At 37.9% G+C, this 288,358-nt stretch overlaps 4 protein-coding genes across 5 annotated transcripts; 3 read left to right on the forward strand and 1 right to left on the reverse strand.

Moving 5' to 3' along the window:
* Nucleotides 1-40,495: 40,495 nt before the first annotated feature.
* On the forward strand, nucleotides 40,496-121,872 carry LOC117218625 (Kv channel-interacting protein 4). Its single transcript, XM_033467163.2, is given in 6 exon segments — nucleotides 40,496-40,808; nucleotides 48,145-48,474; nucleotides 65,652-65,840; nucleotides 79,989-80,062; nucleotides 98,237-98,449; nucleotides 107,374-121,872. Coding segments are annotated over 6 exon segments (1,230 nt in total). The 3' UTR covers nucleotides 107,485-121,872.
* Nucleotides 121,873-121,967: 95 nt separating this feature from the next.
* On the reverse strand, nucleotides 121,968-123,878 carry Fnta (farnesyl transferase alpha). Its single transcript, XM_033467028.2, has 5 exons — nucleotides 123,614-123,878; nucleotides 122,971-123,325; nucleotides 122,658-122,858; nucleotides 122,313-122,496; nucleotides 121,968-122,238 (listed from the first exon to the last, which is right to left on the reverse strand). Exons 1-5 carry the CDS (start codon nucleotides 123,768-123,770, stop codon nucleotides 122,140-122,142), a joined length of 996 nt encoding a protein of 331 aa, XP_033322919.1. The 5' UTR covers nucleotides 123,771-123,878; the 3' UTR covers nucleotides 121,968-122,139.
* An 8,103-nt stretch (nucleotides 123,879-131,981) lies between these two features.
* Rgk3 (Rad, Gem/Kir family member 3) lies at nucleotides 131,982-234,820 on the forward strand. Of its 2 annotated transcripts, none has more exons than XM_076523905.1 (7): nucleotides 131,982-132,280; nucleotides 141,165-141,448; nucleotides 150,075-150,323; nucleotides 204,502-204,717; nucleotides 222,532-222,614; nucleotides 222,796-222,982; nucleotides 227,496-234,820. In XM_076523905.1, exons 2-7 carry the CDS (start codon nucleotides 141,190-141,192, stop codon nucleotides 227,780-227,782), a joined length of 1,281 nt encoding a protein of 426 aa, XP_076380020.1. In that variant the 5' UTR covers nucleotides 131,982-132,280; nucleotides 141,165-141,189; the 3' UTR covers nucleotides 227,783-234,820. The 2 variants fall into 2 exon arrangements, with proteins under 2 accessions (XP_076380020.1, XP_033322963.2); XM_033467072.2 differs by having other exon boundaries at nucleotides 131,988-132,280; nucleotides 140,383-141,448.
* A 2,627-nt stretch (nucleotides 234,821-237,447) lies between these two features.
* On the forward strand, nucleotides 237,448-243,831 carry LOC117218572 (dynein axonemal light chain 1). The gene is made up of 3 exons (XM_033467073.2): nucleotides 237,448-238,232; nucleotides 240,237-240,514; nucleotides 242,034-243,831. Exons 1-3 carry the CDS (start codon nucleotides 238,034-238,036, stop codon nucleotides 242,154-242,156), a joined length of 600 nt encoding a protein of 199 aa, XP_033322964.2. The 5' UTR covers nucleotides 237,448-238,033; the 3' UTR covers nucleotides 242,157-243,831.
* Nucleotides 243,832-288,358: the final 44,527 nt, after the last annotated feature.

Consider the following 288,358-nt stretch of genomic DNA (forward strand, 5'->3'; position numbering starts at 1 on the left):
CGCCTCCTTTTCAGAGCGCGCACCCTATATGTGTCGCGAGAATCAAGCGACGACGAGTATACTCGTCGAACACAGAGTAAGCGTTGCTGTTAAAATATTGGATCGACTTTTTACCAGTTTCCAAAATTTATATTTGTTACGATATATTGGACCGAATTAAACAGTACAGTAAATTCTCCCTAATTCGCGCTCAGCTAGTGCACAAAAATGGACCATTTGAGACAAAAAATGGACGGTAGAATGAATAACTATAAAAAGGAGCCGCGAGGCTGGAATAATCGTATCCACTCTTCCCAAATTGTCCGTTTTTGTGCGCAATCTGACCGCGAATTAGAATTTACTGTGTTGACCTCAAAATATTCTAAACATTTTGAAATTTGAGAACATATTTTTGTTTTCACTAAAATTACAATTTAAATAGCCAATGGTCGCTATGTTTGACGCACGACGAGTATACTCGTCGCGACGCAAAATATAGTAATGTCTCCCTAACTGACGCTCAGATTAAGCACAAAAATGGACTATTTGGAAAGGGAAGATACGATTATTCCAGCCTTGCAACTCGTTTTTATAGTTGTTAACAATTTGTAACTATAAAAACGATTCGCGAGGCTCGAATAATCGTATCTCCTCTTCCCAAATTGTCCGTTTTTGTGCGCAATTTGACCGCGAATTAGGGTGAATTTACTGTACCATGTGCATGCGATCTACCGCGATCCAAACTGATTTGCTCGGGTGAAAATTGAACTAACGAATCGACCGTCATTACGACGCTCGAGATACAGCAGCAGTGCGTACCGTTTCGCGTTGTAATCGGATATAGTGTGCGATACAGCACTGTGTAGGTTGACTTACGGAACAACCATGGCCATAAACAACTGGCGTCAGGAGACACCGTCGGCGATCTAGTACGGACAATTTCCATGAGACCGTGTCATAAATATCGTTTAATAAATGGATATTTGCGGGAACGTGGCTCGGTAATTACAAGAATTGGCAACGAAAATGTTTTCGAAAACGCGTAACACGATTTGTGACTTTTTCAACCTGCGATACAGACATATGGGAATTCGTGAAACAATTCATATTTTGGAAAACTCGATAACTCGAAATTGATCGAAGTAATTAATCGCTTTTAACCGCAACGATGTTAATGTTCGGTGAGGAATAATAAAGATCCAAATCTTGATGTGTTAATAAACGAAACTGTTGCGGAAAAATTTGACACATTAGATATTATTCAGGAAATTTGTTATTTAGGAAAACAGTGTTAAAACTGTTCTCTATAAAGTTTTCCTGACCGAAATCAAAAATATAGAAGCTCTAAAAAATAATTTAGAAAGTTGCGTTCCCATTTTGGAACAAAATTGGAGAATATTAATCTTCTGACATAAACTAACAATTCGTTTACCATTTGTACGTACCAGAATGAACATAATAGCATAATAACGATTTTGACTATCAATTTCTTTTGAAAATTTGCTACTTGCATCGATTCGTTAAGAATATTTGAACGTAGAAAATCTTTCTCTTTCATTTATCCGTATGAAACGCAGTGCGAATTGAAAGCACCGCGCACGCTTAATTAATTTCTAGAGTATCGAACAAATAATTTGATCATTCAAACGTCACGCCGCTTTTCTGACAACAACAATCCGCGATGTTCGAGAAAAATCCTTTCGCAAAAAAGATTAACCTTAAAAAGTGTACCTCGCGCGGCGTTCAAAGAGCTAAAAAGCTTACCGAACAATGAGAGAAATCACAGAAACGAGTGGACAGTATATACGGTGGAAATTGCTTTTCCATCGACCCGGTACAATCGATCGAGTTAATATCGGGTCGTATCATAATTATTGTCCCGTTTCCGTGTAGAGCTTGCGCCGAGGCATCGTGTTCTGGACACAGCGCGCTGAGAAATTAGATTCCTCGCCTCTTCGCTGCAGTTTTGGCGCCTGAGGGCACTAAAACGACGGCATTCTTCAAATACAGGGACGATATTTGACGACCTACATTTGTAGAGCCTAAAAAACGAAAACGCAGTCTTCCGAGATTCGCGTAATATGAGAAAGAGACCAAAAATGTCGGCCGTGAAGGAAATCGAATCTCTTTCCTCGGAGATAATAACGCGTTATCATTTGCCGTGACGAAATTGAAGAACGTTTCCTTTTTAAAGAACATTTTCAGATTAATCTGAACTGCGTTTGAAACCTAAAATTGCTTCTCGGTGTTATAACAAGATATATTAGGTCTACCAGAAAGTTCTGTCCGTTTTTGAATTGAAATATAACACGATTTTCATACATTTAATAATATTTATTGTAGAGTATACTTTCCATCGTTATTATGACTTCTTGCCAGCGCGATGGCAACTTGTAAATGCCATTTTTAAAAAATGATTTATTTTTAGAGGCGAAGAACTCAACTAGTGCTTGCTTGACATCGGCTTCAGTTTTGAATTTTTTTCCTGTAAAAAGTTTTGCAAAGAGAGAAACAAGTGATAATCGGAGGGTGCTAGGTCTGGGGAGTACGGTGGATGCGACAGAATTTCCCAGCCTAGCTCTGCGATTTTCTGACGAGTCGCCGAAGCAGCATGTGGTCTGGCATTATCATCGGTAGCCATGTTTTCACGATCGCGTCTCGCTTAATAATGACATGAGGCATCTTTGTTTCAGTTTATTTAGGAGAGTACATGTGTGTAAATGCAATGATAAAGAGAGATAGTCATATATGTCTCAAATCAACATGTGCATATGGATTGAAACTCGAAGCGACACTATCGGACAGAACTTTCCGGTAGACCTAATATAAACTGTGCAATAATACGATTACAATTTCCATTTGTCCCGAATGATTAACAGTCTAAAAAGTAAAAAGTGAAATCGGAAGCACGCCGAGCACACCATCGAGTACTTACAGCAAATTCTCCCTAATTGACCCTCAATTGACGCTCATATTGTACCCAGAAAAAAATGGTCAATTTAGGAAAAGGAGATACGATTATTCGAGACCTTGAAGCTCGTTTTCATAGTTGTTGACAATCGGTAATCATAAAAATGAACCGGAAGGCTCTAATAATCGTACCTCCTCTTCCCAAATTGTCCCCTTTTGTGCGCAATCTGAGCGCAAATCAAGGGGAATTTACTGTAATTTCCAGCAATCTTAACTAGATCCAATTGAAAAATGGCTCAGCCATCGATTCGTCTAGAAACCTCAACGAGAATGGAAAGAAAGGAAAGTGAAGAGAAAAACGGAAGAAAATCACGCCGTTTCGTTGTTTCCAGCGGCGTTTTCCAGGTGAGAAAATTCGCGTAAACGTAGGTTCGTTCGACGCGAGAGAAAAAGAAGCTGCCACGTGCGAGCATGAAATTTTATCGGGCCGGTTTAATTGCGAGCATTTCGGTGCTTCCGCGAACTCGGCATCGCGTCGGCGGTTCACCAAATGCTATTATCGTTTCGACAACAATTCTGTATCATTGGCATCGCTTTCATAGCGGACCAGAAATTTAATGAGGGGTATAATTTGGGAACGTCCTGCGAATAGCGATTTTAGCATGCCGAGGCCACAGGTTACTATCCCGCGCGTAATGTATTACTCTACCTGTTGCCGAATAGCCTGCAAGCCTATAGCGGCGCGTGGAAAGGGATTGATCTTGTGCGAAAAGTTACCGTAATCTTCCAACGGGGGACACGCTGCTCCATTATTTAATCTCTGCCCTTTCAATGTATTAGTCCGTTCCACCCTTTGTAGAGAGATCGCCCCGGCAAGTTTGACCTCGATTATTATGCATCAACTTCATCCTACGCTGTACACACCCGGACAACGTAACTTGATTGCCCCGAGTAATGCCGAAATTATGCGACGCGGAAAAACTTCACATACCGGGTGGCGATTTCGTTAGGACAACGGAACGCTTGGTTTTAACCAGTTAGATGTGTTCGACGAGTGTACTCGTCGTGGAGAAGTGGCAGTACAGTAATGTCTTTCTAATTGACGCTCAGATTGTCCACAAAAATGGACGATTTCGGAGGATTTTATTAATTTATTCGAGACGCATTTCATTCGAGCCTCGCGGTTCGTTTTTATAGTTATTCATTCTACCGCCCATTTTTTGTCCCGAATGGTCCATTTTTGTGCACAAGCTGAGCACGAATTAGGGAGAATTTACTGTACTGTTTAATTCGGTCCAATATATCGTAACAAATATAAATTTTGGAAACTGGTAAAACATCGATCCAATATTTTAACAGCGACGCTTACTCTGTGTTCGACGAGCATACTCGTCGTCGCTCGATTCTCGCGACACATATAGGGTGCGCGTTCTGAAAAGGAGGCGCCACGGTGAACCGGTTAATCGGCGTTAAACAGTTTTCTTATGCACTTTGTTCCGAAGGGTCGCGCTCGTACCAGCCTCCGGAAGAGCGGAAATCGTTGATTCAATGGCTGCCAATGTCGCGTAATGTTCTCTTTTTATTGTAAAATAATGCTTGATCGCAGTTTTGGAAATCTGTTACAGTTCCATGCGGTAATGGAACAACTTAACCAAACTGTAGACGATTGTTCTATGAAGCGGCTCGATTCGACAAAACTTGTACAATTGTCGATGATTCGGTAAATATAGAAATTAGTATGTTAGTAAATGTTAATAAGCACTCTGCTTTGGGAGAGTTTTCTGATATTACTTGTCCACTAGACTGCAGGTTCCACGAATTTCTGAGAGAAATCAGTACAGTAAATTCTCCCCAATTTTCCTTCAGTTTGTAAACAAAAATGGACAATTTGGGAAAAGGAGATATTTTACAGTTGTCGATTGTCAACAATTGTAAAAACGAGGTGCAAGGCTCGAGTAATTGTATCTCCTCTTCCCAAATTATCCATCTTTCTGTACAAGCTGAAAGAAAGTTAGGGAGAATTTACTGTAGCTGTAATTTTGAACAGCGGACAGACTAAAAGAACCAAAGAATATTGATGCTTCATTTTCGGGTTTCACTTTTAGCCGAGTAAAATGATTGGAGAATGAAACAAGCTCGTCCACAGTGTCGTCAAATTATCGCAGACAAGTTTTATTTCGCGAACTGTGTGGATCCTTCTGCAAGTTCTCAGTTTCGCACGTCGTTCCACAGAAATGGCACTTCTCAACCGAACGACCACTTTTTTGCGCGAAAATGTTGGACATCGAAAATTCTTTCGAAGCGTCGACGGAGCTATTATCGAAGCAATTCGATCCCTTATCAAATCGCGAAAGTGGCGATTTTTCAAGGAAAATGGACGACTCCGCTTCGGCGAGTGTTTCTATCGGAAGATCTTCAATGTTTTCTCTAAGAAAACTGTTTGTTTACACTCCAGGAAATCAATGATTGCTTCGACGCACAGATATAATTCTCTCGAAAGGATCTCGACGTTCGTACTATTTTGAAAGATGAAACTGTTTTCTTGCATCCTTCGAGATCGATAATTGCTTCGCAACGAGGATAAACTCCTTTACGAAGCAGTTGGAATCGAGATAAGCTGATGAAGCTTACAAGAATTTCAATATTTTGAAAGATAACTGTTTTCTTGCCTCGTTGGCTGTGTCGATAATGGTTCCAGCACTGGCAACTTTATTTTACCGATATACGAACCGATAAAAACAGCGATTTTTCGTGGAGGATCGTCTTCGGAAGCTGTTGAAGCCGTTAAATTGTCATGGTTTCGTAAACTAACCGCTTAATTGCACCCTCGGAGATCGATAACGGTTTCAAAGTGAAAACGAAACCTCCTCTAAAGAACTTCAATCTGATGGAAACTCATAAAGCTGACCATTTTTCAAGAAAAACAGAGGACCCCCGATTCAGCAGTTATTAACTTCTCGACATTTTCGATATTTTCCGAAACGGTAGATCATTTAAAAGCACTTCGATTTGATATAAACACCGCGAAACGGCGATCTTGATAAATCGAAAGCAGAAGTTCTCGCGTTAAAAGATATTTCCCGACGTTTCAAACTTCCGAACGTCAGCGATTGTTTCAAAGTGCGTTCAACGCTGTTTTCGATGGATCTCGATCCGTTATAAATTTATGAATTCGTACAAAAACACCGATTGCCCATGAAAAATAGAATTCTTCGTGCCAACGTCTGCGATTCTCGAAGGACTGACTCTCGGTATTTTGTAAAATAACAATTGAATTGCATCGGTCGCGTATTCCAAATCGCGCGCAAAACATTTTCTAAGCCGCTTTGATCCGATCTAAACGGAGGAAAGTTGAAAGCGACGGGAAGGAACGTTGTTTAATAACACGCGGATTTTTAATAACGACTGGTAGCGTTTCGTGCTAATTAAAAGGTCTGCAGAGTTCTGAGAAAACCTTGCCAGGGATTGCCTAGAGCTTATGAACTGTTCTCATTCCGCGCAATCGGGTTTTACTGCTCCCTAGCGCGCTGCACTAATCCTAAACTTGTTCTAAATAACGCGAAATTATTCGAACAATTCCTAAAAATTTGTTCACCGAATGATATACAAAACAGTCCAAAGCAGACTCGAGAAAAATTTGATTCGGATGACTGACAACAGATAAAAAAGTGATAGCAGGAGCTTGGATGCAAGGCAGTTCATGCACACGTATTCTACTGTATATACAGGGTGTCTCAAAACTATGGTGTTTCCAGGAAGGAATCGAGTTTCTGAGGTGCTTCAAAGTATCTTTTTCCTTAGCGAAAATGTAATCCGCTGCTTCGTTTAAGAGTTATTAACGAAATGCTATCGAATAAATATTCAATCGAAAACTTTATCCAAATAAAAATTTATTCGAACAGGAATTCGTTCTCTCTCTCTCTCTCTCTCTCTCTCTCTCTAATAACATTTTATTCCGATAAGAAATCATTCGAATGAGATTTCATTCGAATAAGAATTTATTCGTTCGGGAATCCATAAGGAACGCAATCGATTTGAATAAAAATGAGAGAATATAAAGTATTTTTTTCCATGGTTCATCGATTTTTTTATTTCTTCCACATTTCTTTTTGCAAATGTTGCATCGAAAAAGTGATGATCCTTATTGTATTTCCTATAAATTTATTCTTATAGAATTACGTAAAAATAAATACCGTCGAGAATTACTCGCATCATTGTTCCAATAATTTTACGATCTTTATCTGAATAGCTTAGAATCACGCGAATGATTTATTCGAATAGAATGCTATTTGAATTAATTTCTATTCGAATGAATTCCTATTCGAATAGAATGTTATTCGAATGAGTTCCTATTCGAATAAAATGTTATTCGAATTAATTCATATTCGAATAGAATTTTATTCGGAAGAATTCGTATTCGAATAAAATGTTATTCGAATGAATTCCTATTCGAATAAAGTGTTATTCGAATGGATTCCTATTCGAACAAAATGTTATTCGAATTAATTTCTATTCGAATAAAGTGTTATTCGAATGAATTTCTATTCGAATAAAGTATTACTCGAATGAATTCCTATTCGAACAAAATGTTATTCAAATAAATTCCTATTCGAATAAAGTGTTATTCGAATGAATTCCTATTCGAATAGAATGTTATTCGGAAGAATTCGTATTCGAATAAAATGTTATTCGAATGAATTCCTATTCGAATAAAGTGTTATTCGAATGGATTCCTATTCGAACAAAATGTTATTCGAATTAATTTCTATTCGAATAAAGTGTTATTCGAATGAATTTCTATTCGAATAAAGTGTTACTCGAATGAATTCCTATTCGAACAAAATGTTATTCAAATAAATTCCTATTCGAATAAAGTGTTATTCGAATGAATTCCTATTCGAATAAAATGTTACTCAACTAAATTCCTATTCGATTAAAATGTTATTCGAATGAATTCCTATTCGAACAAAATGTTATTCGAATAAATTCCTATTCGAACGAATTCCTATCCGAACAAAATGTTATCCAGATCAAGTTTTCGATCGAATATCTATTCGACAGCATTTCGTCAATAACTCCTGAACGAAGCATCGAATAGAAGTATTACGTCAAAATCTGATGCCCGGTGAATTGTACAGCGGACAGATTTAGTCTCGGCACGGCAAACGTCAAGGCCTGAAAGGTGCGCGAGGATGTGCTCGGCGCGAAACGGCACGCAATTAATTAAACCGTACTAGGTATATTGTTTCCCGGGAATTCAGCTAGCACTTGAGCTGTTTGAGAGACCCGGTCGACCAGACAAAGGGCGGGGGAGGGGGGGGCGGTCCTTCGATAACACGTATCAAAGGTGGATTTGGGTCAGCAGAGGGGACGTATAAAATTTGCAATATCGGAATATTAACCAAGACGCGGGACTCTTTCGGCGACAGATTTATTCCAAAACTTCTTTTCTCGACGTTAAAACCCACCGTCGCCCGACAACCTGTTCCAGCCTTTTTCGGTTTGCAATCGTTAAAGTTACGAAGCCGTTCCCACGGCGAGTAAACTTCTTTATTTCAGCGCGTTTCGTTAGTTTTATACGGCCATTCAATTTCGTCGCTTTTATAAGTCGACGTAGATCGGTTTTAGTGCTCGGCAAGTGTAGTGTTAACGCCCGACTTTAGAGCACCGTTTAATAATACTGTATATCCAGCTATTTGACACTGCTTTAAACATTAAATTTTGGATAATCGAGAAATTGTTCGCGAAGGTTCCAAGAACCGTTGCAATTTTATTCGCGGACGAATGGGATTGCAGTAATGTTACTTTTACCGAAACTTCTTTATTTACTTTTATTTAAGAAGAAATAATTCGGCATCGGGTTGCAGCGTTAATGAATTTACGAGCTGCTGCGAGATCCCTTTAAAACGGAGCGTATTTTATTTCAGCATAAAGACGCGCGGAGATTGTTAATTGTCGTAGCGCTTAGAATAAAATATTTCACGACGTTTGCACTTTCGCGTATGGTAATTATTAAATTAGTATATGGTAGTTATTAAACAATGAAACCAATTGGTAATTACGGCAAACATTTTCCAATTCTCTTTTAATACAAATTTGCCTAGCGTCGACTAAAATTTGATTAAGCAACAACGTCGCAAGATTTCATTCCTAAAAATTGAAAATTCCTAAAGCCAAAAACAGTGAAACGATTGAAAATCACATACAAAAGCGACTGCGTGCGCAATTTACTTACTAAAAAATGATAGAAAAATTAGTAAAAATCTTCAGATCATTACAAATATTAGACGCGGTTATTATAAATTTAACCTGCTTCGAAAACGTCCGGAATTAAGTATCATTAGCGATTTCTTTGAAATCGCAGAGTTCCCGGAAGATTCGCGTAATCGCGTATGTTTCTTCTAATTATTTCGTTTATTCGATGCGACGCTGCAAATTTATCTGGAAGAAGGATCTAGAAGAAACACGGAATTGTAAAGAAACCTCTCGCTTTCGAAATTAGAAGAACGCCCGTACAGGTTAATCGAACGTACTTTGCGTGGCAAGTATGTTCTCCGACAGAGATCTCGGGGGATAAAATAAATGTTACACGAGCTTGTACATTGTTAGTTAAATCTGTAACGTGTTGACGACTGATCTTGGAATGATAAATCTCGCCTCCGGTCGGTATTGACTCGCCGTTCGCAAAAATAGCCGCCCGAACGTTAGCATTCAAAGGATTGTTATCGTTTGAAGTCGAGATGAAAGTCTTTTATTAGTACCTAGCTTTTTATACTTGTTCCACTTATAAACTCCGGTTTTTCTTTTCTTTTTCATGACGATGGTAACATCGTGTAACGAAATTTGGCTCTTTCTTTTTCCTACCTCCTTTTTTTTAATTGTTTACATTTTCAAATGTTTCTAGATGTAAGAATATTTCCCGTGTACATTTCGGTATAAAATTATGAAAATTAGAGTGCGTCGAAAGAACGCTTGAAATGTGCGAGGCGTCTTTGACGCGTCGTTTTGTCGAACGCTTTTCGAAATATAGTATATATTATATTATATTATTACTATGCTATACTATACTATACTATACTATACTATAGTATGCTATACTATACTATACTATACTATACTATACTATACTATACTATACTATACTATACTATACTATACTATACTATACTATACTATACTATACTATACTATACTATATTATAATATATAATATTATATTATATTATATTATATTATATTATATTATATTATATTATATTATATTATATTATATTATATTATATTATATTATATTATATTATATTATATTATATTATATTATATTATATTATATTATATTATATTATATTATATTATATTATATTATATTATATTATATTATATTATATTATATTATATTATATTATATTATATTATACTATATTATACTATGCTATACTATACTATATTATACTATAGTATACTATACTATATTACATTATATTATATTATATATTATGAATACATTAAAATTTATATATTATTAGACTATACGATAAAGCGGAGTTGCATTCTTCGGAAAGCATGGACTTTAGGCCACGGATTATGTTTTGCATCGATCAAATCCAACAACTTTGAACGTCGTAAGTTATCGCCAGTGATTCTCAAGACTGGAAACCTGTTCGAGTTTACGGCTCGACACCGCAACAACCGATTAGTGAAAGAGAGATATATTATACACATTAAACACGAGTTTAACACGTTAGTATTTTCTGAACATTTATCTTAACAAACAGATTCTGACAGCGAACACTGCAATAAAGGACAACGATAACAACGTAAGCTGACCGGTTGGGTTCATTAAATCTCACCAATTGATCGACTCTTGTGAAACAATTGCATTCCGTCAATCGGACACGAAATCTGCGTTTTCACGTTTTCTGACTGTTTTCGCGAGAAAAAGGGAGAAAATAACCTTGTCGTAGTCAAATGTATAATACAGTAATATATAGGGTAGTCAAACTTTACCTCAGATCTTTAGTTATAAATATATCCTTATTATAAATACTATTATAAATATTATTATAAATATTGTTATAAATATATCCTTATTATAAATATTATTATAAATATTGTTATAAATATATCCTTATTGTAAATATTATTATAAATATTGTTATAAACATATCCTTATTATAAATATTGTTATAAATATATCCTTATTATAACTATTATCATAAATATTATTATAAATATTGTTATAAATATATCCTTATTACAAATATTATTATAAATATATTCTTATTACAAATATTATTTCAAATACACCCAAGAATTAAGTTCCATTTATCAAAATCTCTGAGAAACGCCTATTTTCCATCGAACCGTAAAATTGATGCCGAATACGGTAATTCAATAGGAAACCTTATAAAGGCAGCAAGTTCGTTTCCATTTCATTAACGCATCGGTACACAGGTGCTTCTATTGTTATCGTCGGCGGCATGCAGGTCTCTGTATTGATCAACTCTATCGTTGAACTTATCGTATTTATTATTAACGTGCGCTGGAACGCATTCTTGTGCACAATTCAATGAAATCACGTAATAAAAATGCCGTATACGAGAGTCTTCATTTTCGAGGAATATGATCCACCGTGCACACGGTATTACCATGCATGTATATTCATTATCCGCAGTTTCTGTTTTATAATAATGAACGTCGAAGCCGCTGTTGCTCTTCGAACGAACATTCCCATAAGAAAGCTTGTTAGTAGACTGCGGATGTTTATACACTATTAATGTGCATAATGCATTCGACGTTCATGCACGAAGAATATGCGAAATGTGGACGTGAATGTGACAATCATGCAATGAAATATGGAAATATGGAAGATATTGAGTGCTAAGTCGAATATTGAGTATCAAGAAAAATTTTGCAGGTATTCTGATGTATTATAGTTCGAATGACAGTACTTATATTGCAAGCATTTTTCTAAATTCAATGACGTTGATATATTAATAGGTGTGTCAGAAAAATGTCAGAGTGCAAAGGATTATATATAATATAGTATCAATAATATTTTGCGTATTATATATTGCATAATAACATTAAATATATTATAATATATTATATAATAATATTGAGTATATCATAATATATTATACAATAATATTGAATATATCATAATATATTATATAATAATATTGAATATATCATAATATGTTATATAATAATATTAAATATACTATAATATATCATAATATAATATAACATAATATTAAATATATTATGATATATCATAATATAACATAAAATAATATAAAATATATTATAATATATCATAATATAATATAAAATAATATAAAATATATTATAATATATTATACATCGCGCAAAACAAAAAATATGTTTCAGGAATCAGCCGACCGTGTCATAAATTTCTGTCCAGGACCAATTGGTACGCCCATCTTCTAAAAAAACACGCGGTCGCACAAACATCCGCAGTTTATTTATAACATTCGGTATATTTTCGAACCATTAGCCGGGAAAGTATGTTGAAATTTTCACCGAAGGTAAAATTCCGTTGATATCAGCGCTGAAAAATCGGGCACAGTATGTCCGCGGTCATAATTACGATTAACTTGAACCGCGTCGGACGTTAATTACGGCATAATCATGCTTCAGCATGATTTTGCGGTCTACGTGATACCATCTCGCGAAACTAACGATTAATCAGATTCAAGATACCACAGCCATTAGTTGACCGTACATTTTTATGCATCTAATTAAAAAGGTAAATAGGCCGTGTTTTCGATGTGATTTTGTTACAATGTTATAACAAATGTATAATATCATTTCACAAATATAATAGACGAATTTGAACCGTGATCGTTTCGCATCAACAGCTAACGTTCCTTTCTTTCCTTCGTACTCTATATCGATTATCGCAAGATATAACAAACAATAAAATTATTAAATATATCGTACAGTCGAACGCAGAAATTTTTGTTAAAATGTACAAAACATTCTATACGATATTACATTGTTTTATAATTCGTTCGCATTCGCTTTATTTATATTTTCTTGCAGATAAATGGACGAACATCGTCGCTCGTTCATTTCTTAAATTTTAAGTAGCAAATGAACATAAAATGTTATTCGAATTAATTTCTATTCGAATAAAATGTTATTTCCATTGGAATAAAATGTTATTTGAATGAATTCCTATTCGAATAAAATGTTAGTCGAATAAAATGTTATTCGAATGAATTCCTATTCGAATAAAATGATACTCAAATGAATTCCTGTTCGAACAAAATATTCGAATAAATTCCTATTCGAATAAAATGTTACTCGAATGAATTCCTATTCGAATAAATTCCTATTCGAATAAAATGTTACTCGAATGAATTCCTATTCGAATAAATTCCTATTCGAATAAAATGTTACTCGAATGAATTCCTATTCGAATAAAGTGTTATTCGAATAAATTCCAATTCGAATAAAATGTTACTCGAATGAATTCCTATTCGAATAAAGTGTTATTCGAATGAATTTCTATTCGAATAAAATATTATTCGAATAAATTCCTATTCGAATAAAGTGTTATTCGAATAAAAAGCTTGCGCTTCGATTTTGCTGTTTTATTTGAAACGTTAAAGATTCGGCAATCAATTTCCGCGTTCGATTGTACGCCACAATTTCATATCAAATAGATAGCGGCGTGTTAGAAGTAGCCGAGCAACTCTCGCGGCAACGGATGCGAAGGGAAATGCGGAAATTTCCGCGGTTAGGCGCGCGTCCGCGGGGTATTTGTCAATTCTTGTGGACAGTGGTGGTTTCAGAAATTTCTTGCTGCATAAACTCATGCTCCGCGCGGCCATTCATCATCCGCAACGCTCGTTCGCGCATCATCGCTCGCAGCGACTATAACTTCCAGTTCGACGGACGACCGGACACATTTTTTTCGCGATCATCCCCTCGGTTAGGAAATCCGACATTATTGCTATCCGACGGACGATGTTGTACCGTAAAATGACACGTTTGCTGTTGAAAATTGATTCCTTCCTTATTGCTCCGATAAATACAATTTGAATATACAGGGTGACCCAACATTACGGTACTGAGGGAAATGAGGGATTCCTGGGATCATTTGAAGAAACTTTTTTCTTTGCAAAAATTCTCTCCGAGGCATCGTTAACGAGTTATTAGCGAAAAACGGTGACCAATGAGAGGCGAGAGGCGAGGCCTAGCGCGAAGCGGTCGGGCCAATGAGGAGAACTGGGCTCCGTCAGCTTGTTGGCTTGACCGCCTAGCACTAGGCGAGCTCGCTTCTCATTGGCCACCGTTTTTCGTTAATAACTCGTTAACGGTGCCTCGGAGAACATTTTTGTAAAGGAAAAAGTTTCTTCAAATGATCTCAGAAACCCATAATTTCCCGGAAATAACATAATTTTGGGAAACCCTGCACGAGCTGTCTTATTTTTGCACTACAATAGGAAAAATCGTAAGTTTTTCTTAACTTCAAGAAATTATTATGAATATCCTTAGTATGAAGAAAATGATCACCGAGAAGTTAAGGGAATTTAAAAGCAGAAGAGTATACTTTGTTGCAAGCATTACTGCAATTGGTAATGCAACCGCAATGCAGAAGCAATAATATTCAAATGATACGATGATACATGCATAAGTTTATAGGTAGCAGCTTTAGGTGCTGTCAAATATATCGACCCGAAATTATTGCACTGACCATATTACGTTCTATTACCTCCCATTACGTTCACCTAATTGCAAGATTTATATCGTTCTCGGACCAGGGTTCTCTAAGTAAAGCTATCATTGAATTCAATCGTTTCAACAACTACGTTGCAACATAAATGGGCCGTTTATTTTGAAAATGGTGCAAGTCCATATTTCTTTTTCTTAAATGAGATCACAAAATCGGAATTCGTTGAAAACTTCGTGCTTTCATTTTTCGTGCACGGAAAAAGAACGAAAATTTCAACGTTTAATATTAAGAGAACGTTCTTTCGAGTCGATCGCAATAAGATGAAACAAGCGAACGTTATAATTCGCGAGAGCACACCGTAACTCGTTAGGGCCGGCTCGTTTTTCCGCCGGGTGAAATATCACATTTTCCCTAATGAAATACGATATACGGTGGAGAGAGGCTGCGTCTAAAAAAGTGGAGCTGCCTCATCACCGGTGCTTCGGCTGTCAGTCAGGTGTCGGTGATCGTCTGAGAAGCTTCAACTATGGCGGGCAGGTAATCGGGTGACCGTGTTTCCTGCTCTCGAGAGAAGATCGATACAGGAGATGGAAGTAAGAATCGAAATTGCAACGGCCCAGGGAGTAATCGAGGGCGAAGGCCCTAATAGTCTGAACCACGTAATGGCGGTGAACCGGCCAATATCTAGTTATACTGTGCAGGGAATTGGATATCAAATAATACACCCAATGATGTCGCGCCTTGAGCTACTATTAATGAACGTTCGGCGGTGTACCTGAGCGTGTAATAGCATGCGATAGAATTTATCCTTACCTTCCTCGGGACCAGCGAATCGGACAGTGTCCGCGTCGGGAAATATTAGGTCTACCGGAAAATTCTGTCTGTTTTTGAATTTAAATATAACACAATTTTCATACATTTAATAATATTTATTGTAGAATATACTTTCCATCGTTACTTATGACTTCTTGCCAGAACGATGGCAACTTGTAAATGCCGTTTTTAAAAAATGATTCATTTCTGGAGGCGAAGAACTCAACTAGAGCTTGGTTGACATCAGCTTCAGTTTTGAACTTTTTTCCTGTAAAATGTTTTGCAAAGAGAGAAACAAGTGATAATCGGAGGGTGCTAGGTCTGGGGAGTATGGTGGATGCGACAGAATTTTCCAGCCTAGCTCTGCGATTTTCTGACGAGTCGCCGAAGCAGCATGTGGTCTGGCATTATCATCGGTAGCCATGTTTTCACGATCGCGTCTCACTTAATAATGACATGAGACATCTTTGTTTCAGTTTATTTAGGAGAGTACATGTGTGTAAATGCAATGATAAAGAGAGATAGTCATATATGTCTCAAATCAACATGTGCATATGGATTGAAACTTGAAGTCACACTATCGGACAGAACTTTCCGGTAGACCTAATATAAACTGTGCAATAATACGATTACAATTTCCATTTGTCCCGAATGATTGACAGTCTAAAAAGTGAAAAGTGAAATCGGAAGCACGCCGAGCACACCATCGAGTACCTACAGCAAATTCTCCCTAATTGACCCTCAATTGACGCTCATATTGTACCCAGAAATGGACAATTTAGGAAAAGGAGATACGATTATTCGAGACCTTGAAGCTCGTTCTCATAGTTGTTGACAATCGGTAATTATAAAAATGAACTGCAAGGCTCTAATAATCGTACCTCCTCTTCCCAAATTGTCCACTTTTGCGCGCAATCTGAGCGCAAATCAAGGGGAATTTATTGTAATTTCCAGCAATCTTAACTAGATCCAATTGAAAAATGGCTCAGCCATCGATGCGTCTAGAAACCTCAACAGGAATAGAAAGAAAGGAAAGTGAAGAGAAAAAGACGGAAGAAAATCACGCCGTTAATAATGACATAAGACATCTTTGTTTACAATAATAATGACATGAGACACCTAATAATTAACACTAAACCCACCGCGGTTAAAGCGACCGCTTTCTTATTTTGCAATTCTGCAAAGTTCCGAGGCTCTTTCATGGAAAACTCTTGAATAAGTTATATTATTGGAGCAAGTTTTATAATGAAAACTTTACAAATTCTATATAAATTCGGTCTTCTCACTTTCGTGAAGCAGTACATGACAGTTAGTATTACTGCTTGGTAGGTTTAGTGTTAAGTACGTGCTCTCTCGCATTTTATATTCGCTCGTCGATAATTCATCGTTCTCGCGTTCGCTCTGTCCAAACTTAATGGACAAACTTTGCTTACGTATTTCAGAGATTATTTTCAGCGATAAATATTGTGTATTTTCGATTCGCGAGATACATTCGCGAGATATCGCGAGAAATATTAGTTTGATGGGGAAACGTTCTGCTTATTGTGACCAGTCGCCTGGTCGAAATAAACGTGTTTTATTCGTTCGTTTTTTTTTCGACATTAACATAAACAAGTGAGATATTCGACGTGAGTTATTTTGCTCATCCTGTAACACAGTTAATAATTGCGAGGCGAATGCGTAAACAAGTCGGAAGATTGTTTATAATTTTATGGAAAGGTGAGATGGAATACGCAATTGCGTTCGGGCAATAAATACGTAAAATGCATGCGAAAGTAATTTACAATTTTATCGGAATTTTTGTGATATTCATTCGCGCGTAATATCGGTACTGTAATGTTAATGGTGTAGAGTAGAATGTTAAGCGAGTAGATAAAAAAGAATACAACTTAACGTATTGTTCACTAATGTCCCATTTTTTGGGCACTTTTTCAATTTTTTCTTCTTTTAAAAACTGCAACTTCTAAATAAAAAATATTTAATACACGCATTAAAATAGTGTGAACGTATCACGTGCTCCATAAAAGTATTAAGAATTCCCGCTATTTTTGTTTTAAATCATTGTAAACTTCAGGTTGAAACTAATAATCTCAATTTAATTCTTTTTTTTGTATTTTTGAATTCCGGCGGGTAACGGGTTAATAACCCTATATAATAATTGCTTACTATACATTAACCTAACATTGTAATATATAACGTAATATAATATGTGATATAATATATATATATAAATTAGTATGATATATAATGTATAATATAATATCTAATATCATATATAATAAAATATAAAATATATAATATAATACAAAATAATATAATATCTAATATAATATATAATACAATATAAAGTATATAATATAATATAAAATATGTAATATAATACAAAATAATATAATATCTAATATAATATATAATACAATATAAAATATATAATATAACATATATATAACGTAATATTTACTATGAATTAATATCGCTCTCGCACCACGTTTTATTATCGATTCTGATTAGATTCGACGGTCTCCGAGACGGCGCTACATTTTTTTGTTCCTTCATCAGCGGTCGTCACTCTGAATAAGTGACCGGACCACCGTGTGTTTACCGAACAATTACAGAAAACATCGAAACGCAAACATGGAAGGTGCAAAGCCAGGGAAATTGATTGTGCCGAACACGATCGCACGGCGAAAGGGAAAAATGGCGGTGGTCAAACATAGTTGTCTTACGTCGAAAAACAAAGGAGTTACTCCGGCTGACCTGTTTCCAGAATCACTCCCTGTGTATCCAGCGAATTGCAATACCCTTTCGAAATCCTTCAAACCTCCGCGGGGAATTGAATCGTAAACAAAAAGGAACGAAGGACAAAAAAAATGATTTTCTTGTCTTTGGTAAACAGAGATAACTTGGAAGATAAACGAACAAGGGGCGGGGCGGCGAGGGGATATCGGTTAACCCGCGAGCCTTGTTCAAACAGGAATAAAGTGCTGCGTCAATGTTAATAAGGTCACCGGATAACATGCAAATAGGAGCACGTTTGCCGTGGCTTAGTGCAGCAGAAGATTTAACAGCTCGCTGTGACGCGACGATGCGCTATTGCGCTCGTGAATTTTCCGCGGCTCCTTTCGACCGGCGTGCAGTGCGGTCTATTGCGGGGAATAATCGAGATATACGATTTTCGAGTAATCGTTCGGTGATTATATTATTATATATAATAGTATTAATAATATATAATATTATATTATTATATATTAATATAATATTATTAATAATATATAATATTCTATATTATTATATATTAATATAATATTATTAATAATATATAATATTCTATATTATTATATATTATTATATATTAATATAATATTATTAATAATATATAATATTCTATATTATTATATATTATTATATATTAATATAATATTATTATATATAATATATAGATTATTATCGAGTTATCGATCGATAATTAATCTATATAAACGTAAAAATTGGTTCCCGAAAAAATCGACGCAGCATTAGTGCGTTTTTTACTTATTTAATGCATTACCATTAACCCTTTGCACTCGAGTGACAACCCCAAGGTGCCATTAAAAATTGCTACATCGCATTCCGAAAATATTTTATCCAGCAAATTCGTTTATATTTAAAGAACTGTTAAAGCCGTAACCATTGCACCAATCACAAAATTCAATTTAACACGTACAAAATGCACCAGGTTGCATAAAGTAAAAATACCGTGGATCGGAAGAGCTATTTTAAATTTTGCGTTAATTTGGCTTCGAGCGCAAAGGGTTAATTATGAATCGCAACAAAACTACTGGAACGTCAGCTGATTTGCTCAATATGCAATGTCGTTTGTTAAATGTTAAATAGTGTTCGTTATAACTCAAGTATATATTTTGAATAACAGTACGTATATTTTCAGTTTACTATAAAGAAATTTCGTTGCCTCTGAAAAAATTGACTTAAAAAAGCAGGACTGGAGAAAAAATAGAGTTTTGAAATAGTAAACAGACCAGAAATATTCCTATCTTCTCACGTAATACAGAATTTGTGAAATAAGCTTGTTATTTAAGTAATAGTTTCGTATGGATGTTACATAGTTAAATATATTTGAAATGCTATTTTTCATATGTAAGTACTATTTAAAAAACAAACTTATTTCACAAATTCTGTATTACATGAGAAGATAAAAATATTTATAGTATATTAATACTGTTTCACACACACACACACACACACACACGCACACACACATATCTACTTTTCCCTGCTAAAAGACGACGACTAAAAATATCCTAAGATTAGTCGTCGTTTTTTAGCAGGGAAAAGTAGATATATGAAATAGTATTATATATAGTATTATATAGTATTATATAGTATTATATAGTATTATATATAGTATTATATTATATTATATATATTATAATATTATATTACATCATTTCTCACAACAAACTGCTACATTGAATGTTACTCATCTTTTTTTTTCAGAAAAATACACGCATCGAAAAACGATTCAAAGAAAAGCCGACAAAGATTGTCCTCGAATTAAACAAATGAAAAAGGAAATGCCATTCGATCAAGAACGTTTGATCGTTCGAAAATCTTCGAATCGAAGTCGATTCGAAGACAGCGAAACAAGAAATACCAAGTTAGAGAATCGTTCGCTCATGAAAATTTTGTAAATTCGTCCGCAACTTCGCGCCGAAACTTCGTCCTCGAAAAACTTCAAATTTTCACAGAAGTTCCTTCATACCTCCGCTACATCGACATTTCAGCCGTTTATTTTGAAAGTGGCATAAGTTACTTTTTCAAAAAAATCGAGTTAATGGTAACACTGATTACAATTGAACGGTATCTTTTCATTTAAAAAAAAAAAGAAAAAAAAGTGACTTATGCCACTTTCAAAATAAACGGCTCATTTACGAACCTCTATTATTCGGTTCTTTCGACCGCGGGCTTATTCGCAAAGATAAAAACAAATTACTCCGGCCGCTTTACGACCCTGTTGTATCTCTCCGCAACGAAATCCCAGCCATCAGAGCACAACGCAGTTTAGTTTAGCTCTCTGTTCCCGGTGACATACGATGTGCAAGCACGTCCAGAAGTTCGGTCTCGGCGCGAAGTCTACCGGAAGATCCGTCTTCATATTTTCCGTCCCGATTTCGAGGACTCAACGCTTAGCAAGAATCCTGATCCGCGAAAGTGGCAACCCGGATTTATGGCACAGGCTATCGCTTTCGAGCGAGAAGAAGTTAGAAGTCGAACGCTGTCCATAAACTTACATTCCTTCTTCGCGGAAGCGTTACGTCCGCTCGAGTTCACGTGTTTTGACTGGCCGGGAGACGCTTTTCTCGCGGCGACTGAAAAATCCTGCCACGCTCCGTTCGGGTCCGCACGCTTTTCGATGGAATATCAGTCGCCGAATGATTTGGTCACGAGATACTCGATAGTCGATGCTTTAGAAACCAATGCGCTGCATTTTTTCGACGTATCATTGCGACTCATATTGTTATGCAGTGAGAGTTGTAATATAATATAAATGTAATATATATTAATATAATAATATAATATAATATAATATATATATATATATATTATAATATATTATATATTATTATTATTATTATATATTATATTATTATTATTATTATAATTATATATTATATATTATTATATATAATATATAATATAATATAATATAAACGATAATATATATGTATAATATAAATCAAATTTTACACCAAAATTATTGTATTTCCAGGAACTGGAGGGTTCATGAGGTCATTTGAAGCAACTTTTTCCTTAGCGAAAATGCAATCCGCGGCTTCGTTTGTGAATAATTAGCGGAAAACGGTGACCAATGAGAGGCGAGATCAGCTGGCACGTGGCGGGCGAGCCAATGAACGGAACTGGACTTCGTGCGTTCGTTGGCTCGGCCGCCTCGTGCTAGCCAAGCTCGCATCTCATTGGTCAGTATTTATCGTTAATAACTCGTTAATGATACCTCGGAGAACATTTTTGTAAAGGAAAAAATTACATCAAATGATCTCAGGAACCCCACATTTCCCGGAAATTTAAACGATATACAGCGAAAAAATACCTGGTATTTATTTAGGCATGTGTTTGATAACATAAATCAAATTTTACAGGGATTTGGTCGCGGGAGCGCGATATTCGATGCTCTAGAAACAAATGCGCTGCATTTTTTCGACGTATCATTGCGACCCATATTATTGTGCAGTAAGAATTGAGGTGATTTTTTACGAATTTATTACGAGCGAATTATTTACGTTACGAATTTATTTAGGCATGTGTTTGATAACATAAATCAAATTTTACAGTACACTGTATTCGTTGTTTCTTGTTGTAAACGTCAAGTACAGATTTCTATGTCAACTTTGGAGCGCGAGACTTGGGGAACGTTTAGTGCATTTAATGGCGTCTGTAATTCCCGGGTAAAACCAGTCACTGTAGAAAACGATTTCTGGTATCCACTTTGAAACATTCGGCGTGCTGAACACGCGGATGTGTCGGCGGGCGCAAGTTTCCCGTAAAGCGGCAGACGTTTGGATGAACGGAACATCCGGGGACAATGGAACAACATGGAAGCTTAGCTAAGCTTTATACAGCTTCGCGTAGCTTCGTATATTCACGATTTTCGGAAGACGGGTTGCATAGTTCCTTCTAAGCCGAGCGACGCCGAAGATTATTCAATAGCCGAACTCGTCGAACTGATTCGACAAACTGCTCGCATAATTTGAGGGCATGTCGTTCGAGTTCACCGAGAGATCTCTACAGAATTGTTTTTGTTGCTAATCAGTGTTTCTGTTATTCATTGAAACGTGCGAGCTTGTTGGAAACTGAAAGTGTTGTAAGAGTACGACAATCGTATAATGTTTCTTATTTTTTTATATAATTATATATATATTATAATATTATATATTATATATTATATTAATTATATATATATTATATATTATATTAATTATTTATATATATATATATATATATATATATTATTTAATAATTATTTATATTGTAAACGAAGCCCGACTAATGTATATTGTTTTTAAGAATGACTAAGTTGCATTTATGCGAGCATCGTACGAGTTTCATTTTTAAATAAATACAGCTATCGCGTGAACTACGATATTTATGTTAATACATGGAAAGGAGTGATTCTTGAGGTCATTTGGAGCAACTTTTTCCTTTGCGAAAATGCAATCCGCGGCTCGGTTTGCGAGTTATTAGCGAAAAACGCTGGCCAATGAGAGGCGAAGCCAAGCCAACGCGCGCAGGAAGCCCAGTTCCGCTGATTGGCTCGGCCGCCTAGCGCTAGGCCTCGCCTCTCGCCTCTCATTGGTCAGTGTTTTTCGTTAATAACTCGTAAACGAAGCCGAGAATCGCATTTTCGCTAAGGAAAATGTTTCTTCAAATTACCTGAGGAATTCAAATTACTTTTTCGAGTGTTAACATAATTATGGGACACCCTGTGTAAAACAATTTGACGATGCTGTTTCTTCAGCGATCTTTTATACGATTAAATCTCGAAGTGCCAGGAAGGCTGAGAAATTTTTATAGCACCTCGACTCACCAAAATATCGGCAACCTTCGCAATTATTTTTAATCGCCGTAAAAAAAAAATACCGGAATATATTCTCCATCGTTTGAATATGACAAAATATCTTGTCGCCAGAAACTTAGAAATTCGGCAGTAAAAAAATAAAAAAATATGCGTTAGCGGTGCTCCAAACAAGGACAGTCATTTCCAAAAATTACAAGTATCAAAAAATTAAAAATTACGTTGAAGTAACGAAGTTGAAGTACGAAGGATCGTCATTTTAAAAAAAAATATAGCCACGTCCTTCGACCAGTGCTCGAACAAAGAAAAATAATCCTTCACGAGTAGTTGTAAAGTTGAATAGATAAATGAACAGAGAGAGAGAGAGAGAGAGAGAGAGAGAGAGAGAGAGAGTTCAACGTACCAGGACGTCAGATAGGTTAAACCGGCGCAGCTGGTTGGCCTAAGATAAATATTGCATACGGTATGGTCGGAGTATAAACGATAATGGATACCGACGTCCGAAAGCTCTCGAAGCTACCATTCCCCGAGGATTCTTCCCGGCTAGAGCCAATTGTCCTTCCGGCGAGAGTGGCGGGGAGAGTGAGGGGGTCTCGGGTGCGCGAACAGGTCAGCCGCAATGTACACAGAGACTCGATCCGATTCCGTTCGGTCGTTAGTGTTCCGGCTAATTTATGTACGATAAATCGGTCAGCCACGGAATGCTCCACAATTATTTAACTTACGTGCACGTAAAGTATCTGTTATGTAAATCGGCCGAAACGAAATGTCTAAGGTGGCTCACGCGCGCGCGCGCGCGTGCTCGCGCGAGCGAGCGGCGCCGCTGTCTTCTTCGGCGCACCGCTGGAAATTATAGGCTGCCTAGCCCGAAGGGGTCTAATCCATTGGCGTCGCATACGCCGGCACGGAACCCGAAGATTTGTTGGAGGCCCGGCGTCCTCCTCGGCCGGCCGGCCTGCGCTGCTCTACTCGCGGACAAGTTCGGTCCCCGGTTTTCGTCCAGGGTCGAAAGCTCGTCCGCGAAAGCACCGTTCATAAATCTTCGAACTTTAAAGCCAGAAATCGTCGCTCCGCGCCGCGCCGTGAGAACATGAGCGACGACGTTACGAGGCAGCCGATACGATTTCCAGGTGAATAAGTAGCGCGCCGCGGTTTTCGCGGCAGACAGGCCACTGTTCCGAACATTCGATAAAAGCATACGTGGCTGCCATGACGATGCAACGAAATGTCCCCCCTCGCCGATAGTCGGGCATGTGCAACACGTCCGGCTAAGTGTCTCGGCGGAATGAAATTTTTCGACCTCCGCGAAAATACAAATTTCAGCCGCGCCGATGCGTTAGCGCTCGTATATTTAAGACGATCGATCTTAAGTCTACGTTCGTATGCATATCGCATATATTGGCTTGGAAACTAAGTATTTGCCGATTTCAGTTATAGATGTCTCTCACTCCCATTTTTATGATATCCGTAAATGTTATATTATAAAATTATTATTATTATTATTATGTTATTTTTTATTATCCGTGAATGTTAGCAACTGGACAAATTGAATGCAGCGGTTAAGGAAAAGCGAGCAGAATTGGTCGATCGTAAAGGTGTCATTTTCCAGCAGGACAATGCTAGGACGCACACGTCTTTGTCCACTCGGCAAAAATTGATGGATATTGGTTGGGAATCGATGTTACACCCACCATATAGCCCTGATCTCGCGCCATCGGATTATCACTTATTTCGATCCCTGGACAACTCCCTTCGTGGTAAAACTTTTAACGACGATGACGCTGTAAAATCTCACTTAACTCAGTTTTTGGCCGAAAAGGATCAGACTTTCTACGACCGTGGAATTTTCAAGTTGTCAGAGAGATGGCAAAAGGTCGTCGAACAAAATGGAAAATACATTACAGATTAAACTTCGTTCCAAGTAAAAAAAATGTTTTATTTCATTGAACAAATCGGCCTTTACTTAGTTGCCAACCCAATAGTTGTATTTCGGGTACACGGTAAATTCACCCTAATTTTTCTGTCGGCTTTCTTCGGCACGTTTTTACAGTTGCCGATTGTCAACGGCATATAAGAACGAAGTGCGAGGCCTCGAATAATATCTTCTCTTCCCAAGTTGTCCATTTAAGTTTACAAGCTGAAGAGAATTATTCTATTCGCGATAAGGGACACGAAATTTAAGCAAGAGAACATGAGAGTCAACTCGTGTTTCCGATCTCTCGACTTCTACGAACGGCGGACATTAGTTCGCGACGATCGATCTAGCGAGAAACGTTTCAGGAATCCGTTTGTTACGTCAGAATGTGCAGATATGCGACACAAAATGTTGCCATTTCTTCAAGACGAGTACATTTCTCGGAAACAGCTACGTAACTGGTTAAATCGACGGTGTAAAAGATTGTTCCAGGGAGGTGACAAAATTTGCAGTCACTCTGGAACTTGCTCGCGCGGAACCACGTTTCATATTTTGTCGTAAACAGAAATGCTGAATGCAGAATTATTTCAGCCATGATAATGTAACACCAGTTTGCAAGATTAGTTTCGTTTCCTATAGAAATTAGTACTGCAACCTACGACTCCATTACTTTTGATGGAAAAAAATATATATATAAGAATATATGAGTATTATTATTATTATATTATTATATATATTATAGTTGTTATATATATATATATAACAATTATAGTTGTGTATAACAATTATATATATATATATATATATATATACATATATACAGGGTGACCCAAAATTATGGTATTTCGGGGAAATGAGAGGTTCCCGAGGGGTGATTTGAAGCAACTTTCTCCTTAACGGAAATGCAATCCGCAGCTTCGTTTACTTATTATTAACAAAAAGCAACAACCTGCCGACACTCTGTTATATTTAACAATAAGAATATACAATATAACTATAACGAAGAAAGTATAACGTGCGACGGTTCTACCTTATCGTGGGGAATAAAATTCGAGTATCTTTCGAAATGAAAAATGCTAGACACACCGCGTTGCCGTCACCATTTCCACCAATTTCCTCACAGTCGAAACGGGCGAAGCGAACGAAATAATTCAATAGAGATATCTTGGGCGAGCGAATTTATGTTTTCGTCGGGATGAGAACTTCTTTTCTCGCTAAAATGAAAAATATAGATGTAAAGGGGTAGAGCGTGCACAGGCAACCGCCGCTGATTGTTCCCCCGCTCATCCCACGTGTTTTACGGTCGCATGCACTGCCCGTAAAGCGGTTATTTCTCTTTTCCGATACGAGGTTTCCGAATTCATTGTTTCCCCGTTCCCTTTATCGTTCACCGCAATTCTCCTTTCGCTTTCTTCCGCTGTCCTGCCGCGCGATCGTTCTCTCAATCGACGGGCAACACCAGAAGGAAAAGACCTACACCGGGAGAACTATCCGAGAATCCGGGAAGAAGATTGGGAGGAAAGAAAAGTGGCCCATCACACGATGTTCGTGCGGCGGAATTCAGAGTGGAAGCTGGTAATATAAAGAGATAGTCGTTCGGGAGGATGAGAATAGCTTTTCGGGAAACGAATAAACCTTACACGACTGTCGCGCGGTCGATCGGATATATTTCATTCCCGCGGCCGCGCGGCAGCCGTCGCCGGAATTTCTCGCGCGTCAAAATAGACAGCTTGCAAAATAAGATTCTCACCGCCGAAGTTAACGATTATCCTCCGAGTATTTTATTCCGCCGAGCGAGTACGCTTTAATTCTTGCGTTATTGGCTTTTCCGGGAAAACCCGTTCGATTCCAATGAAAATATCAAATAGTTATTATATTAATTATAATTTTCGGATGAAGCGGTGGAGTATTTCAAATGCAAATCAACGTGCGAACAAATACGAATAAATAAGAGTACACGCGCGAGAGAAGGTTATTTACTTTGTAAATAAAATGTAAAATTGGCGAGAAACAATTGGTATCAACTTAATTTTATGTAACTTATAAGTTGATTCCAATTGTTTCGAGATATTGTATTATCTGAAAATTGTATGCAATGCTTCGATCGATGTGATCGATCGTTCTCGATTTTTCGCTGCTAATTGCTTCGCTCGGGTCTCGATGAAGTGCAAGTTAAGTCGTCGAGAAAATGCGGCGCTTGCCAAAAAGCGGCGAGCATCTGCTCTTTAATAATGACATTGTATAATTACGTGGCCCGAATCTCCGTTTTTAACGGACAGAGATGCGGCCGCGGGTCAAGAGAATGGAATTTGGTCACGTACATTGGGAAATATCCATGACAAATTGTCGATTTCTCAATTAACCTCCGTCAGATGCCTGCTGCATTTCTATATTGCATCAGTAATGGAAATTGAAGGAATAACTATTCGATAACGTCATGGTCCCAGTTTACTGTGTTGCATAAAGTTGCGGTTTCTGTATTCCAATTGACAGGATTTGCCACGGATATGTAGAACGTGTTTCCCGAAATTTCTTCAACATACTCGAGCTATTATATTTTGTTGGAATTATTGCACGGACTTAAGTAACATTTTTTACGTTCATTGGTCTAGTGTCGCAAATCTTAGTCTTCTTAATTATATTTACTTTATTAATATTTTCTATATTTTATATATTTTCTACATTTTATATATTTTCCATATTTTCTATATTTTCTATACTTTCTATATGTTCCATATTTTTTATATTTTCTATATTCTCTATATTCTCTATATTCTCTATATTTTCTATACTTTCTATATTTCCTATATTTCCTATATTTTCTATATTTTCTACAATTTCTATATTTTCTACATTTTCTATATTTTCTACATTTTCTATATTTTCTATATTTTCTATAAGTTCTACATTTTTTATATTTTTTATATTTTTTATATTTTCTATATTTTCTACATTTTCTACATTTTCTACATTTTCTACATTTTCTATATTTTCTATATTTTCTATATTTTCTATATTTTCTATATTTTCTATATTCTCTATATTCTCTATATTCTCTATATTTTCTATATTTTCTATATTTTCTATATTTTCTATATGTTCTATATTTTCTATATTTTCTTCTGTATGAATGTCCTCGTTTCGATAATAAAATTACTTCGATTTTATATGATTTCTACAGTCGCTAAGCCCGCCCATTGAATACAAATCAGAAACTCATTTTCCAATTTGCAAGTCGTGCCTGCATGGCTAGCTTCGCAATTGCCACTGTTTGTAAAAGGGATCGCATAATTCTGCGAAGAGGCATTGCCGATAATGTATGCGAAAAATAAACAAGTTGAAATTAATTATTATTTGAAACAGTGCACCGCGGAGCCACGCACCCCGCACGTAAATTTATACACGTCCGCGTATTTCAAATTCACAATACAACATTTCGGAATATGATCGAGGAATTTTGCATTCCGGCTATTTATGTCGCATAAATTTCCATAACATGCGTAACACGCAGCCCAAAATACCAAACGCGGCTTAGGCATGCGAGCCATTTCGAACTCGAAAATTGCGTTACTCTGTTGCAGCGCGGGCATTCGTAAAAAAAAGAGTCACTTTTAATGCGGCGATTCGCGCAAAAGACGTCGACGCCCATAAATTCCAAAATCCGAAGTTTGAAAATCGATAACAGCCACGCAGAATTTTAGTTTGACGACAGCTTATTATTTTTAGAGTTTGATGTATGTACATGGACCTGATAAAAAGAAATGCAAGATCATTTCTTTGCAATTTTTTATATAGATTAACGTGGTGTAATTAACGAATACAAATTTTTAAAATTCTTTCCAATTTATTCAAAGTCATTTCAATGCGGTGCACCGATACCTTAAAATTATTGTAGGAAAATTTGTAGTCTCGCAATTTATCAAATTATTTATTATTATTTTGTTATTATCAAATTATTATCAATTATTAAATTTATCAATTTAATACTAGATTTACGCAACTGGTCAAAATGATGGGTTACTAATTTCTTAATTTACGATTATTTATATTATAAAGATACATTTACGAGTTATTTATTCAATTGATATGTTACTTACGGCAAATGTTACAATAACACTTATTAAAAATCAGAATAAATGTCTTATTCTTATATTTATAGACCAATATAAAACAGCTGTTTTCTTGTGTTCCGTAAATCTAGCGTTAACAAATACTCTCTGCAACGAAACGAAGAGTGGCTCTTCTGTTATTTATTCAATTGATATGTTATTTATGACAAATGTTACAATAACACTTACTAAAAATCAGAATAAATGTCTTATTCTTATATTTATAGACCAATATAAAACAGCTGTTTTTTGTGCTCCGTATATCTAGTACTAACAAATACTCTCTGCAACGAAACTATGAACTCGTAGCTCAATTATTCGAACACGCCACGAACGCGCAAAGATCCGCAGCCTACTAATGGGATTAATTAAACAAGTATCGACTGCCGCGTGAAGAGAGAGTGGTCGATAAGATAGGAATTTGGCGTCCGCTAGGAATATCGGGCTGAAAATTCGTCGGAGAGACTGTCCGCAAAGGGTCCAGGGGCTCAAGGGACCGCCGTGCTTAGCGCGGACCCGTTAACTGCTGCTCTAAACCTTGCGGTTTATGGCACGTTAATCGCGATCACGAGCGCAGAAGGCGATCACGAGCGCAGAAGTAAAGGCGCCTTGAGCACGCGAGTTCGCCAAAATATGCGGACACGAGGAGGAGGCGTTCCACTTCGAACGCTAATTTATGAAGAACGCCGATTGCATCCGCGACGGCGCCGAAACGACGAGAGTTCGGATCGTCGTGATTCCGCGCGACGATCTTCGGCGCGTGTGAAAACTGGCCGGCAGAGCCGGTAACTGAAACTCGCTATTTTAGCGGATCCAGCGACGGGTAGTTCCGGGACGCATAAATATGAAAGCATCCTAAGTGGCAGTGAATCACCGAAATCTCGTCGCCATACTCCTTTCGATAGAATATTCATGAGTCGTTTGTATCCCGTTCCGCGAGCAGTTCTTCTTCCCCTTCTTCTTCTTCCTCTTCTTCTTCTGCCATCTTTCCCGCTTCTCCCGAATTCTCCCGGTAACTCGCGAAAATACTTCGACTTGAAAACTCCCCGGTTCCATTCGTCCCGCAGTTTTTTTTTCACTCCCTCGAAGTTATGACGGACTGCCGGTACAAATAGACGGCGATACCGTCACAATAAGTTCGGAGAGTTGTCGCAGTTGTAACGAGTCCTGAAAACAGTTCCGCGAATCCGTCGATGGGTCCTTTGATATTCCGTTGCGAAGATTTCGAACGAGATGGAAGGAGAGTAGGCGTCTGCGAACGAATATGAAATCGGATGATAGGAGAGACAGTCGATTTTACATTCTTTGACCAATTTAACAGCAACTTACCATTGCAAGCTATAATCCATAGTTTGAACAAAAGGATTTGATAAAAGGAGCAAAACAACTCTCAAATGGAGGAACTTATCCTCTCGCGACTACAGTGATTTCTCTCAGAAATGTTCGGAGGTCGGAATCGAAACCGGCAGATCCGAGAACATTAATACAAAGTAGAGAGAGCATTGAAACGATGACTTAATATTTTTATTTTCGATTTCTTGACGCGATTCGGAGGCAATTCCGAGGCTACGTGACACGATTCGAAGGAAATTCGGAGGCCACGTGACACGATTCGAAAGAAATTCGGAGGCCACGTGACGCGATTCGAAGGCAATCGGAGATCACATGACACAATTCGGAGGCAATTCGAAGGTAATTCAAAGGCAATTCGCCGGCAATTTGGAGGTCACATGACACGATTCGGAGGCAATTCGGAGGTCACATGACACGATTCGGAGAAATTCGAAGGCAATTCGAAGGCTACATGACACGATTCGAAGGTTATTCAAAGGCAATTCGGAGATCACATGACACGATTCGGAGGAATTCGAAGGTAATTAGAAGGCCACATGACACGATTCGAAGGCAATTCGGAGGCCACGTGCCATTATTTGAAGACAATTCGGAGGCCACATGACACGATTCGAAGACAATTCCGAGGCCACGTGACACGATTCGAAGGCAATTCGTAGGCTACATGCCACTATTCTACGTTGATTGGTCACGTATCTCGTAGTTCCACTACATAGCAATAAATTACACAGGCGTAGGAAAGCAGGGAGCACGTGGAAATTCGCAGCAACCTGAAATTTGGCATTACCGAGAGAAATTACATAGTCACAGTAAAAGGGAACTTTTTTTGAAAAAAAAAACATATCCCGTATCCTTCCAAGACATAATCAGATTATAGTCTATGTAAAAACCCCTTCAAGAGACATCCTGAAGGACAAAGAAACAATCTGGAACCTGCTGCATTGTATGAAACAGACTCAATCGTTCAACCAATCGTAAAGCTAATTTTGGATCGATCGCAGCCATTTCGATCGATTGAACCCACTCAGTGGTTGATGCGTCTATAAACTTTGAATACGAACAGAGTAAGACGAGATGGAACAGAGAAAGGGAGAAGAAAAGATCTGCTAGGTCCGGGTTATCTGCGAATAACTGTTATTAAACCCAGACCGCTGTTAAACGCAGAGTTTACATGAACCCGAAAACAGGCCTGCTAGTTCTTTGCCGTTGTCAGTGGGCTCGTTCACGAGTAAATAGTCGGTCGTCGCATGCAAATTGAACAATCCCCAAAAGAGTTTCGTCCCGGCCACAGTCGGCAGCGCTGAACTTTGGTCTAGCATGCGCCGGGAACGTTGTAACATTAACATTGGCATTAATCAGAACCTCTACACAATTCTAGTAGAAACCGCCTTGTACCTCTGCTGTAATAAGTTCGCTCAAAATTGATGCCCGACAACTGCCGCGTTTGTACAATTAATCTCCTTGCAGCGATTCGGCATCGGATAAAGTTGACACCAATCTCGAATACAGTAAATTCTACCCAATTTTCTCTTCGGTCTGTAAACGAAAATAAACGATTTGGGATCACTGAAACATTCTCACTTTGATGAAACTTTTGCTGCAACCGTGGCGGATCTTTATAATAAAAATAAAAATAAAAAATCTGTTGTAATTGTAAGAGACGGCAGTCGCATAGATGTTTCTATCTTTTGTGATGTTAATAAGTGGAAAATAAAATGTCGATGCTCTTAATCAAATGTTCCCACCGTTTCAACATTTCATAAGTTTGTGCAACTTTGACGAATCTGCTGTTTCGTGATTGCGTTTTAACGTAACTTCGCTTTTAGGTCATCGTTGAAAATCAACCCGAAGAATTCCAGCAGTAACAACCTCATTCAAAACTAGGGAAGAATTGGAAATTAAGAATTAAGAATTAATTAAAAAATTAAGAATTGAAAGTTAAGAACTGAAACTAGGAAGTTAAAATTTATCGCTGGAAATATTACTATAACTTTTTATTATTTTATTGCGATAAAAATGATCCAGAACTTGTAAAAGATTTGTGTCGACACGCAACTATAGCAAATTTTCCCTAATTTTCCTTCAAGAGGAGACACGATTATTCGAGCATTGCGACTCGCTTTTAGAATATACAGGGTGTCCCAAAATCGTGGTACTTCCGAGAAATGAGGGATTCCTGAGATCATTTGAAGTAACTTTTTCCTCAGCGAAATTGCAATCCGCCGCTTCGTTTACGAGTTATTAACGAAAAACAGTGACCAATGAGAGGCGAGCTCGGCTGGCGCGAGGCGGGCCGAGCCAACGAGCGGAACGGAGCTTCGCGCGCTGGTTGGCTCGGCCGTCTAGCGCTAGGCCTCGCCTCTCGCCTCTATTGGTCAGAGTTTTTCGTTAATAACTCGTGAACGATGCGTCGGAGAAAATTTTTGTAAAGGACAAACTTACTTCGAATGACCTCAAGAACATTTCCCGAAAATACCATAATTTTGGGACATCTCTATTATATTCACAACTATAAAAACAAGTCGCAAGACTCGAATAATCGTGTCTCCTCTTCCCAAATTGTCCATTTTTGTGCACAATTTGATTACCAATTAGGAAGAAATTACTGTATTGCTGAAAGAATTGATAAAATTCACAGAATCTGTAACAACATTCTTCGAAAAATAGACGAACGATATTATCGTATCGTTAATCGCGCTGCGTGTAGCTAGCATTTCCGGTTGTGCCATTGCTCTCCGATAATCGAACGTATTCAGCATCTAAATCGGACACGAAGGAGGGATTAAGAGGGATGAAACGTCCTGCGCCCATCATAATCCTTGCATAATACTCCCCAACCGCACGAGACCCGTATTATTAGCCATCAAATTTCCCTGCAACAACGGCCGTTCGTGATTCTGCCGAATAGATTTTACTATTTCTGCGATTTCGTCTCGCGTCGGATAAACAGGCTTTCCCGCGCTGGACGCGGCGCGAGTTATGTTTAAATCACGCTGTCTGTTGGATCAAAGGATTAAGCGAGATAAATAAATCTGCGTCCATATAACGGATTCTATGTTCTGCTAGTTGAATGCGGCCCTACCGATCGTTTGTCTTCCGATTTTTTAACATCGTGCCTACCGTGACGCTCGGAACAACCGGTTGCACATTTTTCATTTGAGAATTGTTAGAGTCCTAGCGCCGCTCTCGTAGAAAATAATTGAATAAATGTTTTAAGTCGAGTGTGTACATTAATGGGACAAATGTACCTATCACTGCGGGTGTACGTTTTATCGCGGTACTTATACCCAATGAGATTAAAATGCGTAAAAATCAATATTTCGTCCTCGATAAATCGTTGTCGTTCTCATATTTTTAAGAATTTGAAAAAACGTTCTTCGTGAAAGGATAAATGAGGAGCATTTTTCTTCTGTCTCGGTCATCGAAAAACTGCTGTTCAAATCATTTTTATATTCCTTACGCTGCTTGAACTTCAATAGGAAAGTTCTTTTTATTATTTCGATACCTACTTAGTTATAATAAAAATATGTAGAAGAACTTTTCTTGTCTTTTTAATAAAGATATTATTTGTTACTGTCTTCAGGATTTATTTATAGTAATATAATATAATATATTATATAATATTTATAGTAATATAGTATAATATTATATTGTATAATATTTATAGTAATATAATATAATACAATATTATTAAATATTTACAGTAATATAATATAATATAATATTGTATAATATTTATAGTAATATAATATTATATTATATAATATTTATAGTGATATAATATAATATAATATTATATTGTATAATATTTATAGTAATATAATATTATATAATATTTATAGTAGTATAATATAATATTTATAGTAATATAATATAATATAATATTATATTGTATAATATTTATAATGTAACATAATATTTGAAATTTTAATCCGCACTAATCGATTTCATTTTTTAATATTTTTTTCACGTGACGCAATTAAGTTTCGAGGACTTCCTATTTTAATTGTTATTCCAGATCTTCAGTAAAATGCTCAAGCATAATATTTCGTGGCACTCGGTGGTTCTAGTTCGAGTTACGCGACCACGCGTTAAAACGAAAATATTTTCGTGTAAAGAATAGAAAAGCATGAAACGGGATGAACGGTCGAAGTAGTTCCCAGATTTATTTAGTACTCCGTTCGAGATCCGAGTAAGCTATCCTCGACACTTTCCTCGCGGGAGAATATACCTAGAAAATGCACAGCGAAGGAGATCTTCCATCCCAAGTGATCTTGAAGATGTTCGTCTCAGTGGTACTTTTACGACCGTCCCGACCCGGACTTTATCGTTTTAACATAAGCCTCGTTCTGCCACCGGGAACAGGGTACACATATCCGCAGACCCCGCGGGTCAAAATCTTGTTGAATCGTGCCCTCAGGTCAAACCAGTCGTCGGACATTGTTTAAGTTCTCATCGATTCTACCAATCTTTCGCGAACGAAAATTCGTCATTTCGCTGAGAAACGAAAAGTCAGCTGACCGTCCTCGATAAAATCTTTGGATAACCGTATTCGGGTCTGTTTCGGTCCAGAGTAACGGAATCGTTGTTTAATTACCCAGTTTTACATTGGTAGCTATGTACATAGTGCTTAGCATTAATATTCTCACACCTAAAACAGAACAACTTTTTTCGAATCGAACGAAATGGCTTGAAGTTTTGGAGATGTGAGAAAGTACTATAATTTAATAATTATAATAATTATATTATAATCATATAATTATAATAATTATATTATAATCATATAATTATAATAATCATATTATGATTATACAATTATAATAATTATATTACGATTATATAATTATAATAATCATATTACGATTATATAATTATAATAATCATATTATAATAATATAATTATATAATAATAATCATATTATAGTAATATAATTATAATAATCATATTATAGTAATATAATAATAATCATATTATAGTAATATAATTATAATAATCATATTATAGTAATATAATTATAATAATTATATTATAATAATATAATTATATTAAATATATTATATATAATATATAATTTATATTATATATTATATTATAACTATAATCATTAATAATAATAATAATTTACTTTATATTGACTAAAATACCTTCTTTTTAATTTCGCCATTGCTTGGAATAATAAAAACAAAAAAAATAGAAGAATTAGAAAGAAATTATGTTAACATTGTCCAGTAAACTAGTCCCTGTAACACCTGAAGAAAAGATAGATAGACGTCGCTTCGTCCACTTTCAAACAAGTTATCCCGTTTTAAAAAGATGCCCGAATTTTAACGCACGAGTTACCGTATTTCGTTAAAAGCATTATAAACTGAAATCTGCTCGGAGAACGTGCTTTCAACGGTACGTCCAAGAAAATTCGCCCAAACAACTCCAAGAAGCGAATCCGACCTCGTAACGAAATCGGAACTTGGCTCTAGAGCGTTCTGCCTAGAGTTTCATTGATATACGGCGCGGATTCGGTCGACCGATAAACAAACGATCTGTTTGCCAAAGAATGTAAGAGTTTCAACAACAGCAGAAGCATTGTTCACCGATGTACGTGAACGCATTTTTATCGCGTATCAATCATTAACGCTTCGATTCGAGGTTTAACGTGATTTTATATGATTTTTATGGCAATGGTTCGTAAACTTCTTTCTGCTTCCAGGGATCATAAAACGAGAAGTTCGAATTTAGTTTACGCGTACCATGTTACGACGAAAAATTTTCTCGGACTTAATTACGGTAATTTCTCCCTGAAATGGCAAATTTCGGGTTGCTGTGAATTTCCCTGTGCTAGTTCTACGCATATGTAATTTATAGCTATGTCGAAGAACCGCGGAGCTGCAAGGTGCGTGACCAATCTACGTCGATTCGTGTCACGTGGCCTCCGAATTGCCTTCGAATCGTGTCACGTGGCCTCTGAATTGCCATCGATTCGTGGCAAAAAATTAGAAATAAAAAAGTTAAGTTATCGTTTTCATTCTAGCTTTCGAATTGCCTCCGAATCTTCTCATGTGGCCTCCAAATTGCCTCCAAATTGTCTTCAAATCACCTTCGAATTACGTTTAAACTATCTTCGATTTGCCTCCGAATCGTGTCATATAACCTCCAAATTGCTGTCGAATTGCCATCGAATTGTCTTTGAATTGCTGTCGAATTGCCACCGAATTGTCTTTGAATTGTCTTCGAATTGCTATCGAATTACTTCCGAATTGCCTTCGAATCGTGTCACGTGGCCTCTGAATTGCCTTCGATTCGTGTCACGTGGCCTCTGGATTGTCTTCGAATCGTATCATGTGGCTTCCAAATTGCCTCCAAACTGTCTTCAAATTGCCTTTGAATTGCCTTCAAATTGCTTTCGAATTGCTTTCAAATTGCCTTCGAATCGTGTCACGTGGCCTCCGAATTGCCCTCGAATCGCGTCACGTGGCCTCCGAATTGCCCTCGAGTGGTGACAAAAAATTAGAAATAAAAAAGTTAAGTCATCCTTTTCATTCTAATTAACATCAGCACGCTGGCCGCTGCCTTTTTCGTCGACTGCTCCGAATTTCTACAAAAAACAAGCCTCGAGGTCCGAAGGATCGCGACTCAGTATTCTCGGATCTGCCGGTTTCAATTCCGACCACCGAACATTTCTTGGAGAAATGACTGCAGTTTGTTGCAAGATAATTCCGATCGAACGAAAAATATAAATTCCGGCAACGAACGGATAATGATACTTTCGAAAGCTCGCTGAAAGCCTGCACGAGGGAATTGTAATAGAAGGGGTCATTATGTGGTAGAAAGATAGCTTTCACGTCATATCGTAGCTTGTTAGTATGCCGGGCTCTGCCGGCGTTGAATTTGGATGGGAGAGATACGATGCTTCCGGCAATTGCCGATGAGCTCACGAGAGAGGAAACATAATAAAGCATATCTTTCATAGGAACGTCGAGACGCTGTTCTCTGCTCCCTTTGTGAGAGTTAGCTGCTCCTTACGGTATCAATGAATATTGTATCATGTACTAGCGCCGAACCCCTGCATACACTATAGACTGATAAAAGCACGCTCTTACGTTTTTCCATTTTCCACTGTGTAATATTCAGATACACGCGCGTCTCCCGTGTCTGTGTATCGAAGAACTATAAAGTAAGAGAGAGAGACAGAAAGAGAGAGAGAGAGAGAGAGAGAGAGAGAGAGAGAGAGAGAGAGAGAGAGAGAGAGTAGTATGTAGATAATATATATAATATATATTTTATAATATTATTTAACTTATAATAATAATTATAATTAAATATAATATTATATTATATTATAATTATAATATATATAATAATTATAATTATATAATATTATTTATATTATATAATATATATTATTATATATATTAGATATAATAAATGTAGTAATATAGTTGTACTTTACTCGCATTGGCTGCAAAGATCGTCAAATATGATGTGTGTATTATTCTGTTAAGTTATTCTTATCATATTAAAACTAGTTAGAAAAAATCTTGCTACTATTGAAGAAGCTGGTCAAGATATAATTATATAAGAAACAATTTATTACTAATAGTCCTATGATAAACCTAAAAAAATATTGCTTCAATTAAAGAAGCTGGTCAAGATATAACTATATAAGATACAATTTATTACTAATAGTCCTATGATAAACCTAAAAAAATATTGCCTCTATTAAAGAAGCTGGTCAAGATACGCCAAAAAATTAAAAGTTATATACACTTACTTAACTAAAACATAGTAATAATAATTTGCTAGAAGAAGCACGTCAGGTTAAACAATTTATTAACACAAAAAACACTACAATACTACTTTCGTATGCAGTAGTATTTTCCTTTGTGCAACATTTTTACACGTTTCCAGTAAATAATTGTAACGTAATTTTATGCGAAATAAAAGCTCCATAGATCGGTTGCAAAAAAACTGCGATCACATAGGAATTCCTTTTTCGCTTGATGATTTTAATAAGCTGAATCGAACGCACTGATATTCTCGAACGCTTTTAATCTGTTTACTTTTTTTAATTACATCTACTAATTTTTAATCGCATCTACTAATTAAATAAATGCATAAAATTCGCAGTCTACTTTTAAGATTAGCAGAAATTAAAATAATCACGTGAACATTGCGATTAAAATTTGTGTTAATGCTTTTGTTGCTTACTTCATTTTTCTTTTTTTGTCAACGCTATCAACGTTTCAGCGATAATTAACGTGCACGTTTCTGCTTGGCTTGTTTCAGATACTAATAAAATGCAAGACCAGCCGATGCCGCACTAACCAACCTAACACACGGATGCAAGCATTATGATAATTCTACCAATGACCCCACCGCATCGCCTTAAATTGTAAAAAAACGTCGTGTCGAGAAGTCGCGTGCGGTGTTGAAGTCCCCGATTTTCCTTCCAAGCTGTTACACGTACAAACAAGCCACTAATATTTTCGTGGATCTTTGACCATTGTTCACGGTGCTCCGTGGAATCGTTTGATTTAGCCGTTCGCGGAGATAGAAAGCACCTCCGTGATTCAGGGTGAGCATGGAATCAATTTCAAATGTGTTACTTTTATTACCTCGTACGAGCAGTAGCTATGAGTCATGCGCGTTTCTTAAGCCTCGCGGCTGATATTTTATAGAACTAGTGCAATATGCTCCGGAGAAATTTGTAAAAAATATTTCAAATTGTTTAGGAAAGTAATTAAATTCAGCGTTTTTTAAAATTGTATTCGCTATTTTGAAAATGATTTTCGCTTTTTTCCAAATCAAATTCTCCGCGTTTTCAAGTCAAATTCACTTTCCTCCAAATCAAATTCACCTCTTTGTAAGACAAATTCACCTTATTGTGTATAAAAATTCACACTTTCTTTTCTTATCTATTGTAAATAAACTTGAAACTTTCGCAGATCAAAACTGGTCGTCCACCGCTCAATTATTCTTGTTTATTATTCAGTACAAATAATTATTGTCTATGAATATATATGTTCAACATATATATATATGTATATATATATATATATATTCAATATATATATTCAACAATTGTTAAAGAATTGTTGAATATTTATAGACAATAATTATTTGAACTGAATAATAAACAAGAATAAACAATAAATATTCAACAATTCTTCAACAATTGTTGAATATATATATTCAGTATATATATATTAAACAATAGTTGAAGAATTGTTGAATATTTATAGACAATAATTATTTGTACTTATATATTATAAATAATTAATATTATTATTACATAATATTATAAAATAATATATTATATATAATATAACAATATAATATATAATTAAAAACAAGTGAATTTAATTTGCAAAAAGATGAACGAGACCTGAGAAATAATTATTCATAAAGCGTCATTCAATTTTTAAAATTAAAATGAATATCATTGCAAATAATTACAGACGAGTGAATTTAATTTGCAAAAAAGTGAACGAGTCCTGAGAGAAATAAATATTCATAAAACATCATTCAATTCTTAAAATTAAAATGAATATCATTACAAATAATTACGAACAAGTAAATTTAATTTGCAAAAAGGTGAAGGAGACCAGAAAAATAAATATTCATAAAGCGTCATTCAATTCTTAAAATTAAAATGAATATCATTGCAAATAATTAGAAATAAGTGAATTTAATTTGTAAAAAGGTGAACGAGTCCTGAGAGAAATAAATATTCATAAAGCGTCATTCAATTCTTAAAATGAAAATGAATATCATTGCAAATAATTAGAAATAAGTGAATTTAATTTGTAAAAAGGTGAACGAGACCTGAGAAATAAATATTCATAAAACGTCATTCAATTCTTAAAATTAAAATGAATATCATTACAAATAATTACGAACAAGTGAATTTAATTTGCAAAAAGCTGAACGAGACTTGAGAAAGCATCAATTTGATTTACAACGACACGAAAAAAATCGGTATTTGTATTAGCCTGCCCCTAGTTTGCACCCAGAAAATGAATTCGCTTCGCGAAAGGGCGTATCTCAGTCGAGAAAAGTAGAACGTGTCACGCGGGAAGAAGGGTGATTTCGTTGTGGAAAAATCGGTGTAAAAAAGAGTGAAAAAATGAAAAAATTGCAGGAGACTCGGAAGAGCGGACTGCGCCTGCGGAATTAGGAGTTCGCGGGGCCCTCCTCGAGGAGAAGGAGCTCCGCGCGGAACGGGGCGCGTGAACGTACCCCTGGGGCCGCCGTGGTGTTGTCCGCCGGGGGTGGCGGTGGCGGTGGGGGTGGAGGTGGGTGCAGACGCCGTGACTTGGAACGTCGTGGGGGTGGTGGTCGGGAGGCCCCCTGCCTCGCCACCATCAGTTCCTCTGTTGCCGGGAGTGCGGGGGGTTGTAGGCCTGTGGTGGGGCTCCCCTCCTATAAAAAGCGTCAAGGTATCTTCTTCAAGCGAAAAAAAAAAGTGACGTAGAGCAGGCATTTTTTATTCGAACAATAATCCACGCGGCGCTCATCGTCGTGCAGCAACTGCCATCCAATTGCTGGCCGACCAACTATCTAACTAACTAACTAACTAACTAACTCAATTATTTACTTCGTTGTTATTCAAATCATGCGTTGGCCGGCTGCGATCATTTGAATATGCAAACGCAATTAATTTCGGCGAATATAATCGAGGATACCGAACATCCTGTTCATGGAAATTTCGAACGTTAAATCTGTTTCTAGTTCTATTGAAAATCACCATTGCTCCCGGTCGCCGAGCGTAGAACGCGGCGCAGTTTCATTCGTTCGTTTCTGCGTCAACGTTGATCAACTCCGATGAAAAAGAAAAAAGAAGGAAAAAATACGGTGGATTATTATTCGAATGGAAAGGTCCTCGCACGTTTTCAGACACGAAATTTAGAAAGCTCTGTCATCGATCATTGTTATCATAAAATTTCGCTCGAGCTTGTTTCGAATTCCGCGCATGGTGCGTCGAAGTCTCGACGATCATGCTTCTCTCGAATCGTGAATTTGGTGAATAACGTAAGAAAATACCTTTCATGTATTTTTTTCTAAACATAGTTTCGATCACGTTTTTTTTTTACGTATTCGAATGGTTTAATGATAAAGAGAGAAAGAGCTGGAGTAATTAGCTAATAACTGACCGAAATGCACACGAAGGAAACGAGCCACGTTACCGTTGCACTTATCTGTATATGGTATTATTATACTATATATGTATTATATATATATATATATATATATATATATATATATATATTATTATTATTATTATATTATATATATTATTATATATATATATTATATTATTATTAAAATTAATTAATTAATTAATTATTATTAAAATACCATATATATATATATATATATATGGTATTATTTATATATGGTATTTTTCGATCGGAATAGATTCGACAGAATAGATTTTCTGGCCGCCACAATGTTGGCTGTATAGCATCGCGTCCGGCGATGCAAGCTGCACTTAGATAGGTTAATCCTATATATCTTATTCCATGTCATGGGATATCTGGGTCATCCTGGTCAATCTCTATATTACATCCATATCAGACATTTGTACCGAACACCGTTGATCGTAATTAACCCCGCCGAAGGGTGCAGAGACCCTAATAATTCCTTATTAGCCAATTTTGAATTATGGCATCGCACGAGGACGCGAATACCGTCGACGTTCTCGTGCAAATTAGAATATCCAATTTTAAGGTTAATTCTTCAGATATATCCCGATGAAAAATCTCGAGAAGGTAGTCGATTAATGTTGCTTGTTGATATTAGAACTAATGAACCAGTCAGAATGATTATCCTTTTATTTCTTCTTCCACAGTTGATGAAATTATAGAAACGTCTCAATGAGAAATTGTTACAGTTTTTTACTGTAGCATATGTTATATTAGAAATCGTACAAAGTCTGAATAAATCAAATTTAAGCAATGTTATAACAGAATATGCATTAGTCGTTAATGATTCACACGATGACATTAAACTCTATCGGCATGAATTCGTACAATGGAAACTGTTCGTCGAAAGGTGTGAATTTTTTTCGATTTTATACAGTTCGACTTCATGCATTAATCATTTTTTAAGTGTGAGATAAATTTTGTAATATTCAAATTCGAAATACTGTTTTGAAAATATGTTTGACCTTAGACTGGAGCTCTTAAAATTAATGTCGCACTTAATCATTAATTTAATCATTTAATCATTAATTTAACTATTAATTTAACCATTTAATCATTAATTTATTCATTAATTTCACCAATTAATCACTAATTTAATCATTGATATAACCATTTCATCATTAATTTACTCATTAATGTTTCCATTTAAGCATTAATTTAATCATTCATTCAACCATTTAAGCATTAACTTAATCATTCATTCAACCATTTAAGCATTAATTTAATCATTCATTCAACCATATAAGCATTAATATAATCATTCATTCAACCATATAAGCATTAATCTCATCGTTCCGTCGTTCATTTAATTACTCAATCATTCATTTAACCATTCGATCATTAAAGATCAGTGTACAATATTTCTGGCAACCAGCCCACGTTCTCCGAGGCAGACAAGAATAACAATAAGTTCCAAAGCATAAAAGATCCGCGAAGGATCATTAGTGGAGTGTCTGAAGGGAACACTCGGGAAAAATTGGAGTGGAGGAATCTCAAGGAAACTGCTGTTTCCAAGAATAATCACGAAACATCGATGTTTCGTTGCAGGCTCGCGATGGTCTTAAAAAGTGACTTGCCTTAATGAAATGAACGTAACCGTGATACTAGAACGGCATTAATATTATCAGAGCCGAACCACTAAAAATAGACGCGACAAGCTAAAAATATTGTACACGATTCTTATAAATTACAACGAACGACAACATTTAACCATAACATTCCGAATTTGCATTTTAGTTCGGAATATCGCCGTTTTTCATCGCCGCCGATCGTTCGGGTACATATAATTTCCTGCGCCCCGGCAAATTAGAAAATTGATTAACGCGACGTAACGGAACGTTCGGCCAATACTGTTCTGTCATCGTTACTCCTCAAAAACAGATATCAGCAACGCGAACGCTTAAATTCCTCGCGCAATTGCCGCTCATTTAATGTACAAACGAGGCTGCCCCATTACGATCAATCGGCTGCATAATTTATGCCCGGTAACTACCGCCGCGAATTATTCAGAGTTTATTACAAACCGGTCGCGTATTCATAGAGCTTTGTGTTCTGCCCGTTACGTATCTGGCATGAATTATGCGAACGTCCGAGCAGCCACGAATTTATCGGCAGTATCGGACACGCATCGTAAAACTACCGACGAAGGCAACGTTAAGCCCGCGCCGCGAACATTGAAAAACACGGTGCAACCTCGTTTTTCACGGCTAGTCGGGTGCATTTCGGTCAACAAATACCTACAATGATAATAGTATGCAGGGTGTTCCATAATTATGTTAACAGCCGGAAATGGGAGGTACCTGAGGTCATTTGAAGCAACTTTCTCCTCAGCGAAAATGCAATTCGCGGTTTCGTTTACGAGTTATTGATGAAAAACGCTGACCAATGAGACGCGAGAGGCGAGGCTTAGCGCTAGGCGGCCGAGCCAATCAGCGGAACTGTGCTTCGACCGCTCGTTGGCTCGGCCGTCATGCGCCAACCGAGAGCTCGCCTCTCATTGGTTACTGTTTTTCGTTAATAATTCGTTAACGATGCCTCGGAGACAATTTTTGTAAAGGAAAAAGTTGCTTCGAATGACCTCAGGAATCACTAAGTTCCGGGTGTTCACGTAATTATGGAACACCCTGTAGATAAAAGTGATGCTATATTTAACGTGGAACAACTATATATCTAGGTCACAATCCACCGACCCCTCGTTAAGAATCAAATTAGTTTGCGAAGAATAAAGTAGTTCTCGAAACTGTCCTATGTACACGCAGCAGAAAAAGTTTTGCATCGCTCAAGAATCGCCGCGCAGCGGTCTGGGTAGTCGCGTTCGAAAATTAAATTTTTCGAGTTTGATACAGCGAAATCAACTTTTTCTTTTTTTGCTATACGATCAGATGACTTTAAAAAGAGTTCTCCGAATACAAAACGTTTTATGCACCGATCGCAAAATATCAGAAAATTCGCATACTAGAAAATTTCCCTAGAAATTTCCCAGTTCGAAATCGTATCCCGGGAAATTAGACTTTTGATCGTACGAGAGATAAAAACAGGAGCTCATCAAGCGGCAGAGACGACGCGCGCACAAATTATTCGAACCATATTTCCAGCGCGGCGCATATTTCAGCGATGCAAAATCCGCATTGCAAATACATAAATGTATGGATAAGCATAGAAAAAGAAATATATATATATATACATATATATTAGGTCTACCGGAAAGTTCTGTCCGTTTTTGAATTGAAATGTAACACAATTTTCATACATTTAATAATATTTATTGTAGAATATACTTTCCATCGTTACTTATGACTTCTTGCCAGCGCGATGGCAACTTGTAAATGCCATTTTTAAAAAATGATTTATTTTTAGAGGCGGAGAAGTCAACTAGTGCTATACATCAGCTACAGTTTTGAATTTTTTTTCCTATGAAAAGTTTTGCAAAGAGAGAAACAAGTGATAATCGGAGGGTGCTAGGTCTGGGGAGTATGGTGGGTGCGACAGAATTTCCCAGCCTAGCTCTGCGATTTTCCGACGAGTCGCCGAAGCAGCATGTGGTCTGGCATTATCATCGGTAGCCATGTTTTCACGATCGCGTCTCGCTTAATAATGACACGAGACATCTTTGTTTCAGTTTATTTAGGAGAGTGCATGCGTGTAAATGCAATGATAAAGAGAGATAGTCATATATGTCTCAAATCAACATGTGCATATGGATTGAAACTTGAAGTGACACTATCGGACAGAACTTTCCGGTAGACCTAATATATAAAAGTGTATATTTTCGGGCGTGTGACAAGACAGTCGACGTTCTGTCGCGTCGGATTTGCGAAATCGCGATGCGATATACGAACACTGAACCGACAGCGTTCTAATAGGATTCCCGTGTTCTGCACGAGATATTCAGCGGTTTCCATGCGGCCGGACCCGTTTTTCATTCTGCGATTTACCCAAAACACGAACGCCACTGTAGGCTCGCCGTTCAAATTCACTCTAATCAGGTCATCGCCGCGTTCGCGCGGCAATTCGATTCGCCGCCAGCGTCTCCCGTTCGAGATTCCCTCCCGCATAAGTGATCTTTACGACCGTTGTCGCGTGGGAGATGCGAACTGCGGCCGTCGTTCTTCGAGGCCGAGCTAATCGTGATAAATCGAGTACAAGCATTCTCGCTTCTGGGTCGTGTACGCGCCGCAGACGGTGAAAGTTACTTCGCTGCACGAAACTGAGACCGTCTCTTTGACAAATTAGGGGAATTTGTAAATGCAACACCCGGCGGAAAGTATTCGTTCGCCTTTTAAAATGCAATATGTTTTTTTCAAACTGGTGTAATCGACTTGAATCTTTCTTTAAGTGTTAAAGGGACTAGTTTATGGTACTATGACTAGCATAGATTTTTTTTAATTCTGCTATTACGTGCAATTACAACAGAAAAGTGTTAAAGGGACTAGTTCATGGTACTATGACTAGCATAGATTTTTTTACATTCTGCTATTACGTGCAATTACAACAGAAAATAAAAAATTCTCGTTCTTTTTAACTTTTCTATTTGAACCTGGATCGAAGATTTAAAAAATGCATTTCGTAGTCCTAGGTAAATTATATGCACACTGAAAATTTTAGCGAAATTGGTTATTTGGCAAATGGTTAATTGGTTAATTTGTTATTGGTAAAAATGTATAAATCGACCTACGTTCATTCGTCTTTGGATTACATAAGATTTGAAAAATACAATCTTTTTTAATCTGTGTCATTTTTAAGTGGATATAATTCTTTTATATAGTTCCACTTTAATAGATATAATTTGTTTACCGCTGACAGTGAACGAATAACAAGTTGATTATGTTTGGAAGTGCATCGAAGCTTTTGGGTAAATCGCAGTTCTCCAGATAGAGGGTAAACGACATAGTTCGATCACTTTAAATGTTTCATTTTTTCGTAACAAAAAGGGATGTTAAAGGAAAATATCCTTCGATTCTCAGAAGAGAATATTACGGTGAACAAATTATTGTTAACACTGGAACTACCGAGCACTGAAAGTGATTGTAGTTTATCTTGCCTTCTAAGAGCACTGAGATTGCATTTGTGAGTTCATTGCTCGATTTTTGTAACCAAATATACTTGAATAAATAGATGTATCCAGTAATTACTGGCGGAAACGTTTCGGCAATCTCAATCACTGCAAAATAAAAAGTTTGAAATCCGTTACTCTGACGGGTTACTCTGATAGTTGCAGTGCGAAGGTAACTCTTTCGAGATTCACATCTTTAAATAGCACTATGGGGTGTCCCATAATTATGTTAACATCCGGAAAGGGGATAATTATGGGACACTCTCTCTCTCTCTCTCTCTCTCTCTCTCTCTCTCTCTCTCTGTAGATTGGTCTTGACCTAAGCTACTATGCCACTTCGATGAATATATGCACTTTCATTTGAAAAAACATCGGCAACCTTGGAATCTCCAAAAATACGACTTTCAGAAAAGTGGTTCGTTTATCATAATCCTTGGCTTCGACCCAACATCTTCCCACCACCGCAAACAAGTGAAACATTTGAAGTGGTCGACTGAGATTACTTCTGAAAATTAAACCTCCGTAGCTCCGATTGTTTGAAGCCTGATCAAGAAGTGCATAACACGTGAGAATACTAAACAGTTCGTAAAATGATTAGAGTTCGAGAAATTGGCTTAACGAAAAGCTTAAAAAATAAATAGAAACACATCGAAAAGTAGAAAATGGAAAGTTTGGAAAATCGAAAAATTCCAACGCATAAATCATTCGGCTACGAGAAAATTGCGTTCGATGAGTAGACTGTGGATTTTTATGCAAAATAAACGTCACCCTCGTTATTTACAAGATGCAAAAGCCACTTAGACTTTCGTTTCATTCCTAAATAAGTGGAACGATTTGACAGTGATGCTTTGCATTTGCTTTTGTTCATTTTTCTTATAAATGCATAAAATCCGCGGTCTGATAACGAGCGTCAACAAATGTTGATTGCGCATGCGCGACTAGAAAGTTACACGCCATTGAACAGGATGTCCCAAAAATGTCTCGTAATCCGGAAATGTGGGACTCCTGAGGTCAATCGAAGCAACTTTCTCCTTTACAAAAATTGTCTCCGAGGCATCGTTAACGAGTTATCAACGAAAAACACTGGCCAATGAGAGACGACCTGGCCCGCGAAGGCGGACCAGCCAGCGAGCGCGCGAAGCTCGGTTCCGCTGACTGGCTCGGCCGCCTCTCGCCTCTCATTGGTCACTGTTTTTCCTTAATAACTCGTAAACGAAGCCTCGGATCGCATTTTCGCTAAGGAAAAAGTTACTTCATATGACCTCAGGATTCTCCCTTTTCTGTATTACGAGGCTATATTATAGCCTATTTTATATTATATTCTATATTATAGACTATTTTATATTATATTCTATATTATATTCTTTTCTATATTATATCCTATATTACTAATTTCTGTATTGCGAGACATCCCCTGATTGCTGTATCGCGAGACATTTTCGGGACACCCTGTAGAGGGTTGAGGTAATTAGGAGTATGCGCGCTGGTTTGAGCGTAATCCGGCACGAAATTGTGAAGGTAGCGGGACCGCCTGGGCTCGCGGTAGCCGGGGCCATGGCAGAGGTCGCGGGGGCGGCGTGAACCTACTTGGTTCAGGCGTCGCCCCCGCGAATTACGCTCCAGGACTGCAGGGCGTAGCGCCTGAACTACGAGAGGTCGTGAATATCCTCGGCGAGAGGAACCAAGTCGGTACGCTGACGGGGGTGGGGCCGCCGCCGGGTGCGCTGGACAACGACATAGAGGGGGACGAAGAGGAGGGCACCACGACGAAGAGGCCGCCGAGGCCGCTCTACAGGAGGCTAATCAACTACGTGCGGCAGGCTTGGACCGGTGTGAAATTCGCTTTAGGTATTGTACCTGTTGGTCGTCGTAAGTGCGGGGTGCACTCGGAGTCGTAAAACGGATCAGGGAGAGCCACCACCTCGCAAAAACTCACCAGGGGCATCGGCCAACTCGATTTTTACTCCCTTGCTGTACTCCATTGTCTTCGTAGTTTGCAACGATTAGACTTTTTTTCCCCGATTGCAATCGTTATGCTGCAGATTCTCGATGCGTTTGTCACGAAAACGAATAACAAAAACGTGGTATACAATTTGAAAATATTATTGTGACAATTAGAATCATGTAGACGCGTTAGAATGATTGAAAAAAGGATACAAACGTGGAATGTTTATCAAAAGTGTGTAGTTTTTCGCATCTTGCTATTAATGAAGACAATTCTTATTTACTTAATCTTTTCTTTAAAAAAGAAAAATGATTGGAAACTAAATATTATTTCGATATCGAATTTACTATTTGCAACGATTAACGAAAAAAAGTATACGAGCTTCATTAGCGTCGCATTAAAAATTTAATTTCAATTTTGATTCAATTTAATGTCTTCTCTTATCTGAACGAATTATCGAGACGTTTCGTATAATAGGCTTCCCGTGTCGCGGAAAGTTTCATTGGAACGCAATTACGATCTGCATAAACGCCCCTTGTCAGTGAAATCGGAACAGCGGTTGACATGATCCTTGAAAGGGACCGCAAAATATGGAAGCAACCAAGACCGATTTAAACTTTGCATTGTGGGAGCCACGCGCGTCTCGTGTCGATTCGGTGCGCTAACTTTATTATCGAGTTGCTGGGTCGAAGGGCCGGGTCGGAGTACCTGTTTTATGCAAACTAATCTGATTCCGAGTGCACCCTGACGTTGTTGTTGTAGGGAACTACATAACGAAGACATTTGATCAATTTAGAAGTAGATCAATTAGAAGAATTAGTGTGCGCTTCGAATAGAGTTGATATTTGTACGAATCGAATGCCAGATACGCGTATACATATTATAATCCGTGAATATTCCATTATCTGCAATCACGACTGATATCACGAGGATTCCGAAGCTCAACGTAGAACCCTTTTACCTAATTACCCGTATTTAGCGTAGAAACCATCGTTATGTGAAACTCTACTTTGGCATGATTCATCGTTATAGATCGCTCCGAATTAACAAGTTTACGGATTACAGTGATGTCTCTCCAATTGACGCCCAGATTGACCACGAAAATGGACAATTTGGGAAGAGGAGACGCGATTATTCGAGTCTTGCGGTTTATTCTTATAATTATAAATTGTCCATAATTATAAAAATGAGTCGCGAGGCTCGAATAATCGTATCTCGTATTCGAGCCTTGCGATTTATTTTTATAGTTATAAATTGTCCACAATTACAAAAATGAGCCGCGAGGCTCGAATAATCGTATCTCCTATTCCCAAATTGTCTATCTAGTGGACAATCTGAGCGTCAGTAAGGGAGACATTACTGTACAATTGATCTCGTTGCATGGAAATTAAGTTGTGCATGCGTGTATATCCGAAAGGAATGTTTCTTTGGTGAATGTGGTTAAATGTCAAAATTTGCTGATAATAATACCAGTCAGCAATTTCAAAAAATGCGAAGAATGCTCCCGAATCGAATGATGTTAAACATGTTATAAATAGACTGAGAATAAAGAAAACAAAACCTAAGGACATCGGAAGAATTTGAACATACTGCTACATTGTTACTGCAACCTATTAAACGTTTTTTTATAAAACAAGTCAATTTTCATGTTGCTTCGGGTTACTGCAATTGAAGCAAACAATTTTTATTTGACTAACATTATATATATAATATTATATATATATAATATAATATAATACAGATATATATATAATATAATATAATATAGATATATATATATATACATATAATATAATATAATATAGATATATATATAATATAATATAATATAGATATATATATATATAATATAATATAATATAATATAATATAGATATATATATAATATAATATAATATAGATATATATATATATATATATATATATACATCGTAAAATAAAAAATCGGTTATTTTGACCGTGGCAGGTTTAGTGTTAATAAACGTTGACAATAGATCGAGGCTGAAGAATTACGACAGATCTTCTTGCATAATTTTATTTGAACCATAACGAACGGTACTACGGACGCGTTAATTTGGCAAATGTACAGCGATTCGTGTGCATTTTAATTCGGAGGGCCGATCGCCGGTAATACATTTGCCGTTTTATGCGCCATCGGATCGCTCTCGTCTAAAAGGTTAATACGTACTAATCTACTCCGGTGTGCAGCATTAGAGCACAGGGAGGTCGGATCTCGCTGTGGCTAAATGCGAACGTATAAATGCTATTGGATAAATTCGGGTTCGCAAATCAAGTGGTATAAACGCCGGATCGGATGCACGCTTTCCGAAGTTCATGCCAATTCATTGCATGCTCTATCGCATCCTCGAACTACATCGCACCGGAGGCCACATTTTCTTGGAACGCGCGAGTCTCATGAGCTTCGTTCTGCTTCCGGGTTAGTGGATCCTTGCGCTTTTTTACTGTGCATGCTCCCGATTGAGTTGAAAGTTCGTTCCGCGTTTCAAAGAGATATCGAAAATTGGCATAAAGCGAACTTTCTGCGTGTAATATTTCGCCGAATCGTACGTGATTTCTTAGAATTTGCCCGCGCTACCGTGTTGTTATAAACAATAGCACCTTCTTTTTCCATATGCTAATCGAAAAAGACACTGTTTAGTATAGTCGTACAGTCATTCGCTAAAATATTCGAGCACCTTCTAACAATTTTTTCGACAATTGAGTCAAATGACTCGAATTTTCGCTGTAGACTCAATCAAAAAGTGGAAAAAAACACTGTCTATTTTTCTTGTCATTTCGATCAACTTTTGAGCAATTTGTTTAGATATTGTCGAATAAAAAACCAGTGCCTGCAACATCTGAAAAAGATCAAGTTATTTGGTTTAAATTTTTAAACGTTTATTGAGTTTCAAAACTTGTCCGAATATCTGAGTGACTGTACATGAATATCCTATACGAATGATTCAGAATGATTCATGACATAATTTTCATTCACTTTGTTCAGAGAAATAAGATTTTCTTTTTCATTTGCACGTGTCAGTGCGTCAATTTTTGGTCCGTTTTGACTGCTTAACGTATAACGTGATCCATAAAAAGATATTCAATTATTATATTATTATACAATATACACTGTAATAATAATATTATATATATATATATAATATTATTATTACAGTGTATATTGGATAATAATATAATAATTGAATATCTTTAATAATATAATATAATATAATATAATAATATAATATAAATATTAATAATATAATATATTATATGATAATATTTATATTATATTATTATATTATATTATATTATATTATATTATTATTATTATTTATATATTATTATTATATATTTATATTATTTTCGCACAGTTCCAGAAAATTATTAGACGAAGCTGAACGCTTCAGGTGCGCATCCACAAACGATTTTCGTTGCGAGGTAACTTCTGCACTTTCTGCAACACCGAAGAATATACAAACACGTTGGTGTTCAAGCCGCGATTCCACGTTGCAGAAGTAAAATAACTACCGAGAAAAAAAAAATATTGCCCGATACTTTCATGCAAGTTTTCGACGAGCTTACAAACTCCCGGAAGATGTCGAAGTTTTCTGGTTATACGAGAAACTTCTCCGGCACGAGCTGTCTCGTTTCCGCCGATATAGTTCTCGGTGTTTAATGCCGTGTAAGTGGAAACAATTTACGTAAATGAGCACTCTTCTCTCGGCCAGTTTAACCCTTTGCCCTGGAACCACGTCTCTCGGACGTGGGCCGGATAAAGATTATGAGTATAAGGCAAAGGGTTAACACTTAGCCAACCGAATGGGGAGATCTCCCCGCTTTAAATTCAGTCGATTGATGACCAAATGGGAAATTATAATTGCTAAATTATACTATTATAATTTTATTAAGATTATCATTTTATATTATCATATTATATATTTTATATTATATATTTTATATTATATATTTTATATTATATATTTTATATTATCATATTTATATTATCATTTTATTAAGATTTGCAAGAGGTACGAATGTTGAAAAAGCAATCGATGCCATATAAGTTTTTTTTGCTTCGCAGTTTTTATTTAATTGAATGAAATACTTTAATTTTATGATATCTTTGATGCTTTTGGCGCGATCGTGAGAGAGTTAAGCAAAGGTAAACAGGCTAGAAATTATTATAAGTATAAAACAAAGGGTTGAAAACCTGGACTGACCGACGAATACACGATCGCCTCGTAAGAAATTCAAGACGCGCGTCGATTAAAAAATTATCCTGGAAAAAGTGCTCGCAGGAAATCAGGCGAAATACGAATTACACGGCTGCTCAAGGATTCGCGTACCATCGCCTTCGTAATCGTTGGAACCGTTGCATCGCGCGGCATGCATTTGTTGAACACACCACTTATTTATGCAATCCTCTGGTGGTTAACCAGTAATGGAATGACTTATCCGCCGGCACTAGAGACTTGGATTCCCGGGCGCGCGTCATGAAAATTCATATAAACGATATACATCATCCGCCGACTGCGTTTCCTCGGAGCACATTTACGAGAAAAATATGCAAAAACTGTCGGAAACGGCCGGCTACAACAAACGTACCGATTCGTAGATGTCATTGAAACGTCAGTGGCTTCGCGTTGACACCGGTCGTCGATAATGGTAACGATTTTTAATCTGTCTATTGTCCCAAGCAGCGTCTCATTTTTCTCGCCCATTTTTGCGATAGAACGCACGAAATCTAATCACAAGTCTAATAATTATTATACACGTTCGCGCGAGTAAATAATTTCGAATGATTTCCTACGAGAGTCTTTTCAACGATGATTTCAAGACTTCGCGTGCCGGAAACGTGTTAATAAACTTGTCGATCGTTAAGTCGTTCGTAAATATTTATAATCAGATATCTGTAATTTTCTTTTAAATAAAAACTGCGAAAGAAGCTGAATTATATGACGAAAATTGTCGACGAAATTGCTGTCACTTTCGACAAAATTTTCAAGCAATTTCGAAGTGTTCTAAATTCAGACTCTAAGAGAACGAATGGAAAACTGTCGGCGCTTAAAATTTGTTAAATTGAACAGAACAAGAAACATTTCTACCGCGTTAATTGCGGTTAGCATAAAAGAAATACACCTGAACGCATAAAATCTAACCACAAATCTAATTATAATACACGTTCGCGCGCGCGAGTAAAAAATTTCGAATTATTTCCTACGAGAGTCTTCTCAACGACGATTTCAATAAATCACGCGCGGGAAACGTGTTAATAAACTTGTCGATCATTAAGTCGTTCGTAAATATCTATAATTTTCTTTTAAATAAAAACATCGAAAAAAGCTGAATTATATGCCGAAAATTGTCAACGAAATTGCTGTCACCTTCGACAAAATTTTCAAGCAATTTGAAAGTGTTCGAAATTCAGACTCTAAGAGAACGAACGGAAAACTATCGGCGCTTAAAATTTGTTAAATTAAACACAACAAGAAACTCGTTCTTTCCACCGCGTTAATTGCAGTTAGCATAAAAAAAAATACACGCATAACGATCTTCGGTCCGGTAACGATCGCGTGAGACGAGCGAGATGATTAGACCGCGAGCATGTTCGCGCGAAACGCGAAAGGTTCGCGAAAAATGTAGGAGAATAAGGCGAGGCAGCGTTACAAAAGGCAAATGAGTATTTTCTATTGAGAGTACGGGCAACGATAAATTTCTTTGGTGTTGCACGGGAACCGCTGGCTCCCGCGCGCACGGAAAGGCATCTGAATACTGGAAGCGTTTTCCGGGCTGCAATTCAACGCCTCGTTTAGCCGAAGCGAATAAAAGCCTGCGTCGATACCCATCGAAACAACCTGACAATAGCCTCCGCAGCGCTCGCAGATTCATTTGAACGTGCAAGTGCGCGTAATAATGACCGAGCGGCGTGTTTCTTTTTATATCCTCGGCCCGTGCGAATCGCGCGACTCGAGTACGTTCGAGTACACGATTCGTTAAATTAATTAACGATAGCCTGATTGATATTGTTACGGCGACTTGTCCAAATCAAGTCGCTTCGTAACGTGAAACTGCCCTGTTGCGAGCAACTTCTTAAAAAATAATGGAAGATAGGTGCAGAGTGTATAGCGAGTACACCCGATACTAAAACTCCGCGATTAGAAAATCTTTCGGGTTGTAAGGCCGATTACGCTAAGCGACGGAATTGATTAGTATCGCTGTTCGACTAATTAAACATGAACAGTTGTTTGATTTTGAAGAATGAATCGAAGCACTATAAAGCACTCAATTCGATGGTCGAAGGTTGAAAGATTGTCTGAGTAGTAGACTAGCGTGAGCTGGAGTTTACTGTGGTTGACTGAAGCTGAGTCGACTGATTAACTGAGTAGTAGACTAGTGTGAGCTGGAGTAATCTATTGAAGTCGAAAAGTTGAGTGAGTAGTAGATTAGCGTGAGCTGAAGCCTACTGTGGTTGACTGAAGCTGAGTCGACTGATTAACTGAATAGTAGACTAGCGTGAGCTGGAGTCTACTGAAGTTGAAGAGTCGAATGAGTGGTAGACTAGCGTGAGCTGAAGTCTACTGTGGTTGACTGAAGCTGAGTCGACTGATTAACTGAATAGTAGACTAGCGTGAGCTGGAGTCTACTGAAGTTGAAGAGTTGAGTGAGTAGTAGAATAACGTGAGCTGGAGTCTGCTGTAGTTGAAGAGTTGAGTGAGTAGTAGAATAACGTGACCTGGAGTCTGCTGAAGTTGAAGAGTTGAGTGAGTAGTAGACTAGCATGAGCTGGAGTCTACTGTAGTTGACTGAAGCTAAATCGACTGATTAACTGGATAATAGACTAGCGTGAGCTGGAGTCTACTGTAATTAACTGAAGCAGAATGACTGCGATTCAGAACTTAGAGAAGTCTAATTAACTATAATACAACTCGATTCAATTATATTTCAAATCCCTGAATTTGGAATGTTGATCGTTCGACGGTCCGATCTCGACTTCTCTAAGTTCTGAATCGCAGTCATTCTGCTTCAGTTAATTACAGTAGACTCCAGCTCACGCTAGTCTATTATCCAGTTAATCAGTCGATTTAGCTTCAGTCAACTACAGTAGACTCCAGCTCACGCTAGTCTACTACTCACTCAACTCTTCAGCTTCAGTAGACTCCAGGTCACGTTATTCTACTACTCACTCAACTCTTCATATATATATATATATATATATATATATATATATATATATATATATAAAATGCCGCGACGCGAGAGAAACGGAGTGATTCGCAACAATATATTGGCCGAGCGGCATTAACAGTTCCCGAAATAATTAGAGACGAAAGTCGGAGCTGCGACACCGCGAGATGAAAACCGATGCATCGGGAGAAACGGCATCTGTCTGTCGTGTGCATGTCGACGGCTCCGTTCCGCCGTAAAATAAGAAGCCGAATGACCGCGCGGGTCTCGTTTAAATACGAATGCAACAACGGTATCGCGTTGTTTTATCGGCCAAAGAATTACTTTCGACGCAGCAGTATGCCACACCAGTTCACGTGGCTACGTTATTACAGGAGAATTCGAATTATCGGTACCATTAACCGGACGCAAATGTTCGAACAATGGGGGATTTCATGTTTCACGCGTATTGTATGAATAATATTACGGCACTTTATCAGCCAGAAATTACTTTAAACTGCAGTGCGCAGGGTGGCCCACATTCGGTGGTGCAGGGAAGCGTGGTCTCGCGTCGAAAAGTCAGTCGGAAAGAAAGTTCTCGTGAAAATTGGTTTTCTGCTTCGCTATCTTATGCCGCGGTGTGATAACTATGATAACGCGGTATTTTATCGACGGGAAACGTTAGGAAGTGTATAGAACTTACTTTGGAATTTGATTTATTTGTGACATTGTAGTGGAAGCTGTATCAATCTTGACAAATGCACTCTGCTGAACTTCGTCTGCTAAAACATAAAGAATGATAAGAATTCTAGTGTTTTAGCTAATAATAGAATATTTCAGTGACAATATATTTTGTTAAATAAAGTAAATTCTTCCTGATTTCCCTTTGGCTTGTAAACAAAAATGAAACAATTTGGGAAGACGAGATACGATTATTCGATCCTTGCGCCTCGTTTTTTGATAATTGTTGACAATCGGCAATTATAAAGATGAGCCGCGAGGCTCGAATAATTCCCGTATTGTCAATTTTGGTTTACAAGCTGAAGGAAAATTAGAGAGAGAGTTTACTGTAAAACGTTTAGATAATGGAAGTTTCACTGGTAGTTTATCGACCAAAATTTTGAGATCGCTTTTTAACTTTATTAACTTTTTAATCACTAATATTACGCGACATTACATTTTTTAAATGTAAAAAAACGTATCAGATTGGTTGAACAATTGGCCAGGTGGTCCGACAGCATTTTTATTTATATATAATATATATTATTATATATATTATAATAATATTATATTATTATTATATTATTATTGTTATATTATTATTATATTATTATTGTTATATTATTATTATTATATATATTATATAATATTATTATATATAATAAATATAATAATATAATATAATATATAATATATATAATTTTATATTTTTTACAATTTTCGTTATATAATGACATATGAAAGTCAGAATTTCCATAATATTCCTACGAATCTGCGGCGACAGATTAAAATAATACAGCTCTTAACGACGAAGCATTTACTCTGTACCTCGTCCGTTAAAAAAATGCCCGTTGAAATCGGACACCGTGTAATCTCGACACGTTGCGAATCGCTCGGATTAACAAACTTATTCAATTTTTTCAGTCGATGTAAAGCTGCATGTACACTGCGACACGTGTACATATGTGCGCGCGTGCGGACAGAGGGGACGGGCGATATTGGATATACCGGCACGAACAAAGACTGAATATTGGAGGATGTGGTGGAACGAATCTTTTGAGGGAATCCGTTGAAGCGGCGGCTCCTCAAAGTTCATTGACGTGACTGGAAATATGAGCGACTCACTCGAAACCGTTCAAATCGCGTAAGAGAAGCGTACCCTGATTCTTTTGTTTTCCCCCGTTTATCGGTCGCGGTACGAACGCAACATCCAAACAGTCGACAGCCCTTGCGCGAGATCCTTTTATACGGAACGCACGAAAAATGGGCTTTTTTCGTCTGTTGCGCCGTGCACTGCCGTTGCCGGGATTAAAAGTTTCCACTTATCGTGTTACCGTTGCAATGGGATTACATTTTGATGCGCGCCGGATTAATTTATTGCTGCGACGGGTGAGCAGGTTGAACGAGATATTGTTAAACAGAGTCTCAAAATTATATTTCCAGGAAATAAAGGGTTCCTGAGGTCATTCGAAGTAACTTTTTCCTTTGCAAAAATTTTCTCCGACGCGTCGTTCACGAGTTATTAACGAAAAACACTGACCAATGAGAGGCCAGCTTGCCTGGCGCTAGGCCGCCGAGCCAACGAGCGGTCGCTTAGCGCTAGACGAGCTCCCCTCTCATTGGTCAGTGTTTTTCGTTAATAACTCGTAAACGAAGCCTCGTAGAACATTTTCGCTAAGGAAAAAGTTACTTCAAATGATCTCAGGAACCCCTCATTTCCCGGAAGTGCCATAATTGCGCGACACCCTGTATAATTGCGAACGTGTCTAATTAGGATTTTTTGGAACGAATGAAATTACGCGCGAGCTACTGCACGCGAAATAATTACTAGACCGCAGGTTTTTTGCAAATGTGAAACAGCGAAATCGTTTGAAGAATTTCAAACTTACGTTTTATTATTTTGTTGTATCATTTGCAACGTATTAACAATCGTTAAGAAAAGAAATGTGTGTACATGTGGCTTCACTGTCCTGCAATCAATGCAGACAATTTTTATTTTGTAGGCATTGGATTTTGATCAAAATTGCGTAGACTTGTAAAACAAGTTTCTATTGTTCCTGTTTCATTTATTATTTGAAACTCGTTGAGTCTCTATTCAATTCTTCGTTTATTATTATTTTTTGCTGCAATCTTTGCAGAAAGAGAGAAAGAAAAATCACGGATTTCTTTCGTTCATTCTTTTATCATCGCTTCGCTCCTTTATTTCAAAAGAATCGTCGACTTTGTTGGAATTATAATATAAATTATAAATTTCATACATTATATATATATATATATATATATATATATATATATATATATAAAATTTATAGTTTATAATATTTTAAAATATTATAATATTATATATTTTAAAATATATAAAATTTATAATTTATATTATAATTCCAACCTAGTCGATGATTCTTTTGTTTCTTTCTTTCTTTTTTCTATAAAGATTGCAGCAAAGATGATAACAACGAATAATGACGATATATATAATTACGATATAATTGTATCTCGCTTCGAACAGCAAATTGACCCGAGCTTATTACGCGTAGAACGTTTCTACAATTCCACTCGACGACTACAATGTAAAATAAATACGCGCGGACCGTCCCTAAAATCTCGGAACAACAACATTAACCCAGTTAGCGGAAATACGAAATTGGCCGATCCGTAAACTGGGTTATTTCTTCCTCCGTGAATTTTCTGGGCGGCGCGGAACGCAGGCTTGATAGACCGCGTGCGTCACAACGTAGATTGCAATGAATCTCCCGAATCAAAATCTTGCCGGTCGGTCGGGTGGGTATATTCTCCGCGTGCCCGATACAAATTTCAATTACGATCGCACATTTTTTCGCGATATGTACTTCCCCCCCCCCCCTGACTGGAACCGATGCATTCTGTAACCAGAACGAAATCCGTCGAGCGGGATAACCGGAACGTTTTTCGATTTTTCTCTCCTCGATGGTCCAGCGAGCGAACAATCTACGCGCCCAGATCCGCGCCGAAGATATTTCACCGTCATGCATTGGCGCAACTTTATAATATTGTGCCGGCCGCGACGTCTCGATTCCATTACAACTTTTAACGAACGTTTCGACTAGCTTGCACCGGGATCGCTTACTATTGGGTTGGCAACTAAGTAATTGCCGATTTGTTCAATGAAATAAAAATTTATGTTTACTTGGAACGAAGTTTAATCTGTAATGTATTTTCCACTTTGTTCGATGACCTTTTGCCGTCTCTCTGACAACTTGAAAATTCCACGCTCGTAGAAAGTCTGATCCTTTTCGGCCGAAAACTGAGTTAAGTGAGATTTTACAGCGTCATCGTCGTTAAAAGTTTTACCACGAAGGGAGTTGTCCAGGGATCGAAATAAGTGGTAATCCGATGGCGCGAGATCAGGGCTGTATGGTGGGTGTAACATCAATTCCCAACCAATATCCATCAATTTTTGCCGAGTGGACAAAGACGTGTGCGACCTAGCATTGTCCTGCTGGAAAATGACACCTTTACGATTGACCAATTCTGCTCGCTTTTCCTTGACCGCTGCGTTCAATTTGTCCAGTTGCTAACATTCGCGGATAATAAAAAATAACATAATAATAATAATAATAATTTTATAATATAACATTTACGGATACCATAAAAATGGGAGTGAGAGACATCTATAATTGAAATCGGCAATTACTTAGTTGCCTACCCAATATATTATGTTATATTATATTTTTATTATATTATTCTATATTATCTTGTATTTATATTATATTATACTATATTATCTTATATTATATTTATATTATATTATACTATATTACCAATACTTAACCAAACGTATTACAAAGCTAATTGTCCTTTCGAGCTCTGCAAACGAACTACTCTACAAATCGTTGACGCGGGCGCGCTGTATTCAAACATCGGTGATTGCTCGATTTGTTCGACGGAAATTAGGTGAAACGCTGTGTTTATTTTTATCCGGACGCAATTCACAAAGAGGATCGAAGAGGATCAAACATTTCTTTCGGAATTTTCTAAACGAGATTATCCCGAGATAGAAATAAATTTCTGTTCGATTGCTCGATCCGTCCGGAGGAAATTTTATTAAAACATCGTGCGCGCGTTGCATCAATTTTTTATTTAACCCTTTCGGTACGAGCGCGCTGTCAGCCGTGATACTCCCACTGTACGGGGTGCCGCGCCGAAAATGCGAAGATTTTCTTAAGTCATAACTGTGCTTGATCCGTTTCTAAATCTTTTGTCTCCTGTAAACGTTCTGTAAAGGTCCTACAATATGTTAAAATCTATGAACAAGTTTCGAACAAAAATGTAACCTCAAATTTTGTAAATCAATTCAGATCAAACGACGATTATACGTGTAGCTGTTTTTTCGGAATCCTTGTAAGAAAAGACTTTGTTGGAATAAAATCAGATGTATTCGGCACTTGTCTATACCGGTCGTCGGATGGATGCCGGTATACAGGCTGTCCCAAAATTATGGTATTTCCGGGAAACAAGGGGTTCCCGGGGTCATTTGTAGCAACTTTTTCCTTAGCGAAAATGTTCTACGATGCTTCGTTCACGAGTTATTAACGAAAAACGCTGACCAATCGAAGACGAGCTCGGTTGGCGCAAGGCAGCCGAGCCAATCAGCGGATCTGGGCTTCGCGCGCTCGTTGGCTCGGCCGCCTCGCGCTAATCGAGCTCGCCTCTCATTGGTCACTGTTTTTCGTCGATAACTCGTGAACGAAGCCTCGTAGAATATTTTCGCTGAGGAAAAAGTTGCTTCAAATGATCTCGGCCACACAGGTGACCAGATGGATGCCGGATATATCCGGCGCTCGTACCGAAAGAGTTAAACGTATACACTGTACACTGTATTCGAATAGAATTTTCAGAATCCGAACGAACGCATTGATTTCCTTGCACACGAAACGATCCGAAGCCAACAACTATTTCGCGTTCTACAAACGATAAATGAGCCGTTTATTTTGAAAGTGGCATAAGTCACTTTGTTTGTAAGTCGATATATTTAAGGGTCTGCGTTTTAACACGTTTAAAAATATGGATGCTAACTTTCGAGAAGATTTACTTGTATTTGTTATCTCAGGATACTGATATTTTTCTCGGTATAAATAATTTCGTATAAACATGAAAAAATCACCACTTTTCATTACGGTAAAGTGACTTATGCCACTTTCAAAATAAACGGCTCAAATCCTTGACGCGCCGTGACGCGCGAAGGAACGAATCAGCTGTTCGAATGATCGACAGTTCGGATTCGACGGAACGTAATTTCGAAAATATTTCGTGCCGCATTAATTCGCGCTCAATCGTTTCATATCGAGAGTGCGATCCATTGTAACGGTATCATTATACCGTGTACTACTATCCGTGCCAGTGGTAATGTATCGTGTAGGATCAGACACGGCGGTGTATATAACATAGATAACATTTTGGACAGCTTAGATGGGTCTATGTTTCGTAAATATTGCTAGTGTAAATCAGTATCGCGGTAGTCCGCCGTGAACAACGTTCCAACAAGAAATTTACACCGTATTTCCTAGAACTTCCTGAGAAACAACGCAAACGTGAAATTGTGAACGCCGCTTCCTTCCGATCGAATCGATACTTTTATCCGAAACGGAAGTCATTGTTAACACTTCGAGCGACATTTCTACCTTTCATATTGAATATCGGTCGAAACGTATGCGTATCAGTGCAATTTTTACATTCATTCTCGATGGAATAGCAAATGGAATACCGAACACAGGTTTACTCGAAAATGTGACAAATTGAAAGGTAGATAAGCAAAAATAGTTATCGGAGACTCGTAGGTCATCGCCTCGATCAATAGATAATAGAGTAGCGCAGAAGATTCTGGATGGTTTCTATGTCCTTCAGGATGTCTCTTGAAGCAGGTTTTACGTTATCTTCTTGTGCTTCCCTCGGGTGGTTTCTGCAACGTAAGGTGACATTTCGTGCGACTCAGTGTAATCCTTGAGACCATCTTTGGGGAATGCGGGATATGTTTCTTCCGAAAAGATTCTCTTTTACCGTGACTGTGTACAGTAATTTCGCCCGGAAATGCGAAATTTCGGGTTGCCGTGAATTTCCCTGTGCTGGTCCTACGCCTATGTAATTTATTGCTACGTCGAAGAACAGCGGAGCTACAAGGCACGTGACCAATCTTCGTGGAATCGTGACCTCCGAATTGCCTTCGAATCGTTTCACGTGGACTCCGAATTGAACGTGACTTGTCATGTGACCTTCAAATTGCCTTTGAATCGTTTCACGTGGTCTCCGAATTGCCTTCGAATTGTGTCACGTGGCTTCCGAATTGCCTTCGAATTTCCTCTGAATTGTGTCATGTGATCTCCGAATTGCGTTCGAATTGTGTCACGTGGCCTCTGAATTGCTTTCGAATTTCCTCCGAATTATGTCCTGTGACCTCCGAATTGCCTTCGAATTGCATCCGAATAGTGTCATGTGATCTCCGAATTGCCGTCGAATTGCATTCGAATTGCCTTCAAATTGCATTCAAATTGCCTTCAAATTGCATTCAAATTGCCTTCGAATTGCATTCGAATTGCCTTCAAATTGCATTCGAATTGCCTTCGAATTGCCTTCGAATTGCATTCGAATTACCTTCGAATTACCTCCGATTCGTGTCACGTGATCTCTGAATTGTCTTAGAATCGTGTCACGTGGCCTGCGAATTGCCTTCGAATCGTGTCACTTAGCCTCTGAATTGCCTTCGAATCATGTCAAGTGGCCTCCAAATTACCTTCGAATCGTGTCAAGTGACCTCCAAATTGCCTTCGAATCGTGTCACATGGCCTCTGAATTGCCTTCAAATCGTGATAACAAATTAGCTGCCGCTACCATTTTTTTGTCGACTATTCCGAGTTAGTATTCTCAGATCTGCCGATTTCAATTCCGAACATTTCTGTGATAAATTACTGTATCTGCGAAACGAAAATGGCGCTCGACGTGTACAAAATCGAAGCTGCATGTCAACCGAATTTCTCGGCACACATCCTCGCGAACGAAACAGCAAAGCAACGCGTTAAGAGTCTCACAATATCCTTCGGTATTCCGAAGGCTTAAAACCGTTTCTGATCGCGAAACGACTTCTGGGTATTGAAACGGAACAACGATCAAACGTTTCGCGATCCTTGTGCCCCGTTGCACGACACCGGCTAGCGGACGATAGCGAGAGACAGAGATGATTGAGTCGCTCGCATTCGACGCAGCAGGCAGTAAGTCAGGTCATGCTTAGCATCCTGATTTCCTTGACAATGAAAGCGGAGCCGGAGAAGCCCAATTTAGCCGCGAGTCAAGCTCAGACAGCTCAAGTTTATGATGTGCGGCGCATCGTGCACCGCGGGACCGCGTATTCCACTCGTGCGAGCAATACAGGAATTCCGTAACTGAAAACCAAGATATATCTTTGCATTGGTTATCGCACGCGGCCCGCGCAAAACCCGTTCCCGGCGACATAATTTCGTCCTCGCTCCGAGAAACTTGCCGAATCTGTGGATTCGAGCGTACTCTTCCAAGATGCGCGGTACAGTTCCCGGATAAAAAGTCGTACTACGCTAAAAAGTCGGTCTATTTTTAGATCGTCTGCTTCTCGCGTTGGAACCGCGGAATTGTTTTATTTTGTATTATTTAAAAATTATTTGGTGATATAACATTCGTATATTTTTTTTTCTTTTTTTTTCTACCAGAAACCTTTTATATAGATTTTGTAATATAAGAGAGATTTATATAATTATATAATTTATAATATAGAGTCTATACGATCCATTGGTTTCATGAATAACTATGCGGTTTTGGTACATTTTGAACCAGAAACGTGTTAAACTTCGTTTAAGCTTGTCTACTTGCTAGAGCTGCAACACGAAAATTGCTTTCAGGCAATAATATAACATAAATAACAGAATATAAAATTAGGAGAAATTATAAAAAGCAAGCTTGCAGTAGAAATTCATTTTTGAGGCGACACAAGTCACTCAATTCTGCACTCGTTCTAAGTAGCTTGCTATATCTATCGATTCAAGCGAACGCTTCGAACAGCATAAACAATTTCTCGATACAAATTCGTATCCTTTCTCTGTCTATTTTTGAACGTCGCGTTAATTACTCGTCTTGGAACGCGCAGCATCTTAGCAATAATTTCATATGATTCGTGAACAAGAAAAACGCGTCAATTTTAACCTGAATCCTTTTTTATACTATACAACCCATTGGCTGAATTGGTTGTATAAACAAATTTTTATGTTGTTCCTATTCTTGGAGATATTTTCGTAAACAAGAAATTCGAATCAATTTTCATTTAAATCCTTCTATACTATAAAATTCATTAGCTGAATTGGTTCTGTAAACAAATTTTTCTATTGTGCCTATTCTTAGAGATATTCGTAAACAAGAAATTCGAGTCAATTTTAACCTGAATCCTTTTTTATACTATACAATCCATTGGCTGAATTGGTTGTATAAACAAATTTTTATGTTGTTCCTATTCTTGGAGATATTCGAAAACGAGAAATTCGAGTCAATTTTAACCTAAATCCTTCTATACTATAAAATCCATTTGCTGAATTAATTCTATAAACAAATGTCTATATTATCCCTATTCTTGGAGATATATTCGTAAACGAGAAATTCAAATCAATTTCTTAATCTAAATCCTTTTATACTCTAAAATCCATTGGCTGAATTGATTCTAGAAACAAATTCTTATATTGTCCCTATTCTTGAAGATATCTATAAACAAGAAATTCGAATCAATTTTAACCTAAATCCTTCTATACTATAAAATCCATTTGCTGAATTAATTCTATAAACAAATGTCTATATTATCCCTATTCTTGGAGATGTACAGAAGTGTCCATCGAATAATGTAAACCTCCATTTCATTCGTCCAACCAAAAATCGCAAAACGCAAAGAGACAGCGCTTCAGCAATGCTACAAAATAATTAATAAAACAATGTAATCAAAAGAAATGGTAAACAAATCAGTTTACGATAGAAACTGAATTTTAGGTCGTGACAACTCTCTGCATGCGTCCCGATTAATTCTGCCTGTGAATGTTTCTCGTCGCATGTAATAAATGTTCTTCTTCTCTGCACCGTGCTCGAAGGTTATTTTAAAAAAAAGGTCGAGTCGCTGGGATTAAAAGGAAAATCGTCGATTTGAAATTGGCAGATTCGGAGTACGAGGAGGAGCAAACGCCACGGTACCGACCGGATTCCTTGGCAAGCCTTTGTAGAGCTACGAGATTCACCGAGGCCGAGCTGAAAAGAATATATCGCGGCTTCAAGGCAGAATGTCCCACGGGAGTGGTGAGAGAGGAAACTTTCAAGTGTATCTACTCGCAGTTCTTTCCGCAAGGTGGTAAGTACGATATCTAATATAATATTTGAAGCTTGTTGCCGCAGTTTTAATTAATGTCGCGCCCATGGGAGTCCGCGAAACAGCCGGACGGCGCTCGCGCGCGCGCGGCGGACTTGATGGATCGCGTTAATTGAAATATCTTGTGCCAAGTTTTCCAATCAACTGTAATTTGGACCCCCGCATTGTGCTCGCCTAATTGCCGCGGCTTTTATCAGCGATACTGTACCGGAAATAGTAAGATAAATAAAACGAGGTTAATGCGTAATCGATAGACCGCGCGGATCTTTTCAGGAAAATTCAGATGTTTCCATAGCGAAAGATGAGTTGCTCAGAATTTTTATTACCGCTTTAAACATTTTTTCCGGCTAAGATGTCGACGCTGTTGAATGTTTATTTATCTGTTGCTTTAATGCTGGGAGTACCGAGCATTAGATTAATGTATCGTTATAATGACTCTGTTATAATGACTAGATTAAATTTACTTAAACTTCGTACGATTTTTATTATAATGTATGCTTGGAATGAAAAAAAATTGTCTAAAACTTCGTCGTGAAAACATTTTTGACCTGAATGAACTAATTGAACTCTTTTTTGAACTAAATGAAGTAATTGAACTTTTTTGAACTAAATGAAGTAATTGAACTTTTTTTACCTAAATGAACTAATAGAACTTTTCTGAACTAAGTGAAGTAATTGAACTTTTTTGAACTAAATGAACTAATTTTTAACTAAATGAAACGTACACAGTTTTATAATAATTAGTGTAATAATGAATTATTATACCAGATGTTTCGTGCAAGGCTTGGACATTATTCAGATAATGCATTTCGAAAATTAAAACGTTATTTTTCACGATAACTTTTTCACACATGGAAATGATTATTCTCTAGATCGTTTCGTTATTCGATTATCCGTTGAAATGATATTATGCTCTCTATTTAAATAAATGTTGATCTACGTCATTTCGCTTTTAATAAAAGCGCCACATATATGTATATGACATTACATCGCCACCGTCTGCTTCTACGGAATATGTTTCGTTTGCTGGAATAGGTAGATTTACCAGGGTCTTCCGTGGGAATGGTTGTAGCAAGAATAATTTTGAAGATAGATGTAGGCCAGTTAGGCGAGAAGAAGTCACAGACCATAAGTAGAATCATTTCTCCTGGTCCAGTACAAATAAATTCATTCGACTAAAATATCAGGCAATTTGCCACGATAAAAAAGCTACCTTTCCTTCTTCGTTTCAAAACGATTTAGAGAAATTTCGTACAATATAAAACGGTTTTCTCTGTATTACGTTCAAAATAATAAATTAATTTAAATAAAATGTACGCAATTTTCTGGAATTTTAATAAAGCTTTCCGACAAAGAACTGAGAAAAATATTAACTGAATATTAAATTTGCGAATATTATTCATTATGATAATATATTATTATTCATATGTTGTTATTATTATTATTATTACTATTATTACTATTATTATTATTATTATCACTATCATTATTATTGTTATTATTATTACTATTATTGTTACTATTATTATTATTATTACTGTTATTATTACTATTACTATTATTACTATTACTATTACTATTACTATTACTATTACTATTACTATTACTATTACTATTACTATTACTATTACTATTACTATTACTATTACTATTACTATTACTATTACTATTACTATTACTATTACTATTACTATTACTATTACTATTACTATTACTATTACTATTACTATTACTATTACTATTACTATTACTATTACTATTACTATTACTATTACTATTACTATTACTATTACTATTACTATTACTATTACTATTACTATTACTATTACTATTACTATTACTATTACTATTACTATTACTATTACTATTATTATTATTACTGCTATTATTATTATTATTATTATTATTATTATTATTATTATTATTATTATCATTGAACGAATATTTTGCACAAAGACGATCTACAAATGTTCGAAGGTCCGCGGTCTATTTACCATTGAAAATCTTATGTTGCTGGGATAACAAAACGGCTGAATTTTGTACGTTGCATGATTCTATTGACGCGCGCACAGCGCGGCGGCTAATTAGCGGATCAGCGATTCATTAACCTTTTCGCGTGGACGAGATACTATTCGGCGAGCAAATGAACGACATCGATTCGCGAGATACATATCTCGTCCGAAGAATGGGACAGGTGAAGAACATTCGTTTGCGGGATACGGCCGACGCGAAAGTCAACGTGTTAATTGGATCGCGTAATTCGCGATTCGCTCCCGAGCGAATCGCCGGGCTTCGCCTCCAGGAGAATCTCAATTTCAGAAGGATGGTTCCCCGAAGACGAATCCCCCGCAAAAGTCCTGCGACATGGAACTGACTGCGTGCGTGCAACTTTCTTTTCTCCATTGCACGGCGCGCACTTGAATTTCAAATATCGCACTTTCGCGCATAACGGGCCACTAAAAAACAGTAAACAACAGAATTTATCCGTGGATAAACTGCGCTCGGCTGTGCATTCCTGGTTACGCGTCTGCGATTGCTTCGCAGGGACTACGTTAACGCGGATTACAGTAATGTCTCTCTAATTGACGCTCAGATTGTCCACGAAACTGGACAATTTAGGAAGAGGAGATTTTTTTAGGAGATAGCATTTTTTTGTGTAAAGAGTTCAGTTGTAAATCTGAGCGTCAGTAAGGGAGACATTACTGTACAGTAATGTCTCTCTAATTGACGCTCAGATTGTCCACGAAACTGGACAATTTAGGGAGAGGAGATTTTTTAGGAGATAGCATATCTTTGTGTAAGGAGTTCAGTTGTAAATTTGAGCGTCAGTAAGGGAGACATTACTGTACAGTAATGTCTCTCTAATTGACGTTCAGATTGTCCACGAAACTGGACAATTTAGGGGGAGGAGATTTTTTAGGAGATAGCATTTTTTTGTGTAAAGAGTTCAGTTGTAAATCTGAGCGTCAGTAAGGGAGACATTACTGTACAGTAATGTCTCTCTAATTGACGTTCAGATTGTCCACGAAACTGGACAATTTAGGGAGAGGAGATTTTTTAGGAGATAGCATTTTTGTGTGTAAAAAGTTCGGTTGTAAATCAATAGCCATCGCATGGTTACATTTGAAAGTCGGCGTTACTATCGTCTCCGGACTGCAATAAATTCTCCGTAATTAACGCTCGGATTGTGCAGAAAAATGGAGAATTTGAGAATTATTCGAGCTTTTTTATAGTTACGAATTGTCAACGATTATAAAAACGTGCAGCAAGGCTCGAATAATCGTATCTCCTCTTCCAAAATTATCCATTTTTGTGGCCAATCTGAGCGTCAGTAAGGGAAACATTACTGTAATTATTATCTTGGAAACTCGATTTCCTCGAAACCCCGACGTTCTCGCCTTACGTTCGCTGAATTTTTTAAACTACGTACCGGTCGACGCGAATTCGAAAATGTCGCTGGCTCTCCGATTCGTCAATTTTTTTAGCGGAAAATACATTTTTTTTCCTCCCTATTCAAGTAAAAGGTTGGAAAATATTCCGGTATTTTTTCAGAACGATCCTTTCACTTGTTGCGTTGAAAAAAAAAATTCTTAAAATTGCATTCTCGCCACTCGAAGCCGTTCAATTTTTCCACGTATAGTAACTTCATAGAAAATAGAGGGACAACGATTGGAATTTCAAATCACTTTTTCCCACGATATCTACATTCGGTATAAACAAAGGGGAAAGCGCAGGGATAACATTGTCACATTCGGAAATCACATGTTCTTTTATGTATCTTTTCTCTTATTTTTTAGGTTAGACTTATTGCTAATACGGCCGCTTTGGAATAAACTAATGAGTCAGATGAAAATTACCTAGGGTCTATAATTTGTTATACAAAAAGACTAGAAAAATTCGCATGACAAGTTCCGAGGATTCATTGCAAAGAGGAAGTTCTAATCTTCAAATTTATGGTAGATTCGTTCCTGAAAAAAATTCCTCGATGTGTTTGGAGATGTTTCAATTTGTAGCTTTTTCGAATGACACTGTGTCTTCAGTTTTCTCTCGATTGTATCGTGTAAGAGAAAATCAAGAAAGAATGAACGATTAATTTTAAAAGTAAAGGCTTCAAGTTTTAAAATGAGTTCGACACTACTTTTTACGCACGACGAGTATATGCGTCGTGATATAAAATATTGTCACTTCTCTATGACGAGCATACTCGTCGTGACATAAAATACTGTCACTTCTCCGTGACGAGTATACTCGTCGTGACACAAAATATTGTCACTTCTCTGTGACGAGTATAATCGTCATGACACAAAATACTGCTACTTTTCCATGACGACTATACTCATCCTGACACAAAATATTGTCAATTCTCTACAACGAGCATACTCGTCATGACACAAAATTCTTCGTGACAAAAAGTACTGCCACTTCTCCATGACGAGTATATTCGTCATTACAGAAAGTACCCTCACTTCTCCACGACGACTGTACTCGTCATGACACAAAATACAGTCACTTCTCCACGACGAGAATACTCGTCAAACAGCTACTATACTGACGAGTATACTCGTCTAACAGCAGCTAACTATCTAATTCGGTCCAATATATTTCAAAAAATCTCAATTTTGGAAGCTAGTAAAAAGTTATTGTCGCTGGTATTTGACCGTGTTGGTATTCAACGCGTGAAAGGAAATCGTGAAGAATATATTTCAACAAGAGAACGATCGAAACCGATCGCCCTAGTTCCGTGTTTGTTCGTGGTGCGTATTCGCATTTAAATTCTATCTCCTTCGTCGGCCGCGTCCCACCGAAAAGCATATAAGCAATACAAAAGATATACGCGTGGAAAACGTGTATTGGTGTTGGGAAAGAAAAATACAAGAGGGAGCGGCAACACACGCGATCGTATAATGCAAACAGTTTCGCGGTTCGTCGTTCGAGCGGTATATTTATAGTTACCATGGTAGCAAACAGCCACGTCAAAATGGCCTTGCATTTTTACGCGTCCCCCTCTCATCCAATCGCGTAAGCGATAACGACGCTTCCATTCGAGAGTATTTGTTTTTTGTCAGCCGCGCGGACATTTCTCTACACTTTCAAATCCTAGCAAACCGTTACCTTCGGATCCACCGACGCGGCGAACAATCGACTTCGCGTTGCAACCGGGATGCAACCGAAAAAAACGCGATATCGAAACGTGGAACGGTTTTTCGATCGTTCCATCATCGTCTATCAGCGTCGGCGGGTCATTATACGCTCGAAACTTTCCCATTCGAAATGACAACCTCGCCTGCATCAGCGAATACAGTAATGTCTCCCTAATTGACGCTCGGATTGCGCACAGAAATGGACAATTCGGGAAGAGGAGACACGATCATTCGAACCTTGCACCTTGTTTTTACAATTGTTGGCAATCGGCAACTATAAAATATCTCCTTTTCCCAAATTGTCTAGTTTCGTTTACAAACTGAAATTGAGGAGAATTTGCTGTACTAATTTTTCTCAGAACTTCGTGAAACCTGCAGTCCAGTGGACAAGTAATATCAGAAAACTCTCCCAAAGCAGAGTGCATATTAACATTTACCAACATACTAATTTCTATATTTACCGAATCATCGACAATTGTACAAGTTCTGTCGAATCGAGCCGCTTCATAGAACTATCGTCTACAGTTTGTTTAAGTTGTTCCATTACTGCATGGAACTGCAACAGATTTCCAAAACTGCGACCAAGCATTATTTTACAATAAAAAAAGAACATTACGCGACATTGGCAGCCATTGAACCAACGATTTCCGCTCTTCCGGAGGCTGGTACGAGCGCGACCCATCGGAACAAAGTGCATAAGAAAAATGTTTAACGCCGATTAACCGGTTCACCGTGGCGCCTCCTTTTCAGAGCGCGCACCCTATATGTGTCGCGAGAATCGAGCGACGACGAGTATACTCGTCGAACACAGAGTAAGCGTCGCTGTTAAAATATTGGATCGACTTTTTACCAGTTTCCAATATTTATATTTGTTACAATATATTGGACCGAATTAAACAGTACAGTAAATCCTCCCTAATTCGCGCTCAACTTGTGCTCCAAAATGGACCATTTGGGTCAAGAAATGGACGGTAGAATGAATAACTAGAAAAACGAGCCGCGAGGCTGGAATAATCGTATCTCCTCTTTCCAAATTGTCCATTTTTGTGTGCAATCTGAACGCGAATTAGAGAGAATTTACTGTGTTGACATCAAAATATTCTAAACATATTGAAATTTGAGAACATATTTTTGTTTTCACTGAAATTACAATTTCAATAGCCAATGGTTGCTGCGTTTTACGCACGACGAGTATACTCGTCGTGACACAAAATACAGTACTGTCTCCCTAACCGACGCTTAGATTGTGCAGAAAAATGGACAATTTGGGAACAAGAGAAACGATTATTCCGGCTTTGTACTATGTTTTTATAATCGTTGACAATCGGTAACTATAAAAACGGGTCGCAAGGCTCAAATTCGCAAGGCTAAAATTCGCAAAGCTTCTCTTCCCAAATTGTCCATTTTAGTGGACAATCTGAGCGTCAGTAAGGGAGACATTACTGTACTTCGCTACGGATTGAAACAGTGTCTAAAAATGCAGGCACCGGAGCCTCCTCTGGCACAATACACTTTTCACGCGGCTAACTTTCATGCGGTTTTTTCAAAAGCTTAGTCTAGTCTCCAGTTCGCTTTGCGCTGGTGTTCAAACACGTTTCACTCGATTCTAAACGATTCACAACCCTTTCCTCGCCGCGTATAAAGACACTTTTGTCTTCGCAAAGAACACCGAGCACACGTGGCTTTAATCATTCTTTATTTTCCGCGCGTAGTCTTTGTCAGGAGTTGATCCAAAAAACGTTTTATTTACTTCTCCGTGGCTTCACGAAGCAAGTTCCATTGAATTTCACGTAATTTTTACCACGTATTCCGCTGCTTCTTCGCTGTCCGTTTTTCAACGATTTTCAAAGATAGCTTCAACCGTCGATCTTCGACATTTAATAGAAAATTGCCGATAGACGAAGTGTTAAGAACACCTGAGGCACTTTTTACAACGCGTTTTTCATCGTGCAAAAAGAGACTCAGGTGTGCCAAACGCTTCGTTTATCGACAGTTTTCTAATAAAAGTCGACGATCAACAGTTAAAAATCTACGTGTCTGTCGAAACTAACAGCGTCTCCCGAAATTGTTATTTAATAGAAAAAAAAAGATGTTAACGAGCAACGCAACACGGAACACGATCATTAATCCTTCTTCGTTTCTCCCGGAGAGTTTTAAATAAAAATCGATTCGAAGAGAGCGCAGGTTGCAAACGCGTCGGAGAATTGCAATTCGAAGAAAAATAATTAAATAATAAATCCCGAGAAGAATTTTCACCTTAATTTTACTGTATTTTTAACACACAGAGTGTACCGTGCCTGTCATTTTTACCGGTTTCACATTTTTTTACTTTAGAATCGTTGGCATTAAAAAGACTATTTTATTTAGACGTATTATAATTTAAACATATTATTTAACAATTAAAACACATCATAGCGTAAAACTGGCGAATTCTCTAAATAAATGCAGCCTTGCCGTTCTCGCGGATTACCAATTCGAAGGAAACGCAGGCGGAATTCGCGAGCGGATCGCTATCCGAATAAAACGCTCAGTTTCCGGGGACTGTTCTTATTTTAATTTGTTGCTCGATGCACTTCCGTTATTAATCGCGTGTCGGTCCGGAAATTTCAATTGTTTCACCGGGGAGCTTACACGTGTGCAGTTAAAACGACGGTGCAAGCGCGGGAGCGTGCAAGACAATCACAGCCCTCCGACAGGCACAATTCTTCTTCGCGGACGATTTTATGGTCGCGGGGCTACATGTTGCATCGATATCGTGATTTGTTCGCTGTCCGACCTAAGAGGAAGATCGAACAAGAATTTACGAGCGCGAACCGACGGAACTCGGGGTGGGAAAAAAGAGTTCGGCGACAAATAGCTGCGTGTTTCGCCCGTTTATCTCTTGTCAGCGGTGTCCAGTGATTCGCGATATATCATTCCCGCCGGCCGAAATTTGTACAAAAATTCTAATTAAAAGCAAATCATTCTCTGCGAGCGCAGCATGAATAACAAAAAGAATCCCATCTAGATGCAAATCGCAGTTTTTTAAATGTCGATAGAGAGAATTTGAATACGCTGTGTCCACCGGCGGGTCGACATCGAAAACGCGCACGGTAACGAATATTTATTTATTAATCAATTTTTTCGATGCGGGAAAGACAATTTTTGACACTCGTATTTTGCGCTTATGCGCGCCGTTTATTGCAGAGCGATGTGTTCATATAATTTACAAAAAGTGTTATAAATTAACCGCATCGAAATTTTAGATTGTTTACAAAATTCTAGAATAATTAACCCTTTGCACTCGAAGCCACTTCAACTGTGAATCTAAAACAGTTTTTCTGCCTTACAGTATTTCCATTTTATATAACATAGTGCGTTTTATGTATATGAAACTGAGCCTCTATAAAACAGTTACACTTTCAATGATTTTCAAGAAATCTTGAACTTTGATGATATAAAAATGATCTTGGAACGTGATACAACAATCTCGGTGGTGCCTCAGAGTCGCTACTCGAGTGTAAAGGGTTAATCTTGATTCGATGCAAAAAACGAAATATTGAGATATTAATTTTCAACAGGAATAATATTAGTATACAACGATGTTCGCTGGTTCATTAGAAACAAACGGACTGTTTGTTCGGAAAAATAGCAAATCGAAACAATGTCGAGTCCCGCGACTTTTCGAAAGAGCAGTAACGAATATTTATTTATTAATCAATTTTTTCGATGCGGAAAGGAACATTTTTGACACTCGTACTTTGCGCTTAAACACATCGCTGTGCAATAAACAACGCGCATAAGCGCAAAATACGAGTGTCAAATATTTTCTTTTCTGCATCGAAAATATTTATTTATTAATCAATCTTTTCGATGCGGAAAAGAAAATCTTTGACACTCGTATTTTGCGCTTATGCGCGCTGTTTATTGCACAGAGACGTGTTCATATAACTTACAAAAAGTGTTATAAATTATTCGCTTCGAGATTTTGGATTCGTACAAAATTCTAAAATAATTAATCTTGATTCGATGCAAAAGATCGAAATATCGTGATATTAATTTTCAACTGGAATAATGTTAGCATACAACGATGTTCGCTGGTTCATTAAAAACGATCAAAAGATCGAAATATTGAGATATTAATTTTCAAACTGGAATAATGTTAGCATACTGTTAGCGGACTGTTTGTCCGGAAAAGCAGCAAATCGAAACAATGTCGAGTCTCGCGACTTTTCGAAAGAGCAGTAACGAATATTTATTTATTAATCAATTTTTTCGATGCGGAAAGGAACATTTTTGACACTCGTATTTTGCGCTTATGCGCGCCGTTTATTGCACAGAGACGTGTTCATATAATTTACAAAAAATGTTATAAATTAATCGCTTCGAGATTTTAGACTTTTTACAAAATTCTAGAATAATTAATCTTGATTCGATGCAAAAGATCGAAATATTGAGATATTAATTTTCAAACTGGAATAATGTTAGCATACTGTTAGCGGACTGTTTGTTCGGAAAAACAGCAAATCGAAACAATGTCGAGTCCCGGAACTTTTCGAAAAAGCAGTAACGAAGGGACGTTGTCGAAAAATTCCGTGCACGTAACTCGGTTCTAAAACTATCCCGCACCGAGTTGCAGAAATGCTATATAGCGTTGGAAATTGCGGAAAGCAATCGCTATCTGTATCCTCTTGAAACGAGATTTCAACGATAACCGTTCTCGCCGAAGAAACAGGACACGATAAATCACTGTAAATAAACTCCTTGACTGCGGAGGAGTGGCGCGAACGATAACGGCGTTTGTACTCCATTGTGACAAGACAAGCGAAATAATACTTACGAGATATGGATACACAGATGTGTAACTTAAAAGACGTTCGGTGCCGCGGAGAAATAAAATGATTTATACGCGACTTGTTCGTATTTTCGTGTGAGCCGCGGGAGCCATCCATTTTAATTAATCTCAGAACAAAGCCGTTCCATGGCGAATCGATCATTTTTACTGCCGACGTGTTCGGATTTTGTTTAGACTGAAATATATTGCAGTCGATATTGTTGTAAAATCAAGGAAACTTTGAGAGATAGGGAGAGAGAGGGGGAAGCGTGAGAGACGGAGAAAGAGAGAGGAGAGAGAGAAAGAGAGAGACGGAGGGAGAGAGAAAGAGAGAGACGGAGAGAGAGAGAAAGGCAAAAAGAGAGAGCGAGAGAGAGAGAAAGACAAAAAGAGAGAGCGAGAGAGAGTAAGAGAGAGCAAGAGAGAGCGCAGGAGAGAGTGAGAGATAGCGAGAGATAGCGCGAGAGAGTGCGAGAGAGAGTGAGGGACAGCGAGAGAGAGCACGAGAGAGAGTGAGATATAGCGCGAGAGAGCGCGAGAGAGAGTGAGATATAGCGCGAGAGAGAGCGCGAGAGAGAGTGAGATATAGCGCGAGAGAGAGCGCGAGAGAGCGCGAGAGAGCGAGAGAGCGAGAGAGCGCGAGAGAGCGCGAGAGAGAGCGCGAGAAAGCGAGAGAGAGCGAGAGAGAGCGACAGACAGTAAGAGAGAGCAAGAAAGAGCGAGAGTAAGAGAGAGCGAGAGAGAGAGAGAAAGAGAGGAAGGGAATGAGGAAAAGTAAGGGAGAGAGCGAGGGAGAGGGGGGAGGGAGAGAGAACAGAAAATAATAAACGTCGGTCGTAAATTCAGTCCGATTCCCGATTTCGTAAATGGATGAATAAAAATGTAAATTGGATAATCAGAATGTGCGCTGAATTAATTTGCACACTGGGTAATTTTATTATTATGATGCCCGTGGGGGCACGGATGAATATGGATATAAACTATGTGACGTACCTACATACCCACCGAGGAAATTAAGATCACGAATTCCACGCTGAATATCTGCTAAAATTCAAATTATCTTGCTTAATGATAAATAAAAAGCTCATCACAATAGAAATTATATGGTCGTTTCATGCAGAAATAATTCTTATCCGTCGCGAAGAACGTTCGAAATTTATTTTATGATTTGTATTTGCAACAGGAAAACGATTGTATCTCTCAATTAAATTCTTCACTGAAAATTGATTGAAAATGATATATAAAAAATAATATATATATAGAAATGATATATAAATACAAAATGATATATAAATATCAAGACTATACATATATTTAGGTAATATACAATTAATTGTTATTTGGCGAAGAACGTTTCAAATGACTGTATCCGTATTGAAAACATTTCGCATAAATACAGAGTAAATCAACATGAAGATTGTATCTTCAGTTAATATAAAAATAATTGTTATCTGGCGAAGAACGTTTCGAATTCATTTTGTCCGAACGTACATACGTACAGTCGCGTCGGAAAGTACGTTAACGCCTTTTCAAACGGAATAAAATTTTTTGAATTGGTTCAAAAAACTTGAATATTTTTAAGATGTTAGATCGACTAGTTCTTTTTTCTATGAAACGAGTATACAAGAAGTTTTTTAGATTGCAACTGATTGGAATGATAAACAAATTTTAAAATGAGGTTTTTTCAACATTCTTATCTGCGACCATGATGATATAAATTACCGTGGTCTACAAAATGCATTTTTTTTCATTTTCTTCATGGACTCAGATAAAAAAGTCGAAAAAACATCGTTTTTAATTTTTCATCATTCCAATCACTTGCAATCTAAAAAACTTTTCGTACACTCGTTTCATAGAAAAAAAAACTAGTCACTCCGGCATCTCAAAAATATCCAAGTCTTTTTTTAACAAATTTTAAAAAAGTTATTCCGTTCGAAAAGTCGTTATCGTACTTTCCGTGGCGACTGTACACGTGTTTGCACGAAATGAATTCGAAACGTTCTTCCCCAGACAACAATTATTTTTGTATTAACATGTGTTAACGTACTTTCCGAGTCGACTGTATGCATAAAATACTCGCACACAGCTCCGTGTGCACCGTATTTCGGTTAATACGTTTGATTAGAGCCCCGAGCCTTGCCTTTCGTTTTTATTCGAGACGCAACTCGGTCAAATTGAGGCACGCAATATGTTCCAGAACGCGACTTCAATATCTGCTGCCAGTTTAATATCGTTTGTTTGAACAGCGGAGGTAAACTATGATGTAGAAATTTGCACAGCGTCGCCAACTCTAAGTCTACAAGCAATTTTGCCGGTTGCGAATTTAAACGGCTAAATACCGATGCAAGATCTTCGTTATACGTACGCGTACGTACATACGTACATACATGTATACATACATATAGGGTGTCTATTTATCGTGACCGATGAATATACAGTAAGTTTTTATAGTTATTCATTCTACTGTCCATATTTTGTCCGGAATGGTCCATTTTTGTGCACAAGTACAGTGCGAATTAGGGAGAATTTACTGTACCGTTTAATTCGACCCGTTTTTGATAATTAATTATTTTTTTATTATATTTATTTATTATTATTATATTTATATATTATTGTAATTAATTCGACCCGATTGTCAACGATTATAAAAACATAGTACAAAGTCGGAATAATCGTATCTCTTGTTCCCAAATTGTCCATTTTTCTGCACAATCTAAGCGTCAGTTAGGGAGACAGTACTGTATTTTGTGTCACGACGAGTATACTCGTCGTGCGTAAAACACAGCAACCATTGGCTATTGAAATTGTAATTTCAGTGAAAACAAAAATATGTTCTCAAATTTCAATATGTTTAGAATATTTTGAAGTCAACACAGTAAATTCTCCCTAATCCGCGCTCAGATTGCGCACGAAAATGGACAATTTGGAAAGAGGAGATACGATTATTCCAGCCTCGCGGCTCGTTTTTATAGTTATTCATTCTACCGTCCATTTCTTGTCCCGAATGGTCCATTTTTGTGCACAAGCTGAGCGCGAATTAGGGAGAATTTACTGTACTGTTTAATTCGGTCCAATATATTGTAACAAATATAAATGTTGGAAACTGGTAAAAAGTCGATCCAATATTTTAACAGCGACGCTTACTCTGTGTTCGACGAGTATACTCGTCGTCTCTCGATTCTCGCGACACATATAGGGTGCGCGCTCTGAGAAGGAGGCGCCACGGTGAACCGGTTAATCGGCGTTAAACATTTTTCTTATGCACTTTGTTCCGATGGGTCGCGCTCGTACCAGCCTCCGGAAGAGCGGAAATCGTTGGTTCATTGGCTGCCAATGTCGCGTAATGTTCTTTTTTTATTGTAAAATAATGCTTGGTCGCAGTTTTGGAAATCTGTTGCAGTTCCGTGCGGTAATGGAACAACTTAAACAAACTGTAGACGATAGTTCTATGAAGCGGCTCGATTCGACAGAACTTGTACAATTGTCGATGATTCGGTAAATATAGAAATTAGTATGTTGGTAAATGTTAATATGCACTCTGCTTTGGGAGAGTTTTCTGATATTACTTGTCCACTGGACTGCAGGTTTCACGAAGTTCTGAGAAAAATTAGTACAGCAAATTCTCCTCAATTTCAGTTTGTAAACGAAAATAGACAATTTGGGAAAAGGAGATATTTTATAGTTGCCGATTGCCAACAATTGTAAAAACAAGGTGCAAGGTTCGAATGATCGTGTCTCCTCTTCCCGAATTGTCCATTTCTGTGCGCAATCCGAGCGTCAGTTAGGGAGACATTACTATAATCGGCCGTATTCCGCGATGTCGAACGGTCGCAAAATACTTCGGTCGGGTAGGATTTCACGAAATTCCGTAGCAAAAGGGGGAAACTAATTTTCGAGTATTGTCGTAACGCGATGTGACAGTAAAATCGTTTTCAGTTAGGAGCGCGCTCCTGCAAGCTCTACAACGTTGACGAGTTAATCTACTTTATCATCTCTCTCCGCTCCTGCGAAAGTTTCGCCGGGGACAGTTCCGAAGGAGCACGCGTACAGCAATTTTTAGCCGTGTGCATAATTTAAGCCAAGTTCCCCTTCCGGAGTGATCGTAGAAAATTATTTCTCTATAATCCTCGAACAAATCCGATTTCGCTAATTGCATCTTCTCTTTTGTTTTCGCAGCCAACACTAGCCAATACGCGCATTACGTTTTTAATACCTTGGACCAGGATCACAGCGGTATTCTCAGCTTCGAGGTAAGTGGATTCGTTGATTAGTACTATGTATTTAGGATAATAGAGCGATTTGACTTTTTTTCGAAATATTTCGCACGCTCCTCGAGGGAGAATTACCCTTTTTTTTTCCTTTTCAATTGGATTTCTTTAGATCAGCTGGCGACGGTAATTTCAATCAATTGTGTTTCCGTTCGAAAATGATACGACACGAATTGAATACGACAGTCATATTTTCTGAAAATGTAACACGATGTTAACCCTTTGCACTCGGAACAGATTTTGCGAGCATTGCGATTTCGTTGCACAGAGGCGAATTGAAAGAAAAATCATTACGCTGCTCGAAAATTTTATAGGAGCCGATAAATAAAACGATTTTGGGTTTTCGATTATGCATTTTACGTGATTATTTTACAGTATGAAGGGAAATAATAATTAAAAAGAGATGCCACTTTGATATGAGTACATTGTGTGTCGCCGTATCGGCGACATCCGTGTGTAAAGAGTTAATCCTTTTTTCTTTCTATTTTTATATCATTTTTCACCTAATTCTTAGGACGCGTCTGCGTAATGAATCGAACTCGTACGCGGTTAAAGAGTTAATAAAATGATCGCTTTCAATCCGAAAGAAGGGGATGCCTTGCAACGATGGATGCCGATTGCGCGGTCTTGTGCAACCGTTCGCTCCTTGTACAATTAGTCCTCGGGACAATTGAATAGGCAAGTATGCGCGAAACAAATATCCGGCGAAGATTAATGCTAATTACCTGGCGGGGCTTCGATAATGAGCGGCCTAGTCCTAACTAAGTTTTCCAATCAATAATCAGGGCCGAATTAATCGATGATTCGCGGTTAATTTGCAGATCGATGTTCCATTGGTCCCCTCCTCTCCCTCTCTCTTCGAGTCACTCTCTCTCACTCTCTCTCTTCGAGTCACTCTCTCTCACTCTCTCTCTTCGAGTCTCTCGCTCGCTCTCTCTCTCTCTCTTTCTTCGAGTTACTCTCTCACACACTCTCTCTCTCTTCGAGTCTCTCTCTCACACTCTCTCTCTCTAAGTCTCTCTCCCCCTCTCTCGCTCTCTCTCCCACTCTCTGAATTTCTCTCTCTCTTTCTCGCTCTCTCTCCCTCTTTCTCGCTCTCTCTCCCTCTCTCTCGCTCTCTCTCACTCTCTCCCCCCCTCTGTGAGTCTCTCTCTCACCCTTTCCCTCTCTCTGAATCTCTCTCTCCCTCTCTCTCGCACTCTCTCACTTTCTCTCCCCCTCTGTGAGTCTCTCTCTCACTCTTTCCCTCTCTCTGAATCTCTCTCTCCCTCTCTTCCTCGCTCTCTGTCGTTCTCTCTCGCGCTTTCTCTCTCTATCTATCTCTCTATCTACCTATCTCTCTCTCTCTCTCCCTCTCTCCTGTTTACGATTTTCCACTAGAGAAATAAAAAGACCAGACGAAGTCGTCGGAGGATAATTACGAACGAACACAATTATCTCTGGTGGCTTCAGACTGAAAATGTACTTTGTGTAATTAGCCCTCGAGTTGCTCCAAACTCGCACATTACCGTGGCTCTCCGCGCAGCCAACATTTTCCTCGTTCATTCTTCTCCTCTACTTTCGCGCACGATAAAGTTTTTACACTCACCTTTGACGTCCAACTCCATTTAATTAAGTCTTTCTATCAGATTCTTTTACCCCGAATTATTTCGAAAATAATACACGGCGATTGGTTGACGCGCGACGGATCGTAGAAACAAAAACGCGGGGCGGGGAGGAGGGGGGCGAGGAACAAATGTAACGGAATATTAAAAAAATATTTGCCTAAATGACACCTATAACACGGCGGGCGCGCGACAATAAAAAGCAGTGGCACGTTTTAAGCTATGACGCGTTCGTCGTCACGGTTCGCGCGTTAACTCTTTCGCCGGGCTACAAATCTGTGAAAACACGTCTGCAAAAGCCATAAAAAGAATACTGCAAGAAACATGGTCGCATCAACTACAATTGAAGGATCCGCAGCGGAGAGTTGGATCAGCTCCGTATTCTACGCACGGTTTTTACCGTGCGTCCTATTTCATGCGAAATAGGTGATTTTTCACTTAATCTGGAAAGGGGACAGTTTCGAGCACGTAATAAATGTTGTGGTCGCCCGGTAGTTTTGTGTGTTCGCTACGTTTGGTGCAACGAACGGGTGGGTACTTTCATGAGCTTCGTCGATGCGCGATTTAGTATTCCCGAAACAATGTTTTCGGTATTGCGAAAAATCCTCGACCACGGAGAGAATTAAATTCTATTTATTAGAACAATCAGAAGCACGCGTGTACCACTTATACCGTGAAAGTTTATCAACTCGAATATTAGTCTATGTTATAAAAAAGCACGTTCGATTTTTTCGTATTTTAATCGGTACTCGATTTTTTATCGTATTCTGTTCGTTCACCCAAATAACTCGCGTAATATATTTTTTTGGTAACTATTTGTCCTTTGAAACAGTTATTGCCGAATAACATAGTGTTAACTTGCTTAAAAAATTGAGTATATTCTTTTGGTGACTATTTGTCTTTTGTTACAGTTATATTGCCGAATAACATAGTGTTAACTTGCTTAAAAAATTGAATATATTTTTTTGGTAACTATTAGTCCTTTGAAACAGTTATTGCCGAATCTTGTCAAATCGAGATTGATATGATTCCGATGGAATATAATTAACTGTGTTAATTACATATTAGTTTCATCACATTTTAGTATAATACGATTAAATTTGAAATAAACGAAAGGATCATCGAGGCAAATTTAACCGCGGTTTCCGGTTCGTAGTCGTATATAACGATGAAACGAGGTGATTACAGATTATGTGCACGATCATGATTATAGCACCCTGCGCAGCCGGTTTGGTTTCAAAGGAGTTCGCATTCAAAGTCAACGCGACTGTGAGATACGTGGCACATCTATCTCAGCAAATCGGGTAACTTAATACGATGGAGACGGCACGGGTCCCATTAATAACTAAGCAAGAGTTAAACACGTTCGGGGATCAAAAGACTTTTCTATTCTGTCGCGTACAGTTGCGATAAATTTATTAAAATTCGACTGAGTGACTCGAATAATTTTTGTTGATAAAAGTCGAACGAATTACGGCCCTATTTTCTAAATGCAAATTTTGGCACTGAGAAACCGTGCGATGCGGTAAAAAAGATAATGCTAACTTTCACGATCCAATTTCCGCGTTTTGTACGTTCTCTTATTTCGCGCGGCATCCATTTGTGTAATTCGACACTTTTTAGAAATTTAGCTACCTTGTACCTGCATACAATTATTCACAAAATTGAGCGTGCACCTTTTAAAACGCGATAACTTTTTTAAAATTGGACCAAGTGGCTTAAATTTTTTTTAGGTGATAGAGGAACTAGTCTACGATGGCTAAAATGTATTTTCTTTTTAATTTTGCTATTAGTTAGGATAATAAAGAAAAATAAAAAAACTCTCCTTTTTTATCTTTTTTATCCGAGCCTGCAACGGAAATTTAAAAAATGCTTCTCGCAGATCTCGGTAATTGATATGCGTGCTGAAAATTTGGTCAAAATCGGTTATCCCAGAATCGAACTGCGGGCGTTGAAAGATTTAAAAAACTGCAGAAAACTGCAGATTTCTATTAATTTTTGGTCAAAATCGCGATAAAACTGCGATTTTTGCCATCTTTAATTTGTAATATCGACTCGTAACAACGTCGACCGATCTCGATAAAATGTTTAGCACGCGCATAAGTTACCAAAATGAACAAAGAGCCATTTCTTAAATTTTCGTTATAGGCTCGGATAAAAAAGTTACAAAAAAACAAGAAGTTTTTACTTTTCCCTCTCATTCCAAGTAATAGCAAAATTTACAAAAAAGCATTTCAGTCATCCTCTAATAGACTAGTCTCGTTATCATCTAAAAAAGAAAAGAAGAAAATTCAAATCGCTCGGTCCAGTTTTAAAAAAGTTATAACGTTTTAAAAGGTTAAATTTTGCGAGGAACTGTGTGCAGGTTATACATACTTCTCGTGTAACGAGGTTGCTAAATTTCTCAAAATTGTCGAATTACACAAATTGGTGCCGCGCGAAATAAAAGAACGTACAAAACGTGGAAATTGGATCGTGAAAGTTAACATTATCCTTTTTTACTGCATTACACGGTTTCTCAGTGCCGAAATTTGCATTTAGAAAATAGGGCTCCAATTATTCGACCTTATTCCATCCCTCGCGTGCATTTCGGGCTAAAATTTTAAGCTTTATATTCGAATTAATTTCGCGGCGCTCGGAGAACATGTCCACCTTTGCTTCATCAATCTCTTCATCTACCATTAATTCTTGAATATCTTGAAGTTTCATATCGTCGGAGCCTTTTCCAAGAGACTTAGCAAGCTCTGATATCGGTTATTTATATTTTCGTTTATATTTATTTACATTTTCATACTATATCTTTTTCTGCTAAAACGACAGATCCTTTTTTTTATACGTACGGTCCTTTTACCGTTTTCGTTCCTGGAATTCATTGTACGCTGAAGCCGTTTGTTACCCGAGTCGTTTACGAGGCACACTTAAAGCAATCATGCCGCCGGTCGAACACAAACTGGTAGATTCTAGTATTATGGCATAAGATTGCATTGCTGCATTAACCTTTTGTTAGGAGGGCAGCCGAAGTATCATTTCCTTGCTGAAGACTGGAGTAACCACGGAAACAATTCTGATCGAAAATGATTTAACGCAAAGGGTTAAAGCAACGTTATTTCGTAGCTTTGCTAAGAGTGAGCTGCTTGCGATCCGTATTTTGCACGCGATGCTGGTTGCAATTTGCAATAATTTGAGCTCAGATTGCGCACAAAAATGGACAATTTGAGTTGTGAAGATACGATTATTCGAGCCTATATAGTTGTTGACAATCGATGACTATAAAAACGAGTCGCAAGGCTCGAATAATCGGATCTTCTTTTCGCAAATTGCCCACTTTCGTGCACAATCTGAGCGCGAATTAGGGGGATTTTACTGTAATTTCCAAGAATCCTAACTAGATCGATAACGACGCGACTAAAAATCGATGCGACTAGAAATCTCAAGAAGAACAGAAGAAGAAAAAGAAAGGAAAGAGAAGAGAAAGACGGATAAAATCACGTCGTTTCGTTGTTTCTAGCGGCGTATCGTATCTTCTTTTCGCAAATCGTTCATTTTTGTTTACAAGCTGAAGCGTGTAGCTGTTAAAATATTGGGATCGACTTTTTACTAGTTTCCAAAATTTATATTCGTTAAAAAATATTTCACCGAATCAAACAGTACAGTAAATTTTCCCTAATTAATGTTTAGTTTGTACACAAAAGTGGACATTTTGCAAAGAAGAGATACGATTATTCGAGCCTCGCGCCTCGTTTTTATAGTTATTGACAATCGATTACTATAAAAACGAGTCGCAAGGTTCGAATAATCGTATCTTCTTTTCGCAAATGGTTCATTTTTGTTTACAAGCTGAAGCGTGTAGCTGTTAAAATATTGGGATCGACATTTTACTAGTTTCCAAAATTTATATTCGTTAAAAAATATTTCACCGAATCAAACAGTACAGTAAATTTTCCCTAATTAATGTTTAGTTTGTACACAAAAGTGGACATTTTGCAAAGAGGAGATACGATTATTCGAGCCTCGCGCCTCGTTTTTATAGTTATTGACAATCGATTACTATAAAAACGAGTCGCAAGGTTCGAATAATCGTATCTTCTTTTCGCAAATTGTTCATTTTTGTTTACAAGCTGAAGCCTGTCGCTGTTAAAATATTGGGATCGACATTTTACTAGTTTCCAAAATTTATATTCGTTAAAAAATATTTCACCGAATCAAACAGTACAGTAAATTCTCCCTAATTAATGTTCAGTTTGTACACAATAGTGGACATTTTGCAAAGAGGAGATACGATTATTCGAGCCTGGCGCCTCGTTTTTATAGTTGTTGACAATCGATGACTATAAAAACGAATCGCAAGGTTCGAATAATCGTATCTTTTTTTCGCAAATTGTTCATTTTTGTTTACAAGCTGAAGCCTGTCGCTGTTAAAATATTGGGATCGACATTTTACTAGTTTCCAAAATTTATATTCGTTAAAAAATATTTCACCGAATCAAACAGTACAGTAAATTTTCCCTAATTAATGTTCAGTTTGTACACAATAGTGGACATTTTGCAAAGAAGAGATACGATTATTCGAGCCTCGCGCCTCGTTTTTATAGTTATTGACAATCGATTACTATAAAAACGAGTCGCAAGGTTCGAATAATCGTATCTTCTTTTCGCAAATTGTTCATTTTTGTTTACAAGCTGAAGCCTGTCGCTGTTAAAATATTGGGATCGACTTTTTACCAGTTTCCAAAATTTATATTTGTTACAAAATATTTCACCGAATCAAACAGTACAGTAAATTCTCCCTAATTGTCGCTCAGCTTGTACACAAAAGTGGACATTTTGCAAAGAGGAGATACGATTATTCGAGCCTTACCCCTCGTTTTTCTAATTGTTAACAATCGGCAACTATAAAAACGAGACACAAAGCTCGAACAATCGTATCCCCTCTCCCCAAATTGTTCACTCCTGTTTACAAGCCAAGGGAAACTTCGGGGAGAATTTACTGTATTTTGTTGTACGGGGGACGCCTATAATTTCTCCACGGTCCATATACCGCGCGATGAATGGCAGCTTTCTGATCAGATGATCCAAAGTAAGAAGATTAAGGGCAATCTTCGTTTATAGCCCGTAACGTGGACCAACAGATTTCGCTACCGCGATCCATCCGAAAGTTAGTCGGCCATTGGTCCAGCAACAGTTTCGAGCGATATAAGCTGCTATCAAGTTCAATCGCATTACGAACCTCGGGATCCGGGGATCTTTGCGAATGCGAGAAGATTACCACCTCCGGCTTCTTTATAGCACGATACTTTTTGTCGGCCGATATTCATCCGACGATGACACGACTCCTCCATCTTCGAGTCCTCCTTTGAACCCTCTCACGCCATCCTCGCGCGAATTCATTGCCTCCTTCGGACACGGTCGAAGTGTCCGGCTACTTTCACCTTAATCGCATTACCCTCGCAAGCCTCCGCGTTGCTGTTCTAATCTCTGACAGTTTTCGAAATTCTCGGGCCACCGGTATAGCCGCTGTGCCACGGTCCAATTAACAAGCAGAAGATCCCTTAACGGCGGATATTCGAAGCCCATTAGTAACACAGTAAATTCTCTCCAATTGTCCCTCGGCTTGTAAACAAAAATATTTGCCTCTTGCTTGATGTTTATAAATATTTATGAGCAAATTTGTTCGATGCGATTACGAGAATAGGTTTTGTAGGATAAAGTACAGTAAAGTCTCTCCAATTGTCCCTCAGTTTGTAGATAAAAATATTTGCTTCTTTCTTGATATTTACAAATATTTACGTCCAAATTTGACAGTGCGATTACGAGAATGTCTGTAATAGGTTGAATCGATTGCGTTAGTTAAATTGGAGCTTTGTAGAACAAAAGTACAGTAAATTCTCTCCAATTGTCCCTCAACTTGCAGACAAAATATTTGCTTGTTGCTTGATATTAAAAATATTTATGACCTTCGTACGATGCGATTATAAGAATATATGTAATAGATTGTAGAACGAAGTACAATAAATTCTCTCCAATTGTCCCTTAGCTTGTAGACAAAAATATTTGCTTCTTTCTTGATATTTACAAATATTTACGTCCAAATTTGACAGTGCGAATACGAGAATGTCTGTAATAGGTTGAATCGATTGCGTTTGTTAAATTGGAGCTTTGTAGAACAAAAGTACAGTAAACTCTCTCCAATTGTCCCTCAACTTGCAGACAAAATATTTGCTTGTTGTTTGAAATTTAAAAATATTTATGACCTTCGTACGATGCGATTATAAGAATATATGTAATAGATTGTAGAACGAAGTACAATAAATTCTCTCCAATTATCCCTCAGCTTGTAAACAAAAATATTTGCCTCTTGCTTGATATTTACAAATATTTACAATATTATATATAGATATTTACAAATTTACACAATACGATTACAAGAATATCTGTAATAGATTGAATTAATCTCATTAATTAAACTAGAGTTTCGTAGAACAAACTACAGCAAAATTCTCTCCAATTGTCTCTCAGCTTCTAAGCAAAGATAAACAATTTAGCAAGAGGAACAATTGACGGAACAATGAATTTTTATGGAACACAGATACTGTTCAAAGCAACCGGCGCTAACAATATTCAAAATAACTTATAGTCTTAATAAACTAAAGGCAATGCAAGGATACCAATTAATGCAAGTTTTTAGCACGTCACATTTCATGCACATATTCTAGTCGTAAATGCATAGAATTTCCGGTTTAATCGTCATAATGGAAACGAAACGTGGAAACCGGCAGCATTTAGTGCTACATCTAGCTACAAACTGCTACATTACACCGATGTACATTACATTGCTACATCACGCTGCTACTTTGCACCATGGTACAATCCGCGGAATGACTGCAATTTTGCGGTAGCAACGGCGAAGAAAAAAGAAAACTGTCGTCGGTAAATTGCCGCCGGTATCGGATCCGGGGTTCAATGTCCGGTAAACGGTTGTTTTTAGACATTGTCGCCGGCATTTAATTAGAGTTCCATCGGACGGCGTTATTTGGTCCGGTCCCGCGTACGTCACGGTCCGGTCTATCCGATGGGTCGGTCGCTCGTTCAAAGACACGTTCGATTCCCCGCGCGTCAACTTCCGGTTTTAACGCGGCCGCGTACGGAAGCTTGCGCGCGCGTGTATATTTACGTACGCGGGACACACCGGGGCCGCGACTGTAAGCATTACAACGGCAACCTAGGAATTCCTCATTCACAAATACAAGACCGCGTTTACATTAGATCTAATTGCAAACAGCGATGCTCTCGCCGGGAATAAATAGCGATTGTTGATTTAGGCTGCCGTGAACGGGTCAACACAGAGAGGACAGAACATGGAACAAGATTTCAATTCGGCGTAAACCGATTCGAACACAAAAAGCCCGACCAACGTCGGTCCGTCACGGAAATTGCAACGATCTTGTACAAACTTCGAAATTGTCCCGGAGAAAGAGTGACGACGGAAAGATATCGCCGGAAGCATCGAGAACGCGAATAAATTTTTATGTAACTTTTGTTTGTTGCACGCGAGGGCAGGTAAATTTAATCTTTGTTAAGAATCCGATATACAAGGTGTCCCAAAAATGTCTCGCAATCTGGAAATGGCGGAAATGGGAATTTCTTCGGATCATTTGAAGCAACTTTTTCCTTTGCGAAAATTTTCTCCGAGGCACCGTTAACGAGTTATTAACGAAAAACAGTGACCAATGAGAATCGAGTACGGCTGACGCGAGGCGGCCTAGCCAACCAGCGCACGAAGCCCAGTTCCGCTCATTGGCTCGGTCGCCTCCCGCCAGTCGAGCTCGCCTCTCATTGGTCACTGTTTTTCGTTAATAACTCGTTAACGGTGCCTCGGAGAAAATTTTTTTAAAGAAAAAAGTTGCTTCGAATGACCTGAGGAATCCGCCACTTTCGGATTGCGAGACATTTTTGGGACACCCTGTATAGCAACGTTGCAATCTATCGATTATTGCCACCGTGAAGATTATGGTAGGAGAAGCGGTGACCGTTGCTCGCGCGTTTTGTCTAAAACAAATGATACTCTCCGCCCTTATTACTTAACTTCCGCCTCTTTATCACTTAACACACCTTTTCTGTCACTGAATATTTAACAATCTTCCATAAAGATTCAGAGAAACCGAGTTAAACGATGCTTTGTAAACGGTTAAGCAGTGGCGCCAGTTAACTCGATGACGAGTATACTCGTCGAACACAGAGTCGCATATTAGAATATTATAAAATTAACAATTTTAATACCAATGTAAATAATTTATTACCAATACGTTTCTCTTTTCACTGAAATTACTATTTAAACAGCCATTGATAGCTACTTTTTACGCGCGACGAATATTCTCGTCGAACACCGAGTCGCTATTAGAATATTATAAAATTAACAATATTAATACTAATGTTAATAATTTATTATCAATCTTTTTACGCGCGACGAGTATACTCGTCGTGACACGGCCAACTGTTTGAGCTGGTATACTACGCTAAAACGGTATGCTAAGCGAGAAAATATATGGACGATAAGAGACTATAAGGATGCGAAGGAACGAAGATAAAGAGACCGAAGGAAGTACGATGGAAATAATGGAGGGCGGCGGAGGGGGGGAAGGGAAGGTATCGAGGAAGCGAAGGAATTTGAATATCTGGGATACGTGAGGCAATGGGCGGGTGGTTAGGGGCTGCAGGTGTGAGATGTAGAGTAAGTAGATGAAGCATAGTTATGAGAAAGGTGAGGCGAGACGAACAGGAAAAAGAATGGCCCACGGTTCAGCGGCTGAGAGGCACGAGGTTGTTTAATCTACTCGCGGTGAACGTGGCGAACGTTTCGAGCGGGACCACGAGGGTGGAGAGCTGCGGAGAATATTTTCGACGTTTCGGATTAGGATAAGGAACAGCCGAAGTACGTCGTGGAGGAAGGACTGGTTCGAAGGAGAAATTGGTGGAGGGGAGCAAAAGTAAATTGCCGGGAGAGAGAATGTTGCCGGGCGAGGCAACGCGGAACCGGGATAAGAAAGAATCAGTGTGGAAGGAAAGGAAAAAGAAGTTTTATGAAGAGAATACTGCGAGGGTGTGTGGTAACGCAGATATCGAGGGAGAGAAAAATAAGAACGGTTCTCTCTAGCTTCGCTTGCTTAGGGGAAACGGACAGTGGCATATTAGTGCAGAAAAGTTGTACGGAAATGGATCACGATAAATTCGCGTACAGCGAACTCGGCGAATACGGAAAGTTTTCGTCTCCTTTTCGATTTCTCTTTATCTCTGTGCGTGACGCGTACACCGCAAATTAACTTCCAAAATACTTTCCCTTATTTTCAATATTTTTCTACGGCGAAGTGGGGAATTGCAGTCTTTGAAAGTCCTTCTGCGTCAACGTTTAGGAAAAAGACTGAAACTACTGCGTAAACCTAATATGATAATGTCTCCCTAATTGACGCTCAGATTGCCCACAAAAATGGACAAATTGGGAAGAGAAGATACGATTATTGGATACTTGCGATTCATTTTTATAGTCACGAATTGTCAACAACTATAAAAACGAACTGCAAGGCTCGAATTATCGTAAGGAAAATAAGGATAATTAGGGAGAATTTGCTGCATTCCTTACACGATACAGTAATGTCTCCCTATTTTTGTGCAGAATCTGAGCGTCAATTAGGGAGACATTACTGTATCGTGTAAAGAATGCAGCAAATTCTCCCTAATTTTCCTTCAATTTGTAAACAAAATGGACAATTTGGGAAGAGAAGATACGATTATTCGATCCTTGCGGTTCATTTTTATAGTCACGAATTGTCAACAACTATAAAAACGAGCTGCAAGGCTCGAATAATCGTATCTCCTGTTCCAAATTGTCCATTTCTGTGCGCAATCTGAGCGCGAATTAGGGAGAATTTACTGTGTTGACCTCAAAATATTCTAAACATATTGAAATTTGAGAACATATTTTTGTTTCCACTAAAATTTCAATTTAAGTAGCCAATGGTTGCTGTGTTTTACGCACGACGAGTATACTCGTCGTGACACAAAATACAGTACTGTCTCCCTAACTGACGCTTAGATTGTGCAGAGAAATGGACAATTTGGGAACGGGAGATACGATTATTCCGGCTTTGTACTATGTTTTTATAATCGTTGACAATCGGTAACTATAAAAACGGGTCGCAAGGCTCAAATTCGCAAGGCTTCTCTTTCCAAATTGTCCATTTTTGTGCACAATCTGAGCGTCAATTAGGGAGACATTACTGTATCGTGTAAGGAATGCAGCAAATTCTCCCTAATTTTCCTTCAGTTTGTAAACAAAAATGGAGAATTTGTGAAGAAAATATACGATTATTCGTGCCTTGCACAACGTTTTTATAATTATTGACAATCTCCTCTTCCCAAATCATCGATGTTTGCTTACAAGCTGAAGCAAAATTGGAGAGAATTTACTGCAAATAGAACAAGAGCTTTGTTACGTCGCTACATTTTTATTTTATTACGTTCGTTAGTTACGGTCGCTAGTTGAATTCGTATTGAAATATAATTTCGACGTTGTTATTATATCGGATTCCATTTTATTTATATCTGATACGTTGTATCGATATATACATACAACGTCGCGCATACGTGTACACGTATATCACGCGCATCCGTACGTCATATACGTGTTCCCGTTAAAAATATGCTTTCCCGATGAAGTTTGATTTATCTGAAATACAAATAATAATCATACTTTCCGATCGTAGCAGAGACATCGCAAAAAGAAGAAAAAAGAAAATATTGCCCGCGCTCCACGATGCTCGACGAACGGCAAGAGGTTTTTCGAGTTTGACATACTTCTCTTTAAGGGCCGCTTTTGCCCCCCTCCCTGCAGGAACAGTCATATAGTTGAAATTGATTTACAGATTCGAAGAGTAGAAAACACCACCGCCGACACGATTTCCGGTTTCATGAATTTCGCGCGAGGCTTAACAAAGTCACGGCGAATTAAACAAAATTCGGCGAATCGGGGTCAAGGATCGAAGAAATCCAGGGAAACGGGAGTAGCTGAAATAAGCAAGGTAGAATATTGCAAAGACGAGCGACGTTCGTAACGAGGAATAAAAAAAAGAAAAGAGAGTAAAAACGGCAAGAGCGGCCAGCACGGATCATAGACGAGAAAGAAAAAGCAAGCGTCGAGTGTGTGCGCGAACCCCTGAAAATAATGAATAAAAATATCCCGAAACCGTTCCGAAACTGTTTTTCAGTCGAATCCGATCAATGTAAATGAGTTTCCGCGTAAAAGGTGCCCGCTTTTAGCGTGCCCCTCGCGGAATTATGTTTGTATAGGTTATTGATTTTTCTTTGAAAGCTTCAAGCATTGTGCTGCCGGGTTTGTAAATAAAGCACGGAACGTCCGCCCCTTTCTTGTGCCTGTGTCCATAAGCCCTTCCGTGTCTAAAGTATATCCCGGAAGCAAATTCGTCCTGAAACCTGCAAAAAAAAGAGACCATCGCGCGTTTTATCCCCCGGTTAGATTCGCCGTGGAACCGCCGGCCATCCGTTACCAACGAACACCAACAATACTGTGCATTCTCCGGCGACTAGGCGCATACTTCCGCGTAGAAAATACCGTCATAACTCGATTCGCCGTAATTGAAGCGTTTACTAATCCAATTTGTCCCGCGAACGTGAACCCCAAAGTGCTTTCGATCGTGTCGTATACACGCTGTGAATCATGTCACCGGCCGCCATTGCTAATTCCTTTTGCTGTTTTCAATTACGCGACGTCCGACCGAAGAAGTCGATCCCTTCAACGACCGCAGTAAATTCTCCCTAATTGACGCTAGGATCGTAGACAAAAAGTGGACAGTTTGGAAAGAGGAGACACGATTGTAGTAATTTCGCCCTAATACGCGCTCAAAAATGGACATTTTGGGAAAAGGAATTTATTTATATTTATATATATTTTATTTATTATATATTATATAATATAATTATTATATATTTATTTATTTATATTTATTATATTACATAATATATAATATTATATTATAATTTTATATTATATTATATATTTATTTATTTATATTTATTATATTATATAATATTATATTATATTTATATACATTTTTATATTTTATATCGGTTCCAAAATATTCCCAGCATCGAATTTTGCAATGACCTTTCAATAATTATGTTCGCAAAAGCATTGAAACCACTGAAACCTGAGATCAACTGTATAATCTACAGGATATCCCAAAATTATGGTATTTCCGTTAAATGAGGGATTCCTGAGGTGATTTGAAGCAACTTTTTCCTTTACAAAATTTTTCTCCGACGCTTCCTTAATGAATTATTAACGAAAAACCCTGACCAATGAGGGGCGAGGTCAGCTAGCGCGAGACGGCAGAGTCAATGGGCGGAACCGCGCTTCGTGCGCTGGTTGGCTCGGCCGCCGAGCGCCAGCCCTAGCTCGCCGCTCATTGGTCAGTGTTTTTCGTTAATAACTCGTTAACGGTACCTCGGAGAAAAATTTTGTAAAGGAGAAAGTTGCTTCAAATGATCTCAGGAACCTCTCACTTCCCGGAGCTACCATAATTTTGAGATGCTCTGTAGCAAAACACAAAACCATTGCAATCTTGTTTAACATAATTGTATATTATTTATGTGCGAACTAGTTCATCTTTGTACTCCCTTTAAAAAATTATTAACATACTCAAACGTCGAAAATTAATTACTTCCGAAGCTACCATTTTTCTTCCGAACGCCCGTAAGATCGCGTCACCGCGCGGCGCGGTATTTTCCAGAGCGAAGGGCGTAACTGGAAACTGTAAAATCGAACAGGAGGTTGTAACAAGCGAAACGAAAAATCCATGAAATTTTACGTCCGACACCTAAGTACGATTAAGTAGCGTTCTTGTTTCCTTTGAAGCTTCGTTGGCCGGAAGTTTTACGATTCGGCCTTTACGATTCGAATATTAGCAGAACCGGGATGACGCGTTGCGAGAGATTACAAACGGCATGGATTTCAGACGATTGTGTTCGGAAGTGATTCAAGCCGGAACAATGTGTTCCGACCAACGTGTGTTACATTCTTTTATTTAATATTTTCCCGCGGTACGGCTCGGCGGTCGCGCGGAACTAAATTGGAAAGTTGCGAACGCAGTTCCAGCGCGAATTTCTCATTTCTTGCGAAATTTCCGACGCGCCTGTAGGTCTCCCTTTACAGCAACTCGTCTCTTTATTTTTCAAAGACCGCACGCGTAGCCCGTTCTCTTTGGTTCCACCGTTTTATCTCGCGCAAGCTCTCTCGCTGTCCCCTCGCCCCTTTGCGTCGTCGCGAAATGCAATTTGCCGCGCTAACAGCCCCGACGCTCTGACGGACACAGCTTTTTGATATCAGGGTAATCATTAACCACCCAAGAACAACACGGTACAAGCCGCTGCGGTCCACGAGGATACCCCATTCTAGCCCCTCTAATTATTAAAGGCGGTCGGCCTTGTTCTCCCTTTCGTATCAGCTTACTTCTTTCGCGGACGATTCATTAGGGGACTTGACTCTCCTCGAATGAAACGAACATGCGGTAGAACTCGGCGAAACACCCGATTCTTCGGGTCTATTTCGACCCGAAATATTATATTTTATACTTTTATCCGAAATTATCGCATAGATTACAGTAAACTCTACCTAATTAATTAGACGCTAAGATTGTACAAAAAGATGGACGGATGATGAGGAGATGCGGTTACCGATTGTCAACCACTATGAACAACTATATAACAATTATAAAAATATATCGTATCTCCACTTTCTAAATTGTCCATTTTTGTGCACAGTCTGAGCGTCAATTAGGGTTAAATATTAATTAATATTAATATATACATATTATATTATATAATAATATCAGTATTAAGGTAATACATTATTAAGGTTATATAATATATTAATAATATAATAATATAATATATTATTAATATAATAACATAATTAATAATATAATATATTATTAATATTAAGGTTAAATATCATTTAATTAAATTTAATAAATTTAATAAAATTCAATTTACTGTACTGCTTTCGCGAATGTTTTATTAAAAGGACAGATTCTTTAAATTGGTTGCATTAAGAGGTACAAATATTCGTTTTTTATTTCTTTATTCATGAGGGTATACTTTATACAATTATTTTAACTTCAATCAAACCTATCAATTAATTAAATGAATAAACCTGTAAAGAGCGCCGATTTGAAATTGTGGAACGAATTACATAAAAATGTCAAGATCGAATGTCGAAACTAAAAAAACAATAGCGAAGACAATCTAATAAAAACGGAGAAAATTCGGACAAATATAATATTAAGAACACTTGTCTATAAAAAGAAAACTGATGTACTAGTTTCTTTTAAAAAGTTCTTACAATATCGCTTTATCGCTGTAGTCCTTTATTATTATTCTAAATTATTAAATTTATAATATTTATTATATTATGAATACATAATTTTACAGTTATTATTATATTATATATATACATATATATATTATTATGTTATATATATATTATTATATTATATAGGCAGCAATTTTACAGGTATTATTATTACAGCATTTATTATCAGCGCTTTATTACACGTTAAATACCGTAAATTGTGCGATCGTGTGAATACGATCGTATATATATATATATATATATATATTATTATATTATATATTATTATATATATTATACATATATTATTATATGTATTATTATATATATTATTATATTACATAGGCAGCAATTTTACAGGTATTATTATTACAGCATTTATTATCAGCGCTCTATTACACATTAAATACCATAAATTGTTTGATCGTATGAAGATCGCGTCGACGGATGTTTCTTACGGACTCGAAGTCGAGCTCGTCCGAGCGACAAGCAATCCATCAACGAAACAATTAACGACGAGATCGAAACCTTAAACGTAAGATTAACGGCGCGGGCGTGGCATGCGAAAGTGACCCTCGCCGATAACCTTCGTTTAGGGGGATGCGGCCGCGCATACTAATTCAGCGGCAGCCGACACTTTATGCTCCGCGGGCTGATCAAAGTTACCCTTTCGGCTAAACGTCGGCACAAACGCGTCACGAACGGAATCGAATTAAAAGAGGACGTGCCGCAGCTTCAAGCCGGTATTGTAACCGTAACCCAAATCAGATTCGGTCCTCAGCAACCCACTGGTAACCCGTATAGCCTTGGTAACTGGCTACCAGATGACGCAGAGAGAAACCCTGTTTACCCGCCGAGAGCGACCGCTCGCGCAAGCCGCGTTCGTTCCGTTTTAAGATCAACGGATCCAGCCCCCCTCCCCCCAACCCGCCTTCTTTATTATTGTTCTCCTTCTCTCCCTGTTATCCTCGTGTTTGTTATTGTTAATAACACGTCTGTTATTGTTAATAACCGGAGTTACCCCAGCCAACCGTGCGCCGCCATTTGCTGCGCGAACAGCGAGGGCGTAACCGAGGTAATTGCTTAACCACAAGCCCCCGGGGCTGTTTAATTAAGACCGATTCATACTTTCAATAGTTTTCATGTTTTTTTAGCGGGAGTAAGTGGGTCAGCGTTTTATTCGCTGGAAACGCGTTACATGTCGCATTGGGCTGTTCGACGGTCTTTCGAAAATTGTTCTTTTAATTGTTTTTCTTCCTTTTTTTTAATGGCGATATCGGTCGTAGTCGTTAATTGAAAATTCTTTGCGGTAATGTAATTCGATCGAGTCTTTTGATAATGTCGAAGAAATGATCTACCGATGTCTTTTGGTTTTTACCTTGAGATACATGAAACTAGAGTGACCGATTAAAACGGGGGAACAATGAAACGTATTTTCCTCCGTGAATAATTTTAATGAACCGAAAATATCGCAACGATATCCTCAAATTCGTCCAACGTTTTCGCAGAATTGTTTATTATCCATTTTATTTTATCGTATATAAATATAATAGTATAAAATCCGTAGCCGAACCATAATTATATAATTGATAATAATTCACTATATATTAATTATAATAATAATTATATAAATATATATTATATAATAATTATATCAATATTAATTATTATAATAATTATATAAATATAAACTATATAATGATTATGTCTATATTAATTATAATAATAATTATATAAATATATGCTATATAATAATTATATCTATATTAATTATAATTATAATTATATAAATATATACTATATACTAATTATAAATATATTAATTATAATTATAGATATAATATTATAGAATATATAATAATAATCCATAATAATTTAGGTAGCTAATAATAAGTAGCCGCTTCACGTGCGACAAAGTTAGGTTATAGTCGGAAAAGTGAATGTTTACACAAGGTTCACTTAATTCAGCGGCCATGAACTATAAACGTGATAAAAATATGTCAAGGATATCATGCTGTTATACATATCGTATATCGTGCAATATCGTGCAATGTCGAACGTTGTCCAAAACATTAAAAAAATGACACGTTCAGCCAGGATTGAAGGTAGCAGTACGATTTTCTATTGTTCCAGGACTTTGTCACCGGTCTCAGTATACTGTCTCGAGGTTCCATCGATGAAAAACTGCGTTGGACGTTCTCCCTTTACGACATCAACGGCGACGGTTGTATCACGAGAGAAGAAATGACGGACATCGTGACAGCTGTATACGAGCTGATGGGGAAGTTCGCCGATCCAAATTTGGACCATCAAGGCGTCCGTGAGAAAGTCGATCGGATGTTTCAGGTACGAGGTTCCCCGTATTTTTATGTTTCTCGAAAACTCTATGCTTTTATTCGCGGCAGTTTCATTTTACTGCCGGTATATGTGTCGATCGAAAAGGAACGTGACAGCATTTCCAAAACAATTTTAAATAGTTTTTAATCGACACGCAAATGTCGAATCAGCTTTGAAAAATTGAAAATGTGACTGGCTTGAAAAAGACAAAATTGCATTATAGTTTTGTGGAGGCAAACATTGCATTCAGTCGAAAAAGGTAAAAATACTGCACCAGTGTTTCTTGAAGATTTTTAGATATTTTTGAAACGACTAGCAAACATAAAAGAATTTTTGAAAATTTAAAATCGTGGACAGACGAGAATGTATTATATAATAGTAATAATGCTTCTATAATAATTTTGAATACTCTTAAAATAATTCTCAGACATAAAAGCACCCTTAAATAATTCAAAACCTGACCGAAGGAAACCAAAAACATTGCATTCAGTCAAAAAAAGTAAAAATACTGCATCAGTATTTCTTGAACATTTTTAGATATTTTTAAAACGATTAGGAAATATAAAAGAATTTTTGAAAATTTAAAATCGTGGACAGACGAGAATGTATTATATAATAGTAATAATGCTTCTATAATAATTTTGAATACTCTTAAAATAATTCTCAAACGTAAAATCACCCTTAAATAATTCAAAACCCGACCGAAGGAAACCAAAAACATTGCATTCAGTCAAAAAAAGTAAAAATACTGCACCAGTGTTTCTTGAACATTTTTAGATATTTTTAAAACGATTAGGAAATATAAAAGAATTTTTGAAAATTTAAGATCGTGGACAGACGGGAATGTATTATACATATAATACTAATAATGCTTCCATAATAATTTCGGATACTCTTAAAATAATTCTCAAACGTAAAAGCACCCTTAAATAATTCAAAACCCGACCGAAGGAAACCAAAAACATTGCATTCAGTCAAAAAAAGTAAAAATACTGCACCAGTGTTTCTTGAACATTTTTAGATATTTTTAAAACGATTAGGAAATATAAAAGAATTTTTGAAAATTTAAGATCGTGGACAGACGGGAATGTATTATACATATAATAGTAATAATGCTTCCATAATAATTTCGGATACTCTTAAAATAATTCTCAAACGTAAAAGCACCCTTAAATAATTCAAAACCCGACCAAAGGAAACCAAAAACATTGCATTCAGTCAAAAAAAGTAAAAATACTGCACCAATGTTTCTTGAACATTTTTAGATATTTTTAAAACGACTAGCAAACATAAAAGAATTTTTGAAAATTTAAAATCGTGGACAGACGAGAATGTATTATATAATAGTAATAATACTACCATAATAATTTCGGATACTCTTAAAATAATTCTCAAACGTAAAAGCACCCTTAAATAATTCAAAACCCGACCGAAGGAAACCGCGACGTTAAAAAGATGAAAGAACGCAGCACCGTTTCTAATAATAACGTCAGATATTCCAGAATATCCTGGACCATAAAATCGCTTTTCTCAAAAATTCTACACATGACCAAGTAAAAAATTATTAAACGCGACAGCGTCGGAAAGAAAAAACTGCAAAAAAGGTTCGCAAAATTTCGACAGGATCGAAACTATTTCCGGAAGCAATCTCGAATATCGTATTCGTCCGCGTCGGAGATAAAAAAATGAAACGGCAAGAAATTGTTTTAATATTTCAAGAGTTTTTTTCCCACGCGACCTGTACGAGAAAAACAGTCGGGAAGCTTTCCTCCGCGCTCGCGCGCTTCGACCGACAGCTGTGCTCGTTCACTTCGACAGGAACGATGAAAAGAGAACGAGCGCTTGCTTATAAAGTGTCTCGGCTTCGATGATAACAGAAAAAAGTCTTACCTTCTTATCGGCTATCACATTGTTAGCTGCGAATGACAATGTCTGCAACAGCGTACTCGTGCCCATTGTTATCTTCCCTCGCATCGAATAAAGGACGATTCGATTCGATCCGATTCGTTCGCGGTGGAAGGGGGGGGGGGAGGGGGGCGGAGACAATTTGCGGAAATATCCCGCGTCTTCGCGCCAGAAACAAGTCCCTGTTATCCCGCGTGCCTGCAGTCGCGTCTGGACGTGCGTCTAGATTTATGGTCGACGGGCATAACGTTATTTTTGACGTATCGATAAATCAAAGAAATAACGATAGCGACGAGAATCGCTTATTTTCTAAGGGCGCACATAATTCGACGATAAGTCAAGGAAAACGCGAAATCGGTCGACTATACAGCGTGGTCCACCTAAATGAGGCCACAAATATATACCACAAATTAAATAACAAATTAATTATATTAATAATTAAATAATTATATATATTTTTATATTATTTATTATTATTATTTATATTATTTATATTTATATAAAGAATTTATTTTGCATCCCTATATATATACAAAATAAATTCTTTATATAAATATAAATAATATAATTTATAATAGTATAGTATAATATACTATACTATACTATAATACTATACTATAATATATACTAATATATACTATATAATATAATATATAATATACTATATACAGGGTGTCCCACAATTATTTTAACAGCCGAAAATGAGGGGTAGCTGAGGTCATTTGAAGTAACTTTTTCCTTTGCGAATTTGCAATCTGAGGCTTTGTTTACGAGTTATTAACGAAAAACACTGGCCAATGAGAGGTGACGGTGCGAGAGAGAGGGTCCGCGAGAGAGTCCGCAGCACGAGGCTTTGACAGAAGGTCGGGACGGACTCGAGCCGCGTTCGAAGTATTGAACAAGTCACGAAGCGAGAACTTTCCGGATTTTTTTAACTACATAACAGTGATATTTTTAAGAAAAACGCTGTTCACCTTTACTTTAGAACGTCTGAAGAATATTCACTAATTTTTCGGACTCGAAATAATATGTAGTTTAACCGTGACAGTCGTTTTAATTTTCGGGTGCGCATGACACCTTATGTGTACCATATGAAATTTTTATGCAAGGTGTACAGTGAAGATTAACAAAGTTCGTAAATGATATTTTAATTTAAATAATTCCGTGTACGAACGAATGATTCAACGAATGATTCGCAAAGCTGATTTAATAATAAATAATCGCGTTAAGGTACGTAAAGGATTTGTTTTTTAGAGAAATATGAAAAATATTATCGATAAGAAACTCACCACCCATTTAATTGAGGATGCATTTGCTGACTCGTACGTACTGACCTCGTACAACGAACAGCTGATCCCAGGTCGATGACCGCAACATTCGAGGGATACTGTCGGTGGAACCTCTGGTATGGTTATTTGCGAAGTTCACTTACACTGCACTGTCACCAAACACTGATCAGTTATTTAATCACTGATAATCCGAATCACTTGTGGATATTTAAGAAAGATCACTGAGACTCGTTCGCGGATAATCGTTTATTCGACGCGTTCGTTCGGAAGTCGACGTTTCACTGCCGAAAAATTCAGGCCTTGACTGTGGGTCCTTGTTGTTCTTCGTTCGGCCGTCCGAGGAAATGACACTCGATACCATTTTCTTCGCACGGCCATTAATTACGTTCTAAGAGCGCAGGGTGACAGCGGGTCGGACACAGTTTACGTCTCGGCATATCTTGTTTATTTCATTTGGCGGTACCCTGCGCTTCGAAGAAAATAGTATCGGATGTTATTTCCTCGGACGGCCGAAAGACGAACGACAAGGCCTCGATTTTTTGGCAGTGAAACGTCGACTTCCGAACGAACGCGTCGAATAAACGATTATCCGCGAACGAGTCTCAGTGATCTTTCTTAAATATCCACAAGTGATTCGGATTATCAGTGATTAATTAAGTGATCAGTGTTTAGTGACAGTGCAGTGAAAGATCAGCTGTACGTTGTACAAGGTCAGTGCCCTTCGACATCATGAATTTCAGCCAGCAAATGCATCCTCAACTAAATGGGTGAGTTTCTTACTGATAATATTTTTCATATCTCTCTAATAAACAAATCCTTTACGTCCCTTATTTATTATTAAATCAGCTTTGCAAATCATTCGTTAATCTTCACTGTACACCTTGCATAAAAATTTCATATGGTACACACGAGGTGTCATGCACACCAGAAAATTAAAACAGCTGTCACGGTTAAACTTCATATTATTTCGGGTCCGAAAAATTAGTAAATATTCTTCAGACGTTCTAAAGTAAAGGTGAACAGCGTTTTTCTTAAAAATATCACTGTTATGTAGTTAAAAAAATCCGGAAAGTTCTCGCTTCGTGACTTGTTCAATACTTCGAACGCGGATCGAGTCCGTCCCGACCTTCTGTCAAAGCCTCGTGTTGCGGACTCTCTCGCGGACCCTCTCCCTCGCACCGTCACCTCTCATTGGCCAGTGTTTTTCGTTAATAACTCGTAAACAAAGCCTCAGATTGCAAATTCGCAAAGGAAAAAGTTACTTCAAATGACCTCAGCTACCCCTCATTTTCGGCTGTTAAAATAATTGTGGGACACCCTGTATACTGCCGCTTCTCCTCGACGCCACGAGTATACTCGTCGAACACATCTAACTGCTTAAAATATATTCTTCTAAAATGAGTCAGACCTCTTATCAGACCTAACGAAAGAGTATTTCCTTAAAGACATAACTATAGTCCTTAAAAAGATCGATCAAATCGGACCCAAGCTTTAGGATATCATGGAACCAACAGTTAGGTTAGGGATAAGTACAGTCGAATACTTTTCGCGAAAGCAATAGCCGATTCCGCAGTGTTGTACACGGTCGGCGACGCTAATTTATGGGCCAATATCCTTGAACAAGGGACTTTGTGCAACGTCCTCTGCGTAGCCTGCGTGAGGCAGCTAAATCATGGGGTCAGCAGGCGTTGCACAATCCGGAGACACCGCCTTAAATTTCTCCTCCTCCTTCTCCCCCTGTAAATCCTCCTCCAACCGGAACAAGCAATTAGGGATTTCGAGATTTGTTTAAATTCTGCGTAAGCGAACCGTGTCTTTTCGGGTCTAAAAAGGTCTAATTTATCGGAACGAAAAAAACAAGATCGAAGAATCCGCCGGATTCGGTTCCGATGCTCTCGTTCGGTGCACGAGCACTCGAGCGCCGCTTCCTTGATAAAAAGCTCCGTTCGTCCCGGGTGTATAACGGGTAACGGCGCGCCGTTTTTGGAAAGGTCGCTTACCGCCTTCATGCAATATGCACGATTGTTATTAATGGAACATCGTGAAGTAGCATTATAAACTGTCTCCCACGGTATTGCTCGTAAAATGATTACACGGTCTCGATAACTTCGTTATTACTAAAACTGATGCTAATTACTTTGCCAAAAGAGAGGGAGAGAGAGAGAGAGAGAGAGAGAGAGAGGAGAGAAACTGTGTTTTATCTGTGAAATGGTAATGACGCCGGCGGAAGTCAGTTACTAATAGACCGCGGAACTTTGTTCCTCTCAAAAGTCCAGTGCAAAAGTCCTCGAAAAACTGCAATATAAAAGATTTTACGCAACTGAATATTCCGAAGTTAGTTGCGAGGAAAATAAGATTTTATTCAATCTCGGTTGCCGCGGAGCTAATTGGACGTTTCGATAAAATTCTGCTGGCAAAAGTTTTTCGTAATTTTAACGATATCATTACACTCTGTATTTATCTTCGAATTTTGATAATTATTAAACTGCTGTTCTGATTAGAAATACATATTTTTGTGCAGTTAATTTACGAAATCTCGAAGAGGAAAGTTTCCTTAACCTAAAAAATATCCATTTTAAAGAGAAAAGAAAAATGCTATTAACACTTCGACTCTCTCTATTAATTAATTAATCTATATTATTACACTCTGTATTTATCTTCGAATTTTGATAATTACTAAACTGCTGTTCTGATTAGAAATTCATATTTTTGTACAGTTAATTTACGAAATTTCGAAGAGGAAAATTTCCTTAACCTAAAAATATCCATTTTAAAGAGAAAAGAAAAATGCTATTAACACTTCGACTCTCTCTATTAATTAATTAATCTATATTATTACACTCTGTATTTATCCTTCGAATTTTGATAATTACTAAACTGCTGCTCTGATTAGAAATTCATATTTTTGTACAGTTAATTAACGAAATTTCGAAGAGGAAAATTTCCTTAATTAAAAGAATAACCATTGTAAAGAGAAAAGAAAGCTGCAATTAACACTTCGACTCTCTCTCTCTCTCTCTCTCTCTCTCTCTCTCTCTCTCTCTCTCTCTCTCTCTCTCTCCAACCACTTAAAAAATATCGTAAAATTAAACTACGTATTTCGTTTAATCGAATTTAACATTGAAATCTGAGTTTTATGACATCGATTACGCCGTCGATATTCTTACGTTTCGCTGATCCTAATGAAATTAGAAAAATATAACAGAACAGCGTGCAAAGTAATGTTCAAATCTGACCTAATAATTCCGTCACCCACGCATGGGTGCCACGCCAATCGAAGCGTTGACATTAATTTAAACGTGATCTTGCATTTTAAAACTCAGCGCACGCAACGAATGCACAACGATCCGAGAATTCGGTTATCGCAAACACGAATTTCATCGCATTCCGAAATTGTTCGGGAGCGTCGGACGTCGGTGCACATCGATGACGGAGTTCTTACACCCACGCGGAGAGCCACGCGACGGTAGAAACTTCGCTTTCGTATTTCATACAACTATAAAATAGTAGAAATTCGTCCGGCCGCCGACAAAGAAGAACAGAAGGGCGTAAGTTGCAACATGGAATTGCCAATTTAAAGTTCGTCCCTTGGCGACGCTAAAGCAGAATACGAAGTTTAAAGTGGTCGCGATTTCATTCCTCGCCATTACTTTTTCTTCGACGGGATATTGTACCGAAATACGTTAGCAATCGACGACGCGACAGTGCCGGAAGAAGCTCGCGTCGGTTTTTTACAGCAGCTCGGTGCCGGCGCGGCGCGGCCCGACGCGGCGCGTAATAAAATGATTACACGAAACGGCGCATCGATCAGCTTTAATTAACCAAAAAAAAAACAATGGAGAGAAATATATTTTCGTGCAGCATCAAAACGCGACGCGTCATCTTTTATAGACTTTTAATTAAAAAGCGCCTCGCGTCAGAACGGACGGAGTAGAAAGCTCCGATAAAATCAGTTCCATTGTTTCTGAAAACCATCTGCGAAACTTTGGAGAGCCCTTCATAACAATACGGTCAATACGTGGACCGTATGGCACTTAGAAACAGGGTCGAGCACTTTCAGCCATACGTAATTGTAACGTAATTTACTCTGGTAAATATCGAGGGTTTTTATAATCGATCGATATCGGGTGGTGAATTAATTACGGCTACACGCGAAATTGTGCGATCGCCTTTTTAAAACGCGATAACTTTTTTCAGACTGGACCAAAAGACGTGATTATTTGTTCAGGTGATAGAGGAGCTAGTTTATCAGACGATGACTAAAATGCTTTTTCTTAAATTTTGCTATTACTTGGAACGAAGAGAAAAAGATAAAAAGCGAGAGTTTTTTTCTATCTTTTTCTATCGTTTCGAGTAATAGCAAAATTTATGAAAAAAGCATTGTAGTCATCGTATTTTCAGCACAAAAGCTTTATTAATTCAGTATATCGGCATATAAGTTATCGAGATCTACGAGAGGCATTTTTTTAATTTCTGTCATAGGCTCGAATAAAAAAGTTAAAAAGCGAGAATAAAAAAAACTCTCGTTTTTTACTTTTTTTTATCGTTCCAAGTAATAGCAAAATTTAAGAAAAAGCATTTTAGTCGTCGTATTTTCAGCACATAAGCTTTATTCGTTCAGCATACCGGCACATAAGTTATCGAGATCTGCGAGAGGCATTTTTTAAATTTCTGACATAGGCTCGAATAAAAAAGTTAAAAAGTGAGAATAAAAAGAACTCTCACTTTTTATCTTTTTCTATCGTTACAAGTAATAGCTCAATTTAAGAAAAAAGTATTTTAGTCATCGTATTTTCAGCGAAAAACTTTTTTATCGAATAAGAAAGTTAAAAAGCGAGAATTTTTTTAATTTTGTTATTCAAGCCTATAACAGAAATATAAATAATGCCTCTCGTAGATCTCGATAACTTATATACTGATACGCTGAATAAATAAAGCTTATGTGCTAACAATTTTATTTTATTACATCAATCAACATTGTTACGAGTAACAACAAATCAAAGATGGCAAAAATCGCAGTTTCGAGTCGCGTGCCGCTGCTTGACCAACTCCGTCGATCCTTAGCATCGACGTAGCAATAAATAACATAGACGTAGCACTAGGGAAATTCACGGCGACCCGAAATTTGGCATTTCCGAGAGAAATCGCTGTATCCTCTATTCGAGCCGTTTATTTTGAAAGTGGCATAAGTCACTCTTTTTTTCTTTTTTAACACGTTCCGTGCCGAGCTTTTTTTACTCGAATCTTCACACTTTGATATTTTACTAAAACTTGATGTATTACGTGCAATTATTAATTCTCGTACACATAACAACGTAACAAAAACTTATCAACGCCCATTCTTGCGGTGGAAATTGATTCTTCGGTTCTAAATTTCTTGTAAACAATTTGTTCAGTTCACTAAGTAAACATGCAAGCGTGTACCATCGATGGTACACGTGGCACGGAACGTGTTAAATGAAAAGATACCGTTCAATTGTAATTAGTGTTACCATTAACTCGATTTTTTTTAAAAACTGCCTTATGCCACTGTCAAAATAAACCACTCATTTCACGATCGAAACATTTCAATCCCGGTTTATGTATCTTGCCGAATAATCGCGCGAAATCGAGCCTGCGCCGCGTTGCGGCAGAAACAAGCTCGACCGACGAAGAATTCCGTCGAGCCGCGTAACCGACGCATTGCAGCAGAATCGTCGACAGAATGATCTAACGTTCGGTTTTCTGGTTGTCTTGCAGAAAATGGACGGGAACAAGGACGGCGTGGTGACGCTGTCCGAGTTTTTGGAAGCGTGTCGCGCGGACCCGGACATCTCGACGAGTATGGCAGCCCTGGACACGGCCTTCTGACACTCGGCACGTACGCGATACACTCCGTGGACCTGAAGAGATCGCTCGGTTTGGGAATAAATCGCTCAAACGTTGTTGCCACCGCGGAAACAGGAGGCGACAGCAGCATTTCCTCGAGAATGTTTCGCGAAGGTCCCCCAGCGACGGGAGAGAAGATTCGGCGTATATTCCGGTCGGGAGGGTCTCCGAAGAAAACGACTCAGATACTTTTTCCTGCGCCTCGTCGGAGGCGGCGGCCGCGCGCGTTCGAACGGTCGCGACGGAATCGAAATCGAGAAAAGAAAACGAAAACGGCGCTCGAGATTCCGTGCACAGGCGGCGAACGATCTCGTCTCGCGCGCGAAGGCCCGCGCGGGAAGCGATCGCGAGAGGCGAGTTGCTACCCCTTTTCTCCGGAACCTTCTAGTTGTAGCGTCGATACGCGTGTCGCTAGAGGCGGGAGGATTAAAAAAAACGGAGAGAAAAAAGCGAGAAGAGAAAAAAAGAAAACAGAAAAATACGCAAAGAATAAACGATATTTCGTGATTGTTAGTAGTTTACGAGTGGAACCTGTTATGGGCCCAGTGTCCAGTAAGTAGATCATTTTTAAGGAACGCGCGCTACAAACGATGAGCGAACGGTGCGATCTTAGAAACGGGGATGACACACGACACGTTCAAGAGAGACGCGCCAATATTGACGACGATTAGATCGACGCGGAGTGGCGACACGGTTGGCGTTCGATCTGAGACAGCGGAAAATGGAGAAAGAATGATTCTGGCGTGGCGAGGCGCGTCCCGGAGCGCGGGGAGCAGAAAAAGAGAAAGAGAAACGAGCATTTTTGTGAGACAGCTGGCGGTTGTATTTTGTCGAACAATGCTGAAGCGTGTTCCGTTGCTGCGACATTCGGGGGGGAAAAGAAACGGGGAAACGACGGGGATGCGAACAACGTTCGTACGAACCCAACGATTGAGCTTAGCTTTCTACGATCTTTCGTTCCGTTTGTTCCGTCTGCTTAGAGAGAAAGAGAGAGAGAGAGAGAGAGAAGCGACGTGTCTCGGCAAAAAAGCAACTACGTAATCGCGTCGACCCTTCCTTTTATACTGGGGAAACACGATGTATCGATACCTAGATTCTCGAAAACGCTTCCGTAACAATAATAACCGTAGCTCACTTTTTTACGACGATCGTGTTTTTTACAAACGCTTGCCGAGTGCTGAACGCGCGCGAGCCAGCCGTGCCGGGGACGCACGCATTGTTATTTACTTTGACAGGTGACGGAGCAACAATTTACCCTCTCAGTTTCATTTTCTGATATCGCCGTCATCGCGCGATCGGATACAGGAGAAAGCAAAAAATAGAAAATAAAAAAAACGGAAAAAGGAAACGAACGAGAGAAGAACGAGAAGACGCAACGTTGCACGTCGCTACACGCTTGCTCCGTTTTTTTGTTCGCGTCGCCAAGCAGCAGACGCTGGCGAACCGAATTTAATTCACTGGTCCGCGAGACTGTGCTGTAGCCATGATCGCGATAATAAACAGAGAAACGCAGTTCCAGGCATGATCCCAGTGATTTCGTAGCTGTGTCGTAAAAAAAAGCGGCGCGTTATATGCACTTTCAGTTGCACAACGAGACAGTTAGCGAGCGGAGATAGGTCACGTATTCGACGCGACTGGCTCTTTTAAGCCATCGTTGCTGGTTAAAACGGGTAGCATTAATTTATGTAGGAATTCTAATGGTAAATGAGAATGGAGAGCATGAGACACTTTACCGACCGGTTGGACGTACATTATGGATCGTAGCCTAATTATTCGTTGCTATATTTCGACCGAAGTTAATTCTCCCTAATTGACGCCTCGGCTTTGAAACAAAAATGAATAATTTGGGAACAGGAGGTACGATTGTTCCAGCCTTGCGGCTCGTTTTTATGGTTATTGAGAATCGATTACTTCAGCTTGTACACAAAAGTGGACATTTTGTAAAGAGGAGATACGATTGTTCGATTGTTTGCGGCTCGTTTTTATAGTTATTGATAATCGATTGCTATAAAAACGAGTCGCAAGGCTCGAATAATCGTATCGTCTTTTCGCAAATTGCTCATTTATGTTTACAAGCTGAAGCGTGTCGCTGTTAAAATATTGAGATCGACATTTTACCAGTTTCCAAAATTTATATTTGTTACAAAATATTTCACCGAATTAAGCAGTACAGTAAATTGTCCCTAATTAATGTTCAGCTTGTACACTAAAGTCGACATTTTTCAAAGAGGAGATACGATTATTCGAGTCATGCGCCTCGTTTTTATGGTTATTGAGAATCGATTACTATAAAAACGAGTCGCAAGGCTCGAATAATCGTATCGTCTTTTCGCAAATTGTTCATTTATGTTTACAAGCTGAAGCATGTCGCTGTTAAAATATTGGGATCGACTTTTTACCAGTTTCCAAAATTTATATTTGTTACAAAATATTTCACCGATTTAAACGGTACAGTAAATTCTCCCTAATTAATGTTCAGCTTGTACACAAAAGTGAACATTTTGCAAAGAGGAGATACGATTGTTCGATTGTTTGCGGCTCGTTTTTATAGTTATTAACAATCGATTGCTATAAAAACGAGTCGCAAGGCTCGAACAATTGCATCTCCTCTTCCCAAATTGTCCATTTTTGTGTAAAAGCTGAGCGTCGGTTACAGAAACTTTACTGTATTTCGACCGAAGTAAATTCTCCCTAATTGACGCTCGGATTCTGCAGAAAAATGGACAGTTTGAGAAGAGGAGATACGATTATTCGAGCCATTCGGCTCGTTTCTACAGTCACCAATTGTCAACGACTGTAAAAACGATCCGCGAGGCTCGGATAATCGTATCTTTTCTTTCGAAATTGTTCATTCTTGTGCAAAATCCGAGCGTCAATTAGGGAGAATTTACTGTTACCTTTTACAGCTGTTCACGTCAAACCTTCGTCTGATATTTTCACTTCAATGTTTCATTAACCCGAGCTGTAAACAATTAAAGATCGCAAAAATCGCAGCACGCCTCAAGCTGGTTCCTGTGCAATTTCCTTCAGCTACTAATAAAACAATTAAATGGCAAAGAACAAAAAAGACCCAAAACACGTGTCGCCTATTCAAACACGAGCCTAACTAGTTATGTTTATATATTTGGCCCGACTGACGCACCATGGCTCTCATTTCTGGCCTGATCTTTTTTGTCCACGTCTCTGAGACGTGATAATCATTTCTGGCCCGATCTTTTTCGACCACGTCTCTCAGACGTGGTTGTAGGGCAAAGAGTTAATACAATTTTTCTCTAAGGGATCGAAAGCCATATTCAAAATTAATACTTCGAGAACCACTTTGCACGAACTTTCTATGTATAACGATTATTTCGGTGAATTAATGAATCAATAAATTAATAAATAATTAATGAATTAAATTAATTCGGTGGAAATACATGTGCACGAATGATCGGCGAAAATAACGTCAACGCAAAATTGAAACTAAATCGGCGGTCTTAAAATCGTCGTATTGGACAATTTTACGGGAATATCAACGACAAAAAGAATCCGATTAAAAAATTTGCCATGGTTTATCCTTGAAACTGCCCCACAGAGAAATCAGAAACAGAAGCTCGGAATGTTAAAAGATGTTGAACCAAAGCGATCGAGTTTCCGTTCCTCGCTCGAAACGCGTGGCGTGCAGCAATTTCGGTGTCTGTTGATTTCTCGCGATTTCGTTGATATACACGGTGGGTAAAGTGTTCATCGAGACGAGTACGACAAATATTAGCGGGCAGGTGAGCACGGGGGACGAATGAAGTTAGCGCGAGCCGTAGAAAGTATATCGTAAATCCCGCTAGAGAGCAGCCGGCCACGTTCGGCCGGACTTATTGTTTCTAGGACGTAAGCGAGTAGATTAAGCGACATAATAGAAGTATTTATTTTTGTGACAGGTAAGCGAAGTATAATAATCGTGGTAAGAAGACAACACTAGCTTGTAAAGACTGCGTGCTGCTATAAAGAGAGAAAGAGAGAGAGAGAGAGAGAGAAAGATAAAGCGAGAGAGAGAGAGAGATAAAAAGAGAGAGAGATAAAGAGAGAGAGAGATAAAAAGAGAGAGAGATAAAAAGAGAGAAAGAAATAAAGAGAGAGAGAGAGAAATAAAAAGAGAGAGAGAGAGAAAGAGAGAAATAAAAAGAGAAAGAGAGAAAGAGAGAAATAAAAAGAGAGAGAGAGAAAGAGAGAAATAAAAAAAGAGAGAGAGAGAAAGAGAGAAATAAAAAGAGAGAGAGAGAAAGAGAGAAATAAAAAAAGAGAGAGAGAGAAAGAGAGAAATAAAAAGAGAGAGAGAGAAAGAGAGAAATAAAAAGAGAGAGAGAGAAAGAGAGAAATAAAAAGAGAGAGAGAGAGAAAGAGAGAAATAAAGAGAGAGAGAGAGAGAAAGAGAGAAATAAAAAGAGAGAGAGAGAAAGGGAGAAATAAAGAGAGAGAAAGAGAGAGCGGAAAAGCGGGAAACGGGGCGACATAGAATCGGATCGCGGGACGGTTTCCTTGATTTTCTCCCATTCGTCCGATCATTGACCGGGACACACTACTCACGGTACCGAATTTAATTGTGATCACTAATTACGAAAACGTTGTGCGATGACTGGACCAAAGCATCCGCGCGACGGGCGACGACGATTCTCCAAATGTATTTAATCATTTCCATCACTGCCTACTTCCGATCGTAACTGTAAATAGGGTGCCATTGCCTAACAAAGATGACTTACGGTGCATCGAAACGTTCAAGTCTGCCACGGAAGAGCTGATAAAAAAAAGAAGATATATACTCCACCGAGTGCTTATCGTCGACGGATCGTGATCTTCGAGATACGTAAAAAACCAGAGACACTGATGCATCCGTAATTAGTCGAAGGGAGCTCAACGGAAAGATAGAGAACAAGGGGAAAAGGGAGCGAAAAAGAGAGAAAGAGAGATAGAGAGAAAGAGAGATAGAGAGAAAAGGAGAAAGAGAGAGAGAGAGAAATAGAAATAGAGAGAAAAGGAGAGAGAGAGAGAGAGAAATAGACACCAGTAAAACCGAGATACCGGTATTTCTCCAATTTTTAGCAGCGCCTACCCTTACAATTAGAACATAAGTTTAACGTGTAAACTGAGGCAAACGACGATGCTTGCCTCGCATCAACTCGATCACTACCGCATGTCTTTGAAGTTACTGGAATAAGTATAGAGAAGACAAAAGGAACGGGGTAATTGCGTTATCTAGTTATTTTCAATATCAACCAAATGTTAGATCTAGATATCGGAGATGACAACAGGCACTTACTTGCACACACAAACACACACACGCACACACACACGTACACGTGAACGTGCGCAAGCGAACACACATGCACACGCACCCTGATCAGAAATACCATAGATCTAGCACACAGCTTTCCAACGCGAGCCATGAAATTCCAATGTCCGGTTATTTTCAGTCTAATTGCTTCAAATTCAACGCGTTCAGGATATTTTTAATAGACACTAAAAGTACAAATTAAGTCCTGGTCCTTCGTTTCTTTATCTTGAAATTAATCTTCGATATTAATACGTTTGCTTCATTTTAGAGGAAGCCGGTGAATTTTTTTTCAAAAAATAACAGTTTCGATGCGACGAGATGCACTTTTCTTATAGTATTTTGTTTATTATAGTATATTGTTCGAGTATTTTAATGCAACAAGCTGATCGACGAACTTTTTCTAAACTTCGCTCTTAACAAGCATTTTCCTGCTACGATTTATCCGATAACAGTTTTTGATTTAAAAAAAAAAGTGTAGCATTTGATGCGTTGCTTATCGGACTGCATCGCGTTCAGCGATGTAGTTTAAGCGCAGTTCTCAAAGCTCTGAACATAAATTAAAGTCGCAGTCGATCAACTACGAGGATCACGACCTAATTTATACATCCAATAATTTCACAAAGATCAATATTACGTGTAGACTGCAAATTTGAGGCATTCGCGACGAAAATGAGCAGTTTAAATCAGTTGCTTAAACCAAGTTGCTTAAATCAATAACAGATTGAAAGTGTATACAAGTGTCGATGCATTACTTTCCGCTTGTAAAAATCAGCTTGAAAGAATCAGCTCTAAAAAAATCAACTTAAAAAAAATGTATGTTTAATTTCTGTTTCTTGCAATTCATATAGACAATTTTAATTTCGCGTAAAGATCCGCGCTCTAATTACGAGCCGCGAAGGTTTGGAAATTATGATTTGCATTTTAAAAGTGCAGTCTGCTAGATCAACGGAGAGAAAAATATCCGCACATACAGTAATGTCTCCCTAATTGTCGTCCAAATTGTGCACGAAAGTAGACAATTTGAAAAGAGGAGATACGATTATTCGAGCCTCGCGGCTCGTTTCTTATAATTACCGATTATCATTAACCATGAGAACGAGCCGCAAGGCTCGAACAATCGTATCTCCTCCTCCAAAATTGTCCATTTATATGCACAATCTGAACGTCAATTAGGGAGACTTCACATATGGCTCTATCGTGCGTTCGATCATGGCGGCGTTCACACCACCACAACAAACATACAGCGAATTATCTTATCTTACTCATAGTGTGTCTAGAACTTTACGTCGGTAAGATTCTGTATGTTAGAGAGAGCAATTGCAATCGACGATCACTTAAGAACGGTCGCCGAATGTTAAACAGAAATTCTTATATACGTATTCGACGTGTGTCACTTTAGGGCGCTTCGGAGAGAACAGATGACAGACAGAAAAAATAGGATCGATCCGGAGAGAAATACATATACGTAGATCGCCGTTGATCCGGAAATACGATTTACAGTAATGTCTCTCTAATTGACGCTCAGATTGCGCACAAAAATGGACAATTTGGGAAGAGGAGATACGATTGTTCGAGTCTTGCGGTTTATTTTTATAGTTATAAATTGTCCACAATTATAAAAACGAGCCACAAGGCTCGAATAATCGTATCTCGTATTCGAGCCTTGCGGTTTATTTTTATAGTTATAAATTGTCCACAATTATAAAAACGAGCCGCAAAGCACAACAATTTGGGAAGAGGAGATACGATTATTCGAGCCTTGCGGCTCGTTTTTATATTTATAAATTGTCAACAATTATATATTATATTATATGTTATAATTATGTTATATTATATGTTATAATTATGTTATATTATATGTTATAATTATGTTATATTATGTTATAATTATGTTATATTATATGTTATAATTATGTTATATTATATGTTATAATTATGTTATATTATGTTATAATTATGTTATATTATATGTTATAATTATGTTATATTATATGTTATAATTATGTTATAATTATGTTATATTATATGTTATAATTATGTTATATTATATATTATAATTATACATTATAACAGCCGCAAGGACAATCGTATCTCCTCTGCCCAAATTGTCCATTTTAGTGGACGATCCGAGCGTCAGTAAGGGAGACATCGCCGTAGGCGGCCGCGCTCGCGCGACATTGTGTCGGAATTGTGATGGGGACACTCGCAACGTAGGAATACAATACATATATCACGAAACAAACTAATCAGATGATAGAAAATTTTACCTCTTCCCGAGCAGTCTACCGGACAGAGTATTTTTCTGGAATTATTCCAAAGGACCAGAATTCGTATTTTCTAAGGTGCAATCAAGGGAAAATATCGAAAGCGTTTCTCTTAAGTTCATCAATGTAGACAATAAGAGGAAATTCGAGATGACATTTGTATTTTGTCGGGTGCGTGGATCAGCCGGGCCCGTGTAATCGGCCCCGCGCGTCGCGTCGAACGACGCGCCGAATGCGATTCTCGTTGCAAGAATCCACCACGTTTACGTCTCTCGTCGACGAGATTCACGTTTCGACGATGCCGTTCAGAATTTTGTTTGGCGCGCGTTCGGATGGAAAAGTTGCGCGGACAATTTGACGCGGTCGAGCGTGTCGAGATTTTCGTTCTGCAAATGCCGAGAAAAAAGAACTAGAGAGCTGCGTATAGTCTTCGCCGATGTAATTGATTAGTTACAAATAGCACTGAGAGAGAGAGAGAGAGAGAGAGAGAGAAACAAATTTGCACGTTTAAAAGACACGCGAGAAAAGTAAATCTTTTTTCGATCGATCAGAAGTATTTCGCTCGACCGATTGATTTCGTCGAACAGGAAAAGCGTTTTAGTAACCGAAAACATTACGTATCGCCGCTGAAAAATGTTTGACCTATTAGCCAGAAATTATCGCGCGAACTCTTTGGAGCACGGAGCGTGTATCTCTCATTTGGCTTCTACAATTTCGAATTGAAACGTTTCAATACACCGATATACGTAATATCGTCGCGTCTGAGGTCAAAGCGAAGATCTTTCGTTATCTCGACAGAAATTATACAGGGTGAACAAATATAACGGGACGGTCCAGGAGGGACAGATCTTAACAAAAATTTTGGATTTATAATGAAAAATCACGTTTCGAATATATACATGTAAACTAACAGTCTCTTAGTAATATACCTGACAAATGATTTTTCTGAATTTTTACGGATAATGATATGGATTAATGTTGCAACGGTTGATTTATTGAGGCGATAAATAATTGATATGATTGGAATTCACGAATTTGTTTACTTTAAGTCGAGCTGACAGATTCTTTTCATAATTTTTCATAATTACAGTAATTTCTCTGTAATTTGCGCTGAGATTGCGCAGAAGAATGGACAATTTGGGAAGCGGAGATGCGATTATTGGAGCATTGCGTCTCGTTTTTATAGTTGTTGACAAATAACTATAGAAACGAGTCGCAAGGACTCGAATAATCGTATCTCTTCTTCTCAAATTGTTCATTTTTCTGCGCAATTTGAGCGCGAATTAGGGTGAAATTATTGTAGTGGCTTTTTTTACTTCGTGTCTCCCTAAATACTCCCTAATTCGCGCTCAGATTGTACACAAAAATAGACAATTTGGGAAGAGAAGAATCGATAACTATAATAAACGAGTCGCAAGGCCAGAATAATCGCATTTCCTCTTCCCAAATTGTCCACTTTTGTGCATCAATTGTGCGACAATTAAGGAGAATTTACTGTAATCCGGCGACACTAAATATCGCGCAATACCATCGCTGCCCATTTAATTAATCGCCGTTTCTGCCTGTCATTCAAATGTTGCACAAATTGTTTATCTTGTTTCCCATAGAAATCGTCTCGGTATTCTTACGCACGGTTTGCTTAAGAATATATCAACTCGTCGCGATAGAACAGAGATTAGATATCGCGATTTAATTTCAAACTTTCAAAATTCTGTCTTTCATTCGATGCGTTATAATGCGTTTCTCTCGCAGCATTCTGGAAAGAGTGAAATGAAAACATGAACAGAAGATAAATAAAAAAGTATTTGTCGCTTGAAAACGACACGTGTAAGTGAAGCATCCGAGTATGTACTTTCGTTCAGTTAAATTGGAATGAAACGCTTCGCACGTGACAAAGCACAGATAATCACCGCTCTTTAAATAACATTTTCTTCTTCTTATATTAAAATTAATATGCATATATAATATATAATTATAAATTAATATATTAAAATTAAATTGCCATAAGTGCTTCCTTTGCACAATACAGTGCACTTTCGTTTCTTCGATCCGGCCTCTTTTAAAGTAACGACAACTTTATTTCATTTTAGTTCTAAGCTTGGAAACGATTGTAATGTCCGCAATCGGGGTTAAATTGTAACATTTCTTCTGCTCAGGTTTTTCTTTTTTATACAGCTTTGAAATTGAGAGAAGACGAAGAGCGAGCGGAATCTGTGCCATAAGTATCGATATTTTTGAGCGAGGAGAGATCGGGTCAAAGTACAAAGACGAGTAAAAGGGAAACATAGGACGAAAATGGAAAAGAAATGATTTCTTGTAACAGCTGTGAGAGAGCAATTAATCTAGATTATAAAGAAGATAGTAAAGAATATTCCGTCTCGTTTTCACGGAATTGGGAGCACGGAATGATTGCATCATTGGAATGATGCAGCAGCCAAAATGTTCACACGTGTCTCCCAAAATTATGACACGATATAATTATTTTCTAAAATTTATTATTATCTCGAAGTCGTTATTAGAGTATCTTATACAATAGAAAAATTAAATATCTGAATTTTCTAAAGTAAAATTTGCGTTACTATCGATCCGACGAAGCGTTGTTGTAACTCGCTCGGTATCGGAAACGATTGTCACGTTTCCTCCGCTTCTCTTGTTTTTTTAATAACCCAGATATCGCTTGACGTATAGAGAAATTGTGGTGACCTAATAACGTCGGACACACGGAGTAGCATTTTTTTTGTGTGTAAAGAGTTCGGTTGTAAATCAATAGCCATCGCATGTTTTACATTCGAAAGTCGGCGTTACTACCGTCTCCGGACTGCGATGAATTCTCCGTAATTAACGCTCGGACTGTGCAGCAAAATAGAGAATTTGAGAATTACTCGAGCCGAAATATTCGATTATAATTTAACCATGACACGATCTTCTTACTGTAGCTTGTAAATAAATGTGGACAATTTCAGAATGATTATTCGAGCCCTGCTGCTCGTTTTTATGATTGCCGATCGTCGACAATTATGAAAACTCGAATAATCGAGTTTCGAGGTTTTGATTAATCGAGACTTGAATCATTATAATAATAATTTTATAATAATAATTATAATAATAATAATCATTCTCAAATCGTTCAGATTTATTTACAAGCTATAGCGAGATTATGGAGAATTTACATATAAATGTCTCGATCGAAAAGAATATTAATATTAATATTATTATTATATATTATTATTATATATATAATATATATATAATATTATAATAATATATAATAATATATAATATTATAATAATAATATATATGTAATATATATATTATATATATTATAGTATAATATATTATATATTATTATATTATTATTATATTAATATTAAATTAATATTAATATTATATCGATCGAGAATATTAATATTAATTCGTCGCCGATTGTAGAAGCCGATTAACTGTGCTCCAACGAGGAACCGGGCGAACGGCGAAAGAATTTCGTAGAGGGTTACAAAATGCACATGATATCTCGCCTACTTCGGGGTAGACAGAACACTGTACTTGAATAGGATTCAACGATCTACCTTATCTATACGAAATCTATCTCCTTCTCGATAGTTAGCCGCATCTTTATCGAAGATATTTTCGGTGGTGTCTACTAGGTGTAGCGTCGTAACTGCAGGACAGAGAGATCAAAAGAAAAAAAAAGAAAAAAATTAAAAGAAAAGGGAATTGAGCGGCGCGGTAAGGGCTTGATGTCCCGGTAAACAGGTGAAACTTAATAGGGCGATCGAATAGTATTTCGCGTGGTCATCGAGCCGTAAACGGTCAGTATCAATACTTAAGATGAATTATTAGATAGAACTACTACGGAAGATTATGGTCAGGCTGTGCATGTATGGCTGACAGATGGTCCAATCGTATAGATTACGTATTAATAAGAGGTATACTGAGAATATATAAATATATATCTCGACTGCGTGTATGGGCACGGCGTATGAAAAATCGCAGGACGAACACACGCGATATTGTCGCCGAGCATTTCACGCCGAGATATCGACGCGGATAATTCGACGGCGGTGCAAGAAATTGTCGACGGTTTCGATGCGAGAATCATGGATCTGAGGCGTGCGGAGAAACGATGCTTGTTATCTTACGTTGTAGACACGTGTTATAGTAAACTCTCCCCGATTTTTGCGGCAGTTTGTAAACGAAGATGGAACAATTTGGGAAGAGAGGGTACGATCATTCGAGCCTTGCGACTCGCTTTTACAATATCCAGGGTGTCCCAAAATCGTGGTACTTCGAGGAAATAAGAGGTTCCTGAGATCATTCGAAGTAACTTTTTCCTCAGCGAGATTGCGATCCGCGGCTTCGTTTGCGAGTTATTAAGGAAAAACAGTGACCAATGAGAGGCGAGCGCGGCTGGCGCGAGGCGGGCCGAGCCAATGAGCGGAACTGAGCTTCGTCCGCTGGTTGGCTCGGCCGTCTAGCGCTAGGCCTCGCCTCTCGCCTCTCATTGGTCAGCGTTTTTCGTCGATAACTCGTGAACGGTGCCTCGGAGAAAATTTTTGTAAAGGACAAAGTTACTTCGAATGAGCTCAGGAATCCCTCGTTTCCCGGAAGTACCATAATTTTGGGATACTCTGTATTATAGTTACAGTTATAAAAACGAACCGCAAGGCTCGAATAATCGTATCTCCTCTTCCCAAATTGTCCATTTTTCATGCGCAATCTGAGCACGAATTAGGGGACTTTGCTGTATTTACTGTAATTAGAACAGAAGGTATCCCGATGAAGCAGACATTTTTCATAGAAAGTGAAGAGAAAGAGAGATACGTACCTGGAAGCTGAAGGTGCCACGAAACGTTAATACATTTCGTTGACGCTATCAAAAACGTCTCTGAATCGATTAAAGAGGTACAAAGCGATCGAAACGAGAGAACAAAATCCTGGTTTATTGATTCGCGTGATTTCGTTCATCCGCTATTTCCTCGCGATAACAATGGCAAAGTTGTTTCGTTGCGACGTTAGTGATATAGAACGATTGACCTAAGAGTGCAAAGTGCCAAAACTATGCGGAGATCTGAACGATCTTAGCGAACCCGAATAACTCTCACAGCTCTATGAATCGCAAATTGATCTGTTATATATATTTTATGGAATCGTTTCCAAAGAAAAAAAGAGAAAATAATGAGAGAAAGGTACAATGAACGTTCTTCTATGCAACACAGTTTTTACTCGGAGGATTATACGTATATAAATACATATAAATATATGTATATGTGTGTACATTGTAGCGGATTTTTTGAAGCGAATCGCAGGCGACGAGCGATTTCTCAGACACCGTATCGCAGTCGATCGATCAGAGAGAAAAAATAAAAAGATACTTGCTACGCGACATGTTAAATATGAAGAAATTTAAGCAAAGAGAAACTAAAAACAGAGAGAAAGTGGTAAAAAATATTCATATGACACGTTATATTTTCGGTGTAAATCAAGTGTATATGTATAAATTCGTGGTAAAACTACGTATATCTGGTAGCTTTAACGTACCGGTGGAAGCAATCCTCTTTACAAGCAATTCACGCGATTCCAAATCGAACGATGTAAATCAAGAAAAAGAGAGAAAGAAAGAGAGAGAGGGAGAGAGCCGTGGGACTCTCCGAAAAACTGTATTCCACAAATTCGTCGAGTGAAACTGTTCGTACGTATTACACACATGTATTAGTGTTCCCGTATTTGTTTTTTCTGCCACGGAAGAGGACTTGTTTTCGATCGGTCTGTGCATGTAACCGGGCTAATTGTTTGAATGTTAATTGTTAAATGTTAGGATAGAGAAACCTAAGAAACACGTCGTACCGGCGAGTATTTTACATAGAAGAGAAAAAAAAAAGGCGCGTTTAGATCCGCAATTGTTCTGTTCGTCGAGATGATATATCGATTGTTATCTAGTCCCATCCTTTCGGAATTAATGTCGCTATGTTGTTTACACACATATCGTTGTCGGATTTATGTGACGTTCAGCGTTCATTGTTCTCTGATTAAAAACTTCCAACATTAAACGGATCGTCTGAAATATGCAATCGGATCCACGTTTCACGAACACACGGAAATTAACCGATTTCGGTGTCCTGTTTTAACAATCGTTGTTACCGAATAATAATTGATACAGCAACGTATTAATCAATGTTCTCGCAATTGTTTAACTTATCGAGTATACATTTTATTTTTAGACATGTTACTGTAATCAATTTTCGTTCATTCGTTGGAGGAGAACACACGTTTATATTATTTCTTACTGTGTTAAAATTCTTGTAAGTATATATATATAATAATAATATATATAATATTATTATTATATATATATATACACATATATAGTTTAATAACAAAGGTCGCAGACTTTCGAGCGTTTCGAATAATCTCCTGAACACTTATTACAATGGGTAAACGAAGAATGAATTGTTTGGTTTCGAGCGTTCAAGCAATGCAGTCACTGCCGCTATTTATTCGCAACGAAATTTACTTCTTCGCTTTAGATATTTTTAAGGTGCCTCGGAAATGGAAACTAATTACGTCTAGAACACCTTGCGCATCGGAAATGTTTTTCAGTTGACCTTGATTCGAGTAACTTCAGATTTTCAAGGCGCACGGATGTATTTTTCGTATTGAAATCATCGTTTGAAACGCAGCGTTCGCGATTATCTAAGTCACATGGAAGCCTAAACATTGATATTATTATTATTGTAATTAGTTATTGTATCATACTTGAAAGTATGTAACTATTTTATAAATAAATAGATAATCAATGTTCACCGGTTCGCAATTATTTCCTCTGAGACAAGTACGTGCTTGCATTTCTTATCGAAATGAAACAGTAATTGTTAAGGATTTGTGAGAAACGCAATCATTCAATTTTCTGAACAATTTTATTCTATAATTAATACATTCACCGTCGTTTCAACATGGAAACTAATAATACATAGCATTTCTCCAAGTAAAAAGATCGTAGTATATTCAGAATTAAGTCAAGTATTCCTTATAAAAATGTGAAGTAATCTACACAGTTGTACAGAAGTTAGTTAAGATTGCTGCTTTAATTTCTCCATTACCTGTTGTCCGACAAAATCCCAGTATCGCCTTCGTATCGTATCATACTTCTCCGACAAATCTTTACACATCTGGAGCAAATGTATGAACATAAATATCTACACCGAACCGATCGAGATAACGAGCATGCAAGAAGCTGAAATACCTTAAGAGCATTATTTATGTGGAACAATGAATCTCGCGATTCCTCCGATATAGATCTCTCCTGACAAATGTCTACGATGCAGGCCAACAAATGATTAGTGCGACACCCGTCCATATACAACTCCTCGCACTTCTGTCTCACTTTCTCATTATAACCCAAACCACTGCTATCTTTCATCAAAATTCTAAAAAAGTACGCGACGATCCGTATGTTAATCCAATAGAATATCAGATTCGCTGCACAGGCTTGGACATTATCCAAAAAATAAATTTTTATTATTTAAAAAATAAATAAATATACCCAAGCCTGGATACTGCACAAATAAGGAACCATTATGAAAAGTACCCTCTAAGATAATTCCAAGCACTTTCGTTTCCGTTGACTAAATCTATTTTATCCAAGGCATAATCAATTTCTCTATCAACTATACTCTGCTCGAATTTCGTTGTATTTCTTATCACGAAATACCGTTGATTCCAAGCAGAATTATTGCGTATATCCTCGTTCAAGAGACGTTCCACGTATTCCAATTCGTTATCGAATAAACTGGATAGAAGTTAGCTACATTAGTTTAATCGTACCATGCATAATACTTTATCCGTTGTCTTCTTTTATCCAAATTATTATATGCGAAGCGAAGGAAATAAAATATACTAACTTAAATGTCTTTATACACCATTGGCGATACTGCCAGGCGTGATAATTCTTTGCATCCATTTTCAAAATGCTTTCTGTAAATGCCAGCTCTCCGGAAGCGTCTTGGAGCCATTCGACGATAATTTTTCTATGATGCCACATTTGATAGGTCTTAGGATAATACCTGGTCAACCCACTAATATACTTTAACTCATTTCGTAAGTCCTTCCCAAGAGCCTTAAGTATCTCCCTTCTATATTGCCATACTGTGTAATTCGCTGAATTAAGCCAGACACAATCTGTTGTCAGCGCGAGCGCGCGTTCTGACTTTTCTCCAGACTTCAAAACTGCTCGGAAATAGTCGTAGGCATCCTGAACTTGAAATAGCAATAAATATATGTAATTATTGAGAATAATTTCTAAGATTCTGCACTACGAAGCATAAAATTTACTTTATGAAATTACTAAAATTAATTTAATAGAAAATAAATCATTAATTTTATAGGATACATGCTATTTTAAAACAAAGTACTACTAACCGAGTTGTAGAATCGATCTGAGGTTATGTTTCCATAACATCAAAAACTAATCAAATACAAGAGATAACTGATAAACATATTATAGACTAAACGAGGCAAACATAATAATTACAATGAATAGCTTACATTTTTCGGAATAAGCAATTGCAACAATAGGATGAGGACCGTCATCCTGCGGTATTGGAGTTAGGTCACTCCATTCTTCCCGATCCTTGTACAATACCCAGTTTTCGTCGTCAGGTACATTTCCACAGTTGAATTCCTCTTCAGAACTATCTCCCATTTCTTTTCTTGTCAAATATTATTATTTACTACTGACAAAAATAAGCTCCTCCGACTTCGCCTCACCTTTCTCTTATCTTCAAAAACTCATTAATCCTACCTATAACCATCTGGCGGCGGAATGCTCGAACTAAACCACTCCTACAAGAATACTGCATCCACAGAAAATAGGATGATGTTCGATATTTCAAAGAGTAAACGAATGCATCGAGGGTACAGAAATGTTCGCTAGAAATTTCTACATTTATTCCATCTAATAAGAATACGTTTATTATCAAACGAATCAAGAAAAATTAATACTTGTGGCAGGCACAAAAGATTCGTGCCGTACTTGCGATAAGAAACTATAGAAATAGCGGCAAGAATCATCTGCGCTGTTCGTACAGCGCCATCCTATACAGTGGCAAAACTCTCGAACTAGCGAAGAACTTTCACCTAGAGTACCGGAATGAAGTATAGAAAATATACTCGATTCTTACTAACACCACGAACTTGGGATCCAGTGTCTGTGGTATTATCGCAGACAAGGTATAATATAATTATATAACTATATAATTAATTATATAGTTATATAATTATATAATTATTATTACATTAAATTATTATTACATTATATAATTATTATTATATAATATAATTATTTTGTCACCGAAAAATGGAGTTATGGTTTGCAAAACGTTATTATGCATTAAGATTTCTCGAAAATACTTGAAGAGACATTTCACAGAAATAGTTGAAGAAATATTTTCCAAAAACAGTCGAAGACGTATTTCAAAAATATACTTTACAGTCATTAGTACGATCTGATTTTTTATTTTGAATCTGTTATAGAATGATTTATTATTTTAACAACGATCAATAGATTCTTTTTTGTATAATATCGATTCAGAAGATTCTGTTGTTATTTCTGTAAACAACCATAAATATTTGTAACAAAATATAAGGTGCAGAAATTTTTCGTTCTTCATACATGCAACATTGTTAAAAGGGGGGGTGTTTCTATCGTTTCACCGCCAGATGGTTATAGCATTTCAGTATCCGCTCAAGACATGTTTAAATAAAACCCATAATTAATCAGAATTATAGGAATCCGTGACATGAGCCAGTAGCGTAGGAGCACCAGAAATATTTTCAAATGAAATATAATAATTTCGATCAAAATAATATTATAAATAAAAATATAATATAATAATATAATATAATAATATATAATATAATAATAATATAAAATAATATAAAAATATAATATTATATAATAAATAATATTATAAAATAATATTAGTTTCCTGTCTTCATGTATATATATTTTGGTCTCGTCATTTGTTTTCTAGCACTTCGGTTGCCATTTCATTATATAATTCTTTATTAGTCTATTTCAGCCAGATTTTTGTGAATAATACGAATTCACCGGAATCTAATAAACAATTCCTTACATTTAAAACAGCTTTTTATTTGCAGCTTGTTGCACGCAATTGTAATTAATTTTCTAAAGCTTAAATATTCGAAGAATTTCTAGAAATACTATTTCGATTTCTCCTCGCGGAGGCTTCTTTTTCATTTTCGAGAGAGCAATCGAAGCTGGAAGAGCGCATTTTACGGCAGATTAACCGCAGGTCGAAAGTAAGAACGTAAATACACTGAAAATATAAAAATAGCAATCATCTGCTCGAAGAAGCAAACGTTCAGTCTAAAGGATTTCCTATAAACGATTCTTCGGCATCATCCTACGGAGATATATTTTATTTCCGAGACAGCAAATTGTAGCCAGAAGAGCATAATTTACGGTAGATCGAATACTTAACAATAGTTACGGAATGATTGTACAAATCTAAAAAAAAGTACCGACCGTTCGTTCGAGAAAGCAACGAATCGAGAAGGGACTTTCGTTGGAACGACTTCTCGAAACCTTCCCGTGAAGATTTTTTCATCTCCGAGGGCGCGAATTAAAGCTGAAAGAGCGCGTTTTAATGGCGGATCGATCGCAATTCGATAGCAATTTCACAAACGCGAGAAAACTGTTCGAGAAAACAAGATGTATTTCGTCGGAATAATTTCTCTGGAAATCATTAGCGCAACGGGCACGATTCTAATTTAAAATTTTTCGACTTATGGGTTCGACGAACCTCCCCAGGAGTTCTAGGGTGAACACCGATGTGGCACGTGTATTTTTGACTTGTGGCGGTTTAACGCTATTTCAGTAACCAAGCGTCAACTCCTACGACCCGCGCCTCGGTCCCTCTCGCCGCCACCCTCTATCGCTCTTTGTTTCCCTCCGCGATAAATATTTTTCTTCCGATGCACAGGAACGCTCGCCGTGAAATATACTAGCCGGATCATCCTGTACGACCGCGCGTGTTTTAACTATCGTCCGCCAATTAGTCACGCGGCCGAATCGAATCGACGAGAACGTTCGATCGAATTTCGCTTTCGTTCGTTTTCCGTTCGACGCGCGCAAGCAACATTTCGTAATAATTTCACGCCTAAGCTCGAACCGTAAAAAATCCACTGGACGGGGCGAATCGATTCGGGACGGTTTCGCTCGTGTTTCGAAGTTTATCGTTATCGGATGATCGAGGATAAAGAAGATCCTTCTCGACGACCGAACAGATAGATAGATAGATATATCGTCGGGCACGGTCGCGCGCCGATTGTTAACCCAGTTGGCAATTCGCGTGCAAAGGGTTATCTTACGCTCGCGCCGCCTTTCATTTAATTCCGTGCATGACGATCGTGTTTTCTGGAAAACGTCGTTCTGGGCCTCGTACAAAGCCGCGGGCTCGTTCTTGCTTTCTCTTTGTCGGCGGGCGAGCGCGCGCGACGGTAATTGAGAAAAAAAAACCTCTGCGTCCGGCGCGTACAGGGTTCTCCAACTGATGCTATCATTTTTAAGACGCGTGCCTCACCCTCGTTTCGGCTCGTTTTCATTCTGGAACTGGTTTTAGCGAATTGTATCGTCGATTATCTTCGCCTCTGCTACGAGTTCGCAGAACATTCTTGCGGAACTTCTTTGTTCCTAATTGCCTCTAGAGGGAAAAAAAAGACATCTTCGTATTTACAAAGTATGTACATATTTACTTACTTATATATATTTTTGTGTTTGTGCCATTGAAAGGCATTTTTTAAATGTCTGTTACAGGATAAAAAAAGTTAGAAAAACGAGTTTCTTATCATTTTTTTTTGTCATCCCAAGTACAATAGCAAAATTTAAAAAAGGCATTTCAGCCATCGTCTAGTAGATTCACTATTTTCTATCATCTAAAAAAAATTAAAGTCATTTAGGTTGAATTTTAAAGAAGTTATTACGTTTTAGAAGGTGTGCGAACACTTTTGTGGGCCATAATAAAGTTTAAAAAAAGAACGAGAGTTTCTTATCATTTTTTGTCATCCCAAGTATAATAGCAAAATTTAAAAAAGACATTTCAGCCATTGTCTAGTAGATCCACTATTTTCTATCATCTATAAAAAAATTCAAGTCATTTAGGTTGAATTTTAAAGAAGTTATTACGTTTTAGAAGGTGTGCGAACACTTTTGTGGGCCATAATAAAGTTTAAAAAAGAAACGAGAGTTTCTTATCATTTTTTTTCATCCCAAGTACAATAGCAAAATTTAAAAAAGGCATTTCAGCTATCGTCTAGTAGATCATCTATCTTCTATCATCTAGAAAGGAAATTCAAGTGCATTTAGGTTGACTTTTAAGGAAGTTATTACGTTTTAGAAGTGTACGAACACTTTTGTGGGCCAGAATAAAATCTAAAAAAAAGAAACGAGAGTTTCTTATCATTTTTTGTCATCCCAAATACAATAGCAAAATTTGAAAAAGGCATTTCAGCCATCGCCTAGTAGATCTAGTAGATCTAGTAGATCATTTAGGTTGCATTTTAAAGAAGTTATTACATTTTAGAACGTACTTATAACTGTACGAACACTTTTGTGGACCACTGCACAAGAAATGGATAACGTTCGGTGAGCTCGAACGAACGTTTCTATCGCGCACAAATGAATTTAACATCCACAACATATGAAATAATAATCGTTTCGCCCGCAATTCTATTTTGCGCGATCCCATCGAATTGCGTTATTTTTCGTTCTAAGCTCTAATACGGAGCCTGTTAATCTATTTTGGCATCGCTCTGCCTACGTTCGAGGCGGTGCTGCAACTAAAAGCCGCGTTTCTAGATAGAGCCTGGCATAATTGCATTGCCATCCCCATCGTATCATGGGGTTTGATCGCAATAGGTAAGCCTTACTTTAGTCTTGCCGATGAGGAGAGTCACAGGGATGACGGTAACTGAATGAAAGGGATCAGTATCGAGGTTTTCGGGGAGCAGGGCGATCGATGAAGACTGTTACCGCGGATCTCATGCTTCTGCAATAAATATCGATGCTTGACATTACAAGGAGTGAAAATTTCACAAGAATTTTCGTACATTGTTCTTGAAAGTTTCCGGATTGTCGAAGCATTTCAGACCGGGAAATCAATTTCTATTTAAATCCGGACTTTCAATTGTTTCGTGCTCTTATCGTAGCGATTTTATAAATCGTTTACACAATTTTTACAGTTCTGTCCGCTGGGTCTTAACATTTTTTACGGCTACAATAATTAGAAGCTTTTTGTCTTCAACAATTTTCTACGGTAAATAGAAAACTTAGATTTATTGTGCAAAAATTGAGGATTTTATTTGTACACGTTGTTCTGATTGTTTTGTGGTATTTTTGGAAAATTTGATCCATCATGATTTTTATACGATTTATAATATGAACGTGAAATAAGTATAAGTAATATAATCTGTAATATAATAATAATGAAATACAATAAGGAGTCATAAGAGTAATATAAAAAGTGGATATTTCTTCTACGATAGAAAGAAAACTTATATTTATTGTACAAAAATTGAGGATTTCATTTGTTTACGTTGTTATGATTATACCTGTGGTATTTTTGAAAAATTTGATCTACCATGATTTTTATACGATTCATAATATCAATATGAAATAAGTACAAGTAATATAATCTGAAATATAATAATAATATAATACAATACAGTGATAAAATATAATGTAGAGTCATAAGAACAATAAAAAAAGCGGATATTTCTTCTACGATAGAAAGAAAACTTATATTTATTGTACAAAAATTGAGGATTTCATTTGTTTACGTTGTTATGATTATGCTTGTGGTATAATTGCATCGCTTGTGGTATTTTTGAAAAATTTGATCTACCATGATTTTTATACGATTTATAATACGAACATGAAATAACCACAAGTAATATAATCTATAATATAATAATAATATAATACAATACACTGATAAAATACAACATAGAGTCACAAGAATAATATAAAAAGTGGCTATTTCTTCTACAATACGTTTATTACTCCATTCAGCACGAAATAGTTAATAATAATCACGTTCAGTAAACCGCGAAACATTCGTCGAAATCAGTTACGTTTTAATTGGGCGACACGTGTCGTCCGAGTGCTTAACCGTGACAGTAAAATTAGCGCGTCTAAAGCAGCGCTAAGACGAAAGGATCCATTAACCAGGCAAACAAAGGAGAAGTTTCAGCGCAGCCAACCGAACAAAGAGGCTCGGGCGCACGCCGGGGAAGAGTTCCCGACCTCCTCCTTGAGACGGTCGGCGCGCGCGACTCCGGAATCTTGAAAGTTTTCGAAGGCGGCGTAAAAGCGAACTATTGAATCTCGAATTAAAAAGAGACGATCCATCTCTCTCGGAAGCGATTTTTCGCTGGAAACTTGCTGGCTCGCTTTCGACTTTCCCGGAAAGCGAGCCATCATTCTCAGCCGCGAGCCATTTCTCACTGTTCCAGCCTCGGGAAAAAGATATCTAGGCGAAGTTCAAACGTTACTCGGAACCATTAGGTCATCCTATTGGTCACGCAGTGCCACGAATCGTCGTTCCAGCTAGAAAATTTCTGTTTAGCGAAACTGATCTCTTAAATCGTCGTTGTTACAGGGCAAGATAAAAATAGGTCGAAGACACGTCATTTTTTTAATTCGATTTCTGCAATCTGAAAAAATTTTTGTGCTTTCACTTCTTAGCAAACTGGCTAATATAACGTCGAAAAAGGATTCGAGTCTTTTAAAGTTTCATTGTTACAGTCTCAGACAAAAATAGGTCGAAGATACGTCATTTTTTAATTCGATTTCTGCAATCTGAAAGTTGCAACTTGAAGGAATTTTTGTGCATTTAGCTCTTAGCAAACTGGCTAATATAACATCGAAAAAAGATTCGAGTCTCTTAAATCTTCATTGTTACAGTCTCAGACAAAATTAGGTCGAAAACTCGTCATTTTTTAATTTGATTTCTCGTTTCAACCAGTTGCAATCTGAAAGAATTTCTGTCTATTCACTTCTCAGCAAACTGCCTAGTATAACATCAAAAAACGATTCAAGTCTCTCAAATTTTCATTGTTACAGTCTCAGATAAAAATAGGTCGAAGACTCGGGCTTTTTGAATTCGATTTCTGCAATCTGAAAGTTGCAACTTGAAGGAATTTTTGTGCATTTAGCTCTTAGCAAACTGGCTAATATAACGTCGAAAAAGGATTCGAGTCTCTTAAATCTTCATTGTTACAGTCTCAGACAAAATTAGGTCGAAAACTCGTCATTTTTTAATTTGATTTCTCGTTTCAACCAGTTGCAATCTGAAAGAATTTCTGTCTATTCACTTCTCAGCAAACTGCCTAGTATAACATCAAAAAACGATTCAAGTCTCTCAAATTTTCATTGTTACAGTCTCAGACAAAAATAGGTTGAAGGCACGACGTTTTTAATTTGATTTCTGCAACCTGAAAGAATTTTTGTACATTCACTTGTTAGCAAACTGGCTAATATAACGTCGAAAAAGGATCCGAGTCTCTTAAATCTTCATTGTTACAGTCTCAGACAAAAATAGGTCGAAAACTCGTCATTTTTTAATTTGATTTCTCGTTTCAACCAGTTGCAATCTGAAAGAATTTCTGTCTATTCACTCCTCAGCAAACTGCCTAATATAACATCAAAAAACGATTCAAGTCTCTTAAATTTTCATTATGGCAGTCTCAGACAAAAATAGGTCGAAGGCACGTCATTTCTTAATTGTATTTCCCGTTCCAACCAGTTGCACTCTGAAAGAATTTCTGTGCATTCACTCGTCAGCAAGCTGACTAATATAACATCAAAAAACAGTTCAAGTCTCTCAAATTTTCATTGTGACAGTCTCAGACAAAAATAGCTCAAAGACACATCATTTTTTAATTTGATTTCTCGTTCCAACCAGTTGCAATCTAAAAGAATTTCTGTGCCGTCGTTCCTCAGCAAACTAGCTAATATAACATCAAAAAACGATTCAAGTCTCTCAAATTTTCATTGTGACAGTCTCAGACAAAAATAGCTCAAAGACACATCATTTTTTAATTTGATTTCTCGTTCCAACCAGTTGCAATCTAAAAGAATTTCTGTGCCGTCGTTCCTCAGCAAACTAGCTAATATAACATCAAAAAACGATTCAAGTCTCTCAAATTTTCATTGTGACAATCTCAGACAAAAATAGCTCGAAGACACATCATTTTTTAATTGTGTTTCTCCTTCCAACCATTTGCAACCTAAAAGAATTTCTGTGCGTTCCTCAGCAAACTAGCAAATATAAAATCGAAAAAGCATTCGTTTCGACCGATTCCTAGATTACTTCTAATTTTTGTTTATTATTTCAAAAAGATTATTCCCTCGAACGAGACGCGATCGCGCAAAAGTTGTCAAAAACTCACCGAACACCGCGCTATCCGCGCTCGCGCGGCGCAAAGTCGAATTATCAGTTCGAAGCCCGATCATCCCCGAAATAGTATCGCGTCGAATCGCGAAGAGGAGCGCGGATCCGCGGAGCGTGTTGCGAAGCACGGAAAGCGCACCGAAGAGTGTACCAAAGAGCGTCGTAAAGCCCGAAGGAAAGCCGGATACAAAGAGTAAAGGTGGGAGAGAAAAGAAATTTGACGAGGGCGGCGGAGAAGCGTCTATAAAAATATCTCCGGGGGAGCGAGGCGCAGGTGTTTACGGGTAACGGGTGTGCGATAAGAAACGGCGCGACCTGTGGGAATGAGCTAATCGCCGGTAATAAACGAGGCCCGGTCGCCGCGGGCCTGTGTGCACGATGCGCGGCGCGTTTCGCCGATTCGATTGCGGTTCGGAACGACGACGACGACGCTGCTACGCGGCGGCGGCGGCGGCACGACGCCGACGAAAACCTACACGATTGGACTCCGGCCAGCACGAGGTTCGCCGAGCGTCCCGACGAGGCGTGCCGAGGCTCCGCGACGCCTGACGTCGCGACGCCGCTGCCCCGCGGCCTCAGTGTGCCGCGCTACGTCGGACGTGCGTCGCCGTGTTGTGTTCCTTTTTGTTGTTCTGTGTGGACCTTTCGTTTCTGGCCGCGTGTGGTATCGCGAGACATGTGACGGAACGGCTCGGAAGATGACGAACGGATTCGGCAAGCTACCCGGCCACCGGAAGTAGTAAGCGCGACCTCCGTTTCCACCGGAAAGAAAAAAAAGAACCACCGTTTTTCGTTACAACGGTTTCCCCTCGGAACGGTCGGACGGATGCTGGACTCCGCACACACGCACGCAAACACACAGGCATATATATATACACACACACACACACACACACACACATACAGGCATACACATACACACGGCTGCCAGGCGGCCGATTGTTATCCTCTTTCGATCCGAGAAAGCGACGCGATCGGTATTCGATCATCCGACGGGAGCCTCGAATTTTTTCAATGTTTCAATAACCCCTTAACTTGCACGCTCGAGTTAATTCGAGCGCGCTGAACGGGCCAAGCTGTGCACACTCGAGATAATTCGAGCGGTGGTGTATTTTATGCTGCTATAATTTTTCACACTCGAATATAATCGAGAATTGAAATAACAATGTGAAAGCAAAAAAAAGACAATCGTTTTATTGACATTTATCATTTACATGGGATTGTAACCTATATAACACTTACTTGTTCAAGTATAAAATATATCCTTTTTCTACTTATCACTTACGACTTATCTCTTCCTTGTGAGCCGCTTTCCGACAGCGTATTCATATTCAGATTCTGATTCAAAATTGCAATAAAAATGTTGATTATTTTTGCATTTTTGTAATTTTCTTGCCAAGACAACGTTCTAAATTGTGTTTTTTTACATTAAAAGAAATTGATTTTTTTTGGCCGGCCTTTTTCAAAAAGACTGTGCATTAAGGGGTTAATAACCCCTTTACTTGCACGCCCGAGTTAATTCGAGCGCGCTGAACGGGCCAAGCTGTGCACACTCGAGATAATTCGAGCGGTGATGTATTTTATGCTGCTGTAATTTTTTCACACTCGAATATAATCGAGAATTGACAACTAACAATGTGAAAGAAGAAAATATCGTTTTATTGATATTTATCGTTTACATGGGACTCTAAGCTCTATAATTACTTATTTATTCAGGAATAAAATATAGACAATCTTCTAAATTGTATTTTTTTACATTGTAAAAAATCGATTCTTTTTGACCGGTTTCTTTTCTCAAAAAAACTGTGCGTTAAGGGGTTAATGGAGATTGATAGGGCGCCTTTTAGGCTGATTTTATCTCGCTGGCATTATCTCGGATTTTCAGTGTTCGGCGACTTTAATCCGTGATCTTGTAATTTCGAACGTTTGCTAAGCAATGTAACGTCGGATAGATCGACCCGGCGAATATTTGATCGTGATCGATGCGAGATATTTGGTGTATTAATGTGAACGGCGGGACGCCGTGGAACGGGGGGAATCGTGCGTTCAATTTCAAAGGATATGAAAAGTTACCGGGCGCGACGGTGAAGGATACGAACGACGAGTTAAGTCGCCTTCGCCCGTCAACAGGTTAATGAAATTTACGGACGACGCGGCTGGCTTTTGATAAATGTTCGACGCGGACTTCTCTCGAAATATTTCGTATCTAGGAGATCTGCTCGGGTGCGAATATTTTGGAGCGTTTTCCTTAGCGACGAGATTCGTCATTGTCGAAAATACGATCTGAACGAGTGATCATCGTATTCTCTTTCCTAGATGATTTAATTGTGACACGTAATTATGAAGAGATATCTTAATATCGTGTTCTTTGTGCGCGATTTTGAGAGCTGTTTTCAACCGATAGGGATGGTTGCGGATAATTCAATATAATTGTTGAATATTTGTCGAGAACGCGTGATCATCGTATTCTCTTTCCTAGACGGTTTAATTGTGACACGTCATTATGAAGAGATATCTTAATATCGTGTTCTTTGTGCGCGATTTTGAGAGTTGTTTTCAACCGATAGAAATCGTTGCGGATAATTCAATATAATTGTTGAATACCTTTCGAGAACGCGTGATCATCGTATTCTCTTTCCTAGATGGTTTAATTGTGACACGTAATTATGAAGAGATATCTTAATATCGTGTTCTTTGTGCGCGATTTTGAGAGCTGTTTTCAACCGATAGAGATCGTCGCGGATAATTCAATATAATTGTTGAATATCTTTCGAGAACGCGTGATCATCGTATTCTCTTTCCTAGACGGTTTAATTGTGACACGTAATTATGAAGAGATATCTTAATATCGTGTTCTTTGTGCGCGATTTTGAGAGTTGTTTTCAACCGATAGAGATCATTGCGGATAATTCAATATAATTGTTGAATATTTGTCGAGAACGCGTGTCATAAATCGGTGTTACACATTCGGTCGCGAACAAGAATCGAGCCGTTTATTTTGAAAGTGGCATAAGTCACTTTTTCAGAAAAATCGAGTTAATGGTAACACTAATTACAATTGAACGGTATCTTTTCATTTTAAAAAAGAAAAAAGAAAAAAATAGTGACTCTTATGTCACTTTCAAAATAAACGGCTCAATTAACACTAAACCTACCAAGCAGTAATACTAACTGGCATGTAACTGCTTCACAAAAGTGAGAAGACCGAATTTGTTTGGAATTCGTGAAGTTTTTATTATAAAACTTGCTGCAATAATATGACTTATTCGAGCGTTTTGCACGAAAGAGTCTCGGAACTTTGCAGAATTGCGAAATAAGAAAGCGGTCGCTTTGACCGCGGTAGGTTTAGTGTTAAATAATTTTGATGTGCGCATAACTGTTTATGAAAATGTACGAGGAGGAAGGATACGAATGCTGTTGGAATAATTTTCTGAAAAGCATTTATCGCGAAACAAAAACTAAATCTAAATCATATAATTTACCATTATTATATTATAATTTAGATATTATAATTTTATTATAATATTATTTATTATCTATTATTTATTATAATATTATTTATTATCTATTATTATCTATTATCTATTATTTTTATTATCTATTATTATCTATTATCTATTATTTATTATCTATTATTATCTATTATCTATTATATTATAATTTACCATTATTGTTAATTTACCATCGTGGGTGACAAAATTAGTTTATCAGCGTGCTACAAATTGTGCACAATTTCACTAAATTTCAAAATATCTTGAGCCTTAGATGAAAAAACTTGGAATAATTACAAGAATATAAAATAAAATCGAAACTGCAAAATGAACAACAAAATTCAGTAATATAAATTCAGTGATATAATTTCGAAGAAATTGTTGGCGCGAAGAAAAATCATTTTCATTCGACGTGTAAAATATATTTCGCGAACCCGTTAACCACGTTTCAATCATGCATCTGTTCGGAGACTCGTGTCGGTGCAGCGTGTGATAAAGGTGAGAGATATTTGATATGTCGGGGAATGAGTTACGTGAGTTTACCTCGTGATGGAAGATCCGGTTGGATGGGATTACAGTTTATTTAGCTCTAGTTTTTATATAATATTTTTCGATGGAAATCTATTTGCCTTTCTCTTGCTTTACGACGGCGAGAGGATTATACGGATTATATTCATTATTATTATTATTATTATTATTATTATTATTATTATATATATATATTATGGATTCATTATTGATTATTTTTTGTCTTTTTACTTATTACTAATATTTACTTATTCATTTAACATACATAATAAACACATGCGTACATGATAAATGAAAAACGCAGGAAAAATCGAATACTTATAAAAGTTAAAAATTCAAATTGCTGCTGCAGAGTGGAATTCTTTCGTGATTCTTTTCTAATTTTATTTTTATAATAATGTAAACGCCATCGCGTAGGATTCGACCTAAAATATACTAAACATCTTGAAATTTGGGAATACGTTTTTGTTTTCACTAAAATTACAATTTATATTGCGAATTAACGTTACTTTTTACGCGCGACGAGTAAACTCGTCGTATGGCACAAAATTCTCCGTGACGAGTATACTCGTCGTGATAAAATATACTGTCACTTCTCCATGACGAGTATATTCGTCACGACACAGAAACTCTCCGCGACGAGTATACTCGTCGTGATAAAATATACTGCAATTTCTCCACGACTAGTATATTCGTCATGACATAAAATTCTCCGTGATAATTTTATCACGACGCAGTATATTTATACTGCAATTCCTCCACGATGAGTATGCTTGTCATGACACAAAATTCTCCGCGACGAGTATACTCGCCATGACACAAAATTCTCTATGACGAGTATACTCGTCATGACACAAAATTCTCTATTACGAGTATACTCGTCATGACACAAAATTCTCTATGACGAGTATACTCGTCGTGTCACAAAATACCGTCACTCCTCCACGACGAGTATACTCGTCATAGAGAATTTTGTGTCATGACGAGTATACTCGTAATAGAGAATTTTGTGTCATGACGAGTATACTCGTCATAGAGAATTTTGTGTCATGGCGAGTATACTCGTCGCGGAGAATTTTGAGTCATGACAAGCATACTCATCGTGGAGAAATTGCAGTATAAATATACTGCGTCGTGATAAAAGATTACAACAAAGCTCTCGCATCCGATTAGTCTATCCAATCATAACGATCATTATGCAAATAACAAAATGCCCACAGTTCTTAACTAAAACGCGTCGCGGTCGAAAACTCGTATCGCCTCGAGTTTCAAATAATGTTCACGTCGCTAAAGTTTGCATTTAATAAATTGGTAAAAATTTAGATGCGGTACGAGCAGAGACACGCTCTATTTCAGTTTATTTTTCTGCCGTTTACAATACCTTTCTGAAACGGATGTGTTCTCTGAACTCGAAATAACGCCGCGAGGGCAGACGGTTGATACACCGGATCACAGTGATTACACGAGCGTGAGATTTTAATTTGAAAATTTTCTGTCAGCGGCTCGGAACCCGTAAACAGCGAGCGCGGCCGCGCACAGGTTGATCTCTTCCACTTAACGTTGCACCTCAAGCGTAATAAAATGCGTCATTCACTTTCAAAGAAAACAGATCAATAGACTGTTTTGTCCGTATAAAGGCTTTTGCGGGACGCCCATGGGGTTCCATTAGCGCCCATCCAGCTTGACGCGGGAGGAATGACGGTTCCTGCAGCGTTTTACGATTCGGTAACGCGAGGCTCGTATATAACGTACCACACTTTCAGCTAAGAAATTACACTTCGTTCTAATTATACCGATATCGTTTTCCGCGTTCGCGATAATTTAGTTTCTGCAATTAATCTTTCGATTCTGTTGCGAATTTTCGGAAATTAGGGAATTAGACACGGGCTAAAAACGAAAAAGCTAAAAATAAAAAAAGCTAAAAATGGTTGACAAAATATTTCCTACTTTCGGTGAAAATCATTTAATAAATTAATTTATTCGTTCACGTTATTGTATGCGTGTATGTGTGTGTGAATTCTCATGTGAATACTAGTTCTCATATAGTTATATATATATATAGCTATATATTATAATATTATGTTATAATATATAATAATATGTTATAATAGCTATATTTTAGTTATATATATATAACTAAAATAATAATAATACTAATACTATTTATACTTATATTTATACTATATATATAACTAAAATATAGCTATTATAACATAATATTATAATATATAGCTATATATAACTAACTAAAATATATATATAATACTAATACTAATAATACTAATTTATATATATTTATATATATATTAGTATATATAAGTATACTATTAGTATTAGTATTATATATTTATTATATATATTATATATAATACTAGTTCTCGTGTGAATTCTCGTTACAGAAAATTTGCTATTTGTGATAGAACTTTTACAAAAACTGAAATATATTCGGAAACTTTGAATGTTCCAGCATATTTCGAAATGAGAAAAAAATAAATAATAAAACAAATAAATAAATTAATGATGCTTTTTCGCAAGAAACTGTGCACAGAGCGATCGACAAGATATTCATCGATGCTCACGAGGCAAAGGGTTAGGGTCGACGAAAAATATGACATATTATACGTTCGGTAATTTCGATGCTAATTATCGTCGGCAGCGCTACTAGGTCGTTCTCGTTCGAACAAATTAATTAACGCAGTACCTGTGTACAAGAGAAAGAAACACAACAGAGAGCCGCAACATTTAATGCCTTGGGGGAAAAAAGCAATCGCGAACGGTCCTTGCCGACTGGAAAAAAACGAATTGTTCGCAACTTTCCACGGACGTTTTTCATTCCGGAAAAAAATATCTCCAATTTTTCCGTTGCAAAATACATTTTTCAATCAACCCGCGCTTCGTTCGGCATACAGAATTATTTGCAACGAATCTGAAATATGCAAAATAATTTTCCGACGGTCTCTCTAGCTCGACCTTTTTTTGTTTTTATCAATTTATTCAGAGTTCAACTTTTCTTCAAACATATTTTTCAAAGGTTTGAACGATTTAATCCGGAATGTTTGGCAAAACTTTGGAATGGAAAATAGTATTAGTCGAGTATAAATTGTGGTTACGAGTCATAAAATGGTGCACGACTGTTGCATCCGAATAGGCGCCCTTTTTTTGTCTCCCACGAAGCATTATACAATATGGATGCACTGTCCTTCGAGGTCCAGGCACCTGAAATTTTAACAGTGGTTTTCTTAAAATAGCTTTCTCTGACCCAGTGAACGTGACATGTAAAAATTTGATCAGTCAAGTAACTCGAAGCTTGACAGATAAGGGTAGCGGGGAGAGCCGGTCATTGTGGGGTGGCCAGTTGCCACGCCTTTAGATTGTTTTCGGGGATAATTAACTTCGAATTTATCGAATATTAAACTCTTTTATTCTTTTATCTCGTTCATGCTTCAATGACAAGCGAACCAAAACCACAGCAATTGGTTACTTTACGGTAATTTCGAAAATTTCCTTTTTTCATCTAGATTATCAGTAAATTAATATTGCTCACGGTAATGTAAACACGTATAGAATTACATACAGAGTTACAGGAAGCATCATTTTTCGAATTATTATCCAGGCCAGTGTTGGCGAACCTTTGACCCGCGGGTCAGACACTGACCCAAGCAGGCTTTTTAAATGACCCACGCGTTGATTTTTATAAACTTAGTTTTTATATTGTAAAAGAGGGAACAAACAATCGAAAATATTAACGATATAAAATATATATAATATAAAATATAATATATATAATGGTATAATAATAAAATAATAATAATAATAATAGTAATAATAATATTAGTATAATAATAATAGTAATAATAATATTAATATAATAATAATAGTATAATAATAATAGTATATATAATACTATTATAATAATATTAGTATAATAATAATAGTATATATAATACTAGTATAATAATATTACTATAATAATAATAGTATATATAATACTAGTATAATAATATTAGTATAATAATAATAGTATATATAATACTATTATAATAATTTTAGTATAATAATAATAGTATATATAATACTAGTATAATAATTTTAGTATAATAATAATAGTATATATAATACTAGTATAATAATTTTAGTATAATAATAATAGTATATATAATACTAGTATAATAATAATATATAATAACTGTCGACCCATGAATCAATACTAAAAAAAAAAAATGAACAAAATTTGTCCTACTTCTCAAAAAGGTTCGCCATCACTTATCTAGACTATCAACTCTCAACCTAGCGTTTTCTTTCGATCAACAACGATCTCTCGACGCTAAACAACGTCGCAGTTCAAATCGACGAGAAATCAAAAATTTAGAAACGAGCGAAAATTGTTCAAGCCTAACAATTTTCATTCCTATACGAATAAATCGACTACACTGAACAAAACCACGTCAGTTCCATCGACACTGATTCACAGCAAAAACTCACAAAAACACAGTCACGACCACAATCACCCCCTGTCACACAGACCACCAGAACCTCGAAGAAGATCGTTCCGATCGCTTGAAAAAAATTCGAATACGACTTAACGAGCCCGTCAGCCATCGAATTACACAGTCCGAGGCGGTCCGCTCTCGAAGGCAAAAACTTCCGCCCGAGACCAGCTTGTAATCGTCGCGTCGAAACTAAAGTCGAAAACCCCCTTGATCGCCAGCGAAGCCGACTTCGCCCCCGGCGAAGTTTTGTCGCCGTGGTTTCAAACGGTTCGCGGGCTCCGCGTCCCCCGTTCCGTTACAATTAACGTCTGCGATACCACGTGTTGCTTCAGAATTCAAGTTTCGTCGGCGGGAGAGTGAACTCTCGAGCGAGCGCCGGAGCGCGAGGACAGAAGGCCGCAGTCATTGTTTTCCCACGCTCGATCGATAAGTGTCCGCGCTCTCTCTCTCTCTCTCTTTCCCTCTATTTCTCTCTCCGTGTGCGAGTTCCGCGCGAAAAAAACTTTCAACGGAAGACCGGCTTCGCGGCGGTCTCTAAAGGTTCCGCCGCGCGCGTATATATATATATATATCCGTGTGTATGTGCGCGGGGTGCGTGAGAGTGGGTGCGCGAACCTTCCGTTTCGTGGATAACAATCAAAGCGGCCGGAAGCTCGGCGGTTCTCCAGCTGGAAGATTACTCTTCCGGGAGCTCATAAATCCGCCGGGGGCGATTCCCGAGCACGCCTCGTGAATCTTGATCCGCTCGAAAGGGCGAAAGTGCGGGGAGGAGGAGGCGTGCGCGCGCGCGTCACGGCCCGCCCTTCGTTCGCCCCTCGCGTCCTCTAAGTACAACGAAAACGTTCGCGAGCCGGCTGAAACCGCTTCGGCGCCAATAAAAAATTCACCGCGCGATAAGAGACAGTTCCACAGGGGTTGGAAATTGGTTTTGAAATATCAATAGGCGAGCGGCGAACGCTGCGCGGCCCAATATCGAAAGAGCGAGCGAGAAAGGGAGAGAAAGAGAGAGAGAGAGAGAGAGAAGGGCCGAGTGTCGCTGATACGAAGAGCGGACGAGAGAAAGAAAGGGGTGTCGTCGAGGCGCGCCTCTGAAATTGCTGGTGTGTTACGGAAGATCCGTCGAGGAACACGAGGGCAAGATGGCCGAGAATTCGCTGCGGAGGAAGACCAGGTCGGCGTCGATCTGCGCGCCCGGGTTCTCCAGCATGGAGCAAATGCTGGAGGCGATGCCACCCTCGGGCGCCAGGGAACGGGACCGGATCGACAGGGAGAAGGACAGCGGGAGCGGCACCCCCGACAGCAGCACCCCGACCAGAAGACGCAGGCCCGCCACCAGGTCGCAGAGCGCTCGCGTTTCCGGCGCCAATAAGAGCATTCGACGCCGAGCAGCTGCCCAAGGTAAATGATACGCGATAATGTTAAGTAGCTTTTAATCTTCGGCCGGGAAAGCACGATCGTCTTGCTGGAGCCGGGGTTCCCAGAGGATCCAGAAGGCCCGGGAGAAGTCTCTCGCGCCTTCTCGATGATGATAACTCGCGGTATTAAAGTTCGCCGAGTCCCGGGCGAGTAATATCATGAACTCTGGATTTTACGCTTCTCGAGCGACAGCTCGACCGGAACTCGGCGCTGTAAAGAACTTTCAGATTTTAGGGTTCCTCGGGTTGCAATGGAGAAACCGACTGTGGAGGAAATGATGGTTTCGATTCGATGTTACTTTGGTATTCGTGGAGGAAATGTATCGCGAACGTTTAATAACTGTAGTGCTTGGAATGTTTGATTTAGTTTATTTTCATTTTTTGGGGGAGATTTTTATTTAGTGGTTACGTATATAATTTGCATTTTGCGATGGTTTCATAGGCTAATCGAATTTCAAACGTTGATGATAATTAAGAAGAAAGATTTTTGCAGAATTTTTCGTATTGGTTAACACGTTCTGCGATGAGCTGTTTTTATTTTATGCTCTTCATTTTTACTCTACTGGCTACAGTAATGTCTCTTTAATTGACGCTCAGATTGTCCATAAAAATAGAGAATTTAGGAAGTGGAGATACGATTATTCGATCCTTGCGATTCATTTTTATAGTCACGAATTGTCGACAACTTTAAAAACGAGCTGGAAGGTTCGAATAATCGTATCTCCTCTTCCCAAATTGTACATTTTTGTGCGCAATCTGAGCGTCAATTAGGGAGACATTACTGTATACAGAAATACGTGCGAATGTATGACGGAACGTCTGCTGATTTCTTTTTAAAATTGCTAGTAGTCATTTTGATTTATTGAAAAGAGCAAAGCTGCCAATTAATTGCGAAAACTAATTCCATTCGAACGGTTGGCAGACTCGCGCGGCTTATTTTTATAATTGCCGATTGTCAACAATTATAAAAACGAGTTGCAAGGCTCGAATAATCGTATCTCCTCTTCCCAAATTGTCCATTTTTGTGCGCAATCTGAGCGTCAGTTAAGGAGACATTACTGTATTTGATGTTTTACTAAAACTGGATATATTATAAGCGATTATTGATTGTCGTATATGTAGCAATAAAACAAACTTATTATGAGCTATTTCTTTTTAGTGGAAATGAATTCTTCGGTTCTTAATTTGTCATAAACTATTCTTTTAGCGCGTGAAATAAACATTTAAGCGTGTATCATCGGTGGTACACGTGGCATGGAACGTGTTAACATCAATAATAATAATAATAACAACAACAACAATAATAATAATAATAATAATAATAATAATAATAATAATAATAATAATAATAACAATAATAATAATAATAATAATAATAACAACAATAATAATAATAATAATAATAATAAAATGACAAATGTGCGCGAATGTTCGTACATTGGTTATGGCATTGGTTATGGCAGAGTTTAACGAAATTAATATTCATTTAATAAAACGACGGTTCCATTAATAATATATAGAGAGAAAGATTCGGTAATTTTAAGCGCAATTTGGAGAAAGGAGGTAAGATTACTTGAGCCTTGCTGGCTGGCAGTCTCGCGCGGCTTATTTTTATAATTATTACCCAATCGTCGAAAATTATAAAAACGAGGAGATTATGGCTCGAGAAGGAGGCGGCTCGAATGATCGCATCTCCTCTTCCCAAATTCCCCGTTTTCGTCGCCGAAGAAAAATTGGGGAGAATTAACTGCATATTCGAACCGATCGAGTTATTTGATTCCGCGAATTTCATTCAAACATTTGCACAGCGTAATCATCGCTGCACCGGTTCATTTGGTAAGCGTCAACATTTTGCTTGTAGCCCGTGAATTAATTATATCGATCCCCGTGATGTCGTTCGAACGTATCGCACTCATCGGTACGTTCTCTGTGTTCCCTCTTTTCTTCAAACGAAACAGAGAGTTTCGCTCGAGCTTTTTTTGCACCGAACGTTTCACGTTCACGCTAATAGCACGATCTCCATCGTATCGATTGGTTTGGCCAAGGCAAACCTTACGGCTCACCCTTTGCAAAAGTTCGTGTTCAGCGACGTAATTTTGTTAGCCAACAAAGAGCCGCCTTTGAATTTTCGTTGTTTTTCTTTCAGACGATCGTATCGGCGATCTAAGCTTCACTTTGTCCGTTGCTCTGATTGGCGCGAACCCTTTTCTATCCTCTGGGTTAATTGTATCGAATACTATGATATATATTGTTACAACATGTTGCACCGTTGAATTCGATACAGTAAATTCTCCCTAATTGGCGCCCGGATTGTGCACGAAAACGGATAATTTGGGAAGAGGAGATTATTGGATTTCATAATTATTCAAGCCCCGCGGCTCATTTTTTTTTCGTTGTTGACTGTCAACGATTATAAAAACCAGATGCAAGGCTCGAGTAATCTTATCTTCTTTTTCCAAATTGCGCTTAAAATGACCGAATCTTTCTCTCTATATATTATTAATGGAAACGTCGTTTTATTAAATGAATATTAATTTCGTTAAATTCTGCCATAACCAATGCCATAACCAATGTACGAACATTCGCGCACAATTGTCATTTTATTATTATTATTATTATTATTATTATTATTATTATTATTATTATTATTATTATTATTATTAATATTATTATTATTATACTATTATTATTATTATTATTGATGTTAACAGCTCAGATTATGCATAAAAGTGGACAATTTTGGAAGAGGAGATACGATTATTCGAGACTTGCAACTCGTTTTTATAGATGTTGACAATCGATAACTATAAAAAACGAGCCACAAGGCTCGAACAATCGTATCTCCTTTTCCAAAATTGTCCACTTTTATGCATAATCTGAGCTGTTAACATCAATAATAATAATAATAATAGTATAATAATAATATTATTATTAATAATAACAATAATAATAATAATAATAATAATAATAATAATAATAAAATGACAATTGTGCGGAACAGACGGAAATGGAGCTAAAAACAAGAGAGGCACTGCGCTCCGTTATTATTCATTTCATTTCCTTTCATAAATCGCGAGTATTATAATCGATCCCAAATGATAATCGGTAACTATAAAAAAATGAAACGCGGTGGTCGAATAATCGTATCTTCTCTTCCCAAGTTATCCATTTTTGTTTAGAAATTGAAGGGAAATTAGGGAGAATTTACTGAATTATCTGTTCTCGACAATATAAAATACTGTCAAAACACTCAAAACACTCTCGTTTAAAGGGCATATGTTACGATAAACAGAAAACTCTTTTCACGATCATACTTCACACGATCTCAAATTCGTCGATATTTTTTTTTTTAAAGGGAGAGTATATTTTTATCGTTATGACGTAATAACTAGGGTCAAGACCGAACCAAATGACCTGTAATACAGCGACCTTCGCGTTACCACGAGTGCAAAAATCTTAAACCTCGAGATAATCTCTTTATCACACACGTTCGAATCAAAGGATATTCGACTTCGACATTTTTTCAGATTACGAAGGCTAAGTAAAATATTGCAAATGATCGTGCGATTTCGTTCACTTTATATATAGTAACAGATGCATATCGTATTCAACGCTAGATTTACGGAGCCCGTCAAAATGGCGGGTTACTAATTTTTTAATTTACGATCATTCATATCGTAAAGATACATTTACGAGTTATTTGTTCAATTTGTACGTTACTTACGGCAAATTTTACGATAACGCTTGTTAAAAATCAGAACAAATGTCTTACTGTTACTTTTATAAACTAATATAAAACATATAATAATTATATACAATATATAATATAAATATTAATACAATAATATAAAACTGTTTTTGTTTGTGCTCCGTAAATCTAGTGTTAACAAACTACGCGCTATGATTTTGTTACCACCGTTTATTATTTTTTGTTATTAAACGCTTTTTCCCTGTAGACGCGATTTTCGACGAAGTCCAACTCGGATAGTGTCGAACAATTGTTTTTTCACGCCGAATTTGATCAAACTCGCCCCATCGAAACGATAAAGGATGAAAGCAAATATGATATTGGGTTGACAACTAAGTAATTGCCGATTTGTTCAATGAAATAACAAATTTGTTTTTACTTGGAACGAAGTTTAATCTGTAATGTATTTTCCATTTTGTTCGATGACCTTTCGCCGTCTCTCTGACAACTTGAAAATTCCACGCTCGTAGAAAGTCTGATCCTTTTCGGCCAAAAACTGAGTTAAGTGAGATTTTACAGCGTCATCGTCGTTAAAAGTTTTACCACGAAGGAAGTTGTCCAGGGATCGAAATAAGTGGTAATCCGATGGCGCGAGATCAGGGCTGTATGGTGGGTGTAACATCGATTCCCAACCAATATCCATCAATTTTTGCCGAGCGGACAAAGACGTGTGCGGCCTGGCATTGTCCTGCTGGAAAGTGACACCTTTACGATCGACCAATTCTGGTCGCTTTTCCTTGACCGCTGCATTCAATTTGTCCAGTTGCTAACATTCACGGATAATAAAAAATAACATAATAATAATAATGATAATTTTATAATATAACATTTACGGATATCATAAAAATGGGAGTGAGAGACATCTATAACTGAAATCGGCAATTACTTAGTTGCCAACCCAATAGTTTTCCGATTGACAGGTCGGCTTGTTACGAAGAGTAGCATGTAAATTGAACGGTCAACATCAACGCTCGAGCTGAAAAATCGTCGCCGCGAGCGTTTAAATACCGTCGATCGTCGGGACACCTTTATTTATTTGAGCTGATCCTATTTACTCGGCGCGAAACACCGGGGATCGGCACCGTTCGTACGTGTTTAAATCGTAATTAGCGGTTCGTCGAGTGTCGCTTCTCGACGATATATCGTTAATCAGCTTTGCGCTTCGAAAGCTGCCAATCCGATGCGAATTTTGATGCGTCACGGGATTCGTATATTTCCCGATCGATCGATACGATAGGACAGACAGAAACGTTCGAATATAATGAAACGTGTAATTAAACGAGGCCATTCGAGGACGCTTTTTCCTCGGCGAAAATGCCCTCCGCGGCTTCCTCGACTAGTTACCAACGAGAAGACCAATTAAAGGGCGAGTACGATTTTCGAATCATAAGTTAGTCGGCAAGTCGTCGGTCGAATTCGCTCTCCGATTGGGCCGCGTTTATTTTGTTAATAAACATTAGGTTGGTGCGCATGAAACGTCGGATTTTTCAGTGAACGTATAAAATTGCATATCTCTTTTCGAAAGCTGTTCATTCAGTCAAAATATGCTCCGTTCGCTTCGATACACTTTTGCCAACGAGATTTTAATGCATATTAATGCATATTAATGCAACTTAGTGCATATTAATGCATCTTAATGCATTTTAATGCATTTTAATGTATTTTAATGCATTTTAATGCTCTATCTAAAGAAATTCTGATCTTTAGTAACCCTGAGATGGGGTATTATTCAGACTTTCTTCATTTTCATACCGTTTAGCCCGTAAAAACTGTTCTAAATGTTTAAAAAAATATGAAGATCGGTTGGCGAAAGATCCGCCGAATAAGTCGGATGCTGCAAAATTTCATATTTTAATTCATTTCATTTCGCAATTGTTTCGTACGACGTATGGCTGCCGAGCGTTGTATAATTTTCAATTTTTCATGCGTTTCGTTGATGCACTGGCAGAGTACTTTTCGACAGTAATTATCTTCGCAGTTCGAAGGAACGAGTAATGAATTACTCCGGTCACATTCGTTTCCACGAATGCTTTCGGAGCATCGTTTTTCACAGACGTTTCAGATTTTCCAAGCGCGGTTCATTTTCTAGGAAATTTCTAAAAAATCACCGGACCGAAAATTTTCAACCGAACACTGCACTTTTCGATCGTTAACAGCAGTATTCTCCCCAAACGCCCGGTTTATATTGCGTGCAGCTTTCGCAGCATTATTAGCGAGTTTATACGCGTTTAAAAAAATTACACGAATGTCGAATTACGCGAATTCGTATCCTTACGAAATTCAAAACGAACAGCAAAATGGTACATTTTTGATAAGAGTGTACACTTTTGAGAAAATCTTTTTCGTCGAAACGTGACCCCGGCAATGGACGACTATACGACTATAAACGAGGTTATGCCAAAAACAAAAGCATAACGAAAACAGGGAGACAAACGTTCGCGTTCGACAAAGAAAATCCGACGTTTTATTAGCACCAATAACTAATAACTCGTCGACGAAGCCACGGGGGACATTTTCGCCGAAGAAAACGCGTCTTCGAATCACCTCGGGGACTACAGGGTGTCCCAAAAATGTTTCGCAAACCAGAAATGAGAAGTTCGCGGGGTCATTTGTAGTAACTTCTTCCTTTACAAAAATGTTCTCCGAGGCTTCGTTCACGAGTTATTAACGAAAAACACTGACCAATGAGAGGCGAGCTCGCCTAGCGCTTGGCTGCCGAGCCAACCAGCGCACGAAGCCCAGTTCCGCTGATTGGCTCGGCCGCCTTGCCCCGGCATATCTCACCTCTCATTGGTCCACCCTTTTTCGTTAATAACTCGTAAACAAAGCCGTGGATCGCATTTTCGCCAAGGACAAACTTACTTCAAATTACCTCGGGAACCTCCTATTCTCGGATTGCGAGACATTTTTGGGACATCCTCTGTATAATACCTATTCGATCCGAGCATACCTATCGAGCATAATACCTTAATAATAATAATAATAATAATTCTTAATAATAATAATAATCGGAGCATAATACCTATCCTTAATAATAATAATAATAATTCTTAATAATAATAATAATCGGAGCATAATACCTATCCTTAATAATAATAATAATAATTCTTAATAACAATAATAATCGGAGCATAATACCTATCCTTAATAATAATAATAATAATTCTTAATAACAATAATAATCGGAGCATAATACCTACCCTTAATAATAATAATAATCGGAGCATAATACCTATCCTTAATAATAATAATAATAATTCTTAATAACAATAATAATCGGAGCATAATACCTATCCTTAATAATAATAATCGGAACATAATACCTATCCTTAATAATAATAATAATCGGAGCATAATACCTATCCTTAATAATAATAATAATAATTCTTAATAAAAATAATAATCAGAGCATAATACCTATTCTTTCTGGAGCACGCTGTACATTTCCGTCGGATAATGAACGGATTTACCGATCCCCCGAGAATTTTCTTTACGAGGTCTTCGAACGCATTAGCATATTCGCGTGATCAATTCTCATCGTGCGCGAGAAGGAGGAGGGGGGAGGGGGTGTTGCCCGCGTATCGACGCCACACGTGAATACGTGAAAGAGCACGCACGCACCCACGCACCCACGCACGTACGCGGGCAACGTTGCTCTCTCTCTCTCTCTCTCTCTCTCTCTCTCTCTCTCTCTCTCTCTCTCTCTCTCTCTCTCTCTCTCTCTGGCCGTTCAGTGCTTTTGACCCTCTGTCTAACCATCCGTTTTTTAAATTCGCTGGTCGAAGGGCGCGGAACGTGCGCCGTCGAACGCGGCCGACGGGTCTGGGTCATTCTGACCCACCGTAAAACTTTATTGCACGCGCGGTTCTCGAGAGATTTGAAAGCTTCCAAGCACCGTGTACGTGTTGCACGGTAATAGACCGGGATAAACATATGCGCTCTTTCTTGTGCTATAGCCCGTCTGCTCGCTGCAAATTTTGCAATAACTCTGCCATCTTGGATCACTTGTAAACCGTTCGCCGGATAAACATTCTCCCGTGTCGGTTGCGAGAGACACAGAAACTCCACTCGGTTTATTACGCCTTTTAACTTCTCCTGGCGCTGCGCGATTTATTCCGCAGCTACGACCGTCGTAACAGGTTCACCGTTGTTGATAGACTTCCTCGCCGGCAAGAGCAAAAGCTGATAGTTATTATGTTGATTCTAGCGTCGCGTGTCTTATTTTCTTGTCTTTGCCACGAGTCCATAGAATTGTTCGAAGTCGCAACCGTGACCGCGGATTCGTTTCCCTTGCTTTCTTGCTTTGCGTGGAAAGAGATTCGCGTTTTCGCCTTTCGCGGTTCTGCGATTCGTTGCATTGTTGAATATTCGGTGAGAAATCGCACGAAATAATAGTATATTGTATATAAATTATATAAATAATAGTATATATAAAAATATATATGTAAAATATATATAATAAAAAAGAATATAAATAATAATATACGCAAACACCGGTGATACATAAATATTGCTGTAATGATTTTATATTTATCTGTGTGCTTATATATATTATTATTATATATATTATAATAATATATATGTTATATATATTTTATATACATTTTTATATAAGCACACAGATATATATATATTATATATAAATAATAATATATATAATACCAAAAATATATAAATAATAATATATATAATAACAAAAAATATATAAATAATAATATATATAACAACAAAAGTATATATAAATAATAATATATATAATAAAGATATATATACATATAAATAAAAAATATATATTTTATTTTATAATACTCTGGATGTATTCTCTGAACGATTTTTCACTCAGCTCGGCTTTCGATTTCAGCTGCACAACACCACCAAGGCACGGTGAAGTCTGCCCACTGCAGCAGCGAGCCGAGATTGACGGACAATGACATCAGCCCCGGCCTCAGAAGAAGAGGAAGTCGAAGGGGGCAGAGCATGCACCACACTCATCACAGGAAGAGCAATGCATTTTTAGACGTTCCTGACACCTCGTCCCAGATGTCGTCGAGGGAAGACGGCGAGGACGAGGACAGTTACAGGCTCAGAAGCTTCAGTCTCACCAGCAAAGGTAAGACATTCGACAGAATCGAATGGACAGCGGATCTTTACGCAAAATGATATGCACGTTATTCTCGATTTACAAAAATTATTAGGAATCAGACAGGATTCTCGGGTGACTCCTGTTTCATATAGGATATATATATAGTGCAAAATATATATGCAAAAAATAATGCAAAATAAATGTAATATATATAGTGCAAAATATATATAATAAATATATGTATTGCAAAATATACATGCAAAATATATATAATAAATATATGTAGTGTAAAATATGCATGCAAAATATATATAATAAATATATGTAGTGCAAAATATGAATGCAAAATATATATAATAAATACACATCGTGCAAAATATACATGCAAAAAATACATATATATTTTACATATATATACCTGAGAATCCACTTGAGAATCCTATCTGATTTATAATAATTTTTATATATATAGAATATAATGCATAGATAAGTGCTTGGAACGCTTCGGCACGCAACATTGGAATCCACCTCCTGACTACCGCCGCAGCCTCTCGCTCCCCGCGTTGCCTCCATCGGCTTACCACCGCAGCGTCTCGCTCCCCGCGTTGCTTCCATCCGCTGTGAGCCAGTGGAAGCAACGCGGGGAGCGAGACGCTGCAGCGACAGTCAGGAGGCGGAGCCCAATGTTGCGTACCGAAGCGTTCCGAGCACTGGTATAGACACTCCTGAATTCTCTAAATAGTTCTTCCGGTTTAAACTGTGTATACAAATTACTATCGTTCAGAATGAATGTTTTTAGCTCCTTACGATTTCATTCGCGGCTTTACGATTACAGTAATAATAATTGTACCTAATTGACGCTCAGATTGTGCACCAAAATGGACAATTTGGGAAGAGGAGATACGATTATTCGAGCCTTGCAGCTCGTTTTCATAGTCGTTGGCAATCGACAACCATAACAAAAGAGCTACAAGGCTCGAACAATCGTATCTCCTCTTTCAAAATTATCCATTCTTATGGATAATCTGAGCGTCAATCGGAGAGACATTACTGCAGCTCTTCTTTGTCGCCGAGAATAAAACAATTAACCTCGAACGTAAACGTGCTCTGATCACCGAGCACCGACAACAGGAACTTCAATTTTGTTTCGACATGCGGATAAATTAACTGAACCGTAATTTAATCTTCGTAACAAGGGGAACGGGATGTTATAGGGCAAAGAGTAAACTCTCGTCCGAAGCGAACACGAAATCATAGGAATTTATTTAATGGAACAACGTCTGAAAAGTTAAAGTTCATCGCGACGATTCCTCCATATCCCTCTGACCCGATGCACTTTCACATTTTCTTTCTTGGTACTGCAGTACGCGCGATTTTCTTTATACTATGTTGCAATTTGATGCGTCAACTTGACGATCGCAGGGAACCCGTTGCTACGTCGATATACGTTTTTCTCTCTCCGAGAGAACGATATCAGCGATAAAAAAGCCCTTTGTTCGGCACAGGCAACGGAATGAAAATAGTTGCGAAAGCCGGATAACCGGACTGCGATTTTTATGCAAATTCCTACGTACATTTTATAAAAATAAGAACCAGGGAAACATTGATTTCGCTCAGTACGTGGACTGTTCGTTTTTTTCGCATTACATTCGAAACTTGATATCTTTTTCCCGGCCGCTGATTCGTTTGTAAAATAGGTCAAATATGTCGTATTTTTTTGCAGTAAGGTCTCCGGAGGTTTCTCGTTTTCATGGTGGAAAATATCGAAAATTAATTCCGGCGAATTTTAATTAGAATTCGTTCGGTGTTGGCAATATCCGCAGAACGCAATAAAGGATTTTGAGAAATGTGTATTATGAGTTTAAAAAATCGCAAAATTATAATATAAAGATATTCTTTGCTTATATAGAGATGGGGAACACGATAATATACAGGGTGCCCCAAAAATGTCTTGCAATCCGGAAATTGAGAGTTCCTCGGATTATTTGAAGCAGCTTCTTCCTTTACAAAAATGTTCTCCGAGGCACCGTTAACGAGTTATTAACGAAAAACAGTGGCCAATAAGAATCGACGCGAGGCGGCCCAGCCAACCAGCGCGCGAAGCCCAGTTCCGCTCGTTGGCTCGGTCGCCTCGCGCCAGCCGAGCTCGCCTCTCATTGGTCACTGTTTTTCGTTGATTACTCGTTAACGGTGCCTCGGAGAAAATTTTTGTAAAGGAAAAAGTTGCTTCGAACGACCCGAGGAACCCGCCATTTTCGGATTGCGAGACATTTTTGGAACACTCTGTATTATGATATATACTACTGACAAAACGAAACGAAAATTACTTTCGAAATGACTTATTAATTTCGTTCTTTAACGAAAAAGTTAACGAAGAAGTCAAAAGTGACGAAGGAAGGTGCGAATGCAGCTACGAAACGGCTGTTTGAGAACAGAATGTGCCAAAAACAGGTCGTCGTAGCTTTCCGTCTGCTAAGACGTACTTTAGGAGATCGATGTAAAACAATTCGGGCAGGTAAGACCGTAGATTTGACACGGCGAATTGATAGATTTGAGAAGCTTTCGCCAAGAAATTGGAATGCCGATAGCTTTCCTATGCGAAAGGTCAAGATGCCAAGATACCATCGAGTAAGGTTGCATTTTTGAAATTGGCATACGATTTGGCGGAACAGTCAAAATTATTTCGCGCTACAAGTCGCTCGGTACATCATTTTCGAGGAATAATTTAACAGAGATCGGGCGCAGTGAATCGGGTATAAAAAATTCGCTGCTGTGCAATGTGTGCACTGCTCTGTTAAAATATTTTCTATTGACATATTTGTTTACTATATATATATTTATTTATATATTATTATTATTTATATATTATTATTTTACATACTGTTTATTATATTATTATTATATTATTATGTTTATTATATATTATATATATTTTTATATTATATTACACATTTGTTTATACTTAAATAATTACTAACTAAATAATTGTATTTAAAAAAGCATTGCGAAGTGTAACTGTTGCTCGAGTCGCAGAATTCGACATCGTACGCAAAAAATGCGGTAAGTTATGTTAAATGAAAATTCTATGAGACAGAGAAACTATTATGGATTTCGAATTAAGGTTGCTTCGAGTGCAAAGGGTTAATACTGCGAAATTGTAGTTGAAAATTCGATGATGCTTAAAAGAAAAACATTGCGAAGTGCAACTGTTCCTCGAGTTATTGCGAGAATTTTGTGACTCGAGCAACAGTTGCGCTTCGCAATGTTTTTCTTTTAAGCATCATCGAATTTGTTAAAAACTTAAAAAAGCATCGAGAAGTCTAACTGTCTCTCGAGCCACAAAATTCGAATATAGACAAATTCGACGACGTTAAAATCAATTTGAAACGTGACAAAGCAATTTTCGATGGCGCCTCAGAGTCGCCGCTCGAGTGCAAAGGGTCGAATTAGTTAATTTATTAATTTTACCTTCATACTCGCACGAAAAATTTGCACTACACCGGATCAACCTTGACATAACGATTCAACTCGCTGTTCCTGTTCACTGTCGCCGCTCGGAAACTGCAAATGTTCCCGCAGAATCAACCGTTCAACTCGTTCGAGCACGATCGCGAAAAGAAAATCGACGTCGTTCAACCGCCTCGTTGTCGAAGAGCTCTCTCTCTCTCTCTCTCTCTCTCTCTCATCCATAGAAAGCGAAACAGTTTCGAATGTAATAAAGTTAACACGCTCGAAAGCTCTCCTTTGTTCGTTTAGTGTGCCCGTAACGCACGCAGCCGGCAGCATGAACGGGTTAATCCAACGAATAATTCTTTCGCGTTATTGTGTCATAGAATCCGCGCTGGATGCGAACGCTATTGCGTTCTCCATTGTTCCCCGTTGCAACAATATTATCCCCCGATCGTCGAGCAAAGCGTTCGCGATTCGAACCGATCGTTTATCGACCCTTTTTGTTTCAAAAGCGAAGCGAAAGATCGGCGAGCTGTAATTTCTTAAAGGCGCAACAGTCTTGAACCGTTGCACAGTGGGCTGGCTCGAGAAATTCAGTGACACTCTGTTATAACTTTTGAACCATCGAAGATATTGCAATGAAATTTTCACCAAAAATATAACTATTTTAAAAAATAGTTGTTTTCAGCTATAGATAATTAAATTTTCTTTGCACTTGTTAAACAATAATTTTTAATTAATTTTCATTGACACTTTTTGTGAAAAAAGATTGTTTAAATATAATGTTTTACAAAGTTTACTTATATTCTTCATGTTGTATGGAATAATTGAAAATGTTAAATATCTGTCGATTTACAGACGAAGAAGCGTTTTGTTATACCGACTGGAACACGGAGAGATTATCGTAATAATTTACAATCCGGTTCGTCTTGGTATGTAACTTTTACAGAATTACGTAGAGAAAAGTATCCTGAAAATATACCGTTTGTCCGAAACCGTGATTTCTTGGGTGTCAAAAGATGTTCCTTGTCGAATGTAAAGAATTTTTACACTTTTTCTATTTTATTAAACATTATATTTTTCATATATAGGATACGATAATCGTAATTTAAGCTACTGTTTCCTAACGAGAAATATCGCCTCCTAATGTTAGAATAGAAAGCAAAGGAAAAAATCAATTAGGTTCGTCGGGACATTGCGAGGAAAAGTAGCATATGTTTTGGCGTCGAATGTAGCGTTCGAAATGTTCAACTTTAAATTGTCGCAGCTGTTACAATTTATGATCATTTTCATTAATATTTCCACTTTCGAGGGTAATGGACATTTATCGAGCGATAAAAATTCACTGGACATCGATATGAGAAAATTAGGTTTTTGTCAAAAAGTCACTAAAATCTTCGATCCGGCCCACTGTGCGTCGGGATCGCCGTGCGAAAAGGGACGAAGACAGAACGAGCAGCGTCTCTATCATATTGGGTTGGCAACTAAGTAATCGCCGATTTGTTCAATGAAATAAAAAATTTGTTTTGCTTGCAATGAAGTTTAATCTGTAATGTATTTTCCATTTTGTTCGACGACCTTTCGCCGTCTCTCTGACAACTTGAAAATTCCACGCTCGTAGAAAGTCTGATCCTTTTCGGCCAAAAACTGAGTCAAGTGAGATTTTACAGCGTCATCGTCGTTAAAAGTTTTACCACGAAGGGAGTTGTCCAGGGATCGAAATAAGTGGTAATCCGATGGCGCGAGATCAGGGCTATATGGTGGGTGTAACATCAATTCCCAACCAATATCCATGAATTTTTGCCGAGTGGACAAAGACGTGTGCGGCCTAGCATTGTCCTGCTGGAAAATGACACCTTTACGATCGACCAATTCTGGTCGCTTTTCCTTGACCGCTGCATTCAATTCGTCCAGTTGCTAACATTCACGGATAATAAAAAATAACATAATAATAATGATAATAATAATTTTATAATATAACATTTACGGATATCATAAAAATGGGAGTAAGAGACATCTATAACTGAAATCGGCAATTACTTAGTTGCCAACCCAATAAAAGCGACGGAAAGTTGGATGCGAAAGGCACGCGAAGTTGGATGCGGAGTGGATCCCCGTAAACGTCCTCGAACGCCGGCGAATGGCATCGCGGCGGCGCCCGTTCCGCGTGCAATTTCTCGCGTGGCTGACGATTGTTTCTCCGGTGTCCGATGGATCGTTTTCCTCTCGAATTCCCTGGGGATCATCGACAAGCGATTTCTATCAGCTTTATCGAGATTCGTGGTCGGAGCGGATTCCGGTTCGAATTCGTCTTCGGAGCTCTGCCCTGCGCCCGTCGAGAATCCGAGCCAGAAATACACATTTCTCGCGACGCGGTGCGGCTCGGCTCGGCTCGGCGCGATTTGGGGTGGGAACGAGAGGGAAGAAAGCCGGCGGGATAGACGCAGAGAGAACGAGAGAGAGAGAGAGAGAGAGAGAGAGAGAGAGAGAGAGAGAGAGTTTAGAGTGGAGCCAGTAGAGGTGAGATAAGCGAAAATAGAGTATCTATAGTTGTGACGTCGTACGACTTCCCCGAAGCGGCTCCGAGAGCACATGCGAGCACTCGAGAGCCAACGAACGCGCGTGAACGTCGTTTACTCGTTAATTCACGCTTGCCCTCCCCCCTCCCCCCGGTTTCAGCGAGATTTCGGGGGGCCTTCCGTATTCGCGGTCGCGATCCGGGAACAATTGTTTCCCCGTGCGAATATCAGAAAATTATTAACACTGTCGTCTTTGTAGGAGACTGAAAGTGAAAGCGTGTAACCCTTCTGTAACAAAGAAGATAGGTTCCTAGAAAAAAAACAATTAAAATTCTAACCGAAATAAGACGATTTTCGTTGATTAAAATAGCTCTTAACTCGTTACGAAAGCTAAAGATTTACGAGAAATATGAATTACTGTGTTGCACAAAATGCGACGCAAAGTTGACGACGCTTTTGCATTGCTGTCAGCAAAAGTAATGTTATAATCGACGAATATTAATAATAATTGTACTTCATGGAGCTCGATTGAAACTGCAAAATTTCAGTTTAACATAACAAATTAAACGACGCCCAAAAAATAAAGGATTTCAAACGATCTTTTCATATTAATCGTTATTCCAACGCAACATTACAGTGCAACGTTATAATGCAACATTAAAGTGCGCCATCTTGTTCGTCCGAGTTCACGCTATAATCTTGCATACGAGAAAACTGTCTAACTGTTATCGTTGAAGTACCATAACACTATCGTCTTAACCCTTAAATGCACGATTGTTTGTTTTGGATTTTAAAAAATCGTTTTTTATAGGAATGTAGTCATAGGTTACGTAAAAAATAAATAAAAAAATCTAGGTAATAATATTGAGTATTTATTCTAAAAAAAAGTTGTATGTAGACTGTTGGCAACAATATGCGTTTATTACTAAAATTATTGTAGACGTAAACAAATGGTCATGTATTTATATTATCTATTAGTTTAAGAATTTTCACATTATTTATAAATGAAATGCAGCAAAGCAATTGCGATTTTTGTTGTGACACAAAGCAACCTTGCATATAATTACAAGTACAAAGTACTGTACAAAGAAACATCATTTCGTACACATCTAGCTAGTTCCATTATTTATCGACTTTCTCGTTCCCGACTGAAAGCGATGCGCGAAGCATCTCGTTTCAGCGCAAAAGGTTAAACACCCTTAAAATCGCTATCTTCCTGAAACATCGGAAATAAATGTTTCGCAGTAAAACTTTACAGAGTTACACCACCAAATCGCTATCATTTCAACCATTCTATCTCTGAAATAATTCACAGAAGGATAAGAAAAATAAGAGAGCATTCCTTTTCGTCTAATCGAGACGATTGTACGATCGATAGCTCGAATAATTTTTAAGGAAATATCTTAGAAAAACGTCTAGTATTCCATTCCAATCATTCTATCTCTAAAATAATTCACAGAAGGATAAGAAAAATAAGAGAGCATTCCTTTTCGTCTAATCGAGACGATTGTACGATCGATAGCTCGAATAATTTTTAAGAAAATATCATAGAAAAACGTCTAGTATTCCATTCCAATCATTCTATCTCTAAAATAATTCACAGAAGGATAAGAAAAATAAGAGAGCATTCCTTTTCGTCTAATCGAGACGATTGTACGATCGATAGCTCGAATAATTTTTAACGAAATATCATAGAAAAATGTCTAGTATTCCATTTCAATCATTCTATCTCTAAAATAATTCACAGAAGGATAAGAAAAATAAGAGAGCATTCCTTTTCGTCTAATCGAGACGATTGTACGATCGATAGCTCGAATAATTTTTAAGAAAATATCATAGAAAAACGTCTAGTATTCCTTTAGCGTTCGCAGGAACTCGTCCGTGCTCCAGATAATGCGAAACGCGAGCGGAAAGTTCGTTATTTATGCGCGAAGATCTGTGATAACGCGCTCCGCTCCGCTCCGCGCCGCTCGAAACTTCAAGTACGCGGCGGCGGCGGCAGTTTCGAGGCTGATCGAAAAAAGACGAGGCGCGCGACGTTCAATTATGGAAAAAGTAGCACTTCGGCCAACGTGTTCGCGGCAGTTTCTTGCGTCTTTATCATGATTTATTTCGCTGTAGCGTGAAAGAGGTTTGTATTATTAACGGGAGTTTCGCTTCTGATGAACGTACAGGCCCGTAATTCGCGGGCGTGTCCGAGAGAGGGTCGCTTTCGCGTGTAAAAGCGGCTGGAAAATGTAGAGCGACGTTTTATCGGCGCAGAACTTCTACCTACGGAAACTCGCAACGCCGACGATTTATCTTCGCGCGTATGTTTCCGCGCGAGGACTAACGCGTCCGCGCTTTGCTCGCTGTTTCTACTTACGCTGTGCTGGCCGAAAAGCGCTTTTAATCTTTCTCGTAACAAATGCACGATTTTGTATTTGGAACGAATAAATCGTCGCGTAATAATCGCGAGCAGAGTTGCGGAAAATTTGATTCGGGTGACGGATAAAAGATGAGGTAGTCGACGAATAGAATTTTACTCGGCGATGTCGAATGAATATTTATCCAGCTAAAAATTTATTCGAATAGAATTTTATTCGGCGCTGTCGAATGAAAATTTTGTACAGCTAAAAATTTATTCGAATAGGATTTTATTCGGCGTTATGGAATAAAAATTTTGTCCAGCTAAAAACTTATTCGAATAGAATTTTATTCGGCGTTATGGAATAAAAAAATTTTATCCAGTAAAAAACTTATTCGAATAGAATTTTATTCGGCGCTGTCGAATAAAAATTTATTCAGCTAAAAATTTATTCGAATAGAATTTTATTCGGCGCTGTCGAATAAAAATTTTATCCGGCTAAAAATTTATTTGAATACAATTTTATTCGTCGCTGTTGGATAAAAATTTATCCAGCTAAAAACTTATTCGAATAAAATATTAACCAGCACTGTTGAATATATATTCAATCGAATAATTTATTCATCTAGATAAAAATGATTTTGAATACAATTTTATTCGACTAACACTTCCTTTTTATCATAGTTCCATCATATGATTTATCGATTTGACATTCCATTTATTTAGGCGCACTGTCGAATAAATATTCAATCGAATAATTTATTCATCTAGATAAAAATGATTTCGAATGAAATTTTATTCGAATAACACTTCCTTTTTATCATAGTTTCATCATACGAGTTTCATCATATGATTTATCGATTTGACATTCTATTTATTACCTCCATATCACTTTCTCGAATTATTTGAACAAAGGATCTTTTCTTATCGTTTTCATCATTCCATTTAAATCGGAATGGACCAATCTACAGGGTGTCCCAAAAATGTCTCGCAATCCGGAAATAGCGGGTTCCTCAGACCATTTGAAACAGCTTCTTCCTTTACAAAAATGTTCTCCGAGGCACCGTTAACGAGTTATTAACGAAAAACGGTGACCAATAAGAATCGAGTACGGCTGACGCGAGGCGGCCCAGCCAACCAGCGCACGAAGCCCAGTTCCGCTCGTTGGCTCGGTCGCCTCGCGCCAGCCGAGCTCGCCTCTCATTGATCACTGTTTTTCGTTAATAACTCGTTAACTGTGCCTCGGAGAAAACTTTTGTAAAGGAAGAAATTGCTTCAAATGTTCCGAGGAACCCGCCACTTCCGTATTGCGAGACATTTTTGGGACACCCTGTATAAGCCAAAGAAAAAATTAAAAACCATCCAATTGCATCAAAATTTTATTACGATACAATTATTATTAAATAAATAATTACAATATATTATATATATTATATATTATTATATATATATATATTACAATATATAAATTATATAATAAAATAAATACAATTATTATATAAACACGTGCAAGTAAAAATGTCTTTATTCTTCGTATCGCGTAACACAAACACACAAACACACAAACACAAACATAAACACAAACACATGTATCGCCGAAGAATTAAAGATAGTCCACGCGTGCTATCGTTTTGGCCGCGACCGAATAACAGACGTCGATAATCAGACTGCGGAAGCCGACGCTAATTGTCACGACGTGTCGCGCGTTCGGCGCGGTGATGCAACAGACGAAAAAGAAAAAAGAGAAACGAACGCTTATATAAATGCATTATGCATGATCGCGTGCTTCAATGGTTGTTACACACGCCCAAGGCGTTCAATCTCTTCGCGCAATCTAAACTTTCGATCTTTCGAATAACCGGCCCGCTCGAAGGCAACCGTACATTCGCGCCGGTGAAAGGTCAAGCAGCGAGATCGCGGCGCGGCAAACTTCCGAGGAAAATTCGATATTCGCTTCTTGATTCCTCGTTAAACAATTTTCCCGGGAATGACCGTTTAAGGAGCACGTTTGCCTTCCGGTTACGCGCAGCCGTTTAGATCGCGGAATACCATCGGCGAGAGTAAGTTCATCGGGGTGGGGAGGGGAGGGTGCGCAGCCTCGCGCAATTAATATTTCTCGCCGGCGTTCTGCTCGGCTACGCGGAATCGGTCTCTGTCGATATTTCTTGCGCGAAAACGTTCATTATGCAACCGTTCCACCCACCGCCGACGTTCATTAAACCGTCGACGGCACCGTCCGATGTACCATATGAAATTGTAATCTGCGCGAAACCGAATACAATTTCGCGTATCGTGTATCACAAACCCGGCGAAACACGATCCCCGTTCTCAGCCTTGGATGCGCGTCTTAATGTAATTAATTGAACCGCTCGGTGCATCGCGGACTAGTTGTTGCATTGGAGGGGCGACGAATTTTCTTGGTGAATCGATCGTTTTTGCTTGTGTTTGTCAGCATTTTTGCGAGCGCGCCGCAACAACGTGTCACAAATGGCGCAATAGTAAATCAAATAGTAAATTAAGTAGTAAAGTAATAGTAAATTAAAAAAAGAAGCTTAACAATATTTGTGTTTCTGAGCTTTTGTGCGAGCGCACCGCAAATGGCATAGTAGTAAATTAAAATCAATAGTAAATTAAATAGTAAATTAAAATCAATAGCAAATTAAATAGTAAATTAAATAGTAAATTAAATAGTAAATTAAATAGTAAATTAATAGTAAATTAAAAACAAAAGCTTAACAATATTTGTGTTTCTGAGCATTTGTGCGAGCGCACCGTAAATAGCGTAATAGTAAATTAAAATCAATAGTAAATTAAATAGTAAATTAAATAGTAAATTAATAGTAAATTAAAGAAAAAAGCTTAACAATATTTGTGTTTCTGAGCATTTGTGCGAGCGCACCGCAAATGGCGTAATAGTAAATTAAAATCAATAGTAAATTAAATAGTAAATTAAATAGTAAATTAAGTAGTAAATTAATAGTAAATTAAAAAAAGAAAGCTCAACCATTTTTATAAGAGACGTCGTGGAACGTGTATTAACCCTTAGCACTCGAATAGCGACTCCGAGGCACCACTATTTTTAGTTTATTATCTGTGTCATTGTTTAAATTAATTTTTTACATTGTTAAATTGGTTTGTATTTAAGGAGTCGTTAAAAATGTCGATAACATTAATTCTGGTAAATTAATTGAAATAAATTTCCTACGTATATAAAGAGTATTTTTCAATTTCTCAGCGCTTAAAAAATCTAAGGTTACGTCGAACTGTTTCGAAAAGTATTAATCGTCTCGCGTTGATCAATTATGTCGGTTAAAAAACAAAATAATTGTACATTTTATTTAAAGCGTTCTATTTATAGAGCGATTATGCTTCCACATATTTGTACACATTTTTTCGAACATCCAACACGGTTTATTCGCGTTACCAACTCTTTTAACACTAAACCTATCGAGCAATAAAAGCAATTTTCCTATAAATCTCAAATAAAAATCTCAAATATAAATATTTCTGTCATAATGTACGTTTTAATCGGCAAATTGATTCGATCAATTTCTACGAAAGAGTTCGTCCAATTTATAACCCTTTGCACTCGAGTGGCGACTCTGAGGCGCCGCTAATATTTGTTATATCACCTTTCAAGATAATTTCGACATTAACAAAGTTCACATTTGAAACACTGTTAAGAATGCAACTGTTGCGCGAGTCGCAAGAGTCGATTTTCATACACGCATAAAATGCATGTTCTCATATAAAATAGAAATACTGTAAGTTAGAAAAATAATTTCATATTTTCAGTTGAGATAGCTTCGAGTGCAAAGGGTTAACAATTTTGCGCTCGGTCGAAACGTCCAATCTTTTGTCTTCGAAAAAGCGAGACGATCGTCGCGAGACGAATTAAATTAACAATTAATTCAATACACTTGAAAAGAGAGATATCGAGTTCTGATGAAGAAAACTATATTCTAAAACGTTCAAATTGTATTCTGAAATTTTTGCATCACGATAGTATTGCCAGTTTTTGAGCGACAGTTGTTCGAAAACCGTGCGAGCCGTGTTCGAGCGACCCGGCACGACTTACGTTGCGTTTCGCATAGAAAATGTGACAGCGGAGAGTTCGAAGAAACAATGTGAAATCGTCGCTCGGTGCTAAGTGGTAAAGACCATCGTAAGCCCTACTAAATTGTTATTATTAAATTCGATAAATTGAATCAGTATAGCCGAGCGTTCACAACAAACACCTGCCTGTGAAAAATGTGACAGCGAAGGGTTCGAAGAAACAATGTGAAATCGTCGCCGGTCATTTCGAGCGGCGCGGTAGATGCTCGGTGCTAAGTGGTTAAAGACCAACGTAAGACCTACTAAATTGTTATTATTAAATTCGATAAATTGAATCAGTATAGCCGAGCGGTTCACAACAAACACCTGCCTGTGCCAAAATCTCGAACGCAGCCCGTCACTGCTCAAGAAAGACTGGCACATTCGCAGAACCGATGCACGCGCGACTCCGACGGATGCAACGTTCGCGGAACAACTGAACGGACTTTGGATCGCATTATTGTTTCGGTGGCGGCCCCGTCTTCCAGGTAGAGCCATGGACACAGACCCCACTCTGTGCTCAATAATCCGCCGATTTTCTGGCACGTTTTTCACAGTCTTGCTCCGTATTTCCTCAGCTGAATTCGTGTAGGGGTTACCGGCGCTCAATTTGTCGCATGACTCGAAAACTGGCGACACTGTTGAGACTCAAAAATTTCAGAATAATATTTGAACATTTTATAACATTGTTTTCGTCAGTAGTACTCGATGCAGTAATGTTTCTTTAATTGACGCTCAGATTGTGCACGAAAATGGACAATTTGGGAAGAGGAGATATTCTAGATATATTCTATATTTATATATATTATTATATTATATTATTTATCATATTATATTTATTTATTATATTTATATTTATTTATATTACATTATATTATATTATTTATCATATTATATGTATTTATTATATTTATATTGTATTTATATTTATTCATATTTTATTATATTATATTATATATTCTATATTCTATATTTACATAGAAATATATATGTATAGTATTTATATCGGATTAAAACAAAGTTGTATCTTGCAAAACATAATATTTGAACATTTAATAACATTATTTTCGTCAGTAGTATTCGATACAGTAATGTCTCTCTAATTGACGTTCATATTGCGCATGAAAATAGACAATTTGAGAAGAGGAGAGACGATTATTCGAGCCTTGCAGCTCGTTTTTGTAGTTGTCGATAATTCGTGACTATTCTAAGCTTCAATAAGGGAGACATTACTGTATCTCTCTTCTCAAGTGTATTGAATTAATTGTTGATTTAATTCTTCTCGCGACGATGTCGCTTTTTAGAAGACAAAAAATTGGTAGAAGTAAATTATGTAGAAGTTGTATTTTTCACATTATATTCTATATTTATATATACTATTATGTTATATTATTTATCATATTATATTTATTTATTATATTTATATTTATTTACATTTTATTATATTATATTATTTATCATACTATATTTATATTGTATTTATATTTATTCATATTTTATTACATTATATTATATATTCTATATTCTATATTTACATAGAAATATATACGTACAGTATTTATATCGGATTAAAACAAAGTTGTGTCTTGCAAAACATGACCTTTTTGTTATAAACGACAGTACAAATTATAAATAACAATACTTAAATAAGCGTTAGGTGACGCGACAATGTCGATGCGTTGAAATAGATTTATTCAGAATCGCGAGCATGTTATATTTGCTTGTTACGACGACGATCGTTTCTTGCAGCACGATTGTTTCCCAATTGTACTACTCGTTGTTTCAGCATAGTAAGCGAAACGAATTTTACGTTAACCGCGAGGCCTACGATCGAGCATCCAGTTTTATGTATTTACTATCGAGCGATTAAACGACGTTTCGCAAACAGTTTCATTGACATTGATTGTAGAAGCATTTTGGCCGAAGTTAGTGGCCGGTACGCAGCAAGTATTACATGAGATGCATCTGGCAACGGCGCCAACTTGATTAACTATTGCCGTACAATGTGAATGTTCTTGTTTACACCGGTGAAAAATAAACGTCTACTGGGAAACGTATTTTCCTGCAAGAAGCATCGCGTGCTCGACGGTGTGCTTGTCATTCAAAATAGAACGTGCAATTATTTCATGTTTCAACTGACAAAATTGATCGACGCGCAACGATTAACACTTTTCAAAATGGTTTTACGTTTCTTAGATTTTTTAAGCGTCGAAAAAGGTTCCCAAAAAGGTTTAAACGACAGGCTTCTCAATTTTTATTTTTCTCTAAAAGAGGAAATATGTTTCTGTTTCATTTCTGTTCTTTTTACGATTGATTTCGACAATTTATATTGGGAGTCGCAAAATTATTGTACTTTCGGGAAATGAGGGGATTCCTGAGATCATTTGAAGCAACTTTTTCCTATACAAAAATTTTCCCCGAGGCTTCGTTCACGAGTTATTAACGAACAAACAGTGACCAATGAGAGGCAAGCTCGATTGGCGCGAGGCGGCCGAGCCAACGAGCGGTCGACGCCCAGATCCGTCCATTGGCTCGGCCGCCACGCGTCAGCTGCTCTCGTCTCTCATTGGTCACCGTTTTCCGCCAATAACTCGTAAACGAAGCGGCAGATTGCATTTTCGCAAAGGAAAAAGTTGCTTGAAATGATCTCAGGAACCCCTCATTTCCCGGAAGTGCCATAATTTTGGAATATACATAACCGATATAACCTCTCTCTCTCTCTCTCTCTCTCTCTCTCTCTCTCTCTCTCTCCCTCTTTCGGACTATCGTTATATCGGACTAAAACAAAGTTGTATCTTGCAAAACATGACATTTTGTTATAAAATAAGACGAGGCGCGTGCACAACAGTATCGAGTAACTTTCGAGGAGTTTCGAGGCTCGCTCTGACACGGCACGCGCGTCGCTATAAAAAGGACAATCGAAGTTCCTCCTTGTTGCGGCGCTAATCCGACGAGGTTAAATGAAATTCGACCACCTGTTGAAATAAGGTAATTCGTAGACTTGATTTGTGAGCCAGTTCCTTGTATTCGTCGCCCCCTCCCCCGCGACATCTATCGATTGGTTTCGATCTGTTTGTCATTGAGATTATTTATAAACTGTTTGTGCAATTAAAATGATTCGCTGTTTATGCGGACGCACAAGTACAAATAGATCGGAGCTGAAACATCGTCGTTCGACGACGGGATTCTCTCTCGCGTATCGTTCCATTGACATCGATATCATTCGGCTCGCATGAATTCTGTTCGAGATAAATCTCTATAGGCGAAAATCGATGGCCCGGCCCGTATTCATTATTCACGGGCTGGTATTAATTTTCCCGGGCTTTCTTGATGCGAATTAATTTATTACTTGTCACCGACGCGACGCAACTTCGTTCCGTACATTTATCGCTTTCAATGGTGCCCCGCTACGCAGCTGTGCATCGTAATTCCGCTGCCGCGTCGCAAAATAATTATTTCGAACGTTTCTCCTTTGCGCATCGCCAATTTCTTGATTTTCGAACCGTTCATTTGCACACGCGTTCCGTTCAATTCTCGCCGAATAAGTTTCTCGTCACCGCGACAATATTTTCCGGCATTTATTCTTTCGATGTAATAATTGTAATATTAATTAATTGTAATAATTATAATAATTGTAATAATATTAATATAGTTAATATAATATTAATATAATAATTCGCGCGGTTGAAAATATTTCGGCGAATTTACGACAAATTCGCGGTAAATTTTCTACTTTGAAAAATACAATAGTTTACTAAAGTAATGTCTCCCTTACTGACGCTCAGGTTGTACAGTAATGTCTCCATTACTGACGCTCAGGTTATACAGTAATGTCTCTCTAATTGACGCTCAGATTGTCCACGAAAATGGACCATTTAGAAAGAGGAGATACGATTATTCGAACCTTGCGACTCGTCTTTATGGTCGTTGACATATATATAATATAATATAATATAATATAATATAATATAATATAATATAATATAATATAATATAATATAATATAATATAATATAATATAATATAATATAATATAATATAATATAATATAATATAATATAATATAATATAATATAATATAATATAATATAATATAATATAATATAATATAATATAATATAATATAATATAATATAATATAATTTAATATAATATAATATAATATAATATAATATAACCATAAAAAACGAGCAGCAAGGCTCGAACAATCGTATCTTCTCTGTCAAAATTCTCCATTCTTGTGGACAATCTGAGCGTAAATTAAAGAGATATTACGGTACATCGCGCTTGAAAATATTTCGGCGAATTTACGCCAAATTCGCGGTAAATTTTCTACTTTGAAAAATACAATAGTTTACTAAAGTAATGTCTCCCTTACTGATGCTCAGGTTGTACAGTAATGTCTCCCTTACTGACGCTCAGGTTGTACAGTAATGTCTCCCTTACTGACGCTCAGGTTATACAGTGATGTCTCTCTAATCGACGCTCAGATTGTCCACAAAACTGGACAATTTAGAAAAAGGGGATACGATTATTCGAACCTTGCGACTCGTTTTTATGGTCGTTGACAATTGATAACCATAAAAAGCGAGCAACAAGTCTCGGACATATTTCGAGAGTTTGAAGATACTTGGCGCATTTGCGCCAAATTTGCGGTAAATTTTCTACTTTGAAAAATATTAATTTACCATGGTCGATCTCTCGTACTCGACAGGTAGCAGCATCCCCTAATCCAAGGTCGCTAATTACCAGCCCCCAAATCGATGGCGCCGCCAGAACGGTTTCCTAGAAATATTTCGCTGGGTCTCGTCACGTTCCAGCGGGACCGTTGCATTATTAAAACCGTTGCTTCGATCGCGAGATGAACATGCGAGAAAAAGTACGTAACTTCTCCCGCAGCGTCGAAGTCGAGTATCGAGCGTTCGCCTCGTAGCGCTAACTACAGCCTAACTAGTCTCTGCCCGGATATTCGCCGGGGTCAACGGACAGGAAAGGGAGTTCAGACTCGGCACGGGTAAACATAACCACCCCGCTAACTGTTTCGTTACCATAAAGTGGGTAAATAATATTGATTCGCGTTCTTCTGTCACCGACACTCGCCACTCCCCTCTGGCTCCCCCCCCCCCTCCGGTCGACCATTCTTTCTCGGCCAATCAGAAAATCCTTTCAGCTCGTAATTACTCGCCGTTAACGGCCGATACCGATAGCTGAAAATTCCTCCGACATTCGACAAGTCCGAGCTTCATCGTTATTAGCAAACCGCGCCTAAATGCAACAACTGTACGACATTTATTTTAGTATATTATATATATAGTGTTATATAAAATAGTGTTAAAATAGTGTTATATAGCGTTATATATTATAAAAATAGTATATATGTAAATATACGATATTTATTTATTTATATATATACTATTTTTATATGTAACGCTATATAACACTATTTTTAGTACTTTTGTATTTATTTTTGTATGCATTTTATTTTTATGTTAGTATTATACAATAGTATTATCATTATTATTATTATTAATAATTTTTCTAAATAATAATAATATTGTAATTATTAGTATTATACAATTTACCGAATTAATTTTTTGACGACTGTCGAAAAAAATCGAGAAGCGATTACGTAGAAAACATAGAACATAGGAAATAAGTTTTATTAAAAATTATGTAATAATAGAAATTATTAAAAAGTGACTTTCGATACTTTTGGTAGGATAGTGTTAAATAGAAATGATTAAAAAGTGTCTTTCGACACCTTTGGTAGAAATAGTGTTGTGAAATGATAATAGTGAAATGATTAAAAAGTGTCTTTCGACACCTTTGATAGAAATAGTGTTAACGAACACATTTTTTGCTTTATTCTGGATCATACGATCTTCAAATTAAACGATGAAAATGATTATTTAAGGAAACATTCGCAATCTTTCATACAATTAGAGAAAACTCATCGAAATTCGCGATATTAGCGAATCATAATACCGATAGCCTAAATTTCAATACAGCCTGATATTCTACAGATCCGAACGTAATTTCTACTTTATCTTGGATACATCAGCCTTGGAATTTAACTATAATAATGAGTACTCGAGTAAGCGTCCGTAATTTCTCGCGCGACGAAAGAAAATTAGATGAAAGAGAAAAACCACGATAAAATGAAATAAGTTACTTGCTATAACGAATAAACATGGTCTGAAGCATGTCGTGTTTGGTCTCATTTTAATTGGAAGAATCTGACCAATATGTTAAACAAATTTTCATGTATAAAAACATTAGAGATAGAAAATTTTATTCACATCAATATTCCAAACCGCTGCCTTTTTTGCCGATTGCCTCGGCAACCATAAAAGCCAGCCGCGATGCTCGAAGAATCGTATCCGAGTGTCCATCGATTACCGATTTCAATTCCGATCTCCGGGCCATCTGAAGAGAATTCGCTGTATTCGCATAAACGACCCGCCCAATATTTTGCTCGAGAGAAGAAAATCCACCGAAAGGAACAAACTCGCGACGTTTGCGAACGTAAAATTAAAAATTATCCAAAGTTCGGATTGCCTTATATTTTTATTAAAAATTCAATGCAGTTTCCACTCCATTTGCTACACATTAACCATCGAACGTGTCCACGGAAACGAGCGTTCGAGTAAATATTCATAGTCCTTTATGCGACACGAAAGGAAAACTCATCGAAAGAATTAAACTTCCGATGTGGTCGTTAGTATTTCATTCCGCCCCGGGCTTATTATAGCGCGCGCGTTCGCCCATCTCTAAATTCTCCCTAATTGGCGCTCCAATTATTTACAAAAATAGACAATTTGGAAAGAGGCGACACGATTATTTGAGCCTTGCATCTCGTTTATGTAATTGTTAACAATCGGTAATTATAAAAATGAGCCGGGAGGCTGGAATAATCGTGCGTCCTCTTCCCAAATTGTTCATTTTTGTATGCAATCTGAGCGTCAATTAGGGAGACATTACTGTATTTCGTACCTGCCGTGTTCGACGAGTATACTCGTCGTCGCTCGAAGAGGCACCGCAGCTACCTAATTAATATTCGAACACCTTTTGAGACGGTGTAACTTTTCTTTGAAACTAGACTAAACGACTTAGACTTTCTCGCGACGTTCGAGGCGCTTGTTTATTGTACAATGACTGAAATACCTTTTTTCTTTTCTTGTAAATTTTGCTGTTACTTGGAATTACAGTAAAAAGAAAAATCTCACGTTTTATATCGACTTTTTTATCTAACGAAAATTGTAGAAATGCGCGCCGAAAATTTTGTTGAAATCGATCGACGTTTTCACGAGTTACGAACAATCGAATATAGCGAAGATCGCAATTTTCCAACGATCAAAAAATCTGCGAGTAATCTAGAGATTATGATTGTATTTCATTCCGCCCCGGGCGTATTATAGCGCGCGCGTTCGCCCATCTCGCCTCTTCGCCGGCTCCGTCGCGCGCTCCTCGTAAAACGGCCGACCATAAGTCGGCGGAACATCGAGCGATCGATGCCAGCCGTATCGGTGTCCACGATGTCTTGGACCGTCGTTCGCGTTCCCATCGTTCGTTTCGTTCATTTGATTTCATTTCGTTCGCCCCGAATTTCGTCGGCCGTTCTCCGCGCGAGAATACACACATCGATTACTTCGGCGAGCCCCACGAAACCGGCCTCCCTTCCTCTAGGCCCCGAGACTATAATAGCAGGAAGGGAATTTTTTCATTAAATGTCACCCTCGCACGGCGCGCAATCTCCCAAGTGTATCGATTGTTGTCTCGATTTTCGCGGACAACGTCCGAGAAGATACGTTTTCAACGATCGTCGTCATACGTTGTTCAACGATCTTCGGCTTTTTCTTGGATTCCGTATATCGCTGGCGGGAAATATTCGATCGAAATCGTGAGTAAAAGATTGAACGGATTCGAAGTTCTTGTCTTTTTTAATAATTGTGAAATAATGCATCGTGCAATAATTACAGCGGCGTTGAAAGGGCAATTGTAGTAAATTTTTCCTAATTTTTGCTTCAGCTTGCGAACAATAATGGACAATTTGGGAAGAGGAGATGCGATTATCCGAGCCTCGCGACTCGTTTTTATAATTATTGACGATCGGCAATTGTAGAAATAAGTCGCGAGACGGTCAGTCGTTCGAATGCAATTAGTTTTCGCAATTAATCGGTAGATTTGCTCTTTTCAATAAAGCGAAAGGCTTCTAGAAATTTGAAAAAGAAATCAGCAAACGATTCGCCCTACGTTCGCACGTGTTTCATTCATTTTAACATTCATTTCATTCATTTTCACACGTTATCATTCATTTTATTTCCTTTCATCGCGAGTATTATCGCTTATAATACTCGATTATAATACTCGATTATTATACTAGCGATTATTATCGCTTGTAATACTCGATTATAATACTCGCGAGTATTATCGCTTATAATACTCGATTATAATACTCGATTATAATACTCGCGAGTATTATCGCTTATAATACTCGATTATAATACTCGATTATTATACTAGCGATTATTATCGCTTGTAATACTCGATTATAATACTCGCGAGTATTATCGCTTATAATACTCGATTATTATACTCGCGATTATTATCGCTTGTAATATTCGATTATAATACTTGCGAGTATTATCGCTTATAATACTCACGAGTATTATCGCTTATAATACTCGATTATAATACTCGATTATTATACTAGCGATTATTATCGCTTGTAATACTCGATTATAATACTCGCGAGTATTATCGCTTATAATACTCGATTATTATACTCGCGATTATTATCGCTTGTAATATTCGATTATAATACTTGCGAGTATTATCGCTTATAATACTCACGAGTATTATCGCTTATAATACTCGATTATAATACTCGATTATTATACTAGCGATTATTATCGCTTGTAATACTCGATTATAATACTCGCGAGTATTATCGCTTATAATACTCGATTATAATACTCGATTATAATACTCGCGAGTATTATCGCTTATAATACTCGATTATAATACTCGCGAGTATTATCGCTTATAATACTCGATTATAATACTCGATTATTATACTAGCGATTATTATCGCTTGTAATACTCGATTATAATACTTGCGACTAAAAATCTGATCCCAAACTTTAGAGCGTTTATTGAGCGTTTTTATAATTGCTGATAATCGGTAACTATAAAATTGAGTCGCGAGGCTCGAATAATCGTATCTCCTCTTCCCAAATTGTCCGAATTGTCTTCCCAAATTTTTGTTTACAAGCTGAAGAAAAATTAGAGAGAATTTACTATGTACACGCATGAACAGTTCGTTCGTAAGAACAAATATTATATTTTCAGTAACCATGCTTGATCGACTTTGTCGGACAAAGGCTAATCACGAACCGTAACGAAATAATGTAAATCCAATAAAAAAAATGTATTCACGAGACAGAAAAATTGTATCAACAATTACGTGAACGTCCTAAACGAATCCTACTCTATACAGTTATTTACTTCGTTCGACAAACTGATTATAACCCGGAGTGTCTATTAACGTTGGTTATTTGCTCTGTCATCAACGCAACCCATAAAATGGACCTGTAATCGCATTTTCTGATTTCATAATTTTGCACGACAGATTGATGTCGCTGCTTTTAGTTGGCGGATTCGATTACGTTATAACGAGATCCCGGTTGGGACACAATTACAATTAAACTCCGTGAAAGGTTGATCTCCGCGTGGTTACCTCCGCGCGTCACAATTCGGACTGCGTCGAAAAATACAGCTCGAGCCTCTTGCGAGTGCGTTTGTTTGATTTTTTTCTCGTCATAAACAACGCGCCGGAATCGTCGATCGTACTCTTTACTTGCAAGTGTAGACCGCGGATTTTTATGCGCAGAATAAAAATTCTGCGCGTCCTTGTGAAAGAGACACGAACCGCATAAAACATTTATTTCCCTTTTGAACGATTTTAAACGAGTGATTAATTTTAACGAGTTAATTGCTTTTATAATTGCGTCACTGTGTTTTGCGTTTTATCCGCTCATTTTTTGTTATCACGGATGCGTAAAATCCACGGTCTTTTCGTAAGCATCCAAGCATTTATGAATAGTATAGTCAGTTTTCGCTTGATACAGTAATGTCTCTCTAATTGACCCTCAGATTGTGCACAAAAATGGACAATTTTGGAGGTAGAGATACGATTATTCGAGCCTCGTTTTTTATGGCTATCGATTGACAACAACTATAAAAACGAGCTGCAAGGCTCGAACAATCGTATCTCCACTTCCCAAATTGGCCATTTTTGGGCACAATTTCGGCGTCAATTAGGGAGACATTACTGTAATTTCATTTCATTAACAGTATTTTTGCGTTGAAATTGTTTCGCTGCGCTGGCACAGCCAATCGAATTCAGCGTCGGTTTTCAAAACTCCCAAAATTAAAATTAAAATTAAAAAATTGAAATTAAAATTAAAATTAAAATTAAAATTAAAATTAAAATTAAAATTAAAATTAAAATTAGGAATTAGGAATTAGGAATTAGGAATTAGGAATTAGGAATTAGGAATTAGGAATTAGGAATTAGGAATTAGGAATTAGGAATTAGGAATTAGGAATTAGGAATTAGGAATTAGGAATTAGGAATTAGGAATTAGGAATTAGGAATTAGGAATTAGGAATTAGGAATTAGGAATTAGGAATTAGGAATTAGGAATTAGGAATTAGGAATTAGGAATTAGGAATTAGGAATTAGGAATTAGGAATTAGGAATTAGGAATTAGGAATTAGGAATTAGGAATTAGGAATTAGGAATTAGGAATTAGGAATTAGGAATTAGGAATTAGGAATTAGGAATTAGGAATTAGGAATTAGGAATTAGGAATTAGGAATTAGGAATTAGGAATTAGGAATTAGGAATTAGGAATTAGGAATTAAAATCAAAATTAAAATTAAAATTAGAAATTAAAAGCTCCTTAAATTTATATCAGAGCATGAACAAGACGCTATATGTCAACGTTATGTCAATTATGGTGCACGCAAAGTTTGATCATCGCATAGCAACACTCTCGGATTTTTTAACAGTAATTTTTAACAGTAAATTCTCCCTAATCGACGCTCGGATCGTGAACAAAAATGGAGAATTTGCGAAGAGTAGATACGAGAGGAAATTCCGACTTCTGTCTCCACTTTCCAAATCGTCCATTTCTTTCGCATTTTCATCGCACAATCCGAGCGACAATCACGGAGAATTTATCGTACACTGTCTCGTTTTCCAGACACTTTTGCGAATTCGTAATATTGCAGTCTATTTTTCAATTTATCTCGCCGAACGATAAATTTAGATACGCCGCGAAATCTGTCCTTGAAGAAGAGATGAAAAAAGCATCGTCGAGTCGCACGGTAATGAAATTTAAATAAAAGGGAGTCGCGCGCGTCGTTTAAAATAGATCTCTCTTTAAAAATAAATGACGGACCGTGGGGCGTTCGTTAAAGGAATATCCGTGTTTACTAACAACGACTGGCCACCGCCTTGCTATACGGAAAATGATTAATTACAAGCTTGGGTAACCGAGTGAAATAAAATGAAAATTTCTTTCAGGGTTCAGCGAGCATTTTCTCGAACGTCACCGCTCGCCCGCGTCGTTCGTACGTGCCGCCTCCATACGTGTGTGTGTGCCTGTGTGCATGTGTGTATGTGTGTGTGTGTGTGTGTATTGTGTATGTGGGAGTTCATTTAACCGACGGAAAAGCGGCAACGTGTATTCTCCCGGTTATCTCATTTTAAAGCGATCTGCTCTTTCATTTTCCCCGAAAGTGATTCTACAGTCGATTGTTCTTAACTGAACAATAATTCGCAGTCTGCTGCCCGTCGATTTTACAATGCAAAACGGGCAATCGCATTTTTACGGGGGCCGGTATTCGTGTATCGATTCAATTAATTCGCATCGCTTGTGCTTCGTTATAAAGACAACCCTCGATATAGCTGGCCCGCAGCTACGGCCCGTCGAAATCCACGGCAACGAGGTCCACAAATTTTATAGCACCTTCAGAAGCTAGCTGATGCATTACCGTACTCGAGAAACGCGCGGAGCGTTAAGGCTTAATAATGTAACCGTTGTTTCAGTCACAGGACTCGATTTCATACGCATAAAATGCACTTTGTCGTATAAAATGAAAATATTACGAGCCTAAAAAGTTACATTATTTTTTCAGTTAAAATAGCTTCGAGTGCAAAGGGTTCAATTATTTTAGAAAGCAGCGGTCATGATGATCGATATCGAATAAAAAACCCTTGAATCATTCGACTTGCTGACCTGAAAAAACTGCTGCTCCCACTAAGCTGTCGCTCTGTAGCGCACAATGTAGCATGAAATTGCGATTCGTGCGACCGCGATCGGATGAGCTCGGTATAGCGGGAATCATCTCATCGAAATATTCCCCGGGGTGCGAAGAAATGTGCGTGTTACACTGTTCCCGACCCCCCTCACCCCCCTCGCATCGACAATAGCGATGCGTCGCCGCGTGGATTCCTCGAGCAATCATTCGGGATAAGGTGTTAGCCGGCCGATCTCGAGCACAAAGGCAGCCAACAGCTGGCAGTGATACGGATTTCAATGGACGCGGACCGCTTTTGATAGATATTGCGTTCGAAGAACAATGAACGTACCTCTTCCAGGTCCGTTCCGCACAAAGGACGATAATCAATCGGGATTCGACGGGAAAGATGCATCTGTCATCTTGCTGGCTCAATACCTAAGACGCGCTGTCATATTCGCGGACGACGGTGCGGATGATCCAGAAACGATTCATCTTCGACGAAGCATTTGAGACTCGAGTGGCGAACCTTCTGTGAGAAAGTGCTGGTAGACGATATAAACTGATATGAAATTGTTAGGAAAAAAGCACTACTTTTTGATATTTGGTATTCTCTTCTTTTGGAAAGAAATTTTACCTAGAAATGTTAAAATGACAGGCTTCTCGGTTTTTATTTTCCTTTAAAAGAGGAAATATGTTCCTATTTAATTTTTGTTTTTTTTTTAAGATTGATTTAGGCGATTTATAGTGGATGTCCCAAAATGATGGTATTTCCGGGAAATGAGGGGTTCCTGAGGTTATTTCAAGCAACTTTTTCCTTAGCGAAAATGCAATCCAAGGCTTCGTTTACGAGTTATTAACGAAAAACGTTGACCAATGAGAGAAGAGTCCGGCTGGCGATCAGCTGACGCTTGGCAGCCTCGCGTCAGGCGAGCTCGCCTCTCATTGGCCACTGTTTTTCGCTAATAACTCGTAAACGAAGCCGCGGATTGCATTTTCGATAAGGAAAAAGTTGCTTCAAATGACCTCAGGAATCTCTCATTTCCCAAAAGTACCATAATTTTGGGAGAGAGAGACAAACCCTGTACTTCGCATAAAGATCCGTAGTTTATGTTATGACTGACAATAGTAATTTTTCTTCGAGCTTAATTCATCTTATTTTAATTTCTTGTCTTCACAAAAGAAATTGATAAAATTGATAATTACATGATATTGATTATATGTACTATCACTGTGTTTAACAAATTATATTAGTACAATTATGGTTGAATCGGTTGAATTTTTATGGCAAGTCGAAGTGAGACTACTCACTGTTTCCGTTGTTAATAATTAATTCAGTGCCGCGCGAGCCACGTAAAGGTAATACTAATTTTTAACTTGGTTTTTGAAATTCATTTTTATTGTAATATATTGAACAAACAGAATGTTACTAGAATTTGTAAAATACAAAGTAGCTAAACCAATATTTCCTATGGAAAATTTTCACTTTCTAGTTTCGGTTTCGTTAATTAAAATGACTTTGATACTCTGTGAATTTTTCGAGCCGACATTCTGCACTTAACGTGTTAATTAGGCTCGCTTCGCGCATCTGATCCTTGCAATGTTTGAACCTTTCACCTCTATCTCGGCCCGGAAATTTGCCGAACCGTTTCCAGAGCGATTACGCAAATTCTTTGTGTAACATGTAGTCGGCAAGGGTTGGAAACTGCCTTCCCCATTGCGAGGAACGAGTATGCAAGTACTTGGCGAAACGTTATGCGGCGAAACTTTTTTCAAGGCACATTTGAATTTCAATGCGCGCCGCGTTCCATTTAACTTGTCGGCTAAAATATTATGGTGTCCCGCAAGACATTTTCCATTCTCCATCTCGCACGAACAAAGCCCCTTCGTTGACAAATTCCGTAAGCCCAAAATTATGAAAAACGAGTTAATTGTGGAAACAGCTAGTGTCGAGAACAGTTGTTTTATTTATCGATTAAAATTGCGTATATTTTCTTTTATGATTAGTTATACATTATATATTTATTTTATTACATTAATTTTATTACATTATTTTTATTTGTTACGTTATATTTATTTTATTCCATTAATTTTATTACATTATTTTTATTTGTTACGTTATATTTATTTTTATTACATTAATTTTATTATATTATTTTTATTATTATTATATTACATTATTTTATTACATTAATTTTATTACATTATTTTTATTTATTACGTTATATTTATTTTATTACATTATTTTTATTTATTACATTACATTTATTTTATTACATTATTTTTATTATTATGATATTACATTATTTTATTATTAAAACTTCTAGATTTTTCAGCATCGAGTCTAAATTTCGTCGCGTTATATTGCTAGAGATAGTATGCTAGATTATTTTTCCTATTGCCGATCGAATAATTTGCACCGTCCGACGAACGCGCCGCATTCAAAAATTTCGCTACGTATCAGTACATGAGCACAGGGTATCACTTTATATTTGTTTTCACAGCAGACGCGTCCACGAGCTCCTGTGAATGCGAGTGCGATCACAATGCGGCTGTCCACCCATGCGTAAACGCGTATCACTGACAATGCATTCCCGACTTTAGCGATCGAAAAACTCGGGGCGAATATCTGGCTCGTTGTTTCGACCAGTTCTGATGACTTCCAAAGCGCATTTCTCCGGCGAAAAGCTTGAACAAGTCGCCCTTTGTCACGGTTTCGCAAAAAGTACTGTTCACGTTTCGTAATATACAGGGTGTCTTAAAAATGTCTCGCAATCCGAAAATGGCGGATTCTTCGAGTCATTCGAAGCAACTTTTTCCTTTACAAAAATTTTCTCCGAGGCACCGTTAACGAGTTATTAACGAAAAACAGTGACCAATGAGAGGCGAGCTCGGCTCGCGCGAGGCGACCGAGCCAATGAGCGGAACTGGGCTTCGCGCGCTGGTTGGCTGGGCCGCCTCGCGTCAGCCGTACTCGATTCTTATTGGTCACTGTTTTTTCGTTAATAACTCGTTAACGGTGCCTCCGAGAAAATTGTTGTAAAGGAAGAAGTTGCTTCAAATGACCCGAGGAACCCGCCATTTCAGGATTGCGGGACATTTTTGGGACACCCTGTAGAGTTGTGCCTTTCTCAAGAAAGTGCCATTCAATTGCAATGCAACACTAAAATAAATATTGGCAGTTTTGTATAAAATGTTTTTTGTATTTAATTTTTGTAAATTATATTTTTTGTAAATAAATATTGGCTGGTTAACCGAATTCATTATTTAATTATTTAAAAATACGAGAAAGTGACGGTTTGTCGAGAACGAAGCATTCGTTTATGCTTCGAAATTCGCGAAGGTTCGATGAATGAACAATATCGTAGGCTATATCGTAGATAATTCGATAATAAACGAACGAATAAATAAACACAAAAATTGCAGTGTAAACGAAACGAAGATTTTCGGAGATCTATCGATTGCATGCTGGGCGAACACAGTTTCGAGAGAAACGCGATTAAAGCTTCAAGCGAGTATTTATCTTACTCGACGTGCAGTCATTTTCACTTTTATAACTATGTTACTAATTCAAAGTTTTTAAAACTTCCTTTGCCGCAGTGATCGGCGCACGCGGAACTAAATAAAAAGAGTGTAAAATAGTTAACAATTTTTCTGCATCCAACGAAGTTACATATTCATGATTTTATGAGTTGCAAGGATAAATTATATGCGCATTTTAAAATAAATGACAAATTGTAATCTTCAGTTGCATAAAAATTGAATTTTAAATTATTTAAAATTTTGATTTCAAATTATTCGAAAATGTGATTTCAAATTATTTGAAAATTTGATTTCAAATTATTGGAAAATTTCACTTTAAATTATTTAAAAATTTGATTTCAAATTATTTGAAAATTTAAGTTTAATTTGTTCGAAGATTTAATTTGGAATTACTTGAGAACTAAACGTTTAACTTTAGTGTTTAAATTATGAATTATAGATCCCCTAATGTTTTTAAATTGGAGTTTTGAAGTTCAAGAATAGTTATATGTCAACATTTGTTCATAATAAGAAGACTATTAAGCAGCTAATGCGTTTGTCTGTCGGTTAATATTTCCGTTTGTTCCTTTTTCGAAGAATCTAGCCGACAAGGCACGTTCTATTGGTATCAAAGCCTTGTTTAAATATGGAAATAGGTTGGAAATTGATTTCCCGTTCGAGCTTTGTAAAAACAGATTGAACACTACGTGTTAAGCGCCATTCGGACCTTGACTGGTAAGGTTATACAGTTTCCCGAGTCCCGTTTTAAGCAAACAGAACGGAATTATCGGCTTCGCCGTTAAAGATATTGTCGCGTGTTTCTCATAGTCGAATGAAACGCCGCGATTTACGGTCCATACATCGCGGCACGATTATGGTTTCGTGAAATATGCCAATTAAAAACTTTATATCGTCGTTGGATAGTTGACAGTCGCAGCAAAAAAAATTATTTTAAAAGATTCTGACAATAATTCTTCACAATCGTTACGTACTTTGTGCATCGCGAGCAAGTTTGGTACACTCGATTTACGAGCGCAATAATAATTGTTCAAATCTAGACAAATATTTCGAGCATCCAAATATCGGTGACAGGTCAGTCGACAGTTGACAGGTAAATATTGGGTTGGCAACTAAGTAATTGTCGATTTGTTCGATGAAATAAAAAATTTTTTTACTTGGAACGAAGTTTAATCTGTAATGTATTTTCCATTTTGTTCGATGACCTTTTGCCATCTCTCTGACAACTTGAAAATTCCACGCTCGTAGAAAGTCTGATCCTTTTCGGCCAAAAACTGAGTTAAGCGAGATTTTACAGCGTCATCGTCGTTAAAAGTTTTACCACGAAGGGAGTTGTCCAGGGATCGAAATAAGTGGTAATCCGATGGCGCGAGATCAGGGCTATATGGTGGGTGCAACATCAATTCCCAACCAATATCCATCAATTTTTGCCGAGTGGACAAAGACGTGTGCGGCCTGGCATTGTCCTGCTGGAAAGTGACACCTTTACGATTGACCAATTCTGCTCGCTTTTCCTTGACCGCTGCATTCAATTTGTCCAGTTGCTAACATTCACGGATAATAAAAAATAACATAATAATAATAATAATAATAATAATTTTATAATATAACATTTACGGATATCATAAAAATGGGAGTGAGAGACATCTATAACTGAAATTTCTGAGTTGCCAACCCAATAGTTCACGGTGCTGCGAGTCGAGCGATCGTGTTTCGTCTTAGAAACGATTTTACGCGGGACTCGCTTATTTCCTTTTATTTTTAGCACCGGAGACAGTAATTTACAAGTCCAATATAAGCGGGACACCCTATAGTAAATGTTCATAAACGTCTAGGATGGTTTTATAGGGCGGTTTTATACACCATCGTGGCGGTATAAGGGAAGTTTATACAGGACCTTGTTTGCGAAACGTGTGCGGAATCGAACCGTAACAAAGACGCGTGCTGCAATTTTCCCCTAAAATTAACTTCGTGTTTTAGTAAAATGTTCCTGGAGGTACATAAAATAGCGATTGTCTCCGAGATTGTTCCACGGGCCAGGCTTTCACGGCAATTTACCTTCGGAAAAGCACGTAACACGCTGCTCCTCTAAATGTCCCTTTCAAAATGATATTTGAAACCGTTTTTCACAAATACTCTCTATCCTTTCATCTCGGTTATGTATTTACATCGTTATTTTATCATAGTTCTATTTTTTTGCGAACGCTCGATTAAAATCTCGCGTCACAGATTCGAAGTTAATATATTACTAATGTCTCCCTTACTGACGCTCAAATTGTGCACAAAAGTTGGCAATTTCGGAAGAGGAGATACGAGATTATTCGAGCCTTGCAGCTCGTTTTTATAGTTGTTGACAATTCGTAACTTTAAAAACGAATCGCGAGGCTCGAATAATAGTATTTCCTCTTCCCAAACTGTCCATTTTTTATGGACAATCTGAGCGTCAATTAGAGAGACATTACTGTAACTACTTATACTCGTTTTCAAGAAACCGAGAACCGTTTTCAAATCGATACAGTAAATTCTCCCTAATTGGCGCTCCAATTATTTACAAAAATAGACAATTTGGAAAGAGGCGACACGATTATTTGAGCCTTGCATCTCGTTTATGTAATTGTTAACAATCGGTAACTATAAAAATGTGCCGGGAGGCTCGAATAATCGTGCGTCCTCTTCCCAAATTGTTCATTTTTGTATGCAATCTGAGCGTCAATTAGGGAGACATTACTGTATTTCGTACCTGCCGTGTTCGACGAGTATACTCGTCGTCGCTCGAAGAGGCGCCACAGTTAACTAATTAATATTCGAACACCCTTTGAGACGCTGTAACTTTTCTTTGAAACTAGACTAAACGACTTAGACTTTCTCGCGACGTTCGAGGCGCTTGTTTATTGTATAATGACTGAAATACCTTTTTTCTTTTTTTGTAAATTTTGCTGTTACTTGGAATTACAGTAAAAAGAAAAATCTCACGTTTTATATCGACTTTTTCATTTAAAGAAAATTGTAGAAATGCGCGCCGAAAATTTTGTTGAAATCGATCGACGTTTTCACGAGTTACGAACAATCGAATATAGCGAAGATCGCAATTTTCCTACGATCAAAAAATCTACAAGAAATCTAGAGATTTTGACGACGATTTTGAGAACATATCGCCGAGAAACAATGAGCGAAATTGTGTCTCTAGCATTTCTCCGAGCCTTTAGATTTCAATTCGAGGTAAATTGAGACGGATTGAGCGAGCATCGTGTGAAATCGGCCGATCGATACGAGACAGTGACCTCTAAATCGGGGAAATTGCTTCCGGTTGAAAGCGTCCGTCAGAAGTCGTATGCACTACGGTCGTTCCCGCGAACGATCGTAGGCGAACAACGGTGCATCGAGCGATTATTTGAATGACAGCGGGGACCATTAGCGACTCCCACTTCTCCATCTTTTATTACCCGGCCGTCCATTGCGTCATAATTGAGACACGCGCGTTCGAGCATTCGAGTTTTAATGAGAAAACTTGGAAAGAAAATGACCAAGCGTTTTGGCCGCGTCGATTGGACAAGGACCGCTTGAAAAGCCGTTTTCCATCGAAATCTCGATGATTCTGTGTAGAAACGATCGCGAGGTGCCCTCTTCGCAGGTGCGCGATTCTCGGCACCGCCTTTCCGAGAATATCTCGACTTCCGACAGCAAACGTTTAGCAAAGTTCTCGCGTTATTTTTAACTCGGCGAAGCAATTTCGGGGCGGATTTAACCGCATCGTCCACGTGTGTGGGTGGACATCCATTGTGATGATCGGTGTACCTCAAGGCTCTTCCTTCGAAAAACAAGGTATAACACCTCGACGAAGAGCTACGCGACTCTAAGAATACAGATAACGCGAGTACAAACATTATTATATACCGAGAGATAAATAAATATAATATTAGGCGCGCGTGTATAAATTAGTGTCTGCGGTCTAGCGTGAACGGCTGTAACAACAGCGTTCAATGGGGTTCGGATTTTATTTTGTTACGAAGATCAACATCCGTGTCTAATTCGAAGCGTCAATAATAACTTAAAAAGTATACGTCGAGATTAGTTGAGAATGAGTTTCTCATCTTTTCTATTTCATCTCGTTACATCTTCATATTTTACAAAATATGGTGTAATTACATTTGTCACGAGATAATTAATTTCCAAACCGAATAACACAATGACTAAATTGCTGCGCTGAAAGCATCTCGCCCGCGTCGCGCGTTGTTCTGAATTTACGAAATTTATCATTTCGACGCGTTACGAATTTTTTAATGTACAATTATTCAAACTGTGAATATATATATTTGTGGGAAATTTAGTGAATATATACGTTTCACTGGTCATATGTTACAACAAAAATCGCCAAAGCTCTGAATATATTTATTATTATATATTTATTCGGAACTTTAGCGATTTTTACTACATATATAATATATATTATATATTACTCAAACGTTGTCAAACAATGCACCATTTTATTTGCGAGAGTATGCCGCATAGTTTCTCACCGAGAAATAAATTTAAACAAAATCAGTATCAGAAAATCTGCAGGATGCGTTTATAGTCCTCGCGCGAGAAGAAGGCGCCTTTGCGCTTACATTCCCCCTCTTACCGGCTGCCCCACCGCCGCAGCTAGTAAGAGGGGGAATCTAAACGCAATCTCGCGCGAGAAGAATGATCGAACTATAATTATCGAAACAAACGGTTGAGATATTCAAAGACGTTGTTTACGATAAAAAAAAACATTTTAGTCGAACAAATAATTCTTCCCGCGTGGCTATTTCCGTCTCGCTCACGGTCTCCGGCGAGAACGTTCGTCGATGCAGATAATCCTTCCATTTTGCTAATTAATGCGAGCTATAAGCGCGCAAAGTCCGCAGCAAACTTGCAGCTATCGGCTTCGCCTGTTCCGATATTCCCGGATAAAGTCCGTCGTCGCTGGACGGAAGTTCTTTCGCGGTTGTTTACGATACCGCACAGGCTCCCCGTTTCGGAATTTTTCAGAGAACAAATCGATCGAACTAATTTGCTAATTCTATACGCGACGTCCGGCCGGCGGCGGCACGTGCGCGATGTTTTCGAAAGCAACGCGTCGTCCGCTTTGTCGACTCGCTCGACGTGAACGGCGCATTGTTAATATGGCCGCCTTGCTGAATCGAAATTGCTGTCACGACGACGATGACGACGACGACGACGTCGACGACGGAAAGTGTCGCGGCTGACCTTTCACGCGACTCGTTCGAAACTTTCGCGTACACCGATCGAAGGGTGAATTCATGCTACGCTTAAATGACCGCGCGCTTGCAAGCTTCGCGCGGCGTATAATGATTTCAGCGAGTTGCCGTTTCGGCCCTGCGACGCGTCCACCGTCCACGGTTCTTTGAACATTCAGAAACCCATTAACATTTTATCCGTAGCGAATGCACGATAATTTCGATTGAAACTTTCGCCGATCGGTGTGTACACGGTTCTGCATTCGTTCGGAATCCCATTAAATTTTGATTTCCGGCGGTCGCTTCAAGAAACTCCCAATTCTGCTTTGCGGTGTTCTTCGCATAAAACATTTCTATCGACAATAAAATACAAACTTTGAATACAAATTTTTGTGGGCTGCGAAATTCTGCGAAATTCTGCGTTTGAAATACTTCTGTCGAAAATATGGTGTTTAAATTTTATCGTTCGAATATTGTACTAAAACTTCACTGGTAGAAGAATATCTGAATTTTTATGAATTTGTTTTTCAAAGATCATTGAAGCTTGATTTTTTATACATATTATTGATCTAGAATGCTCCGAACTACGAAATGTTTCATTTAAAATACTTTTGTCGAAAATAATTTGCTTAATTTGTATCGTTCGAATATTATACTAAAAATTCACTTGTAGAAGAATATTCAATTTTTATGAATTTGTTTTCCAAGCATCATTAAAACTTGATTTGCGATGGGTATGATTGATCTAGGATGTTCCAAACTACGAAATTTTTCAATCAGAATACTTTAATCGAAAATAATATGCTTAACTTTTATCGTTCGAATATCATACAGAAAATTCATTTCTAGAAGAACATTTCAATTGTTATGAATTTGCTCATCGCGTTGAGTGCCGCTTCCGTCACAATTTTTTAGAATACAAAAGAGATCAACTGATATTCTCTCTGGCAAATTTAAAAACTTCCTCGTCTCTCTGTTTTCATGAATTGAATGATCTTGATTCTGCAAGAATTTTTGAAGATGATATTCCGCATTTATCGCGTTAAATGCAGCAAGCTAGAGGATAAAACATAATGAAAAAAAATATATAGCAACGTTCCTGCACTTTCGCAGAGGTAGGACAGAATATTTTCATAAATTGAGGAATTGGGTGACACGAATTTGTGCTGTATGAATGGTTAGAGGTTAAAACTGTCGTATCGAGCCGACATGTGCTTTTCACTTAGCATCGTGCGCCGTGCACCGTTGCACTTGACTCAGTTCGTTCGAATCTTTCTGCAATACATGTGCTTTGCATACATAATGGATGGCGCCTTACGGCTCGGTCGTTGTGACAGGTAAATGACCAGAGAACTTTATACAGTCGTTCGTCTCGTCACACGTTTCAAAGCAGAGGTTATTGTTGGACATGCTATTTATACGTATAATTGTCAAGCATAGATCATGTGCATCGCGTTTATTGTTCGAGTCGGACGTGCACGTCTCTGTCCAGGTTATGTAAAAAATCAGAAAGAAACGCGTGTCCCTATGTGTTGCGATCGATTCTGCTTATCTCGACACTTTCCTTAGCTTGCTTCGAGAACGTGTACAGGGTGTTTCAGGATTGTACCGACAAATTTTAGATATGTATTTAGGAACGTGAAATAACCTTTTCTCTGGAAGTATATTTTTTAGTGATAGTAATGTATGCTGTCAAAATAAAACCATGTAGCATATGGCCTCCGAATTACCATCGAATCGTGGTATGTGGCCTCCGAATTGCCTTCGAATAATGATGGCACGTGGCCTCCGAATTGTCTTCGAATCGTGGCACGTGGCCTCCGAATTGCCTTCGAATAATGGTACGTGGCCATCGAATTGCCATCGAATCGTGGCATGTGCCCTCCGAATTGCCTTCGAATCGTGTCACGTAGCCTCCGAATTGCTTTCGAATTGCCTTCGAATTATCTTCGATTTGCCTCCGAATTGTGTCACGTGGCCTTCGAATTGCCTTCAAATAATGATGGCACGTGGCCTCCGAATTGCTTTCGAATAGTGATGGCACGTGGCCCCTGAATTGCCTTCGAATAGTAGCACGTGGCCTCCGAATTGCCTTCGAATAATGGCACGTGGCCTCCGAATTGTCTTCGAATAATGGTACGTGGCCTCCGAATTGCCTTCGAATCGTGTCACGTGGCCTCCGAATTGTCTTCGAATCGTGGCGCGTGGCCTCCAAATTGCCTTCGAATCATGGCAAGAAATTAGAAATAAAAAATAAAAAAACTAGATAATCAAATACAAAGCAACCTCGATTATCCGACTTAAATAAATTCACGCGAACGTGTTCGGTCAATAGAACAGTTATTTAGTTGCAATTCTAGATTTCATCTTCGCTGATTTTTACAGTAAATCATATTCAGACCACAGATTTTATGCATTTATTGTGAAAATTAGTAAATCAATTTCGAAGGAATTCCGAATTAACAGGTAACATTTAAAAACTCTTAAAACTCTGTTACGTTATTTTCAACTGATTGAATTTTTTAAGGAAAAGAAAACATATTTATATTTAACTGCAGTTCTTTCTTACCAGTGCAAACAATTTTTATTATTTTTTTTTAATAATCCGCGGTCCAAACATTATACATATATTGTGGAGGTACATACGACATGTATGTATATTATGTAACAACATTTACATTTGGAATCCAAATAGGCTGCAGCGCCGTCATCCGAGCGTCATGGGATTGCTCTTTCAATTCTTAGGAAACTCCCGCGGTAGTTAGGAAACTCGAAGATTCCGAAAATTACGAAACTTTCTCTGCGCGCGACGGAAGCCCGGTTTCTGGTCGCGCGGCGGATTACGGTTTTAGAAGGCTGAAGTTTCCCTTTCGCGGGCCGAGAGAAATTTCCCTTCTTATTAATATTTAGAATTTCTAACCGAGCTCTCACAAACTATCCGGGCCAATGGAGAATTTCAAATGAAAAGTGGTTGATTATTATTTAAACATTCATTAGCCGGTAGCGTACCGTGACGACTCGCCTTCGTCACGACTATAATTATCCCGTGTATAATAATCATTCCGGGCTTCGTTTGAATTGCAAATAGTTGAATTTATGATTTTATAAAACTCAATATCTGTCAAAAGTTGGCCGCACCGATGGTTGGTTTTACGTAACGTGAACCACTTTAAATATCGTAAAATATGCAGACCGTTGATTTTACGGTTGAGCAAAGTTAATCTGCAACAATAGCAAGAAACCGAAGCGAAATACAAATGCATTGTGTTCTGTCTGTAATATGTAATAATAATTGTATAATATTATAATATAATATAATAATAGTATAATAATAATAGTAATAGTGTAATCATAATAGTAAACAGTGTAATAATAACAGTAACAGTACAATAATAATAGTAACAGTATAATAATAATAGTAATAGTGTAATAATAATAATAATAATAATAATAATAATAATATCAATAGTATAATAATAATAATCTCAGTAGTATAATATTAATAGTATAATAATAATAATAACATCAATAGTATAATATTAATAGTATAATAATAATAATATTAAGAGTAATATTATAATATTATAATAATTGTAAGGAATTCTAAAATCTATTAGTAATACAATTATACGTCCTGCATTATTGTTGACAAATTATGTACTTTAACACTCGGCAACTGGTATTGCATTAATATTTCTAAAGTAGCTAAATATATTTTCAATAATTATTTGCCGAATCTCTTCATTCTCTCTTCATTCTCCCCCAATTCGTTCTTTGGTCCAACATTAAAATGAAATTGTTCAATGAAAAGCAATGCGAAAATAACCAAAACTGTGAACAAAAGTACAGATTCGCCTATATTTTTGTTTCCGTCGATACATCCGTCTTTACGGAAATACAAAATGCATTTGGCAGCTACCGTTGCTGCATCCTCTTATAGCGCTGTGTGTGTATTCGATGATTCATCAGCATCAAAATGAATCATCGGTTAGCCGCCGCGATGTTGCGTAGGTCATGATATTTCAATATTAATCAAGCCGCGTTGTAGAACCGAAGCGTATCGAAGTGCAAGATAAATCGTACGGAAAGGTGCAAGACGCGGGTGAACTATTAAAGTTGAGATGTTCCATATGCGAAACTGTTTATAAATCTCTATGTAAAATCGCGTCGGATATACATATAGGTATAGGTTCGTTCGCGTGTGCGTGTAAAGTAGGATTCGAGCCTTCGCAGTTACGATCGCTATAAACAGTGCTCTAAGTACAATTAAGAGGTTCTTAAAAATATGGGCGTTCGTTGAAAATGCTCGTGGAGCATTTTATCGCGTTATTAGAAACCATAAACTTCACCGTATATGATAAATGAATTGCGAATCATGCGTCACGTTAGTTGAGAAGAGCGCATACAAAATTAAAAAAGTAAACCGAACAACGATTAACGATTATAACTCGTTAGTTATTATAAATTGTTACACATTAGTTACAATAATGGACGAGTTACGATCGTTAATTATTGATCAGATTATTTTGTGCCCAATTGTTTATAGATTAGTTACAGTAACTAACGAGTTATAATCGTTAATCGTTGTTCGGTTTACTTTTTTACATAATTTTACAATTATTATAGATTAGTTATAATAATTAACCAGATATAATCGTTAATTATTGATCAGATTGTTTTGTGCCCAATTGTTATAGATTAGTTGTGATAATTAACTAGTTACAATCGTTAATTTTTGATCACATTATTTTGTGTCCGATTATTATAGATTAGCTATAATAATTAACCAATTACAGTCGTTAATCATTGATCAGATTATTTTGTGCCCAATTGTTATAGATTAGTTATAACAATTAACCAGTTACAATTGTTAATCATTAGCCGGTTTACTTATTGCCCAATTTGTATAGATTAGTTATAATAATTAACGAATTATAATCGTTAATCATTAATCAAATTAATTCTTGCCCAATTATTATAGATCACTTACAGTAACTAACGAGTTATAATCGTTAATCATTATTCGATTTACTTTTTGCCCAATTATTATAGATCAGTTATAATAATTAACGAATTATAATCGTTAATCATTAATCAAATTAATTTTTCCCTAATTATTATAGATTATTTACCGTAACTACCGAGTTATAATCGTTAATCATTATTCGATTTACTTCTAGTCCAATTACTATAGATTCGTTATAATAATTAACGAGTTAATCATCAACCCGATTAATTCTTTCCCAACGCTGCCAGAAATCCTCGCATTTCCCGAAGTCGTTCGATCGCCTCGCGAATGCTTTTCGCCGCGAAAATAACGCGAAACTTAAGCGACCGTGAAGCGCATTAAACATCGTGCTCTCGCGATACAAATCACCGCGGATCCGACGAATCGGATCTCCGCTTCGCCAACTTCGATCCCCGTGAAAGCCGCGCGATACGAAGTCGTCCCTAATGAGCACGACTTTATTATCTGGAATCGTTGCGCGGGATTATACTGACCGTTATTTCCCCCGGAACTCGATTCGCGGACTAAAAGGGGAGCAAAACGATAAGTGGCGGGGGGTTCTTTTTAATCGATTATCGGAACCGGGTCGCGGCTAAAGTTTCCTTCTTTTCTTTTTTCGTCAGGAAAAATAAATTCTCTCCGGAATCCAATTGAATCAGCGCAGATTCGATCCCCGCGGCGCGGCGCGGCGCGGCGCGCAGAGACTGCGGTTCCATAAACAAAGCACAGGTGCACGTTTTTTGACCATTAAATAGGTGAGCCGGCGTCTATTAATACAAGTTTAAACGTTCGAACGATCCGCGGTGCATGCCAAATTGTTCTCGCCGAGCACGGCAACGCCGGATACACGAGCTCTCGTCGGTATCGCGTGTGCGCTTGACGTGCACGCAAAAGAGTCGACATTTTTTTGTTTCGCTTTTTCTTTTTTCGTTTCGCTTTTTTTTCGTCGAGCGACAAAGCTTGATTTCTCCTGGGAGAATATTTCGATGCCACCTAAATCGTTTACCGAGCTTCCGACGAGTCACGTCGGAATCGATCGCTTCTCATCTGTGCGCGACTTTGTTCCCATCGAAGCGTTTACGTGCGCGGAAGAGCTTTTTTTCGACGGTGAAAGAGCTTTTTTTCCCGTGGACGGGAACCGTCGACGTACGTTATACGGTAATGTCTCTCGAATTGACGCACAGGTTGTCCACGGAAATGGACAATTTTGGGAAGAGGAGATATACGATTGTTCGAGCCTTGTGGCTCGTTCTTATAGTTGTCGAGTAAATGGACAGAATTCTTAGTTATTCAGACCAAATTTCAGATTTAACGGAAGAGAGTTCGATAAGTTTTGGATATTAAAATTCGTATTATGCGTTTCGCGCTGTTGCAGGATACAGTAAATTCTCCCTAATTGACGCTCAGATTGCATACAGATATGAACAATTTGAGAAGAGGACGCACGATTATTCGAGCCTCCCGGCACATTTTTATGGTTACCGATTGTTAACAATTACATGAACGAGATGCAAGGCTCAAATAATCGTGTCTCCTCTTCCCAAAAAAAATTGATACCGACCACTGTGCAACGTTTCGCCAAGCATCGCAATTCCACGGGTGCTTCACTTAACACTTTATCGTCCGGTCGTGGTTGAGGCTGCCACTCAGTAAGGACTGGCTTAGTCGCGCGCGCATTTGCTCCCAGTACCGGCTAAATTTTCGCTATTCATTGTGTTGTGCTTATTCCTTTAAAAATAATAATAAATAATAATAATTATTATAATTATAATTCATAAGGATATGGGGAGGTCAGCATACAGGAGGTCAGCTACTAACAAAACAGTAAAGAAACGAAAACCGTCGATAGCTAAAAGTCGATTATTAGGCTATCGGTCGATAAGCATTGGCAATCGAAAAGCCGATTAATAGGCTAGCGATCGATAAACATTGGCAATCGAAAAGCCGATAAATAGGCTAGCGGTCGATAAAGTGTTAACACAGTGGAGTCTGTTCACGTTCAGGTTCATTGCTCGCCGATCGAGAGGACTTCTTAATTGGTCAGCTGGCGCCGACCAGCAAGAGACAACAGGGCACGATGTCTTCTTTAACGAAGTCGAAGAGTCATATCTGAGACAAAGGCATACTTCCGAAGGAAATACACAGGGAAACGTTGAAGATAATGGAACACCCTGACACACACACAACATCGACAGATCTACAGGCTGCCATCTGAACCAAACTCGGAGCTTCCACCGCCGGTTCTTTAATTGTTCGGCAATTAAAGTGTCCTTTACTGTTCTGTACACCAATATCGGCATGTCTTTGACTCTCAAACGAAGATGACTGCAATGCTTGCGAATCATTGGGACGGTTCTTCGAAAAGAACACGGCTCTTACGAAGGCGAAGGCTAAAGTTCAACTCTTCAGCAAGAACTTATGGCAAAGTCGTTCTAATAATCGGACGTTGTAATCGAAAAGCGAGCGAACAAACCGAGAAAAGACGAATTCTCTCGACGAGAAATCCACGGGATATTTGAACTAAATGCCACTTCGTTGCAGCGAGTGTTCAGTCAAAGTCTCAACAGCAAGAACTTATGGCAAAGTCGATCTATAATAATAGTCGGATGTTCTTCGGTCTCTCGATGGACTTCGACGATTCGAAATCGTGGATTCCACGTTAACGGCGGGCCCCGTGCTCCGTGTGATCGAAAAGCGAGCGAACAAACGGAGAAAAGACGAATTCTCTCGACGAGAAATCCACGGGATATTTGAATTAAATGCCACTTCGTTGCAGCGAGTGTTCAGCGTTTCTAGCGAGCCTCGAATCCGGTTTATTTCTCGCGCGTTTTCGACCAATTTTCCATTGAAAAGGTTTCGCAGCATTCGAAATAAATGAAAAGCAACTGGACCGAGCCGAAAGCGTATGCTGCAGCGAAACAATTTCAGTTGCCCACGCTGCCTACGCTCTATCCACCTAGTTGTTAATTGCATTCGACTAGCAGATGCACGGTTTTCGTAGGGCACAAAGCCTCCTGAGCCGATATCCCATCAAACGAACGACGTCATCGCGTTGATCGAAGGCTGGGAACGTAGGCAGCCGCTCAATTATGTAAGGATTGAACCGCGGATTTTACGCGTTTACAACGAAATTGATTATACGACGGACGACGGACCATTTTCACGACTGCACAGTCGACGATGTTTACGATTCGTTCGCAGTTTTCTTCGTCAATTTGAGAACACAGTTTTTTTAGGATACTTCTGGCACATCTGTTAGTCTTTTTATCGGCTTGGCGTGACTGCAATTTCTTCGATTTCGTCGCCGAAAAATGTGTAATTAGGTGACGATTTGAATGCATTTGGTCGAAATGATTGTCGGAGTCCGAAGGATAAAAGAAAAATCGAGGAGATCTTCTTATAAAAATTATTATGTCATTGAGTGTTTTAAATGTAGCGATTTGACAGTAAAATCGTACAGGTTGCCCAAAATTATGGCGTTTCCGGGAAGTAGAGGGTTCTTGAGGTAATTTCAAGAAACTTTTTCCTTAGCGAAAATGTTCTACGAGGCTTCGTTCACGCGTTATTAACGAAAAACCGTGACCAATGAGAGGCGAGCACGGCTGGCGATCAGCTGTCGCGCGGCGCCGAGCCAACGAGCGGTCGAAGCCCAGTTGCGCCTCGCGCTAGGCCTCGCCTCTCGCCTCTCATTGGTCACTGTTTTTCGTTAATAACTCGTAAACGAAGCCTCGGATTGCATTTTCGCTGAGGAAAAAGTTGCTTCAAATGACCTCAGGAATCACAATTTCCCTCAGGAACTCCTTATTTCTCGCTCGTACAATAATTCTGGGACACCCTGTAGAGCGAAGTATGCATTTCACGCGCATCCAAATGCTATCCCGTTACTTCCAACTGATCCGAATTGCTAACAAAACGAGTATATCTCTGTTTCATTGTGTCTTCTAGAACTTGAGCGACGACTGTTTTATCTCGCACAAAGATCCGCGGTCCAGTAATGATAAAAGCAGCGGCCGCGGCGTTGCTGCGGCGAGGGACGTGATATTTCGCGCGACACTTTCGCCAAGAAGACGCGGCATTTTCCTTGAAGGCGGCGCGGATAAGATTCCCTGTTGAATTTCAAAGTAAATATATCCTCTATATAAAGTCGATACGGCCGGCGAAGACAAAGGGCAAAGGGTTCTTTGAACAACGTTTAATACTCGTTATCGACCCACGTTTTTTTTTTCTTCTTCACACATGCAAATATCGCTTGCGCACGGACCAGTTACGTAAAAAAGAAAATTCGGGCACGATTTCCATGCTCGGTGAAATTGAAAGCATCTCTCTCTCTCTCTCTCTCTCTCTCTCTCTCTCTCTCCGTGATGATCACGAATGTCCGATACGCGCGCACAGTGTATCCAAAATTTAATTCGTGGACTGCGAATTTTTATGCGTTTATGGCTTGCGCGGATTTTTTAAACGATGGTGCAAATTGACAAGATCTGACGACATTTTTATTTTATTTTATATATTATTTACATATTGGTTTAACAATTAAAACATCAATTAAAATGCGATACTTTTGTCGTATTTTTACGATGGAACAATTACAGAACGGTTACACAGTCGACATTAGCGCAGCTATAATATAATAATATATCTATAGAAATGAATAAATTTGTAGAAACAGTTTTCTACAATTTGTTGAGAGAGAGAGAGAGTAGTATTAATTTTATGATTTGAACAATTAACATTCGTTCTGTACAGATTACTTGCTGCGAATGTTTTAGCGTCTTTATTAGAAATGTATCTATACGTTTTGTTTTTTACTAGATTCGACAAGATTTTTGTATTCGGCACAGCATTTTTCAATATGAATTGGTAATCTCAATATTATAAAAAATAATATTATAATATTATATTATATATTATATATTATTATATAATATTATAATATTATATTATATATTATATATTACTATATAATATTATTATATAATATTATAATATTATATTATATATTATATATTACTATATAATATTATAATATTATTAAAAAAATCTAGATCGTGTTTTTACGTCAGCTTCTCTGTTGCTTGCACCGCCACAAAATAGCCGAGTTCGACAATATTTCTCCTACCCATCGCGGTCTGATGAAACGTAAAGTTCCAGACACAGGGAATAATGCATACACTATTAATTAACAAATCAGAACCACATTGGAGGGGCGTTTTCAATGTAGACTCTCAGTTGAATAGAATTACACGAATAGAATTGCAAAGGAAACGCTTGACTTGAAACTTTAAAACGCTTTCCGTCTATCGGAGTCGCCATTGTTTTAATTGTTAATCCATTTCCAGCGAACACATTTTGTTCCTCCGAACTTTTTGCGTCGGGCTTGAAAGCTTTCCCGATCCTCGAAAGCTCTCTCTCTCTCTCTCTCTCTCTCTCTCTCTCACTCTATGTGAACAAGCGCTTCACGGAAGACAGTTTAAGGCCACTTTCGCAGCGCTGTACAAACCGTCTCGAGCGTACAAATATGAAATTCTGTGAACAGAGTGTGGTTCTTTAGGTAAAATAAATGTTCCCCGTGTGCTAAACTCAAGATGCTGGTGTTTAATACAAATGTGCTTCGTGCTGAATTCCACCATGGTTTAAATGACTCAATAAAATACTTAATAATCGTTAATTTTACCTGACGAACTTTTTAAGTTGATTTTTCGAAAAGAGGTTATTCTTATTATATCGACTTATTTTTAATCTCTTGGCTACCAAAGAACAACGATATATATAATATATAATAATAATATATAATATATAACAATAATATGTAATATATACTATTATATATTAATAAGATATATTCATTAAATAATATAATTAATTTTAATATATTATTTAATATATAATTAACTTATTAAATTATACTATATATAATATTATGTATAATATATATTATATATATAATAGGTGAATCGCGTATAATACTCAGGAGGAAAATTGCTGTATTTATCAAATATAACTGTAATTATTACTAGAATGGAAGACCTTATGCAAGATTATCGAAAATAGTTATTTAATATACTTTATATTAATATAATATATATTACATAATAATAATAATAATAATGTAATTATAATATTATAATAATATATGTAATAATACTTAATAATAATAATTATTATAATCTGTTATAATATTAATACAATATACAGGATGTCCCAAAAATGTCTCGCAATCCGAAAGTACGGGATTCCTTAGATCATTTGAAGCAACTTTTTCCTTAGCGAAAATGCAATCCGCAGCTTCGTTTACGAGTTATTAACGAAAAACAGTGACCAATCAGAGGCGAGATCATTTGGCACAATATGGTGGAGCCAATGAGCGGAACTGGACTCCGTGCACTCGTTAGTTGGGCCGCCGCGCGCCAGTCGAGCTCTCCCCTTATTGGTCACTGTTTTTCGTTAATAACTCGTAAACGAAGCCTCGGAGAAAATTTTCGCAAAGGAAAGAGTTGCTTCAAATCACCTCAGGAACCTCCCACTTCCAGATTACGAGACATTTTCGGGACACCCTATATATTATATATAATATACTGCATGACTACAGTTATCTTTGATAATAAATACAACAATTTTCCTGAGTAACATACGCGATAAACCCGACTCACACCGAAACGCGCGGCGCATCGCACTCTTGATCGACTCCGTCGATTCTCAGCACCGACGCAGCAACAAATAGCATGGGCGTGGGACTAGCACAGGAAAGTTCAGAGCAACCGAAAGTTTGGCGTTTCCGTGAGAAATGACAGTACTTCGGGCGACAGGGTGTCTTGAAAATCGCTCTCGAACCAGGCCAGAAGTCGGATTATCCCGGTGCCAGGATCACGTCAATGATTATCTTCGGCGGATCGATCCGGCGTTGTTTAATTCTCGCAGATGCCATGGCGGGAGCGCGTAACGCGCGCGTCGTCGTCCATTTCTGTGTTCTCGCGAAAGGAGTCAAGGGGACAAAGCCGGCGTATAGTCGGACAGGGAGACGGACGGATATCGGAGTTTTCAGCCTCTAAACAGGACGTGTCGGCCAGGTACGAACGGCGAGGCTCCTCGCGCCGCGCAGCACGTCAAGCATATCGCGTTCGCATTAATGCAATATACCAGCGCGAGTCTGGACGCGCGATTCACCGGCGCGTATTCGCAGCGGACCTCTCGCTCACTGGAAAAACCGACTTCCCGGGCATTCTCTTGTCGTTTTTTTTTGTTCACCTATTTTATTTTTTCCTTTCTTCTTTTTTTATCATCTCCGAAGCGCGATTGTTTCGTCGACGCTTCGTAACAACGTCGGCGAATCCTTATTTTCGAAAGGGATCGTATACGATTTCCTTTATCCAGGAATCAGCGTTTTCATTCGCTACACCGGCTCGGTACGATTAACATTTATATTAATCGCTTCATTAAGTAATTACGATCGTTTGTTTCGTTTACGCGCGTCGCTTCTTTTTCGTTTGTTCGTTCCGCGCTCGAAGAAATTCAATTGCCGCGATACGATTAAGCTATGGATATTATAATAAATGTGGAATAATGCGAGACATCTAATTTCGAGATTAAATTAGAACGTCAAATTGTTGTCACGATAGACGGTGTTTTGGTTATCGTTCGCCTCGCCGTCTTTGTTGGCGACGAAAGGATAGCAGACATTGTTGTTTCAAGAAAATAGAAATACTTCTGCACTTTGACATGCTGCAAATGAAAGTGCAAAATGATTATTATTATTATTTATTGTGTACGAGTGTTATAAACCGTAAATAATGTGAGATGTACGAACGGGTTGGTTTAAAAGACAATAAACAATTATGTAGGATAAATTAATATAATCATAAACAAATTAAATTAATATATAATAAATGTATATGTATTTTCAATTTTTAATTTTTTATTACATATATTTATTATTATTAAATTAATATAATATGATTATATTATATATAAATATAAACAAAATATTTTGAAGAATGAAGAAAATAGTAACAAATAAACTGCTGATTTTATGCATTTATTTCGAAATTGACTACGTCAGATTCTAACCAGTGAATATATAAAAAGAATTTGAAAGTATCAATACGTCGTTTACAAACTATTAAACTCATTAACAAAGAAAAGAGCATTTTATGCAGATCTATGCATAAAATGCATAGCAGATTATGCAGATTTAATTCTTTATTATTAGTTATTTCTATTACATTTTTATTATATTTATTCTTAATTGTTATTATTATTATTATCATTATAAAAATTATCTTCGAACATGATATAACAATCTCAGTGGTGCCTCAGACTCACCGCTCGAGTGCCAAGGATTATTTTAATTCTTTATTATTAGTTACTTCTATTACATTTTTATTATATTTATTCTTAATTATTGTTATTATTATTATAAAAATTATCTTCGAACAGGATATAACAATTTCAGTGGTGCCTCAGAGTCACCGCTCCAGTGCAAAGGATTAATTATTTTTATTCTTTATTATTAGTTACTTCTATTACATTTTTATTATATTTATCCTTTATTATTATTATTATTATTATTATAAAAATTATCTTCGAACATGATATAACAATTTCAGTGGTGCCTCAGAGTCACCGCTCCAGTGCAAAGGGTTAATTATCTTAATTCTTTATTATCAGTTATTTTTGTTACCTTTTTATTACATTTATTCTTAAATATTATTATTTCAGTTATTTTCATTGGTTTAGTTATTTTCGCTATTATCTCCGGCGAGATGCAACGAAATCCGTCGAGTTCGAGAAAAATCGTTGACCAGGCGGCGGATTCCGATCGATTCGACGCGGAATGGCTCGAACGGGCTCGCAATCTCACAAACAGGATTCCATGCGACTTCCTTGCCATTCTTCGCGCTCGACAATCCATATCGAACGCCCACAACTGGGCGATGCCATGTAAACGCATTAGGCGCGAGTCAATCGGCGATCGGCTGGTTTACTTTCCGGCTTTCTGGACCAGTTATTTCCGCCGTTGATTACGAAGCGCCGAAGCGCCGCGCGGCATCGTCGTTTTCGAGAATCCATTAACGCTCGGTCGCCGCCATTTAAAGGATGATTCCTTTGGGAATGTTCTACGAAGTGTGTGTGCACTGTGTGGATCTTTGTGTACCAGCGACGGCGAAACATAAGACGCCTGTATTGAAGTTGTCCCGACACCAGGCCGTGCTTCGAGCTTAAGTGGAACACGAGGCGTGCTTGTTAGTTAAGCATTAACGGCCCGGCTCGTTTCTAAGTCGGAATTTAAGACTATATTTACGGCGAGCGAGGGGTCGGCAACCGATCCAGCATCGGAGCTTCGATCTTCCGTTACAATCCGAGCAGAAAATGCACTCTCGGCGCACGCGATGGACGTGATTTTTTAATGATCGAATTTTCATTTGAGAATGAATTTATGCGCTGATATAGTCAGTGTAATAAAAGTAATAAAAAGTCGTGTAAAATTCTAGAAAAGGTTGGATTAGTGCAGTAAATTCTTCCGAATTTTTCTTCGGCTTGTAAACGGAAATGGATATATATTAATTTATATTATTATATATTATATATATATTTATATATTATATAATATATATATATATATTGCAAGATGTATTCAAAAACACTCCTTTGCACTGGAGCGGTCACTCTGAGGCACCACTGAAAATGTTATATCATGTTCGAAGATAATTTTTATACCAATAAAATTCAGATTAAAAAAATTGTTAGAAGCGTAACTATGGTATATATATATATATATACGTTGAATCTATATGCGTTGAATCTTTGAAGTTTGTTAAAGTGTATCTTTATTTGAACGATATTAAAAGGCAACATAATTGAAAATTACAGGTTGTCCCAAAAATGTCTCGCAATCCGGAAATGGCGGGTTCCTCGGATCATTTGAAGCAGCTTCTTCCTTTACAAAAATGTTCTCCGAGGCACCGTTAACGAGTTATTAACGAAAAACAGTGACCAATAAGAATCGAGTACGGCTGACGCGAGGCGGCCCAGCCAACCAGCGCGCGAAGCCCAGTTCCGCTCATTGGCTCGATCGCCTCGCGCCAGCAGAGCTCATCTCTCATTGGTTACTGTTTTTCGTTAATAACTCGTTAACGGTGCCTCGGAGAAAATTTTTGTAAAGCAAGAAGTTGCTTCAAATGACTTGAGGAACTCGCCACTTTCGGATTGCAAGACATTTTTGGGACACCCTGTATATTGATAGGGTAAATGCAAGCACATAATATGGATCATTATGAAGCCTTACAAGCAATAAATAATCGTGTAAACAGTCAAGCATCTGTCAAATATTCATTTCTAAAATAAATATAATATAATATAAGAATTGTACATAATATAAATATAAATATAAGAATAAATATAAGAAGTACAAAGACGAAGATAATATAACGATACCAATTACTAAATTATTCTAACTAATTTTAGTTTTGCAATCGACCTGATCATCTTTGTCACAAATGCCATAATTGTCATAAAATCATCTTGCCTACAGCCTGATCATTGGTTCGTTTCGTGCAGGCCAGAAATAGCTCACCAATAATCCTGGTTTCCTTTTCTCAGTAAAATTTGTAATTTCCTGTAGAAATATGTAGAATTAATATCTGTTGAAATTGTTGGTTATTACACCGAAATTAGCAAAAGTTTGTGCCGAAACGATAACGATAATAATGACGTAGAATGTTTAGTTCGTTAATTACGAAAGTTTAATCGGAACGAGAGTAAATGTGGAACACGGGCTTCACGTAGAACGCTGCAATAAATTTCAAAAATCAAATATATTAGTTTATTCGTATTTTACTTTGTATTCGATAGATAATCACGATTTATGACAGAAGCGAAGACTTTTGATCTTCAACTTAGGTTCGATTAAAAGGAGAATTCATCCAGTTTCGGCAAGCTTTCGAAATCAGATGCTCCATTTTGCCAATTCTTAGTGACAAAAACTGCTTTAGAATAGCAAAAATAAAATTAAAGAAATAAAATATGAAGCGAGTCGTCTAAGATCTTTGCTTAAACTATCTACGAGATTCGGGAGAATTTCTCAAGAATGTTAATTAATTTCTCATCTCGATTCAGAAGCTGCATAATCAACGAACTGTCCGAAAATGCTCGATGTTCAAGTCGCGCATATTTGTCAGCGTTGACACAAGATTTACGGAGCACAAGAAACAGCTGTTTTCTATTAGTTTACAAGAGAACATTTATTCTGACTGACGCGACACGACTTGCAATACCGTCCGCCTGCCGCTGTTGCTAATTTAATTGCTTCTAATTTATGATTATCTAATGGAAATAATACAACATCGTATTCGTATCGAAACCAGCTATCGTAATATGACTAAAAAAACGTATGATCCCATTTAAAAAAGAATCAACCCGACCTTGAAATATCATTCACCATTACGCCAATACAAAAATTATCGATACTACCTAAAGCATCCTTTTATACCGAACACTTTTCGTACAAACATTGTTTTCGTAGCTTCGATCTATATCGAGATATTTCGCTGTTCTCTGAAACCAGCTATCGTAATATAACTAAAAAAACGTATGATCCCATTTTAAAAAAAATCAACCCGACCTTGAAATATCATTCACCATTATGCCAATACAAAAATTATCGATACTACCTAAAGCATCTCTTTATACCGAACACTTTTCGTAGAAACATTGTTTTCGTAGTTTCGATCTATTTCGAGATATTTCGCTCTCTTCTCAGTTAGGCGTAGCGCGCTGTACAAATCGAATAAATAACTCGAAAAACACGTATCTTTACGGTACGAATAATCGTAAATGAAAAAATTAGCGACCGCCGTTTCGACGGTTTCCGTGAATCTAACGTTAACGGCGGCAGGCGAAACGTGTCACGTCGAAACGTCCGCGCGCGATACAGACAACCACCGCCTGGTAACTGAAATTAATTTCGTGCTGGCAACTGTTTGTCCGTCCGTGACATTGTTTAACTTCTGAAATATGGATACTGTTCAACGGCCACTGAAAATCGCCAGCGGATTCTCGTTATCCGACATGCGACGAGAGAGAGAGAGAGAGACAGAGACAGGAAGGCTGTTACGAGCGTACCGCGGCGAATTAAGCGAAATTAGACGATACGGGGAGGGGGCGAGGGGGTTCGGAATTATCCGAAGAACCCCAATTACACGGAAGACGGAACGTTGTACTCGGGAAATCGAACCGTCCCGGGCGTAGCCGAATATACGCGTGCTCGTCGATACGCCCTTCAATCTCGGTGCGGTACGAATTCCGCGAAACTCGTCGCATAATCTGAGGGGGGGCGGGAGGGGGGAGGGTGGCAATCGAATTTGGCCGCGTCGCCCCGCGTCGCGATCCACCGACGGTTTATTTCGCCTCGGACGAATTTCCCGTGATTCTCAGGAAAACGCGTTAACGTTCCACCTGCCGTTAGATGGCGTCCCAATATAATTAACGACTGCGCGCGTATTCCTGACTATGCGTATCGATCGATCGTTCGTTGCCCGGTTAAAATTCTAATTGCGCGAATCCGACGTTCCGCGGCGGAAACGCCGGCCTGTTCCGCGGCCACCGATGCTCTTTCGTGCGGCCGGGCCTTCGTCGAGCCGCGAATGCGCAAGGCTGTTTGCCGGTCGTTAAATTGTCAGGCTTCTTCTCCGTTCTCAACAGGTACTCCGAGAATTTTCTAAATGGAAGCCGGAGTGCCGCCGCGTCGGCCGACGCTAAGCCGCTGCCGCCGCGCCGCGGCGTTTCGCATTCCGTCGCAGAGAGACACACCCTCCCTCGTAATTGGAAACGATGATAATTAACGCCGCCGCTCTAGCCGGCTCGACGACCGCGTCAATTAGACGAGAGCGATTCATTCGATGCTACGGGAACCGAGATGTTCGGATTTCCCCGGGCGTTTTGTAAATCGTTTCGCTTATTATATTTTTTTTTTTTTTGGTGAAACAACTCGTTGGAAGTACTGCTTTTTTGTTTCGTGTACACGGAAACGCACGTTCCGCGTGTCTAGATCGTTTCATTTCGAAAAACAGTTCGCTGGCCAAACGTTGAGGAAACGAATTTTTAATATCGCGCGCAGCTTGGATTTAAGCATTACCGTTTTTTTATACTGTTTGGGAGACGACGGTACCAAAGCATAATTACTAGGTCGAGGGTTTTTCTGCGAAATAAAATTGTCCACGTTTATTGCAAGACGCGGGAACTACGTGGACGTCTATGTCTTTCTTAACAAGTTTCATGAGTTGGTGATAGTAGAATCTTTTTAAATTGTGTAAATGTTTCGGCCGAGTTGCACAGAATCTATTCATTATTCTCGTAAATGCGTGAAATCCGTAATCCAATAATTACAGTCATTTACGTTGAGTTTGTTGTCTCGCATTTTTCATGTTAAATTCTTCCTAATATTCCCTCTGCTTGTAAACAAAAATTGATAATTTGGCATAATTTGGGAAAAAGAGATGCGATTCATTCGAGCCTCGCAGCTCATTTGTATAGTCGCCGATTAAAAATTTCGACGAGTTGGTAATAGTACAATGTTTTTAAATTGTGTAAATGTTTCAGCCGAGTTGCACAGAATCTATTCATATTTCTCGTAAATGCATGAAATCCGTAATCCAATAATTATAATCATTTAGGTTGAGTTTGTCGTCTCTCATTTATCATGTTAAATTCTTCTTAATATTCCTTCTGCTCGTAAACAAAAATTGATAATTTAGGATAATTTGGGAAAAGGAGATGCGATTCGTTCGAGCCTCGCAGCTCATTTGTATAGTCGCCGATTAAAAATTTCGACGCTTTGTTAATAGTACAATCTTTTTAAATTGTGTAAATGTTTCGGCCGAGTTGCACAGAATCTATTCATTTTTCTCATAAATGCGTGAAATCCGTAGACCAATAATTACAGTCATTTAAATAAAATTTAATTAAAATTTAATCAATTCTTCCCAATATTCCTTCTGCTTATAAACAAAAATTGATAATTTGGGAAAAGGAGATGCGATTCATTCGAGCCTCGCGACTCATTTGTACAATCGCCGATTGTCAAGCAATTATAAAAACGCGATGCAAGGCTCGAACAATCGTATCTCCTCGTCCCAAATTGTTCACTGTTGTTTACAACGAGGCAAATTAGAAGGCAAATTAGGGAGAATTTACCGTAACAGCGATAACAGTAAATTCACATCGCATTGCGTATCACGCATATTATCGCATGATTCGCGTTACATTCGCATAAAATCCGCCGTCGAAACTTGTTCCGCCGTCGAATGTTCCGTAGCTTGGTTCCGATGGCCGCGTCATCCGCCATCTTGTCGGCGTAGAATTTCCGGCGGCCGCGGATAAGGAACAAGCTTAAGACGTTCCCCCGACAATCCAATGTGAATATTGGTCCCGCGGATGCTACCTTCGTAGAAGATAGCGCGCGCCCGTGCTCTGTTATAGTTCGCAACACAAAGAAAGAAGAGATATTGGGCGGCACGGGGCAAACAAAAGCGGAGCGCGTCGCGTTTACGTTTCGGATTTGAAAGCTGCGTTTAAGTATGCACGAGGTTATCGGTCCACCGAGCGAAACGGAATTTCGTTCCTTCCTGCACTCGTACACAATTCTAAATAAATAAACTTCATTAAAATACGAGCTTTCCGTTGCGGATTTTGGGTCACGGTCGCTCTCTCGTGCACGTGGCGCCGGAAATTTAGGCGTGTGAAAACAGAACCCGTAATTGTAAATGCGCGCCGAGATTCCTTCGCGGAGCGGAATCGAAGCGCGCGGAGGAAGTTCGATTCGAATTTATCGGTGACAAGATACGTGTGGTCGTCGAGAGGCATCGTTTAAGCAAATGTTCGTTTAAATTATATAGAAAACAAAATATATTATTATATATATTTTTTATATTTATATAATATATTTATAATATATATAATATATTTTGTATTTATATATAATTTAAACGAACATATATTATAAACGAATATAATATATTTATTTATATTATATATTATATAATATAATAAATTATATATGTGTTATTATTATATATATTTATTTTTTATATATTATTAATATATTATATATATTATAATATATTATATATAAATAAAAAATGATTATTATAAAAGTTATATAGAAGCTCAAATAAACGACAAAAGTAGTTACCCTCTTATTTATACAGATCCGAGCAAATTATTTAAAATCATAAAATTTATTTCTTATTTAGAGAGACACAATTTCGATTGCTACTTAATAATTATCATTTCATTGCTGATCGATTATTATGTATCCGGTGCAACGCGTCAATCGCTCGAACCGATATTACAGGGTTCAGTTGAAATGTTAATTAAATTTGTAATTTGTTGTTTAGTATTTAAAATAATATTCGCCCGACTCTGAGAACAAGCGATCCTCGAATAACACGGCCAATTAATTCCCAATTAATAAAGGACGCGATTCTGTAAACCATAAAACCTTGCATCGGTACAAATTCTAGACGCTTATTAAATTCGCGAATCAACGAGTACAGCCTTAAATTAACTAATTAACGGAAAATTCGCAGAAGCTATTTTCAATTCGAATTGACCGATTTCAGTTCTAATTGAATTCGAATTCTAATTGCGCGTCCGCGGTGTCCCCCAACGAAATGAAAACCTGGCTTAATTGAATGACATCGAGCGTCGTTTCGTGTTGCAGGTATCGTCAATAGAGGCGACTCGTTCAGGAGAAGAAGATCAAGATCGAACTCCTTGGCGCCGGCTAATTCCGAGGCTGAAGAAAAGAATGTGCCGCCAGCGAAAGAAGTTTGCTCGTACACGGTGGCCATGCTGGGCGCAAGGGGCGTCGGCAAGACCGCCCTGATTAGCCAATTCATGACCAGCGAGTGCATAAATGCTTACGATAGGCAGAGAGGTAAGTGCTTTCGTTTCACCGCAAATTAACACCTTTGTAGTTAGAACCAGTTTAGGGCGTCGTTCTTTCGTTAGTTACACTCGCGTTTCTCGGCCTTAATAGAGGCCCGTTCGTTTAATTGGCCGCGGCTAATTTCAACGCTAAACCTGTCGAACTTTTGAAGCGACCGACTTGCGTGCTGCTTTATATTATGTAGGCTGCGAATTTTATGCGTTTGCGGTAGAAGCGAGTTGGTCGAAAACATTGCGTTCGAGCAAGAGCAATATTTTGCAAATGCTGTACGATTGTTTTCAATCGGTCAAAAATTTTGGAGAAATTTTATTTCGCATGAATATCGTAATATTATGATATTATAATATGATATATTATGTTATACATAAATAGTAATAATAATATATATATATATTATTATTATTATTATTTATATGTTATATATAATAAATATATTTATATATTTATATATTATAATATGTTATATATATATTATAATATTATAATATATAAATAATAATAATAATACTATATATATAGCATATTATAATACATATAAATAATAATATATATAGCATATTAAAACACATATAAATAATAATATATATAATACATACAATATATAATCATATATATTATATCCTATAATATTATAATAAAGGTTGTAATGTTAAGAATTTAGCAACTACGATTTAGTTTATGCCATTGTTCGGTACATATTAGATTTTGACAATTAGATTGAGACAATTCTTCTCAATTTAATATTATTTAGTTTTATTATTATTTAGTTATATCATACAATTTAATTAATAGAGTTCAGAAAGATGATTACTATCGGAAATAGAAGAATAATTTATATAAAACCAGATTGAAAACACTGACATCATTAAAAGTTTCGAACTGCATTCCGCCCTCTGCAACGCAAAGTTCTGCTCTCTGTAATAAACAAGCATATATCTTATAAATATATAACCTAAATAAATTCATACTTAATAGAGCTTTCGACCCTCTGACATTTACTCTGCGTCCAAGGCAGGGTCTGCGACGAGTCCTCTAGCAGACTCCAGGATGAAACACGACTCTTTGTCCTCCCCCCCCCCTGATCTGTCGAAACACCACAATCTCTTTACAGCTCGTGAACAGAGAGTTGCTGGAAGGTTTCTGTTCTCGGAGCGATTGCGATTGTGCGTGTCACCCCGTGGGAGGAGGGCAGCTATCCGGAGCACGATAAACGAGTAAATGGGAACGTGTGCTTCTACAGGGTGTCCCAAAAATGTCTCGTAATCCGGAAATAGCGGGTTCCTCGGATCATTTGAAGAAACTCCTTCCTTTACAAAAATGTTCTCCGAGGCATCGTTAACGAATTATTAACGAAAAACAGTGACCAATAAGAATCGAGTACGGCTGACGCGAGGCGGCCCAGCCAACCAGCGCGCGAAGCCCACGCCAGCCGAGCTCGTCTCTCATTGGTCACTGTTTTTCGTTAATAACTCGTTATCGGTGCCTCGGAGAACATTTTTGTAAAGGAAAAAGTTGCTTCGAATGACCCGAGAAAGCCGCCACTTTCGGATTGCGAGACATTTTTGGGACATCCTGTATAGTTCGCTCTCGTGTGAATCCCTTTCCGCCCACATATTTAATGGACCGCGTATTGAATCACGAGCCCGACAAAGGGGTTGAGAACGAATTGCATCGAAATCATAGTCTTCGAATGCCACGAAAAAGTACCGCCGCGACCGAAATGCGCACAGCGATCGAACAGCTCGCCTGACCAAGAGGGAGGGAGGGGGGGGGGACGTGTATCGCTTTTCCGAAATGCGAAGCTCAAGGCTCGAGCTATTGGCAGGCAGAATTTCCGGGAACCGCGAGATAGGTCGCTCGATAAAGTGAAAGGTCACGCATGTGAATCGTCGAACGACCCGAGAACTCAATCCTGTCGGAGCCAAAGACGCGAGTCGGCGGAGCCGGCTTCCTGCTTCTAGCGAATTGTATCGCTGGATACGTTCGCTCTGCGCGCGACCTTTTCTCCCTCGATTCGCCGTGTACTCTAAGCAGGAATCCCGAAGCCGCGGAATGAAGTAGTTGTTGGCTTTTAGCGCAGCCCGCGTGTGCTTTTATCGCGGGATTAAAACGCCGGAACGGGCGCGGCGAACGAGTTCCCCGGCCGCGTACTGTAGCCTATTTGTTCGCTGATAGAATCCTCGTTTCTCGAAGCTTCGCCTTTGTGCCGCCTGCTAATTTGCGACCTCTTGACCCTGGCAGGCTCGACCGTAATTTCGAGACCTTGTCGATCGACCAGAAAAGTTTCTGCGAAATCGTCGATGCTTCTGCGACGATTGCGAGCCTTGCAATCGACGGGGATGGTTTTTATTTTGCATAAAAATTCGCGGTCTAGCGACAACTGAACAGCGTTTCCCTGTGAAAAATCGAATTGGTCCGAATCGATTTATTGAAATAGAAATAGATAAGAAATAGATCCTTCTTTTTAAGGACGAGACTTTTTAAGTCGAGTCTCTGACTCGTAATGAAAGTTTTCAGTAATAATTTATCGAGTTATCGATGTTATTCCGTGCTTTAAAAAATCGGAATAAAATTTTAATGTTGCAATTTCAATCCTTGCAATCGACGGGGACGATTTTTATTTCGCATAAAAATTCGCGGTCTAGCGACAACTGAACTGCGTTTTTTTGTGTGAAAAATCGAATCGGTACGAATCGATTTATTGAAATAGAAGCCATGTCGGCGTTTCGTTTATGCTTCTTTAAGTCCGAGACTTTTTAAGTCGAGTCTCTGACTCGTAATGAAAATTTTCAGTAATAATTTATCGAGTTATCGATGTTATTCCATGCTTTAAAAAATTGGGATAAAATTCTAATCTCTTGTAGTCAATATTTAAGCGTTCAAGTAAATTTCGGCACACGATAAGCATCGATTTTCTTGCCCGTTCTAAGAAATTATTCGATTGCAATAATTTTTTAGAAATATGATTGATCCTTTCGTACAAAATTATATATTTATATCAAAGATAGAAACCGATCTGGCTCACACCGATCTGAACTCAAATCTAATGTAAGATATTAAAAGTCGAACAGACTTAATAATTAAACTACTACATTTAATCTAATTCTTGATTCAACATCGAGGTCACAAACATTTTTATTGACAAGATCTCTCCAAAAATATTATGCTGTTATACCTAAGGTAATTTATCTGTTTATTTTTAATAAACAATCATCTTATATACATAAAACTACGATTTAAAATGTTTAAAATTACTTAAATTTAGAACGGGAAAGAAAATTGATGCTTATCGTGTGCCGAAATTATAAAAATATTTTATATTATTATAAAAATTATAAAAATTATTATTATAATTATTATAAAAATTATTGCAATCGAATAATTTCTAATCGCATTAACTGCGAAGAAGATGGTATGTCAAGGGTTTAACGATTCCAATAAGGGAAACGTCGCGCATCGACGATCTTAAATACTTTCAGTCTTTTTACCGTTTTAAATTACGCTAACGCATTTTCGTCGGAACTGCATAAAATCTACGGTCCAATAATGATTCTCTGAAACCTGTTGGATCTCGTAGATAGGAAGAAAAGCAATTATCGAACTGGTAGACGACGATCGATGATAGCCAACCCGTGCTTTCAAAACAGCGAGCGATCAGGTGAAAACGCAAATCATCGTGTCGAATAGCAGCCAATACGATGAATCATCGAATTTATTTAGCGCGTGATTTTGTTGGCAGCGTTGTCGATGCGCTCGTCACGATGGACACTCTTCTTCTGCTCTATTTCATAGCTGCACCAGTATTTCCGTGAAGAGTTTGTATCACGGAAATACCCGCGTGTCGCAACGGAACAGCCCCGGTAATTACACGCCCTATCGAAAATAGAAATTACGAATATTCGGAACGATCGTATTCCAACAGCCGTCCGCCGCGGCGTTTCGATTGCGTCGTCAGAAAGTGTCTGAGAAAGTGTGGAACAGAAAGAGCTCGATTATTTTTCATCTTCTTCTTTGTCTTCTTCTTCATCTTGTTCTTCTTCGTCTTCTTCTTCTTGTTCTTCTTCGTCTTCTTCTTCTTGTTCTTGTTCTTGTTCTTCTTCTTCTTCTTCTTCTTGTTCTTCTTGTTCTTCTTCTTCTTCCTTTTCTGTGGTGCATTTATCGTCGCATCGACCATGAAGGTTCTCGTCGACGGAAATGGATCAGAAAGCAGTAGTTTGTCATATATATATTAACGACAACGACCCTGGAGGAATTTTATTCCTTCCTTTATACGGTTCTAGGCTGTAAAAGTTCCAGTGTAGGAGTCTAAGAAGGTCACTTTTAGGATCTTTCTTACAACAAAAGTAAATCAGATCGTAATCTAGGTTTTCGATGTTTTATTATGTATCTTTGGAGCACAGTAATTTTTCCCGGAAATGTTCGGAGCTCGGGATTGAAACCGGCTGATCTGAGAATATCGAGTCGCGATTCTTCGGGCCTCGCGACTCGTTTTTAGAGAAACTCGGGGCAGTCGGCGAAAAAAGTGCTAGAATAAAAACAGTGACTTAATTTTTTATTTCTAATTTTTTGCCACGATTCGAAGACATTTCGGAGGCCATGTGACACGATTCGAAGGCAATTTGGAGGCCACTTGACACGATTCGAAGGCAATTCGAAGGCCACGTGAAACTATTCGAAGGCAATTCGAAGGCCACGTGACACTATTCGAAGGCAATTCGAAGGCCACGTGAAACTATTCGAAGGCAATTCGAAGGCCACGTGAAACTATTCGAAGGCAATTCGGAGACAATTCGGACGCCCCATGACACTATTCGAAGACAATTCGGAGGCCACATGACACGATTCGAAGGCAATTTTTAGGTCGCATGACAAGTCACATGCAATTCGGAGGCAACATGGCACGATTCGAAGGCAATGGACAACGGACAATGAAGTCGAGGCAAAAATGGACAATTTGTGAAGAAGAGATACGATTATTCGAGCCTTGAGATTCATTTTTACAATTACTGATTGTCAACGACTATAATAAACGAGTCGCAAGGCTCGAACAATCGTATCTCCTCTTCCCAAATCGTCCACTTTCGTGCACAATCTGAGCGTCAATTAGAGACAATTTACTGTATTTTATAACATAAATGCTGTCGATGAAGGTGTGCATTATTCGAAAGTGCAGAAATGACTTTATTGCCGGAAAGAAGACGGCTCGAAAAATCATAAACTTAGAAACTGCAATGAAGAAGGCTATGTCTCTACGAAATTGAAAGCCTAACGAACGTGACCTTTTGTCGATTGCGCGTCGTTCGTTGAAGAACTGTTAATTTGTCTCGCTGAGCCGAAGATTCCCCGTCAATAAATGTTTTTTAGGGATAAATGGAAAAGATAATTCGTCCCGGAGAAAGTTAGGCGGATGCAGCGCGAAAATCCCGTTGAAGGACGGAACACTGAGCGTCAGTTATAGAGACATTACCGTATTACGCGCGATTGGTGGGTCGACGTTCCGTTCACGAGCAGCATGCGAAGTTTTTCGATTTTCCGGGGACGCGATCTTTCGGCTAATAAAACGGTCGGGGGATTATGTGGGTCGAGGACCCGAACGCGTCTTCGCGACGTGAAATATCGTCGGGACGCTGTCGATCGAGCCCCGCAGGTTCCGACCCGCTGAAACAGAGAGATCAGAGGCTCTGGCTGGAATCGAGCGTAGAACCCGCTCGAACTATCGAACCAGAAAGGCGTTATCGTCGAATCGCCGGCGCGACGGCGTGCCCCGGCTTCCGTTCTCCATTCAGTTTAGGAGTTTACAGGAGCAAACAATTCCTGAGAGCTTTTTAAAGGATGTAGGTCAGACACTGTTTTGAATCTTGCGCGTTCGCTGCGAGCTAGTTTTCCCGTTCGGACGGCATTATGCTCGACGTTAGCCTCGCCGCGTTGCGTTATTCATCGACCGTCGGCCGCGGCGCGATCGAGAATCGCCGCGCCGCGTTATCGCCGGATTATTTCTATCGAGAAATAAGTAGGTTCTCTCTTCGGCGATAAATTATTTTCGAGAACAACGGCGAGCAGGGGAACGGAGCCGTTTCCAGCGGGTTGCGTTTGCCAAAGTACGAGCGGAACAACGCGACATCGACTGCGCTGCTCGCGGATTCTGGCGCCCGCGCGTCGTCGCCGAGCATCTTAAATAAAGCGATTTATGTCCGGCGTCGTTTTTAAGAGTTCCAAAATGCATTTGCATCGCGTGCCCGAGTAACGGCGACGATAAAAGCGCTCGCGTCAACATCGTTCGCCGCGTAGAAGCAGCGGTGCTCCGAAAAAGAAGAACGGATAACTGAATTCTGCGACGTACTCGGAGCTTGCGCTTGGCAAAAAGAAGCTTGGAAAAGAGAGGCTTTCAAGCAGAGGCGGGCACGCGAAGCCGGCCGGAAACAACGCAATCGTTCACGCGTAAAATACTGCGACAGCGGATGCGAAACTCGTGGCAACGTCGCGATCAGTGTGTGAAATAAATAGAGAGAAAGATAGTGCGAGATACGTTTCGATCACCGAAAATCTTGGAGAAAGTATTTAACATTATATTATATTTGCAGGGAAGCGAGCGATAATTGAGTTAAGCAATCGGAAGAATATTGCGTACAAAAATGTTACTACAGTAATGTCTCTCTAATTGACGCCCAGATATACCACAAAAATGGATAGTTTGGGAAGAGGAGATACGATTATTCGAGCCTTGCGGTTTATTTTTATAGTTATAAATTGTCTACGATTATAAAAATGAGCCGCAAGGCTCGAATAATCGTATCTCGTATTCGAGCCTTGCGGTTTATTTTTATAGTTATAAATTGTCCACAATTATAAAAATGAGCCGCAAGGCTCGAATAATCGTATCTCCTCTTCCCAAATTATCCATTTTAGTGGAGAATCTGAGCGTCAGTAAGGGAGACATTACTGTAGTTTCTTCGAAAATTAGTTCCCTAAAAATCAGAAATTTAAATAGCTTCGAAAGACAATGGAAAAATAAGTTCGTGTCACGTTTCCAGCGATTTGAACTGCGACTATACAATTCTGCATGACCCACCCTGTAGAAGGATGTGAAATGCACGCGTCTCGCGGATTAACCCTTTGCACTCGAGACTATTTTAATTCCAAAATGAAGACACTTGTTTCAAGTATTTCAATCTGATACGTTTGCAGAAAACTTCTTTATTATTTGACAATTTATTTAATACAGACAAACTTAATAACGTGAAAATTCTTTTAAAATAATGTAGCAATTTTTAACGTCGCTTCAGAGTCATCACTCGAGTGCAAAGAGTTAATTGTGAAAACTATAGTAATGTCTCTCTAATTGACGCTCAGATTGTCCACAGAAATGGACAATTTGGGAAGGGGAGATGCGATTATCCGAACCTTGCGGTTTGTGTTTTTATAGTTATGAATTGTCGACAATTATAGAAACGAGCCGCAAGATTCAAATAATCGTGTCTCCACTTCCTAAATTGTCCATTCTTGTGCAGAATGTGAGCGTCAATTAGAGAGACATTATTATAATTCCATTCGAACGACTGGCAGTCTCGCAGCTCATCTTTACAATCGCCGGCGTCAATAATTATAAAAAGCGAGACGCGGGGCTCGAATAATTGTGTCACCTCTTCCCAAATTGTCCATTCTTGTGCACAAACCGAGCGTCAGTTAGGGAGACGTTATTATAATTCCATTGGAACGGCTAGCAGTCTCGCGGCTCATTTTTACAGTTGCCGGTGTCAATAATTATAAAAAACGAGACGACAGGGCTCGTATAATCATGTCTCCTCTTCCGAAATTGTCCATTTTTCAGTTAGGGAGACATTATTATAATTCCATTCGAACGGCTTGCAGTCTTGCGGCTCATCTTTACAGTCGCCGGCGTCAATAATTATAAAAAACGAGCCGCAGGGCTCGAATAATCGTGCCTCCTCTTCCAAAATTGTCCATTCTTGTGCACAATTTAAGCGCGTCAGTTAGGGAGACATTTCTGCAAATTCCACTCGAATGACTGGCAGTCTCGCGGCTCATCTTTACAGTCGCCGTCGCCAATAATTACAAAAAACGAGCCGCAAGATTCGAATAATCCTGCCTCCTCTTCCCAAATTGTCCATTTTCGCGTAGAAGCTAATGAAAAATCAGGGAGAATTTGCTGTAATCTCAATGAAAATAGAGAAAAGATCCTTCGGAAGCACGCTCGCGTCGTCGGAACCGTGTCGGCCGGGATTTTCTCGCAAAATTCACCGGACCCCGGCATCGCCTCGGACGTTTTTAGTCGTCGAGGCGTCATCGGCAACGAGTTCGTCGATCGTCTAACTAGGTTTCAGCGCGTTGCCGCGAAACACCGACGCTCTGTACACGACAACGGAAACAGGGACGAGCGGTAAGTTCGCTCACGGAAAGTTGACGGAACATTGTTAGGCAAATGAGCAACTTCTGCCGCGCGAATAAGAAAACGCGTTTACGTGCTGGCAGAGAGCGACGCGCTGTCTATTATCGTCGAATGATACGCGGGAACCGGAGCTTTGCTATATAATACCTGAAGGAATTTAATGGTGTATATCGGACAACCCCGCTGTTCGCTAATTGTTCGCTAATTGTTCGCTAACTGGTCGGGGACAGTTTAATCTCGTCTAATGGCGTGACGACGTTACCGTAAGATCGTTTGCTAATCGATATTACCGAGGAGGGTCTCGTGCAATTGCTTCGAGGTGCCCGTTAAAAAATTGACCAGCTAACTGTGAAATAGTCCACGAACGATCGGCGCAAAATAGTTGAACATTTGCTAAAATCGAATATAGAGTCTTTAATAATAATTGTCGTTATTTCTTTGCGAGAATGATTTATGGAAGTGTTAAAAATTATACTACGATTTTACGCGTTTCGCAGTGATCTGAATATTTTTATACTATATTTTATTATTTTTATTTTTATGATTCTTACTTCGTTAGCAGATTTTTCTTCTTTTTTAATTTAGAAAGCAAACCAGAGCGACCAGTGAAATAAATGCCATTTACTTTCACGAGAGTTTTTAGATATTTATACGTAACGTAATCTTAAAACCATCTTTTTCATCGAATATTAAGATATAATCTCAGCGAACAATTGTCAAAAAAAATTGTAAATTTATTCACGATATATTTATCGTTCATTCGAACGTTATGGTGGACAGTCTTTAGAAAAATTATTAGAAAGATGCAATAACGTGCAATAACTCGATCTTGAGTACGAAAAATTTTGATGAAACATTTCTTGAATAAGAAATATTTTCTTCGCGAAGCAACGCTGCACTTAATAGAATAAATTGAACTCAACAAAATAATCTTGACACACCATTTTCTTCGCAGTTACTGCGATTAGAAATTTTTCGATTGCAATCATTTCTTAGAAGGGAAAGAAATTCGATGCTTATCGCGTGCCTAAATTTACTCGAATGCTTAAATATATTGCATCAGCCAAGAGATTAGAATTTTATTTCAATTTTACTGGACAGAATAACATTGATAAGTTATTAACCCTTTGCACTCGAAGCCGAATGGACGCGAACTTTCAAATAGTTTTTCCGACCCACGTTTTTTTACATTTTATATGACCATTTATATTTGCATGTGAAATTGAATATTGCTTCCCTCGTGCAACAATTACGCTTTCAGCAGCTCTTTAAATATAAACAAATTTGACTAATAAAATTATTTCGAGACGTGACATAATAATTTTTAATGGCGCCTCGGAGTCGCCACTCGAGTGCAAAGGGTTAATAAAAATTTTCGCGACGATTCGGTCTTCAAGTACTGCATCGTTGCAATTATTAATTCGTATTAATAATAATAATTTCATCGTGATGATGCTGTTAACTATTTTACGGGAACTAGAAAGATATCCAAAAACTTCTGTGCATGCTCCGCACAATACGAGCACAACACAAGGGTGCATCGCATTCATCCGATTTAGCCTACTTGCACCACGTTTCCACCACGCCTTTCACGAACGGACCGGGTAATATCGCCTCCGGAATACGATCGTCTTACTATCTGTACACGTTGCCATAAGTTTGAATTCGATTTACGTGTGGGTTTACAACTTCGTTCGAGTGGGTGTACAGTACGATTGTGCTACAAGCATCATAGCGTGTTCGGGATAACGTGCATTCAATGGGCGGCATGTTCGGTGGTAGAGAAGCTCTATTAACATTCAAATGATAAATAAACGGTGATGCATTGCGGTAAGGGTGTGTATCTCGGCTTACGCCTAATCTAACATGCGAAAATAAATCGTTAGGCAAACGTGACACAAGAACTTGACGTGAGAATTTCAGTGCTATCGGTAACCGTACTCTCTAGACGTGATCGTTGTTTAAAATAGTTCAATAATACAGTAATTTCTCCGAGAAATGCCAAATTTCGCGTTGCTGTGAATTTCTCTGTGCTAGTCCTACGGATATGCAATTTATTGCTACGTCGATGTCAAGGGTCGACGAAATTCCCGGAGGACAAGACAAAATGGTCTGTTTAGGTGTGAGACAAGTAAGAAAAATCGCGGAGCTGCAAGGTATAGTAAATTCTTCCCAATTCGCTCTCGGATTGGACACAAAAATGGACAATTTGGAAAGTGGAGGTAGGGTGCTAGCATGCTAGCTGCTGCCATTTTGTGCCGACTGGTCCGAGTTTCTATAATAAATTTATTATATATTTAAATTATCTTAAAATTTAAAGAAAAAGAACTTTTTTAAATTATTTTTATCTCGTGATTAAACTATATAGAACTAATTCATACTAGTAAATTAATTCTGTTAAAATGGACGCTAAATAATATAAAAAATTCAGCAAAATTTAAATTTGCCCCTCGCTCTTTATTAAAAATTTTAAATAATTCAATATGAATAAGCTAATTAATTGTGCTATTAGATTTATGTCCCAAAAATAGATAAATAATTTATATATATATAAATAATTATACTATGATACTATAATAGTAATAATACTATAATAATTATAGTATATATAATGATACTATAATAATTATAGTATATATAATGATACTATAATAATTGTACTATATATAATAATACTATCATAACTATACTATAATAATATTATACTATACATAATAATACTATAATAATTGTACTATATATAATAATACTATAATAATTGTACTATATATAATAATACCATAATAATTAAATATACTATTATATATAATAGTATATTTCACTCACAATTATACACCCTAAAGTAACATGCCTGAAAAAAGTCGTCAGGCATTATTTAAATGTTACGAATGAATTTAAGAAATATATGTCGAAATATAAATCATACTCTTTCTAATACACTGAACAATAAAAATGACGACAGAGATTACCAGCAATCTTTCCACGACTACTTGAACATAATTGAACTCTTTACCAAATCGGTCTCAAACTTTCTTTTGTTCTGTATCTTCCAAAAAAAAAACAAATATATCGATTCTCATATAAATATTTCCTTCAACAATCTTCCGCAAGGTTCGTTCATCAGAATTTCTCGCGAATCATTCGACACGCGAATTAATCAGCGAACGATATTCTCGACTCGAGAGAAAGAGAATATAAAAGCGCCCCTCTGCTCTGCTCGCCGCCGAAACTAAAAACCAACGAATTGCACCATGGAGCCATCGCTCCGCTCGGCTGGCTCGTTTTCCACGAAGGAAAGAAGCGCACAGCTTGTCCATTAGCCGACGGAAAAATAACGTTCTTGTAAACGAAGATCTGGGCTGAGGCGCGGCCGGCCGTTTCGTCCCATAATTCAGCGGCGAAATCGAGATCGAGGCCGCTCGGGGCGACGACAAACGCGCCGGAGGATGCGACTCTGCGAGCGGAACAAAAGAAAATGGCGGATGGGTGCACGGATGGGTCGCATCGCGTCGCGTCGCCGAGGAGGAAATCGGGAGAAAATTCGCGCGAGGTGAACGCATGGAAATGCGCGCGAACCGAGCGAAACGGGCACGCCGGTTTCCAGGAAGGTGTGAAAAAGAAAGCCGCAGGAACAACCGTGGCAGAAATAGCCGGTTAATTTTGCACCGGCCCGTGCTATAAACGTACATCATACAGGCCCCGCGTCTGTTCATCGTCTGCCCTCCTCTACTTTTTCGCGCTTTCTCGCTCGTTCTCCATGATCCCGCCCGGCTTTCGTCCCGCGGCCGCCCGTTAACCTCTCCCCCCCTCCTCCCCCCTTCGTTTTCACGGAACGTTTGATTCTCCCCCGACGAATCGAAAATATCGCGGCGAAACCGATCCCGCGGAATTACGCCGGGACTCCTTTCTTTCCGCACATAATGTTCCCGAAATTGAACGCGCGCGCGCGCTGTCTTTGAACTATCGCGGGGGGCGGGGGTAAACGCGAAGAACGAGGCGAGGCGAGCCCGGCTCGTCTATTCCCGCCGCGGAACATTTCACGCGGGCGGCAAAGAAAAATAAAGCTACTTGCTTGAAATAAGCGTGTTTCGTTCTGGTGGGCTTGTTAAAAGACCACCTGAAGCAATATCGGCGGGCATCCCGGCACATTTATTTTCTAGGGATACAGGGACCTTCTCCGTTCCGCGGTCTCTTCCCGGAGAACGCGTGTGCACGCGGTTTTGTTCCTGGAAATACATATATATGTATATGTATATTGCGACGGAAATTTTACGCCGTTGTGTTCCCGCATTTCCTTGTATTTATCCTTGTATTTTTGTTTGCGCGCGCGAGGGGCGATTTTTTAGCGTCGAGAAATTCTGCGGAAAGGCGCGAGAGCAGTATCGTTGAAAGTTATTCCGTATGAAGGGTGAGAAAGGAGATTAAAGCTTTTAATTCTGTTCACTCGAAGCCGAATTAACGTAAAATTCGATCGAAAGCTTTTGTGACCCATTGCGTTTCCATTTTATGTAATCTAATGCATTTTGTACGTATGGAATCGAATTTTGTGACAGATGCAATAACAGTTCTTTAAATATGAACAGATTTGATTGATAAAATTGTTTCGAAACGTGGCGTAACAATTTTTAATGGCACCTTGGAGTCGCCGTTCGAGTGGAAAGGGTTAATATATCTGATATTTCGATTGAATTGCACGCTGCGACTCAGTCAAGTTCCCATTTTCAAGTGCAAAATGATTCATTTACGTCGGTATATTCTAGGGTTGATTTTCTACCGCCATTTTCGCGCAATTGCACGAAAAGACGCGAGATCGGCACCATTAGAAGTCATTCTGCATGGACGATCGAAAGAAAACTAAAACTTTTCATGCATCTAGTATTTCGATTGCATTGCATGCTTCGATCTAGTTAGGTTCCCATTTTCAAGTGCAAAATGATTCATTTATATCGAAAGTGAAGCGTTGTCTCATAGGTCGATGTGTGCAAGGGTTGATTTTCTACCACCATTTTAGCGCAATTGCACGAAAAGATACGAGATCAGAGCCACTAAAAGTCATTCTGCATGAACAATCACAAAGAAAACTAAAACTTTTCATGCATCTAATATTTCAATTTCATTGCATGCATCTATCCAATCAGGTTTTCATTTTCGAGTGCAAAATGATTAATTTATATCGAAAGTGAAGCGTTGTTTCATAGATCGATGTGTGCAAGGGTTGATTTTCTACCACCATTTTAGCGCAATTGCACCAAAAGACACGAGATCTGCGCCATTAGAAGTCATTCTGCATGAACGATCAGAAAGAAAACTGAAACTTCTCATGCATCTAATATTTCGATTGCATTGCATGCTTCGATCTAGTTAGGTTCCCATTTTCAAGTGCAAAATGATTAATTTACGTCGAAAGTGGAGCGTTGTCTGATAGATCGCTGTATTCTAGGGTTGATTTTTTACCACCATTTTCGCGCAATTGCACCAAAAGACACGAGACCTGCGCCATTAAAAGTCATTTTGCATGAACAATCAGAAAGAAAACTGAAACTTCTCATGCATCTAATATTTCAATTGCATTGCATGCTTCGATCCAGTCAAGCTCCCATTTTCATGTGCGAAATGATTAATTTATCTCGAAAGTAAAGCGTTCTGTGATAGATCGATATGTGAAAGGGTTGACTTTCTGCCATCATTTTCGCGCAATTGCACGAAAGACGAGATCAGCGCCATTAGAAGTAATTCTGCATGGACGATCAGAGAAAGAAAACTGAAACTTTTCATGCATTCAATCTTACAATTGTATTACACACGCTTCGACCCAGTTAAATTCCCATTTTCAAATGCAAAACGTGTAATTTCCTTTAAATGCGAAACGTCGTTTGAAGGGTTCCGAGGAACTCATTTACATAAATAAAGTCCGCCGTCACAGTATTCGCGACAACGCACCGTCATTCTTTCTTATTCCATTTCACAGTTTCCGACATGTTTTGCGACCGACTGAAAAATACAAGCTGCACACGCGTTGCGAAAGAAGCCTCGAGGGAACAGAGATGGTTTTATCTTTCGGAAGAATGTAACGAAATTGTTTCACGTAACCCGACTCCTTTTTCCGAGCGCTATTTCGAGTGTATAGTTCGAACGAAGATTGCAGTGGGATTCGGCGAAGTAATGTAATTTTGCTCGATAATGTAGGTGTAGCTGCGAGTAGAGCATGTTTTAAGATCAAGCGAAGAGATTTATCGGCGAGAAGCGAATGGAGCGCGTTCGCTACGGAATTAATTAAGTTTCGGCGCAGGAAAAAGAGCAACGATAGATTCTAGAGATTAACCTCGTCTGAAAGGCACAATTGACGGTGCTTATGATCATTCTCAGCTGCAATGATTAATTTTTAAAAATCTGTACTCGAGGATACAAGGATACTTTCACTAATTTCGATGAAATTTTCAGCATTTCTACAAGGTGTCCCATAATTATGTTAAAAGAATATATATAAAAAAAGAGCAACGATAGAATCTAAAGATTAACCTCGTCTGAAAGGCACAATTGACGGTGCTTATGATCATTCTCAGCTGCAATGATTAATTTTTTAAAATCTCTATTCGAGGATACGAGGATACTTTCACTAATTTCGATGAAATTTTCAGCATTTCTACAAGGTGTCCCATAATTATGTTAAAACCTTGAAAGGGATGATTCTTGCTATCATTCGAAGCAACTTCTTCCTTAGCGAAAACGCAATCCGCGGCTTTGTTTACGAGTTATCAACGAAAAACGCCGATCTCGCCTCTGATTGGTCAGTGTTTTTCGTTAATAACTCGTAAACCAAGTCGCGGATTGCATTTTCGCTGAGGGAAAAGTTACTTCGAATGACCTCAGGAATCATACTTTCCCGGGTGTTGAAATAATTATGGGACACCCTGTATAAATCCCCAAGATCTACGAGGCGCGTTTTTCAGATTTTCGTTACAGGCTCGGATAAGAAAATTAACCTATTACACATTACATACCCATTACCAAAATGCAAAAAAATATTAAATTCAGCTCATTAGTTTCAAACTGAAGTTTACAATGATTTAAAACAAAATAGCGAGAATTCATAACACTTTCATGAAGCACGCGATACGTTCTCGCTATTTCAATGTCTGCGTCTTATTTAGAAGTTTCAATTTTTAAAAGAAAAAAAATTTGGAAAAGTGTCCCAAGAATGGAACATTAGCGAATAATGGGTTAAGAAATAAATAATATTATTATTATTATTATTATTATTATTAATATTTTTATTATTGAATAATATTCTAATTTTTCAATTCTCTAGGAATCTACTAGTTGTTCCGACGCCGCAAAAAAAGATTCAAGTCGTTTGGACGAATTCGAAAAAAGAGTTATTCCGTTTGAAAAAGTGTTACCATACTTTCGACGCGAGTGCAGCATAAATATGTAATAGTATAATAACTACGGGCAGCGCGAAGTTACTGCTCTGCTTTGTGCATGGATACGTATTTCAAAGCCGCGGAATCGGCGCGCGGGCGTCGGGAGAGATTCGGTTTTCGATTTACATGGCAAGAAAGAACCGAAGGAAACGCGGTCTCGGAAACGTGATGTGAAAGCGTGTCGAACACCGTCAAACCGGGGACAGACCGCGGCGATCTGACATCATCGAATTACGTACGTATCGGCATGAACCGAGGAAGCCGTCGACGCTTCGGAACGGACGTTGACGGGCGAACGTCGACGCGGACGCATTTAGACGCGCGATTACGTGGAACTCCGGCGACGTCACGTGGCCGTCAATGTAACGGGCAACGAATTCATTCTCCCTTCGGTCGCGTTCCCGAGGTTTATTTACGGCGGCTCGTTTCGGCCACTTTCCTTTCCGTCGCGTTTTCCACTTATCTTATTCACCGCGTCCCCTGTCCTTCGCAGTGCACAGAAATTTAGACCTCCGCGAAGTCCACTTTTACCCCGAAACTCGTCCCAGTAATCAGCTGATCCAGGTTCAAACGTTTCCAGCGTTGGAGATCGAAGCTTTCTGCTGAAAGAAAGTGTAACAGATTCGGGAAATCAGAGTTCGTTCGCGCTAATTATTTTTAAATCGCGTTTAGGTCTATGCGAAACATGATTGAATTTGACTAAACATTTTTGAATTAGGATAGACGGTAAATTAATCAATTAGCTGTGTCGCCTGCTTTTCAGAGTACTCATCTGTATGTGTCGCGAGAATCGAGCGATGGCGAGTTTACTCGTCACGATAAAAGTATTGCCACTTCTCTATGACGAGTATACTCGTCACGATACAAAGTATTACCACTTCTCCACGACGAGTATATTCGTCATGATACAAAGTACTGTCATTTCCCCATGACGAGTATACTCGTCATGATACAAAATACTGCTACTTCTCCACGACGAGTATACTCGTCACGATACAAAGTATTGCTACTTCTCCACAACGAGTATACTCGTCACGATACAAAGTATTGTCATTTCCCCATGACGAGTATACTCGTCATGATACAAAGTACTGCCACTTCTCTATGACGAGTATATTCGTCACGATACAAAATTCTCCGTGACGAGTATACTCGCCGTGTCACAAAATACTGCCACTTCTCCACGACGAGTCTACTCGTCATGATACAAAGTACTGTCACTTCTCCATGACGATTATACTCGTCACGATACAAAATTCTGCCACTTCTCCATGACGAGTATATTCGTCATGCCATAAAATAATGCTACCTCTCCGTGACGAATATACTCGTCACGATATTAAATTCTGCCACTTCTCTACGACGAGTATACTCGTCACGATACAAAATCCTGTCGCTTCTCCACGACAAGTATACTCGTCACGATACAAAGTACTGTCACTTCTCTACGTCGATTATACTCGTCACAATACAAAATTCTGCCACTTCTCCATGACGAGTATACTCGTCATGCCATAAAATATATTGTCACTTCTCCGTGACGAGTATACTCGTCACGATGCAAAATTCTGCTTCTACGACGAGTATACTCGTCACGATACAAAATCCTATCACTTCCCCACGACGAGTATACTCGTCGAACACAGCCGACTTATTAATCGACTTGCAACGCCGGTCCGAAAGTACGTTCCAGTTAAAAGCTTCTCCAGCGGTTTCACTATTTATCCGAAATACGAATACATGCCGTGGCAAATTGCGAAAATGTTCTTCCGTGATATTCCACGCTTTTAGAATTCTGTGGAAGTTCCCATTGAAAAGATAGCGGCTTTATCCGAGCATAAAGGTTCGTGCTGCATAAAATTAGGAAGCCCGGGAAAAATAAGTGGGGCACCAAATTGAGGATCCTTTCCTCTCTGCGGAACGCCGGAGTGTCTGGGCGTCATTGTCATCGTTCCCCTTTTCTGTTTACAGACGTACCCAGCGAGCAATCTGTCTTCGTTATGCTGAACGGCGAGGAGAGCGAATTGAGATTCCTGAATATTTCGAACCCGAAGGTGAGCAACCTACCATCTTTGCATTTTCCATTATATCATTGTACAACGTGTTCCATGAATTTCTCGAATTTTCTACGCAGCATTTTATAGGAATGATCGATAACGTTTCACGTTTCACGAAATTTCGTCGATTTTCGAACGGCGTTGTCTCAAACAGTCTTTATATTTTTATTACGAGAAGACGGAGCTAGAGAGCGTGCATCCGGACGCTTTCGTCGTGATGTATTCCGTGGTTGATAAGGCGTCCTTCCAAAGAGCCGAGGAGTACCTAGAACGCCTTCACGATCAAGAATTCCTGCGTGGGAAATCTGCGATCCTAGTCGGCAACAAGGTGGACCTGGTCCGATCCAGGGTGGTGTCTTCTCAAGGTCTGTAGAGAGGGATTCGTAATTACACGAATTTTTAGTTTTAATCCTCGGACGATTTTCACAATTATACAATTGACGACACTTGTGACCAGGTTACGGATCGCTTTTTGCAATATAAAAATTGCCTGCGTCAATTGCAGAAGACAGTAGCCACGTAGAAATATTGTTTGATTCTTCTTAATAAGCTTAATGAGCTGGAAATAATGAATTAACGTTCTTAAATTCTTTCAATTTTTCTACCGTTCGAAAATGGACCTACTGGTTTTTATTAAAAAGCGCGGCAAATTCTTAGTTCACTTATAAATATATTTAATAAACCTATTAAAATAGTATATATATTAAAAATATTTAATATATAAAATATAATATGTATAATATAAAATAATATATAATATAATATTATATTATTATATTATATTATTATATTATATAATATTATATTATATTATATTATATTATATTATATTATATTATATTATATTATATTATATTATATTATATTATATTATATTATATTATATTATATTATATTATATTATATTATATTATATTATATTATATTATATTATATTATATTATATTATATTATATTATATTATATTATATTATATTATATTATATTATATTATATTATATTATATTATATTATATTATATTATATTATATTATATTATTTTATATTATACATATTATATTTTATATATTATATATATTATAATATAATATAATATATGTAATATATACAATATAATAAAAATATATATTTTTGAATTAATATTCTTGCAGACGTAGATTAACTGTTGCTTCCAGCGCAGCAGATTTTTCTTTAATTTGAACGCAAAAAATCGTGCAATTAAGGAACGATTTCAATGCTCCGAGCCAAAATGGCCCGGTAACCGCAGTCCGAGGATTAAAAGCCGGCCCCCTTAGCATTTATACATATATACATTTACAAAAAGAGAACATTCTATAAACCTTCTGACCCAATAAGTGGTGCCAACAAAAAGGAACCGGATGCTATCAGTTTCTTTGCGACACCATCGGATAAGATTGAACGACTTGGCGGATTACTTCTCTAAGCTTTTCTGTAACAGTCTAATAAATTCTATGGAGCTATGAATATTTTAATGTACGCCTCGAACAAAATTTACTGCACGTATAATATCATGACTTTATGATTCGACGTGAACCAGAAAGATGATAGATTTAACGCGAAGATTTTCGTTGTTGCTCGAAAACTCCGGTGTAATTGGCATATCAGAAACAATTCGGCGTATCTGCACTTTCAATCTCTATACAGTAATGTCTCTCTAACTGACGGACAATTTGGAAAAATGGACAATTTGGGAAGAGTAGATATGATTATTCCAGCTCGTTTTTATAGTTACGAATTGTCGACAACTATAAAAACGAGTTGCGAAATAATCGTATTTCCTCTTCCCAAATTGTCCATTTGAGCGTCAGTTAGGGAGACATTACTGAATATTTAAATAAATATACATTGAAGGGAAAAAATACTTTACTAGTATTTATTTACTTGCTACTTATTTGCTAGTATTTTACTAGATATTAAAGTAGAGTATATAAATGTCAAAATTTACATTCACTGTAAATCATTATCTACATAATTAAAAAACACAGAAGAAACGCTGCACATATCGGACACAGTGGGCGCAAAAAAATTAACGATTAGTACAGATCGCAGCAATACAGTAATGTCTCTCTAATTGACGCTTAGATTGTCCACGAGAATGGACAATTTGGAAGAGGGGATACGATTGTTCGAGCCTTGCGGATCGTTTTTATAGTCACGAATTGTCAACAACTATAAAAACCAGCTGCAAGGCTCGAATAATCATATCTCCTCTTCCCAAATTGTTCATTTTTGTGTGCAATCTGAGCGTCAGTTAGGGAGACATTATTGTACTTCGAGAAGTGAAATTCGCGAGGAGATTCGCGGTAGAATGCACCAGACGTCTGACGTTGAAGGGAACGGTTTCTAAAAAGCATTCAAGGCATCGCGGAACCGGCGAGATTGCTATACATAAAACGCAGACGAGTACCATAATACAGTAATGTCTCTCTAATTGACGCTCACATTGTCCACAGAAATGGACAATTTGGGAAGAGGAGATACGATTATTCTAGCCTTGCGGTTTATTTTTATCGTTATAAATTGTCAACAATTATAAAAACGAGCCGCAAGGCTCGAATAATCGTCTCTCGTATTCGAGCCTTGCGGTTTATTTTTATAGTTATAAATTGTCAACAATTATAAAAACGAGCCGCAAGGCTCGAATAATCGTCTCTCGTATTCGAGCCTTGCGGTTTATTTTTATCGTTATAAATTGTCCACAATTATAAAAATGAGCCGCAAAGCTCGAATAATCGTCTCTCGTATTCGAGCCTTGCGGTTTATTTTTATAGTTATAAATTGTCCACAATTATAGAAATGAGCCGCAAGCCTCGTATAATCGTCTCTCGTATTCGAGCCTTGCAGTTTATTTTTATAGTTATAAATTGTCCACAATTATAAAAACGAGCCGCAAAGCTCGAATAATCGTCTCTCGTATTCGAGCCTTGCGGTTTATTTTTATCGTTATAAATTGTCCATAATTATAAAAATGAGCCGCAAGCCTCGAATAATCGTCTCTCGTATTCGAGCCTTGCGGTTTATTTTTATAGTTATAAATTGTCCACAATTATAAAAACGAGCCGCAAAGCTCGAATAATCGTACCTCGTATTCGAGGCTTGCAGTTTATTTTTATAATTACGAATTGTCAACAATTATACAAACGAGCCGCAAAGCTCGAATAATCGTATCTCCTCTCCCCAAATTGTCCATTTTTATGCACAATCTGAGCGTCAATTATGGAGACATTATTGTACTTCGAAGAGAATCGAAGCGAAATGTGGGCTGATTAGTTGAAGCTTTTATTTCGGCTCACGGTGTTATTTCGCGTCCCTCGGATTTGGCTCGAATTTTTGCGACAAATCATATTATGTCGGGACACGAATCGCAGCTGATTTTTAAATTCAGTCGACAGTCTGAAACGTCACGGATCAAACTCCGTCCGTGCGTTCAGTTGCACTTTAGCATATACTGATATTTATTTCAGTAGCTTCGAACAGCTGCGTACAGACTTGCGCCAAATTTTTATTTATATTTTCATTTTTATCGGACGTCCACGTGAAAACCAAAACATGTTTTGGCACAATCTTTCTGAGAAAGATATTATGGTTTTAAAAGTTCTGTTAAATAGTTACATCCATTTAACCCGAAATGTTCGGTTCTATCATTTTTTTATATTAAGCTTCAAGTTGCCGCGTCAACGAATTTTAGCCTCGATATTTCGGAAACTGTCAGCTCGGCTTGAAAAAGTGCACAAATTCATAGCTCGATATAATCTGTCAACTTTTCACCAAAAAGGTTCGAAAATCGCGCGACGCAAAAGTGGCGAATTTTTTGGGCGACTCAAAGAATAACAACTAGACTGCGAATTTTATGCATTTATGGGAGAAACAAGTATCTATAATGTCTCCAGAAAGATCGAAAACATTTAATAACGGTAAATTTATGTTATTAAATTTTAATAACAGTAAATTTATGTTATTAGATTTTAATAACAGTAATTTAATGTACAGTAAATTCTCGCTAATTTTCCTTCAGCATATAAACAAATATGGACAGTTATTCGAGCTTTGCACCGCGTTTCTATAATTATTAACAATCGGAAATTATAAAAATAAACTGCGCGGCTCGAATAATTGTTCAAAATTTTCCAATTTCATTCACAAGCTAAATCAAAATTGAGGAGAATTTACTGAATTATTATACTTGCGATCTCCTAAAAGAACAAAAGAAGAAACAAAACTTCCAAGTGGCTTCTGTCGTTTACAATGGTCGCAGAAAATTTTGCGCAAAAATCCGCAGTCGACTGACAAAGTTCAACCATATAAATCACTTTAATGATAGTATACCGATACAGAAGAGCATACAGGATATCCCAAAAATATCTCGCAATCCAGAAATAGATTCCCGAGATCCTACGAACCAACTTTTTCCTCAGCGAAAATGCAACCCGCGGCCTCGTTTGCGAGTTATTAACGAAAAACGCTGACCAATGAGACGCGAGATCATCTGACGCGAGGCGGCCGAGCCAATGAGCGGAACTGGGCTTCGCGCGCTCGTCAACCGAACCGCCCCGCGCCAGCCGAGCTCGCCTCTCATTGGTCACCGTTTTTCGTCGATAACTCGTTAACGCCGCCTCGTAGAAAATTATCGCAAAGGAAAAAGTTACTCCAAATGACCTCAAGAATCCCTTGGTTCCCGATCGCAAGACAATTTCTGGGACACCCTGTACAGAGAAGCGTCTCGCAGAATCCATTGAACTTTATTTGGCAGCATCGCAGAGAAACTAATGGAGCTCGGTTTATTTCTGGTGGCGGCGTGCGCGCGCGGGCGCGCGGCCGCCCGTAAGCGATCCCTTATTTAATTTTCCATCGTGTTAGATGGCAAGTGCATGGCGTGCACCTACCGGGTGAAGTTCATCGAGGTCTCGGTCGGCATCAACCACAACGTGGACGATCTGCTGGTCGGCATACTGAATCAGATCCGGCTGAAGAACGTGCAGGGGAACGCGGAGAACCGGGCCGCGAACGGGACCGAAGGCGGCGGCCATTGGTACAAGTCCAGAGGCGTGGTACGTGCCAGCATGAAGGCTAGACAAATGTTGACCTGGTTGTTCGGCAAGGAGGACAGTAAGTTCAAGAATTGCGAGAACCTTCACGTGCTCTAAACGACAGAAAAAGAGAGAGAGAGAGAGAGAGAGAGAGAGAGAGAGAGAGAGAGAGAGAGCGGATCTGTCAGTGGTACCTGAAGACGGATATTGTACGGGGTGCGGAACCGGCTTGTGCGATTCTTTTCCAGGCGATCTCCTCGCCTGCCGAGAAACGAAACTTACCGGATCGTAAAACGGGGGCGCTTTTCGTCTCGTTCCCGCGACTTTTCGGCCAAACTTTATCATCGAACTCCGGATTTCCGATGCATTTGTCGCGCGCCCGGACCGTTCGTAAGGCAATCGAGACTCGCGCGAACGAACTGTATCAGGTCGTTGCATAATTTCTCCTATATTTCTGGCCGCGATTTAAATATGCAATACGGCGGAACTTCTGTGCCCGCGGACTCCGGAGATCAAGAGCAGTTCGTGCAACTGGGACGTTCGCGTAATACAGGGTGATTCGAAATAGATTGTAGCAAGTTCCTTCTTGAAGTTATTTAAATTTGAGCGGTTTATTGTGAAAGTGGCATAAGTCACTTTACCGTAATGAAAAGTGGTGATTTTTTAATGTTTATACGAAATTATTTATACGGAGAGAAATATCAGTATCCTGAGATATAACAAATACAAGTAAATCTTCTCGAAAGTTAGCATCCATATTTTTAAACGTGTTAAAACGCAGACCATTAAATATATCGACTTGAAAACAAAGTGACTTATGCCACTTTCAAAATAAGCTACTCATATATGTAATTTATTCAACAATTTTAGTAAATCACTGTCCTCTCAAAACATCACTTCAGTAAAATACGTCGGACAAAATTGATATGTGTCAGTAATTTTTCTAAACTATTTATTTTGAAAGTGGCTTAAGTCACTTTACCGTAATGAAAAGTGGTGATTTTTTAATGTTTATACGAAATTATTTATACTGAGAGAAATATCAGTATCCTGAGATATAACAAATACAAGTAAATCTTCTCGAAAGTTAGCATCCATACTTTGAAACGTGTTAAAACGCAGACCCTTAAATATATCGACTTGAAAACAAAGTGACTTATGCCACTTGCAAAATAAACGGCTCATTTATTATACTACTCTCGTTACTATTACTATTTTCGTTAATACTCGTCGTTAACGAGTTATTAACGAAAAAACGGTGACCAATCGGAGGCGAGCTCGACTGGCGCTCGACTGACGCGAGGAGGCGGCCGAGCCAGCGAGCGGACGAAGCTCAGCTCCGCCGATTGGCTCGGCCGCTTCGCGCCAGCCGAGCTCGCCTCCCATTGGCCATCACATTTTTGTTAATAACTCGTGAACAAAGCCGCGGATTGCAATTTCGCTGAGGAAAAAGTTACTTGAAATCACCTCGGGAATCTCTCGTTCGCCGCTCGTGCAATAATTTCGGGACACCCGGTATTCTAAAGGGTACAGAACGGCGTGAATATGTTCGATAATATTTTATACGATTAGAGATCCTAACGACAGAAATCAAACGACGGGAACGGATGTAACGTGACGCAGTCCAGTATTTCTATTTAATCGTCAAGCATCGTTTATGACAATTACGCGCGAAAAAGATGTCTGTCGAATGACCACCGCGGCCATATTTACGGACATCAATTTGTACCTCAAAATTTTCGATGACGTTTCGGCTCGTACGATGACGTATTTGCTCGTTTAATTCACCAATTTAATTTATTAACGTTGTTTCTTACATCATGAATTGTTGCTGGTTTGTTGGCATAAGTTTCAATCTTAAAGTAACTCTAAAGAAAAATATCGAACGAGGTCGAATCGCACGAACCAGGTGGTCAATTGGCATAGCCGTTTCTTGAAATTCAACGCAATTAATTAATTAAATATCGATCGCAATAAAGCGATGTTTTCACGCGCCGCGTGTGGCGCAGCTTCGTCTCGTTGAAAGCGCGACAAAAATTAAGCAGCGACCTGATATCGTCGTCACAATTACGGACAGAATAAAAATGATCCATTTCAGATCTCTGGCGTCACGATTAATTAGCATTGCTTCCATTACATTCAACGGTGCTTCGTTCTTATTCTTGCCAGAAGAGAAAAGCGCGGTCCGAGCTTCGGACATTGTAGATCTTACGAATCGATCCGCGTAAATTGGAGCTCCCGCATTAACGCTAGATCTACGGAACCCGTCAAAACGACGAATCACTAATTTTTTAATTCACGATTATTCGTATCGTAAAGATACATTTGCGAGTTACAGTAATATCTCTCTAATTGACGCTTAAATTGTCCAGAAAAATGGACGATTTGGGAAGAGGAGATACGATTATTCGAGCCTTAAGGTTTATTTTTATAATTATAAATTGTCCATAATTATAAAAATGAGCTGCAAGGCTCGAATAATCGTATCTCGTATTTGAGCATTGCGGTTTATTTTTATAGTTATAAATTGTCCATAATTATAAAAATGAGCTACAAGGCTCGAATAATCGTATCTCGTATTTGAGCCTTGCGACTTATTTTTATAGTTATAAATTGTCCACAATTATAAAAACGAGCCGCAAGGCTCGAATAATCGTATCTCGTATTCGAGCCTTGAGGTTTATTTTTATAGTTATAAATTGTCCATAATTATAAAAATGAGCTACAAGGCTCGAATAATCGTATCTCGTATTTGAGCCTTGCGACTTATTTTTATAGTTATAAATTGTCCACAATTATAAAAACGAGCCGCAAGGCTCGAATAATCGTATCTCGTATTCGAGCCTTGCGATTTATTTTTATAATTATAAATTGTCCACAATTATAAAAACGAGCTACAAGGCTCGAATAATCGTATCTCGTATTCGAGCCTTGAGGTTTATTTTTATACTTATAAATTGTTCACAATTATAAAAACGAGCCGCAAGGCTCGAATAATCGCATCTCCTCTTCCCAAATTATCCATTTTAGTGGACAATCTGAGCGTCAGTAAGGGAGACATTACTGTATTTATTCGATTTATACGTTACCCACGGCAAATGTTATTATAACACTTGTTCAAAATCAAAATAAACGTCTTATCGTTGCTTTTAGAAACTACTATAAAAAAAACAGCTGTTTTTATGCGCCCCGTAAATCTAGCGTTAAGATCCGCAGTCCATCACCGAATCGTATTCATTCTCGCCTATCGATCCCCGCCAGGATCGGAAGAACATTGACAGAGTAAAAAGCGAAGGGACGGTATTTTTTCGAAATAATTCAATTTAAGAGACGGGATCCGTGTAACGGCGACTACATACATATACCGCAGGGATCATGTGCGTTCGTAGCGATATTAAATTACTGCTATACTTTTTATACTTTTTTAAATTAACGTAACTCTCTTGTGTCGGAACAAGCAATTCTTGATTTCTTTGAAATTGATCCTGTTCGGAGTTCGCTCGTGCACCTGTCCCTTTTCTCGCTACCATTGAAGAGCATCGCGTGAAAAGTTGCGGCGTTCGAACGAACGTCGCGTAGTCGACGAAACAAGTAAAGTTTGGCCAAAAGTTTTCGATACGCTGCGCGCGTCGCGGCGAAACACCGGGATCGGTGCGAAACGATCGCGTCCAATTATGTGCTACGAAGCAACCGCTTTGCCTCGAGATTCGTGCAGCGGTGGCCAATTTAGGTTCGCTGACTCTGGGCCTCTCGCGCGACCTTTTCGTTCTACAGGGCGTCCCGAAATTACGGTGCCTCAGAGAGACTCTGGGGATTCCTGAGGTCGATTGCAGCAACTTTTTCCTTTGCGAAAATTTTCTCCGAGGCGTCGTTAACGAGTTATTAACGAAAAACGGTGACCAATCGGAGGCGAGCTCGACTGGCGCGGGTCGGCGGCCGAGCCAACCAGCGGGCGAAGCTCAGCGCCGCCGATTGGCTCGGCCGCTTCGCGCCAACCGAGCTCCCCTCCCATTGGCCATCACCTTTTCGTTAATAACGAAACGCAAACGAAGCCACGGATTGCAATTTCGCTGAGGAAAAAGTTGCTTGAAATCACCTCGGGAACCTCTGGTTCGCCGGTTGTGCAATAATTTCGGGACACACTGTATTTTAAAGGGTACAGAACGGCGTGACACCGTCACCCGAACATGTTCGATAATGTTTTATACGATTAGAGATCCTAATGACAGAAATCAAACGACGGGAACGGATGTAACGCGACGCAGTCCAGTAATTCAATTTCACGGTCGCGATGTTTAGCGCTGTTCGCAGCGAACGACACCTTTCCTTCTCCGTTTTTCAACGAGAGGACTCGTCGGAGATCGCGGTACGATCGAAGTGCCAACCAATCAAAATGAACGTGACTGCTAATAATACTCTCTTCGTTGGGACGTGGGAGAAGACTTGATCGGGAGAGCTCGGCGACTAACCCTAACACCGATAAGAATAAGTTTTTATGTATTCCAACGGTTGTCCTTAAAACTCTGCATCGACCTTCAATTTTTCATAACGAACTCACCGGTACAAAGAACATTGCCTTGCTGCAATAATTATCAGTCCCGGGACTAATCAAAAGCGAACGGATAGCGACTGCTACGGGATAACGAGAAGCAGACTGCGGATGTTTACGCGAAATCGAAACTGGAGCTTCGTTTGCGAGGAATAGGAGCCACGCGAACATTTCAGGCTCTTCTCAATTGTTTCAATTGGTCGAAGCAAACGCGGTGATCAATTATCTCGACCATTACGCTGTTTCGAATTGCACCTGCTCACATTACTTGTACAGAGTGTTCTTTTCATGTGAGGGCATTACTTTGTTCTGGAATAACTTTGATGCAACAAAATTTGTATTTATTTTGCTTTCGTGTATCGGTTATTCGAATGATGGCATTGTTTATGAAAGACGTTAATTATGGAGCTTTTGATCATGTTCCTTGTAACATTTGAGTATACTTCTGGCGTAGCTTGGTCAATTCGCGGATCTTTCTGCAAGAATTGCCGAAAAATTGTCGAAAAATTACCAAAAAATTGCCGAGAAATTGCCGAAAAATTGCCAAGAAATTATCGAAAAATTATCAAAAAATTACCGAAGAATTGCCGAAGAATTGCTGAAAAATTACCGAAAAATTACCGATGAATTGGCAAAAAATTACCGAAAAATGGCCAAGAAATTGCCGAAATATTACCGAAAAATTATTGAAAAATTATCAAAAAATTGCCAAGAAATTGCCGAAATATTACTGAAAAGTTATTGAAAAATTGTCGAGAAATAGTCGAAAAATTACCGAAAAATTGCCAAGAAATTGCCAAAACATTACAGAAAAATTGCTGAGAAATTGTCGGAAAACTACGGAAAAACTACCGAAAAATTGCCGAGAAATTGGCAAAAAATTGCCGAAAAATTACCGAAAAATTGTCGAGAAAATGCCATCTTTCTTTAACAATTTCTTGAATAAACCATCGAAGTTCCGCTGCTTCGAATCGCCCGTTTTCGTTCGCGAGCACGTAAAATCCGCAGTCTAGCGATAAGAACGAGTTCTTCCCTAATCGAAGGGACCTGGAGAATCGACCCGAAGACCGGGCACGAAGTGAAAATTTCATTGGACCACGGCGAGAATTCGCGGCCACTAGACCTAACGGCGGCCATGCTGTACAATAAGACCAATTTAATGTTTTCATTCGATGCTGTATATAGAATAAGTTTAACGATGCGGATCTGTGTACCTATTGTAAACGCGAGATACGTGAGTCGACGGCCGAGCTATCTATCTGTTTCTGGTGTGAAACCAGGAATGCGCGCGCGCGCGCGAGCACCCGCGCGAGAAACGTTTTGTCTCGGGCTCGTTTTCATCCGGCAAAATGTCTTCGGTCAATTGAATATTTTCGTCGCCCCGATGAAAACGAGTCGGCCGAATCGATGAATCGAAGCCGCGGCATATAAAAGTTTGCCGCTGCGTATAAAACAATTCTCTGGTGCGCGCGATTTCATTCGATCGGACCGCCCTCGCGTCAGAAATACGGTAAATTCTCCCTAATCGACGCTCGGATTGCGCACAAAAATGGACAATTTGGGAAGAGCGGACACGATTGTTCGAGCCTCGCGGAAAAATTGCCGAGAAATTGGCAAAAAATTACCGAAAAATTGCCAAGAAATTGCTGAAAAATTACCGAGAAATTTCCAAGAAATTGCTGAAAAATTACCGAAAAATTGCCAAGAAATTGCTGAAAAATTACCGAGACATTGCCGAAAAATTGCCAAAAAATTACCGAGAAATTGCCGAAAAATTGCCAAAAAATTACCGAGAAATTGCCGAAAAATTGCCAAAAAATTACTCAAAAATTGCCGAGAAATAGCCGAAAAATTACCGAAAAATTGCCAAGAAATTGCTGAAATATTACCGAAAAATTGTCGAGAAACTACCGAAAAATTACCGAAAAATTGCCAAGAAATTGCTGAAATATTACCGAAAAATTGCCGAAAAATTGTGGAAAAACTACCGAAAAATTGCGGAAAAATTGCCAAGAAATTGCTGAAATATTACCGAAAAATTGCCAAATAATTACGGAAAAATTGCCTAAAAACGACTACGACGACTATGAAAACGAGCCGCGAGGCTCGAACAATCGAACAATCCCTCCTCTTCCCAAAATTGTCGATTTTCGTGCGCGATCCGAGGCGTCGATTAGAATTAGAATTTCCTGTACACAAACGCGACATATTCCTGATATCCCATGATCAAATAAGTGGTTAGTTTGTGTAGATGTATGTTACGGATTGACGTGTTTACTGTATTGCGTGTTTTCCTTCGAAGAACGATTAATGATGAACGACGAGGCGTCTGGCCGCAGCGCCCCTTAAAAAAAAAATAAGAATATATTCTTTTCGAAGTTTTCAGAGTATATAAGTATGGAAGATGATAAAGAAATATATATATACACTATTCACCGTCTATTTTCTGCGATCTCTATGCCTGTGTATCCAAATTATATTATACATACAATATACATACACATATACATGAACGTATACGTACGTATGTACAATACCGCTCAAAAGTTTGGGATCAATTATAATACTCGCGATTTATGAAAGGAAATAAAATGAATGATAACGGAGCCCACAGTGTCCCTTTGTTTTCAGCTCCATCTCCGTCCGTTAAGTATAAAGAAACACGTGTGCGAAAAACTTAGGGCGAATCGCCTTGCCGAATTCTTTTTAAAATTGCTAGAAGTTTTTTTCGATTTATTGAAAACGGCAAATCTATCGATTTTAATTGCGAAAACTAATTCCACTGAAACGGCAGCCACGACTGGCTCGAAAAAATGGTGGCCTTTTTTCAATTTCCTTTTCCAACTTTTCGATATATTTTCAATCATTTTAATACGACTTTAATTCGACCTTAAACGGTCGAATCGAGTTTCGACTGTGAGAATAAAAATCCTTAACAGAGTTCCCCATAAAAAAGGTGCAACGGCGCCACGATTGCCACGCTTGCAATCAGAGACTGCACCGTAATTATTTTTCACAACTGATCGGTAGGTTTATTTTCTCTTCGATAAAGCGAAAGCCACGAAAACTATTAAATGGCTTTCTCTTACAGCAATATTAAAAAGCGACCAACGCATGTCCCAACCCTTATACAGTAATGTCTCTCTAATTGACGCTCGGATTGTCCAGAAAAATGGACAATTTGGGAAGAGGAGATACGATTATTCGAGCCTTGCGCTTTATTTTTATAGTTACGAATTGCCCACAATTATAAAAACGAGCCGCGAGGCTCGAACAATCGTATATCTGCTCTTCTCAAATTGTCCATTTTTGTGCACGATCTGAGCGTCAGTTAGGGAGACATTACGATGTAATCGACGCTCAGATTGCGCACAAAAATGGACAATTTGGGAAGAGCGGACACGATTGTTCGAGCCTCGCGGAAAAATTGCCGAGAAATTGGCAAAAAATTACCGAAAAATTGCCAAGAAATTGCTGAAAAATTGCCGAGAAATTTCCAAGAAATTGCTGAAAAATTACCGAAAAATTTCGGACGTCTCACGATAGTCCGGATTCAGAAACTACGAGCTGCGTACGCCTTTTTACGAGTCGCAAGCGAACAGCTTACAAGAGAATGTTCATAATTTGTGGATTCGAAAGATTCCGAAACTTCGAAGACTAGACGTGGAGCATATATCTTACGTATTTCTTGCCGTCCGTGTACACTCCAAGGAGTTAAAATTCATTAGCGAACTGATGAAGTTAGTGGAGAAGTTTGAAGACAAATGTTAATCTTCGCGAGGCAGAGGAAAAGTTTCGAGAAAACGTTGCTCTTGTTGCGCAAGCAATCGGAAGAATGTTGCATTCAAAGATATTACCAGCTTCTTCGAAGATTAGTTTTCTGCGAAAATTAGTATTTTATTCAATATCAGAAATTTCAAATAGTTTCGAATGACAATAGAGAAAGTAAGTTCGTGTCACGTTTCTAGCGATTTGAACTGCAACTACTCAATTTTGCTATAAATTCACAAAATTCTCGGTCTAATTCTGAGACTTTCTAACAATGAACAGTAAATTTTAATTAATTTTCCTTCAAGTTGTAAACAAAAATGGATAATTTGGGAAGAGGAGATACGATTATTCGAGCCTCGTTTTTAGAATCGTCGATTGTCAATAATTGTGGGAACGAGGTGCAAAGTTATTTGTTATTTATAAGACTATTTTATATATTCATATATTTATATATACTATATTATATTACATACATATATTATACTATTATAAATACTATAATATTATTGCAATACTATATATATAATATTATACTATTATAAATACTATAATATTATTGTAATACTATATATATTATACTATTATAAATACTATATATATTATACTATTATTAATACTATAATATTATTGCAATACTATATATATTATACTATTATAAATACTATAAATATTATACTATTATAAATACTATAATATTATTGCAATACTATATATATAATATTATACTATTATAAATACTATAATATTATTGTAATACTATATATATATTATACTATTATTAACACTATAATATTATTGCAATACTATATATATTATACTATTATAAATACTATAATATTATTGCAATACTATATATATTATACTATTACATTATATTATATGTATATATTTATAATTTACCTTATTCATAAAGTCCTCTTCCCAAATTGTTAATTTTAGCGTACCTCATACAACCCTGAATATCGAGAAGAAATTAAATAAAATAAATAAAAAAAATAAATAATTCAGTTGAATTTGTTCTTACAGGGTGGGACTCGAACAGTCCCACCGTGCCATATGAGCTCATAAACGCGCACGCGCTATCGCAATATTTCGGTGGTGGGTCAAAAAATGTCCCGGCATGCATTACGGTGCACCATAATACGTGACACTTTTAATCCCACCGCGTCCGAAAGAGTTAAATCGCGACAGAATTATCACTCGAATTCTCAGAACCGAGTCGAAAATGGAATTGTCCGCGCGAACAGCGCGGCTAGAATTTCCGCTGGGAATCAATTTAATACGTATTACATTCGGCTATTTCGCCGGCCGATATTGTAATCTTCTAATTACCATTAAACACCGTAATTACGGTGAAGCGAGTCGAAAGCCGAGCCGGAGTTTCGTCCGCGCAACAGGCGAATATTCGACGAATACTCGGATAACAATTACACCATTCTTTCGCAGGGAACGGAGTGCGCACGGTTCCACGACCGTTCGGGAGACCTGTATTTTCTTCTTTTTTCTCTTCTTTCTCAAATGTTAACCGTCGCCTCGTAAATCTCGTCGCGACGCTTAGTTGATAAATAACCGACGCCAGACGCATGCGTCCTGAGCATCGATTATTTTGATTGGTACCAGATATTACCAGGCGCCAGTTGTGGCCGTCTGCCACGAAGCGAAGCGAATGTCGAATTTCTTTTAACCTCGAACGGAATATAAACGATAACAAACGTGGCATCCCGATGCAGAAATGCGAGATGTAATTCGTTCGAAACCGTACGTACGCAACGAAACGTTCGGCAAGTGCCGCGGGTGATCGCGTTTCTATAATTTCGAGCGATCGAGAATGCCGATCAAATTCGTGTTCGGTTTTCCATTTCGATTTGTCGCGGACGAGATGATCGCGAAATTACACCGAAAGTGTCGAAAGTTTGCTCCAGTTGATTAGTATCTGTCGCGCGAGTTTTCTCGGATCGTGTCGGAACATTTCCGGCAGGATATTTTTTCCTCGTGGCTTTCGCGATGTTTTTTCTTTTTAATGATCGATGAGATGATCGAGGGATAGCATGGCCACCGTTAAACCGACCACCTGCAAAGAAGCTGTTCGCCGATGGGAGGAGGAGAACCAAGAAGAAGCCTCCGCGGCGACGGAAGTTTGCCTGTCCTTCCAATGGCCCCCCATAGAAAAGATGGATAATGCTCTGACGACGTTGGTGAACTGCGAGAAACTTTCCTTGTCGACGAACATGGTCGAGAAGATCGCAGGTAAACATCCCTTCTATTTTAAAAAACGTTCGAGTTAGTGCACGAATCAGTTCGTGGTGTACGCGATTAATATTTTCCATAAATATATATATTATATCATGTATTATATTATATAATATATTATTAATATTAATATATTATTGTGAGATAATATATTACATATATATAATATAATATAATATATAAAATAAGATATGTATACTATAATATATGTTATATCATATATTATATTATATAATATATTATTATGAGATAATATATTACATATATATATAATATAATATAATATATACAATAAAGTATGTATACTATAATATATATTATATCATATATTATACTATATAATATATTATTATGAGATAATATATTACATATATAATATAATATAATATAATATACTATAATATATACACTATATTATATTATATACACATATATTCCACGAATAATATTTTAACGAAGCAATTTCGAGCACAAATTTCATTAATTAAAAAATAATAACGGGTAACGCGTGAAAGCAAAAGAAAACAGCATCCTTCAACGGGGTGGTTAATTTTGCTTGAAATTTTATTTCGATTGTTTTTCGAAATGAACAAAGATAAACGAAGGATGATTGCAAATTAATTTATACACGCGATGATACAGATCGGTGCATAATTAATCGTGCCATTATCGTTGACGTAAACGAATCAATATAGCGAGGACAGCAACTTCCGATAGGATGGTTAATTATATTTCGAATGGTTTATTTATTGTATATCGCGAACAAGCAACAGACATGCACACTTTACTAATATCGCTAATTTATATACGACATTTCTGATTCGAACGAATCCCAACAGCGTTAATTTAAAACTTGGAACACGGGGTGGTTTTCGAACTCTCCGGATCGCAATTATTTTCGCTTTTAATTAAAAAGTATGCGGGCGTTGGAAATAAGGTTCTCAAAATTCTGGGACGTAATTTATGTTGGGGAAACTGTGGAATAATGAACTTTCGCGATTCGGTGGAGGTAGTAGATACGGTTAATAATGATTTACATCTGTAAACAAAAATTAAATCAGACTTAAATCACGCAAATAATTTAAATTAATATTTATTTATATATAATATAATATTGTCCTAAAATTTTAGTATTATAATATTATGATATTATACAATATTATTCGAGAGAGAAAATATTATGATATGATACAATATTATTCTAATATTATAATATTAATATATTATGATATTATACAATATCATTCCAATATTATAATATTATAATATTATGATATTATACAATATTATTCCAATATTATAATATTATAATATTATGATATTGTACAATATTATTCTATAGTATTATAATATTCTAATATTATGATATTATACAATATTATTCTAATATTCTAATATTCTAATATTATAATAATAACCAGAATTTAAGTTAATATTAATTAATATTATATTTTTTATATATAATATTATAATATTAAGTAAAATTATCATAATATTATAATATTATATATAACATATAATATTAATTAATATTAACTTAGATTCTGGTTCGCGGTTTTACGGAAAGACTCGTCTCCAGAGCCGGTTATTAAATATTTTACATACCCAGCGAAGCGCAAGCTGCGAAAACGATTTGTAACGTGCATTGAACGGGGGCAAAGCGGACGGGAGTGACGAATAAGACGAGCTTTCGACAGAACGGACAATAATGTACGAGCAATTCCATTACGGTTCGCGATAAATGGACCGCAGATGCCGGCCATGCTGCTCGCTCGTCGCCGTAACTGTGTCTCAATTAATGTAACTCGATCGCCTGGGACTTCGATTAAACACAGATCTGGCGCCATTTCGCGTCCCAATCGTCCTCTCGAGCCCCGGATCTCCTTTATTTTCGTTAAACCGAGGCGTTCCATTTTATTATGCGAACGAACAGAATTCAGTCCCATAGAAATCTCATTAAATCGCCCGGCCCTGTCGGGCTTCCCTTATTTTATTATACAGGGATCGGAACTCTGAAGAACCTGAGGATCCTGTCGTTAGGTCGTAACATAATTAAAGGATTTTCCGGCTTGGAGCCGTTGGGGGACACGTTGGAGGAGCTCTGGATTTCTTACAACTTGATCGAGAAGACGAAGGGGATAAACGCCATGAAGAATCTTCGTGTGCTCTACATGTCCAACAACCTGGTCAGAGAATGGAACGAGTTCAACAAGCTCCAGGAGCTGGCCAACCTACAGGACCTTGTTTTCGTTGGTAATCCGCTGTACGAAAGTGTTGAGGTAATGACTTTGCAATGTCGTTTCTTTTTATTTCAATATTTTTCAACAATTTTGATCGGAGCTTCTTCGGTTAAAGATTGTACGATCTTTTATCTAGTTATCTAGTTATTGTAAATTTGTTGTAAAATCACTGTGAGGACTGTTGAAAAGTCAATATGTAGTGGGAAAGTGACTAGAATAGAATGAGCTAGTATAATTTAACACTGCCTTTGTCTTTGTATAGAATAAACTAGTACAATTTAACACTGTCTTTGTCGATCTTTTATCTAGTTACCTAGTTATTGTAAATTTGTTGTAAAATCACTGTGAGGACTGTTGAAAAGTCAATATGTAGTGGGAAAGTGACTAGAATAGAATGAACTAGTGTAATTTAACACTGTCTTTGTTTTTGTATAGAATAAACTAGTACAATTTAACACTGTCTTTGTCGATCTTTTATCTAGTTACCTAGTTATTGTAAATTTGTTGTAAAATCACTGTGAGGACTGTTGAAAAGTCAATATGTAGTGGGAAAGTGACTAGAATAGAATAAACTAGTATAATTTAACACTGTCTTTGTTTTTGTATAGAATAAACTAGTACAATTTAACACTGTCTTTGTCGATCTTTTATCTAGTTACCTAGTTATTGTAAATTTATTGTAAAATCACTGTGAGGACTGTTGAAAAGTCAATATGTAGTGGGAAAGTGACTAGAATAGAATAAACTAGTATAATTTAACACTGTCTTTGTTTTTGTATAGAATAAACTAGTACAATTTAACACTGTCTTTGTCGATCTTTTATCTAGTTACCTAGTTATTGTAAATTTATTGTAAAATCACTGTGAGGACTGTTGAAAAGTCAATATGTAGTGGGAAAGTGACTAGAATAGAATAAACTAGTATAATTTAACACTGTCTTTGTTTTTGTATAGAATAAACTAGTACAATTTAACACTGTCATTGTCGATCTTTTATCTAGTTACCAAGTTATTGGAAATTTGTTGTAAAATCACTGTGAGGACTGTTGAAAAGTCAATATGTAGTGGGAAAGTGACTAGAATAGAATAAACTAGTATAATTTAACACTGTCTTTGTCTCTGTATAGAATAAACTGGTATAATTTAACACTGTCTTTGTCTTTGTAGAGAATATTGTAAATTTGTTGTAAAATCACTGTGAGGACTGTTGAAAAGTCCAAAATAATGACAAAGTGACTAAAATTGGAAAATAATTGTAAATTCAAATTTTAATAAGTGTTTTCTCTCTTAAACATAACGTTGAATTGAAATTTTAAGGAATTATTGTCTTTTGGCCTCTTTGGTAACAATAAAAGTAAATTAAAATTTTAAAAAGCGTCTTTTGTCCACTTTTGCAATTATGCTATTGATTTACAATTTTTAAAGAACGATTTAAAATTTTGACAGGCGTGTTTTTCGACTCCTTCGATGAAAATAGTGTGAAATTAAAATTTTAAAAAGTGTATTTTGATCCCTTTAGCATGTGAACAGTTTTAATTCACGATATTCATTCTTTCAGATGGAGCAGTGGAGGTCAGAGGTCGCTCGGCGCTTGCCAATGCTAGAAAAATTGGACGGCGAGCCAATAATACGAACAGAAGAATGTTGCGAATCGTACGAGCCGGACGCAAAATGTGGATAGTCCTTTGCAATCGGAAAACCGCTTGCTTTGATCATCAAAACATCAGTTTTATAGAAATTTTTGCTTTGTATTCTGTATCTTTTATATGGAGTTTCTTTTTGTAACAATTTTTAGATCGGGCATGAACTTACACCGAAGTTAATATACCAAATTAGTTCAAAAATTATTATACCAGCGGGAAATGAGAGGTTCCTGAGTTCATTTAGAATAACTTTTTCCTGTACAAAAATTTTCTTCGAGGCATCGTTTACGAGTTATTAACGAAAAACATTGACCAATGAGAGAAGAGCACGGCAGGCGATCAGCTGTCGCGCGGCGGCCGAGCGGTCGACGCCCAGTTCCGGTCATTGGCTCGATGGCCTTGCGCCAGGCGAGCTCGCCTCTCATTGGCCATCACACTTTCGTCAATAACTCGTAAACGAAGCCACGGATTGCATTTTCGTTAAGGAAAAAGTTGCTTCAAATAATCTCAGGAACCCCTAATTCCCCGCTGATACAATAATTTTGAGATACCCTGTACTTTTCGTAATCGTATTAGTATCATAGTCTTCGAGATTTCCTTTTAACTGAAAATATTAATCTTTACACTGATATATGAGTCATTTATTTTGAAAGTGGCATAAGTCACTTTTTCAAAAAAATCGAGTTAATGGTAACACTAATTACAATTGAACGGTATCTTTTCATTAAAAAAAAAAAGTGACTTATGCCACTTTCAAAATAAACGGCTCATATAATTGATAGAGTAACCGTTGTTTTTTTATAGTGATTTTCTGTCGTCGTAATATTTGCATTCGAATAACTCAAGGAACAGTTCAAGAAACATGATTGTAACGGAAATTCTATGGAACTTGTATCAAACAGAATCTCTTTGTGAACACCGTGTTCTACGCTATTGATCCTGCTTAAATACAAACAGGTGGGCAACGGTGATTAATGAGTCATCTGCAGCTGCAACGGCATAAATTGTCATGTATCACGCGACACGGTTACGATGACACGGACGGAGGTGCTAGCGAAATTTGCTATGATCTAGGAGGGCTGGACAGATTTAATTCAGTAATTTCTAGTTGGAAGAAAAATAATGGACGAGAGGACATTCTGAATATAAATGACCTAAAATTTGCATTATTTTTGTCAAACGCGGATATTGCGTTGCAATTGCGGATGCTGTAACACGGATCGAAGATGCTAAGACAAGGTTTAGCTGTTGAATCACATAATTTGTATTCAGCTAATTAGCACTGGAATTTTCTTGATGCTTCGATTAGGCTCGTGTATTAGTTAAGCTCGATTTCTTCTTGTCTTTAACATTTGAAGATGCTGAAATTCATAAATTTAATAGTATTTTTTTTTTTTTTTTTTTTTTTATTCACTGTTGCAATATTTATCAAATGTTATAGTTTCTTATATCTTGTAAATGAAGAACAAAAATGGATGTTATTTAGAATGTTACAAAATGCATACATTTTGCTATTAAAAAGAAGTAGACAGGAAGTCAGAAGAAAATTGGAATTAGAAAAAGTGCCTTCTAAATGAAATAAGTATTCAGGTAATAGCTAAAATTTGATTTAATATTGTAAGGTGGAGTATAAAACATGCAAAGCATAGGAACAAATAAATATCTTTTGTGTAAGATTTTATGAATTTGTACATACACATGTTTGAATACATACATATGTCTTGTTTCTCATAATATCCTATCATGGTCCCCTCCCATCCTTTCAAAATTAAATTGTTCCTTATATCAGTAATAATCAAAGAGATTATTAAAGTTGGTTCATTTAATTTAATTTATTGGAATTTCATCTTGAAGTTTGCGTTATTTTGTGGACCACGAATTTTATGTATTCGTGATGTAAACAATTAGGTGAAATACCCTCTTAGAAATAATAAATAACTATTAATAACTATTAATAAATAACTACATATATAGTATTAATACTTATTTATTATTATATTATTATAATACTTAGAAGTATAATATATATATATATAGATTAATGCAACGAACGAATTTGCGGTCTCCAAATCAGAAAACGTGTCGCAATGCAAATGAGGTATACGGAATATTCGATTTCTGCTAACAAGCTTAAATATCTGAAATATCGGTAACGATATTCACTTTCTTGAGCGACACAAGTTTACATTGAGCGTTAGGTGTATTCCTGAATCTCGTCTGTGATATTCGAATGAATCTAAAATTTTATCTTATTTCCATTATTATCATTTTGGTATCATTATTGGTATCAGATACGTTACCAACAGAAGATAATGATGGTAAGAATAGTGATAATATAAAAGTAAATTCAAACTTTGCCATTAGTTGGAAAACTATACAAAAATATGAACGAAGAAGCTATTTAACCAGAAATAGTATGACAGAGAGAAACAGAAACGACAGTAACCGGAACAATGAAAACATTTGTACGGAATGTACGGAACGAAGTATAAGTCTCCTATACCTCGTGTGTGCTAACACATCTTATACCTCATTCGATGCCTTGTACGTGATGCTAATTGGTCTCTTCGTCTACCTCAGTCGTGCTTCAAGAAATTCACTGCTAGATGACTATAGTAACGATGATTATAGTAATTTATATTATTGTAGTAATATAGATTATTATATAATAATATTATAATTATATATAATATATATGATTATATAGTATTATTCTATATTAATTATATTAATATAGATCATTATAGTAATTTCGTTTATTTCGAGTAACTGTTCATGAAAAATCGTAATTTACAGCAATTATTAACTCACTGGACACGAAGACAATACATGGGAGCATTAGAAACATTTTAAGAACAGAACCATTGGCTTTGAATCATCGACTTCCAAAATATTTTCAAAATATTTCCTGATTCCTTGTTTCCCAATTTTGTCGTTTAATGGCGCCACTGTTCGCTTTTCAGTATTTGATTCGATCTTTTAATAAATTTCTACTTATTGTATGATTTTTACCAACTGTTTCGCATAATATGGATGCAGAAGCATTTCGTAGACAATTCAAAATGTGTGTGAAATATTTTTTTAATTTAAAATAAATACATTTTCTAACTTTTGACATGCCTGTATCGACTGTTGGTAATATTATCCTATCAGTTCGAACATTTTGCTTCGGGTAACTTGTATTCGTAGATTTTATGATTTGAGCATTATGCGTAGCTGGTAACAAATATCCAATACGAAACATAAAATACAGATTTAGTCTTTTAAAACGTTGATTTTGTATGTATTTGAAGTAACATATTTTCGACTAAGTTCAATTTCAATAAAGTGTTGTAGATTATATCAAAACACCCCTTAAAAATTAAAGTGAAAATTAATCTTCTACACTCGTTTTAAGAAATATTTTATTTTGTCATGGCAATTAAAACATGACCAAGTAATTTGTAGTTTTAAGAAGATAGCTTTCGTAAAAGATATTATGACTAAAAATTAATAAATTACACCCTTTTTAAATGACAATTCTGAAATAATAAACTTAATAAATTTGTCTAATCTTCTAAAAGTCATTAAGTCGGAAGTATCCTATACTCTTCACGATTAAAGTTCTATTTCTCTGTCATTATTATTTAAATATTAGAGAAAATTTATGTACATGTATAATTAATAATTATTATTATATAATATAATTATTATAGTAATATACATATAATAATTTTTATTATATAAAATAATTATTATAATAATATACATATAATAAGTTTTATTATATAATTATTATAGCAATATACATATAATAATTTTTATTATATAATTATCATAGTAATATACATATAATAATTTTTATTATATAATATAACTATTATAGTAATATATAATAATTTTTATTGTATTATAATTAATCAATAAAAATTTTCTAACAGACAAATTTTCTAATTTTCTTTTCTAAGAGACATAACGAATAACAAAAAGATACCTAATCGCTGTAAGTCTGAAAGAAATCGTAAGACAAGTGATCACCACGGAATAGATTTCTCCGCACGGTGCAGAAAATTCCTCCACCCCATTCACTGTTCAGAATTCGTCACCATTGTGTCCGCGGCCCAAGTGTATCGTCAATAATTTTCAGTCGACCGTTCGCGTCGCTCCGCTTCAAAGAGTCTCCAACGAATAGAAGATGCTCTCGATGCCCTCCGGCCACATTGTTGCGTCGGACATAGACATATTACGTATACCATAGCCGGGCCATTTTCATAATACATAAGGGGTTAATCTCGCGATTAAACTCCTAAGCGTCCACTGACCGAAAGGGCTCGGCAGACTCTATTGTCTGGCACCTCTGAATCATTGGCCCCGTCTAATGGATTTCCCCAGGAGAGAAATGGAGCTAGTTACTCGAATGATCAGATAATGATGTTCTTCGAAGATTCTTCTCTGCTGCGGCGCGTCGCGGCGATGGAATTTCTCGGCGTTTGTTTAGAAACGCCCGCAGAGATCCTTTTGTTCCGGTGCACAGGTAACCCTTCTATAACACGGTAGATAAGAACCTGGAAAATGTTGTGAAATGCCCTGTTGTGTGAAACCGTGTCATACGAGACCCAGAGTCAGTACAAAAATAGAGGGGCTACGTACCGGAAACTTATTAAAAACAAACGTTATTTTTAATTCTATGCAAGCAACTTGATTTTGATTAAAATTATAAATGTATGTATAACTCAAAACGGAAAAGAAAAATATTATTTTCATTTAATATGTAAGTTTAATTTAATAAATTTCTTCCTCGTCGCTATTCAGTTCAATCGAACGAGAACGTTTTTTAGGTTAGACGATATCATCTTCGCTTTCTGAACCTTCTTTTTCATTCAGATTTTTTGCATCTTCTGTCCACTTTAAAAAATCTGTAATTTTGGTTCGTTTGCTGATTCTTACAAGGTCATTGTAGGTTTCACGGTATGAAGATAGACAATTTTGCAGCTCCCTTTTGAATTTTCGGCTTCTTTCAGCGGAAGGGCATATATTTATATACCCCTAATTATAATAATTATATTTTGATGTAAAGGTGCTATAGTTTATTATTTCCTCGCGTCATTATTTTAAGGTAATTTAGTTTTTAAATATGTTAAAGAAAAATCATGTTTTTCAGTGATGTAGAAGTACAGTGTCGTACAAAGGTTTTCGCAATTTTCTTATCGTGTTAGAGTGAAATATATATATATATATATATATATATATAATTATTAATTGCTAAATATATATATATATATTTAGCAATTTATAAATTTATTATAGCAACATTATTTATAGCAATTTATAAATAAATAAATAAATATATATATAATTGCTATACGAGGGTTTCCGCATTTTATTCTACCTGTACTTGTTATTATTAATTTAGCTAGTTATAATTAATTTACAACAGTATAAAAATAGAACTAAATAGAATCTATGTACTTACTCCTTTATTTAGTACGATTTTTCAATTTAATTACTTAATTTGGATAAGTAAAAAATAATGTGTGCTTTTGTATTCCTTTATTTCTTCACGAGCAAATCTTATCCTTATGGCAGTAAAATCATTATTTTTCTCGAGCAATAGGCAACAACTATTCGTTAATATAATATTGTATTTAGCTTTTTGGCACTTACAGTAAATGCTCTCCAATTGTCCCTCAGCTTCTAAACAAAAATGGACAATTTGGGAAAAGGAAAAGCGATTATTCGAGTCTCGAGACGCGTTATTATAGCCGCTTTTATAGTCGTTTTTATAGTCGTTTTTATAGTTATATAATATATTTTTATAATATAACTATAAAAACGAGCCGCGAGGCTCGAGTAATCGTATCTCCTGTTCCCAAAATTGTCCCACTTTTGTCTACAAGTTAAAGGACAATTGGGGAGAATTCACTGCAGTTTGCTTTTCTACAGAACGTTTTTCGTACGTGTTTCGGATCTCGATTTTCTTGCCATGCAACATCATATCTGCTTCGATCAACGTGTTTCTACTTGTTCCATCAACACAACGTTGGAATATTTCTTTACTCTATACGATCACTGGTTCATTCGTTCTCTCTTTACGAGGACGCGGTGTTGCCGCGCGACGTCACGTAAATTTTACGTCGCGAAGCACCACCTCCATACCGCGAATGCGCCGTCAACGAATTTTACAGTCTCTTTCACCTGTCGTTTCTATAATTTGTCCTCTCGTCGAACTCGATAGCAATTGGGTCCATTGAATTTCTATACATTAATTCCTCGATTCATCCGTCCGTACAACTTTTTTGGACCATTCACCGTGAATGGAGCCAGTTTTTACATTTATTTTCGAATGCTTAACGAGCTTCCATGCTCTCCTCGAATATCTCAGCTTACTTTTTCTTGTTTATTATCCATTTCATACGAATAATTCCATACAAGTTTCATTTCATCGCGAGTATCTCTCTTTTTTCGGTCCAAATGCGAGCCGTTTATTTTGAAAGTGGCATAAATCACTTTACCGTAATGAAAAGTGGTGATTTTTTAATGTTTATACGAAATTATTTATACTGAGAGAAATATCAGTATCCTGAGATATAACAAATACAAGTAAATCTTCTCGAAAGTTAGCATCCATATTTTGAAACGTGTTAAAACGCAGACCATTAAATATATCGACTTGAAAACACAGTGACTTATGCCACTTTCAAAATAAACTACTCATATATGTAATTTATTCAACAATTTTAGTAAATCACTGTCCTCTCAAAACATCACTTCAGTAAAATACGTCGGACGAAATTGATATGTGTCAGTAATTTTTCTAAACTATTTATTTTGAAAGTGGCTTAAGTCACTTTACCGTAATGAAAAGTGGTGATTTTTTAATGTTTATACGAAATTATTTATACTGAGAAAAATATCAGTATCCCGGGATAACAAATACAAGTAAATCTTCTCGAAAGTTAGCATCCATATTTTTAAACGTGTTAAAACGCAAACCCTTAAATATATCGACTTAAAAACAAAGTGACTTATGCCACTTTCAAAATAAACGGCTCATATATTTGGTCCACTTTTCAACGAGAACGTTTTTTTTTTAGAATTTTGTTAGCACCGAGGTTTGATTCTGCTTCGTCTTTCTGAATCTAATTAGTCTTCCTTTCGAACGACCGATTTAAACGTTCGGTCTTCATCTGAAACAAGCTAAAACATTCGAATGTCCTTTGCGAGGTCTTCGGACGCTATCATTAAAATATTCTACATTTTATAGCCATTTTCATAGCTCTCGTTCCATCTTTTAATCGGACAAGTGCTTCGTTTATATTATTTTCTTTTTATAGTCTTTCCTTGCGATGTTCCCAATGGTTCTGCTTTGTGTTTTTTATAAAAATAGTCCAGGTTGCACTTCTGCAAACTTTACGTAATATCATTCAATTACAATGTTTACTAATATGCACACTGATAGTGACGCCCTTTAATATTCGGACGCTTTTTAAAACGCGATAACTTTTTTAAAACTGGAATAAGCGACTTGAATATTTTTTTAGATGATAGGGGAGGCATTGTCTAGTATACTAGACAATGACTAAACTACTTTGCTGCGATTTTGCAATTACTTAGAGAATGATCAAATAAAATAAAAGAGTCTCGTTCCTTAACTTTTGCATCCGAGCCTGTAAGGAAAATTAAAAAAAAAATACGTTTTGCAAATCTCGGCAAGTTATATGCAAACTGAAAATTGTATCGAATTCGGTTGACGCAAAATCGAGTTTCAAGCGCGATAAAAGATTGTAAAAACTGCAAATTCCTCACACTTATTGGTCGAAAGTGTCCAAAATCGAGACAAAACCGCGATCATAGCGATCTTTAATTATTCACATCTCGTACCAAGGTCAACCGATTTCAGTGAAATTTTCAACATGCATACAACTCATCGAGATCTACAAAACACATTTTCTAAATTTTCGATATAGACTTGGATAAAAAAGTTAAAAAAACGAGAATTGTTTCTTTCCTTCTGTCATTCTAAGCAATAATAAAATTCAAGAAAAAAAGCAATCTCGTTACGGTCAGGTAGCAAAGTAGTTCAATCATTGTCTAGCACACCAGTCCCTCTACCATCCAAAAAAAATTCACGTCCTTCAGTCCAGTCCTAAAAAAGTTATCGCGTTTTGAGAATCGTTCGACGTTTCGCACGCTTCGGCCAAAGACTGGCCAATTTTCTGGACGCATTAAAACGAAAATGATTAACGACACGGCCAAATAGAAGCGGCGTCCTCGAATCCTAGGACGCCGTTTTCACATTTTCTAAATTTTCGATATAGACTCAGATATAAAAGTTAAAAAAGCGAGAGTTGTTTCTTTCCTTCTGTCATTCTAAGCAATAATAAAATTTAAAAAAAAGCAATCTCATTATGGTCACGTAGCAAAGTAGTTCAATCATTGTCTAGCACACCAGTCCCTCTACCATCCAAAAAAAATTCACGACCTTCAGTCCAGTCCTAAAAAAGTTATCGCGTTTTGAGAATCGTTCGACGCATCGCACGCTTCGGCCAAAGACTCGCCAATTTTATGAACGCATTAAAACGAAAATGATTAACGACACGGTCAAATAGAAGCGGCGTCCTCGAATTCTAGGACGCGCTTCCGATATCTCCGTTTTCACATTTTCTAAATTTTCGATATAGACTTAAATAAAAAAGTTAAAAAAGCAAGAGTTGTTTCTTTCCTTCTGTCATTCTAAGCAATAATAAAATTTAAAAAAAAGCAATCTCATTATGGTCACGTAGCAAAGTAGTTCAATCATTGTCTAGCACACCAGTCCCTCTACCATCCAAAAAAAATTCACGTCCTTCAGTCCAGTCCTAAAAAAGTTATCGCATTTTGAGAATCGTCCGACGCATCGCACGCTTCGGCCAAAGACTCGCCAATTTTATGAACGCATTAAAACGAAAATGATTAACGACACGGTCAAATAGAAGCGGCGAAATCCTAGGACGCGCCTCCGATATCGCCGTTTTCACCGTAAAACAATAGACGCTGTCCGAGAAGCGTCGGTGACTCCTCGGCGAGCCCCATAGGTGATCACCTCGAAGGAATTCGAAGTTTTTCAGCGCGCCGACAGAAATTGATCGTTTCCAGATATTCCTAACAAAGGCCCGTTCACTTTTCCACCATTGTACCGTGACGCCCATTGTTCGGCAGCCTTGAATTTTGACACTTCTGTCGTTATATCCGGCGCGGACAAGACTCGCGGGGGGGAAGTGTCCTGTCGAGGGCCGACAATGCCGCGTTTATCCCTTCGCGCGATTGGGGGAGGGGAGGAAGGGTTGCCCGCTCGATTTTGTTCTAATCGACAAGCACACCCTCGCGTGCTCTCGTTCTCGCCTTACGCTGCAGACGACAGTGATTCCTGTATTGTTGTGCCCGGGCACAATTGCCGAGTCGAAAATAAACGAAACCGGACGGCCGCGTTGTTTGGCGCCCGAGCCTCGGCGGTCCTTCATGTCCGACGTCCGACGCGGGCTCTCCTCGGGATGGCCGGCACCGTTCGCGACACCACTTCGGCGAGGATCTTCTTCTCGTTCGCGAGGAGAATGGGGCTTGTCGTTAAGGGAATTCCAAGTTATTCGCTGACAGCGATTGACTAAGTGCTGCCGCGTTTCCGAACAATTTGAACCGCAAGGCGTCCAAGTTCTGCCGCGTCCGGAGACGGCTCGATCGTTTTCGTTTGAATAACAACATGATAGCTATTGTTGGATAATGTTAGCAAAATTGAGATTAAAAAAGAACCAAAGCATTAATCTCTGATTTTTAATAGACGATTTTAGGGAATTGTTTTGGGGAAGATTGGATGCGAGAATGAAAATGAAATAGCATCGCGCGTGCTTTATACGAATATTGGAAATAAAGAAGAAGGAACGAAATAATTAAACGTATAAATAATTATTACGATGTACGAAGTTTAATTTGGTGGAATAATTTTTGATAAAGGCGTTCAGATAATGAATCGCAAAGCATCCAAGTTCTGGTGCGTCCGGAGACGGCTCGATCGTTTTCGTTTGAATAACAACATCGGGAGCTATTGTTGGATAATGTTAGCAAAATTGAGATTTAAAAAGCACCAAAGCATTAATCTCTGATTTTTAATAGACGATTTTAGGGAATTGTTTTGGGGAAGATTGGATGCGAGAATGAAAATGAAATAGCATCGCGCGTGCTTTATGCAAATATTGGAAATAAAGACGAAGGAACGAAATAATTAATCGTATAAATAATTATTACGATGTACGAAGTTTAATTTGATGGAATAATTTTTGACAGAGGCGTTCAGATAATGAAGTGCAAAGCATCCAAGTTCTAGTGCGTCCGGAGACGGCTCGATCGTTTTCGTTTGAATAACAACATCGGGAGCTATTGTTGGATAATGTTAGCAAAATTGAGATTAAAAAAGCACCAAAGCATTAATCTCTGATTTTTAATAGGCGATTTTAGGGAATTGTTTTGGGGAAGATTGGATGCGAGAATGAAAATGAAATAGCATCGTGCGTGCTTTATACGAATATTGGAAATAAAGAAGAAGGAACGAAATAATTAAACGTATAAATAATTATTACGATGTACGAAGTTTAATTTGATGGAATAATTTTTGACAGAGGCGTTCAGATAATGAATCGCAAAGCATCCAAGTTCTGGTGCGTCCGGAGATAGCTCGATCGTTTTCGTTTGAATAACAACATCGGCAGCAATTGTTAGACAATATTGTCAAGATTGAGATTAAAAAAGTACCAAAGCATTAATTTCTGATTTTTAATAGACGATTTTAGGAAATTGTTTTGGGGAAAATTGGAAACGAGAATGAAAATAAAATAGCATCGCGCGTGCTTTATACAAATATTGGAAATAAAGAAGAAGGAACGAAATAATTAAACGTATAAATAAAATTATTACGATGTACGAAGTTTAATTTGATGGAACGAATAATTGTTGACAGAGGCGTTCAGATAACATTGAATACACAGAGTAAGGAACGAAATAATTAAACATATAAACAATTATTATGATATTCAAAGCTTAAATAGAGTTTAATTAGAAGTTTAATTGGACAGAAGCGTAAACAACATTGAGCCTAAATAACATTGAATATCGAACTGTGTATTTTGTCGCATTCCTTGCATTTTTTTCGTAACAAATGAATCTGCGGTTTAATTATAATTGCACTGATTTTAACGCTAGAACCGAGGTTCTAAAAATAGTTTATTCGCGTAATTAACAATTTTCTGCAATTTCGAACTGTACTGTCAAATATTAGAAAAATATTGGTGCCATTTAAAGTATATGTATGTAATATATATAATATATGTAATAATATCCACTTAATAATTTTCTTAATAACTAGTTTCAGCAAAAACGACAAAAATTATCATCACAATTTTATTCAGAATTATACCGGAATAATTTCACCATAAAATGGATATTTCCTCGGTCTAATTATTATTTTCAATTATCTGCACCGAATCTGTTCTTATCCACGATTCCGCGTTATTAATCGGCGCTGCCTGAATAAACGAAATAAATTAATTGTTCGGCGGAGAATTTTCGCCCGTGCCTTCCTTTTTCCCCCGCTTCAACTTTCGGTATTATAAATTCGACTTCAGCGCACGCCACCGGATGGGCGACTTTTATTTGGGTCATTGCGACCCTTTCGATTGAGAGCGGCGACGAGTTGCTAACAGCACGCGTAAATCTCGGCTCGGCACGGCTCGCGGCGCGGCTCCGCGGCGCAGCGACGGTATCGCGGGTGCTCGCGCGAGACGAGAAACGAATTTGTCCCCGGCTGAATTTCGAGTTTTACGAAATGAAGTGAAACGACGGTGATAATTTTTCCCGGGACGCGCGCGACTCTCGCTCGCTTCCTCGCCGACCGGAATACCCGATTTTGCCGCGACGGTTCTGCCCGTGACAAATGGCGGCCGCGATCCTTCCGATTGTTCCCGTCGCAGAGCGTTCGACGCGACCGAGACGGTTCTCTGACCGCGATCGCATCGAAATCGGTCACGAATATCTTCGGGGATTCGCGTAACTTTTTTTATTTATATAAGGAAATCTCGTGTGATCTTTTTATTATTTCAACGTATTACATTACAGAGTATTACAGAGCATAAGCGAAAAATTTCGCTAAGGAAAAAGTTACTTCTAATGACCTCCGCTCGTTTCTCGCTTGTACGATAATTTTGGGACACCCTGTATATGCGCTCGCCGTAATATTAGGTTCAGTTATTAAGCTATTAGTTATATACGTCCAATGGCAATTGAAATCCAGCTTTGTAAAGGTTTTCGATAAATTTGTTCTCTGTTCTTTAAACATATATACAGAGTGTCCCAAAATTGTGGTATTTCCGGGAAATATGGGGTTCCCGAGGTCATTCGAAGCAACTCTTTCCTTTACACAAATTTTCTCCGAGGCATCGTTCACGAGATATCGACGGAAAACACTGACCAATGAGAGGCGAGCTCGGCTGGCGCGCGGCGGCCAAGCCAGCGCGCGCACGAAGCTCAGTTCCGCTGATTGGCTCGGCCGCCTCGCGCCAGCCGATCTCACCTCTCATTGGCCATCACCTTTTCGTTAATAACTCGCAAACGAAGCCGCGGATTGCAATTTCGCTAAGGAAAAAGTTACTTCGAATGACTTCAGCAACCTGGAAATCCCATAATTTTGGGACATCCTGTACATTGCACTACAATAGCACATGATTAAACGTTTCCAGCTCTTGGTTACATTTGCATTTTGGGTTATCGATGATAACAATACGAGCAAGTGAGGATGCCGAATGATAATAGTTCACCTTGCATCGATTAATTGAAACAATGCATTGGCGGGTTAATTTTTTAAAAATTATCTAAACCTTATAGGTTTGGAGATCATCCTTATAGTATCGCTGAAAATAATTTATACCCTTATATAATATAATTTATACCCTTATATATTAATTTATACCTTTAATATTTTATTAGTTTGGCTGTATTCGAAATAGCTTCTTTCTTAAAAATTTCGGTTAGGTCAGAAAGTGGTGCTGGCAACAGTTGCGTCCTTAGCTAGGGCGTCAACCCTTTCATTGTCCCGTAACTCCGAATGGGCAGAAATCCAAATAAATTTTTGATCGAGCGATTGCTAGAATTTTCATGAAATTGATTAAATTTTCTTTCAACTTCCAAGATGAATCTATTAGTTCTAATGCTGAACTTAGGAGATCGTAGGCTTTCTAGAGCATTATGAGAGCACTAGAGCACATCTGAGGAGATAAGAATGCTTCGGACGTCATAGCTAAGTCAAGAGCATCGTTCAAGGTTCGCGCAACTTCTCGGAGTAATCTATAAATCGATCTTTCAATTTCCTTCGGAAATTTCTAACGAGCTTTAATTACTTTAATCGTTGCATAATGCAAACACAGAACCTATAAAGTTTCCATCAAAATGACCGATTTTACGTTTCTTGTCCTACATTGTTAAAATTATAAACACTTTTACATAGAATCGATCCATTGATAATGCAAATAAAGATCCACAACGCGTGTCATTTGAAACTTCGAAGTACAGTAATGTCTCCCTAACTGATGCTCAGCTTGCGCAGAAAAATGGACAATTTGCGAAGAGGAGATACGATTGTTCGAGCCTTGTAGCTCGTTTTTATATTTCTTGACAATTTGTAACTGTAAAAACGATTCGCAAGGCTCGAATAATTGAATAATATTGTCCATTTTCGTGGACAATCTGAGCGTCAATTAGAGAGACATTACTGTATATCTATAAACGCTCTATGGACCAGTACAGTAATGTCTCCCTAACTGACGCTCAAATTGCGCAGAAAAATGGACAATTTGGGAAGAGGAGATACGATTACTCGAGCCTTGCAGCACGTTTTTATAGTTGTCGACAATTCGTGACTATAAAAACGATCCGCAAGGCTCGAACAATCGTATCTCCTCTTCCAAATTGTCCATTCTCGTGGATAATCCGAGCGTCAATTAGAGAGACATTACTGTATTGCTGCGATCTGTACTAATCGTTAATTCTTTTGCACCCACTGTGTCCGATATGTGCAGCGTTTTTTCTGCGTTTTTTAATTATGTAGATAACGTTTTACAGTAAATGTAAATTTTGACATTTATACACTCTACTTTAATATCTAGTAAAATACTAGCAAATAATTAGTAAGTAAATAAATACTAGTAAAGTATTTTTTCCCTACAATGTATATTTATTTAAATATACAGTAATGTCTCCCTAACTGACGCTCAAATGGACAATTTGCGAAGAGGAGATACGATTGTTCGAGCCTCGAAGCTCGTTTTTATATTTCTTGACAATTTGTAACTATGAAAACGAACCGCAAGGCTCGAATAACTGAATAATCTCCTCTTCCCAAATTGTCCATTTTTGTGGAAAATCTGAGCGTCAATTAGAGAGACATTACTGTATTGCAACAACGAAAAAAAGGAGAAAAGGATCAGCCCCAAAGGATTAAACATTTTCTTAACTCCCAAGCCCCTCGATGATTCAAATGAAAAACGTTCTATTTTGGTTTCAATCGTTTCTCTCCGTAGCTGCGGCCAAGTTTCATCTTAATCGGTCATTTACCAGTGCGGCAAAGGGAAAAGGTAAAACGACGATCGCGCCGCGCAAAGCAAAAGGGAGAACGATGCAGCGATATTTCTTTAATCTCGTCGGTCGACGGACGCGAATCTGTGACAGTTGTTCTCGCACAGACGCCGATCTGTCTCTATCGAGTTACGGTTCCGTACTTTTTAACCTTTCGGTCGCGGATCCGCGAGCGAGCGAGCGAGCGAGCGAGAGAGAGAGAGAGAGAGAGAGAGAGAGAGAAAGAGAGAGTCGTCGCGATGCTTTGCCGCGAGTACTGGCGCGAGTCTCGTGCGCGCTCTAGCTTCTTCCTTTCGCGAAATGTAAAAATAAGCACGGGCAATGGGCTAGGGTAATGGGCAAGGGTTGGGGGAGCCCGGGTGGTTTAAAAGAGAAAGCATTGTACGAGGAGGAGTACACAACTCCGCGCATCAGAGGAGCCCGCATTCATTAAAATATTCATGCAAAAGAACTCTAGGCATTTGTACCTCTGATTGCGACGGTACAGAACGGCGAAATGATTTAACGCTTTCGCGAACGTTGCGGAGTAACCGCGTAAAAAAAGAAGAGCCACGGGGAACGGGGAAGAAGCAAAAGTACTCCGGGATGATAATAGAGAACGACGCGTTCCACGCTCGCGGGTAACCGAGTCGGCCGAGACTCGCGAGTCGGAAATTGTGGGCTAATGGGTTCAACTATTCTGCTCCGTCGGAGAATCGAGCTGCTTCCGAATTTTGCGCGGAGCATAGAGCTTAGAAACTCGTCGAATTCATTCGGAGAATCTTTGGGTTCTATTCTGACTCTGCGAACGTCGGGTCCATCGCGACCCAGAGCAGCGTTGCTTGATTTTTCGACGAATTTCTCGCAGAAATGTTCGGAGATCGGAATTGAAAGCGGCAGATCCGAGAATACTAAGACGCGGTTCTTCGATCATTGTTTTGTTTCTAATCTTTTGCCACGATTCGGAGGCAATTTGGAGGCCACATGACACGATTCAGAGGCAATTCGAAGAGTAATTCGAAGGCAATTTGGAGGACACATGACACGATTCGGCGGCAATTCGGAGAGTAATTCGAAGGCAATTTGGAGGACATATGACACGATTCGGAGGCAATTCGAAGACCATGTGCTATTATTCGAAGGCAATTCGGAGGCAACGTGACCCGATTCGAAGGCAATTCGGAGGCCACATGACACGATTCGAAGGTAATTCGAAGGCAATTTGGAGAACACATGACACGATTCGGAGGCAATTCGAAGGCAATTTGGAGCACACATGACACGATTCGGAGGCAATTCGAAGTCCATGTGCTATTATTCGAAGGCAATTCGGAGGCAACGTGACCCGATTCGAAGGCAATTCGGAGGTCACATGACACGATTCGAAGGCAATTCGAAGGCAATTTGGAGAACACATGACACGATTCGGAGGCAATTTGAAGACCATGTGCTATTATTCGAAGGCAATTCGAAGGCCACGTGCCATTATTCGAAGGCAATTTGGAGGACACATGACACGATTCGGAGGCAATTCGAAGACCATGTGCTATTATTCGAAGGCAATTCGGAGGCCACGTGACACGATTCCACAGAGATTGGTCACGAACCTTGTAGCTCCGCGATTTTTCGAGGTAGCAATAAATTACATAGGCGTAGAAGGAAGCGTAGCACAGGAAAAATCACGGCAAGCCGAAATTTGGTATTTCCGGAAGAAATCACTTCTTCATTTAGTTTGAACGGTTCCTTAAATATCTTATTCAATTTTAAAAATAGTTTAGCCCTTCGTGGTCCAAATTTTTACATCTCAATCTTTATCTCTGTATATAATTCAACGACTACTTCTGTGCACATATAAATTCGTATTAATTTATAAAGGAAAGAACTTAAACAATATGTAAAAGATACAGTCTCGTCGAACTCTTCTTTTTCTTCGAACGTAGAATTCCAGTTCAATATCATCTCGTAATAATTAATTAAAATACGCGCGCTCTATTCAATCCATTAACGAAAGAAGAAGAACGAAATTACCATCGCAAGTGACGGAGAAGAAAATGATTATGATTTTGCATAAAAATTAACAGCTCAGCAGCCATACAATTATAAGAAAATGATTCGAATTTGAAAGCGAAGCATCTTCTCGGTTCGACGATTGGATTGAATGATTAATTTTCCAGATTTCATTATCCTAAGTCCGTTGCTCGGTTCGGAAATAAACGTTCGGGATCCTGTTTTCGCTTTCGCGGAACGATAAAAAGCTGAAAGGGGATCGGTGATAGGTGAAAGATTGGGACGAGAGCGAGCGGATTGAGTGTTAAAGCGAACTGGAGATGATGAATGATATGAAATGAGGATCGATACGATGACCTTGGATCGAGAGAACGGGAGCTTGCCAGAATTGCGCAGCCCGTAACCGAACGTTAAAAGTGGTGTCGTCGATCGATAACACACATACACGAGCACACGCGCGCACACATAGAGAACAACGACGCTGCAATAATAAATTATCCGTCTGCGAGGCGCGAAATAGCGATCCGACCAGATAACGTCAGCGAGCTAGAACATGCTAAGATTACCATAGGATTTCTATTTGCTGCTCGTCCTCCCTCTCCCCTCCCGCCCCTTCGTTCGCTACCTCTCTCACCGCTTCTTTAAATCTCTCCGCCATTCATTATTTCAGGGCGGGCATTGTCGATAAGAGCATCTATCCCCTATCTCTGTCTCATTGAATCTAAATTTACAAGCGTCCACGATTAAACGTGGAATATGTATCCTTAAAAACGGTACACGGCCATCAATCACCCCGAACCGTACCGATAATTAATTACGCGGCTTCGGACGGCAGCATACATTAAATCTGTGAAATCATTTTTAACGAGGCACTAAATAGGTGATTCTGTAACGTTGCCCTTTCCGAGTAGGCGTGGCTTTATGGTCATCGGAGTATAATGGAGTCGAGATACTGGTCCATAGAGCGTTTATAGATATACTATAGTAATAGTAATAGTAATAGTATACTATAGTAATGGTAATAGTAATAGTATACAATAGTAATAGTAATAGTATACTATAGTAATAGTAATAGTAATAGTAATAGTAAAAGTAATAGTATACTATAGTAATAGTAATATTAATAGTATACTATAGTAATAGTAATAGTAATAGTATACTATAGTAATAGTAATAGTAATAGTATACTATAGTAATAGTAATAGTAATAGTATACTATAGTAATAGTAATAGTAATAGTATACTATAGTAATAGTAATAGTAATAGTATACTATAGTAATAGTAATAGTAATAGTATACTATAGTAATAGTAATAGTATACTATAGTAATAGTATACTATAGTAATAGTAATAGTATACTATAGTAATGGTAATAGTATATACTATAGTAATAGTATACACTTTGCGCGTAGATATTGTTATCTTTTTATATATAAAATCCTGTTACGAAGATCGCGGCGACGATGAATTATTCCGATTTTTCCTTTGACGTCAGAGTAGGCTGGTTATAGCCAGTTCCAAATGTCAACATTCGTATCGACCCATTGGATAGCTGCTGATTAGACTCTGCAAGGTATCGGTGCTGGGGGTAGTCTGATCTAGAGTTTTGTATTTTATTCAGTCTTTCGCAAAATTTCCTTCCGAGAAATAAATACAGTAAATTCTACAGTAAATTCTACAGTAAATTCTACAGTAAATTCTCCTCGATTGTCGCTCAGCTTTTAAGCAAAAATGGATAATTTGTTGGGTAGAGGAGGTGCGATTAATCAAGCCCCAAGCGATTGTCCGTCACGATTTTTTAAATTCTGCTTTGACATCGCTTTCATCGTTACATACATTATTTTTAGTTAACTCGATTACACTTTGTCGCACTACACTGTAATAGGTCCTTTAATTGTACACCCTATGTATTATTTAGTGTTATTTTATTATTATTAATTATTTTCACTTTCATTTTATTGTAATAATTATTAATTATTTTTATTTCAATTTTACTATTATTATTATTATTAATTACTTTAGTTTCAATTTTACTATTATTATCGTTATTATTAAGTGCATTACATTAAGTGTATTATTTCATTTAATACCACTTTCGGTACTATTTCAAGCACTAATTACCTTACACAAATATTTAAAATAATTTACCTAAAATTTGATAAAACACTGTACGACCACAAAGAGCAAGAATTGCGAATCAAGAATTGTCAATATCGAAACTACCATAATTGCCATCGTATTTGTCGTCCGGCCGGATAGGAAGCATCCGAGCGCAAAAGGGGTTAATCAATCGATGACCAGCGAGAATGAAGTTCAGCAGAGTTTGTTTTGCTGGAGGGGTCCGCAGAAGGCGCTTACCCCGGGACAAATCTGCCGCAAATCGAAAGATTAGAGGCTGCTAGGGCGGAGGCTCGTAAATTCTCACGGACGGAAACTAGGAAAGTCTTACGTTAATAAAGCGCGGTCCGGGACAAAGACCGACGCGAACGCCGGCCGGGGCATGATAACCATGAAGGTCAAAATTTCTCTGTTGCGCCGGCAGATTAACAGAGAGAACGGTGTAGCGAGTGAGGTTGATATTACGCTGCACACGGCCGCTGAAAATTAATTACAAACTCGAAACGGTTCCCCCACCCGCGGCTGCGACACGCGGAACTAGACGACAGTTAGGGCTCGGCGGAGTGTGTGTGTGGGAGGGAGGGGGAGGAGAGGATTATTACGCCGAGGGAGAGAGGTTTTTACATCGACAAGGTCCGCGGAAGGACACACGGTTGCACCCGTGAACTTTATATTTATGGGGTAGCAGGGTGTAAAAGACGCGGCCTTTATCGCTCCTTCGAAATATTTCCTGTTCGCGTTCCTTCCGCGGCGTGGCTTGCGCTCTGTTGCAACTTGTGTGCAGGTCGTTTGGATCCTTTTCAAGAGTTTGTCCGCTTTTTAGCGTTTTGTTAACATGCTGCCCGGCTACCCGGCAAACGTAAATCTCTCACGATTCGAGAAGCTTTCGGGGGGTTTATACGGCGTGCTTCTGATTTCGCTATTATCTTGCGATAAACGTGTACCGTGAATTATAATTGTATTTTGGATTGTTATTTTTGGATTGGACCGCGTGGTTTTTTCTAAGCCTCGATGCTCGATCTTTTAATGGCGTAGGCAGATTCGTCGAAGAACCGAATTTATTTGCAGTTAGTAATTGTTAGACTATTATATAAACTATGTAAAACTGTAAAATATTTTATATTGTATTTGGTACTTGTAGTTCTTAGTATTCTTATATAATTATGCTTGTACGTATTTTATACTTAGATATATTTATACTTATACACATTTCATACTTATATATATACTTATAAACATATATTTGATACTTATATGTAATTGAAAGTTATTATTATATATTTTATTATATTATTATTTTATATTTATTATATTATATTATATATTTATTATATTATATTATATATTTATTATATTATATTATATTATATTATATATTTATTATATTATATTATATTATATTATATTATATTATATTATATTATATTATATTATATTATATTATATTATATTATATTATATTATATTATATTATATTATATTATATTATATTATATTATATTATATTATATTATATTATATTATATTATATTATATTATATTATATTATATTATATTATATTTTATTATATTATTATTATATATTATATATTTATACTTATATGTATAATATAATTTTTATACTTCGTTTGCTAACTCTTTCAGAACATGATAATCCGTAATGACAATTTTATCAGCAGTTGTTACGTCATATTAACCTAATTAATTAAATATGATACCGCCGCAATTTTTGGGTAATCTTTTTAAGAAACTCTCAAATACTGATATCCGACTTTAAAACACGTTCAGCGGCGACGATCAACCGCTAAAATTCTCGCAAAGTCAAAGCAACTTAATTACTTGATTCGAAACTGTAAAGTTAAATGTATCATATCGGATGACAACGTTAGAATTCAGTTCGTTCGAATATATTACAATGAAAATGAATGTTCAAAATTGGTAAAAAATTACCGTCACCCATACGTGACGCGATGGGTGCTCAACGCGACAAAGGTGCTGCTAGAGAGAATCGAATAATTGTAATAACGTTTAGAACTTGCAAAATAAATTCCGAAAAAATGGAACTTACGTCGAGATCGATCAGACATAGTTCGGCATATGGCAATCAGTGTTAATGGGGAGATCGTTCCGCGGCGCAATTATTACAATTGAAATAACATTAGTGGCTGCTATCGTCGTTAGGGGTGAAGTGGCACAAACTCCACTTGCGCTTGAAGCAGTTCTTCCATTGTCCCGGTAATTTCCGGCTCGTTGGAGCCACTGTAACAACCTCCCCCTTATTCTTTCTTTCTTCACTCGAAATAATATGATGAAAAAAGAAGGGGGTACATTCGCGGGAGCGTGCACTTCAGGTTCGCGGGTCGCAGTGTAAACGGGGCCGAAACTTCGCTGAACTTTAAAACGAACCTGCGGGAACGAGTTCCGAGGTTTTTTCTTCTTCATTCGCCGGTTCTCTAGTCCCTTTCATACCCTGTTCTTAGTTTAATTAAATACTTTCCCCAAGGAAACGCCTCGTGACCGATTCAAGATCGAGAGCCACGGTTCATTTGAGATTGCGCTAATTGAAACTCGGCGCAAACGCGCCGCACACGCGCACGCGTGACATTACGCTTCGACTGCTTTTATCGTTCGTATGTAATAATTTTCGCGTCGATCTATCGTTTCTTTATTATCTTAATAAAAAGCTAAAAATTGCGGCATTAACACGAATTTCGCGCAGATTATTTTGAATAATTAAAATTAAATAATTGTACTTAATAATAATGAATAACAATAATATAGAATAATATATAATAATATCTATAATAATATATACTAACATATATACTAATATATAATAACATCTATAATAATATATAATCATATCTATAATAATATATAATAATATATATAATAATATATACTAACATCTATAATAATATATAATAATATCTATAATAATATATATAATAATATATAATAACATCTATAATAATATATAATAATATCTATAATAATATATAATAATATATATAATAATATATAATAACATCTATAATAATATATAATAATATCTATAATAATATATAATAATATATATAATAATATATAATAATATCTATAATAATAATTGTTAAACTAAATAATTGTACCAATTACACCATCTTAATAAATTAATAAAAAGAGCTCTACACTCATCCTCCTTGTTTTATTGAATTTTATACAAGTATATCAACACTCACACGATTTTTTGAACATTAATTCGATGAAATAAAGCACTTTAATTCTATGAAATTTTCGAGGTTATGGCGTGACAGTCAAAGCGTTAAACGGACGGCACGCTTCAAAAACGCGATTGTAAAATGAAAGCGATTTTTCCGATGTAATTGTCTAAAAAAACCATGCAGCGATTTTCTTTTTTTAATTTTGAGATGATTTATCTGGCATTCGAGAAATATGTACTGTTACTTTCGAATCTACTGTTATTCTAAATATGCATATGATATACTGCACGCGTATAAACATTTATGTAACAAAAAAAGTGACTCGAAAGAGTGACAAACATTGACGACAAATTGGCAGGGCTTTGAACGGAAATTTTTTTGGCCAGCACTTCTCGCGTTGTTTCTGTAATAAAATGTTTTTCGTCCGACTGTTATTACAAATATTTTAGGTCCGTCGGTAACAGTTGTTTAGCTGTTTGCATCCGGATATTTCAACCGATTGAATAGTTTTTTTTTCTGTCGCGTCGTGTCTGCCAATTCCAAACAAGTGGCCCCGAGAAAAACGTGTTTGAACGTTCCTACAAATATATCTATAGTAAATTAAAAAAAGAAAAAAGACAGGGTAGTTCGTGCAACTTGTGCGCCTCCTGCAATTTCCAAAATATGCGTTGGACAAAGAGCAATTCGTCTAGAAAAGTTGCGTGCTTTAAGAAGGCACGATGTGCAGTTCATTTATTTTCTTTTTGTATAGGCGAAAGGTTATTCGGAGATTCGAAGGTCAACTTTCTTTTCTTCAATGGAACATTTAATATTTTTTTATATCAGAATATGTGGAAGAATCTGGAATACCGAGTCAAAAAAGTATCGATCTTTATTAGCCCTTTGTTAGCCCTTTATTAGCCCTCTAATAGCTAACGAGTAATTTCGCTTTATTTTTTGAAAATTTTCTTCGCGTATTATCAGGTTCGAAATTAAATTTTATTCCGCAAATTTCCGCAGATCGGCGGAAAGCGAAGAAAATTTTCAAAAAATGAAATAAAATTGTTAATAATACAAATAATAATTATTAATAATATAATAGTAATTATTAATATTATATATAATATAATATATAGTATAGAATAGTAATATATATATATATATATATATATATATATATATATATATATATATATATATATATAATATAGAATAGAATAGTAATTATTAATATTATGATTAATTATTTATTAATCAGATCGCACCGTAATCTAGAGAAATTGTTAAATATTTAGACAATTGAGATAATGTTGCTTTCTTTTAAATACATTTTGCCATGAGCCCATGGATAATCTATAGCTATAGTTTTACGAATTCATAGAAATTGAGTAGAACGTAATCTGTGTATCCCGTGTATTATGCATGTGTCGTATGAATTATACCGCGTTCCGATTGTTAACTATCAATCATCGATCCGATTTTGTAAAGCGGATCCGTCCGTAGATTTCCGTATTGATTTTCCGCGTATTACATACATCGTTTGCATTGTTATCGTGTGTGCAATATTAGTAACGCGTTGAATAAAATTCATTTTCACCATATTGTCACCACTTTCAAATAGATTTCTCTATTACAACCATTTACAAATGATCTTCAATCAGTTCCTCGTAAAATCTACTAAGACAGCCTTATTCGAATAGTTTAAACAATTACATTCTGTTTAAATCATGTTCTATCATGACCGAATAAAACGTTAATATTCGCAAATGATAGATTTCAAATTTTTCGTTGCTCGCAACAAGATTTTAATTTTTAGTACACTATGCGTGAACGATAAACAATTCGTACACCAACGAATTATTTTCGCACATAATATATATATAATAATATATAATATAAAATATATAATAATAATATAATATATATAATATATAATAATAATATAATATATATAATATATAATATAATAATAATATATACATATATATATTATTAATATTATTATTATATAATATTATATTATATTATATTATTATTAATAATATTAATAATAATATAATATTATATATATATATTGTATATATATCAATAGTTAAGTGAAATTTAATGCAAGGACGTCTATGTATTATTTTCAACTCACTAAAATTATTTAAGGAAGGAAGAAATTTCTATTCGATTCGTGTTTGTTGCAATTGATAACGATAGCGTTTATTTTGCATAAAGATCCGCGGTCTGTGCATAACGAAGCGCTCGAAGATATGCACCGCACCGTCGTGCTGTTTTCTCTGTAATTCAGATTATAAATTATAACAGAAAGAATAATCGATACTCTTTTTATCTGCCGTATCTGCGCAATGTGCTACAGTCTCGCGAGTTTCACCTAAGTAATTAGTAATTACCAATTCCCTCGTATTTTACCTGAAACCTTAGGGATCTCTGTGCGTGCAAATATCGATCGAAGCGAACGTTAACCGATGCTTTAGAAATCGTTTATTGCGAGCGTGGGTATTACCGCGGACGACCCAAATACTGCGATATTTTATAAAAGTAATAAAATCTTAGATTTTATTTTATATTTATTTATTTTTTATTTACTTTATATTACATTATTATTTATAAAATCTTAGATTTTTATTACTTTAATAATAAAATCTAAGATTTTAATACTTAAGTGCAATCTTATTATTTAAATCTTATTATTAAAAGTGCAATCTTCTAAAAATGAATCTCATAATTTGTTATACGTTTGATATTGATAATTTATGACGTACAAGTAACAGCAATCGCAGTTTTAAATCATTTATTGACTTTTGATATTCAAAAGCTTACGAAAACGTCGAATCTTATGAAATACACGCAAGGGCAGCTGCGAACGCTGATTCAAAAGGCATTTATATTTTGCTAATTAATAATAAACTATTCGTTTTAGCGTTATTTTTAGATAAAGTAATCGTTACTTCGATAAAAAATCGACGCGCACTTTCGCCATCATCTGTCCTCAAATATTATTTACCAACACAGTATTTGGCGCATAGTTTTCCACTATGTGCGTACATTACTGCGGTGCTTTAACGAACCGCGTACCCTAACCTATACAGCGCAGTTCTCGACGAGCCGGTGCGAACACGCTCGATCGTAGAGCACCTATACCTAATTTGTAAAGTGCTACAACGAGAATATCTTGATCCTAGGAATCGTAGCTGTGCGCGTACATTTAAAAGAAAATGGGTTACGTCAACCTCGACGCGTAGTAATCGGAACGTCCGCAGTATTTCGCTCGCAGTAATAGATACATAACCGCGGTAATATATGCGCGCGTATGGTTTCTTTGCATTAGGCTTCTCAATGAAATTCGTGCTCTCAGAGATCCAATATTTTGTGAAAAGTAAATATTCGAGTTAAAGAATAATAGTTATAACTCGAGTTGTCAATTCATTGGCGTAAAAGCTCCTATTTTCTCTGTCAAAGTCCGCCTTCGTTGAGAAGCCATGTGACACGATTCGAAGGCAATTCGGAGGCAATTCGGAGGCAATTCGAAGAGTAATTCGAAGGCAATTCGAAGAGTAATTCGAAGGCAATTCGAAGAGTAATTCGAAGGCAATTCGAAGAGTAATTCGAAGGCAATTCGAAGAGTAATTCGAAGGCAATTCGAAGAGTAATTCGAAGGCAATTCGAAGAGTAATTCGAAGGCAATTCGAAGAGTAATTCGAAGGCAATTCGAAGAGTCATTCGAAGGCAATTCGAAGAGTAATTCGAAGGCAATTCGAAGAGTAATTCGAAGGCAATTCGAAGGCAATTCGAAGAGTAATTCGAAGGCAATTCGAAGAGTAATTCGAAGGCAATTCGAAGAGTAATTCGAAGGCAATTCGAAGAGTAATTCGAAGGCAATTCGAAGGCAATTCGAAGAGTAATTCGAAGGCAATTCGAAGAGTAATTCGAAGGCAATTCGAAGGCAATTCGAAGGCAATTTGGAGGACATATGACACGATTCGGAGGTAATTCGAAGGCAATTCGGAGGCCACGTGGCACAATTCGAAGACTTTTCGGAGGTCACGTGACTCGATTCGACAGAGATTGATCACGTACCTTGTAGCTCCGCGATTTTTCGACGCAGCAATAAATTACATAGACGTAGAACTAGCACAGGGAAAATCACGGCAACCCAAAATTTGGCATTTCCGGGAGAAATCACTGCATTTCTTTTTGTTCGCAGTATTTGGCTCGCAGTAATAGATACATAACCGCAATAATATATGCACGCGTATAGTTTCTTTGCATTGCGCTTTTCAATGAAATTCGTGCACTCGGAGATGCAATATTTGAAGAAAAGTGAATATTCAAGTTAAAGAATAATAGATATAGTCAATATTATAACACTAATATTATTATTAATAATATTATTGTACTAATATTACTATTAATAATATAGTAATAATATTATTATTAATAATATAGTAATAATATTACTATTAATAATATAGTAATAATAATACTATTAATAATATAATAATAATATTATAATAATAATAGATCTCTCTCAGAGATCCAATATTTTGCGAGAAGTAAATGTTCGACTTAAGGAATAATAGCTATAGCTCGAGTTGCCAATTCATTGGCGTAAAAGCTCCTATTTTCTCCGTCAAAGTCCGCCTTCGTTGAGAAGCCGCAGTAATACCTACATTCAGCCTAGTCCAGGCGCGTCTTCTTTATTCCCTCGTTTCACTTCGGTACGGCCGCTTCGCAATTCGGCGCGCAGCTATTTAAAATACATAATTCCAGATAAAAAAAAAGCAAAAGAACAAGCGCAATTGGCCGAATTAAAATCCGAACGTAGAACCGGCGAAGAATCGTCTGGGCGCGGGTACCTATAACTATCCTCTCGCGGAGGCATTTTTTGAGGAGCGTTCGCACGAGCGTTAAATATTCGTCTGGCGTGCCGGGATAAAATTACTCTGTACCGGAGCAACATATTGTAGAACGTTACGCGACCAGTTTAATTCTGGAAACGGTGTATCTCATATTCAACCGGCATTTTCTTTCCATTACGTTTCGCGTGTTTGAATTCAGAATTATCCTCCGGTCCGTGGCGGTCGTTATCGAGCGTCTCTGAAATAACATTCCGCCGGTATGTGGGTTACATTTTTCTCTCTCCCCGGAGTGCTTCCCAGCACGTACTATGACCGCATTACGCAGGGGTCGGCCTGACAAGGACGCGGGATCGTGGGTGGAGCCGCGGAGATGTGAATGGGACGTATAGGAAAGGAGAGACCGGGTCCTTTCGAACGAGCCGCATTCTTCGATAAATGCCCCCGCTATTAGGTTGTATTCTTTCGCGAAACGAATCACGTAGATTCGAGAAATGGCGGCGCGAGAGGGGAGGCGATTTATTGCCGCAGTCGTCGTCCACCCTCCTCCACCTCCTACGCCCCCTGCTTCGCCCTCCGCGATCGTTTTATTTCGCGTACCAATGCGGCTGTGCAGCGTGTTGCACCAGATTCCGACGTTATTGTAATTCCTATCCCTCGATTTACCGGCTTTATCGTCTCAGAAACGAGCGGAACCTCGGACAATCAAGATTATTATAAACGTCCGCGTATTGTAAATAATACCTTGCGGACGACGTCGAGCAGCGATCGTTGTCGACCTTTGCGTCTCGACGACGACGGTAAACATACTTTCGAACGAAGCCGAGTCCCTCGAAGATCGTTCGCGGGAGCGCCGTCGCTCGGTAATCGCACGATGAAAGGAATTGTCGGAAGGTTAAAAAGTCGCTGCTCCGATATGCTAGAAACAGCGTAAATTCGCGAGATACGGTAATGTCTCCCTTACTGACGCTCAGATTGTCCACTAGAATGGATAATTTGGGAACAGGAGATACGGTTATTTGAGCCCTGTCGTCTCGTTTTTTATAATTATTGACACCGGCAACTGTAAAAATGAGCCGCGAGACTGCTAGCCGTTCCAATGGAATTATAATAACGTCTCCCTAACTGACGCTCGGTTTGTGCACAAGAATGGACAATTTGGGAAGAGGAGACACAATTATTCGAGCCCCGCGTCTCGCTTTTTATAATTATTGACGCCGGCGATTGTAAAGATGAGCTGCGAGACTGCCAGTCGTTCGAATGGAATTATAATAATGTCTCTCTAATTGACGCTCACATTCTGCACAAGAATGGACAATTTAGGAAGTGGAGACACGATTATTTGAATCTTGCGGCTCGTTTCTATAATTGTCGACAATTCATAACTATAAAAACACAAACCGCAAGGTTCGGATAATCGCATCTCCTCTTCCCAAATTGTCCATTTCAGTGAACAATCTGAGCGTCAATTAGAGAGACATTACTATAGTTTTCACAATTAACCCTTTGTACTCGAGTGGCGACTCTGAAGCGACGTTAAAAATAGCTACACTATTTTAAAAGGATTTTCACATTATTAAGTTTATCTGTATTCAATAAATTGTCAAATAATAAAGAAGTTTTCTGCAAACGTATCAGATTGAAATACTTGAAACAAGTGTCTTCATTTTGGAATTGAAATAGTCTCGAGTGCAAAGGGTTAATCTGCGAGCCGCGTACATTTCACATCCTTCTACAGGGTGGGTCATGCAGAATTGTATAGTCGCAGTTCAAATCGCTGGAAACGTGACACGAACTCATTTTTCCAATGTCTTTCGAAGCTATCTAAATTTCTGATTTTTAGGGAACTAATTTTCGAAGGAACTACAGTAATGTCTCCCTTACTGACGCTCAGATTGTCCACTAAAATGGATAATTTAAGAACAGGAGATACGATTATTCGAGCCTTGCGGCTCGTTGTTTATAATTGTGGACAATTTATAACTACAAAAATAAACCGCGAGGCTCGAATAATCGTGTCTCCTCTTCCCAAATTGTCCATTTTTGTGGTCAATCTGGGCGTCAATTAGAGAGACATTGCTGTACGTATGTTTGAAAGCGACCGAACACCCGTGTCTCCTCTCGCGCGCAATTACGGTCTTATTCTGAGTTGCTAGGCATGCCTTTGCTCGAGCAAAGAAAAATCATTGCGGATTTATTCTTTATATTCGAAACGGTAAATGGCGCGATCGATTATTGCGTTCACCAGTATTTGAATTTTTTAAGCGGAGAGCGGCATGTAGAACCGCGGACGAACTAAGCGACCATTTAAATCCCTTTAATTATTCTTCGACGTCTCTTTCTCTTACAGAGAAATTACGGAAAAATTACTGTACATATCGCTGTTGCTCTAATTGCTATAGCATGATCAATAAGTAAACGGTGTACGGTTATTGACCATAATTAACATCGTAATCAAGTATGTCAGCGCGTCAGTTAGGGAGACATTACTGTAAATTCCACTCGAATGACTGGCAGTCTCGCGACTCATCTTTACAGTTGCCGGCGTCAATAATTATAAAAAACGAGTCACAGGGCTCGAATAATCGTGTCTCCTCTTCCCAAATTGCCCATTTTTGTGCACAATCTGAGCGTCAGTTAGAGAGACATTACTGTATTGCTGCGATCTGTACTAATCGTTAATTCTTTTGCGCCCACTGCGTCCGATATGTGCAGCGTTTCTTCTGTGTTTTTTAATTATGTAGATAATGTTTTACAGTAAATGTAAATTCTGACATTTATATACTCTACTTTAATATCTAGTAAAATACTAGCAAATAAGTAGTAAGTAAATAAATACTAGTAAAGTATTTTTTCCCTTCAAAGTATATTTATTTAAATATACAGTAATGTCTCCCTAACTGGCGCTCAAATGGACAATTTGGGAAGAGGAGATACGATTATTCGAGCCTTGCAGCTCGTTTTATATACTCTACTCTAACATCTAGTAAAATACTAGCAAATAAGTAGTAAGTAAATACATACTAGTAAAGTCACACACAGCGTCTCTTCTGTGACAATCGATGTACGTTAAATCGATACTATAAAATAGCGAACGAAGCTCGTTAATGTGGACAAATAATTCGAGTGAAATTGTTAAACAGTCGAAGCACTGTTAATCCGTTGAAATTCTATTGTTAAAAATGATATCGTTGAAGTTGACGCGACACGTCGTACAAACGAACGCAGGATTTTTTTATTTTTGAGAAGGGAATTTTCAATGATTGTTTGCAGCTTTTCATGGTATTAATATTTTACTGTTGCGACGATTCGACGTCAAGGGAGATCGTGTTTGAAAAATGAAGGACACGGATTAACGGTTGCACGATTAACAAGATGAAAAGACGATTAGAATTTTTGACAGAAAAATGTAATGCCGGAGAGACAGATATTAGCGAAATACTATTGAAAAGCGTAAAAATGAAAATTCCTTGCGAAAAAGTATCAAAGTTGCCAAAAAAGAAAAAAAAAGGAACACAGCCGGATATTATCCTTTATCAATGGTTTTTGCAAACCACGGATAAAGGGATACCTACATCAAAGCCGGTGATATACCAGCCAGCTCGGCAATTTAGTGAAAAATTCAAAGGAATTCTTCGCTGTAACGCATCCGTTGCCGAACGACCAGCTAGAAAAGTCTCATAAAATCGAAGCAATTCGACTAATGTATAATGAAATTCGAAGGGTCGAACATTTGTACTCGATTATCATTATTACATCAATCTCTTAACCCTTTCAAACTTTACGAATTCTTAACGAAATTCAGTTTACTGAACGAAGGATATTTAACCAGTTAGTTCTGTCATGACGAGTATACTCGTCGCGGAGATGTGGCAGTATTTTGTGTCATGACGAGTATACTCGTCGTGAAGAAGTGATAGTATTTTGTGTCATGACGTGTATACTCGTCGTACAGAATTCGCAGTATTTTGTGTCATGACGAGTATACTCGTCGTCAAGAAGTGATAGTATTTTGTGCCATGACGAGTATACTCATCGTGGAGAAGTGACGGTATTTTGGTTATGACGAGTATAGTCGTCGTGAAGAAATGGCAGTACTTTGTGTCACGACGAGTATACTCGTCACGAAGAATTTTGTGACACGACGAGTATACTCGTCATAGAGAAATGACGATTTTTTGTGTCATGACGATTATATTCTTTATGGAGAAGTGGCACTATTTTGTGTCACGACGAGTATACTCGTCGCGCGCAAAAAGTAGTGACCGTTGGCTATTTAAATTGCAATTTTAATGAAAACAAAAAACGTATTCTCAAATTTCAAGATGTTTAGAATATTTTGAGGCCGATCCTGCACGAAGATGCTTACATTGTTATAAAAATAAGATTAGAAAAGAATCGCAATATTGGTGTTCGACGTGCAAAGTGCCATTATGTATCGTTCGTTGCTTTGTCGAATACCGAATACACTACAGCAGCAATTTGAATTTTTAACTCTCTCTCTTTTATAAGTATTTAATTTTTCCTGCGTTCTTCCCTTATTATGTATGCAGTATATTTTAACGTTAAATAACGAAGCAAAATATTAGTAATAAAATTGTCAATTTCATAAAATAAAACCGTTTTTTCGATCGAATATTTTAACAGCGACACTTACCCTATGTTTGACGAGTATACTCGTCATCGAGTACAGTAAATTCTCCCCAATAGTCGTTCGGGTTGTAAACAGAAATGGACAATTTGGGAAGAGAGGAGATACGATTATTCGAGCTTTGCGCTTCTCGTTTTTATGGTTGTGTTGACAATCGGCAGCTGTAAAAACGTGCCGCAAGGCTCGAATAATCGTATCTCCTCCTCCAAAATTGTCCATTCTTGTTTACAACCCGAAGGACAATTGGGGAGAATTTATCGTGCATGGAGTTGTTCTGCCTGGGGACATCTTAACTTTTTGGTGCTGTCACGCTGGAAATGAAACTCTAAAGGCTCGCACCGGAGATACCGGCAAGGAAATATATTCACGAAACGGAAATACAAGATTGCGCGACAGATCTGCGGATGTATTAGTGAATCGCTATGAATGGGATTGGTTCAATTATTTCCATCGTTCGATAGACTTATGGCAACATAAAACTCGCTACGACTCGAAAACACGGCTGAATAGAACATGTGTTCGTATGAACGTTTCCTATTCCATTCATGCACAGAAATCCATTGCCAAGAGCCGTCTCCCCGGTTGTATGGGGCACCTTGTATGATCGACGATGCAGTGAACGCGTTGGATCGGTTGGCAGCTGGTTACGGAACAGCATAGTTGCGCTCTAAATCTTTGAACATTTGTGGAACGATTTATACGAATAAATTCGTGGCTCGATTTTACCGCGATCATTTTAATTAGTTAATGGAATTCGGTCCTAATTGTTTTCTTTCACATTTGCTGAAATTATAAAAATCAGAAATGATTTTATAAACTTCCTTATTAGAGTATTTGTTAAAATAATAGTAAATCTAATTTCACCGTCGTCGTAAACCAATATAAGTTAATATACAAATTATAATATAATAAATATAAATTAATATATACATTATAATATAATAAATATAAATTAATATATAAATTATAATATAATAAATATAAATTAATATATAAATTATAATATAATATAAATATAAATTAATATATACATTATAATATAATAAATATAAATTAATATATAAATTAAATATATATTAAATATAAATTAATATATAAATTATAATATAATAAATATAAATTAATATATACATTATAATATAATAAATTTAAATTAAATATATAATGAATATAAATTAATCGCGATTTAGAGCGCGCTGGTTTTAACATTAATCCGTAAATATTAACTATTAAGAAAATAAGAGAATTAGTATTACGAAATTACTTCTTAATTAAATTAGTATAATCGACTGATCGAATGATCATCACCGTCGGATCAGTGTCAATATTTTAATTGTCTATTTAATATCATCAACGAAACGTATTATCGTCAACAAGCGTAAACAATTGCATTCTCTGCTCTCAGCAAATTCATGGTTAAATTTTGCAATTCGTTCGCACGCTTCGGAGACAGATTCGCACGAAGTACAAAAGCAAAGTGTAATTAGCAAAATTACGCTCGTACGGTCCCTTTCCCGTCGGTTCCGATAGCAGAGGTTCCGCCCTTAGTCGCGATAATTATCGAACAGGAATCCGAACGGTTGCCGAAGTTATCGCGTTCGGCAGGGCCGTAAACCCGCGGCGTGCAGTTGTAAACGTTCAACACTTTTCGCTTCTAATCAGCGTCGTAAGTTTTCCCGGAGAGCGGTAGGCGAGAGATAGCGTAGGGCTCGTAAGACAACCGGGGCTCGCGACGACGCCGAGATGAGGATGTAACATCCTAGGAACGTGGATTGTGCTATTCCCAATGCTTCTAGACGGTGCACGGGTGTATAGACGGTAATAGAGTAGCCAGGTACGGATGAAACTTCGAATGGTATTCGGAACCATCGCTCCGTGGGAGCACGTTTACGTGTCTCGAAATTAAGCAACAACGCTGCGCAGGTATTGGCCTACAGTACATCGGATTACGGAGATGAGACGCTGTCGGAAAATTTCAACTAACCTGCTGCCTCGTTTGCAACTTCGTCTTGACACGGTCTTCACTGACACGGATCTTGTCTCGAGCGCCTGTGCCGGGGTGTCTGCGATTTTCGTGACTTCTTTTTTACCGAGATGCCTCCCTGTGAACGGGAGGAAAGCTTTCTTTTGGACCTCGTTGCGTTATCTATTTGATTCTGATTTGATTTTCACTTGATTCTCGTTTGATTTTTGTTTGATTTTTGTTTGATTTTTGTTTGATTTTTGTTTGATTCTCGTTTGATTTTTGTTTGATTCTCGTTTGATTTTTGTTTGATTTTCGTTTGATTTATGTTTGCTATTCGTTTGATTTTCGTTTGATTTTCGTTTGATTTCCGTTTGATTTTTGTTTACTATTCGTTTGATTTTCGTTTGATTTTTGTTTGATTTTTGTATGATTTTCGTTTGATTTTCGTTTGATTTTCGTTTGATTTTCGTTTGTTTTTTGTTTGATTTTTGTATGATTTTCGTTTGATTTTCGTTTGATTTTCGTTTGTTTTTTGTTTGATTTTCGTTTGATTTTCGTTCGATTTTCGTTTGATTTTCGTTCGATTTTCGTTTAATTCTTCACACATACACATGATTAGTACAGGATAATGTTCTTTCTTCATTATTCTCGAGAGAAATAACTATATGCTTGCTTGGAATTCATCGTATTAGGTTGACCAAGTAACCTTCTCACGTAACATAAGCGTTCGACGCTATTTTTGCCGAAGGACTCGAAAGACGCGTTGAAAGTTTTCGTTTAAGTAAGTAATTGGAAATTTAAGTAAGTAATTTGCAGTAATTAACAGATTATGTCGAAGTTGAAGCCTACGGGGTTGCGAACTTCTCGACAAAGTGGCTTCTGGAGAAAGTTGTGTAGCATGCGAGCGTGTGCGTATAGTATGGCATCCGCCTAGATTATGCGCCATCGATATATCGCTTATTAACGATAATGGTCCCGGTGCGAGAAGAAAAGGGTCGGAGTAAACATCTTCTCTTGTAACACGATCTTGGTGCGATCGAAATATCAAGAATGAATCGAAATTGACGTGCTTAAGAATAATCGGAAAAAATATACAAAGATCATTCGTTTTTTAGCAGTTGCTTATTAAATCGCGTATGCTAACACCGAGATTTACGGTGACGCGATTCGAGGCAATTTGGAGACCACGTGCACGATTCGAAGGCAATTCAGAGGCCACGTGATACAATACGAAGGCAATTTGGAGGCCACGTGACACGATTCGGAAGCAATTCGAAGGTCGCATGACATGATTCGAAGGCATTTTGAAGACCACATGACACGATTCGATGGCAATTTAGAGACCACGTGCACGATTCGAAGGCAATTCAGAGGCCACGTGATACAATACGAAGGCAATTTGGAGGCCACATGACACGATTCGAAGGCAATTCGAAGGTAATTCGAAAGCAATTCGAAGGCAATTTGGAGGACTCATGACACGATTCGGAAGCAATTCGAAGGTCGCATGACATGATTCGAAGGCATTTTGAAGACCACATGACACGATTCGATGGCAATTTAGAGACCACGTGACACAATTCGAAGGTAATTCGAAAGCAATTCGAAGGCAATTCGAAGGCAATTTGGAGGACTCATGACACGATTCGGAGGCAATTCGAAGGTCGCATGACACGATTCGAAGGCAATTTGAAGACCACATGATACGATTCGAAGGCAATTCGGAGGCCACGCGACACAATTCGAAGACAATTCAAAGGCCACGTAACACGATTCAAAGGCAATTCGGAGGCCATATGCCACTATTCAACGGCCATGCACATAATACTCACACGAACCTTGTAGTTCCACGGTTTCTCATACCCGTATTCTTACCAGCAATAAATTACATAGGCGTAGAACTAGTCATAGGGAAATTCACAGCAACCCGTAATTTGGCAACTCCCAGTATTTACTTATCCAGTCCTATTTAAAAAAAAAACCTATTCTTCGACCAAATTCGTCAATTACCCCTCCAAATATCGCATTCTATTCCGAATAACAAGCACGCTGTCCAAGATGCTCGAGCAAGGTGTGCCCGCCGTCGAATATCTCGTCAAAAATAGGACATCGAACGTTCTCGTGTGAAATTCCGTTTAACTCGGTGCGCGCTTGTACACGTTAAACGATAGTTCTCCACGGCGGACGGGTTCGCTGGTCGGGTGTCCCGGGGTCTCGCAAATTTCGTTTTCTCCCGCGCGGTGGATTCGTATCGAAACGACCGAAAACTTTCTGCGGGGCGGTTCCTCGGCGTACCCCCCATCTCCCACCCCCCTCTGACGCCATTAACGGTGACAGATATCGAAACGGCATTGAGCGTAACTCACAATACGTTTCCCGAGCAAACCGGAAGTAACGTTAGGACGAAATGTGGGTTACATTCTCATAAGTACAGCCGCGTCGCTTCGTAGCCGTATTAGAGCGCCCTGGGCGAGCGATGAGGGTGCCGGTGGGCCGACGGTGGTTGTCGACGGGAGGAGGGGTCGCGCGAGGGATCGTAAAGGAAGAAGACGACGGCGAAAGGGGCGAGAAGAGCGACGAGGATGCCCTCGGAGCCCGGAGGTAAAGGAGTGGAACGCGAAAAGGGGCGGGGGAGAGGGGCAGAGGGGCGGAGGGGGTCAGGGGGGAGGGAAGGATGAACATAGATGGCGATGGAGATGAGGAGATCGTTGGAATGGGAATGGCAATGGGCCGGATAGGGGGCATGGGGGTGTGTGCACGGGTGTGTATACATGCGACGGCACGGGACGACGACGTCTGCTGGCTGGAGCCACGCTGTCGCTGCTGCGGCATCGATCCTCCACTCGCCACGACTTTTTGCCACCGTTCCAACGAGATCTTTAACCCGAAAACTGCTCTGCGGCACGACCGGTTCTCGTTCCAGCTAGACCAAGTGATTTCGCCGCGATCCACGCACACCCTCCCTCCCTCCCTCCCGCCGTTCTCCTCTAGCGGGCAGCTACCCCACCGTTTTCGGAAGAAACTTCTCTTCGTTGTTTTTCAGGGGAATCGAATGTATCGAATGGAATACCGTGTCGCTGGGAACTGCAGCTTTTTCGACTACGATGACAGGCGTCGGAGTTCGATCAATTATAAATGCTTTAATTCAAGAAATTCAAAAGTAAACCGAATGAAGCAACACGAAATTTGAAAATGAACGAAATAAAGGGGTACAAAATTAAGGAATGAACAAAATGAAGCCATATAGAATTCGAGAATAAACAAAATGAAGCAATAAGCAATTCGGAAATGAACAAAGTGAAGCAATAAGCAATTCGGAAATGAACAAAGTGAAGCAATGAGCAATTCGGAAATGAACAAAATGAAGCAGCAAGGAAATTAAGAAATACATGTAAAATAAAGCAATATAAAATTCGAGAATAAACAAAATAAAGCAATAAGAAATTCGGAAATGAACAAAATAAAGCAGTAAAAAATTAAAGAATGCACAAAATAAAGCAATAAACAATTCGGAGATGAACGAAATAAAGCAGTGAAAAAATTAAAAAGTGCACAAAATAAAGCGATGCGAAATTCGAAAATAAATAAAATAAAGTATTATAATAAAAAATTCAAGAATAACCAAAATAGAACAGTAAAATATTCGAAAACGAATTAAAGCAGTACAAAAATTAAAAAATACACAAAATAAAGCAATATAAAATTCGAAAACAAACAAAATAGAACAGTAAAAAGTTCACAAATAAACAAAACAGAACAATAAAGAATTCGAAAATAAACAAAATAAAAGCAACAGAAAAATTCGAATATAAACAAAATGAAAGACTAGAAAAATTCGAAAGTGAACAAAACGAAAGAATAGAAAAAACGCGATGCCTCTGATTCGATAAATGTCAAAGTCAATTATTCCCGAAAAACAAGCCGAAGGCGCAGCAATTGGTCACCACCGCGCCAGTAACCGGCACCGCCGGCCCAGGTACGTTCTCAAAGGAATGTTAGCGGGCACTTCGATTTGTATATCAAACGCAAGCCTGTTGCAAATTCCAAGCCGGCGCGCGACGGCAGCGGTGGCAGGAATGCCTGCAGCAAAGTTCAGAAAGCTCCGCCGGGCCGGCTGCATCGGCCGAGACTAATTTGAACTTTTCCCAGAAGTTTCCGGTGACAAATTATCCCCGGCGAAAATGGAGTGCTGCTTGAGATTCAACGAGGAATTTTATTGCGTTACACTCGTAAGACCCTCCTACACGTTCGAGTAGCGTGTGCTGGGGTGTCGCGACTAGACCGCAGCCGCGCGTCGCGTCGAGTCGCGTCGAGTCGCGTCGGCGATGGCGCGTGTGCGCGCACCGCGGCACGGCTCGCCGGACCGGTGAAAAATGAAAGCTTTAACGACGACACACGGAAACACGGTTCTAACGTGCAAATGAATTTGCAGCAACGTAACGGTCAATAATGCCGCGCGCAAACATCGTTACTTCGCGCCGGAATTTGCCGTTACGCGACACGTCATGGAAACGCGCGAACCACCGTACAAATATTTTCGCATCGAACGCAAATTAATGTTCCCAGGCACTCTTCTCCCTCCCTCTCCCTCTCTCTCTCTCTCTCTCTCTCTCTCTCTCTCTCTCTCTCTCTCTCTCTCTCTCTCTCCCAAACCCCTCCGATTTAAGGGAAATAGCTCGCGCAGCCAGTCGACAATGTTGAATTTATTTTTATTCGAATCGATAACGCTTGATCTTGAAAATATATATATTAGGTCTACCGGAAAGTTCTGTCCGTTTTTGAATTGAAATATAACACAATTTTCATAGATTTAATAATATTTATTGTAGAATATACTTTCCATCGTTACTTACGACTTCTTGCCAGCGCGATGGCAACTTGTAAATGCCATTTTTAAAAAATGATTTATTTTTAGAGGCGAAGAACTCAACTGGTGCTTGGTTGACATCAGCTTCAGTTTTGAATTTTTTTCCTGTAAACAGTTTTGCAAAGAGAGAAACAAGTGATAATCGGAGGGTGCTAGGTCTGGGGAGTATGGTGGATGCGACAGAATTTCCAAGCCTAGCTCTGCGATTTTCTGACGAGTCGCCGAAGCAGCATGTGGTCTGGCATTATCATCGGTAGCCATGTTTTCACGATCGCGTCTCGCTTAATAACGACATGAGACATCTTTGTTTCAGTTTATTTAGGAGAGTACATGTGCGTAAATGCAATGATAAAGAGAGATAGTCATATATGTATCAAATCAACATGTGCATATGGATTGAAACTTGAAGTGACACTATCGGACAGAACTTTCCGGTAGACCTTATATATATCTGAAGATTCGATACGAAATTTCAAATTTAATGTGCACTTCACATGCGTACGTTAACCCCTAGACTGCTATGGCCGGGTCAATTCGATCTAATTTATTTAAATCGTCAGCTAATTTCGAAATTTTTGGAAATTAAATCAATTGCTATTACACTAAAGAGCTACAGAAAAATTAATACAAAATTTTCAAAAGTATGTACACTTGTGACAGGCGGGGGGGTGTCGAGGGGGGTCGTCCGAGGGTTGATGAACGTTGTTTGTGACCACGTTGTACTATACTAATTGCGACTTAAATACAGGAATTATAGTTTTCTGATATTAAATGAAAATTCTCGGTTACAAATTATCGTGAAACTCGAATATTTATATTCCTTTCAATTACAATTGCAAGAGAATATTTTATTCGATCATTGCGTCCGAGTCGTCTTCTTGATTTTATCATTGAAATTGCTATGGAAGAATCGATTATGACGAATCCTCGAATGGGTCCAGTTTTACTTTCAGTTTACAGTGATTCCGTCTCGTTTTTCTAGTCCGTCAGTTTAAATTGTTGACTATTTATATTTTAACCTTAAAAGTAAAGATCAAAATTGTGATCTCGTAGATTAAAAACGTAGCAAATTACTTGATCATTCTAGCGAATATAATAATGCGACTTTCGATTTATACTCACAAGACGAGAATTTTATAACAATTACAAATGCTCGGATCGATCGTGACACGTAACAAACGAAGCCATCGGTCTAAAACAATGAAAAAGAACGAACGAATCGAAATTGTTGAGATCATTGTTTTTTTCAGCAATATTTGGATATTTTTAATGTCAGGTATATTAATTATAATAACGTGTTACGAAATAATATCGGACTGAGAAGCTTTCTCCGAGACAGCGAAAAGGTAGAAATAACGCGACCTGAGGAACAATAAACAGCTCTCGGGCATGAATAAATTGAACTGCAACAATTTTATGGAGAAGAAAACGGTTTACTTTACGAAGCTGGAATAGCAAAATCGCGAAGAACAGTGGTAAGTTCCTTGAAACACTCGCGTTTTGTTATCTGAAACTTTAATCGTGTTCTACTTGAAATTATTCTCTCGAATTGCCGTCCAGCGTAACTTACAAATTAATTAACCGAACGATTTGAAATTTTACAAACACACACACACACACTGCCACAGAATCCGTAATCGTTTGATCTAAATTCGTAATGAAAATGTCAAACTTACTCATTGTTTTCGCATGAACGAGATATTAAATGGAACTGCTTATGGTACATGCGATACGACAACACGAAGCGAGTGGAAACGTCTTCATTTTCTACAAAATGCCATAATTTCATCAATTCACGTCTTTATTTTATGGTTCACATTCGCCGGAATTCCATCATTTGATACGAAAACTGTGCGATTTTTTTGCATTTTTGCGCAAATAAAACGTGCGCGATATTCCGCGATTCCGATGAGAGCACCGTATTTGTGATGCAAAAATCTGTTTTATACTCTGGGAAAAGATACGTTAATATATCCTGAATGTTGAAAAAAATGTGGAGCGTGCGACTCTTTTAATAAACATTCGCGAAGATTATGTTGCCTTTGCCGCGAGTCCCAGTTTATTTTGCATTCGAAGCAGAAAACCCGGAAAATGATTGTTTTTAATACTTTTTTTCGTTAGCCGGTCTGCGTACTTCGCTTTTCCGCAGTAATCCGTGGAACGGAAACCCGATTACGTCCTGAAATAACATTTAACAGGCTTGTGTAACACAAAATTCTGTCGAAATCCCGACAAGTAGTTCCGAACAGAAATTAATTTTAATACAAACATGCAAATTTCAGGGATATTGTGTAAAGGGACTTCGTTGGCAGAGCGTCAAGTAATTCGTCAGATGAAACTTTTACCAAGTATCGGCGACATTGGCTGCATAAACGTTAATTATACAACTTGCAACTTCGTGTTCCAGCCTCTTTTTTTTCTTTCATATTCTTCGAACGACCGATGAGAGGACGCCGCTTTATTATCGGGAACTTTTCGGTGAAGATATTTAATAGCTGTGAATAATTAAACTAGTTATCCGAGTCTGATTTTCCATCCCTGCATTGAACATTGAACGTCGAATATTGAACACTGAATTGTGACCACTGACCATTGACCACTCGATCACTGACCACTTAAACACTTAACCACTTGATCACTGATCATTAGATCACTGATTACTGACTACTGACTACTTGATCACTGACCACTTAACCACTTGATCACTGATCACTGACCATTATATCACTGATTACTGACTACTGACCACTTGATCACTGACCACTTAACCACTTAACCACTTGATCACTGATCACTAACCATTAAATCACTGATTACTGACTACTGACTACTTGATCACTAATCACTGACCATTAGATCACTGATTATTGACTACTGATCACTTGATCACTGACCACTTAACTACTTAACCACTTGATCACTGATCACTGACCATGAGATCACTGATTACTGGCTACTGACCACTTGATCACTGACCAATGACCACTGGTCACTGACCCATTGACCACTGGTCACTGACCATTGATCATTTGATCACTGACCACTTGACCATTGACCAATGATCATTGACCTTGTCATAATCTTGATATATTTGTATATACTGTATTTATATTGCATAACAGATTTTTATGTACCTTGACATAATTTCTTCTTAATTATTATATTAAAATACGTGCCAGTTATGTATATATTATTTAAGAACGTGTGTTAACCGACACCTAGTAATTCTTAATAAAAAAATGTATCGATTACAAATTAGTCACAGTTTCTTAAAAATTACAATACTGAACGTTGATAACAAATTTCAACAAAAACAAAAAATCGTTTCAATACTTTCAACATCACTGCATATTATTTATGTACAAATCGATTCATCATTGTATTCCCTTTACAAAATGATTAACGTACTCAGGTTCGAAAATTAATCCCGTTAGAAATTACGATTATTGTCCCGATCGCTCGTAACGCGATCTCGGCATCACCGGTGCGGCGCGGCGTTTTGTTGCTTGTCGTTACGATCGCGGGGACTGTGTTCTCGTTGTCACGGCGGGTCGCAGCGTGTGCAACGGGCGTCCAGAAACACGGAAAACCGTGGCGTGAATAACGCCGTGGCTGCACCGCCGTGTGTCGGTCAAGTGTTTCACGCTGCTGGACGTGACCTTTACAAGAGGGCGTGTGTATACCTGACGAGTGACATCATGACTCAGCCGCGTTAATTAGCGAATTCAAGGGTCCCGCCACGTAAGTGGGTCTCCGGGCTCTTTTCAGATAGACTAGCTGAGGCAACAGTAAACGCTTTCAATGCAAAAAAGGCGTCCTTTATCACCGGCCCCGCTAACGAAGGGAACTTTGAGACCGGGCCGGGTCTTTAACCCCGGAAAGTAATCGGTGCTACGGTTATTCCTATTATTCTTCGTTCCGTCGGCGGGGGCTTTCCCGTTTCTTATTTTATTTTTATTTCTTCCCCCGCGTTTTTTTTCTCTCCAACCGTTCCCAGCCGCCGCGCCGGTTCATCTCGAACGTTTAAACAGTTTTCAATGCAAAGCGAATGGAAAGTTTCCATTGAAATTCAATTACGGCCGAGATATTAGCATCGAATCGCGATGCCTTTCCCCGTACCTATCGCCGCGGATCTTTAAATTCGATTACATTTCGTCCCGCAAACTAGCATCGCCGCCGGATCGGTCGATTTTAATTGTCAAACGTTATCGTTCGAGACTCGAACGAAGGACGCGCCGATGGCCGTGCCGCGCGACCCTCGATCACGGAAACCGCGATATACTCTTGTCCGCGGCCCAGACAACGAGCCTAATCTGAAATTCATGATAACGTCCCGGGACGGCTGAACCGGAAGTGTGCAATTCGACCGAGTGACGACGACGACGCTGATCGAATTATTTGAAGGTTCGTTCGTTTTTTAGCAGTCGCTTATTAAATCGCGTATGTTAACACCGAGATGTTGTTGTGGGCCATAAACGATTCGGGGGCAATTTGGAGGCCACGTGACGCGATTCGAAGGCAATTCGGAGGCCACGTGACGCGATTCGAAGGCTATTCGAAAGCAATTCAGAGACAATTTGAAGACAATTCAAAGGCAATTCGGAGGCCACGTGACACGATTCGAAGGCAATTTGGAAGCCGCGTGACGCGATTCGAAGGCAATTCGGAGGCCATGTGACACGATTCGAAGACAATTCGGTGGCCACGTGACGCGATTCGAAGGCAATTCGAAAGCAATTCAGAGACAATTTGAAAACAATTCAAAGGCAATTCGGAGGCCACGTGACACGATTCGAAGGCAATTTGGAAGCCACGTGACGCGATTCGAAGGCAATTCGGAGGCCACGTGACACGATTCGAAGGCAATTTGGAAGCCACGTGACGCGATTCGAAGGCAATTCGGAGGCCATGTGACACGATTCGAAGACAATTCGGTGGCCACGTGACGCGATTCGAAGGCAATTCGAAAGCAATTCAGAGACAATTTGAAAACAATTCAAAGGCAATTCGGAGGCCACATGATACGATTCGGAGGCAATTCCTAACTAAGGATTTAATAGATTCAACAAGCTATTGCACTTTTTTTCTATTCAATGTATGCAGTTTTAGTGTTTTCTTTTATATACAGAGTGTACTATTATATTCAATATATAATATACATACATAATTCACAGGGTGTATTATTATATACAATATTATATACAAAACTTGGACCAAACTTAGACTACGTGTTACAGAGTGCAAATAGATGAAAAATGTTCGTATAAACTTATGTCCGAAAATGCTTTATTAAAAAAATATAATCGTTCAAAGTTTATATAATCGTTGGTTTATAAATATACGATAGAAGCAGAAAATCAATCTTAGGAATGTACTCAAAATGCATTTACTATTTTATTTCCAATACAAATGGAATATTTGAAAGAGTTCGACGAAAAACTCTAAAAACTCCACATCCAAAATTCTCCATTTTTGTTTAGCGGCTGATGGAAGATTAGAGAGAATTTGCTGTACTTGCGAAAAGACCAGAATAATATCAAAATGTTTGATTGGCCAAACGAATCTCATTTAGCGAAAAGAATGCCGGTCCGATTCCTTCGTCTCGAACGGTTTATTTCCGAGTAAAATTAATTTTGTCATGGACAAAAACAAATTCTGGAATTCCTTTCATCGGGAAGTAGCTTTTCACGGTTGGGAGGGAAGGAGGGGGAGGGGAGAGGAGGGAATCTCGTGGTCTCGTTACGGCCCCGCGGTCTTCTTCACCGCCACGTTTCCATCATTTTTCTCGAAGAAAATAAACGTCCGCAAAGCCGGGGGAACTAAGAGCACTAACGTTCCCGTGAAACCGTCTGGAGATCGTTTTAAAACCTTCTTCTCTTCTGCGGTTTCATATTTATGCAGTTTTCCTTTTTCCCCCCTTATCCGGTTACCATTCATTTGCGTAGCCGGTGTGATTAAAGACACGGAGTTTCGAAATTTTACAAGCGTACTTCAACGCGATCCGATTCGACAAGCTTCTTTTTGATATTCTTCAGTTTAATATTTTGTGATGTGTAACGTCGTTCATTTGTACAGTGTTAACCGAGATTGTGAAAGAATTAATTTTTGATCGGAACGATGGCCAAACATACTATCAGGGTCAACTAAAGTGGTCGATTAAAGCGGACTTCATACTTTTGCATTATCGTTGCACAGCTCGTTCGATCGCACATTTTCGAAATTTTACAAATCCTCATCATTTTTAAATACGATAAATTCTCCCTAAGTTTTCTTCAGCAAACAAAAATAGACAATTTTTGAACCTTGGGTACCTTATACTTCGTTTTTATAATTGTTGACAATTGACAAGTATAAATATGAGCCGCGAAGCTCGAATAATCGTATCATCTCTTCCCAAATTGTCCATTTTTTTTTACGAGTTGAAAGAAAATTGGTGAGAATTCACTGTAAATCTTTGTTAAGTAAAAATTTGCTCTTTTGGATATTGATAAGAATTTATTTAAACTGTGCGTTAGACTGCAAAGTTTTTAGCGTCAATTTTAAATGACGGGGAAATTATGTTTTTATATATAATAAATATGTCCTTCCAAAGAAGAATTGATATCTTCGAGCTCGTCAATATATTGATAAGTATGTGCACACATATTGCTCTGCTCTCCGCTGTAACGTAAATTATTATATATAATTATTATTATATAAAATTACTATTATATATAATAATATTATTATTATATTATTATATATATTATATAGATTATATTATATTATATTATATTATATTATATTATATTATATTATATAATTATATATAATTACTATTATAAATAATAATTATTATATAAATTACAAAACAAAGGGATGCATTTCTAATTTCTACGCATTATCGATCTTTGATCCAAGATAACGATCCAAAATAAACACATCCAGAACAGCTTTTTCTATGTAGGATCATTTATTACATGTCATTTAATATTTTAATATTTATTTACGTAACATTTATTACACATTATTTACGTTACATACCACAATTCCACTAACAACTCGCCACCGTTCACATAAATTCGAGCAATAACGCGATCAAGTGGCCGAACATCGTGTACCGAGCAACTCGGAACCAAGCAAAAAAGAAAAGAAAAAGAAAAAAAAAGGAAAAAAGCGGTACAAAAGCCACAGGCAGCAGTCCACGTCAGAAAATCCAGGGTTCTCACGCCAGCCGCGTCGAAAAATGTCATCGCGTTCGTGACGGAACGTGGGCGAGGATCCGAACGCGGTGCACGAGGGATAGCAATTCTCCACCCCTCCCCCCCCACCGGTGACGGATATAAAATTCTTCGGTCGTCAATAATAAAACGTTCTCGCCCGACGTCGTATTTCCGTCGCAGAAAAATCCGTTGCCGGTCGGAGCGTGTTCGTCGGGCAAGAATCGATTGTCTTTGCGTGGAAAGAAGTTGATGTTCGTCGATGCTTGCCGGGGTTGGGGACCCGAAGAAATCCACGATTCGGGCCCCCTTCCCCCGCCGATATGGTTGCACGTTATCGGAGGGAGGGGGCGAGGGGAGGGCCGGTAGGCGTCGCAACGAGGGAGGCATGCGATCGCTCGAATTTTCTGACAAATTGCACGCCGGAATCCGTGATTTTAAAATGCAGCTGTTCGGGCACGTGCGCCGCATGAACGGCGACATTATGCGGGGGAGTCGGGCCCCGTGCGCCCCCCCCCCCTCTCGTTCCAAGGCGAGCGCAAGGTGCGCGACTATGTACCTGGGGATTCGCGCGCGTGTCCAATCCCCCCCACCGCTCACGCGCCGCTGTAGATACAAGAAGATGAGGTCTATTGTTCATTGTGCTGCGCTGGCAGCACACTTCAGGCTACCCGTAAACGACCCTCCCCCGCCCCGCAGCCCGAGCCTAAGCGAATTTAACCTCGCAGGTGATTTCTTTCGGCGTCGCTGCCAGCTAGGGAGATAGAGAGATAT

Source organism: Megalopta genalis, chromosome 7 (genome assembly GCF_051020955.1).
Source record: "Megalopta genalis isolate 19385.01 chromosome 7, iyMegGena1_principal, whole genome shotgun sequence".
Classification (NCBI taxonomy): domain Eukaryota; kingdom Metazoa; phylum Arthropoda; class Insecta; order Hymenoptera; family Halictidae; genus Megalopta; species Megalopta genalis.

What these genes read in the sequence shown, in the direction of transcription:
- Fnta (XM_033467028.2), bottom strand. Translation starts at nt 123,770, where the DNA reads ATGGGAGATAGTTCTGAAGAGGAATTCAACTGTGGAAATGTACCTGAC. An exon ending in TGGTGTATAAAGACATTTAA is followed by an intron (nt 122,859 to 122,970) that starts GTTAGTATATTT and finishes ACTTCTATCCAG; the next exon opens with TTTATTCGATAACGAATTGG. An exon ending in GCTTGGAATTATCTTAGAGG is followed by an intron (nt 122,497 to 122,657) that starts GTACTTTTCATA and finishes GTACTTTTTTAG; the next exon opens with AATTTTGATGAAAGATAGCA.
- Rgk3 (XM_076523905.1), top strand. Translation starts at nt 141,190, where the DNA reads ATGGCCGAGAATTCGCTGCGGAGGAAGACCAGGTCGGCGTCGATCTGC. An exon ending in CTTCAGTCTCACCAGCAAAG is followed by an intron (nt 150,324 to 204,501) that starts GTAAGACATTCG and finishes TTCGTGTTGCAG; the next exon opens with GTATCGTCAATAGAGGCGAC. An exon ending in CAGGGTGGTGTCTTCTCAAG is followed by an intron (nt 222,983 to 227,495) that starts GTCTGTAGAGAG and finishes CCATCGTGTTAG; the next exon opens with ATGGCAAGTGCATGGCGTGC.
- LOC117218572 (XM_033467073.2), top strand. Translation starts at nt 238,034, where the DNA reads ATGGCCACCGTTAAACCGACCACCTGCAAAGAAGCTGTTCGCCGATGG. An exon ending in CATGGTCGAGAAGATCGCAG is followed by an intron (nt 238,233 to 240,236) that starts GTAAACATCCCT and finishes TTTATTATACAG; the next exon opens with GGATCGGAACTCTGAAGAAC. An exon ending in CGCTGTACGAAAGTGTTGAG is followed by an intron (nt 240,515 to 242,033) that starts GTAATGACTTTG and finishes TCATTCTTTCAG; the next exon opens with ATGGAGCAGTGGAGGTCAGA.